Genomic DNA, 286,278 nt, shown 5'->3' on the forward strand with positions numbered 1-286,278 from the left:
GAAAATGCAACAGAAAAACAAAACAAAACAAAAAAAACCCATAACTTTCAAATTGCACACCTGTACAATACCGAAGGCCTTCTTTTTTCATGACTAAAGGTAACGAGTACCAGATTGATTTGGATCATTACTAGTAACACCTCCACCCAAATACCCAGATTTTACCCAAATGAGCAAACTTTTTGACTGGTGCTTAGGTCTGCAGCAGTTCAAGAGATGACGTAGGCACCAGCCAGCTGAGACGACTTCTGTTATATGAACAGGTACCTGCTTTTTAATTCTCTGGTAAACATATGGTGTCTACACTTTTAACAGGTAAAAGTTACATAAACTAATTAAGAATAAATTATGTGCAAAATGGACAAATAAAAATAGTTTCCAAATCAGTGGCAAACCAGAGAAGCCATCTAATAGAGAAAACTGTGCATCCCCCTTTGCTCCAAAGCACAACTTCTTTGTAAGGCTGGAGACTGGTCAAACTCCAAAGCACTGCAGGCACACGCAGCAGCTGCAAGGTCTGGTTTAAGCAGCGGGAAGGCTCTGCTCCTCCCTGCAGCTATCCTGTGCTCAAGGGTATCGATCATACCTTGCTTGCTGGGGGTGGGTGCCATTTTAGGCACGGTGTATTTGAGGCAGGCTGAATCCTTTTGGAATGTGTGGTAGGTGTTTATGTACAGCAGAGCTGAATGCGATTTCTGAGAGCTGTTTCAAACTTCATTTTGATGCCTAACTTCTTCCTGGGACAGCTTTAAATTGACATTGTGATGGATCAGCAGAATGCTCAGCACCTAGTACGACGCCAGACAATGTCACCAAGTTTTTTACCATTACTGACTTGTCACCATAAAACTCCACAACTTCAATCACTGACAGCATTGCCTGCTGCCACCAGGCACGTAGCAAGAGAAGGGGTGAAGCAGACAAAATGCTTCCCAGAGCACTGTGTCAGCAGGGAGGGTCCTCTGCCTGCAGCCGAGGAATGCAGTCCTGTCTGTTAGACCTGCTGCAGTTACCACAGGTAAAGCAGCACACAAAAGGCTTGTGCAAAAGTAATGCAGTGAATATGTCCCTTGCCTTCATCTCTTCTGGAGCACCTTGCCTAGATGTGGAGCCCTGTGAGGTGCTCCTGTGTAATTGCTTTACATGTCCATGGTCAGATGCAAGACAGAGCTCAGCCAAGTGCTATGTGCTTAAAATTTTAGGCAGGTGACCTGCAGAGTGGAAAGCAAAATGCATACATGCCATAGCCCACATCACTTCAACAGCCAGCCATGAGTCTGCACTGAGTACAGAGGTAAAAAAAAAAAAAGGAAAAGCAGGGATTGCTTTAGGCAGGTGACGTGTTTGAACCATCCTGGAGGTTCAAACCTGCATTCTGGAGGTTGAAGCCATTCTCCAAGGCCTTGGGGGACTCGCCTGCATCTACGTCTCCTTCTCTCTGTCTGACTGGAGAGGGCCTGAGCACTGACTGGGGCTGCTCCCCACTGGGTGACTTTGTCCTGCTGCCTCTTCCCGAGAGGTGTCAGGGCACAGCTGCTGAGGGGGCAAGAAATCCCCCCAAACCTGTTGGCTTCCTGCTGTTGACACACATGGCCTCCTCACACATGAGTGTGTCTAGGAACCACTGCTGATGATACTTCTTTGGAGTAGTTCTTTCATCCAATTGCCGTTCTACCCAACTAGCTTACATTTGGGAAACCTGGCAAAGAACACCTTATCTTCCTATTTCCTCTACCCCAGCTGTGCACAGACAAGACCTGGGCAAGACAAGGCAGGCTAGACATGCCAGTTCACGTACATGACCTGTGAGTGTGAGCACACATGTCCCCACACACAGCTAGGTGCACCAGCTCACAGGCAACTATTGCGTTTTGAACCCCCGCTCGCTGGAGGTTGACTTTATGTTATTATTTACGCCATTCTTGCCATAATAATTGAAGAATATTTACTGCATTGCTTTAATTCGTTTCTTCACCAAGGGGGCGGCGAACTGCTTTCTGTCAGCAGCCAGTTTCTCGTTTCAGCCACACATCCACGGGAGCAGATTTGACTCAAGTCTTTTTCCTCCAGGCACAGGATTACACCGTTCCTTATCACTTTTTATCAGTGCCACTTGGTCACGATCAACCTTCCAGCAGCTTTGCATGACCATTAGCAATCCCTGACGGACTCGGAAGGGCTCTCACTACGATTTGGGCACCGTATTTCTGTGAAGTCTGAGCTTATTTCTGTGACGACCGGGGCGCTGAGGATCGGGGGGCGTCCGAGCCTCGAGTGACGGCGAAACAAGGCCCCGGGGCGGGCGTTAACGGCGCCCAGCCGTGCGCAGCGGGCGCGACCTCCCCGAGCTCCGCTCACACCCCGGGGCCCCGCCAGGGGGCTGAGGGGAGAGCGAGCAAGCCCACCCACAACCATAAAAATCTTCCAGCGATCCCTCCCAAAAGCCAGTCCCAGAGGCTGTCCAGACCGCCCGGTCCCGCCCCCGGGCGGCCGGAGCCCCCCGCCACCGCCCGCCGGGGCAGGAAGAGGCGGGACGGGCTTCGCTGGGCGCCGGTGGGGCCGCGCCGACATGTCGCAGCCGGGCCCGGGCGGGCCGACCTCGGGCGCCGCGGCGGTAAGTGGGGAGGGGGTGGCGGGGGGGGAGCAGCCGCGGGGCCGGACCCCGACCCGTCCGGTGTCCCCCGGCCCTCCCCGGGTGCCCCCGGCCGCTCCCCAGCCCCACGGGCACCGCCCTGCCCCGGGGCCCGGCGGCAGGCGGGGCGCGGCCGGGGCGGCCCCAGGCTCGGGGCGGCGGGCGGGGCGCGGCCGGTGCGGAGCCGAGGCGAGGCGAGCCGGGCGGCGGGGAGCAGCGGCAGCGCCATGGCTTTTGCTCGGTGGTGGTACGCCATGGTAAATACGGGGCAGGGGGCTCGGGGCCGCCGGGGACCCCCGGTGCGCCCCGGTTTGGGAGGAGCAGGGGGCGGCGAGTGGAGGCTGGTGGGCGCCCGTGCTGCGCCTGGCGACACCCGTTGAGAAACGGGCGTTGTACGGGCGTAGCTCCCCAAATCCTCCCTGCCCTGTGCGTAAGCGGCGCTGGAAAAGGGGCTTTTCATGCTGCTGGCTGTTTTCGTAATCCTATGAATAATGATCACGGTGTGCCACCCGATCAAATCTCGGCGATTAGTGCTTGGCAGCGTAAGGCAGAGCGTACGTCGGACTGTTTCTGCTTGCGGAAGGAACTGTGGTGCGTGTCTTTTTTCAGAAACATGCTCTTAACTGCAGGTACGTCATGGAGGTGCCAGGAATAGTTTTCGCTTGTCAGATACTCCTGAGTAAACCACAGCACTCTGATGGCTCTCTGTGGTTTAGTTCAGCTTGGGTCACTGCTCATTAGTGTGATGGATCCTGTAATTGCTTTAAAAAGTCTTTTAACTTATTTATTAATTATTACTCATATTTATTATTATTACTCATATGAGGAAACAGTTGGTCTTTCAATGGAGTGGCGAACAAAAAAACAACACTCTGTTAAAGTTTTAAAGAAAGTATGTGTCATGTAAGGTAACTTCCAGACAAAACCTCAGTTTATTTCCTGAACATTTAAAGAGGTAAAAGGAATCCATTTGATTTCTGATTGCAGTTTCAAACTGATCAAAGTAGATTGATTATGTGATTAGTAATGTTTTCAAGTGTCATCCATTGCTTTAAGTCAAATCGGTTCAGTGTGGTGAAGCTAAGGCAGGGTCAGAAGTAGGGAAGTTTGGGAATAGCTGCATTAAGTGATGGCAGGAACATTGAAGGCCTCTGTAGTCATGGGCTCCTGAATCCAGGGTACAAAAAGATACCAGGACAACCTTGCTACCTTTGCTCAGATAAGGAAGCCACTCCTCCACATGCTGTGTGGGAAGTCAGCGCTCATAGCTACTAGCACCAGAATGTCACTGGCTGCCCTCTGCATGAGACTGGTGTTCTCCTGTGTTCTCTATACATCTGTCACACAGGGCAGTTTCTGCCTGCAAGGCTAACGATTGAAAGATGGTCGAAAAGATGAGGAAATGCAAGAGAAGAACGGACACAAAAGAGATTCAATGCTTGTTTTACCTTTTTTTTTTTTTTTTTTTTTTCCTGGATGGTGTGTGTAAAGCAGAATGTAATGACTGTAAGGAGAATATATCTTTCACCTGTCCGTTCCATTCATTTCTCAATTCTTGAGTGTAGCTCCCTGATGCATCTTTCCAACTGGCAGTTTTCTTAACAGCATCAAAGATATGTCTGTTTCCCAATTATAATTGGAACAGATGGTCAGATTCCTATCAGCATTAGGTGATTGTCTTCTCTAATACCCATAAGGCAAAATTAGTTGATTTCAGCTGAGAGTGTTGCAAATAGACTTCCCTTCTTACCCAGTTACTACATGTGTCATCACTACAGTCCTCTGAGATGCTGTGCAACATCTTTGAACCGAAGGGACTCCTGGGGTTTAGAAGGAATGTCTTGAAGCAAGACCTTTAGCTGAGTTCTGATTTTTGCAAGTGCAGGCTGAGAATGCAGTTATGCCTTCAGTTATTATTATTTCGCTTGGTGCTTTTTGCTTAGGTCAGTTACTTTATGGTTTATGAATGCCCTTTGAGTTGGAAGATAAAGGTGTGTCTATGAAACAATAGTGTTATGATGCTTTTGTGCACCGCAGAGCGTGATGAAGATCTCAGGGTAAACTTTGTTGCTCATGTTACTTCTTCATTTATTTTGACATAGATTTTTTTTTTAAAGATGTTGTGATTATGAATGTTGTCCTCAGGCAGTAAAGTTGTAAAATATTTTGGACCAATTTATTTTTCCAACAACTATAAGGAAGTGTTATTAAGTTATCTGGTTAAATTTAAAATCTAACTTAGGTTGTATCTTAGCTATTTTCTTACTGTGGAGCAGGAGCTGCTGCTGCCTACTAGCTTGGTTACGGATATGTTTCTACTGTGTACATACACTTCTTTGGCATTGTAAGAAAAGATGAGCAGGGAAAAAGGACAAAAAGCTCAAAGAAAAAGCAATCTCCCTCACCTATAAGGGGATGTAAAGGAGCAAGTCACGCATACCTTCCCAGAACAACTTAGCTTGCTAAGCAAATTGATTTATTTATTAATTTATTTATTTAGGCTAGAAGATTGGAAGCTTGGAAATATGGACAGACAGGAGCTGTTGAAGGGAATTTTTAAAATAGGGTCCCTTCTCCTATCTTAAGAATGAGCTCTTTAAGGAACCAGTGTGATCTTCCTAGAAAGTATATTAGAAAGTTGTACATAACTAGGCTACCTCCTCAGGATGGCAGGTGAGTGAGGTAATACTTCCATACACTGTTTGATTATTGGAGACCATCAGCACTTCATCTGTACACAGTGCATGACTCCAAGTGACTGGATAAAAATTACTTTGGTTGGCTTACATCCATATGTGCTTTGTTCCAAGTGTTAAACTAAACAGTATTTGGATTTTAAGTCAAAGCCTCAGTATTGTAGATGTTGTTAGACATAGTCTTCTGGTGGGAAGACTGCAAGCACCTTGCCTCTGTCTGACTTGAGCTGAGGGGTGCCAGAGTTGTGGTCCTTGTCCTCTCTGGCCAGTGAAGCTGCACTGGTGTCCCTCAGGGATGTGGAACTGATCTGCTTGAGGGGTGGCTGAGGGAATCCTGCTGGCCCTCTTGTCCTGTCCTTTACCTCCCCTCAGGTGGTCTATGGGGACCACAGACCGCTGTACATGACAGCCTGGTCAGGCGTTGGGAAAACAGCTCTGACAGCTGAGAGGGGATGCTCTGAGCTCCAGCCAGCTGCTGGGACACACTGTAGCAGTGCAGGGACTGGTGCCGTATTGATGCTATGGTCCCATCTGGCACAGGTTTCCTCGGTGTGAAGATGAGGAAATGGCGTTAGGGAGGAAGGGTAGGACCTAATTTGTCACTGGGCAAAGTCTGCTGTACTCGGTAGGAATTAGGTAAGGTTCCTGCTTTCTGTGACTTGAAAAGTTTAAAATAGATTAAAAAAAAAAATGAATAGTCCAGACTTGAGTTGGTGTTACTGTTTTTAAAGCTGTGTCCAAACCAGAGGAAACAAACCAACAAAATATGTGCAATGTACAGGAAGGCGTGCTTGCTTTCTTGGCCAACCTCCATGACAATAATTAGGATCCCACTGGGATGCCAGCGAAGCCTAGCATTCCATGAAGTATGCTTTCACAATTGTACGCAAGTTAGATGTTGTCTGTGTTAGTAACAGTAAGGGCTGCAGGGGGACTCAGCTTCTAACGTGCTGTGGTGAAGGGTCTGGAGGGGAAGATGAGGAGCAGCTGAGGTCCCTTGATTTGTTCAACCCAGAGGAGAGCAGGCTGAGGGGAGGCCTCATGGCGGCCTGCAGCTCCCTCATGAGGGGAGCAGAGGGGCAGGCACTGAGCTCTGCTCCCTGAGGACAGCGACAGGACCCGAGGGAACGGCATGGAGCTGGGACAGGGGAGGGTCAGGCTGCGTGTTAGGGAAAGGTTCTGCATCCGGTTGGCACTGGGACGGGCACCATCCTCAGGGATGTGGTCACGGCACCGAGCTCAATAAGCATTTTGGGCAACGCTCTCAGATACATGGTTTGGTTTTGGGTGGTCCTGTGTGCAGTCTTGAGTTGGACTCAATGACCCTTGTGGGTCCCTTCCAACCTGGGATATTCTGTGATCTTATAATGATATGCTGAGCGTATCCATTTAGGAACAGAACCTAGTCTACCCTAAGAAGCTTTGCTGGGCAACAGAACTAGGTCCCAAGCCTTACAGCCGTGTTGCCTCTGGAGTCACCATTTTGTCAGTGAAAGCATGCTTACTGACACTGCTTTTATGGGTGTGCACGTTGCCTGTGTGTCGCATGCTTTTGCTGTAGCAATAAAAAGCGCAGATAACTAGGTTAATTGTGCCTGTACTGAAAGCACTATTATGGGGCTGTGAATCAATTCACCTGTAACCTGAAAAGACAGCCTAAGTGGTTTGTTTTTCCACTGACGAGGCAAATTTGGAGTATGAGAGTAGTACTTCCATTTTAAAAACTTGTCAAGTGAAGCCCAAACTCATTTTAAAGTCTTTAATTATTGGGGGTTGTTTAAAACAATTCATGAAATTTTTGTTTTGTGCTACCAAAATAGAAACAGTTAAGAGACATGATGCTTTTTTTTTCTAGTTGTATTTGTTCATTCAGCTCTAGTGTTTCCCAAACCTTTTTGCTGATGTGCTTGAATACATTCCAGTTGAAGATAGTGTAGTGATACATGGATCATTACTTTCTCCCTGTAGCCATGTAAAGAAAAAGCTGTAGGAACTCATTACTTCAGTGGTTTAGAAAACTTCACCCTCCTGCTGCTCAGTCTTAGAACCAGGAGTAATAAATGTTTCTGAACTCATCTCCTCTCTTTACATAACAAAACCAAACAGATGTGAATCTTCATTCTCAGATGTCTGAGTTGTTGCAGGAAGCTATACTAACAGAGATATTAGATAATAGCTTTATTATCTTGCTTTTTACATTCATGGGAAAAGATCTTGCTTTTTACATTAATTTTATTCTGAGATTAAGCAAAGAATTTTTTTGAGGGGCCATACTCGTCATTTTCAGAGATGCACACAGTAAAGGTTGTTCTGAATAGAATGTGCTTGCTGAGTAAACTGTCATTTTGTCTATTGCCACATGTGGGGAACAAATGGGATCACATGTCAAGTTAGATGAAAACAAGAAGTTTAATGTCTTGGATGGAATGAAAGATACAGTAGGATTGAGAAGGAACTGATGTGCACCTGTGGCTGAAACGTAACAGAGATTTTATGTACCAACATATGAATCTTAGAAGTTGTAGTAACAGATTTCTCCCGTGTTAGGAGGTCTTGGCATCGTGAGCATTTGAGTGGTTCTGAGGAAAGTTCAGGTGTTGGAGTAGATGGTGATGATGGGACATGCAGTGTTGGTCTATCAGAGAGAGCTGTTCTATTTCTACTGAAGCCAGTGGGACTCGACAGCATTACTGAAGAAAGCACTGAAGAAATTACTGAGAGCACTGTGCTAATCAAGAATGAGTGATTGTATGAATGATGGTATCTTCCAGAACTTCTCACAGGAACAGTCATGTTTAAATGTTCTGCCATGACGGTCATTTCTTTTCAACAGATTTTACTTGAAGTTATCCAGCAAGTCATTTAGAAATCCTGTCCATTAGCAAGAAGGGAAAGGGAAACTCAGTGTTCCATTCTGTCATATTGTGGTGGATGAAAGCAATCATATGTGCACTAAGATATTTCGGACTTTCTCTGCATAGAAAATATAATTTAAGATCTTAATATTTACACATCTGTTTTCTACTTACAGCAAGGTGACAAGAAGGCAAGTGAAGCTTCTTCCAAATCAGGACGGAAAAAGGCAGAAACGACAGAGGTAAAATCAACTGTTCAAATATATTGACAAGAAAAGTTTGGTCATGCATTTCCTCTGGTACAAATTTTTAGCAAAGTGGTAGTTTTCAGATAAATAACTGGTGACTGTAGTCACACATAATTAACTCCATGAATGCATAGTTTTTTCTTGCACTGATGAGCAGCCTAATGGAAATATTTCTTTGCTGTCTTCTCCTTTCATAAATACTTCATGCTATTTTCAGTGGAAATTATCTCAGTGGATTTGTCTATTTTGCAGTGTAGGTACACTTTGGTATGCATCTGATGGCTTTGGCTTTTTGATTGTCCAGAAGCAGGGATGAAGCAGAGTGCACTGTGGCTCTTCCAGCCTTGTCTGTATCCTGGATTATCTTTCAAAGGGAAGATTCATACACAAATTTTGCACATCTGGACCATATCCTGACGTTGTTACAAATATGTGCTCAGTGCTGTATTTTCCAGAAATACTTGTTTTTGGAGATGATGCTTCTTCAGGAATGGATATTTAGTGGTCAAAAGTCCATGACAGGCTGTAAGGTTGAGTTTACAGCAGGCAATTTATAGTCTGATCAGCCAGTGTTAAAAAGCAGAACCCATGTGCGTTGTGGACAGTGTTAGGAACAAGGTCACCCTTCTTGCAGCCTCCAAAGCTGTGAGCCATGCAGAGAGAGTGTGCTACAGTGAGTCATGCTGGTAATGCAGTTGAAGTAGTAATTCAGGACCTTCGTACTATTTTTCCAAGAGTTTGCAATGCTATGTTTTTGTTTAAAAGATGGAGAATATTCCTGTAGTCTTCAGTTTTTGAAGCAGAGACTTGTAATGTGTCTGTAGATAGCTGTGGATGTCCATAAATAGAATAATGAGTTTGTTCATCTTCTTCCTAGAAGAGCTTATATAAATGATACACAGGATAAAAATGGTAAGGAAATGTTATGATATTTGAAAAGCTCATATTCATATTGAAGGGCAATTTTTAAAAGCCCATCTACTCATTGCTTGGCTAAAATTAATAAAAAATGACCTTGTCTTTCACATTTTTAAGGTATGCAGTTCTCAAGAAGTAAGAGATAATGAGTAAGGCTTTGAAAAATAAAGTAATAAAAGGTCTGACATTGGTTTGAATAGGAGATGGTAGGTAGCCATAACATCAAGGAGAATTCAAAATGGGTAGGTAGCCATAACGTCAAGGAGAATTCAAAATGAGTACCATCAAGGTGTAGAATAGCCTTTCTTCTGAAGCCCTTCATTCTTGGTGGCTTAAAAGTAGACTGAGAAAAGCTCAGCAGGTTTACTGTACATAGAAACCTACTTTGGTAAGACGTTCTTGCACAGAGGGGTGGTGTTGAGACACAGGGCTAGAATTGCCTTAAGGCTATCCTACTGCTCAGTAGGAGAGAAGAGAAACCAGATCAGCGTGTACTAGGCTGGCGCAAGCAGCTGTATGATAAACAGCTTCCTCAAAGCCCAAAGGGAAAGCCATGAACATAAACACAGCGAAATATGGAGCCTGCTTTTCTTCCTGCATGGTATCAGTAGCCTAGCTGGTGGCAGTAGGCTACGTCTACTCCTCCCCTACAAATTAATCTTTTACAGTCCATTTTCTACTGCACTGAAGAGGCTGATGCTGGATTCACACAGCTAATGTATGCCAATGGACTGACAGGAAGAAACAGCAAGGAAGTGAATCAAGTGTTTGTTTCCAGCAATCTCCATTCTGCTTGATGGCTGTCTTGCCTGGGAAGTAGCTAAGCATGGTCCTTCCCAAGGGTCCATGCTAAATGTAGTCTGTTTAGTTTCTGAAAATAAAAACTAAGATGTGGCCTTAGGCAACATGCCTATTTTACTTGAACCCTGGTCCTTCATGGCAGCCAATGATAGTTACTTGGAAGTACATTGTTTGCACTAATATTCGGTGCTATTTTGACTAGCAGGCAGAGAAATATGATGAAACTATTTGGTAAGGATAAGACTGATATCCTGCTCTATAGGGCCATGTTCCACTTGGAAGGATTGATCTTGTCTGTTTCTTTATTCTGTGTACGTTATCAAAGGAAAGACACCTTCATACTGACATCCAGTTGCCTCATTTCGGTGGTGCTACTTAAGCTTCAGGTCAGGATGGAGGGAATCTGCTTACCATGGAAGTGGTCAACTCTAGGTTGAAATACGTATCATTTGTTGGTCTAACAATGAACTACAGAATGTGTAGTTGTATACAGTGTCTTGTACAGATACACAAAAGACTTGCTGGAGGGACAGAGCTGGAAAGTTCAGGTGTGTTAGAATATGTAAGTGAAAGGAGATATAGGTAGCTCTTTATCAACATGGTCCAAAGTCAATGTGTTCATGTGTAGTGGTTGTATTGGGCACTGTTCATGGACAAAGATTTAAGTCACAGGGCATATTCCTGAACTCTTTATGTCTTGTTTTTCAGAACCTTTAATTTGTTAAATTCTTATTCTAAGAGAATCAGACACTTGAGAGTCTAAATCAGCTTTAATGAAATGTTTTCATTGCTTGCAGTGGGTAGAAATTGGCATAAAAGAAATGCTCATTGTTGGAAGTGGTGGTTGCTCATGCATGTGATGCTGTTTCACGTGCTTGCAGCTGGGGTGTATCTGTCATGCACCAGAAATGAATGATGCGCTCCCATGTTCCCATATCCATCCCTCTGTTTTCTCACTGTGTGAAAACTTAGGACATTACAATTTGCATTATGCCATTGCAAAGTGTATAGCAAATTTCCTTTCTTCTCCTTTCCTCCTGATGTTTCAAGCCTTTTGCAGTTTTGGATGTGAAGTTTTAGCATGTGAGAGGCAACTGATGTAGTTTTCCTCTACCTCTTGATATCATCTTCGCTTTGCATGTGCTTTTCCATCAGTTTCACATCCCTGACTGCATACAAAATCCAAAGTGTATTAGTGTTATAGCTGTTCTTGGATGCTAGAAGATAAATGGGTCAAGGGAAGATAGGACATTCACTGCAGAGAAGCCCAGGAAAGTTTATAAAATACACTGCAATTAAAATCACTGGGACATACATTGAGTCTGTTGTTCTCTGAGAGTATATTTAGAAGGTCTATCAGCATATGTCTGACCTATTTTATGTCACTGTTTTTGTTTTCTTTTGTACCCACTGTTGGCTACTGCGAAAGAGAGGGAAATGGGTTTTGTGAAGCTTTGGCCAAACTCAGCAAGGCAGGTCTTGTGACCATGCAACTCCCTGTAAGACGCTGTCATGTTCCTGAACACTATGTTCAGTATTGCCCTTTCAAAGGGCTGCTAGTGGGGGTGAAGGGTTAGCAGAAGAGGGAAACTCTCTTTATGGGAATCTGGGCTAATCTGATTCCAGCACAAGTCCTAATCCTGTCCTAAACTGCTGTGAAGCATTCCAAAGTGATAGGCAATCCGGTTACATTTGTGAGGCTCATGGTGAGGCTATTTGTGTTAGATACTGTATGGAGCTTTTCTTTTAATTATACTTAGACATGAGACATGGTAGATAACTTTGAAGTGTGGGCATTAAATACAGCAGTACTTGTAGACAGAACAAAGGCAGTAAGTTTAAATTCATCTGGTCGTGATTCAGATTAGCTAACTTTGGAAAAATTAAGTTATGTTATATTTAATAATACATAAGTATGACATGGTCCTTTGCAGGTTGAAGTGTACTTTACTACATAATCATGTGTGTAATTCACAACTTTGCAGGCCAAACGCTCCCATTGTGTGCGACTGTGGTTTGAAATATACTTACTCTGTTTTGAATAGGCTCGTTCTTGTGCTATTAACTGCACAAAATCTGGAAAGAGCTGTTGTCTTCCTATTGTAGAGTGAAATACCACAGAGAGCTTCTCTATCAGTCTAAATATCTAGTCTGTGCAGCACTGCTGTCTGAATGTAAAAATGAAGTATTAAAACATATGACCCTTTTTTTCCTTTTAGGAATTTGAGGCCCCAGATGAGTGTGGGCATATTTTAACAGAGATGGTGTGAAACGATCCTTCCTAACACATCCTGCCATTTCAAGCCATGCTTTCAAGCAGTGTAGACAAAGCATATGCCGCTTGTTTAAGTTCATCTTTCTTCACTCAGCAGGAAATACATTCTTTATTTAGAGAGAATGATAATGATAACTGGGTTTGAAACATTACTGTTCTTATAGAATTGATTCTTTACTCAACAGCAGGATTTCTGTGATGGTTTTTAATCCTGTTGCTTGTGACACAGATTCCTTATCCAAGACAAGCATTAGAGTTAGCTGGAATCCAGGAGGGCAATTCAGATAAATGCACTACGACTGGTAAAGTTTGTTAGGGTGCCCACTGTTGATTAAAATTATGAGGGTTCGTAGGTGACTTTATTTAGAACATTTGTAAGATTTCTTTCAACTTCGGTAACAAATTATTTAAACTGCATTGTTTCATTTTTTTTTTTTCCCCAGAGTTTAAATGCTTCTTAGAACACCAAATACAGTGCTTTCAAGACTTCAGAATGCAGCTTAGCTTTAGCAGTATGCTAGTTTTCTGATAATAGTCCTGATAGTCTGTGTAATGGAAGAAACACAGGCAATCAATACAGTGATGCAGTATCTTTGGCATCATTCAAGGAGTTCAGGGTGAAAACTCAACCATCTTTAAAAACGAAAACAATCATTAAACGAAATGATCAGTGTTGTTTTTTTTAAAGTTACGTTTATGTACTGTTATAGATGTGTTCAAATTTTAGAAGCCACTGTAGATGAGATCTCTCTGTTCCTTGAGTAATGGTTAATGGGAGAAGGTGATCTCTCCATGGGGAGGTGTGGCTCTCCAGTGGATCCCAGAAGGAAGCTACATGCCACCACCTCCTTTTGGTGAGGGGAGTGCCTGCCTTTAAGTGCCCTCGGAAGGCTGGCACTCTGCCCAGCGCTGAACCTCAGGGCCGTCTGGTGGCCTGAGGGGAATAAGGTATTTCTGATTAATCCTATGTAGAGAAGTGGAGTGGTTTGGGAGAATAAAGTACTACTTTGTTTGCCTGTTTTTCTTTTCTGTTTTTTTTTTTTTTTCCTGTGCTTAATATGCAAAAAGTGGTTAAAAATCAAATCATTCTAGTTAAGTTTTGGTATTACTTTGGAGCTGTTATGAATCGAGACTCCTCCCATCTTAGGAAGAAATAGTGATTTTTGCTCATGTAAGTCGTGAATCAAAGATTGAAAATTGTAGGCTGAATTACTGCTCAGGGTTGTTAAAAGCATTTCCTGAAAAGAGATTGCATATTCTTTCCTCCTGTGATGATTTTTTCATAAAAGAAAACTACACTTGTATGGGAAAACTTGCATATCAAAGGGATATGTATTTCATCTCTGCTTTATTAAACATGGGGCAATTAAGATTGTTTCAGAACAAAATCAGTGTTATGTCTTTTTTTGAATCTGCTGCAAATAATGAAGAGTAGACTGTAAGTATGTGTATGCCACATATGTATGGCTTTCATTCTTTCATACGCAGCTCTGTATAGGCTGCTGATTCTTCTAGTTTGTTTTGGAAAGAAGGTGTGCTTTGATAATTTGCTAGGTCTGTTGTTGGCAGGTTGGAAAATGAGGTCTGAGTACAGCTGCAAGGTGATTCTGTAGCTGACCGGGTCTGAGACTGCCACAGGAAAAAAATACTCTCCTGCCTCAAGGAGGGGGAGAAGATGGGAACAGCATTGACGGATTTGGCAATAAAGGGCGTCGGAGCTGGTGTGCCTGGAGGGAGCGTTGTCTTTCCCAGTATCTTTCCCATGCACAGTCGTTATTTTAATAAGCCTAAGAGGATAAACCTACTAGCTTGATGTTGCCATTTTTGTCCCCTTTTAGAAATGTCTTAAGGGGTAGATAGCAAAGAGGTTGGTTTTGAAAGATGGCCCTAGGAACTAAAAAGTATTACTCAGCCTTTCATGTTCTGTATTCAGCAGAGGATAGAAATCTGGTGGTGTGTAAACTTTCATGTAGCTTATCTCCAGCTTTCTTATTCAACAGCAGAAAATGTATCTTCTTCTTTTCCTCTCTCTCCCACCGTTATTACTGTTCCACTTGCCATGAAACAGAGAAATGTTAGCATTAGCCATTCTACCTTTTTTTTTTTTACACTGTTTAATTGATTAATATAAGTTGATCATTGGAACAAGGGTTTATTTCAGTCTAAATATAGACTTCTCACTATTTCTAGTTTGGACTTGATGGGGGGAAAAAAGAAAGGGCAAGGCTTGTGCCTGACATTTTTAAATTTTTTGGCGATGGTGGTAGGTGTTATAAAAGGTTCTTCACACACCTGTACTTGTGGGTTTTCAGTTATGCTAGGTACATACTAACCAAATTAAGTTCTGAACACCACGAACCATGAAGTCCTGAAGCAAGGACTGCAATTTCAGCTGAGCTTGAGGGGCGAGTAGAGAACTGTGATTCTGAGGACATAAGCAGAATCCTGATTGCTCTTTAGATGTCTGTTCTTCTTGAGAAGATGTTTTTGAGAGTATCTGTAGGCACCCCTGGTCTGTGGAGTCATCTACGCGATTGGTGTGTGTGGGGGGACCACCCACCGGTCTGTACTGGGCGCTAGCAGCTGGGCAGGCGAGGTCCTGGCCAGAGCTGTTGGATGAGGCAGCCACGTCCTTGCACTCTTTTAAGGGGGGAAGTCACCATTGCTCTTGTTTTTTGTGACACACTGTGAAGTCTTACTTGAGTGTTGTTGTTTTCAGCATGACCAGTACTAAGTATGGAATCTTTAAGGTAAATATCCTCCTGTATGTCAGGGTCTGTACTGTTGGGCCAGATTTTTGTGATGTTAGTCTATGTAAATGGCCACAAAATACCACGGTCTGACTGGAGGTTGACAGAGGAATGTGCAGCTTTATTTATGTGAGATGCTTTCCTGTTTTTTTGGAGCTAAATTACAAGGAGAACGCGATGTGGAAATGACCTTAGTACAAAAGACTCTGAGACTACAATCTGTTGCAGTAGCTATTGTAGGATCATTTGGAAAGTGTGTTTCTGAATTTGAATGCAAGTTTGCCAGTAGGGTCTCTGAGCCATTGTTCTGCAGACTTCTCTCCTGTAGAGAATAATCAGTGTGATCTTGAGCTTCTGCTTGTCAGAGAAAATGGTGAGGTCTTACCCATCTGTTGCCTCCAAAGACCTTATGCTTTTTGCTGTGTTTATTACTAATGATCGATTCTTCTAGTCTTTACTATGTATGACGTTAGGCAGTTGCCGAGTTGTTCCAACAGTACTTAGGGGTCCTTGCTAAATAACAGTCCTGCATTAATGGAAAAATGGAGGTTCAAAGGGGATGTCCTATTTTGTTTCTGTTGCAAGTTTATTAATTACCTAGGAAAGCCATTGTTTTGCTCTCACTTAACGTATCTCTACTTCCCTGCGTGAGGTATAATATTAACCTTCAGTGTCACTATTCAAGTTATTTCTGTACAGTGGTAGCATACCCATCTTATTTTAATTGATACTTGTCATTAAAGTCTTACTCATAAATTGTCCCTGCTTGTATGTATGGCTACTGTTGGTTTAACTCTTAGTTAAAATGAGTTGCTCTGCCACAGGAAATAGCATAGACTTACGTTTATTCCATGAAATAGTACTAGAGTACTCAGCCTATTCTGTGCTGGGCAAAGCCATCTGAAATAAGTCCACATGAATTAAAGTTACATAGGATAACTTACTTTTTGGATGACTTACCTTTTTAAAATGTTGTGATGGACATTTTTTTAGTATATAACTTTTAATACTATTTTTGAGTATACGGTTTTACTTGGCTTTTCTTTTTCTTCATCAATGTTTCTGTTGTTTATTATGTTTCTTTCATTTATTTTGCAGAAGAGTTCAACAAGTGCTAATGTCACTCAGCCCCCCAAAGGACAGACAAGTGGAGCACCTTCTACTGTCAAGGTAATGCATAGTGACTAAATGGTCTCTTTGAAAAGTGAAGCGAGTGTGATGTTAGTTCATCCCCTGCACTGGGATGGAAAACGGTTTGTGTTCGCCAGCATTTAGCATCACTAAGAGATGTTCTTTGTGTTTTGCTAGAAATTGTAGTGAATGAAAATAAGAGGAATGCAAGTCAGCAAAAGGCAGGCGTTGGATGTTTGAGGAAATAGACTTGGAAAGTGCCTTCCCTTTTAAGTGTGCTTAGCTAGTCTCGTAGTTACTTTAAAAAAAGAAATCCAGTCCTGTTGATAGCAGTGGCAAACTTAATTTTACCATGGAGCTAGGATTCTTTTTTTTTTCCACTCTTAAGTACTGTTTATGTGTTTGGATTTCATTTATTCAGCAGGAACAGAAAAAATCAAAACACTGATAACTTTCTTTGTTTTTGTAGCCCTTGGAGCAGTTCAGTTGTTCAGGAATTTAGCGTAAGGGACATTATAAAGACAAATGACATATTGGAGTGCAGTTGGTACTCCGTGAAGAGAAGCAGGCTTTCTTAAACACGCTGAGGTCTTGCAAAATGTTCAAACAGGGAGTTGAGAATGCATTTTTTGATAGTGGTCACACGTGAACTGATGGCTGTAGTTGGTGTTGTCACAGTTAGGTGTATATTCCATACCTGCAGCTGTCCTATCTTTTGGCTTATATTATCAGCAGCAAGTATTTCTGCAGCAACTATTTGAACAGCATTTTCCATTTTCTTAATCAATGCTTTTTTAAAATAATACTCACCAAAGACAGTGCTATGCTACCTAAATAATTATTTTCCTCTATTCAATAAACAGCAACATAAGAAAGGGACAACAGCATTTATATCCTTTCAGTGCTTTTGTCCGTCACTAAAAGTATCCAGACATTTTTGCTGATTTTCTTTCTGTTCATCTTAGTTTGCCAGTGCCTTCTTCAATGTAGCAGTTCATGTGATAGCCCTACAGAGAGGGACTGTTTCTGGGTTGTTTAGCCTGGAGAAGAGGAATCTCTGAGGAGACCGTATACCAGCCTGCCAGCACCCAAAGGGGGTACAGCAAAGCTGGGGAGGGACTCTTTGTCAGGGAGTGTGGGGATAGGACAAGGAGTAATGGCTTTAAACTAAAAGAGGATGGGTTTAAATTAGATATAAGGAGGAAATTCTTCCCTCTGAGGGTGGTGAGGCACCGCCACAGGCTGCCCAGAGGAGCTGTGCGTGCCCCATCCCTGGAAGTGCTCAAGAGCAGGCTGGATGGGGCTTTGAGCAACCTGATCTAGTGGGAGGTGTCCCTGCCCATGGTAGCGGGGTGGGACTTGAGGGTTGATCTTGTAAGGTCCCTTCCAACCCAAACCATTCCGGGATTCTGTAAAACGTAATCTTTCTGAATAACCGTTGCTGCTGCATAATTACATAAATGCTAGTTAGCAAATTAGATGTGAGCTTTCATGGATTTGTTTCTCTTTGTTTTATTTCTGTTGTAAGCATATCTTCTACAGCAAATGTGTACAGTACGATTCCTGTGATCCTATTGAGAGAAAGAACTGGAAAATAGTATACTGAAAAAAAAGTGACTAAAAGCAATTGCCAGATATTGCTTTATGTTATTAGCTTATGACAACTTAGGCTATGTATTTTCTTCAGTACTGTATGCTCCTCTGGTTTCTGAGATGTTCCAAAATATTCATTTGTGAGGATTATGTACTGTGAAAATATTTACCTCATGCTATCATGATTGACTCTTAATCAATGGCTATTTTACATTTAATCTTTTTCCTTCACAGTGGGCCATGACTACCTTTCTTCAGTTAGACTACGCTTTATTTTAACGGTATCTTTTATTTTTTCCAGCTTCCTGACATCCTACAGTATTATTTAATATAGTGCAAGACCAGTTTATTGTTCTGTTCTTGTAGTTTGTGTGACCTGTACTTTTTCTTTGTTAAATATCATTTGGCTAGCTGTATTCTTTTCCACACTTTTTTTTGTCTTTAAAAATACCTATTCAAAAGAAACATTATGTAGGGATTTTTTTACATGGATTTTACAGAAAAGGAAATACTCCTTTCAAAGGCAAGGCAGCCTTTTCTATTTCGCTACAAAACTAGATCAACTCCTTTAACGAAATCAAGAGCATTCCAGCATATTTTTTGACAACTTTGTGATAGCTACTTCTTCCTGTCTTTTGTCCCCCCCTGCTGTAGCTTAAATGTGTTCCAAGTGTGAAATCTCTTGGGATTCCTTAGTTGTCCTAATTGTTTTGTTGGTCAGTAATACTTTTCATTAATGTACATTGTCCAAGATGAATTTGGGGGGGAGGGGGGGTGGGTGTGAGGGAGATGGGAAGAGTGAGTGAGAGCTGCTGCAGCTGTTCAGTCTTTTAATCAACTCTTACCCTATGGTCGAATTACTTACTGTAAACAGAACAGATTGTGTTTTTTTGTTTGTTTTTTGTCTCTATATTATGGCCTGATTCCTTGCCTGTTAGTAAGTAGTAATAACTGCTGGCTTTTGTTTTGCTTGGGTTTTCTGTTTCCAAGTTTAAAGACACAGGAGCTTGCACTTGTCATTGTTTAATGCCTGGCTAATATGTGGGTAGTTTAATTTTCCTGTGTCTGCACCTTGTAATGCAAACCACTACTAAGAGTAAGTGTTTTATCTGTCTGGATTCATTTTCTGTGTATCTGAACTGCCATTCTTAGTGCTATGAGTTTCTCCCTGCGTTCTTTATTGTTCTGCTCTTAAGCTGCTGTCATTGCAGCCAGTATTTACTCAGCGGCATATGCTCAGTGTCTTCTTATTCAGGTTTTAGTTGGTTGCCTGTGCCTTCGTGTGGTGGAAGGAAGAAGTGCTGCCTCTCTACTCCTTTCTTTTATATCTGTGTGGATTTGCTGTTCTCTATGTCATTTTGAAGCTCTTCACTCTTTGCTCTGGAACAAACTATAGCAAGCCTTTCTTCTGGTTTTGATGTAAAGTTCTGTTTGGCTGCTGTATTGTACCAAGGTGTCTTCAGTAAGCATATGCTTTCTACAGAACCCTGTCAGATAATTTGAGGGGAAAAATAAAGACTCAGATAAGGTTGTTAATACTTGCTGGTTGCTGGTGAGCAGCCTCTTCCATGTATTCCTTAGCTACAAAGGTGTACAAACCAGGAGGTCACTGCCAAAATTATTAACAGGCAGTAGTGAAGAGGGAAAACTGAACTAACATCCTTCCAGTTCCAAAGGTGCCTTACCAGCACTGGTGTATTTTCTTTTATGGTCTCTTACATTTGCTTTTACAAATTCCATAACCAGCAGGAATGCCAAGTTCTAGCTTAGTATTCAGTCATAGCCAGAAGACCCTAATATTTGAGTACAGCTGGATCAAGCTATCCTTCTTGGATCTTTGTGTTCTTGTGAGATAACTATACTGATATCAAGTGGGCTTTACGGGTTTTTTTGTGTAAGAAATTTTTGGTTTTGTTCTTAGTGAACTCAATGAATTTTTTTTTCTTTTTGTTGCTGCCATCTGTAGTTTAGTGAAGTGTGCATCACTGCCCATATTAGTTCTGTGGACAGTTTATTAAAGTGATGCTGGCAGAATTCAACAACGTTGGAAATGCATCGTGTATTACTTCTATTTCAGACTTGACTGATCTTGAATATATTCAGAGGAAGTCTCTTGATCTTAAAGTAAGAAATTTAAGAAGACTTACTTCCAGTTCTCATCCAAATTAACACTGTTTTCCAAGGGATTCAATCTTATTTTTTGTGCGACATACAGGAGAGCTGTTGTATTTGCTGAGTGTTTTTTTTTTTGCTATGTACCTTATTTAATTGTCAGTAAATTCCTATTTCTGGGAACTTTGCACAAACACATTGTTGTGAAGGAAGACATTTCTGAGTAGAGGACATTTGAAGTTGCAGTACTGATTTGGCAAGTCCAAAGAAATGTGCAAAGTTATTCCTGACTGTGTTGCCAGTAAAATAGTGAAAAAGGGTCAGATGATCATCTCTACATTTTGGGATTATTCCAAAAAAGATCTACAGTCTTCTGTTTCACATTCTCCTTAGAGCAGCTGATTGCACAGATCCTCAAATTATGAGTGCTTTGTAACACCGGGGTGTTTTCTACAAGTTGCTCTCACAGTTGTTACCAATGGTTACCTTGTATTTGAAAAGCATGAGAACTGTGTCAGTGTGGATGACGGTGCTGATTTTCTCAGTCACAGAGGCATGCTAAAAATGGACCACAACATTAAAAAATGGAAGCTGTATGAATATGGAAACTCTGTGGAAGAGCTGGCTTCATGTAAAGCTGTGGCATGAAGCTTTGGTCAGCAAAGGTAATCTTCACTTTTGAAAAGTAGGACCGTAAAAGAAGTCTCTGATCTAGACAGTTACACCTACAAAAACTACAACTTGTAATGCTCTGCAAGGATTTAAAATTAATAATATGATCAAAAGCAAAAATGTCTATACTTAACTGAGCAAAACTGTATTTTCCTCATCAGCCTGTGTCATATCCTTGGGTGTTCTCCCTCTACTTCCCTTCTTCAGATGGGTTTTGTTTCTTGTTCCCTTGAGGTAAAGGGCATTGAAGCTATTATGAAAAAATGATGTTAGTAGTGTGAAGGCTTTTTATTTAAATACATGCCAGCAAGCAAACAAAAAGACTTCCAGATTATGTGTGTTGAGAATTTGATTCTATACCAAAAAAATAGTTTAAGAGCAGGTCGCTTTTGGTACTTCAAAAAGCTTCAAATACTGCCTTTTAACTTCTGAATTAATGTAAATGATTTGGATTTTTGTGATAAAAATAGTGGTCTTAATCAGTCCAGTTCTGGTGGCTTTAGCTGGTCCAGCCATCTGATTTAATCTGAGTGATACCACTTATTTACTCTGGCTCCCCAGGTAGCCAGTCGCAGTGCAGGGAGGTGCTGGCCCCCAAAACCCACAGTAAGTGTTGGTCTCGTTTAGGAGAGGTGGGTGGGTTTCTTCCCTTAGCACCCGCACCACGTCTCAGCAGGCTCAGGATGAAGGCTTCTCTCTGGGAGCTGATGGTGACCCCACTGAGAGCTGTGCCCTTTGCATAGGCCTTGCACCCCTGGCCTGGCTGTGCCCAGTGGGGAGATGGCTCCTGCTACCTCTGGGGGTACCTCTGCAGCCACAGCGGGGCTGTGGCAGCTCTCCCTGTGCCACGGGCACTGGTCCCGAAGCGGCGTGCCTGCCTTGCCCGCCCCACACGCCAACGGCAGCAGGCACGGCCCTGCCAGCCGGCACACGGCCTCTGCGAGGGCTTGGCTGGCGCTGTGAAAACTGAAACCACAGCCTGCTGGGCACTGGTGAGAGAACAGCCTCACCGGGACGCTCGTGCTGGGAACAGAAGGCCCACCCGTACCAAGTAAGCTAGCTGTTCTTACTGGCTTTTACTTCATGTTACCCCTGCTTTGGGTTAATTCACATTCTCGTTGCACTTCTCCTTTTTTCTGTCTCTCTCTTCCGTGAATTTTGTGGGCTCAAAAAAGACTCGCTGCTGACTTCCAGGGCTTCCGACATGATCCTTTCATCTGCAGGCTTGAAGAGCTGTCTGTCCATAGAGAATAGGCTTGTTAAAATAATTTTACATGTTGCCAACATTCTTTGTAGATGCTAACTCTTTAAGAATGCGTGTTTTGTGAGTGATACAAGAAGTGTTTTACGTGACATAGCAGAATCTGGAACAGGAGCAGGATGAGAAAGAGCTGACTCTTTAAGTATTATTTGAGTTGTTCTGTATTTACTATGTTGGGGCTCCGTTGTTGTTGTTGTTGTTGGTTTTAGTTTTTTTGTTGTTGTTATTTTGCATTGCTTTCAGCCTATGCTGTCCTCAACTCATAACCCCATATAATTTTTTTTGGCACATAAATGTAAAGCTTGCTATACCCACGGCACATACAGAATGTTGCATAGTCAGGGTGTGGTGACCTGTAAGAGCTGTTTCTTGGGTAAAGTATGTTTAGGTGTCAACACCACCTTGACAACAAGTGTTTGTTATACCTAAGTATAACTAAGTATACCTAAGTGTTCGGTATACCTACATCATACTAAAAATTTCAGATACATAAAACCATATGGGAAACAAAAATGCCTTTTACTAAATTGTATTCCGAAACTGTTGTTTCTGTACTAGTAGAAATTAGGTAGGTGTTGCTTCTGTTATGCCTGTGCTTGTTTATAGCTACTGTAAAATGAATCTTCTGATCCATAATCATGAATGTTTTATGTTTGTTCCGAAAACAAATGCAGAAAACAGGATCTAGTTTCTAATGTGAAACATGAGTATCGGTATCATCCCTCCTTCTCATTTTTGCCCTTTTGGAGAAAGTGAAAACAGTGTAATAAGTGACACAAAGTTCTCGAACATTGCAGAGACCCCCCTGTCTTTGAATTATCTTTTTTGATTAGTAGTTTCTTCATTCTTGTATTTTTATTTAATTAAGGTAAAACATACTGGATAGCTTTTTTTATAAGCCATTTTCTTTTCCAGAGTAGTTGTTACTGTCAGCCTGTTAAATAAAATGCTGCTTTTTTTCTGTTTCTGTTTTTAAGGGAGTGGTTAAGTATGACAGACACACAGAACTAGCCAGAAAACCCTTGTCCTGATCTTAGACTTCCAGAAGGGCTTGTCTCACAGATGAGTCGCTCTGCCAGTGTTGTCTTGCAGAGCTATTGCTGTTAACTTTGCTGCTCAGGTGGACACTCCCAGTGTGAAATCTGGGAGCAAAGCTGCGTTGCATGTAGGTGGTGGATCTTGAAGGACTGGAAATGGGTGTGGAGGAGAAACACAGATGGAAACCCCCATCTCCAGAACCACCTTTGTCAGTAAGCTAGTCCTCAGTGTGTCAACTTCATTTTTGCCATTGTTTTCCTGGGAGAGAAGAACCTGGACTCAAAAAGGTTGTGACTTTGTCCATATTCTCTTCTGCAGAAGGAAAAATCTAATAGGAAGGCAGGGAGGTTTGTAGCCTTGTGAGCTAACTCCTCAGGAGCTCTTCAAGGCTCAGAAGCCTTACTGACCCCGGAAGAAATAATCTTTATGCCTTGCTTCATAGAAGTGCTAAAAATTTTAATCCCCAGGAACATAACCTCTGTGACATATGACAGGATGACATGGAGATGGAAATTTTAGATTTTTCAATTGAGCAATAATGTTCTTATTCCTACAGAGCATGCACCGGACCATTCTGAAGCAGTTTTTTTGTGTGCTTGAGTTAAAAGCCCATTCTGAAACAAGAAATGCCTCAATACGGCTATTTTTAAGTAGGAATAGTGAATCAATGTTGAGTTTTTACTTCTTTTGAACAATGCCTACATGAAGGTTAGGCAGTGTTACTTTTATATGATATTTTGAGAGCAAAAATCTTCTAAAATTCCTTGTTCAGGTGATTTTTGTTTGTTCTACTGTCTTATTTTCCAATCATGTGGGCAGCAAACACCCTTGTGGCAATGTATGTATCACTTCATATAGCTTTGTTAGTAATATTTTTGTTCTGAATCCTGAGGGTGGAAAAAAAAAATCTCTGATTCAGTATCTCTCACTAGTTCTTGTGACCACTAGCTGGCCATTATGAGTATTGTCTAGTTTGATTATTGTAATAAAACTAGTCAAGCTCGTAATCTTGAAGATCTGTAGTTGTATGAAGTCCTCTTTTACATAAAAATTTTAACTTTTTAACCCCAACACTTTAAAGACCGCTGTCTCAGTTTGTAATTCAGTTTCTATTTCTGCCCTCCTGAGGCAAGGCTTTGCATACAATCCCTGGGTCATACTGCACACCAAGTGACACAAATCCTAGCTGAACTCAGCAGCTCTGTGTGGCATGTGGCTGGCACCACATAGCTTGTTTTCCTGGTGTTTTCTTATCAGCCTTCAATTTGCTGCTGCAGATAGCTTTGGAACATTCTGTTGTTTAAAACCATTCACAGAAACTGCCACGATGTTTACAGCTAACTATTAACTCTTTGCAGGACGCCGCTGTATATTAAAATGTAGAGCTGAGAAGAGGGATTTTGAGCTACCAATGAAAAAGGAGAGCTCTGCTACTGTGATGAGTACATACTTTACTGTAATGCAGTACTCCTTTGTGCAGAGTGGGAACCTGAGAAGAGCGCTGACAGTATTGACACACTGCTTCTCATACTTATGAATGCAATATACATACAATATGACTGAATGGAAATAAAATTCCTGTATGTGCCAACTTGTAGAAGTTACTGTGTTGGAAACAGGAGTTATCCAAAGGCAGATAACTGAGGAGCACATTTTAAGAAATAGAAATGGGGAGTATAAAAACAAATTTTTGATGTCAAAACTCTTTTCGTAACGTTTCTGTATGTCCAATGGGGAGTTTTACTTGATGTTCAAAAAAGTGGCTTTTTGGTTATTTCTACATGTATAGCCAAAGGAACTTTCATGTCAGGTCACCCATTCTGGGATCGAGTGAAACTACCAAGTTCGCTATCAAAATTACAACAAAATGAACGTCTTCAGCAGTGAACAGCATGAAAGCAGAATGCTTTTTACTTGCCTCATGCTATGACTGGGAGAACCTTTCCCATGAAACAAAGCCTGGTGATGGGGAGGTATGATCTGGATTCAAAAGATGAACTGTGTTGCAGTCTGTGCTTTTAACTCCATTTAAAGCTTTTTAAACGTTAATGTTTAATATCACAGCCTGTGATATTAAAGCTGTATTCATGGAACCTGAAGGCAGCAGGTAAACTCTGCTTTTCTATGCTAGGTACATACTGGCTTTCTTTCCGGATCAGGAATCTTCTGCCCACAGATCAAACTGTGTGTATGTTAAGATTCTTCATTTTTAGGTACCTTGCATGTTCTGTGACTGACTAGCAAACTGTTTTCTTCTACTTCCAAAACAGGTAAACAACAAAAAAATGTGGAAAATATTAGGCATAATAGGAGATACTAACAAATAAATGGTCATTTCCTCTTACCATCACCTGTGGGGTAGTTTTGAATTTTTCTATATATTCTTAACTTCCTGCATATGAGTAAGTATAAAATAAGGCGTAGGAAGCTTAAGAAGAGTCAAATGGCAAAAGAATGTTCTCAGGTTGGTTGGCATTCACTTCTCTGGGTTGTTTTTTGTTGAACTGTAAGCTGTTTTGGAGTCTTAATAGTGACATTAAAATAATAAAAAATCATACCAGTGTGAAGCTTTGGATTTGACATAGGTTGCTGAAATCTTAAAACAGACACCTAACTCAAAGATGGTTTGACTGATCAGTGTCTAGGTGGTACAAAGTCTTGTACTTCACTTTGGTGTAAATATATTTCTGACTTCATTTAGGGATTATCCTTGATAACACTTGATTCTGTGTGACCAAACTCAAATGTGAGTAGATTATCTCAAAACACTGCTTACATGGAATCTGTTACTCTAAGTTAGAGTAGTATGGTTAATCAGCTTTAGCTGATGCATCAAAATATAGTGATTAAGTATCACCAAGTTTCTTTTCTGTGCTCAAATGGCCTAAATATTGTTCCAGTATGCAAAATAAAAGAAAACAAGAGGTGTGAGTCTGTGTTACGAAACTTGGCTGGCTGAATACCCTGTGTTCCTCAATAAATTTAGCACCACTTGAGGCTCTGGGGAAAGAAAAAAAACAAAGTTTCATGAGCTATTCAGTTCTTCCATTTCTTCGTTCAGACAAGTGTCTTTAAACATTTGTTATGTCTTTGTTTCATGAGAAAATGGATTTATTCACTTTCTCTATGCTCTTTTAACATTTCTAAATGATGGTTGCTCTTGCTCTATTAATATTTGCTGCAGATATTTATTCCAAGAATGCAGAATGAATGAAATTTCAGGGTTAGTCTTTTCCACAACAGTAACAAGGATCATCTTTTCAATGTAGTTTTTACAGGGAGACAGTGTTACTGGTGGTCTTTGGTGGGTTTTGTCTCTGATCTTTACAGCTGACTTGGAAAAGAAGCACAGACATAATCCTAGTGCTTGTTATCAGTACTGGTATTGTCTAGGAGGGCAGTATGTGTGGAGTCTGACGGTCATCAAGTAGAAAATCCTCTTCTGGAGTGCTCCTGCCATCATCCAGGGAAGTCCAGATGAGTCTTTGCCGATGGCTTCACCTGTCATCTCCTTGCACACGAGGCCTTCTCCTGGCAGTGTGCTTGTGCTCCCTTCACCTCCAGCAAGCTGTAATGCTGTTTCAGCTCAACCCTTAGCAAGTGTACCTGCTGAGGTTTCTTCATGACTCTGCAGATGAACATATTTTAGCTGTACTTCAGTTTATTCTTCATGTTTGCTCTGAACTGTGAGTGCACATTTGAAAAGAGCAAATCTATTTAAGTGGCCCTTAGCTGTGTGGGATTTTTCTGACTTTTTTTTTAAGGGGGACTTCATCTTTAAAACCATTTACAAAACTTGACAAAGAGAACAAGAAAAATAAAGGTATTTACTGGTAATAGTTTTTACAGACTTTTAGATTGTATTCACACATCCTGACTTTATGAATGTTAAAAGCTCAAGATGCATCCCTAGAAATGGTGGTTATTGTTTTTTAAGATGAATATTTAAAACAATGCATATTGTGGAATTCATGCTTTCCTGTTTGAATTCTTCAAACTGCCTATTCAAATGAATCATAATGCTTGCAAACTTGAATCCTGTTTTGTTTGCTTTGCTTTATGGTATCAAGTGCAAAAGTGGAGGGGCTTTGCTGAGTCAGCACTTTAATGAATTTAGTATTGTCTACCAACATTAATAAATAACTTTACATTACATTAAAATATGGCAACAAAAAAAAACCAAATGTCTTTAAGGACTGTACTTCTTTTTCCCCTCTTGAAATGTCATGAACAGTAGACTTTGTTCACGAAAACTGCATGTTACACATTTTAGCAATGATAATAGGCTTTATAAGTGAAAGAGCCATGCTGTTAGTTAGAATATAAGTCCTTAGAACTTCCAATGCAAATTGTTTAGAAAGGAAATTATGCTGATTACTTCAACGAAGAAACTCATCACAACAGGACAGCATAGTTAGTATATATATCATATACAGTAGGAGTGTTTTGTGTAAACATACTGCAGACTGGGTAATATGCAGGTACTAACTGGAAACCTATATCCTGCTGTTCCATATTATTATTAAGTTTTTAATATTAAACCTCCACAATATTAACTGAGAGCCTGAGACCTGAGAAGGAAATACTGGTCTCAGGTGTGGTTTTTTTTTTCCTTCTATTGAACAGATGTTGTTTTTCATAGCAACTTAATAGTGAAACTATTTCTCTGTTAGAACAGTAGTTACAAAATAATTGGATATTTCCAGAATTATTTGGGATGGGAAATGCCACAGAAGCATTCAAGTTTGTAACTTTTAATTCAGCTAACTGAATTCAGTAACTTTTAAATCAGCTATTGTATCAATTACATTCTTAACAGTATGTATAAAGAGGCAGTTTCAGTGCTACATATTTTCCCAATCTTAAATCATTGCCTATATTAGCTGCAGTGTAGCTTTAATCATGCACACACATATGCGCAGAAATATGCAGATTTTAGCTCAGATCACATCTTACAGCTCCCCTTGGTATATGGAAAATGAATGGAATTGTGTGCATGCCACAGATTGTAATACTGATTCTTTGGCATGAAAGTATGTGGAAGATTGTATGTTGTCTTGCTTGCATTGTAATGAAATGCATTGTTAAATGCACTAATGGCCTATAAATGCCAGTCTACCTTCTGTCTGCTAAAAGGCTTCTGGTACATCTCAGGGTGGTAAGGGTTTCATAGCCATTGCAATATGCCTCTAGAGCAAGTGGGAGAGTTAACCTGTAACTACTCAAATGGCATTTTACGTTTCAGTGAAATAACCCATTACTTTTTTGCAGTTCTCCAAACAGCATTTGTTGCATGTCTTACACATGCTGTTAGTTAGAAACAGAACCATTCACATAAACAAAAAATCTTTAATCAGACCAGATTTTTGCCTGTATTACACAGCTTTAACTAAAGTAACCAAAGCCAGTTTACATTTATACATAAATGTTTCAACTTAACGTGTTACTGTTCTGTTGCGTAAGCTGTTTTTTCCCCCATCATATACCCTGTAAATTAATAATATTGAGATGAAAATTTTGTTACCACTAAGCCCAAGAAGTAGTCACAATTCATATGTATGAAAGGTGTGTAAGCCCAAAAGGGAACTCAGGTAGCTCTTCAGCCTTCTATCCTAGACCGAGCACAGCTGGATGACCAAGCAAGCATGGACATAAGCTGGTCCAAAGGCTTCAGGGCTGGAAGTGCCAGGTTTGTCTTGGTACCCACTTCTGTGCAGTGACTGTTTGCAGAAGAAAAGTCTTTGATCTTTAACTTGAGACATTCTTTGCTCTAACAGTAAGTCAGGTTCTTCCTTTCCCATTCACTTGGCTCTGACCAGAGGACAAAATGGCAGGTGCCATCATCCCCATCATCCTTTTCCTGTGACATGCACAGCCCTCACACTCAGGTTTTCAGTTTTTCCCCAAAACTTGTCCTCAAATCTGTTTGTTTCATTTGTGCTGGAGTGTGTTAGTCAAGCTGATCCTAGGACTTGTCCCAGAGAGGTTTAAGCTGAAAAGATGGAAACTTATTCCTGTATTTTACATTTGTGTTTATAATATAATGGTTACAGTTTTTATCTTGATTCTCCTTTGTTTCTTCAGGCAATAGTATCTCAAATTGTGGCACTGTAAAATTGCAAGTTTTTCTTATTAGTGCTGCCTGCATATCCTTTGTTGTTCAGTTCCTTTTCTTTTTTGTTGTTGCATCTGATCTTCAACCTGAGAGCAGCCTATCAGAGATACGCCAGGAGCTGCGCTGGGGCCTCCTTCCTTCTCCACCCCCTCTCCCCAGCTGAATGCATGTTTGTTAGCTAGCCCTGCACACTTACCTCCCTGTTTCAACCAAGAAAATAACATCCAGCATACTGTGAAAAGTAGTAGTCAGCAGGTCCTATGGAGATTTTCTTATTCTTTAGGCTTTTTTCCATGTTTGAATGTATTTAGTGTTAGGTTTTGCATGTGTTCTTCTTTGATTCTTAATCTCATTTTATCTAGGTGTTTGTGTATTGGTTGTTTGGTAAATACTTTCAGCATCTCTTCTGTTTCTGAATTAGCTGGCTGGTAAGTTGTTACTTGATAGTTCCTTTTAAGGGCTAAGCAACAACTGTTTGCAGTCTGAGGGATCTTCTGTGTGTTTTTCCAAAAGTAATAGCTTAAGCTGACAGTAGCTTTTGCTGTATTGTGTGTGGTGCAGTTTCAATGATTTTTAGCTTGTAGTAACTGAGACCTGTAATGGGGTTTTTCACCTGCTGTTCTGTTTTTCCAAAAGACATCTGCATGCAATTCCCTGAATAGTTAAAGTTATTTTCTTCTGATGTTTGTCACCATTGTTCTCTTCACCTTCACTTGTACTTCCATGTCTCTGGAACATGCACAGTGACATGAGAAGTTTTTGACAGGCTTTTTTCTCTGGATTTACCAACTGCTTTCTCACTTCTGACACTGTTCTCTTTCAACATCAGCATAAAGTCTGTCCTGTTAATTTGACGGATTGGTTTTGGAGCTCCTGTGATGGTGGCTGCTGGGGTCTCTGGTGGCTGGCTGGCTGCTGGGGGGACCATCTCCATCCACTGCCTGCTGGCGACTTCCCTGCGTTTGCTGTGGACTTCATGTCCTCTCCCAGCCCACTCTGGGTGCTTTGGGAGCCATGCAGCAGCTGTCCCCCAAACAGGGAGCTCCTGGCAGCCCCCCTCACCCCAGGGACCTTCTCTGGGCATCCCACGGCACTGCCAACAGCAGTACATTTCTGGGGCAGGACCCACACGGGTGCAGGTGCAGGAAAATCCCTCGTCAGTGCTGATGACTGATGCTCATTTTCCATCTGCTGCAGGCTCTGCGCTCTGTGTCTGTAACAAAGCAAGAAAAAACTGCTTTTTCTGACAGGGCGCGTGCGTGGCTTTCCTGCTGTCGCCTCCAGCCCCGAGGGCAGCTCGAACTCTCCTCGCTCATGCCTTTCTATTGGGCTGTTCAACCTTTCCTGTTTGTTTTGGACCGGGCTCCTCTGGCCCGAGTGGCGGCAGGCGCTCACCATCCTTTCGCATGAGCAGGGCGTGCCGTGCTGAAGTGTCTGGGAGCTGTGCGTCAGGCAGTTTTTGTGCCAGTTGCTAGGCAGCACGTTAATATTTACCTCCGAGCCTGGCCTGCCTTCGTGTGCTGCTTTGGCAGACAGCTTCACCCGCTCCGTGGCCCCACCGTCAGCCCGCAGCTATTGCAGCACTTCCCGGTTGCCTGCTGTGGGCTGAGGCACACAGCGCTCAGAAGAGGAAAACCAGAACATGCCACCGTGAGGAGTCATCGCCCAGAATGGACTTGCAGGAGTCAGGCTGTCTTTTAAAGGCTGCGCAGTAGTTATGAAACAAGCATTTAGGCTGTGGCAGCTCACTCTCGCTGCAAGGCTCAGTGTGCTCACAGTGAAGACTGAAGGGCTTGGAAGGACAAAAGACCCTCTTCTCCTTCTAGTGGCTCTGCAGGCAGAGAGCCCACAGGTGGAGAGGGAAAATTTAAAAGCCCTGAGTATGGAGGAACACAGGTGAAAAGCACTATGTAAATGGAATGAGGCATGCTGTACCCTGGGTGGCCATAGGACCTGGCAGTATGGTGCTCTCCTGCAGGTAGAGGTGGTATGTGGCAGGGAAAACCCTGTGCTCCCCCCAGACTCCCTCTATGGCTCCCCAGGAAGTGATCTTATTTCCCCATGCCAACCCCACGTGTTTACAGGGGAGGACGGCTTGCCCTGCACCGTGATCAGCAGCCTCTTTTCTATCCCCCAGCTATTCTTTTTCCTCCTTGAGCATTTAAACTCCTCATCTCTCCCTAAGTTCCTGCTAATGACGTAACGCAGAAAGTAGGAGCTGTTTTCTTTGGGAGATTTTAACTAACAAACAGAGCTTTAAAGATGCTCTGGGACAGGCCATTCAAATAAGATTGCCTTCCACCTTAACACCTGACAGTAACCAGCACCAAAGACTGTCACTCTCAGCAGTGCAGCAGCACTGGATCTCCGCAGGTTGCAGTGGTGCTGCTGTAGTGCAGCTTGGGGAAGAGTTTTCCAGTGTATTGCAAGAAAAAGGCTCTGTGTGGGAGTTTCTGGAGGGTAGGAAGGGAGAAGTTTCAGATATCTAATAAATAAGTCATATTGTGTGGGAAACAGAAATGTATCTTTACAAAATGAATAGGGACTAGGATGACTAATATGAAGGTATAGAACAGATACATACTTTTTAGTCATGTAGAAGGAATTTGTGTTTCACGAAGAAGGAAAGAAAGAAAAATCTGTTACAGGGCAAAATAAGAAATATGATGTTGCCTACAGATTACCTGATAATAGGTAGTGATAAAGTTGTTTACAAACATTTGTTCTGTCCTGATGTTTACATTCTTACATTTATATATACATTTTTTATACATTCTCATGTATGTCTCCACCCATACAAAAGTTCTTACCTATCATGTGATCAATCTATATGATATACATATATGGAAAAATAAATTATTATTTGCTTATATTTCTGTAGGGTGGCAACTGCAGATTCTCTCTAGTATATATTTAGAGTTGTTAAACCTCTTAGCAAGTTATGCAAGATACCAAATGCCTTGGAAGGGAGAGCACAGTATAATTGTCACACTTTTGGAAATCAGAAAAAATTCTATGTGGAAATATGAGGTCACACCAGGTATGGAATAATTTACAGCATCTAAGTTCTTTCAGACTGTACATGCTTTAATACAGCAAGTGACATGGCAAGCATCTAAAGAAAAAAAGCCTAGAAGAAAATGTAATTTGTGCTGTTCATTTAAATGCAAACTGTGAATGTGTTGCTGCAATTGAGTTTGCAAATACAGCTTTAAGCAGAGAAACAATAAGCAGGATAGGGAGGTAGACATCTGTATAAAGTATTGATGAGAATTAAACTGTTTCTGGGTTGTGAAGTTTGATACAGTCACAGCAGAAGTAAAACATCTGCTGTTCTCAGGTTAACGTTTATGAAACTAGGAAGCTGGACTGTTGGCAGCCCTTCTGTAAGGGTTGCATGACATGCACAAACACTTCTTGGTGTGTGTTACATGGAAAGTAACTACTGCTTCTCATCTCAATGTTTTTCAGCTTCCAATTTAGTATTAAATATTTTTTGTGACAAAGTAACAAATCCAAAAGTATATCTTTATAAAGAAATAGTTTTATAGTTTAACTTATATTGTAGTTTTATACTATAATTTTTATAGTTCTTTATAAAGAAATTTGAAATGTGGAAGAATCCTGCACAGTGGGTATATATAATGCAGTACAAGAACAGGATTTGAGTTTGTTTTGATCCTTGGTATCAAATTTGCTTTTGGTACATGTCAGAGGGGGAAAAAAAGGTTGTGAGAAGATCTATAGTCAAGATCTCACATAATCACAAAGTAGAAATACAAGTAAGACATAAGATACAAAATGTTAACTTCAATATAATTTTATTCTTTATTCTTGGTTGTTTATCTAAAGATTCAAGCTGTTTATGTTTGCTTTATATATGTATGTATAACAAAGTTAAATTAGTTTTTTTTTCTTTTTTCTCAGAAGCAGTCCCCCTCTGCAGATGCATCAAAAACACTCACTATGAAGCCATCTGAAGTAAAGGTATGAATTCCTGGGAAACTCCTGCTTGCAGCTAAGCGCAAATATATAAAAACAATGGAATTTCTTTTTCCATACTTTGATACTGACAAACTTTACTTCGTGTATTTCTCATCTACAGCTTAGTTTCTTCATCAAAAGCTATTTAAAAAAGGCTGTACAAAGTACTCAGGATTTTAGGAAAACAATAGCAGCTTTTAGGTCAGTCATGCGTTGTGACATGTATATCGCTCCCCCTGGTGTTATTACAGGGTTATTCACTTAATGGTAGTTTCACATATCCAAAGAATTGAGGTCTAGTTTCAGCCTTTAGTATTTGCACAGTTGCATTTTCTCCTAAATCACACGTCTGTGGCTGCCTGGCAGCATCCTTGCATTTGTTCTTTACACTTGTTTTCTGTCTTAAATTATGATGACCACTTCTTCAGTGTAGAAGCTATGCTTTGATGGTTAGAAGAGTCATCCTTTACTTTTTAAAAGACAGGATCTTATGCCTCTGTTGCCTAATAAAATTTATGAATATTTAAGCAAACGATTGATTCCCTTCTTCCATTTTCCATAATCATGGTAGTGAAACCAACAAAAATATTGAATACCAACCTCAGCTAGCAACAAACTGTGCAATAGTAAAACTTAGGATTGTCTGCACCTTGTGTAAATACAAATTAAAAAATACTTGGAGTAGTGAGGTTAAAAGAGGCATCTGGATGTCATCTGGTCTAACCCCCCTCTCAAAGCAGGGCCAGCTCTGAAGTTAAGTGAGACTGTTCAAGGCGTTGCCAGTTAAACCCTAAATACCTATAATAGTGCAGATTGCACAGCATCTCCGGGTAGCCAGTATTGATGTTTTGTGACATTTTTATGATAATTCATTTTCCTTTTATCAAATCGGAAGTTCTTTTGCTGTCGTCATAGTGTCCACCTCTTAGGATGGTCTAGCTCCATCTTCTCTGTATTTGAATTTAGTGATTAGATCATCCTCAGCCTTTTAAAACCCTTTTCCTCCACAGACACCTGTAAGACTTAGGCTTTGTAGCAGTGAGCTGCATGACGATCATCATTACTAGTTGTTGTGTTTGCAAGCAAACTCATTTGTATTGTTTGCAACTGATGCTGTTCAATGTTGAACCCAGACAACTCTCTAAATGTAGTTAGTCTTTTACCTACTTAGGATTTCAAATAACTCACAGAAGAATGTAGTAAATCTTTAGTCACTTCTTTAGAACTGTTGTTTGCAAGATGAAACAGAACTACAGTAGCAGGGGTATACATTTCAGTGCTGTGAGACTGGCAAACACAAACCCCTATTTGAAACACTGTCCTGCACTCACATGTGTGAGGCAGCAAATGTTTTCTTTTAATGTCTGTTGTGTTATCGATGTCTTTTGTTCTGCTGGATTACACAAGCCATCTGCATTCTGACAGTAGGCTTTTCTGCAGGGACATCGTGTTGCAAGGTCTTGTAGCGTTCATCTCTTACTGTGAACTTCTGGCAAGCTAACAATTCTTTCCTAATTGCCTGCTGCAATCAGGTCTCACTTCTCTGTCTCAGAGTCTCTCTAGTGTGCCACAATTCTTAAAGATGCTCTGGACCTCTCTCTGACCTCTGAGCTTCCAGTTCTGTATATAAATCTTTTCTCTTGAATTAACTCTCAGTTTTTTGCCATTCCGAGAAAGCTGTGAGTTACTACAGCTAAGCAAGGAATGTGGAATTGTTTTGTAGGCAAAACCCAAGGGGTTAGGTGGAATGGTCTGAAGAACAGGGTGGAGAGAAGGTACCTTGTGGCTTTTGCTGGGGGAGAAGAGGAAGTAAGGTGCTGGTACTGCCACAGAGAAAAAATATTTCCTGTTCAACTTTCTGCCTTTTCCTGGTGCACACACTTGTGCAACTGCAGTGTAAACTAAGTAGCAGAACTGAATTAGCTTAAGAAAATTTTTTGTTGTTGTTGTTTGAGGCTATTTTTCAGTTTCCCAAGCCAGTACGGAATGAGGTCTCTCAGGTACTGAGACAGTGCAGGTGGAAACAGGCAACAGAAGAGGAAGTAAGACATCTTTTCTCTATAGGATTTTTGTGTACACTGTAAACTGATGCTGTGGCTTCAAATTGACTGCTCATGACTGATGGTCTTTAAAGGATGACTGGCAAAGGATGACTAAAGGATTCAGAGTAGCCTCTGAATATGTAGTCTCATACTAAAATAGAACACTGCTTTGACTTGCTGGGTTTTTGTATTACATTTGTATAAATTATTAAATTTTGTATTATTACTGGATTTGAACTTTGTTATTGCTGAAAGTCTATCTAAATGTCTGTGTATGTGTGAGTATGTATATATTCATGATCACATATAATGTGGCCTTAAGCATCTTGAGGTCGGTGTATAAGTCTTGAAGTAAAGCATTGCTCATATAAGCCCATGTAAGCCATGAAAAAGATAAATTTATAGTATGAGCAGTATATTTTAAAAGGTGTACAAGCATAATGAATAATGCATACCCTACAAAATGTTTAGTAAAATACTGTCTAATATATTTTAAAATAACGGCATGTAGTTGCTAATAACTGGGTTGTCAAGCTGGAAATTTGGTTATGTTCTATACAGCTGTTCTCAGGTGTAGACAGAAATGCAAGTAAGCTCTTCTTCATTGTCCTGCAAAGAAAAGGTGTGTTTACTTCTCAACGCATGTAAGGAAAATCTGTACTCTAACAACAGGCTACTTCAAGTCCTGAGCAGCCAGTAGTCCTAGACCAGGAAAAGTCAAATTATGTTTATTGTAGCTCATGCTCTCAGTTCTGTAACATTTCTTACAAAGTGAGAGAACATGCTACCAAAGGACATCTCATGTCTGATTGACTCCTAGCTTTAGATGTTACATAAACGCATCCAACCTTCTTGCGCTAAAAGCTGTGAAAAGTTAGGATTACCTTTTCAGTATAGGATTGTATGCAACTGGATGTCTGTGTCTTTGAGTTAACCATATGGTAGTCGTATAACAAGGACATATGAGTGGGAGCACATAGAGTATGGCCAAACCTGATGAGTACTGTGTTTTAAAAAGGGTAGACATCAAGAAAAAATCCAAGGGGAAAATCAGGGAGGTTAAGTGATTATTATTGTTGGTTTTTTTATTTCTTCTTATTTTTTCCCAACTTTGGAGTCCAAAAAGTTGTCCATCTTCTCTATCAGTATTTTGCTTTTCATGACTTGCCCTTTCTGGTATTGAACATCCTGTGGTGGTGTGTTCTCTTCTGTGGTCTGTAGGCTCCAGACCTCTGCCCGCTTATGCCTGTACGTGTTCAGGATTTTACAACCAAGTGTCTGTGGTTTTGCGTGTGGTGTGAATGCATATGATAAAAAATGATAAACAAGTTACGCAAATTTTCTTTATGTAGTCAGTTAGTATGCTTGAAGCTGGATGTATCTAAATGGCAAGTTGGCAGCTGAAACAGGAAAAAACTACAGAACTATGAACAAATGTAAATTGAAGTCTAATGAAGTGTTATTTGGTTGCTCACTGACTTTCAATAGGCTTCTGGGAAAAGAAAACTCTATTGTTTGTCTCTTAGTAACTTCAAATGTGCTCAGAGTATTAGTCAGATAGAAGGGATAGCGAAGCTTTCCGTCCGTGGCCACGCATTTCCAGAGTTCAAAAGCTTCATGGCTGAATGTGGACACCATGCCATGACCCAGAGTGCAGGTGTCCCTGGTCAGCTGTGGAGCAAGCACAGCCATGCCAGCCCCGAGGGGGAGCTGCTCTGCTTCCACCACCCTGTGGGCTGTGCCCTGCAGCTGCTGCTTCCCTCCCTGGGTGATGGTAGAGGGATTTGTGCTCTGTTGCATGCATGCAGATACGTAATGTTCACTGCGTGCTCCTAGATGTTTTGTACCTGGTTCTGCTCCTAGCCCTGGCAGATGAAATCACGCTTCCCTGAGTGCACGAGTTCCCGTGGAGATTCTGCAGAAATCTTTTCTCAGGTTCACACATATATGTTCACTTCTTTTTGGTGTCTCCAGCTGTCTTTCCAGTAGCCCCATTGGCTCTTTATTTGTTAATTATAGCATGGTTAAGGTAACAACAGCAAAAACAAAGTAGTAAGAAGGATGTGATGAAGGAGCTGGTGCTTAAAATCGTAGAATCACAGAATGGTTTGGGTTTGAAGGAACCTTAAAGATGACCTAATTCCAAGCCCTCCTGCCATGAGCAGAGACACTTTCCCCTAAACCAGGCTGCCCCCAGCCCCATCCAGCCCGGACTAGGGCACTGCCAGGGATGGGACAGCCACAGCTTCTCTGGGCAGCCGATGCTGGTGCCTCACCACTCTCTGAGTAGAGAAGTTGTTCCTAATATTTAATCTAAATCTACACTCTTTCAGTTTAAAACCATTACTCCGTGTCCTGTCCCTACACACCCTGACACAGAGTCCCTCCCCAGCTTTCCTGCAGCCCTCTTTAGTCACTGGAAGGCCTCTATAAGTTCTCCCCAGAGCCTTCTCTTCTCCAGGATGAACACCCCCAGCTCCTTCAGCCTGTCTCCACAGGAGAGATGCTCCAGCCCTCTCCTCTGTTCATCCTCATGGCCTCCTCTGGACTCATGCTAACACTTCTGTGTCCTTGTGGAGGGGCCCCAGAGCTGAGCGCAGGGCTCCACGTGGGGCCTCACGAGAGCAGAGCAGAGGGGAACAATCCCCTCCCTTGCCCTACTGGCCACCATGCTGTTGGTGCAGCCCAGGGTACAAGTGGCTTTCTGAGCTGCAAGCGCACATTGCTGGCTCCTGGTGAGCTTCTCATCAACCAGAACCCCCAGGTCCTTCTCCTCAGGGCTGCTCTCAATCCATTCTCTGCTCAGCCTGTGTTTGTGCTCCTCCCATTTGTGTTCGGGATTGCTCTAATTAGGTTGCAGGACTCTTGCACGTGGTCTTGTTGAACCTCATGAGGTTCACACAGGCTCACCTCTCAGGCCTGTCCAGGTCCCTCTGGATGGAATCCCTTCCCTCCAGCGTGTTGCCAGTGCCACACACCTTGGTGTTGTCTGCAGACTTGCTGAGGGTGCACTCGGTCCCACTGCCCGTGTCACCAACAGGGATGTTACACTTCCTTTTTTCTTATTTTTGTTTCATATATAACTATAATTTAATTTTTCAATGTCTGTTCTTATATGTTTCTATTACTATTAATTTAGTGCTTTCTGTACTTTGACTTGGGGTAAATGGCAAGAAACAATTTTCTGTCATGGCAGTGGAAAGTTTTCAGGTATAAATCAATCTGTTTATTATGTTCATTTAATGGCATCTTTCCGTCATTTTTCAGAACTCCATATAAGAAGTGCTTGTGTGTATCTGTTTGCACTGACTGCTCATAGTTTGCTGGAATGAGGTCTGTGCCAGGTTTTTGTTAAATTGCAACATCAAAGCACTGTGTACTAGTTATATAGCATGTGTGGTAATGAGTGCGAACCTGTCTGGTATTTTTTTTGGTTATTTCTAGTGGGCAGCTTATTAAAGCGTATTAATCTCTGTCTGAATGTATGTTGTTTATATTTCAGTCCACACCAACAACCAAAGCAGAACCTGGAAAAAACGCACAGTCATCCAAGGTACATACTTAACTTACAGCTTTGGTGATCTTTTGCACTTTGTTCTTTGACCAACTTTGAAGTGATAGGTCTTTGCTTCTACTTGGATGCTTACCTTCCTAGAGTTTATTTTTACAGGAAAAAATAAGACTCAAGACACACAACAGCCACAGATAAAGTCTTTGCTTCTACTGTGCTGCAGAAACTGCTGCGTGAGTAGTAACATATCCATGTGCAAAAGAGCTATGAGTTAACAGGTGTGGAAATACAGTCTTTGGGGAAACAGTCAGTATGTATTATTGTTTCAGAAAAACTTAACTTTTGGGGTAACCACCTTTGAATATATATTGTGCTTATTTGGGTGAAGGGTGGCAGGAAGACATGGAGAAGGCTAATGTTTTCATTTTTCCAGATAGCGGTCTTGGGACACGGTGTTGAATTTGCTTAGACATCAGTCCTGAATTCTGGACTTTTTCCATCATTTGCTTTTATTCAACTTTATCTGAAAAGAAATAAGCAGTAGCCTAAATTGACTTGCCCATTGTAAGGAGGCTTTAAGTTCCTTCCTTTTTTTTCCCTGTTCACTCTCTGTATTTACCATTCCCACTTTCCAAAAAGAGGAGGAAAATGTGACTTATAACAAAATAAAAACATCCCAAGTGTAAAAAATAAATAAAAAATAACAAAAAATCCATTACCCCAAAAAAACAAAATCCCAAGCCAAAAGGTCAAAGTTACTGCAGTCTTAATTTGAAAAAAAAGGAGGGAAAGGTAATTGGCCGAGGAGACATAGTTTAGCAAGAATAGGTAAGAAAAGTTAATTCGCTTTTCGGTTTTGACTAGATGAAAACATAATTTGAAATAACGTCTTTTAAAGGATAAATGACTGATAGAGAATGGAGTAAGCATGTTTTTCTCCTCGTACACTACCTAGATATGGCTGTACCTGTGACTTTTTCTCTAGTTAAATGTGAGCTATGCATTCCATGTGAATACAGATTGAAAGATAAATTGTCTGCCTCCTCTAAAGCTGGATGTGCGTGTCAGAAATGTGTCTGTGTGTAGCTGGCTAAAAATAAGAACTTCTTAAAAGACAGTGATTTTCTAAATGTGGCTGTTGTGTGTCTTGAGTCTTATTTTTTCCTGTAAAAATAAACTCTAGGAAGGTAAGCATCCAAAAGATTGTCCACTTCAGAGTGTAAATTCTGGGCAAGAAGTGCATCCTCCTTTATACAGTCCAAATTTCTGAATTCTGGTCAATAAGAGGAATAGTTTTTTTCCTACCTACTGATTCCCAGTCTGTAAAAATGTTTATATGTTGATATATTGATTGAACTAGTGTAGATCATGTTCTCTAGCATTGAATCATGGTAATGATAAATAATCTTAACTTCCTGTTTTATGACAGCCAACAAACTCTCAAAATAATCAGCCGTCTGAAGAGAGACAAAAAGAATCCAGCGGTGTAAGTTGTGCAATTTTTCTCTTTTTTTCTCTTCAGGGCTTCTTGTGATATTTTTCTTCTTTCATTTAAAAAAAAAAAAAAAAAAAGACAATGGCCCCAAATTATTTCCCTATCTAATATTAAGTTCTCTCTCTACAGGCAAAAGGACAAGTCACGCCTTCTGTGATAACAGCTTCTAAACCAACTAATACAGGAAAGGAGGTAGCTACAAGTCAAGCTGAGCAGCCTTCACAAACAACCTCCAGAGAGGCAGCACAGGTATAGTAAAAGTAGCAATCCAATTTTTATTATTTATGTTACTGTAAAGGTTAGAAATGCACATCAAGATGGATTCTTATGCTATGTATTGCCAAGCAAGACTGAGCCCCCAAAAGTCAAAATGTAGAAGAACTCAGAACCTGTCTTGTGTTTAAAAGTGCACATTACAAACCTCTTGTGCTGGTCTAAAATTTGGAATTTCTGAAACTTTAAATTCTACACACAAATTAACACCCTGAATATACTGAATCCAGCTAACACGTGGTAGTGGTAATTGATAAGGATTGGCTGCAAAGCTAGATAGTGTTGGTAGTTTGTGCTAGTTGTTTGGTGATCCTGACATGCATCTGGCATCATACTGCCTAGTACACTGTGGCTTTTATTCAAGCAAGCAATGCGAAGATTATTACAGCTGTGGCCCTGTTTAGGCCTTTTCCTGTATGTTAACGCACTTAAGGCTCCTCTATCATTCATGCAAGCTTTTTGCAGATTCCATGCAGCTACATGGGGGTGATTGGTTCCTCATAATTTTTTTCCCCTGCCCCTTCACTACTGAAGGTGAGCAGAAGGGACTGGTCAGTCACGTGAATGCTTTGTTTATTTTAGCACTGCCAGCATGGAACTGCTTTACCTGTGCGGTTTCAGACATGCTTGTAGTAGTAGCATTTGCTCCAAATGCAGAGGTCAGCAGGTTATCTGTTTACAGTAGGACAGCCCATACCCCATGACTGCAAGGTTGGGAGGAGGGTAGGAAGACAAAGGTTGGGGAAAAAGTTTGGGGGGGATCACTTCAGAGGGGCAAGTGGTGAAAGTGCTGGAGCAAAAATGTATGGTAGAGTCAGGATCTGCATCTTTTGGTCTTCTAGCCTGCATATCACCAGACAGGGTGACAATGCCAGAATACTGTGAAGAACTCCTGCAGCTCTGCTACAACATAGTGTTTTTTCTTTTATTTTTTCTTTTGTAAATGTGAATGTCACTAATGCAGAAGTCTGTATTCTCTATTGATGTTTCTCTGTCACCTAACTCTCTGAAGTAATAGTAGGCAGTTTACACTCTACTTATTTGAGCAGTATTTGCTGCTGGTTTTAATGGTGTATTGAGGACTACCTTCTAGATGTAAATGAAAGTTTTCCTCATGATCATTTTGCACTGCTAATTTCTTTTGCTGGCAAAGTAAAAGAGGTAAAGTTCAATCTTAAAATTGAATGCTTTTTGCATGCAAGGTCGCATTGGAAACAGTGCATCTATGTCGTACTGCAGGTGGACAGTAAGCTCATTCCGCTGAAGCATCTTGACGCTGTGTGGGCGTATTAACTAGTTGCTGAGTCCAAAAAAATAGGTGCAATCTCTGAATTTAACATTTTAGGCTAGGTTCAGTATCATCATGCAGACTGCAGTTACCCAGCTTCCAGACCCCTCCAGACCTACCCAGTATGTAGAACTAGCTTATGTTTTTTATTCAAAGTGTAGATGAAGAGGAACAGTAGATCTACATGACTGAGTAAAACATCTCTGTTTTACTTTGTGTTGTCTCCAGAATTTTTAATGAAAGTTCACATATATTATCACATAAAGTGATCTCTTACATTTTCTCTTATTTCTCCAGCTGAAGTCTGAAAAGACATCCGCAGCAGGTGGTGCAGCTGATGCACGTGCTGTTGGCGCAGGTGCTGTTGCGAGTGCAGTTACTGCAGCTGATAAGCCAAGCACTGAGGTTGGTAAATACAATTCCAGATAAATGCTTCCCCTGTATTGACCTCAGAGAATGTTTCAGAAAAGAAACGTTCATGTTTCAGGAAAAAAAGGTAACTGCTGAAGTATTTATGGTGGTAAAAGGACTACCTGAAAGAATTGGTAACCAGCTAGTGGCATGTTATTTCCTTTTTATCAGATAGGATTTCTTTAGAATCATTTTTAACACATGTAGTATAAAACTAATTCCATCTTGAGTTATATTTCTACATCAGCTGCCACATAAATAGAAATGATCTTGTTACTGACACTGCGAAATGAGTTTAAGAACAGTTCTTGCTGAAAAATTTCGCATGTGCTGGACCTGCTCAAATCTTCTGGTCTAGTTTCCAGGAATTTTTGGTAGATTCACCAGATGATTCAGGTTTTGTTTTTCTTTCCACAGAATGATACCTTTTATAACACTGCTTATTTTTCAGGCTGGTATGGATGAGTCAGCACTAGACAGTCTAATAGATACACTAGGTGGACCTGAAGAAGATGTGCCTACTAGCCCAGTTTACACTGGTCCAGAAGTTACGGTATTTTCCTTTTTTAATTTTATTTTTTAGAAGATTCATCTCTCAGATATGTCTATAGTTGTTCGCTATTACATTGACCCAGTAATTGTCTCTTTGATCTGCTAAGAGGTAAAATAAAGCTTGAACAGTTGCATTTTAGTGGTTTTCAGTAATACAGAAATGGTGTAATTATGCATATATCACAGTAGGAAATGGTTAAGTGTCAGCAAAGTTGCTTTTTTGAATTGACTTGCAAGCATGGTCTGTAGCAGATTTACAGAAGGCAGTAATGGAGGTGTAGGAGTGCGTTAAAGAACCTAGGAGCTGTCATATCTACTTGCAAAAGAGTAAAACATTGAGAATTTGGGGAAGAACGCATACTTTTCTGAGCTGGAATGGAAAAGTAACAAAAGGGGGGTTGAGGTTACGTGCTTAATACAGTACTCAGACATAGCTCTACATTAGAACTTAATTTCTATAAACAGGAGTACAAAAACATTGTGTGCATTCTTTTCAAAGGAAGATATTTCTTCAAGATACTTAGAAGAAATGGGAAAACGAGAAGGTAGTCTCCCTCCAAAGTATGTTGAACTGCTGAAGGTTAGTGAATTAATAAAATAAAACAATTCTTTGTCCTTGCTTTCTTTCTTTTTGTATGTTTTTGTTTCCCATTAATTACAAAAGTAATTATCCTTTTAGAGCAAAGGAGATGGCAAAGATGGAGGCCCACTAAAAGCAGATGAGCAATCTGAAGTAAGACTTTTTATTATTTTGTATTGCAGGGTGAAAATAACCCAATCATCACTGGATTCCTTGGAAAATTAAAGTGTTGCATGTCTTCCAAAAATTCCATGAAGTAGGAGAGGGCTGTGGGCTGCCAGATAACATAGATATTGATAAAACTAATAGAACTGGGCACAAGGTGGTGATGTGTGTTTTTTTGTTTTTCTACATAAAGAGGTAGGAACTCTAATGATACTGACAGAAACAGAATCACGTCAAATAAATAAATGCTTATAGAGGTATTTGGCATAATAATAACAAAGGGAGGAAATAGTGGGCATAATAATAACATAGGTAGGAGATAGTAGCTGTGCATACAAGAATCTCCTAGTAATCTTTTTAGTAAAAAGTACTTCAGTTTCTGCACTTAGCAAGATTATTCTGTTAGCCAGTTTAATTTGACTGTATGTTCAACGTTTAAAAATAAAAGCATGTCTGAAAAATGAATGAACAACTGAGGGAAAGTATTACGTGATTAACCATGGAACATATTCAGATTTTAAACTGAGTTTGACAACTTCAATATTTGAGCTTCAATAATCATAACCTAGTTTGCAATTTCTTCTTCAGAAACCAATGACAGATGATGAGCTTGCAGATGCCCTGTCATCTGACTTTACCTGTAGTACTCCTTCTGCTGAGGAAAAGAAGACAAGTCTAACAGAGGTATTGATTCTTTTTTTTTTGGCCATGAAAGCTTTTATCACAATGAAATATTTCCATTATTATCTTAACATTTTACTTGAATTTAAAAGAATGTTGACAGTTTTCCCCTCCTTTTATTTTTGCAAATATGCCTGTAGTTAAATTTGTTTCATTTTATTCTTATGTAAAAGAAACAGAGTAAGGAAGGAGAAACCATACAAGCGCAAGCAGCAAGCTCAATCAAGACTTCGGTTCCTCCTGAGAAGAAGAAAAAATCAAAAGAGGTATAGAGGTCTATCTTTTGACCAGTTAACTTCTAATTACAATTTCACTTTACAAACATGTCATATGTATGTGTGTCTGATCTTGGAAAGATGCTTGTCATCTTCATTTTCAGTTAAAAATCCCGTTTAGCCCAGAAGGTATGGGAATAATAGGAAATGTGATTGCTCAAACTGTACAGCATTTTGAAGATCAAATCTTGATGGGTCAGATAATTCTCCTTCTCCATTCCTCTGCAGAAGAGGACAAAACTGTTGTTCTTTTGTCTGGAGACAGTAGAGGAGTAAAATGTGTTTTTGTGAGGTTGTTTAAAACCTGAACGTGGTTTCATTTTCTTGTATTTTACAAACCATTCATTTTACCACTCTAGAAAGAGTTATACTGCCCCATCCCCAAGGGAAAATGTTTTGATTTGACTGTGCTGAGCGTATCACAAAATATACCATATGCTGCAATGTGATGTTACAATCAAATGAAGCCAAGTAGAGAAGACTGGTGTTGTGCTTGCTGTTTCTTTCATACACACCATGAAAAATATACGTATATTAAGGTCTGTGTCAATTTAAAGAAATAACAACATGATTCTCATATTTTCTTAATGCAGGAAATGAAAGAGGATGCAATGGAAGCTCTTATGGATACTATTGGTGGACCTGAACCTGAACCTGAACCTGAAGATGTTACCACTATTGTAGAAGTGTCAGAGGTATAATCTTTCTTTTTTCTTTTTTTTTTTTTTTTTTTCCAGCTGTTTCAGAATCTCCCATGGAATCATAGTTCCTTTTTGTTAGGTACTGTACAAGTGTGTAACATAATGACAAAGCAACTTCCATATCAAAAGCCTAAGGAATGTCTGAGTCTAGTATGATTAGGAAAATAAGAAATTACAAAATCCCAAGTGGATACAAGTAGAATAGAATATAGTAAGACAGTCTGGAGTATTAAACTATTTCATTTTTTGTTATATAGACATAAATACATGCACCTTTCACACTGGGTACAATTTATATTAATCTTTTTTTTTCCCTGCACATATTTGATTTTGTGTTTTTTTTTTTTTAATTAACCTTTGTGGTTTTTTTTACAGCAGATGTTCTCCTTTTGCCACTAAATACTATTGCCTTTGTAATTTGGATGTTGCCTTTTGCTGTGTCTTCTCAGTCTTTTGTTTTTCTTCTACAGTAAGATTTCAACAGTAGCGTTATGTTTGCACATTAAACTTTGCCTTTTAATTCAGTTTTTCAGACTCTGCTTGTAACCCTACTAATCTCATTTACATTCTCCTGTCTTCACTTACAACTCAAAGCAGGCAAATGACAAGGAAATAGTAGAAAATCAGTTGCTGCTTTAAAAAAAAAAAAAGATATTGGAGTTCAATTTTGACACAAAAGTTCATGATGTTGTGTTGCAGATTTTGTCAGTTTGGGCCTTCAGATGTCTTAGTGAATGCATTGCTTAATGAAGAAGGTTTAAGAAGCACTGATGGAAAAATACAGAATTACAGCTTGTATAGTCAGAGTGATGTAATCCAGGGAAACCTAAGAACTTTGAACATCCTGAAAAGTCTAAAAGTATGGGCCATGAAGTGACAGTTCTGAGCAGAACTGAAGAAATTAAAAAAAAAAAAAGTTTATTTATGGCATTAATTCTTAAGCCATAATTCTTTTACCACAGAAATTTGATAGGAGTAAATTGAGGAATTTGAATATCTTGATGTATGGAATAATTTTATCTTGCTAATACTTCTTTAAACATTAGGCTGAGCAATCTCGATAGTGATGTTGAGTGAATTGTAATTTTTCATTTCACTAAATATTTTTGTTCTTTCTATTTTTTTAGGCAAAAGCTAGAGAGAAAAAAGAAAAAAAGGCAGGAGAACGTGATGATACAATACCTCCAGAATACAGGCTAACACCGGAGTTGGTATGTTTTTCTAATCTCCATTGCTTTGTAAATAGTGCAGCTACCTCTGACACTTTCCTTGGTCACAGACAGGGAAAAAACATGGGGAAAACAAGCAGTAGTAGTATTCAACCAGTGGCTTTACCCTCTTGGTGATTCTTGTGTGTCTAGTTTCATTCCCTTCCTTTGTGAGGAAGATTTATTCAGGGTTATGCTAACTGACAGTAGAGCTGAGATGTTTTTCTGCGTAGTTCAGTTTCACTTGCAGAATTGGAAGTTTTTGTGATGGTTGTTAGTGTAATTGACATTAACAAGATTGACATATAAACTGTGCCTGGTGGAGCTGTGTGAATGGAGCAGTTTTACCCCTCAGTTAGAGGTTTCACGACTGCCCAACTATAGACATAGTTTTAACCCACTATTAGTACAAGCACGAAAGATTGTCTTTTACATTCAGAGCTTGCTTTTCTACTGGATTAGTTTCTGCTGTTTTACTATAGAGTTTTTCTGCTGCATAGTGATACTGATAGGAATGAACACTTTTTTTTTTGAGTTTCTTGGCCCATTTGTACTGTATTGGCATTAATTTTTTGTTTTGGTTTGTTTTTAAATCTGCTCACCTGATGATGTAACAATTCCATTTGTTTAGGTGAATGCCTGTTACTATGTCACTGATTCCATCTGGTGTCTCTCATTTATATTATTTTGTTACTGATTATGGAGTATGACACCTCTTACTGACATTTTTCCATTGTTATAATACATACTTTCTTCACTTCTAGGATAAAGATGGAAAACCAATATTGCCAAAGCCTGAAGAAAAACCTAAGGTTAGAAAACTGACAATACTGTAGGAGTGTGAATAGATACCCTGTTTTCTCCCCCCTCTGTCATCACTTCTCTCTGTGCCATTATGTAAGTCTCTTAATCTGTTTGTGTGTTTACTTCATTGCATAAAACATGCTAATCTGAAGGGTGAAGTGGAAGCTGTTTTTACTGAAATTCACCGACTGTGAATGAAGAGATCACAGAAAAGGATTTAGAGATTACTAAGACATTACAGAATTATGGAAATGACTGCTAACACAAAGAAAAGCTGTATCAAAGGGTTTGTTTAGGGTATCCTGTAGAAGTACATTGAAGCTGTTGAAGGACAGAGAGAGAGTTGAGGCAGGAAAGTCTGTTTTCTTGACAGTTAATCATCAGATGTAAAGTAATAAAATTGGAAAAAAGGAAAAAAATATTGCAGTCATTTTCCTAATCACAGGGAACAACTTGGATTTCATAAGAATAATCTCCATCGTGGCCTAGAATGTGCAAAATAGATTGAACAGATTAAAAGAAAAGCTTAAAGGTTACTTGAAAATACACAGGAAGAAAGCAAAAAAAATAGGAAAAGAAAAGGAACTGAAAAGAAAAGAAATGAAATACTGTGAATTAAGGAGTGCTGCCAAAATATCTGGGCTAGAATTGGAAAAGTACAGTTAGCTAAAAATGAGTGTGAAGGTCAGGACCAATCTGACTGAGAATGTAACAGTGCATTTGTAACAGAAATGTGTTATTCAAGCTTGAAGTATAGAGGAATGCAAAGGTGGTGACAAAAAGACTTTGTCTCTATTGTGTCTAATGTGTATTGTGTGTATAATTTGTGTCTGTCACATCATAGACATTCAGCAGTCTGATTAGTTGATGTTTGAGAGCTGCTCAGAGGACCACCTGCCAAACATATCGTAAGGGAAAAAAAGAGCAGCTATGCATTGAGGGAACCAGATACTAATGTTAGGAGACAAGTCCTCTTGTTTCACAGGGAGCATAAGACAAAAGATGGCAAGAAAGAAAAGTTACAAAAGAGCATGGTAGGAGTTAAAGGAGGTTGGTTGATAGTTTGACTGAGGTTCAGAGCCAAAGCAAAACAGGAGGTAAGCTCAGAATCATGAGGTCTTATGGCAAAAGAATGAAGGGGTTAGCAGAAGAATAAGTATTCCTTTGCTCTTCTACCCCTATCAGTCTGAGACACAAATATCACTGAGTATTTGATCTGTAAGTGAATGACAGGAGTATCTATCTTGCACTATTTTTTGTGTGCTATCTCACTATTTATAATTTGAAGAAGGCAGTTCTCAGCAAGTTGTTTGCCAGTATTTCTATGGTGTCATCGGTAATGTAGATCTGTGAAACCAAAAGCAGAAAAAATAATAAAAATGTCACTAGCTGACAAATCTTCAATCGCTTACTATCTCTTTCTCAATTCCATAGGAATGCAAAGTTCTTATTCCTTCTTGATTTCAGCTGGAGCTTCTAGTAATTTGGGTCTCTATTTTGCATACCCTTAAGCACATGTAGTGGGATTACTTTTGTAAGAAAAGTTCCCTCTAAGGGAACTGTACTTATGCTGGGGGAAAAAAGGAGAATCAGAACCTGATGCTGCTGCTTTCCTGTACCTATAAAATTTATACTTGAAGTGTTGTAACAACATGATGTTGTTATAGTAAATATTAGCCAGTAAACATTATTATTCTTTTTTTTTCTAATTAGGAGGTTACATTATCATTTTCAGTAGCCCAGTAAACAGTATTGAACATAATATTCTCTAAATTTTGAGTGTAATGTTCTCTACATTATATTGGCTTTTAATAACAAAGCAACTCACTCATTTTGGAAAAAAAAGATACATATATATATATATATATATATATATTTAGTTCTGTGGTCTGTGAAATTCATGTTGTTGGATGTGACTGTGAAAGGTTATTTTAGCGCAGGCTACAAAAGTTCGTTTGCTTTCCTAAAAGTTGAAGTATAATTCTTGGAAAAATACCTTAAAAATAGACAGCGAGTCACCCATAACACATATGTCTTTTTTGCAGCCTTTGAGTGAATCTGACCTTGTTGATGAATTTTCAAAAGACTTTGCCTGCCCTGCACAGCCTGCAGATCAATCCAAACCAATGAAGTCCAGCAGCACATCCAAAGTATGTCTCTCTAGTTCACATAAAATCCTGACTCTGACAACTTTTTTACAGCTGGATAACGCTACTGTTCATTCAAGAAAAAATATTTTGTTTTCTTTCCTGTTGCTTTCAGTGCATTATAACAACTCTGCTTGTAATTTAGTTCTTAATAGAATGATAACTGTCTTTAAATTCAGATTTTTTTTCATTATTTTGTACTGTAATTAAAACAAACCAAAAAAAAACCAAACAGGTATATTTGGGGTTTCTGAGCATATTCAGTAAAATGCAGTGCAACTGTTATGTTTCAGAAATCGTCAGCTCCTGAGTCTGCAAAGACTACAAAGGATGAAGTAGTCCCTCGTGCCACAGCCTGCACTGTGCAGTCTTCAGCTCCAGCATCTGTGTCATCAGTGAGTAGTTAGTCTCAGCGGGAGCTAAAGGAAAACTCAGTGCTTCATTTATGCAACGGTATAGCATATTGTCAAGATGGGTATTTCAGGATTACATACTCTTCCTCAGTAGAGTTGAGTCATGAAGGATGGGTGCTTTCAAAACTACAATAGAATCATAGAATAATAGAATGGTTTGGGTTGGAAGAGAGCTGACAGAGCACCCAGTCCCAACCCCCTGCCATGGGAAGGGAAACCTCCCACCAAACCAGGTTGCCCAAAACCCCATCCAGCCTGGTCTTGGGCACTGCCAGTGATGGGGCATCCACAGCTTCTCTGGGCAGCCTGGGTCAGGGCCTCACCACCCTCAGAGCCAATAATTTCTTCCTTATACCTAATCTAAACCTATCCTCTTTCAGTTTATCACTCCCTGATAAAGAATCCCTCTTTCTTGCCTTTTCTATAGCCACCTTTTAGGTACTAGAAGGCTAACTATAAGGTCTCTCGGGATTCTTTTTTTCTGCAGGCTTACCAACCCCAACTGTCTCAGCCTGTCTTTGTAGGAGAGGTGCTCCAGCCCTTAATCATCCTCATGGCCTCCTCTGGACTCATTATAATACTTCTGTGCCCTTCTTGTGCTGGGGCCCAGAGGTGAATGCAAGGCTCCAGGTGGGGTCTCACGAGAGTAGAGCAAAGGGGGGCAATCCCCACCATCACCCTGCTGGCCATGCTGCTGTTGGTGCAGCCTAGGGTATGGTTGGCTTTCTGAGCTGCAAGCGCACATTGCTGGCTCATGGTGAGCTTCTCATCAACCAACACCCTCAGGTCCTTCTCCTTCTCCTCAGGGCTGCTCTCGATCCATCCTCTGCCCAGCCTGTATTTGTGCTTGGGATTGCCTCAGCCCAGATGCAGGACCTTGCAGTTGGTCTTGTTGAACCCCATGAGTTTCATGCAAGCCCACCTCCCTGGCTTGTCAAGGTTCTCCTGGATGACATCCCTTCCCTCCAGCATGTTGACAGTGCCACACACACACATAAAGTCTGTAAACTTTATGAGGGTCTCCGACAAAGTTGTTAAGTAGTGCTACTCCCAATACTGACCCCTCAGGAACACCACTCATCACTGGTCTCCAGCTGTACATTGAACCATTGACCGCAACTTGAGTGTGTCCATCCAGCCAATTCCTTACCCACTGAGTGGTCCATCCATCAAATCCATGTCTCTCCAATTGAGAGGTGAGGTTATTGTGCAGGACAGTGCCAAATGCTTTGCACAAGTCCAGGTAGATGATGTCACTTGCTTTTCCCCTATCCACCAATTATTTAACCCCATCATAGACGGCCACCAGCTTTGTCAGGCACGATCTGCCTTTAGTGAAGCCACATTGACTATCATCCATCACCTCCTTATTGTCCATGTGCCTTAGCAGAGTTTCCAGGAGGATTTGCTCCATGATCTTGCTTGGCTCAGAGATGAGTCTGACTGCCCTGTAGTTCCACAGGTCTCCTTCTTTCCCATTTTAAAAAGTGGAGGTTATGTTTCTCCTCTTCCATTCAGTGGGAACTTCACCAGACTGCCACGATTTCTCAAATATGATGGACAGCGCCTTAGCAGCTACATCTGCCAGTTCCTCAGGTCCCATTGATTTGTGCACCTTCAGGTTCCTTAGATGGTCTCAAACCTGATCTTTTCCTACAGTGAGCAGTTCTTTGTTCTCTCAATCCCTGCCTTTGCCTTCTGTTACTTGGCTGTGTGACTGGAGCTCTTGCCAGTGAAGACTGAGGGGAAAAAAGTCATTGAGTACCTCAGCTTTCTCCATATCACGGGTAACCAGGCCTCCTGTTCCCTTCAGCAGAGGGCTCACTTTTTCCCCTTGTTTTCCTTTTATCACTGATGCACCTACAGAAGCCTTTCTTGCATTTGATGTCCCTTTCCAGATTTAATTCTGTCAGTGCTTTAGCTTTCCTAACCTGATTCCCAGCTATTTGGACAGTGTGTCTGGATCCCTCCCAGGCTACGTGTCCTTTCGTCCACCCTCTGTAGGTCTCCTTTTTCTGCTTGAGTTTGGCCAGGAGCTCCTTGTTCATCTATGGAGGCATCCTGGCATTGTTGCCTGACTTCTTCTGTGTTGGGATGCATCGCTCCTGAGCTTGGAGTAGGTGAATATCCTTGAATATCAAACAGCTTTCTTGGGCAGGCCCCTCTGTCCTCCAAGACTTGTCCCATGGTACTCTATTGAGCAGATCCCTGACAAGGTGATTAAAAACTGGACAAAAAAATGACCCTTTGGAACATTTTAGCTCTCAGTGTATCTCTGCAAAGGAGAACTCTATTTACAGAGGAGACACTGATCAGTGTTCCTTTACACAGAATCATAGAATCATTAAGGTTGGAAAAGACCTTCAAGATAATCTGGTCCAACCATCCTCCTACCAGCAATATCATCCACTGAACCATGTTCCGAAGCACCAAGTCCAACCTTTCCTTAAACACCCCCCAGGGATGGTGACTCTGCCACTTCCCTGGGCAACCCATCCCGTTCCAATGCCTGACTACTCTTCGTGAGAAGTGATGACTTTACACTGATGCATAGTGTAACTTTTTACATAAGTTTCAAAATTTTTAGTACTTGAATAAATTAAGACACTTAATTGAAATCTGAATCAGGAATGAAAACTAGAATTAGCTGCTACTGAGCAGCTACCAAGCCACACCACAGGAATCTCAAAAGACACTGTAAGTATACAGCACATATGTATTTGAGATATAAAAACAGTAGAAAAAGTGAAAACATTAAACCGAACACAAAAAAAAAAAATAACAGAGGTCATTCCCTGCTTAATGGAGCTTTTTCTAATGTTATTCCTCGGGGAAAAAATGATGTGACATTTATGAATTACAAGACTTCTCAGCCAGACATTTACAGAATACAATTCTAACCTAAAACATGCAATTTTTAATTATTAAAAAGGAATGCCAGAAAAACTGCTTAAAGCATGTTTAAGACAAATGCAGACAAAGCAGATACTGAGAAAGCTGGGCATTAAGCACAATTTAACAAGCCTACCAGCATTCTGTCCTTCAAAGCTTTACATATCAAATCAAAACACTGATAATAATTCTTATTTTTTGTTATCTCAAACTTGCCATTAGAAAACAGAAAACTGACATCAGAATAACTTTCCTAAACTAATTTTTTTTTTGTCTTTCCTCTACCAACGTCTTCAGAATCCGCATCCTTATCTTTTCTAGCTGATTTGGTCACTGATGGTATGGTAGCCAAGTTTTAGCTCTCAGAAGAATATGGGAAAATGTGATGACTTGAATATAGTACAGCATTTCTGAGGGCAGGCAAGTGTGGAAGCTAGCCAGAGGACTTACAGACCAGCGAAGCGGGATGGAAATTAAGAATTTTCTTGCAGTTTCAAAGCCAGGAGACAGAAGAATGTCTTCATAGAGTTGGACTGCAAAGTAGGCATGGGAATCAGAGAAACTCTTAATTCCTTCTCTAATGGTATTAGTATGTTTCAACAACTTGTCCTAGACTCTGAAAACCCTGAAACAAAATAATGACGGTATTAAAAGATCAGGATTTATATTTATCAACAGGGATGTTTGGAGAAGCCGATTAACAAAGTACATCTTAAAACCCAGAACACTGCTATTAGTCTTCATTTTAATAAAGTTAATCATGTGTACAAATAAAATGATCTAATACAATCTCTAATACAATAAATTGAATAGAGGCATAAAAATCCAATAGTTAAAAGACTAAATTCATGCTCTTGTACTAAATCCAGTGATTGAGTTATAAACACCTTGAACTCAGCAGGTCCCATGTATGTGGACACAACTGCGAAGGGAAGCATTATAGATTTTTAGTTTACTTATCAGATTTTATCTCTAGTAATGCGTGGCTGTCAGTTGTAGTGTATAAACAAGTTTCTTCATCTGCAGCTGAATTCCAGGCTAAGAATTATATTTTACTGTATTGATACCCTTGTAGGTTGGTCATGTGACAGATGAAGCACTGGAAGCCTTGTCCAGTAGCCTAGCAAAGAAGAAGCCTGATCCAGAAGAAGGGAAACCTGCTGTGGACAAAGTTAAGGTAGAAAATAATCAGATCTCAAAAGTACCCTGTTGATGTACTTATCTTCAGCATTACTGTATTTCCACAGGCTAAAGAAGTTGGATATAACATTGTCACTTTTTAAAAACAAAATTTACTTGTGAAACCAGTTGTATTCTATTTAGGAAATACTAGTAGGATTTGAATAGTAAGTACGTTTTCTTAATCTTTGTGCCCATAACAGTACTCTACTACATTATCTTCCCTCAGCTTCTGGAAACCAAATTTGCTTAGCATCCTACTGCTGAAACAGTGCAGAATTAACACACACATCAGAGCTAGTGTATAATTTAGTCCATTTTCAACAGGAAACATGTTTATGATAAGTTCTTTAAATTAAGAATAGCATATAAAACCTGTTTTTTGTCACTGGTCTTGTTATTTTAACACGGAGCCTAAAGTACATCACAGGAATATGCATACTCTGTATAAGGGAATGCTGTTTGTAGCCACAATCTAATATTTTAATTTTTTTTATCTTTTACTCAAATTATTGAGTGTAGCCACAAAGAAAGGACTTTATAGTATGCTGGAACTGTGTCAATAAGAAGTTCTCAAAGTTAGCTTCATTACGTTTTTTTTTTTTTTTTAACTGATCATCTTCCAATGTAACTTGTATGGGGAGGAGTCATTTATGGATCTGGCTACTGCATTCTTTGCTTAGGCTTCCTTTGAATGCCAATCCAGGTAGCTGTTGAATGCATTTGAAATAAAATCAAGAATTATGGCTCAGGTACACTGCTATTTTGCCATTGGCCCGTGCTTGTCTTAACTCTGTTGGTCTTCATTGTAATAGGTGGATCTAGTCCCACCAAATGCAGGAAGAAACACAAAGAGAAATGAAGCCTTTTTCAAGAAGGGTCTCTGAATTTCTGTGAATTTTTTTTATTTGGCAGTGGGACTGAATTAGATTAATTGGAATCAGTAGAATGAAGGCACTGAAAGCTTGCTTATGCGTTTCTGTTGTGATGTGGTTATTTGGTTTTTATTCATACTATTTTTATTTTGTCTTAAAAGGAGAAAAACAAGCAGGAAGAACACAAAAAACTGGGGGAAGATGAAGAAACAATTCCTCCAGAGTACAGATTAACAGATGCAAAAGTAATTTATTTACTATGCTATTTTAGTCCTTAAACACCTTTCATTCTTCAGTGTACATGGTTGAAACTGGAACTCTTTCATTTTGAAATGTTTGTTTACTTCAGGCATTTTTATGGTATATAAAAATGGTGTTTTGTAGTTCCTGAATATCTGACATCTGTCATTAGATGCCTACATAGGCACAGAAATGGTTCAAATGCAAGTACCTACGTATGAGTAATTTTGTCTGAGATTAGTTCACTGAGTCTTTCATTATTTTTTGTGCTGTAGAATTTGATAAATAGTGATTAGTTAAAGCTGCTGTTTAGAAAATAAAAAGGCAAACCAACAAGCTTCAAGTTGGAATTTTTACAGACATCACCATATAACTCACTTGACATAAATGGGTTGCTTAGTTATAGCCAGGACTTGCACAACGCCTGCCATAGATGCCAGTGTGAAAAGACATGGCCTTCCTGGACTCTGTGTCCAGCAATATTGCTATAAACTGGGAGGTGGGGTTTTTATTTAATTCCGCTACTTGCATGGCAGTTGAAGCACAAAATAGGGAAGCTCAGAATCCAACACACTGAATCGCTTTTAAGCGGTCATTATGTTTTTAAGTTACAGGAGCTTTTTTTTTTTTTTAAATGACACTTTGGATAACAGTAGAAAATGCTAGAGGTTACTGGTTAGATCATTTCTTATTCCTTGTATATAGTGTTATCTGTCATTAAGTCAGTTCTCTGAGTTCTCATATTGCATGGTCATTTAGGGACTACTTGGATTAATGCAAGAGGATTTTTCTTTTCTAGGATAAAGATGGAAAACCACTGCCACTAAAACCTGAAAAAGAGTTCCAGGTAAAAAAAAAAAAAAAGTGAATATATATGTATTTGGAATGCTTCATTCATTAGTTTTAAAATGGGGATATACTGTTACCTGATGACTTTTTTTTTCTCTTTTCAATGATAGCCAATGAGTGAAAATGATTTGTTAGAGGGTTTGACGAGAGGTTTTTCCTGTTCTCCAGCACAATCTGCACCACTACCTGCACCAAGTGTAAAAAAGGTGAGTATATTTTTTTTCTGAAAATGTTCTGTTTTCATGTAATTTCAGTAACCCTGACGTTTTTGAGTTTCCCTTAAATTTTACATAAACTTTCTTGAATAAATATATTTTTTAATTTTGTTGCAATGAAATAATAGGACAGAGAGCAGAACTGTAATAATAATAGCTTAAAAAAAAAAACAAACCACACCTAGGTAAATAAGGTGTCATATCTTTTTACCAGTTGCTTGCCTATGTAGTGCTTGAACTTTAAAAAATGTTACTTAGAGATGTAGATGGTCTTGGTGAAATCTTAGTTCCTCTGAAGTTCTACAAAACTTGTCTTCGACTTAGCTATGCCAGGGTTTGATTCAGTAGTTGAGATGCAAGACTGAACACGAACAAACTAAGATGCAAAACACCTGCACTGTGCTTCTCAGGAAGGGGTTTCAATCTGAAATAAGTTGAGCTTCAAAGTAAAATAAAGTCCTTGAAATAAACTGTGCAGGCATTGCATTTCAAATGCATGGAATTTGATAAATATTTTTCCTCTTAGTCCTCTCTATTAGTAAAAATGCTGTGTCTTGTTTCAGAAAACCAAGGAGGGTAAAAAGCCTGACGCTTCCTCAGATGTTATCTCTGCTGCTACAGTTTCCTCAGTGCACTCAGCAGCTTCTCTACCTTCCACATCAGTAAGCAGCATTTTCTCTAGATACTTATTTCAAAGAATGATTGAAGAGAGTGTGATTAGGACAGTTGCACAAATATAGGTTAGACACAGACACAGACAGATTTCTAGGTTGGAAGAGACCTCAAGATCATAGAGTCCAACCTCCGACCTAACACTAAGTACTCCACTAAACCATATCGCTAAGCTCTACATCTAAACGTCTTTTAAAGACCTTCAGGGATGGTGACTCCACCACCTCTCTGGGCAGCCCGTTCCAATGCTTAATAACCCTTTCGGTAAAGAAGTACTTCCTAACATCCAGCCTAAAATTCCCCTGTCGCAACTTTCGCCCATTCCCCCTCGTCCTGTCACCAGGCACGTGGGAGAACAGACCAACCCCCACCTCGCTACAGCCTCCTTTAAGGTAACTGTAGAGAGCGATAAGGTCGCCCCTGAGCCTCCTCTTCTCCGGGCTGAACAAGCCCAGCTCCCTCAGCCGCTCCTCGTAAGACTTGTTCTCCAGACCCCTCACCAGCTTGGTCGCCCTTCTCTGGACTCGCTCGAGCACGTCCATGTCCTTCCTGTAGCGAGGGGCCCAAAACTGAACACAGTACTCAAGGTGCGGCCTCACCAGAGCCGAGTACAGGGGCACAATCACTTCCCTCGACCTGCTGGCCACGCTGCTTCTTATACAGGCCAGGATGCTGTTGGCCTTCTTGGCCACCTGAGCACACTGCAGGCTCATATTCAGCTGACTATCAACCAATACTCCCAGGTCCTTCTCGGCCAGGCAGCTTTCCAACCACTCATCTCCCAGCCTGTAGCTCTGCTTGGGGTTGTTGCGCCCCAGATGCAGGACCCGGCACTTGGCCTTGTTGAACTTCATACAGTTGACCTCACCCCATCGCTCCAGCCTATCCAGATCCTCCTGCAGAGCCTTCCTGCCCTCGAGCAGATCGACACATGCACTTAGCTTGGTGTCATCTGCAAACTTACTGAGGGTGCACTGGACGCCCTCATCCAGATCATCGATAAAGATATTAAAGAGGACCGGCCCCAGTACCGAGCCCTGGGGGACACCACTTGTGACCAGCCTCCAACCAGATTTGGCTCCATTCACCACAACTCTCTGGGCCCGGCTATCCAGCCAGTTTCTAACCCAGCGAAGCGTACGCCAGTCCAAGCCCCGAGCAGCCAGTTTCTTGAGGAGAATGTTGTGGGGAACGGTGTCAAAAGCCTTACTGAGGTCAAGGTAAACCACATCCACAGCCCTTCCCTCATCCACCAAACGCGTCACTTTGTCATAGAAGGAGATCAGGTTCGTCAAGCAGGACCTGCCTTTCATAAACCCATGCTGACTGGGCCTGATCGCCTGGTTGCCCTGCAAGTGCCGCGTGATGACCCTCAAGATAATCTGCTCCATGAGCTTTCCTGGCACTGAGGTCAAACTGACAGGCCTATAGTTCCCCGGGTCTACCCTCCGGCCCTTCTTATAGATGGGCGTCACATTGGCTAGCCGCCAGTCAACTGGGACCTCCCCCGATAGCCAGGACTGCCGATAAATGATGGAAAGCGGCTCGGCCAGCTCCTCCGCCAGTTCTTTCAGTACCCTCGGGTGCATCCCATCCGGCCCCATCGACTTGCGCACATCCAAGCTCCTTAGCAGGTCGCCAACCATTTCCTCATGAATAGCGAAGGCCACATCCTGCTCCCCATCCCCTTCCACCAGCTCAGGGCACTGGGTATCCAGAGAACAACCGGTATTGCCGCTAAAGACTGAGGCAAAGGCGGCATTAAGCACCTCAGCCTTTTCCTCATCCTTAGTAACTAGGTTTCCCCTCGCATCCAGTAAAGGATGGAGATTCTCCTTAGTGCTCCGTTTCGCGTTGATATATTTGTAAAAGGATTTTTTGTTGTCTTTAACGGCAGTAGCCAGGTTGAGCTCCAGATGAGCTTTGGCCTTTCTAATTTTCTCCCTGCACAGCCTCGCTACTTCCTTGTAGTCCTCCTCAGTGGCCCGCCCTTTTTTCCAAAGATTATAAACCCTCTTTTTTTCTGCTAAGCACAAGCCGCAACTCTCTGTTGAGCTAGGCCGGTCTTCTTCCACGCCGGCTTGTCTTTGGGCACGTGGGGACGGACCGCTCCTGTGCCGTTAAGATTTCCTTCTTGAGGAGCGCCCAGCCTTCCTGGACTCCTCTGCCCTTCAGAACCGCCTCCCAAGGGACTCGGCCAACCAGCGTCCTGAGCAGCTCAAAGTCAGCCCTCCGAAAGTCCAAGACAGCAGTTTTACTGGTCCCCTTCCTGGCCTCGCCAAGAATAGAGAACTCTACCACTCTGTCCAAGACAGTTTCCGACCACCACATCTCCCACCAGTCCTTCTCTGTTTGTGAAGAGAAGGTCTAGCGGGGCACCACCCCTGGTAGGTTCACTGACCAGCTGCGTCAGGAAGCTATCTCCCACGCTCTCCAGAAACCTCCTAGACTGCTTTCTCTGTGCCGTGTTGTGTTTCCAGGATATATGCGGGAAGTTGAAGTCCCCCACGAGGACAAGCGCCGACGGTTTTGCAACTTCTGTCAGTTGCCTATAAAACTCCTCATCCGTCTCCTCATCCTGGTTCGGCGGTCTATAACAGACCCCGACCAGGACGCTAGCCTTGCCGGCCTTCCCGCGGATCCTAACCCACAGGGATTCAACCTTATCATTCCCAGCCTGGAGTTCCACAACATCAAAAGATTCTCTAATGTAGAGAGCCACGCCACCACCCCCTCTGTGCTGCCTGTCCCTCCTGAAGAGCCGATAGCCAGGCAAAGGGGAAAGAAGATGTTTCCTCTGGAGAAAAAAAGTTTGAGGTTTTACTGATTCTTCATTGACAACAGAATGTTAAGACTGTTCTGTCCATTTCATCTTAATATCGCTTAATATTGTATTTCAGGCTGCTTTTGAAAACTCCTTGCCTGCACTTGGAAAAGGAGGTGCCCAATCCTGTGCTGATTCCTCCAGAATTACAGAGGACATTAGCGGATTTGTGCATTTCATTTCTATGGGTAGATGCAGATAGTTAGCTATGTGCAAGTGGTTTCATTTTTAGGCTTGGGCTTTTAAGTGAGCCACATCGTTCTTTTTTTAGTTAGATAATAACAACATTGCAAATAATAATAGAGTAGTCATCATCATAGTGGTGAAGTCATCTTTTAAGCCTGAAAATAAAGGAATTCAAGGTCAATGAAGGCACAAGCAGTTCTATGGGCTCCTCTTAATACCATTTTTATTTAGTTCCATTGAGCAGTAATGTTGCATGTCTGTACTTTTTTTCCATCTTGATTTGTGCAATGAGAGCTCCCTCTAGTGTTTTGAAAAGGAAATTTAAAGCTCCTCCCACCTGCGACAGTAAAGATTTTTTTTCTCAGCAGTGTTTGAACAAAAGTACTGTGAATTAGCAAAAGACCGTATATATTGTGAAGATAAAATGTTAATAAGTTGTAATTCAGATTTACACGTGCTTAGCAACTAATCTGCAGTGATAATGATGTTTGCAAAATGAATAACAGCTACAAAAAAACCCCACAGTATTTTAACTGTTCTCATTAGTTCCGTTTTGTAACAAAACAAAGCCATTCAAATCAATTCTGTAACCCCTACTTCAAATTATGTTCTAAGTCTAAATATTCAGATATCTTTTGTTATTACTACATTGCAATTAGAAAGGAAGAGCTGACAATTGTTCACTGAAGTTGTTCGTTCATTAGTTAGTATTTATATTAGTTTGAAAAAATATTTTTACAGCAGATTTGCTTTCACAAACGTATTTATACTTTATTAGGGAGGAAAAGAGATGGATGAAGCCTTGGATCTCCTGTCTGATTCCTTGGGACAGAGAGAACCTGACCCTGATGAGAACAAACCAGTTGTGGATAAAGTAAAGGTAACAAAAAACATTCTGAAATTTTGCTGGCTGAAAACAGTTGAGATATTTACCTTATTTCTTAAAGATTTTTTAATAATATAGAATATTGAAATACTTCTTATATACTCGTATGGGTACATGGCTTGTGATTTTCAGATGCAGGAGGGAGGTTACTAGGAAAAAAACACACTGATGTTGCCATGTAGACAAATTAACCATTTTTTGTGTTTTTTTTTGTGATTTGTGTGAAAAATGTTGAATTGTACACTTCAGACATTTGGAGGTAATTGCTGAAATATTACAGGAAATTTGCAGTAATTTGACTTCAGTGCCTTTTATTGTCATTATTTTTCAAGTTTTTTCTCTGACATTTGTTTCTAAAATAATTCTGTGGCTTTCTTTTTGTCAAACTTAATTGACTTTTATAACCCAACATGCATCAAGTTCATCAATAGACATGTTCATTTAATCAGTTTTGTTTTTCTGCTTGCTTGTTTCTGATTGATTTGACTTCATTTGGTCTCCATTCCGTCTTTTTTCATATAATTGTGTAAAAGCCTTTCTGCTAATAAGGAAATCACATGCATCTCTGCGTAATAATGACAGTTACAGTAAACCGTAAACTGAAATACTTAAAGGATTGTTAGTGGGGTAAAATCACCATATGCTGTCCATGAATAAATTTAGGATGGAAATTAGGAGGTTTGTAATCTAAGATGAGGCCCCAGCGTGGTGATGATTGGCTGCCTAATGAAGGTTACAGTCTGGTTAGTGTTGTCCCTTGTCATAGGAAGGTGGTGAGCGCTTGATATTTGAGACTTCTGCGACTCCTGTGCTTCAGTGGTAACGGAGATGTAAAAGCTCAGCTTTCATGTGTTTTTTTTTTTTAAGGCATAGAAAATGTTCATACCAGATTGCATTTTTTCAGAAAGAAAGAAGAGTTCCTTAATATGTCTGCATTTACAAATACAAAAAATATTCTTCAACCCTATGCTTAAAAACCTATTTGCATCTAAACCAGCTGTTGTATTCGGGATGGTATACTTGACAGAGCTCGAAGAATTATAGATGGAAAAATAAGCTTAGTGGAACCGCTTCCAACCTTGATGTATTTTTTTGGAGCTTGTGGTGTCGTGTCTTGTAGTTATGTTGTATTTGAAAATGACTCTGGCTCCTAAGCCTCATAAGAAGCATAGGCCAGATGTTGTGTGGGTAAGTGCTCTGGGTTATGCTATAAAGGTACACAGATGCATGGCTCAGGTATTACAAGAACATAAGCTTTGTTTTAAAACCTCGGTGCATGGCTGAGATTCTGTGTGATAGTACAGATTGACTCCTTTTAGTCACATTCTTGAAGAGCAGAACCTGAAATGGAGGTGCACTATGCACAGTGTATCCATCCAGTCAGAAGAGGTTATTGTCCCACTATGTTTAGTGTTGGTGTTGCCTTACCTTGAGTATTGTGTGCAGCTCTGGGCTCCACAGTATGAAAAGGATGTTAAGGAAAACATCCTGTGGAGGGCAGCAAAGCTGGTAAAAACGTATGGAAAACATGTGCTGTTAAGAAAGGCCAAAGACACTTGGTTTGTCTGGAGCAAGGAAGGCCAAGAGGCAATCTTGTTGCACTCTGCAAGGTCTTGAGCAGGGGAAGCACAGAGGGAGGTGCCCATCTCTGCTCCCTGATGGGAGGATGCCTGGGAATGGCAAAGAGCTGCGCCAGCAGGGGGTTCAGACCAGACATCAGGAAAAATTTATTTACTGTTGTCAGACACTGGAACAGGCTTCCTAGAGAGGTCATTGCTGCCCCATGCCTGTCAGTGTTCAAGAGGTGTTTAGGCAATTACCTCATTAATATGCTTTAACTTTTGGACAGCCCTGAAGTGGTCAGGCAGTTGGACTTGATCTTTGAAGGTCCCTTCCAACTGAACTATTATGTTCTATTCTGAAATTTGACATAACTCTTTTCGTTATGTTGGGATGCTGCTGCATATATACATGTTTAACTTGCTAAATGTCTGCACCTGTTGAGAGCTAGTAATCTTAAAACTTTCAGGCATGAAACACACTTCATGGTGAAATGAACATATGGGTCTTTTTTCCAGTAGTTTTGAAATTTTAAATTCAAAAAAGGCAGCTGTCCTCATAAATTTTTATAATGAACGCTCCAACTTACTGTTTTCTAATGTTTCTAACATTTGTCAAACTAATTGGGCAAAAACCATATTTGTCAAACTGTTAAATGATGCACAATATAGAACTACCTATGCGTTAAGTATACAGTTTCATATTAAAACCTCAAAATAGCAACGAAAGAGCTAAGTATTAAAGTTGTTTAAAATTAAATGCTTTCAGGAAAAGTCTAAATCTGAACACAGAGACAAACTTGGAGAAAGAGATGATACTATCCCACCTGACTACCGAGAACTTCTGGAGTCAGGTGACCAGGTAAGGAAAAACTCTATTAATTTTTAATTACCTCACTGCAACACTAGAAATTTGTGCATATGTGCCAGTCTTTCTGTGGAATTACAGGGAGAACAGTGAAACTGGGTAAGGGAGTAAGTGTGTGTGCTATATTTATTAAGGTTCAACACACAAATATTCTGTTCTTAGAGAAGCTGTATATATCCGTGCATGCATTTGATTAAAAAAAAAAAAAGGGCAAACAAAAACAACCTAAGGTGTGTATGTGTTGTTTTTTTTTAACTTTTTACAATTGGACGCTGAACAGATCATTTTAACCACCTAATAGCAGTCAACATGATGGAGATATGGCAGTACAGGTTTCAGTTATACTGTCTCATTTTCTTAGGTGTTCCAGAAAACTAGGTAAACAAAAAAAAGGGTGTCACCCTTTAAGAAGCTTGGTTTATATTCTCCCACAAACAGGAGCTACTTGCAAACTATAGTTAAAAATGCCTATTCCTTCCAAGCAGCTTCATGTTTAAGGACAAAGAATATATACAAGTATAACCTTCATGGTATACACCTGAAGCCCTGTGGAACTGACATTCACTGTAATGAGTGACCACTCTGACAGTGATTCGATCATTTCTAGATCAAGAAACTATTTTTCCAGTAGACTACAAAGACAGACAAAATTACACGCATAGTCAAGTAACAGAACATGAAAATATGTTGTGAACTGGCTTGAACACACAGCTTAAGTAATAAAGAAATGAGTACGGAAGGGTTCAACTTTCATGGTGATCTGAAAACTCCCTATTTAATATGTGTAAAAGCACATGATATATCATAAAACTAATCTGACCAGATCAAAATGAGAATACAATCTTTATTATTTCCAAGGGTAAACCTGTAAAGCCAACTCCAAAGGATGCTTTGAAACACAAAGAACAAAAGGTAAAATTTCTTCTCTTTGTTTTGTGCTCTGATCTTTTTTTTTGGAAGCAGTGTCAATTGGAGGCTTTAAGTTTGCATTATTGCAAACTCGCATAAATGCTATTGAATGCAGTAGGTAATAGTAAAACTTTTTTACCTACTCAAATAGGTAATAGTAATTTTTTTTTACCTACTAAAAATAGGTGTACACAGTAAAACTTTTCTTAAAAGTAACTATCCGTAATAAATGGGCAACTATGCTATCAATGCAAATGTCCAATATTCAAAGAAATTGTGTAGTTTGGAAACCTCAAATATAGATGTCTCTGTTCTGACATATGTTTACAGCTAAGATATCTATATATTTAAATAAAAGGATAATTAAGCCAGTCTTAAATGCCTGAAACATTAATTCAGCTGTCAGAAAGTGCATATTGTATGACTTCAGAATTAACATTATTGCAGAAGCCTACAGATGAGTCTGCGGCTATCGATGCTCTATCAGGTGACTTTGATACTTGTGCAAATGCTCCTGCCACACCACAGCACTCAAAGGTAGGACATTTTCTGCTAATAACTTGCAAAATAAATAGTTTTCCACTACTTAGTAAAAGTTTTATTTGCTGTAGCTCAGTTTAGGTTTAGAGGTATACTCTTTGGAAGGTGCTGTCAAAATTTAATGATTGTCTTACTATTATAAAGGAAGTTTGTGTCTTCCTGAGTACTAAAGGAAGAAGGCAGGCTTGTGGTATTTGGTGTCCTTTAGAGAAGTAAGACGAGCTTGGAGAAGTGATTTAAGCAGAGAATTCTGATTAACATGTTTTGTATAGATTCAAGTGTCAGAAAAAAGATGTAGAGAAATCTGTGTTTAATAAGGCATGCACTATCTAGCAATGGTTGTAGGCTGGAAATGAGAAACAGTTCAAGACGGTTTTCAGAGAAATGCTAGGATTAGAAAAGAGTTTTAGGTATGTTAGGGAAAATTGTAGCACCAACAAGAAAGATGAAGGAATGGACTGAAGAGGTTTTGTAATGAGAAATGTAGTATTTGTCATAGAATCATCTTAAATACCTGTCAGACTTTTCCCAGAGAAGTGCTGTAAATGTGAGCCTATATGAAGTGAGGTAGCAGTGGTAGCTGCATGAATTTGGAGGTCCGCCAACATAAGGATGGTACTATAGTTGATAGAGATGTGAGAAAGGATGGTTGTGCTGGAAAAGAGTATGAAGGAGACTGAGATTTGTTTGATAAGATGCAAGACTGTGAGGCTTATTTTCTGCTTGCTCTCCATCATCCTTAACCTGGTATTTGCTACTTTTGCTACTTTTTTTTTTTGCTACTTTTGCTACTTGCTGGTATTTGCTATTTGCATTTGGAGATGACTTGAATGGCTGTGAGACATCCACTGTGCCTGTTGTCACAGGGGAGGAATCTACAGTTATCTTACAAGACTCCTTGGTAGGGGTGTCTTCTGGGGCAGTTGGTGGGATGTTGGAGCTAAAGTCCTGGACTCCTTGTTTTCCACAAGTGCTCAAATTGTAGTTAAGAACCAGTAACCACCTCTTTTTAGCCATTTGTTCTCTTACATTGTATGTGACATGTTCTATCCTAGGCACTGGTCCCTCACCTCCCGGCAGAGGGAATGGTGAACAATTTTTTGAATGGTGAAATTTTGTACCCAGATGGTTAAACCAGCTGCAGTTGTCTCTAATCTGCTACTAACCTCTTCCTGTCCATCCCTGCCTTTTTCCTGCGGTAGTGACTTGCCTGCTTCCTGCAAGCAAAAATAAAAAATAAAATAAAAAATAAAATAAAATCACAAGACAAATAAAGCTTGAATTTAATATAACTTTGAGCAAGCCAGTCTATTAGTAGTGAAAAACTAAATCTCTTGGACAGACAGAGCCGTGGAAACATAACCAGTTCCCAAGTGAAATTCTGCATTAGCATCCTAAGCTTACACTAGTTACTAGTGTACCTACTTACTAAGAGTGTATTATAAGTTTGTTCGTACTTAAAATGTTGCTTATAATCATCTGTGCCTCTGTGCTTGAGTTTGTTTCCTCAGGGTGGGATTAAGGGGAGGAAGAAGCCTTGAAATGAAAAGTTCAAATCAGATTTAACTCCTGGGAGAAAGTAGCTGTTTCTAAATATCTCTCCTGATCACTGCAGAGTGACAAAAGTTTGCATAGTCATCCAGTCCCCATAGAAGAATGTACGTTTTTTATCTTATGGTTGGCGGGGATTCCAGCCTTCCCCAGGGTGCCCACGTATTACAAAAAATGTAACTAAAGGGCTTACTACAAGTGTTGAAGTGTTGCTGCCTAGGAGTATTTGAGGACTGGAAGAAATTGGTTTGTTCGTATCAACTCTCCCGCAATGTGTTCTGTTAACCTTCTCCTCGAGAGGGGGAGGAATTCCCAAGAGTTTACCTTGACACTGAATCCTGAGACAGCTTATTGAGGACTAACTAATCCCCCATGGGAAGGTGGTTCTGAAAGGCAATGGAGTCCAGGAAGGATGGACCTTTTTCAAGAACAAAGTAAAATACACAGGAACTGGCCGTCCCAGTGTGCCAATAGTTGAGCCAGCAGGGGAGGAGACCAGCCTGGCTGAACAGAGCTTCTTAACGAGCTCAGGAAGAAAAAAGAGTTTGTGGACCCTGAAAGAAGGCAGGCAAGTTAGGAGAGTTGCAGAGCTGTTGCTAAGTTGTGCAGAGAGACAAACAGAAGAAGTAAAGCTCACCTAGAATTCAGGTTGGCTACTGCAGTAAAAGACAGCCAAAATGCTTTTATAAATACATTACCAGCAAAAGGAACACTGAGTAGAATCTCCATCCTTTGTTGGATGTGAGGGGAAACATAGTGATGAAAGATGAGGAAAAGGATAAGGTAATTGATGCCTTTTTTGCCTCAGTCTTTATTAGTAAGGCCAGTGATTCTCAGGGTACCAACCCTGGGAGTTGGAAGGTTGTGATGGGGAGTGAGATGGAGCCCCTGTAATCCCATGGGAAACTGCAAGGTACCTCCTACACGTTCTGAACAATCCAAAGTACATGGGGCTGAATGGGATTCACCCAAGGGTACTGAAGGAGATGGTTGAAGTACGCACCAAGTCACTTTCAATAATTTACCAGCAGCTCTGGCTAGCGAGGGAGGCCCTAGTTGACTGGAGGCTGACAGATGTGCCTGGGGCTGGAAGGACTTTCCAGGGAATTACAGGCCTGTCAGTCTGCCGTCGGTATCAGGGCAGGTTACGGAGCAGGTGATCCTGAGTGCTGTCACACGGCACCTGTGGGACAGTATTCAACAAGGATCCAAATTCCAGTTTCATGTGGATTAAGACAGTAATTGTATGTACGCATCTTGTATCCATACGTTAAAAATAATGTGTTATGACAAATGTCCGAGTAGGAGTCATCAATTATCCGATCTGTTTGTAACTGTAATTATTTTTTTCTTTGGAGTGTAGGACAAAAGTGGAAAAGAGACCATCACCACTAAACCAGCACCTAAGGATGAAAGAAAACCCAAGGATCCTAAAACGGTAGAAATATATTAAAATATGAACAGTCAGTGTTAACATACACTATAATTGTGAAAGACAAACGTGAAATTTAGATTTATATGACATAATAGCACTCTGGGGAGAATTATGAGCACTATGTCCCATTTGAGACATTTATGTAAGCGTGCACATAAGAGAGAAGCACCTGTCCATTTCAAGGGAGATTTTGGATAAATCGGGACTAAAACCATCATTATTTTGAACTGAATACGTTCTTGTACAGTGGGATCAGTGTATGTTCCACAGAATGCTTATTCCCGTATTTGCTATCTAAAACTCGGACTTCACTATAACTGCCTCTGGATCCCTATCACTTCTCTCATTTATCTATTCTACAGTGGTTTCTCACCTCTTTCCATTTCTTCATCTTTTTGATTTCTAAAACCCAATGTTCTGCACTCAGCACAAGAGGTGCTCTCTGTGTATATAATAAGCATAAACATAAAATGCTAATACTGGAGTATCTTGTCAATTTCAAATAACAGAATTCTGAAAGTTATTAGAATGTATTCTTTCAACTACATGTCCTTTTCTCAAGTTCTTATAATTTATTTAAAAAAATGAATGAAATTAAAGCTTACATATATTTGTAATTACACAGAATGAATCTATGGGAAAAGGAAAGCAGTTGTTTCTATACTAAAAAAAAAAAAGGGGGTTGGATTTAGGTAGGGATGAAACTTTTTACATCAAGTTGTTCTTTCATAGAATATGTGCACATACGTGTCTGAATCAGATGGTAACATCTATCCTGGAAATTTTGTTTTATAAACTTTAAGTGATGGGATTTTTGTTTACTGTGGACTGGCCATTACTTACTTTTGTGTAGTAACTGAAGTGTCGTAGAGTTTTCAGTTTAAAATTGGAAGGTCTTTAACTCCTCTTCAGAAGGATGTATTGTTTTTTTTTAAGGTTCTTCATAGTGACTGGATTACTTAAATGCATAAAAAGAAGTTGAGAGATAGGGAATGAAGAGGTCAGCCATGGATCTTGTTATTTGAAATAAAGTGACAGAGGAAAAACGAATATATACCATAGAAGTTACAAATACTCTTTTTGAACCATCTGTATTTCAAATGCAGATTGTATTTACATCTGAACTATAATTTCTGATGTTATCTGTCACTGTTTTATTTCAGATTTAAGCTTAGTTTAGTTTCTTACTATCTCTTACTTCTCTCGCTCTTCTGTAGGCAAAGGGACGGTCCTCCAGCAGCAAATCTGAGAAGCAGAAAACAAGCTAAACGTTAACGTTACTGGGTGAGATTTCTTCTTATCTGTTCTCTGAGCTACCATAAAGATAACTCTCGCTAGTGTTACTAAAGTTAAATTTTATAACAGCCTTAACTGAAAACAAGATGTGTGTAGAGAAACTCTTACAGAAAACACTTGGAATGACTTCGAACTTCAATACATAATCCTATGCAGAAAAGGCCTTACTATTTTTTTCATCCTTTGTCCCTACAGTTTGTACAAAATTACCTTCTGTAGCTAAATTTATTTAAATAGATGTAATTTTAAGAATTACAAACCATTGCATACTGCTTCCCTAGTAAGACCTTTTACATAGAATTTATATAGACCAAGCTCATTTCAACTGGTTGTTTTTGTCATTAGGACAGTGAGATTATGTCTCCACCAGACTAATTTTGGAACAGCATCCAGAACACATTTAAAAAAAAAAAAAAAAAGCTCACAGCTATGCTGACAGGTATAGCAGGTTTCAGTGTTCTTTCCTGGCACAAATACAGCCTTGTTCAGTGTACATGTTCCACTGCCACCGTGTACTTCTTTCTGTTCAGCTTGATCACACCTGTAATGCAAGTAATTAGTCTTTCCTCATCATCTTTAGTTCATGAAAGTATCGTCGTAACCACACTGTGATGCCTGATACAAGTCCTTTAGGCAAGCGAGTTTAATGGGGTGTGCAGGAGAAAGCTAAAGGCACACCCAGAGTATGTCTCCATTCATCTGAGTACTAGTCAGGAGGGTTCTAATTCCAGCCTTCTGAGTCACATGCAGAGGAGCTGCTGCCCTCTGACTTGAGAGGCAGATTTAATTCGTAAGAGAGCATCGGTAATTAGATGGAGCTAAATCCTGTGGGAGGATTTAGGGAAGACCAAGATGCATCATTGCTCCGTTTCAGCAGTGAACTGTTAATCTTACTGCACTTACTGCAGTATCACTTTTGAAAAAATACCTCCTCTCTTTTGATATTTCTTCTTTCTGGATTTCTTTCTGTCACTAGGTATTTGTTTCTCATTATCCTTCACAGATTTATTTTGCATTTTTTTCCCAAGTTAATGTTCTTAACTCTTTCATTTCTTTTTTTCCTCCCCCTCAGGATCTTGGCACTTGATGTGAAAAGACTTCTTTTTATTGGGGATAATTACTGCTGAAGAACAAAAGCTGATGCAAAAAGCATGTAGCTATTCTAGATGTTTTTTGTACAGTGGTATTTTCTGGACTTTTTTCATGTTTTCTTTTTTTCCAGTAGTAGATTAAGATTTTTTTTTCCTAGCCTTTCACTTTACTGTACTGTTATACTTTTTTTTGTAATTTTCTTCAGATCTCAGAGGGAAAGGATGCTTTATATTTGTAAGAAATATATTTCAGAAACTAATAGCAAAGCCAAAAAAAAAAAATGCAGACTTTTGCACATAATCTCCGCATAGTGCCTCTAAATCTCCCAAGAAGTCATATGTGCTAGCATTTTTAGCATTGCAGTGAATATATTAAGCATTCTGGAATATAATGAGCTTTAGTTATCATCAGCCCACCTCAGCATGGCTGTATACAGTCTTTCCTAAATTCTTGGTAAGAAACCAGAGGTGAACTGTGGTTATCTAAAGAGCAAAAAACTGGGGATTAACTGCTTCATCAAGCACATTCTAATAATAAAGCAGGTATTTCTGATGATGCCTTAGCTGCTGTTAAAACAACTGCAAAACGACACCGATAAGGATTTTTTTTTTTTTGATTTCCAGCTGCATCTATACTGCTCTTGTATAATTTCAGGCGTCTCCTGGACTGAAAAGATAAAAATTTGCTGTGTACCACTGATACCATTATCATCACAGAACAGAAAAATAAAGTACATAAGCCTTAGCAGATATTAAGAGAAATTCAGGTTGAAAGAGGGACGTTTTTGTGTTTGCTTTTTTTCACTGTTTCTAGTCCTTACTTCTGTTCCTCATACTCCAGAAGGGAATGCAGAAATAGAACAAATTAATGCAGCAAGGAACGTTGTATTCACCTGGTCTTCAGGATAACAGGCAAGAGCGGGCCTCTAGTATGTCTGTTACAGGTAGAGCTTTTGGGACGTAGGTGTGCCAAGTTCTTCCATTTGTTTTCCTCTGTCTTCATAATTCTTAAAACATCTTATTGCACATCTTACACACATACTGCTTCACCATTAGTTTACAGAGGAAGATCATACTAGGGCCAATATTTGTAATGATTCCAATAGCTGATTCTAGAATGTAATGTGGCAGACAGGTGGCCTTGAGATTTATGTTGGAGGATAAACAGAATTTTGACTGTCCTTAACAATCTGTACTGAGAACCTGTGTCACACTAATAAAGTTTTTAAGAATGCACTGTGATGTTTGTAACTTTTTTTATTTACTACAGCTGTTAATGTGAACAGATACAGGAAGGCAAAAAAAAGCTCAGAAATTAGTTAAAAATATATATATAGGCCTGTTAAAACTGAATCTAATGTGTTTAAAAAGCATCTAAAAAATACTTGTCAGAGGTGCTTTATGCAGCCCCCACCAATCTGATCAGGATCCAGCTGCAGTTTTTTTCTCCCCTTCCCTTTGATTTCTAATGCTATTTAGAAGCTAAATAGGGCCAAATGGGGCTTCAGGCCTGAAAGAGCTAAATGAGTATGCACAAGTATTTTAAGAAACAAGATGAAGTGACTATTTTGCTGAAAAAAATCCAGTTAAAATTTGAGACATAATACATACTAGTGATAAACAGTCATTCTTAAGCGACAGAAGAAATATTTTGTTTTAATGAAGTTTTTGAACTCTGCAGGCATCCCTGTAAGTGTTAAGATTCTCATGTCTATGTACATAATAATTTCAGTATTATGTGATTCTAGCTTTGTTTGCAAGCTTTCTTCTTGATGCAAACATCTACACGTCTAAAATCTTGGTTAATGATTGATCTGTATGAAGTGACACTATGAAATCTACTGTGGGATAAATACCCTATCAACATACCTGTCTGTAAATAACTGTCTTTGTACCATAGAGAGGGGTGCAGTGTATCTGGATCTATGCTTGAATTGATTCAAAAAAAAAAAAAAAAGGGGGGGCTGTGTTATGGGGACGTCTTGGAAATCTATTTTTTCTCCCACAGCTGAAAAACAAAAAGAAATCCCTGCAGCTCAAGATGAGGCAGTTAAAGCAGAAACCAGCAATGTTAGTTACTGCTTACAATAGCAAAAGAAAAGAACATACACACAGAAATGAAGTACTCTATGTAGAAACATATAAATATTGCTTTTTATTAATTTGCTTTCTCAGTTTGCTCTGAAACGTTTTTAAAGCAAGCAGCAGTCATCAATATCTGAAATAGTCGGTCTCAACACCTCCTACTTGTTTTCAATTACTGCAAGACTAGATAGTCATCCAGACATCCCACCACAAAAGAAATTACGTTTTAGTCAAGCTGTGTACCTGTCTACTACATCATACAACAGTACAGTACAGTAGTAGCTTTGCAAAGTTCCACTGGCATTGTAAGACAAGAACTAAACATCAGCTATTCATTAGAATGCAAAACTTGAAAGTCAATCTGAATTACAGATCTAATTCCTAAATTTTGGTGAACAGGGTACACAGCCTTTTCAGAATGCATTTCCTTAATGTGCTATGAGGTACAAGATTCCTTATATGTAAATGGATAGAGAAAGCAGAGGGAAACTGTTTTTTGTACAGTGCTGTGACAGAACTTTTGTCCTTCAGTAGTAGAATTCAAAAGCCCTTCTGAGCTCTCAGAAAGTAGGTTCCTACTTCTTGGGCAGGTATTATTTCTAGCAGAGAGAAAAGGGAACAAGGCACAATTGAAAGGTTATGATTATTCCACCTCATGCATTTTTTTTCTTCTTAAGTCTTAGTCTTTGTTACAGTTACTGGCTGCTTCAGCCAGTAAGGAAACACCAGAGAAAATAAAAACTAATGAATCACATCAAGGATATGTTTGTCAAGGCAAAGAAATCAAGTGTTAGAAATCAAGCACTTAGGGTAACAGGTGGATTTTTTTTTTTTTTAATACTAGTACTGGAATTGAGGAATTTTCATAGGTGAAAAGAGAAGAAATTCATTCACTACTGGGTCTTTAAAAAAAAAAAAAAAAAACCCTCCAAAACTTCAGCTCATTTCTTAAGTAACATAAGCACATAATAACACCTTCTTAGCACATAATATTCATCTGTTCTCGCAGTAATTAGCTTACAATCCTTAGAGATAAGAAATAAAGCCTATTACAAATGACTATCTGTCCTCTTAAACATCAGTGAGTAATTATGGTAGCAGTTGCACTTCAATCAGGTGTAAAAGGAATAATTAAAAGCAAAATTTCCAGCTAAAACCAACTGATTAATCATCTACAATAAGATTCAGACGTTCTGCACACAAAATGCATGCTCATTTCCTTAACATTACCTAAAAATACAAGAATATTTTCAGTCAGCAGCAAGAGGAATAGTGCAGACTTAGTGTGCCCTCTAGAGAAACTAACTTTTAAAATTGCTCTGCTGCTCCTCCTATGAATTTTCAGTGCCTTACAATTGTTTTTGACAAAAATAAGTTATCCTAATTTATAGGTGATTCTTTTGCAGCCATGTTTTGATATCCTCAAAATTTCTATCCATCCATTGTATATTGTCCTCAATGGTTTCAATAGCTTGTTGGATGCAACGAAGCTGTGCACTTTTTTCCTCCAGAGAACCGAAGAATTCTTTAACCTGTTGAATAAAAAAATGTGGAAGGACAGCTGATGAAGAGGCAGCAGTGTCTCTTATTTTCACAGGAACAGTAGCAGGATAGTTGTGATATTTGACCTGACATGAGAAATTATCTTAAAAATTTCAAAACCTTCAAAAAGATACTGACTCAATCTCACAAATTGATGAAGATTACATTTAACATTAGATTATAAAAAAGCAGTTGCAGGAAGTGACAAACTGTTGTGCAAGGGAATCTGTCTGGTTCTTGCTCATTCAACAAACCTTTAGACAGCAGTGTCTGTCTTTGTATAGACTCCCCCAGAGAAGGAAATGCATCCCCTACTCTGCCTCTTGGCTGCTTGGTTGGTAACACACCTTCACTTGGCAGTTCAAGTAACGTCTCAGGCTGTGAACTGAAACGGTCCCTGCTAATATACACAGGATGCAAGATGCAAATAGTTGTACAAACTACACAAAAGGTACAAGTAGAATACATGGAAAAGAATTGCTGGATTTTCTCTCTCCTTATACTTCCTGTCTGTCTGCCAGTGTGTTCACAGTGACTCTCATGTCATAAATCCTGCAGATCCCCCAGGGAGATGCACAGATACATTTCTAGGTAGGGCACAGAAACGTCCTTGCAGCCTATGGCACTGCTATAGCATTCTATTGACACACTGTCAGAGTCCATTTGGATTTAAAACGAGTGGTGAGAATGAAGTACAAAAGAATGCACTGCTCCCTATATTCTTTCATTTTGTACTTAATATGGTCATATTATTTCTGCCTGTGTTTTGACCCAAACCAGGGAATCTGGATTTCAGCTTCCAAAAAATGGTCAGGGATCCCATTTTAGGACTTTGAATCTGCACACTGACCAGTCTTGGTTTTGTTTGTTTGTTTTTTTGACACTGACAGAAGTGGAATAGGTGGACAAAATGATTATCATATGTGACATCCAGAAGCATGGATAATTCTCCCTGGAGTAGCAGACATAGAGCACACTATACTTATCACTGCCCTTCAGCATTTGCCCTTCGGTCTGCTCAGTGAGAAGACCTACTTTTGTTCTTATTTTTCCTCAGTACTCTCCAGAAGAGAGCCATGAACATTACATACACATACATACATGAATACTCTGCATCCAAGTCCACTGCTTAAACAAATTCCATCTTTCTCCTTGCCACTGTCTTAATGCTCTGCCTCAAGGAATTAAGCTCAAGGAAAACACAGGATATTATTCTAATACTTCATAACTAGTCATGCTTTTAATATGTTAAAATTTAAACCAGAGTTTTGTTTCAGTTAAACTACAACTACTTTTTAAAACCAGAACAGCTAATCTGAATGGCTTACCTGTGCAAGCTGTGGCCTAGTCGAGTACTGATTTGTCACTCCAGTGACAATGGTTGCTATGGAATTCGAACCAAGTTCAAATCTGTCAAAAAGAATAACCTACACTCAGAAAACCTACAGTTTGGTAGAAAATAGTGTTTTAAAGTACAATTGGGTACAGGCAGCAGTGAAACAACACGTGTTCCTTACTTTTCTACGACTTTCTCCCAATTTTCCTTTAAAAACGTCCAAGCAAGATGATAGCCAGATGGGTTTCTGGCAACATACACAATAATGTGTGGAAGATCCTGAGTTTTTATGATGTCACCACGGAGACCTTGATCCAGTAACCTAAGAATTAATAATAGATATGGAAATTGTTTAGACCAGTAAAGATAAAAATGACAAAATGATTACTTGCTTAGTATTTTCTACTGTTTATAAGGTTCACATTTCTAAAGGTCCCAACACTGTTGGGTTACTTCCAAATTTTTACAATGTATATCCATCCTTCCCATTACTATTACCTTCATAATTACAACTATTTAATAGATCTGCATGCTGAATATAAATTATAAGAATAGTCTACATTTTGGTTCTATTCAAAAGTTTCCAACTTTTTTTCCAACTTTTTTTCCAACTCCCTAATCCCTTGTAGGAAATAAATTTGTTCTACACTGTCAGTGGAATATTCAGGCCTTGCAAACTCGTGACTAACATGTCCAAAGAACAGCAAATACAAAAAATAACATTATGAAACAGCTATATAGCTACATGCTAAATGAGCGTGACATTCCATAACTCCCACCAGAAGGCAGAAAGCAGGTTTACAGAATGCAAGCTTTGAAGGTTTGAATATCTGAAAACTTCAGTAACACTCAGTTTTCTCAAAAGTGGGAAAACACACAATTTTTGTAAGAAACAAGAGTATATACACCTATAACCAAAATAACTAAAAAGGTAAACAATGAAGTGTCTGTCAAGCAAAGACAAGGTATTTGAATAGGTTTATATTTCATCCCAATTTGCTGCTGCAATGCTGAGCACATTGACTCCTGGCACTAAAACCCTTAAATGAAATGCTGCAGCCACTTGCTCTTAGTGTATAAAATCTGTAAAGCATTTTATAAATCCTGAAATTCAACAGCTATGTAACAAGACTGAGCGATACTAGTTCCTGTGTCAGTATTTGGTTATTCACCCCAAAACACACTTCTGTTCTTGTGTAACACACTACTCACCACTGAAGTTTGTCCTTATTTCTGGTGAGGCTGAGAGCTAATTCAATTTTACTTTTATCTATGCTGAATGAGTGCTGTCTGTATTTACTAAGGAGGAAATCCCAACCTTCAGATGTTTGTGCTCCAACAGCATACACTGCTGTCTTCACATCAGCTGGCAAACTACAACAAATTGAACACCAAGTTACTCTCCATGTCGTATTTAGGCATGTTTGCAGAAATATAACCTTGACATCATCATACATCAACTGCCATAACAGTTTCTTAAAAATACTGGTCCTTCATGGGTATTAGTGATCCTTATTGCTGGGAAACAGTTAAATATATCAGGTTGTATCACAGTAGCGTTCCTGCCCTGGAAACGATTTCCAGAAATTGACTCATTCCTTTATTTTTTTTTCTTACTTATTTTGTATATTCCTTTCCTGTCTATCTTGTATTTAAGCCCAGTTGGATACCAACACAGTCTTCTATGGCCTTCCCAGAACAGTCTCTCAGAGATGTTTTGGAGGGTGTTTTAGAGAGTTCTTATGTCATGGTGAGAAGCACAAATTACACAAATGTCATGAACAGTAGCTACCTATTTTTATAGAGCAGTCTCCAGACAGATACAGGACGGAATATATTTACATGTAATTTTCACTTTTCTAAGAAGAATTTTTTCACCTATCTAAGAAGACAAGCTGGGGAGTACCACGTGACATGTGCTAGTTTGGGTATATAATATTCACCAATACGTGAAGGAAGTGAAAAGTTAAAGTATGAGATACAGAATTAAAAAGACTCAACTTCAGACTGCTTAGAGAACTGCATTTCAGCTCTTTCTTAATTACCTTTACTATAATTAGAGTATCAGAAAAGACAGTATAAGAAAAAACAGTTATTTGCAAAACGGACCTCAAGGTTCCATTGGATTTCTGCCATTTCAGGAAATACTCTTCTGCTTTGTCCACGCATGGCTGGTATCTGCGCATACATGCGAAGAGCAGCAGGGACTGCCGAAGCATTCTCTCAGACACTGAGCCGTCATCACTCCAAAGCTGTTTGTCAATTAGGTCTTTAAATAAATTGACTATATACTCCTAAAATAAGACAATAAAAATGATATATAAAGCACTTTTTACAAGGTACAGGCACAGTTATGAAACTCTAGATACTTAAAATGTTACCTTTAACTGTTTTTCTGTATCATCCATATCCCGCTTCTCCATCAGCTTGTATATAGGAACCAGCTCATTCATACCTTGGAGTACAGGCATGATTTGTGTTTCCCGTTTCAGGTATAAAGTTAAATCAAAAGCTTTAGAAATTGGCATTTTTTTTATTCTAAAGAGAAGAAGAGAGGGGATAAAAGAAGTTGCAATTAAGCTTACAAAACAAACGTAAAAACAAAATCCAAGACACAGTTTTTTAGGTTTGTTTTTAGAAGTCAAATGTGGCTGAGCAAGTAACATAAGCTATGAAACCTAATATCTAGTCTTTGAACTAAGAAATGGACTGTAAGGGAATGTTATTAGTAAGACCCACTTTTTCCCCTGTCCCTTGGTCATCAAAGCACTGTCTCTCTCTTGCTGTCTCCTCACTTTGCTCTATATAGCACATACAGAAGAAAATCCAATCACTGAACTTACTTCTTCTGTAACACCTTTCTAGCTTGACACGCAGGTACTTAATCTCTTGTAGTAAAACCTCACAGCTATAATCCCAGCTGGTTCTTCACTTTAACTAACAGCTCAACCCTTCTATGTCTGCCAGGATATATCTCAATTACTTATTACAAGAGAAAATAGAGAAAATGGAAGAGGACTTATTTCACTTCATCCTGGTAATTTTTTTATCCTTCTGTGAAACCTTTTTTCTGCTTCTTTCTGCCCATGCTATCTCCCCATATACGTTCTCATTTTGTCCTTATTCACCTTTCTCTTCTTCAAAATACAAGTCACCCATCTTAAAAGGAACCAAGTTTAACCCAATTTGCATCTCTAATTGTCCCTTCTTCCTTTCTTCTCTAAGCTTCTTGAACACAATAAGCAATCTTTCTTCAGGCTCCCCTTTTCTCTTCAAACTTTGAACTATAAAAGCCTTTCTTCCGCTGTCCGGATGAAAAAGTTGACTAGCCCCGCTGGCATCTCTTTATGAGCTGCCACCTCAGATTCATGTGATTGTCTTCCAGCTCTCCTTACCGCCTTTTTTCTTGAATGCTGTAAGATCAGCAATTAATGCATTCGGTTCTTTGGTTCTCTTTGCCCCTCTGAGTATACACACCTGTTGCAGATTTTGTTTGCAAAACACCTCTAAGACACACTTTTTTGTAATAACATCCACAGAACTAAGACTAACTGTGGCTATAATCGTATCACATTTTTATTACTGTAAGAGCCTTGTTTCTAATTGACAAATGGAAACAGTGTCTTTCCAGGAGCAAAAACACTACCCTACTCCATCACTTTACACTGGCATCTTTCCACTAGTGTGTCTGTATTGAGGACGACCTGTTTTTACCCCCCTTTCAAATCTGTTCTGTTTTTCATCTGTGAAATGTCGTGCTGAGAATTTAACTTCTGACTGTCTTCTAGTGTTTTCTGCCATCTTCCATCTCTGACTTTCAGGTTTCTAAGTGAGTATGTTTCTCCCTGCTCCTCACATTAAAAGCTCTTCAGTCAGAGCTACTAGTCAAAGCTTCACTGGTCTTCTTCCTCAGGTCCCTGCTTAAAGGTTGGCTTTGCTGTATTGTCCACATCAGAAATTAGGCATGTATTGAATGCCACAGCTCCCTGTTGTACGCTGAACTGAGCTCACTGAGCAACCCTACCTGGCTGTAATTCTGCCACCTTTGACTGTAAGCTTTTTCTGAGGCAAGTGCAAGGGACATCTCGTTTTTTTTTTTTTTCAGTTCAACAAGATACAGTTCAACTGAGATATATGTCATATATATATTCAACACTGAATATAGCAGGTCTTTCCCCAACATCTCATCCTGGAATGCCTACTGAAAAACAGTCTAAAAAACTCCGCTGAATTACAGAGTAAGAGATTGTATGCCCTACCACCTACTCAATTGCGTTTTTGCTCACCAGCTGGACCAGGGAAGTTATAATATTACTTCCATGCTCCCCTTTCTTGAACTTGAGAGAGAAAGCACAGCTACCTGTGATGCAGGACAGGACAAAGATTTGACAGTCCTAGAGAACATCAGTATTTCCACATAAACACTCTCCTAGCATTAGCTCACTTGCAAAATCTTGACTGAGAGATTTAATAGGTTGCATGAAGATGTACTGGTGAGCATTTTGGGTACTCAGAAGAACACTTGTAATCAAGACACCAAGTGTCCACATCTACTGAGCTTCCTCAGAAGCTAAAATTTTAGCAGAAAATTATATGAAGAAAATATTCAAAGAAAAACAAAGTTTTATCAAAAACAGATACATGCTCCATTTTGTATGCAATCATTAGCCCAATGTTAGCAGCAGAAAAAATACCTTTTACTGCTATGACCTCTGACAGCTCCATGTCTTAACCCATATTTTTCACTTAACCAAATGTGTGCCACATTTACACTCTCAATGTCTTCATGGTGTAAAAGCGTTACTAGTTAAATCCAAGCTGAGGAGAATTAGTGTGACAATACATTAAGAAGAATTACCTTATCTTAAAGAAAGCCTTAACTTGCAAATAGGATGTGGACTCAGTTTCTTAGTATTTCTTGTAATCTTGCGTGAAAGACCGTATTACCACAATAAACAGGTCATTATTATCAATAGTACACATGTATTTACCACTTCCCTGTGAAAGCTGAACTCCAAAATTACAATTAAAGACCACGTGACACTGAGTTAACATAGCAAATGCAGAATTTCACTGAGAACTTCACTCCCAATCTCCCTTTTCAAAAAAAGACTCAAACAGTGAGTTACATCCTGTTTCAAACACTTCACAGACCATGAGGATTATGTCTTCTTGTCTGTTTCATTAAATACACTTGGATAAGGCCACTGCAAATGAGAAATCCTGGGTTTACATTGCTGTAAGCAAGAGAAGAACATGCTCCTGTTTGAATGATTTAATGAAAAATGTATATGTAATCAACACTCCTTTAGTGATATATACTCATGAATGCAGTTTGTATTGTTTTTGACTAGCACAGCATGCCTTACCTTACAAGCTGGAATATGTTGTTAATGAGACTTGTTCTGTCATTGTTGCTAATTGCTGTATGATTCTCTTTCAAAAGGTTGATCAGATGATCCCATCCATCATCTTCATAGTGCACAATGTAATAACCATTCATGTACACATTGAATTTGATCCACTCAGCCTCTTCCGGAAGGATAATGACATCTACAAACAAAAATATAACTCCTTTTTATTAGTGATTCAAAATCACTCTAATATTATACCCAATAATAGTCTCACTTCAGAGATTTAAATAAAACTATAACATGAATCCTGAATATACTAAGAGATTATTATAGCGATGCAGTTGAGATGACAAAAAATCATTTGTCTTGTACTAGTAGCTGCAGTTGTCAATTCTGCAAAAAAACACCTGCAAAGCTAAAAAGCTTACAGAAAAACTTCGAATAAATTAATCACTTATAATTAATCAAATAAATTACCTGTTTTAGTTGTCATCAAAAATCTTTGCACAGTGTCAGATTTGCTCGTAATGTAGGTTAGTGGAATGTGCCACAAGTACCTAATGCAAAACAGAAATTTAATGAAAGAACTCTGCAAAAGCTTCTCCAGCCTGGCCCAGTCTAACAGCTGATGAGTGTCTTTTACCTGCAGGATGACAGCAATGACCTGCACTCACATCTCTTTATTTTGGTGCAGAACCACATGCACCTAACTAGCCCTAATTTAATTTGCTTGGGAGATCATTAACAGTGAAGCTGCAACAATATGGAGTTTCAAGCCTAGTTCCACTGGCGTGTCCCAGTATGAGTTCACACAGCTCACCTAGGTGCCCGGCCACTGTAGCTGTGCAGCTACCGGTAACTCGGCCAGGCATGCCAGGTGTGGCCACCTGTACCTACTGCAGTAGTAGTACTGTCTTGAGCTGCAGAGGGAAAGACTCACATCCAATCAGTTCAAGGAGCATTCCTTAAGAAACAACAGTGAAAGCTATTATTGTATATCTATGTTTGCCATAGGTGAGTATTACGGTTTGTGTGCTGGGATTTTCCCATTTTCTTTACCCTGTGGATGAATGGGAATCTGCTCCCTTCATGTAGTGCTCCTGCTGCAGGTGGACGTTCTTTCCTCTCACTGTGACAGTTACCAGGGGAAAACCTTTTTGCAGTGTCCAAGTGTTCATCATTGCCCTCACATCAAGAGTCTCTCCTTTAGTCCAGTGCTATTGGTTGGTGAGGGAAAAAGAAGATACATAAGAAGAGGAGGAAGATGGAGTGCATGGACAATGAAATGAGTAGCTAAGAACTTCATAAAAGCTGCTGCAAATTTGTAAGCTCAGCATAGTTAAGTTTAGACTGGAACATGGGATATCAATGACAACTCCAGCTGTTCTTTTTCTGGACACTTTTACGTAGTTAATGACATCTCTTTAAATAGTGCTGTTTTCCGGTCAGCCCTAGGCACAGAGGTAGGATTTCTTACTGTACACATACCGATGCGGCAGCACAGAATAGTAACATGAGAGGACTCAGATAAATATCAAACTCCCAAATACTGATGAGTAAAAAAAATAGATGCTTACTGCATTTGAAGATGACTGTTGGTTCCTTCTGCAAAAGCCATCACCTTGTTGTTCACTTTTATCGCTACCTGCTGTGGGACAAATCTGTAGAAGAAAGTTTTGGTCATCTGTTTTTGATATCATTACCATAAGTATTGGTCACAGTCCTCAGTAATATACTACAAAAACACACTATTCACAAAAAACTATGAAATTTGGAAAAAAAAGTAAAAAAAAGAGAGTAAGAAATACTTGCATTTGTCATACTGTCCCACAAATCTTCATTTTTTGTATTCTGATAGCTGTACTTCTGCAGGTACTGCACAAGCCCAGCTTTAAAAACATTGTCAGTCAGGTAGTCCCTCAACATATTTAATATACAGGATCCCTGAAAAAAAGTGTGACAAAATGTTTACAAAACCACTCCCTAGATAGCAAGATGCTTCTTTCAGAAAATTTTCAGAGTAACCTAAAGAGCAGTTCAATTTTGTATGTCTGTCTGATAAGAAATAAGAAATAATTGAGTTTTATGTATATTTAAACAGTAATTTGGCTTTCATAAATATATTTTCTTAACTATATTTTGGATTGAGTAAACTATGCTATTATTTTTTGAATTACTACATAGAGCAGCACCATATAATGCTCCAGTGAAAAACGCCGGTTGGTTTAAGCACCTAAAATAATGTTTTAATGTTTAAATTGATACACAATAGATAAAAAGGGGTTAAAACCTCCTCTTTTTATAGATGGAACAGGAAACCACCATTTGAACTACATTCAGGAGTTTTGGACTAGGAATTAGTTAGAATATAAAAATAAAAATAATATAAAAAAGTATATTAACACCATGGTTCAGGGATGTCTTGTATAAAAGACTGACTGAAATCAGTACAATGCAGATGTATAGTACAATCAGTACAACTGAGAACAAAATCAGTTACAAATTTTACCTTATCATAAGAAACATCATCAAACATTTCTAAAATTTGAGCTGGATCTTCCACAGGAGTAGACACAGGATGCGATGAATTTAATGCATCCACTTCCATGGCATCAAAGCATCTTGTTAAGAAATAATCTTCCTAATAGGAGGCAAAAATGATTATTACTACCAACTTTTGCACAATGACTACTGAATTCCTGTTAGTTCACATTGTGGTCCATTGTACATGATGTTCAAATCCCATATGGAAAACCAAACATATCTTTGTTTTCATTACTGAGCTTTATAAAAAAAAAAAAAAGAAAAAAAAAAAGAAAACAAAAACGGTAATATAGAGAGACAAACTGCCTCTACCCTTCTAAACTAACTTTAATACTCCAGCTAGTGAGACTTAAAAGTAATTCCAAGAAGACATGCACACGTTCCAACAGTGTGATGACAAAATGAATGGTCAGTAACCACAAAACAAACCAAAGGGAAAAAAAAAAAAGCAAATGATGAATTTCTTCATCATCATTCCACTGCAGTTTTATGGCAAGTTTCTGCATAGATCTTCCCAGTTACCGTTCATTTCACATTGGTTGAACTAGGCATACTTGCAAAGTTTCATAGATTGAACCTGTGCAAAAGCTAGTGGAAGGATTTGAGGGTCTTCATTAGGATTTAAGTCTGACTATACATGATGAAAAAAAATAAAAATTTCATAGAATCATAGAATATCCTGAGTTGGAAGGGACCCATAAGGATCATCGAGTCCAACTCCTGGCACCACACAGGTCTACCCAAAAAGTCCGACCATGTGACTAAGCGCACAGTCCAAACGCTTCTTAAACTCCCGACAGGCTTGGTGCAGTGACTACTTCCCTGGGGAGCCTGTTCCAGTGTGCGACAACCCTCTCAGTGAAGAACCTCTTCCTGATGTCCAGCCTAAACCTCCCCTGCCTCAGCTTGACACCATTCCCGCAGGTCCTATCACTGGTGACTAAGGAGAATAGGTCGGTGCCTGCCCCTCCATTCTCCCTCATGAGGAAGCTGTAGACCATGATGAGGTCTCCCCTCAGCCTCCTCTTTTCCAGGCTGAACAGGCTAAGTGACCTCAGCCGCTCCTCATACGTCTTCCCCTCTAGGCCCTTCACCATCTTCGTCGCCCTCCTCTGGACACTCTCCAACAGGTTAACGTCCTTTTTGTACTGTGGTGCCCAGAACTGCACACAGTACTCGAGGTGAGGCCGCACCAGCGCAGAGTAGAGTCACTTCCCAATCACTTCCCTCGACCAACTAGCAATGCCTTTATACTTTTGGAAGTCTAAAAAGCTTTTGAAAAGAGAATATACTTTGATTGCAATCATTAACTTCCATCACCAGTTTCTGAAATTATTAGATACAATTAAATCAATATTCTTACCCTTCAAGTTAAGATCAGACAATTCTTTCAAAGAGAAATCGAAAACTATTTCACAGCATAAACATGCTTGGTCTTCACCCTTACAAATTAGTGGACTTAGAATGCAAATATAAAATAAAAATACAGTAAATGCTGCTTACAACTTTCAGTTCTGGATGGGTAACGTTGACCGACACAAACTCCATGAATTTTGCAAACCCTTCATTTAACCACAGGTCATTCCACCACTCCATGGTAACTAGGTTGCCAAACCACTGAAACAATAACAACAAAAATTTTAATTTAAATACACAGTTTTTCACAAAAGCTGCTACTGACTGATATGAAATTGAATTTATAGCATGTCACTGACATTTAAGGCACATTTTTTAGTAATACAGCTTACTCTGGCCTCTTTCCATTTAATTTCTTATTTTAATGGTAATACTCTACAGCACTGGTTTCCACTACCATTCCATGAAACGTTATAAATAAACCAGGTTTGATAGGAGAGCCACGTATAAAACTGTAACATTTCTGAACTTTTTTACCTATATTCATGCCTTGCAATTAATTTCAAGGGTTAACAATGGTGCAAAGGCCCCAGAGCACTACAGCTACTGAACTAAACAGATTTTGGTTACAGCCCTTCATGTCTATGAAGCCCAACTAGACTTTACTGGGAACAGTCTCATGATTCACATATGAACACCCTCAAACTGAAACAGCTATTTTCAGTCTATATGTCAAATATCTCCCCATCCACACAGCTGTGACCACTCTGTTGTCCCTTCTGATCCTTTATTGTTGCTCCTAAATCTCACCTGATGAGCCAGTTCATGGGCTATTATCATAGTAATCCAAAGTCTAGAAGATGCTGAGGACTTCTCAGGGTCATACAACAACGCAGATTCCCGATATGTGGTCAATCCCCAGTTTTCCATAGCACCAGACTGGAAATCCGGAATAGCTGCTAAATCTGGGGAGGGCGGTGGGGAAGCATTAATAAACTGCTAGGATTATTTTACCCAGTAAAGTACCCAGTCACCTGCTCATCCCACTTCACAACAGCTCCCACATCACACATTCTTTAAGGGCTCTCCTAAATGTAACAGCAAAAACATACCTTTTTAAGAGTTCTATATAGAAGGATTTTCAGTTCTCAGTGAAGCTTTTAAATATACTCTTAAGTTATGCGAAGCAGGCAGTTTAAAAGTCTGTGAGCCAAAATTGTCCCAGTCTTACCTAATTTATTGATTTTGTGCTATTTTACTCTCTATTCTTAATGCTATTCTTGAATACATTAAATTATTTAACACTTACCTTGTTTAGGTAAGGGATATGAAATGCTGAAGTAATCCTCATAAAAGTCTAAAAGTTTTACTGCCGCATCCAGTGCATAATCAGCTTGGTGGATCTTCTCTGGTACCGTGTATACAGAAATCTACAGTAAACAAGCAGGCAGTATTTAAATGCCAGCATCAAAAGCTTACAGAATTTGTTCCTTAACACAGGTAAGTGAGTGGTCATGAAAAGTGACAGTAGAGCACATACCTAACAGCTCTCATACAAAAGTTATTTTTAAAAAATCCAGATACAAATATGATCAAAATTAGAAATAAGAATTGTACTTTATCCTCCAGAACCACTATGCCCGTAAAAGGACATCCATAGCTTCCATCCCCTACCATGCCAGGGTTGTTTAACTAACACTGTTTTATTTTATTCCTGATTCTCCAAGAAAACGATATTTAATTTCCCTTTAATCAAACAATCTTACATGAAACAACATTACCAATGCATGTAAGTATATAAAAAGCAAGCATATTACCAAAACCTTTTGAAATTAGTAAAAGTCTTAATGCAAACTAATCATCCAATTACAAAGCCAACTTTTTTCTGTCCTCTTGTTCATGTAAAACTTCACGATGTATAAATGCAACGATTTAGCTTGAAAGTACAGTATATGTTTCCATATAGATTTTGTTATAAAAAAAGCTCTTAGAAAATCAGAACAGTTACCTTAACTCCATGACTGGATATTTTGCTGATGGACTTGAAATCTGAAACAATAAAGGCCACGAGGTAGGTACTCATCTTGACACTGGTATCAAAATGGTCTTCAACAAGCCATGAATTTATATTCACAGTCTTCATCTAAAAAAGACAAGCACAGCTCATCATCCCATAGTACCTACAAGGACTTTAGCACCAAAAATCGACGTGTTTCTTTTCAGTTTCACTAAGACAATTTTAAAGACGTTGGAAAGAAGTCAACCCCATGCCAGCCCGTTCCCACACAAAGAAAGAAAACAGAAACATATAGGTAGTTTCACTCATAAGTGTTACTTCAACATTGCTAAAACTAGATAAATAAAAGTACTGGTTCAAAAGCTTTAATTTTCCTCAGTGTCTGCCAGCACATCAATCTAATTAAGATCACACTTGAGTTGATCAGAAATTGTCTAAATCTAAACATCACTTGTTACACACGAGAGAAATAAACTACTCCAAATAATGACTCATCTCTGTCAGATATCTATTTCACGACAAAATGAGTCACCTGTTTGAGGTATCCAGTTTTCCCTTTTGATTCGCCTTAGGTAACTAATTTAGACTTGGAGTATATTTAGCCACGTTGAAATACTAATACTGGCACCCTCCCTTCATTCATTATTTTATCTACTTTTCAGTGCAAGAACTGTTTTTTTTTTTTTTTTTTAAACCAACTTTCAAAAGACTTCGTTTTTTTGAAATGTACTTGGTCTATGGGGAGGTGTTGTTCCATCACTTATAAGTGTTAGTTTCCTGGCAAATCAGGAATCAATAATGCAGAAGGATTTATGAAGAATCTCTTATGCACAAAGTAAGATCAAATGTATGACATGTGACCCACCCTATATATGCCTACATATTTGTAATTGCAAACAATATTTGTAGGTATTACACATACTCCCCTTTCACAGATATTTTCTGAAGGCCAAACTAACCTTTTTTAAAATATATATATATAAAAGGTCCTGATTAATAGGATAATTAAGTTAATACACATGAATTATATTATGTCTGTATTCAGATACATTTTAATATTAATTCTTAAAATCTAAGACAAAGACTGAAAGCATTTTATGAGTAAAATAAAGGTTAGGGAGATTACATTGTTCTCAAACCACTGCTGAGAACAGAAACCCATTGGATCCAACATCTGTTGCATTCCTTTATAACTGTGTATCAACACTACCAGCAATCCTTTACTCTCAGAAAAGAACTGCCAGAATCTTTAGGTCAATATTACCATGAACAGCAACTTCCTAGATATTCTGTTCTCCTTTTACTTTCTATTTTAAAGGTCATCAAGCAACAGCACAACATTAAATGTATCCACCTACAAGTGGCATGTTGGACAGCGCAAGGTGCTTTGGTTCCCTCCTAATCTTAACTGAAAATCTGGCTTTGAAGGCTGGTTCATCAAAACATGGAAAGGCCATTCTTGCAAATGTTGGCTCAAACTGCGTTGCTGCAAGCACTCTAAGGAAAAAAGAGAAAAGCTTTAGTCCACATACCTTCACATGCACAGTGTTCACTGCCTTGTGTGAAAATCAAGTAATTTCACACTTATCAAATAACTTGAGTACTTTCAAAATCTTTTGCATGCTAAGAATTACCATTTCTCAGTCTGTTGTGGGGAACAGAAGTGGATATATAAAGTTTCTCGACCAATACCCCCGATAAGGGGTTCTGGAATAAGAGACAACTTGTCATGAGCCCAGCAAGTCCGCGGACTCTTCCTCTCACATCACTGAAGGATGGACGGATGTGTTGGTGGATTAAGGCCTGCTAAGGCTACAGCCAAGAACCCCATAGCTACCTGAAAGAACGGCAGTCTCTGCAATATCCCATTATATATACAATCTGGTGCGGTTTTTTGTCTGACAGGAACCTCAGCAATGGATAATTTCAAAGAAAACTTACAAAGCAGCTGACAACAAATTCTAAAACCAGTTACATGTAATATCTAAGATGATGTATCTATTACTTAAAAAGAAGAAGATTACCTGAGTTCTCCTTCCTGGGTCCTGTAGGTGCTTTTGTAAAAGCCATGGAAGGAGTCAGAGAGGTTGGCAGCGTACTGGATGGTGACGGTGTAGTTGTGGCCAGCCCGCAGCGGCTCGGTGGCGAGCAGTGCCACCTGCTCCAGCGCCCGGTGCTCCAGCACCCTCGCCTCCTGTGCCCCGATGGCCGCCCAGGCCACATGCAAACGCTTGCTGTGCAGGATGACGGTGCTGGTTTGACGGGTGATGGTCAGGTCTATGGCAGCTGTCCCCGAGAAGGTCTGCGTGGTGAGGTTAGGGTGGATGAGGAGGTGGTAGTGCAGCGGGACAATGTGCTCAGGGAGCCTCACCCTGTTCCAGGGAAACGGCATGCTGCTGTCAACGCCGAGGCCACCGCCGACAGAAGAAGCCACCATGGCCAGGCCCAGCACCACGGACACCACTGGGGCACACGGACCCCGGAACGAGGCGGCTAGGTGCGGCGCTGCCATTTTGGACCTAGTGAAGGGAGGAGGCAACGAGGCCGCCCTGCACCCGCCGCCTCATGCTGCGGCGGGGAGCAGCCCCGGGACCGCAGCCCCCGCTCCGCGCTGCGGGACCCGCCTCTGGGCCCGAGGGAGGAGGCCGGCACCGAGAGGGCCCGAGGGAGGAAGGCGACACCGAGAGGGACCAGGGCCGAGACGAAAGCGAAAGTGAAGCCAGCCGGCCGGCCCGCGCCCGCCGAGCCCCGCCGCGGGGCGGAGCGCGCCGCCGCCACCGCCCATGGAGGCCGCGAGGGGCCGCGAGTGGCGGCGGGCCCTGCGCGGCCCGGCCCCCAAAGCAGGGGCTTGGTGGTGTGGGCCCTCCCCTAAAAAAGGCATTGGCCACCAAAGCAGCTGCTCGTTGAGCACGTGTTTTCGAGTACTGAATCCGTTTCTCATCAGAATTTCCCAAAGGAAGCCCAGCGGACGTTACAGCCGTGTATCTCGCAGAGCCCCTGCCAGGCTGAGGCTGGAAGCGCCTCAGGAGGCCACCTGCTTCAGCCACCCCAGCACGGCCACACAGAGCAGGGTGTCTGGCACCATGTTCAGGAGACTTTTGGAGATCTCCAAAGAGGAGACTCCGCCGCCTCTCTGGACAACCTGTGCCTGGACACCACTGAGAAGAGCCTGGCTCTTGTCTTCTCTTCACCCTCCATTCAGGTATTTATAGACATTGATGAGATAGATCTCCCTGATCTTTCTCTTCTCCAGGCTGAACAGTCTGGGCACCCCCAGCCTTTCCTCAGGTAAGCAGCAGAGATCATCTTGGTTGGACTCTCTCCACTACACTCACGTCTGTCTTGTACATGGAAGCCCAGAACAGGACCCAGCTCTCCAGCTTCACCAGTGCTAAGTAGTGAGGAAGGATCATCTTCTTCAGCCCGCTGGCAACACTCATCATACTGCAGCCCAGCACACCATCAGCCTTCCTTGCTGCATGGGCACATTGCTGGCTTATGTTCAGCGTGGTGTCCACCAGGAACCCCAGATCATTTTCTGCCAGGCTGCTCTCCAGCAGGGTGCCCATAGCATGTCCTGGTGCCTGGGGTTGTTATTCCCCAGGTACAGGACTTTCCACAACTCCATGAGATTCCTGCCAGCCCATTCCTCCAGCCCTAAAAGATTCCTTGCAAAGGAGTTCAAATGAAAATATGCTCTGTCATCACGGTGGTCTGGTCCGTTCCAAGTGTTTCTAACCAGTCCTGTGGCTACAGAAAAGAGTTCCTGGGTCCATGTGTACCACTGCTGAAGGACAAAGCCACCAAGGAATGCTGGGAAACTCTAGGATGACCAAGTCAGGTGAGGTCAGAGCAGAACAACTACCAAAAGAGGTTCTCACCCTGCAAAAAGAGCAGATTTCCGCTAAAGGACAACAGGGTCAGATATCTCTGCAATAAGAACTGAAAGTGGTAAAAAAGGTCCTGGGTGTTGGTGCTGGTAACCTCTCCCCAGGAGCATCACCAACATCAGGATGAAGGTACACTTTGAGACCTCAGATACAGACTTGCTAGCCTGGTAGCCTGATCTTATTCTTCTCACAGAGTCACAGAATTGTAGGGGTTGGAAGGAACCTCAAGAGATCATTGGGTCCAATCCCCCCTGCCAAAGCAGGTTCCCTAGAGCAGGCTGCCCAGGTAGGCATTCAGACGGGCCTTGAATATCTCCAGAGAAGGAGACTCAACAACCTCCCTGGGCAGCCTGTTCCAGTGCTCCGTCACCCTCACCGTGAAGAAGTTCTTTCCCATGTTGGTGCGGAACTTCCTGTGATCCGTTTTGTGGCCATTGCCCCTTGTCCTATCCCCACAAACCACTGAAAAGAGGTTGGCCAAATCCCACTGTTTCCCACACTTAAGATATTTGTAAACATTGGTAAGATCCCCTCTCAGTCTTCCCAACGCTGAACAGACCCAGGTCCCTCAGCCTTTCCTCATAGAGAAGATGCTCCAGGCCCTGTATCATCTGTTACCCTCCGTTGGACTCTTTCCAGAAGATCCCCATCTTTCTTGTACCAGGGAGCCCAGAACTGGACACAGTACTCCAGGTGAGGCCTGACCAGGGCAGAGTAGAGGGGGAGGATCACCTCCCCTTACCTGCTGGCCATGCTCCTTTTTATGCACGCCAGGATCCCATTGGCCTTCTTGGCCACCAGGGCACACTGCTGGCTCATGGTCAACCTGTCTTCCACCAGGACCCCCAGGTCCTTCTCCTCAGAGCTCCCCTCCAGCAGGTCATCCCCCAGCCTGTACTGATACATGCGGTTGTTCCTTCCCAGGAGCAGGACTCTACACTTGCTCTTGTTAAACCTCATTTGGTTACTTCCTGCCCAGCTCTCCAGCCTGTACAGGTCTCATTGTACTCAAAATTCTCATTTGTACTTTATGTAGTACTAGTGTTATGCTTGTGTCATTTGGTTGGAAAGGTGAATTTGAGAATTTTTTTGATATTAGTAGGGACTCTATTTTTGGAATATACCCCTGGCCATTCATGTGTAGCTTCTTAGCACAACAATCAGTACAACTGCCTGCAATTGCAAACAGTTGTGAGAGTGGGTAACAGATACGAGTACTGCGGGCACATGCCTGTCTATGAGGAAGCCCATTCCTTCTTGTGTTTGCTGCTCATCACTGCCCCCACTCAATATCTACATATTGAATTAACGTGATTCCAGCAGGTAACCTTACTTCTTCTAATGCCTTAGCCAATGGGGTATGTGCTGGTGTGGGTCTGTGCTTAAATCTCTGGGGTAATTGAGCAAAAATATGCTGTATTACTTCCAAAGTAAAAGCAAATTTGTCTTGTTCCTGCCGTGGTAATGTGACCAAAAGATATCTCTAACACCAACGACAACCATCATTTAAATCCTGCTGTATTAAGCAGATTTGGTTTGTCAGACAGACTGGATACTGTGGCAGTCAATGGTTTAGTAGCTGCATTCAACTTTCTGTAGTTTACTGTAAGCCACCATGTCCTTATTACTTGTAACAGGCCATACTGGAGAATTAAAAGGGGAATGGATTTTTTTAACAGTTCCCCTCTCCGCCAAATATTTTGTTAATTCATTGCCTTCATGCCTCTAGTGGAATCCTTTACTGTGGGGTATTTGTTTCTTTGCTGCTGGGCAGCAGTTCAATCATTTGTAACAAATTCAGTTGTAATGGGGAATGACCCATGAGGTCAAATCCCTGCAGGACAGCAATTTTCCATTCCCAAACAAAACTATCCATCACTGTCCTTGGAAAACATCCATCCTAAGGATATTCATTTTTTCCCCAAATAACAAGAGGGATTGTGTCTCATGACCATCAACTAATTCCAATTCAGCCTTGTCTTGAGGATGCATTGTTACCTTTCCATTAATTCCCACAATGGATAATGGTTGTCTTTTTAATGGAGCAGTTCCACTATACTGTTCTTCATTAGCCATGTACATTTATGCTTCTGTATCAATTAGAAAAGTTAATTGGAGCCTATCTTTCACTGTCATGACTAATTCTGGGGACAATCCCTTATTATACCCATACCAGAGGCTCAAACAGGTGCAGGAATCACCTCATCACCTAGTTTTTTAAATCATTTCCCTCATGGTCACCTCAGGGGCAGGAAGGTTTGACAGACCACCATTGTTCCTGGATGTGTTGGATTGGTTGTGATAGATTTAATTTTGTCCATAGTAGCTCATGTGGTACTACGTTTGGATTTGTAATGGAAATAGTGCTGATAACACACCAATGTTTTAGTTGTTTCTGAGTAGTGCTTACACAGAGTCAAGTTCTTTCCTCTTTCCAGGCTGCCTGCCAGCAAGTTGATTGGGAGTGCAACAAGAAGCAGGGAGGGGACACAGCCAGGACAGAAGACACAAACGAACCAAAAAGATAGTTCATATCATATAACATCATGCTCAACAATATAACCAGAGGAAGTAGGGTGGGAGGAGGCAGATGTGCACTGGGGACTGGCTGGGCATCAGTCGGCTGGTGGTAAGCAACTGCTCTGATTAATTCAGAGTGTCCAGTATTTCAACAAAACTCACTTTTTTTTTTAATCAACTTTTGGTGTGATTTTCAGCAACACAACTGCTATGAGGACTGCAAGTAAAACGCTTGCGAGGTTTGCAGCATAATACCATTAGCTTGTATAAGTTATAAGGCATTAGAAGTCCTCCAGTAAAGGACTTTGTAAATGCCACAAACTTAATTGGACAGACTGTTTCCTCCTGTAGGTAGATTATTCAGATTATTTCCTGTAACTGAAAAAAAGCAGTGTTTAATCCGAAATTTATCCATTTTAAGTAGAACACATATTTTAAAAGTCTGTTTCTGCTACAGTTATGTGGAAAGATTTTACCCCAAATCTTCATTCTACACAGTAGAATAAAAAAATACATTTCAAAGGACAATTTTCAGATTCACATTAAGGCTGGAGTCAACCTCATTTTGTAAGACCCTTCTACCAGCTTAGAATATCACCACTAACACATTGTTACAATTCCTCTACAGGTAGTCAGCTCAGCTTTTGTCATTTATATTCCAATGGGACAGGAACAGATTCACTTCTATAAAAGTTTGTGAAAAGTAATTCCCCCACACTTATTTTATAGCCTGGTGGAGTGATGCACTGATAATTTTCTCTTCCCTATCGGAACATTTCAAAGCAAGGAGTTAAGCCAGTGCATGACATCCGTTGTTCACCCAGACATTTTTAGGTTGAGTCTATTTTGCCTTTCAGCAATTCATAAGGATATTAGCACGGTAGAAAATAACAATAAGGCTTAGGAAACACAATGAAAGGAGGAATAAGAAAAGGCAAATTTGAGCTTCAGAGCTGTAGTGATAAATCCTGAAGGTCTGTGGGGATTCCGTAAGTTGGAAAAGCACAGCAAGACTCATGCCTGAGAATAAGGGACCATGAGGCTGTTAACACGCTAAGGTTACTTACTGTATTAGTGTGCTTAATTACAACAAATTAACAACATGTATTTCTTACCTCTGATATTAATTCTGATATACTCTCCCTGCTCTGGTTGTGAAACACGGAAAGCTCTGTCACACAGTCTTCGTCAAGGTGTCCCTGCTGCAAGAACATGGACTACATTAAAGCATGAAGCTTTCAGGTTATCTCACTGAGTCACATCTGACCATGACACTGTTGTGATATGCAGCAGGCTGAGTCCATAATTATCCATGATTTCAAATTTTGTATTTTAGCTAGCATCACAGCTAAATACTGCCGTGAGTAAACAGAGTCACACAACTTCAGCAACTTCAGCGTCTCGGCCCTCCTTGGTGAGAGTTTCTGAACTCACATACGAAAGCCTGTCTGCAGATGAGATTTTTCACTTGAGTGGAAGCTACACTTTTATCTCTTCTTAAATACGCAAAGCTATATCAGGCATGCACGTCTTTGCCAGAGCCACTTAAAACTGACAGCGCACGTGCAGCGAGCTGTTCTTTACCTAGAGAAACAGTGGCACCCAGTGGCCACCAGGAGGCATTGGCAAACAATTGGGAGACAGGACAAACGCTTTCAAGGAGGTCAAATTGTTAGCCGAACGAGCAATTCTCTGAGACATAGAAATAAGATAAACCATAAGCACGTCCAACATGCTCGCAAGAAAACTTGTGTTTTGCTCCATCATGGGTTCCTCTCCACGGAGGAAGAATTCCAATCATGTCTTCATGGACATGTTAGTGAGATCCTTAGAAATGGATTGTTGGCAATTTCACAATGCAGCTTTACTGGGAAAGTAAGGCAAGTTGAGCAACACACATGATCTGCACGTGGATCCAAGAAGCCCCATTATCCACTTTGCTTTTAATATATTACTACAGATCAGGAGAGAAGGTGAAACAGAAGTAGCATCTTCTTGACTGAGGACAGGGCTGGAAGGCAAATACCTCGCAGGAGCTACCAGAGGCATAAGATCACTCCAGAAATATTTTCTTCTTACAGGAGTTATAGCAGATACTTGGTTGACTTACGTATTCCCAAACGAAGAGATGTGGAGCATTCCAGGGAAAGAAACACTGTGTGCAAGCACTGTGATCCTGCTTCCAGTCATAGGACCATAGAATCATTTGGGTTGGGAAAGACCTCTAAGATCATCTGGTCCATCCTTTAACCTCGCACTGCCAAGCCCACCATTAAACCCTGTCACCAAGCACCTCATCTACACGGTTTTTGAATGCCTCCGGGATGGTGACTCAACCACTTCCCTGGGCTGCCTGTTCCAATACCTCTCAAGTCTTTCAGTGAGGAAACTTTTCCTAATAGCCAACCCAAACCTCCCCCAGCACAACTTGAGGCCATTTCCTCTTGTCTTACCACTTGGTGCTTGGGGACACCAATCCCCACCTCGCTAGAGCCTCCTTTAAGGTAACTGTAGAGCTTAGATTCAAGCAGCAGCCTTCCAGCAGCTTTGAGCTGAGATTACAGTACATTTCAGCATCTGTAACGCTTGAAATTCAATTCCACAAGCATGCCTAAGTGTCTCCATTTCAAGCAATTTTCAGCTCGCAGCCACACAGAATTAAAACAAATTCTGAGCAGAAATAGCAAGCCTGCATCTTAACACCTGTGAGATTTCCCTCTTCCACTGCACTCAGACTGAGTTTTAAAACTTGCTCGTCTCTGTTCACCTCAACAAGTTCCACTGGCCAATGTTCCACCACTCCAAAGAATGCAGCTCCTGGCTCCTGCGCGTGTTAGGCAGTGAGGCCTCAACTCTGCAGAAATCATCCTTGTAGGCTCCAAAATCTCCTGTCCCTCCTACCAGGACAGTCCTTGAATCCTCTTCAGGATGCTCCTCTACTTTTCAGACATACCAAGCTCTTGGTCAGGGAAGGAGAAGCAGGTAGAGGAAGCCAAAGACCTCAGCCAACACAGCTGTTCCGCACTCCGCTGGCTTACTGGAGGCTTTGTGCACGGAAATTTGCTGGCAGCCTGCAAGTGGATGGTGGAGTTGTCTACAGGATGCCAAACAGCAGCTGTTTAGCTGCACTGGGAGGAATTTACGGGGAAACAGAACCAACGACTCAATGCTGTTACTTACTACCTATTCAGCCTTTTCTGTTGGAGGCAATTTATGGGGTCTTGCATTTCCTCCTCATTCTGGACAGAGAGGTGCTGACAGACAGCACACTGAATGTAACCCAGAGGTGTCTTCTGGCACAAAAGATGCCCAACACTACCACGGGCTGAATTAGGAAGCAGCACCACCAGACCAGGGGGCTGAGCCCTCTGTTCAGCTCTCGTTGGACAACATCTACAACACTGCGTCTAGGTTTTGGCCCCCTGCAGGAAAGACATCAAATGGAAGAAAGCTCTTTGCATGCTCATTCTGGACGAGGAAATCGCAATAGTGGAGGCAGAATCCTGCCTTTCCTAGAGAGGAGAATAGCTGGCATTCAAGAACACTCAATGTTGGAAAATCCAATGGCAGATTTACAGTTCTGTCACAGCATACGGAGAAGCCAGATGAAATCCCACCCAAAAATCCAGCACATTGGCAAGAAAATTCTTCTCCTGAAACTCCACTTGCTATCATGAACCAGTTGCACCAGGCTAGAGTACCCTGAAGGCCAATGGAACAAATCCACAAAATACTGCTAGGAAGAGCAGCAAAAATGGACAAAATGCAGCACAAAGGCCTTTTCGCCTTAGGCAAAGCTCAGCAGGTTCTGTCACCAGAAAAGCAAACCTCTTGTAACACTCAGCCATGGCCCTCCTAGCACAATCAATACCTACCATTATCCTCCTGTAGACTGCCATGACGTTGTCATCATCAAAAGGGAGAAAGCCACACAGCAGAGCATACAGCAGTACACCCATGCTCCAAATATCTGCCTAAAAAATAAAAGTGAGTAGATGTTCACAAAGCAGATGTATCTAAAAGGGCTTCATGACAGACCATGTTGTCCGCCCTTGGCAAAGTCCACATACACTTCATGAAAAGTAGGCTCGTCTTGTTGAAAAACAAACAAACAAAAAAGCAAGAATCAGAGGCCAACAACAGCGGTGAAAAGCTATGAGAACAAACAAAAGACTGACTCCATCCTAATAGCAAAGCAATTCAAGCAGCATGAAGGGATTCCCATTAGAACATTTTGGACAGATTAAATGCAAATGCAAATTGCAAGTAGTCCCAGAGTTCCAGGTATGAAATCAAAGCTGAGAAACCTCTTCACATTTTCTGCTCTCAATTTTTACAACATTGTGCAACAAAAAGGGACCGAGTCTTCACGCACAACTTGCAAGCTAAAGAAGAGCCTGACAAATCATTTAAGACTCCGAGACTGCACAAAAGTTTGTGACAAGCGAGGAGTAATTGACAGAGTACATTGCTCCTTCAAAGAGTTTGTAGTAGAAGAACATTACTGTTTTGTAGGGCACTAAAAGATGGAGCAACTGGTGTAGGTAGGTAAGAATTAGCCAGATACAAACTAGCCAGCTACCTGACCCGTGGCCAATGGCACTGTTTGAGTCTGCGACTGCTAAGGCTAGTTGAGGCAGCTGTGGGAAGTACCAAAGTAATGCCGTCCAGGGGCATTCAGGAGGGAAACCAAGCGAGCGTACCCCAACTTCACTGCCTTTCCAGACAGGGCACCAGAGGGAAAAAAACTCCACTAAAACTCTGCTACATACCTCTGATCCAATATATGCTTTGCCCTGAATTAGCTCTGGTGCTGCATAAGCTGGGCTTCCACAGCAGGTGTTCAGATGGTAATCAAGACCTCCCTAGAATAACACAGAAATCAGAATAATCACACTGAAGCCTTGGCTTTAACACTGTTTATGTCATCTAGTAATGACACAGTAGAAGCCTCAGAGGCTCCCTCTTCATCTGCTATGCATCTATGTTCACCTTTTATTTTGCTTTGTTGTAATATATGGATACACTAAGCAAACAGTCTAAGACCACAAACATCCTATACACATTCTGATCCCAAACTGCTCCTTTATCTATGTTCCTTGGCAAGATGCATTCTTTTCCTTAGCTCCTCATCTATTAATGTGAATTCCCTGTGCAAATGTGCAGATAAAAGATACAAACTGTGAAGAAGTGATCTAAGAGCTACTGGGCATGAGGCTAGCTGGTTATTTATGACAATACTTAATGCAATAACTTTTCAAAGAACCACTGATAAAATACGTCCTTATCAAAACCATGTTATTATTTCACACGCACTGTCTTCTACACAGATCACAATAAGATGACGTTATTCCACTGAGTTGATGCCCTGTTGGGTCTCGATTACCAGCATGATGCTCTAACTTGCTCTACTGAGTCAAGTAAAACAATCTGAGGGTGAATAACTCTCTTGGAACCCCTAAAACTGTCTTCCCATTACATTGATCTTCACCAGCACCTGCCTTGCATGTTAAAATAGCAAACAGAAAAGGCTCCTAAAAACGTTTTTTAGGATCAAGAAACAATTCAGTACAAACACATAAAACCAGAGGATCTGCATGTGTCACCTGTATAAACTAGTTGGTTCTGTCCACAACCTCCATCTCCACAAAAATCTTTTGAAGAAAGACATACACAGTTGAAAAATGCATGAGGGAAAAGTGCATGCCAACCTAGTATTACGGGCCCTTGTATGAGACAGAAGGTGCCGTACGTGCCAGATGATCTCTGCCTTAGGTTACAAAAATACCAAGTCTACATGGAGAAAACTATTTAACAGGCTGCTCAGAACCACAGCTGTTAACTGTTCTCTTGCGCAGTTCAGTCCCTTCCACGGAAGCAGTAATTGTATACCAACCACATCAATGGCTTTACTTTAGGGTGTTTGGGCAAGTCACTGCATTGCATTCTGTGGTCAAACATGCATTTCTTGGGTGCACATCGTATTGGATCGAGCAGATGCTCTTACCTTTGGCTTTGCACAGAGTCCAAAGTCTATCAGCTTCAAATTATGTTCCTCATCAATCAGCAGGTTTTCCTGGTGAAAGAGAAGGCAGCAAATAATGCTTTTCAGCTGAGCATCCGAGGAACCACCTTTTCTTTCATTAGTTCTTGCTGCTGTCAGCAGTTAGAGGCTGCAAAAAGCTCTCCTCTACAGACCAGCATTGGCTGTCAGCAAGCTCACCCCATAGTCCGGTACCGCAGGTGGCAAAGACTAGTTTGTATCTGCTGAACAGGGCACAAAAAAGGCACAAAAGATGCCCAACACTACCGTGGGCTGAATTAGGAAGCAGCACCACCAGACCAGGGGGCTGAGCCCTCTGTTCAGCTCTTGTTGGACATCTGCAACGCTGCATCTAGGTTTTGGCCCCCTGCAGGAAAGACATCAAATGGAAGAAAGCTCCGTGCATGGCCTCCAGTCTGCTCAGGGGCTGGGGCCCTTGCTCAGTGAGGAGGGGCTGAGGGAAAGATGTTTGGTCAGTCTGCAGAGGAACCTCACGGCAGCCTTTTCACACCTACAAGGAGGGCAGCAAGACAGAGCCAAGCTCTTCTCAGCAGGGCACGGTGGGATGATGACAGACAGCAGGCATGCATTCACTCAGGGGATGGTCAGGGACTCAACAGACTGCCCAGAAAAAGCGTGCAGCCTCGTCCATGGCAGGGCTTGAAGATGGCACTGGATAAAGCCATCAGACACTGGGTCCTGCTTTGAGCAGGAGGTTCAAGCAGAAATCTCTGCAGTCGCTTCCAACCCAAGTTATCATATCCTCCTCTGGATTCACCAGCTCATCAGCTAGAAGCCAATTCCTTGCAAAAGGCACAAACAACGCTTTCTGGTTTTGGGGAAAAGGCTCTTTGGAGACAAAGATCTCATCAGCTGTCTGGGAAATTGCTTGAGCTCCAAGGGTTTGCTTTTCTTGGAGATATCAGCATCTCTAAAAATACGAAGTTCTAACACATTCGGGAAAAACACGTAAGTCCGACCACTTAACCTAAACCTTTCCTCAAATTTTATATCCAATACATCTCATCTCATGTCGTGGGTGGTACAAATCGCCCAGGGGAGATGGCAATTATTTGGGAGTTCTGGTGTCCCACAGACCTTGCTGATGCTATTTTAAAATAATTTAAAAAGCAAGGCAGGAATTAAAATTATTTCAGTTATTGTGAACACAGAAGAGTGGCTTTTATGAGAAGGCAGAAAATGTAAAGTATATTCAATTTAACGTTTAAACTATTGGATCTTGATCACACTTACCAATGAGATGACATGTCATAGAATCACAAAATGGCTTGGGTTGGAAGGGACCTTAAATCCTATCTAATTCCACCCCCTGCCCCACCATGGGCAGAAACACTTCCCACTAGACTTCTTCCTAGACTATAAGGTCTGCCCAGAGGCTTCTCTTCTCCAGGCTGAACAACCCCAACTCCCTCAGCCTGTCTTAATAGGAGAGATGGTCCAGCCATCTCGTTATCCCTGTGGCCTCCTCTGGACTCGCTCCAAAAGGTCCACGCTGTCTTATACTGGGGGCGCCAGAGCTGAACACAGGGCTCCACATGGGGCCTCGGGAGAGCAGAGCAGAGGGGAAAAATGGCCCTCGCCTGCCCTTCCCCTGCTGGCCATGCTGCTGTTAGTGCAGCCCAGGGCATCCCTTCCCTCCAGCCTGTTGATAGCACTACACAGCCTGGAGTCTGCAAGCTTGCTGAGGGTTCATTCAATCAGGAGGCGTTCACGAGGGGAAAGTGCTGCTTAACGCACTTGATTTCCTTTAATGAAGTGGTCAACCGTCTAGTTGGCCAAGGGAAGCCAGCTGATGGCACCTGTTTGGATTTCAGCATCCAGGAGGATCTGTTCCATGATCTGACTGGGCACAGAGCTGAGGCCTGCAGTTCCCTGGCTCTTCCTTTTTCCCTTTTTAAAAATGGGGGTTATGCTTCCCCTCTTGCAGCTGGCTTTAGATATGGCAGAATGGGAAAAATGCTCGCTCTTTCTCCTGACCCGTGGATGGTGGCAAATGCCCTGTGCAGGAGGTTCAAGCAACGGAAGCAGAGCTGCTGGCAGCACAGGGGCCAACCCATCTGGGCTGCTGCACTGGGCCAAGATCTTGCTGCCCAGGTAGACAACCTGGTTGTAAAGTGCACCACGTGGATGCTCACGTACCTGAGCAGGGCCGCAGAAAAACAGCAAAACAACCAGTCCAGGCTGCTCAGATTGAAGTGTTCCCGTTTACACTTCACCCACAAGACCCCCCCTCTTTACAAGCAGCAGGTCTAGCAGGGCACCTTTCCTAGTCAGCTCTCCTAGTACCTGTACCAAGAAGATAGCGTCAACGTGCTTCGGAAATCTCCTGCACCTCTTTGTCTCAGTGATGTGATACTCCCGGTTGATGTCTGGCAGGCTGAAGTCCCCCATAAGGACAAGGGCAGACGATCTAGAAGTTTTCTCAGTCCCTTAAAGCATAATTCATCAGTGTCGGCATCCTGGCCGACTCATCTACAGCGGACTCCCACAATGACATCCCTTTCAGCTGCCTGTCCCTTAGTCCTTACCCAGCGCCTCTAAACCCCATTGTCACCGACTGTGAGCTCCGTGCAGCCCAGTGCCTCCGTTACATAGCGCGTTCCCCCCCCCCCGCCTCACCTGCCTTGCCCGTCCCTTCTGAAGAGCCTGGAACCATCCATCACAACGCACCAGTCACAGGCCTCTTCCCACCAGGTTTCACTCATGCCAACAGTGTCGTAGCTCTGGGATGGGGCCAAGGCTTCCAGCTCCTCTTGCTTGTTTCTCATGCTGCATGCGCTTGTGGAGAAATGTTTCAGACGTGCTTCATTGAACCCAGCCCCTCGCTGGGCAGACTGAAGGGTCTTGCTAGCACATAGTCCCTCCGTTTTTGGTGTGCAGTCCATAGCTTATCGCTGGCAGGCCTGGCTTTGTCCCTTTCCGCCTTTGAATCTAACTTTAAAGCCCTGCCAATCAGCCTTGCTTACTCCAGGGCAAAAATCCTTTTCCTCCTCTGAGAAAGGTGCTTCCCACCAGGAGCCAGGTGGCTTGGTGTCATGTAGACCTTCCCGTCAGCAAGGAACCCAAAACCGTGTTGGTGGCACCAGCCTCGGAGCCACTTGTTCATCTGCTGGGTCTGCCTGTCCCTTTCAGTATTGATACCTGCTGCTGGAAAGATGGAGGAAAACACTGCTCGTGCACCTAATCCTTCAACCAATTGCCGCAAAGCCGTAAAGTCCCTTTTGATCACTCTTGGATTTCTCTTTGCTACCTCATTACTGTCAACGTGAAAAAACAATGCAATGTTTGAGGGGCTTGCCATGGAGAGCTGGACCTCACCAGGGACACTATTGCACGGGTTATGCCAGCACTTGTCTGCCAGCAAAGAGGCTTGCGGTGCACAAGGAGCTGGGAGGGGACAGAAGCAAGACAGCTGAGCTGAAGTAGCCAAAAGGATATTCCATAACACAGGCCATCGTGCTGAACAATTACTATGAAGTGCTTGGCCAGGGTGGAATGAGGGCTGCTCCTTGGGGATGGGATAGGCATCAGGAAGAGGTTCTTCACTGAGAGGGTTGTCGCACACTGGAACAGGCTCCCCAGGGAAGTAGTCACTGCACCAAGCCTCTTGGAGTTGGAGAAGCATTTGGACTGTGCACTTAGTCACATGGTCTGAATTTTTGGGTAGACCTGTGTGGTGCCAGGAGTTGGACTCGATGATCCTTATGGGTCCCTTCCAACTCAGGATATTCTATGATTCGGTGATTCTGTGATTCTATGCCCCCAGAACTGGGCAGCGTCCAGGCACCGACTGCCAAGTGTAATTGTGGAGGACGCTGGCTTCCTTAAGCATGAGGCTTATTATTTGAGTCCATGCAGCCCAGTTTCCCTCCATTAGGACTCTCCTTTGTGAAAACTCACGCGGTGACAGGGAGCGACCTGGAAGCTTCGCAGCATCTGTATGCAGATGCCGTATGCAAGGAAAGCATAACCCTAACAAGCAATGGAAACAGCAAACGCTGCGCGCAAAACCACTCTTCCGCTCTCTTCATGACTTTGAGAGCTAGCGTGTTAGGGATGTCTCCCATGTTTTAGGAATGTGTTCTCTTTTTAAAGTCTGTTTTGCGGAGAGACTGCTGCTGTACTTGCCATCCTGTGTGTAAGCAGAGGCTGCAACTTGCAACCCTACTCCAGCCAGGGATGGGTTTGCCACTTCACTCTGTGGGTATTTCTTCTTCCTCTGGACAGCCCTAATCTTCCCCCGATGTTGTGCTTAGGTTTTGGGATTTCTGTCCTCAAGAAGAGCTTTCTATTTCTTGCCTTGGCCTAGTGTTCAGTGCATTTTTCCTTTGGCCTAGAGAAATAACATTTTTAAATTAACCTCCATTTCTTCTGTTTCAGGCACAAAGGTTCCTTTTCTTCGGTCTTGTTCCCCATACACAACGTGGAGGAGAGACGCTTCTCCTTCCGTATAGCCAACATTACGACCATACTCATTATTCTACACAAGATGAGTCATCCTCTCCTCAATACCATACAGAAAAAACATTCCTAAATTTTTCTTTCTCCTTTCCTTTGTCCTTTCCTTTGCTTTCTCCTTTCCGTTTCCATTTCTGTTTCCCTCTCCCTCTCCCTCTCCCTCTCCCTCGCCCTCGCCCTCGCCCTCGCCCTCGCCCTCGCCCTCGCCCTCGCCCTCGCCCTTGCCCTTGCCCTTGCCATTGCCCCTTGCCCCTTGCCCCTCTCCCCTTTTGTTTTTAAATGTAGCATGCTTAAGGATCGAGATATAAGGCTGGGGGCTGTAAGAGAGCAGTCGTCAGCAATGTTGCCCTTCTACATTCAACAGAGAAAGCAGTGGATGGGAGCAGATTTGCATCTGTTGTGTACAAAGCTCTTCACACAGGGACATTGCAAAAGGCCAAAGGGATATTCCACAACGCAGGGCATCGTGCTGAATTATTACTATGAACTGCTAGGCCAGGGTGGTATGAGGGCTGCTACTTGGGGATGGCATGGGCATCTGTCAGCAGCTGGGCAGCGGTTGCACTTTGCCTCGCTTACCTTCCATATTCTTTTATTCTTGTTCTTCTTATGAACATGAGTATGATTTTCTCTTTATTGCTATTATTATTATGTTATGATTATTTAACTCCCCCCAATCAATTGGGAAGGAAAAATGGTAAAAATACGGTGAAAATATTCTGGGAGTTCTTAACATCACCTGAGGGACAACGCAGTCATTGATCACAGCCAACGCAGGTTCACGAGGGGAAAGTGCTGCTTAACGCACTTGATTTCCTTTAATGAAGTGGTCAACCGTCTAGTTGGCCAAGGGAAGCCAGCTGATGGCACCTGTTTGGATTTCAGCACAGCTTCGATACTGTTTCTCACTGTCTCCTTCTGGACAAATTGAGCAGCACACAGCTAGAGCAATGCATAATGCGATGGGTGAACAAGTGGCTGACGGGTCGGGCTCCAAGGGTTATCGTAAATGGGGTTGCATCAGGCTGGCGGCCGGTCGCTAGGGGGCTTCCGCAGGCCTCCATTTTAGGGCCAGTTCTCTTCAAGGTTGTCCTAACTGACTTGCATGTAGGACTTGAGGGCATATCGAGTCCATTTACGCGCGATGCTAAATTGGGAGGAGCGTCTGACTCCATCGAGGGGAGGAAGGCCTTGCGGAGAGATCTGGACAAATCAGAGAGCTGGGCAATCGCCAACAATATGAGGTTTAGCGAGAGCGAGTGAGGGATTCCACACCTGGCAACGGGCAACCCTGGCTGTACGGACAGTGTGGGGGGATGAGAGGCTGGAGCGCAGCCCTGCGGAGAGGGCTCTGGGGGTTTTGGTCGATGGCAAGTTGAACGTGAGTCGGCCGTGGGCCCTGGCAGCCAGGAGGGGCAACCGCATCCTGGGGTGCCTCCAGCACAGCATCGCTAGCCGGTCGGGGGCAGGGATTGCTGCGCTCTGCTCTGCGCCCTTTCAGCATCACCTCGAGTCCTGTGTGCACTTTTGGGCACCGCACTATCAGAAGGACATAAAACTCTTAGAGAGAGAGCATGCAAAGGAGGGCTTCAAAGTGGCGAAGGGTCTGGAGGGCAGGACAGATGAGGAGCGGCTGAGGTCCCTGCGTTTGTTCAGCCTGCACGAGACTGAGGAGAGGCCCCATGGCGGCCTGCAGCTTCCTCACGAGGGGAGCGGAGGGCCCGGCGCTAAGCTCTGCTCTCTGGGGACGGTGACAAAACTCGAGGGAATGGCATGGAGCTGTGACAGGGGAGGGTCTGGCTGGAGGTGAGGAAAAGATTTTTCACTGACACGGGGCTTGGCCACTGAAACAGGCCTCCCAGTGAAGTGGTGAGGGCAGCAAGCCTGCTGGAGTTCACAAAACGTCTGGGCACTGCTCTCAGACACGTGCTTTGGTTTTTGGGGGTCACCCACAGCGATGGGCTCTGAGGTCACCCAGCGATGGGCTCTGAGGTCACCCAGCAACGGACTGTGACCTCACGGCCCTCGCTGCTCATATTGGGGCGCCGGCAGAGCCTGCCCCAGCCTGGCTCGTGCCTGGATTCCTGCTGAGCGTTTGTGCGAGGCTTGGAGCGCCGAGCAAGGATTTGTTGGAGCTGTGCTGTGGGGCCGTCGGCAGCTGTTCTCAGTGCCCGTCCCCGCAGCCAGTGCCTGTGTTTCCCCGGCCCTGCCTGGCTCAGGCAGCCGGGGCCCTGTGAGGAGCACTTGCAGCAGCGCAGGTGAGCTGTGTGGGGACACGTGCCCCGGGGCGGCCCGCGGGGGGCATGGGACGACCCAGCCGTGGGGCTGGGGCTGGGGGCTTTCCTGCTGAGGGGCCGGGGCACAGCCAGTGACCTTCTCTCTTCCTCGCAGGGTGCGCGATACCTGCTTCTGCAGTGCCGGTGCAGGGGAGCAGCTCATCACCATCAGCTCTCCCCAGCGCACCTTAGCGTGAAGATCATGGCCACAGAGGAGGCGTGGACGTGTCCCGTCTGCCGGGAGGGGCGAAAGGACGTGGCGTACGCGACACCATGTAACCACCAGTTCTGCCTGGGCTGCATCCAGCGCTGGGCAAAACTGAAGGCGAGCTGCCCACTCTGCAGGACGGGCATGAGGACCATCAAGGTTTCCGTGCGGGGAGAGGAAGACTACCTAGAATGCATCGTCTCCCCTCCCGCAGTGCCCGTACCTATTGGCTTCCAGGCAGGCAGCGCCACCGCCCCCCACAGCCCTGCAGCGCTGGCTCCGTCCTCTGTGCCAGCCGAGGAGAGGGTTGCGGAGCCCGATAGCCGGGCTGCTGTGGGCGGCCTCCTGCCCGAGGACTGGGCCATGCTGTTCAGGGAGCGCAGGGACATCCTCAACCCTGTGCTGCCCTGGCTTCGCCGGGAGCTCTCAGCCATCTATGGGACACGCTGGTGGCAGGCGAGAGCTGCAGAGAGCTTCCTCCTGCACTCCCTGTGTGTGATGGGGCTGGACAGGGACGCCATGATTCATCACACACAGCCCGGCTTGGGGCCCCTCACCGTGCCGCTCATCGACGGGCTCGTCGGCACCATCGTGGGTCTCTGCGGCCAGGAGGCACGGAGGCTGCTGGGCCTCGAGAGCAGCCGCGCTGCCAGGGCGCAGGAGGCCAGACCTGCAGCTGCTTCTGGGCACGCTGCTCCAGCGCAGGGAGCCTTCAGTACCAGCCCCGCGCCCTCCAGCAGCTCTGCAGACCCTGACACGGAGGAGATCCCCGGCACATCCAGCATGCTCCAGCCTGGGGGTCCTGGCGAAGTCCCAGCTGCAGACAGCCCCAGGGAGCAGGAAGAGCCCCGTGAAGAGCTGGGGCAGGAGGCAGCAGCAGGTCCCTCTGCCCGGGCCTGCAGGCGCAGCCCCTCCACTCCTCACCGCTCGACTCGGGGGTCCCGGCGCCCCAGGAAGCGCACCCGCGCGGGCAGTGCCCAAGACTCTCCCCAGCCCTGCAAGAGGCCGCCCCCCCGGCACCTCTAGCAGGGCTCCTGCGGGTGGTGTAATAAAGAACAATAAAATAGATTGAATATACAGCAGAAAAAGTCTCGGTGTGATTCAAACCAGAGCTGGCACAGCCCCGTGCATGCTGCTGCCTTCCCTCCCTTTTCCTGGTGCCGTCCCCGTGCCCTGCTGGCCCCCACTGTCCCTTTGGTCACGGGTGATTAATGTGCTTTGAAATGCCATTGCTTTATCATAGCAGAACCTCAGCTCAAAGAATGTTCTAAAACTCTTTTCCAGCTGCGAGTGCTGTTCTAGTAACTCACACTGCAGTACCTTTCCAGCTATTCATTTGATATAAATCAGCATTTGACCTATTAGACAGGTAGCCTTTGAAAGCATCCAGAAGCAGTCTGTGTGGCTTAATGTCGCTCGGCAATACGGTTAGATAGCACAGGCATCTGAAGGCTGCCCTGAGGAGGAGCAGAGGGCAGGCACAAGCCTCGCCTATCCGCAGCCTGGTGCTGCTTTGGCTAAGTTGGTCAAAGCAACACGTGGGCATTTTGATTTCACTCCAAGAATGGTTAGATTTACATTTATTCTTCATTGACCTAATCCAAGCCCGAGTTAAGTGTTTTAGTCAGAAACAAGAAAGGCCAGAGAGGAATTTGCCCTGTTTGAACAAACCAGCCTGCTTCCTCACAAGTTTTCTGGAGAGCCAAGTGCCTCTCCTGTTGAGGTGACCTGCGATCTAGAAATATGTTGAAATACAAAAGACTAGTCACAAGGTCATATCAGAAATTAACTGAAGAAAACTGTTAAATGAAAAGAGAAAAGTGAAAAGTGTACAGCAATTCAAAGGTGAGCTGGTATGGCTTGCCTTCTCTATTGATTTTGTTTCCTGCTTCGCAACAGGACTTCATGGCAGTTATATAAAAAAAATACAGAGAAACCTCTTGCTGTTGTAGAAAACAAAACAAAACAAAACCTAAAGAGGTGAAAAAAAATGCAAAATTCTTTGGGATAACTTCATCTAGAAAGAACACTAATATCAGTCTTAGGTGGACGTGTTACTAAATAGAAAGATTCAAGTGGCAAAATACAAAACCAAAGCAACTGGATCAGTAGGAATCTAAGTGGAAACACATTGTTGTGGTTGAAATGTCTTTGTCTATAGTTTGTTTAAATAAACCTTCATACAGAGTCCAGTTCAAATACATCACAGACAACAAAAGACAGAAGAAAAAGAAGATGGGGAGATGGGAAACAGCTTAGAAAAATGGGCAATCCATAATGGTCTCTTTCAGAGAAGAGGGTTTAGTAAACATTATCTACATTTTCAGGATGAAACAAGTGTTTATTTTATTTTGGTAACCTTTTTTATCTCCCTTTCTAATGATACTCTCTGGAGTGTGCTCCCCAGAAAGCATGATTTTACCTGTGGATAGACACCATCATCCTGGAAGATGCTTAATGTTTTCAGCTGTCACTGGAGTTAACTTTAGCTTGTTGGGAGTTAAATACCCTTTGCAAATATGATCAGCCTCTTTTGCTCTGCATGGCTCTCTCTCCTGTCTCGACAAAACCATCCCATCACGTTCTGCTCTGCTTGTTTTGTTTTTTGTTGTGTTTTCTTGGGGAACAGTCTCAAAGATTGCTCTTCTCTGGACTCATCAGTGGCAGCTAAGGAAATCACATGTCTTTTGTCCAAAGGAGAAATAAATATCTAAGATTATTTGGCATGAGAAAGATCGTACAGGGAAGATTGTTCTTAAGAAATCATAGAATGGTTTGGGTTGGAAGAGACCTTATAGACCACCCACTTCCAACCCCCCTTCCATGGGCAGGGACACCTCCCAGCAGCCCAGGCTGCCCCCAGCCACATCCAGCCTGGCCTTGGGCACTGCCAGGGATGGGGCAGCCCCAGCTCCTCGGGGCAGCCTGTGCTGGTGCCTCGGAGTAGAGAAGTTCTTCTTTCTAGATCACCTAATCTACCCACTTTTAGTTTCAAGCCCTTAACCATTGGCCTATCCCTACTCCCCCCGACGTAGAGTCCCTCCCCAGCCTTCCTGTAGCCCCCTTGAGGCACTGGAAGTCCACTCTAAGGTCTCCCCAGAGCCTTCTCTTCTCCAGGCTGAACAACCCCAACTCCTTCAGCCATAGGAGAGGTTCTCCAGTTCTTTGATCATCCCCACAGTCTCCTCGGGACTCATTCTGATACTTCTGTGTCCTTCATGTGTTGGAGGCCCCAGAGCTGAACACAGGGCTCCAGGTGGGGGTCTCACGAGAGCGGAGCAGAGGGGAACAATCCCCTCCCTCTCCCTGCTGGCCACCATGCTGTCGGTGCAGCCCAGGGTACGAGTGGCTTTCTGAGCTGCAAGCACACATTGCCAGCTCATGTCGAGCTTCTCATCAACCACCACCCCCAGAACCCTCTGCTCAGGGCTGCTCTCAATCCATTCTCTGCCCAGCCTGTTTTTGTGCTTGGGATTGCTCTCATTCAGATGCAGGGCCTTACATTTGGCCTTGTTGAACCTCATGAGACTCACACAAGCCCACCTCCCCGGCTTTTCAACGTTCTCCTGGATGGCATCCCTTCCCTTCAGCATGTTGACAGCACCACACAGCTTGGTGTCTGCAAGCTTGCTGAGGGTGCACTCAATCCCACTGTTCATGTCAGCGACAAAGATGTTAAACAGCACCGGTCCCTACAGTGACCCCTCAGGAACACCACTCCTCACTGGCCTCCCCCTAGACATTGAGCCATTGACCACAACTCCGTGAGTGTGGACATCCAGCCAATTCCTTACCCACCGAGTGGTCCATCCATCAAATCCGTGTCTCTCGAACTTAGAGACAAGGATATTGTGCAGGACAGTGCCAAATGCTTTGCACAAGTCCAGGTAGATGGTGTCAGTTGCTCTTCCCCTACGCACCAATGCTGTAACCCCACTGTCGAAGGCCACCAGGTTTGTCAGTCAAGGCAAACCTTTAGTGAAGCCATGCTGGCTGTTCACCACTCACTCCAGGAGGATCCTGTCACCATGATCTGACTGGGCACAGAGCTGAGGCCTGCAGTTCCCTGGCTCTTCCTTTTTCCCTTTTTAAAAATGGGGGTTATGCTTCCCCTCTTGCAGCTGGCTTTAGATATGGCAGAATGGGAAAAATGCTCGCTCTTTCTCCTGACCCGTGGATGGTGGCAAATGCCCTGTGCAGGAGGTTCAAGCAACGGAAGCAGAGCTGCTGGCAGCACAGGGGCCAACCCATCTGGGCTGCTGCACTGGGCCAAGATCTTGCTGCCCAGGTAGACAACCTGGTTGTAAAGTGCACCACGTGGATGCTCACGTACCTGAGCAGGGCCGCAGAAAAACAGCAAAACAACCAGTCCAGGCTGCTCAGATTGAAGTGTTCCCGTTTACACTTCACCCACAAGACCCCCCCTCTTTACAAGCAGCAGGTCTAGCAGGGCACCTTTCCTAGTCAGCTCTCCTAGTACCTGTACCAAGAAGATAGCGTCAACGTGCTTCGGAAATCTCCTGCACCTCTTTGTCTCAGCGATGTGATACTCCCGGTTGATGTCTGGCAGGCTGAAGTCCCCCATAAGGACAAGGGCAGACGATCTAGAAGTTTTCTCAGTCCCTTAAAGCATAATTCATCAGTGTCGGCATCCTGGCCGACTCATCTACAGCGGACTCCCACAATGACATCCCTTTCAGCTGCCTGTCCCTTAGTCCTTACCCAGCGCTCTAAACCCCATTGTCACCGACTGTGAGCTCCGTGCAGCCCAGTGCCTCCGTTACATAGCGCGTTCCCCCCCCCCCGCCTCACCTGCCCTGCCCGTCCCTTCTGAAGAGCCTGGAACCATCCATCACAACGCACCAGTCACAGGCCTCTTCCCACCAGGTTTCACTCATGCCAACAGTGTCGTAGCTCTGGGATGGGGCCAAGGCTTCCAGCTCCTCTTGCTTGTTTCTCATGCTGCATGCGCTTGTGGAGAAATGTTTCAGACGTGCTTCATTGAACCCAGCCCCTCGCTGGGCAGACTGAAGGGTCTTGCTAGCACATAGTCCCTCCGTTTTTGGTGTGCAGTCCATAGCTTATCGCTGGCAGGCCTGGCTTTGTCCCTTTCCGCCTTTGAATCTAACTTTAAAGCCCTGCCAATCAGCCTTGCTTACTCCAGGGCAAAAATCCTTTTCCTCCTCTGAGAAAGGTGCTTCCCACCAGGACCCAGGTGGCTTGGTGTCATGTAGACCTTCCCGTCAGCAAGGAACCCAAAACCGTGTTGGTGGCACCAGCCTCGGAGCCACTTGTTCATCTGCTGGGTCTGCCTGTCCCTTTCAGTATTGATACCTGCTGCTGGAAAGATGGAGGAAAACACTGCTCGTGCACCTAATCCTTCAACCAATTGCCGCAAAGCCGTAAAGTCCCTTTTGATCACTCTTGGATTTCTCTTTGCTACCTCATTACTGTCAACGTGAAAAAACAATGCAATGTTTGAGGGGCTTGCCATGGAGAGCTGGACCTCACCAGGGACACTATTGCACGGGTTATGCCAGCACTTGTCTGCCAGCAAAGAGGCTTGCGGTGCACAAGGAGCTGGGAGGGGACAGAAGCAAGACAGCTGAGCTGAAGTAGCCAAAAGGATATTCCATAACACAGGCCATCGTGCTGAACAATTACTATGAAGTGCTTGGCCAGGGTGGAATGAGGGCTGCTCCTTGGGGATGGGATAGGCATCAGGAAGAGGTTCTTCACTGAGAGGGTTGTCGCACACTGGAACAGGCTCCCCAGGGAAGTAGTCACTGCACCAAGCCTCTTGGAGTTGGAGAAGCATTTGGACTGTGCACTTAGTCACATGGTCTGAATTTTTGGGTAGACCTGTGTGGTGCCAGGAGTTGGACTCGATGATCCTTATGGGTCCCTTCCAACTCAGGATATTCTATGATTCGGTGATTCTGTGATTCTATGCCCCCAGAACTGGGCAGCGTCCAGGCACCGACTGCCAAGTGTAATTGTGGAGGACGCTGGCTTCCTTAAGCATGAGGCTTATTATTTGAGTCCATGCAGCCCAGTTTCCCTCCATTAGGACTCTCCTTTGTGAAAACTCACGCGGTGACAGGGAGCGACCTGGAAGCTTCGCAGCATCTGTATGCAGATGCCGTATGCAAGGAAAGCATAACCCTAACAAGCAATGGAAACAGCAAACGCTGCGCGCAAAACCACTCTTCCGCTCTCTTCATGACTTTGAGAGCTAGCGTGTTAGGGATCTCTCCCATGTTTTAGGAATGTGTTCTCTTTTTAAAGTCTGTTTTGCGGAGAGACTGCTGCTGTACTTGCCATCCTGTGTGTAAGCAGAGGCTGCAACTTGCAACCCTACTCCAGCCAGGGATGGGTTTGCCACTTCACTCTGTGGGTATTTCTTCTTCCTCTGGACAGCCCTAATCTTCCCCCGATGTTGTGCTTACGTTTTGGGATTTCTGTCCTCAAGAAGAGCTTTCTATTTCTTGCCTTGGCCTAGTGTTCAGTGCATTTTTCCTTTGGCCTAGAGAAATAACATTTTTAAATTAACCTCCATTTCTTCTGTTTCAGGCACAAAGGTTCCTTTTCTTCGGTCTTGTTCCCCATACACAACGTGGAGGAGAGACGCTTCTCCTTCCGTATAGCCAACATTAGGACCATACTCATTATTCTACACAAGATGAGTCATCCTCTCCTCAATACCATACAGAAAAAACATTCCTAAATTTTTCTTTCTCCTTTCCTTTGTCCTTTCCTTTGCTTTCTCCTTTCCGTTTCCATTTCTGTTTCCCTCTCCCTCTCCCTCTCCCTCTCCCTCTCCCTCTCCCTCTCCCTCGCCCTCGCCCTCGCCCTCGCCCTCGCCCTTGCCCTTGCCATTGCCCCTTGCCCCTTGCCCCTCTCCCCTTTTGTTTTTAAATGTAGCATGCTTAAGGATCGAGATATAAGGCTGGGGGCTGTAAGAGAGCAGTCGTCAGCAATGTTGCCCTTCTACATTCAACAGAGAAAGCAGTGGATGGGAGCAGATTTGCATCTGTTGTGTACAAAGCTCTTCACACAGGGACATTGCAAAAGGCCAAAGGGATATTCCACAACGCAGGGCATCGTGCTGAATTATTACTATGAACTGCTAGGCCAGGGTGGTATGAGGGCTGCTACTTGGGGATGGCATGGGCATCTGTCAGCAGCTGGGCAGCGGTTGCACTTTGCCTCGCTTACCTTCCATATTCTTTTATTCTTGTTCTTCTTATGAACATGAGTATGATTTTCTCTTTATTGCTATTATTATTATGTTATGATTAGTTAACTCCCCCCAATCAATTGGGAAGGAAAAATGGTAAAAATACGGTGAAAATATTCTGGGAGTTCTTAATATCACCTGAGGGACAACGCAGTCATTGATCACAGCCAACGCAGGTTCACGAGGGGAAAGTGCTGCTTAACGCACTTGATTTCCTTTAATGAAGTGGTCAACCGGTCTAGTTGGCCAAGGGAAGCCAGCTGATGGCACCTGTTTGGATTTCAGCACAGCTTCGATACTGTTTCTCACTGTCTCCTTCTGGACAAATTGAGCAGCACACAGCTAGAGCAATGCATAATGCGATGGGTGAACAAGTGGCTGACGGGTCGGGCTCCAAGGGTTATCGTAAATGGGGTTGCATCAGGCTGGCGGCCGGTCGCTAGGGGGCTTCCGCAGGCCTCCATTTTAGGGCCAGTTCTCTTCAAGGTTGTCCTAACTGACTTGCATGTAGGACTTGAGGGCATATCGAGTCCATTTACGCGCGATGCTAAATTGGGAGGAGCGTCTGACTCCATCGAGGGGAGGAAGGCCTTGCGGAGAGATCTGGACAAATCAGAGAGCTGGGCAATCGCCAACAATATGAGGTTTAGCGAGAGCGAGTGAGGGATTCCACACCTGGCAACGGGCAACCCTGGCTGTACGGACAGTGTGGGGGGATGAGAGGCTGGAGCGCAGCCCTGCGGAGAGGGCTCTGGGGGTTTTGGTCGATGGCAAGTTGAACGTGAGTCGGCCGTGGGCCCTGGCAGCCAGGAGGGGCAACCGCATCCTGGGGTGCCTCCAGCACAGCATCGCTAGCCGCTCGGGGGCAGGGATTGCTGCGCTCTGCTCTGCGCCCTTTCAGCATCACCTCGAGTCCTGTGTGCACTTTTGGGCACCGCACTATCAGAAGGACATAAAACTCTTAGAGAGAGAGCATCCAAAGGAGGGCTTCAAAGTGGCGAAGGGTCTGGAGGGCAGGACAGATGAGGAGCGGCTGAGGTCCCTGCGTTTGTTCAGCCTGCACGAGACTGAGGAGAGGCCTCATGGCGGCCTGCAGCTTCCTCACGAGGGGAGCGGAGGGCCCGGCGCTAAGCTCTGCTCTCTGGGGACGGTGACAAAACTCGAGGGAATGGCATGGAGCTGTGACAGGGGAGGGTCTGGCTGGAGGTGAGGAAAAGATTTTTCACTGACACGGGGCTTGGCCACTGAAACAGGCCTCCCAGTGAAGTGGTGAGGGCAGCAAGCCTGCTGGAGTTCACAAAACGTCTGGGCACTGCTCTCAGACACGTGCTTTGGTTTTTGGGGGTCACCCACAGCGATGGGCTCTGAGGTCACCCAGCGATGGGCTCTGAGGTCACCCAGCAACGGACTGTGACCTCACGGCCCTCGCTGCTCATATTGGGGCGCCGGCAGAGCCTGCCCCAGCCTGGCTCGTGCCTGGATTCCTGCTGAGCGTTTGTGCGAGGCTTGGAGCGCCGAGCAAGGATTTGTTGGAGCTGTGCTGTGGGGCCGTCGGCAGCTGTTCTCAGTGCCCGTCCCCGCAGCCAGTGCCTGTGTTTCCCCGGCCCTGCCTGGCTCAGGCAGCCGGGGCCCTGTGAGGAGCACTTGCAGCAGCGCAGGTGAGCTGTGTGGGGACACGTGCCCCGGGGTTCAGGCCGGGGGCTTTCCTGCTGAGGGGCCGGGGCACTGCCACTGCCCGCCCCAGCACAGCCACTGACCCTGGCCTCTCTCCTTGCAGCGTGCAGCACCTGTCGCTGCGGCGCCAGCGAGGGGAAGCAGCTCCCCATCTGCAGCTCTCCCCAGCCCGCTGCAGCGAGCCAACACCATGGCCAGTGAGGCTGAGGATGTCACCTGCCCTGTGTGCCAGGGGACCCCAAAGGAGCCCAGCTACGTCAACCCCTGTCAGCACCACTTCTGCTTCGGCTGCATCATGCGCTGGGCCAAGAGAAGCACCACCTGCCCCCTCTGCAGGCAGGACATCACCTCCATCCGATACTCCATCTGGTCGGAAGATGACTTTCTGGAGGTCCAGCTTGCCCGCCGCGCAGAGGCCCAAGATGACAGCCCCCAGGACGAGCAGGGGGCTGCAGAGCCGGTGCCCCAGACTGCCGTGAGCGGCCTCCTGCCTGAGGAATGGGCATCCCTCTTCAGGGAACACCTGGAAATCCTCGGTCCGCTGCGGCCCTGGGTGCGCCAGCAAGCCAGGGAGTTGTTCGGGGCTGCCTGGTGGGATCAGGACGTGCTGGAGGCCAGCATCATCGCTTGGCTGTGCCGCTGCGGGCTAGATGAGCAGGCCTTGGTCCGGGAGCTGCAGCCGTTGCTGCAGGGCCACACGGTGAGCTTTGTGCAGCAGCTCATTGACACCATGGTGGAGACGTGCAGCGACGAGTTCCTCGAGGAACTGGGGCTCCTGGAACCCCCTCCTGCCAGCCAGCAGCAGAATGGCCCTGAGGTGGACCTCGAGGGCTCCCAAGACACCTGGCAGCCAGAAGACAGTCCTCCAGCCACCCCCAGCCCTGCTGCCTTCCCCTGGGATGCTCCTGTCACCATCCTGCTCTCCTCCAGCAGCCCAGAGGGTTCTGACATCGACGAGCTCCCCAGCACCTCCAGTGCCGCCCTGCGTGGGGGTCCTGGCCACCTGCCCACTGCACCTATCCCCGGGGAGCAGGAGGAGCCTTTCACAGAGCCAGGACAGGTGGCAGCAGAAGATGCCGTGGTGCAGGGCTGCAGCCACGGGCCCTCTCCTCCTGGCCGGGGCAGGGACAGCTCACCTGGGGGGCCCCGGCGCCCCCCAAAGAGGAGGGCCGACAGCAACCCGGACTCTCCCCAGCCCTGCAAGAGGCCCCGGCGCCTTTAGCAGGGCACATGTGGTTGTTGTAAAAATAAAAAGTTGTGACTCTGCCACAGACAGTGTCTTGGTCTTCTTCACAGGATCACAGAATCATACCACCATGGAAATGTAGAGTGGCTCAGGTGGGAAGGGACCATAAAGATCATCTAGTTCCATTCCCCCTGCCATGGCCAGGGATGCCACCCACTAGATCTGGTTGCCCAGGGCCTCACCCAACCTGGCCTTGAGCACCTGCAGGTTGGGGCATCCACAACCTCTCTGGGCAACCTGGTCCAGTGCCTCACCACCCTCTGAGGGAAGAATTTCCTCCTAACCTCTACTCTAAATCTCCCCTCTCTTAGTTTAAAACCATCCCCTCTTTTCCTGTCATTAACAACATTGTAGCCCTCCTCTGGACCCGTTCTTACAGACCCCTATCCTTGGGTCCCATATGGGATTTACTGCTGGGAGCACCAGGCCTGGATGCAGCACTCCAAAGGAGGCCTCCAAGAGCAGAGTAGAGGGGTGCAATCCCTTCCCTTGCCCTGCTGCCCACGCTTCTGGTGATGCAGCCCAGGAGGCAGTTGGCCTTCTGGGCTGCAAGCGCGCACTGCTGGGTAGGGAGCAGCTCTTTATTTTCCACGTGCCTTAGAATAGTTTCCAGGAGGATCCGCACCATGATCTGACTGGGCACAGAGCTGAGGCCTGCAGTTCCCTGGCTCTTCCTTTTTCCCTTTTTAAAAATGGGGGTTATGCTTCCCCTCTTGCAGCTGCCTTTAGATATGGCAGAATGGGAAAAATGCTCGCTCTTTCTCCTGACCCGTGGATGGTGGCAAATGCCCTGTGCAGGAGGTTCAAGCAACGGAAGCAGAGCTGCTGGCAGCACAGGGGCCAACCCATCTGGGCTGCTGCACTGGGCCAAGATCTTGCTGCCCAGGTAGACAACCTGGTTGTAAAGTGCACCACGTGGATGCTCACGTACCTGAGCAGGGCCGCAGAAAAACAGCAAAACAACCAGTCCAGGCCTGCTCAGATTGAAGTGTTCCCGTTTACACTTCACCCACAAGACCCCCCCTCTTTACAAGCAGCAGGTCTAGCAGGGCACCTTTCCTAGTCAGCTCTCCTAGTACCTGTACCAAGAAGATAGCGTCAACGTGCTTCGGAAATCTCCTGCACCTCTTTGTCTCAGCGATGTGATACTCCCGGTTGATGTCTGGCAGGCTGAAGTCCCCCATAAGGACAAGGGCAGACGATCTAGAAGTTTTCTCAGTCCCTTAAAGCATAATTCATCAGTGTCGGCATCCTGGCCGACTCATCTACAGCGGACTCCCACAATGACATCCCTTTCAGCTGCCTGTCCCTTAGTCCTTACCCAGCGCCTCTAAACCCCATTGTCACCGACTGTGAGCTCCGTGCAGCCCAGTGCCTCCGTTACATAGCGCGTTCCCCCCGCCCCGCCTCACCTGCCCTGCCCGTCCCTTCTGAAGAGCCTGGAACCATCCATCACAACGCACCAGTCACAGGCCTCTTCCCACCAGGTTTCACTCATGCCAACAGTGTCGTAGCTCTGGGATGGGGCCAAGGCTTCCAGCTCCTCTTGCTTGTTTCTCATGCTGCATGCGCTTGTGGAGAAATGTTTCAGACGTGCTTCATTGAACCCAGCCCCTCGCTGGGCAGACTGAAGGGTCTTGCTAGCACATAGTCCCTCCGTTTTTGGTGTGCAGTCCATAGCTTATCGCTGGCAGGCCTGGCTTTGTCCCTTTCCGCCTTTGAATCTAACTTTAAAGCCCTGCCAATCAGCCTTGCTTACTCCAGGGCAGAAATCCTTTTCCTCCTCTGAGAAAGGTGCTTCCCACCAGGACCCAGGTGGCTTGGTGTCATGTAGACCTTCCCATCAGCAAGGAACCCAAAACCGTGTTGGTGGCACCAGCCTCGGAGCCACTTGTTCATCTGCTGGGTCTGCCTGTCCCTTTCAGTATTGATACCTGCTGCTGGAAAGATGGAGGAAAACACTGCTCGTGCACCTAATCCTTCAACCAATTGCCGCAAAGCCGTAAAGTCCCTTTTGATCACTCTTGGATTTCTCTTTGCTACCTCATTACTGTCAACGTGAAAAAACAATGCAATGTTTGAGGGGCTTGCCATGGAGAGCTGGACCTCACCAGGGACACTATTGCACGGGTTATGCCAGCACTTGTCTGCCAGCAAAGAGGCTTGCGGTGCACAAGGAGCTGGGAGGGGACAGAAGCAAGACAGCTGAGCTGAAGTAGCCAAAAGGATATTCCATAACACAGGCCATCGTGCTGAACAATTACTATGAAGTGCTTGGCCAGGGTGGAATGAGGGCTGCTCCTTGGGGATGGGATAGGCATCAGGAAGAGGTTCTTCACTGAGAGGGTTGTCGCACACTGGAACAGGCTCCCCAGGGAAGTAGTCACTGCACCAAGCCTCTTGGAGTTGGAGAAGCATTTGGACTGTGCACTTAGTCACATGGTCTGAATTTTTGGGTAGACCTGTGTGGTGCCAGGAGTTGGACTCGATGATCCTTATGGGTCCCTTCCAACTCAGGATATTCTATGATTCGGTGATTCTGTGATTCTATGCCCCCAGAACTGGGCAGCGTCCAGGCACCGACTGCCAAGTGTAATTGTGGAGGACGCTGGCTTCCTTAAGCATGAGGCTTATTATTTGAGTCCATGCAGCCCAGTTTCCCTCCATTAGGACTCTCCTTTGTGAAAACTCACGCGGTGACAGGGAGCGACCTGGAAGCTTCGCAGCATCTGTATGCAGATGCCGTATGCAAGGAAAGCATAACCCTAACAAGCAATGGAAACAGCAAACGCTGCGCGCAAAACCACTCTTCCGCTCTCTTCATGACTTTGAGAGCTAGCGTGTTAGGGATCTCTCCCATGTTTTAGGAATGTGTTCTCTTTTTAAAGTCTGTTTTGCGGAGAGACTGCTGCTGTACTTGCCATCCTGTGTGTAAGCAGAGGCTGCAACTTGCAACCCTACTCCAGCCAGGGATGGGTTTGCCACTTCACTCTGTGGGTATTTCTTCTTCCTCTGGACAGCCCTAATCTTCCCCCGATGTTGTGCTTACGTTTTGGGATTTCTGTCCTCAAGAAGAGCTTTCTATTTCTTGCCTTGGCCTAGTGTTCAGTGCATTTTTCCTTTGGCCTAGAGAAATAACATTTTTAAATTAACCTCCATTTCTTCTGTTTCAGGCACAAAGGTTCCTTTTCTTCGGTCTTGTTCCCCATACATAACGTGGAGGAGAGACGCTTCTCCTTCCCTATAGCCAACATTATGGCCATACTCATTATTCTACACAAGATGAGTCATCCTCTCCTCAATACCATACAGAAAAAACATTCCTAAATTTTTCTTTCTCCTTTCCTTTGTCCTTTCCTTTGCTTTCTCCTTTCCGTTTCCATTTCTGTTTCCCTCTCCCTCTCCCTCTCCCTCTCCCTCGCCCTCGCCCTCGCCCTCGCCCTCGCCCTCGCCCTTGCCCTTGCCATTGCCCCTTGCCCCTTGCCCCTCTCCCCTTTTGTTTTTAAATGTAGCATGCTTAAGGATCGAGATATAAGGCTGGGGGCTGTAAGAGAGCAGTCGTCAGCAATGTTGCCCTTCTACATTCAACAGAGAAAGCAGTGGATGGGAGCAGATTTGCATCTGTTGTGTACAAAGCTCTTCACACAGGGACATTGCAAAAGGCCAAAGGGATATTCCACAACGCAGGGCATCGTGCTGAATTATTACTATGAACTGCTAGGCCAGGGTGGTATGAGGGCTGCTACTTGGGGATGGCATGGGCATCTGTCAGCAGCTGGGCAGCGGTTGCACTTTGCCTCGCTTACCTTCCATATTCTTTTATTCTTGTTCTTCTTATGAACATGAGTATGATTTTCTCTTTATTGCTATTATTATTATGTTATGATTAGTTAACTCCCCCCAATCAATTGGGAAGGAAAAATGGTAAAAATACGGTGAAAATATTCTGGGAGTTCTTAATATCACCTGAGGGACAACGCAGTCATTGATCACAGCCAACGCAGGTTCACGAGGGGAAAGTGCTGCTTAACGCACTTGATTTCCTTTAATGAAGTGGTCAACGGTCTAGTTGGCCAAGGGAAGCCAGCTGATGGCACCTGTTTGGATTTCAGCACAGCTTCGATACTGTTTCTCACTGTGTCCTTCTGGACAAATTGAGCAGCACACAGCTAGAGCAATGCATAATGCGATGGGTGAACAAGTGGCTGACGGGTCGGGCTCCAAGGGTTATCGTAAATGGGGTTGCATCAGGCTGGCGGCCGGTCGCTAGGGGGCTTCCGCAGGCCTCCATTTTAGGGCCAGTTCTCTTCAAGGTTGTCCTAACTGACTTGCATGTAGGACTTGAGGGCATATCGAGTCCATTTACGCGCGATGCTAAATTGGGAGGAGCGTCTGACTCCATCGAGGGGAGGAAGGCCTTGCGGAGAGATCTGGACAAATCAGAGAGCTGGGCAATCGCCAACAATATGAGGTTTAGCGAGAGCGAGTGAGGGATTCCACACCTGGCAACGGGCAACCCTGGCTGTACGGACAGTGTGGGGGGATGAGAGGCTGGAGCGCAGCCCTGCGGAGAGGGCTCTGGGGGTTTTGGTCGATGGCAAGTTGAACGTGAGTCGGCCGTGGGCCCTGGCAGCCAGGAGGGGCAACCGCATCCTGGGGTGCCTCCAGCACAGCATCGCTAGCCGCTCGGGGGCAGGGATTGCTGCGCTCTGCTCTGCGCCCTTTCAGCATCACCTCGAGTCCTGTGTGCACTTTTGGGCACCGCACTATCAGAAGGACATAAAACTCTTAGAGAGAGAGCATCCAAAGGATGGGCTTCAAAGTGGCGAAGGGTCTGGAGGGCAGGACAGATGAGGAGCGGCTGAGGTCCCTGCGTTTGTTCAGCCTGCACGAGACTGAGGAGAGGCCTCATGGCGGCCTGCAGCTTCCTCACGAGGGGAGCGGAGGGCCCGGCGCTAAGCTCTGCTCTCTGGGGACGGTGACAAAACTCGAGGGAATGGCATGGAGCTGTGACAGGGGAGGGTCTGGCTGGAGGTGAGGAAAAGATTTTTCACTGACACGGGGCTTGGCCACTGAAACAGGCCTCCCAGTGAAGTGGTGAGGGCAGCAAGCCTGCTGGAGTTCACAAAACGTCTGGGCACTGCTCTCAGACACGTGCTTTGGTTTTTGGGGGTCACCCACAGCGATGGGCTCTGAGGTCACCCAGCGATGGGCTCTGAGGTCACCCAGCAACGGACTGTGACCTCACGGCCCTCGCTGCTCATATTGGGGCGCCGGCAGAGCCTGCCCCAGCCTGGCTCGTGCCTGGATTCCTGCTGAGCGTTTGTGCGAGGCTTGGAGCGCCGAGCAAGGATTTGTTGGAGCTGTGCTGTGGGGCCGTCGGCAGCTGTTCTCAGTGCCCGTCCCCGCAGCCAGTGCCTGTGTTTCCCCGGCCCTGCCTGGCTCAGGCAGCCGGGGCCCTGTGAGGAGCACTTGCAGCAGCGCAGGTGAGCTGTGTGGGGACACGTGCCCCGGGGTTCAGGCCGGGGGCTTTCCTGCTGAGGGGCCGGGGCACTGCCACTGCCCGCCCCAGCACAGCCACTGACCCTGGCCTCTCTCCTTGCAGCGTGCAGCACCTGTCGCTGCGGCGCCAGCGAGGGGAAGCAGCTCCCCATCTGCAGCTCTCCCCAGCCCGCTGCAGCGAGCCAACACCATGGCCAGTGAGGCTGAGGATGTCACCTGCCCTGTGTGCCAGGGGACCCCAAAGGAGCCCAGCTACGTCAACCCCTGTCAGCACCACTTCTGCTTCGGCTGCATCATGCGCTGGGCCAAGAGAAGCACCACCTGCCCCCTCTGCAGGCAGGACATCACCTCCATCCGATACTCCATCTGGTCGGAAGATGACTTTCTGGAGGTCCAGCTTGCCCGCCGCGCAGAGGCCCAAGATGACAGCCCCCAGGACGAGCAGGGGGCTGCAGAGCCGGTGCCCCAGACTGCCGTGAGCGGCCTCCTGCCTGAGGAATGGGCATCCCTCTTCAGGGAACACCTGGAAATCCTCGGTCCGCTGCGGCCCTGGGTGCGCCAGCAAGCCAGGGAGTTGTTCGGGGCTGCCTGGTGGGATCAGGACGTGCTGGAGGCCAGCATCATCGCTTGGCTGTGCCGCTGCGGGCTAGATGAGCAGGCCTTGGTCCGGGAGCTGCAGCCGTTGCTGCAGGGCCACACGGTGAGCTTTGTGCAGCAGCTCATTGACACCATGGTGGAGACGTGCAGCGACGAGTTCCTCGAGGAACTGGGGCTCCTGGAACCCCCTCCTGCCAGCCAGCAGCAGAATGGCCCTGAGGTGGACCTCGAGGGCTCCCAAGACACCTGGCAGCCAGAAGACAGTCCTCCAGCCACCCCCAGCCCTGCTGCCTTCCCCTGGGATGCTCCTGTCACCATCCTGCTCTCCTCCAGCAGCCCAGAGGGTTCTGACATCGACGAGCTCCCCAGCACCTCCAGTGCCGCCCTGCGTGGGGGTCCTGGCCACCTGCCCACTGCACCTATCCCCGGGGAGCAGGAGGAGCCTTTCACAGAGCCAGGACAGGTGGCAGCAGAAGATGCCGTGGTGCAGGGCTGCAGCCACGGGCCCTCTCCTCCTGGCCGGGGCAGGGACAGCTCACCTGGGGGGCCCCGGCGCCCCCCAAAGAGGAGGGCCGACAGCAACCCGGACTCTCCCCAGCCCTGCAAGAGGCCCCGGCGCCTTTAGCAGGGCACATGTGGTTGTTGTAAAAATAAAAAGTTGTGACTCTGCCACAGACAGTGTCTTGGTCTTCTTCACAGGATCACAGAATCATACCACCATGGAAATGTAGAGTGGCTCAGGTGGGAAGGGACCATAAAGATCATCTAGTTCCATTCCCCCTGCCATGGCCAGGGATGCCACCCACTAGATCTGGTTGCCCAGGGCCTCACCCAACCTGGCCTTGAGCACCTGCAGGTTGGGGCATCCACAACCTCTCTGGGCAACCTGGTCCAGTGCCTCACCACCCTCTGAGGGAAGAATTTCCTCCTAACCTCTACTCTAAATCTCCCCTCTCTTAGTTTAAAACCATCCCCTCTTTTCCTGTCATTAACAACATTGTAGCCCTCCTCTGGACCCGTTCTTACAGACCCCTATCCTTGGGTCCCATATGGGATTTACTGCTGGGAGCACCAGGCCTGGATGCAGCACTCCAAAGGAGGCCTCCAAGAGCAGAGTAGAGGGGTGCAATCCCTTCCCTTGCCCTGCTGCCCACGCTTCTGGTGATGCAGCCCAGGAGGCAGTTGGCCTTCTGGGCTGCAAGCGCGCACTGCTGGGTAGGGAGCAGCTCTTTATTTTCCACGTGCCTTAGAATAGTTTCCAGGAGGATCCGCACCATGATCTGACTGGGCACAGAGCTGAGGCCTGCAGTTCCCTGGCTCTTCCTTTTTCCCTTTTTAAAAATGGGGGTTATGCTTCCCCTCTTGCAGCTGCCTTTAGATATGGCAGAATGGGAAAAATGCTCGCTCTTTCTCCTGACCCGTGGATGGTGGCAAATGCCCTGTGCAGGAGGTTCAAGCAACGGAAGCAGAGCTGCTGGCAGCACAGGGGCCAACCCATCTGGGCTGCTGCACTGGGCCAAGATCTTGCTGCCCAGGTAGACAACCTGGTTGTAAAGTGCACCACGTGGATGCTCACGTACCTGAGCAGGGCCGCAGAAAAACAGCAAAACAACCAGTCCAGCCTGCTCAGATTGAAGTGTTCCCGTTTACACTTCACCCACAAGACCCCCCCTCTTTACAAGCAGCAGGTCTAGCAGGGCACCTTTCCTAGTCAGCTCTCCTAGTACCTGTACCAAGAAGATAGCGTCAACGTGCTTCGGAAATCTCCTGCACCTCTTTGTCTCAGCGATGTGATACTCCCGGTTGATGTCTGGCAGGCTGAAGTCCCCCATAAGGACAAGGGCAGACGATCTAGAAGTTTTCTCAGTCCCTTAAAGCATAATTCATCAGTGTCGTCATCCTGGCCGACTCATCTACAGCGGACTCCCACAATGACATCCCTTTCAGCTGCCTGTCCCTTAGTCCTTACCCAGCGCCTCTAAACCCCATTGTCACCGACTGTGAGCTCCGTGCAGCCCAGTGCCTCCGTTACATAGCGCGTTCCCCCCGCCCCGCCTCACCTGCCCTGCCCGTCCCTTCTGAAGAGCCTGGAACCATCCATCACAACGCACCAGTCACAGGCCTCTTCCCACCAGGTTTCACTCATGCCAACAGTGTCGTAGCTCTGGGATGGGGCCAAGGCTTCCAGCTCCTCTTGCTTGTTTCTCATGCTGCATGCGCTTGTGGAGAAATGTTTCAGACGTGCTTCATTGAACCCAGCCCCTCGCTGGGCAGACTGAAGGGTCTTGCTAGCACATAGTCCCTCCGTTTTTGGTGTGCAGTCCATAGCTTATCGCTGGCAGGCCTGGCTTTGTCCCTTTCCGCCTTTGAATCTAACTTTAAAGCCCTGCCAATCAGCCTTGCTTACTCCAGGGCAAAAATCCTTTTCCTCCTCTGAGAAAGGTGCTTCCCACCAGGACCCAGGTGGCTTGGTGTCATGTAGACCTTCCCGTCAGCAAGGAACCCAAAACCGTGTTGGTGGCACCAGCCTCGGAGCCACTTGTTCATCTGCTGGGTCTGCCTGTCCCTTTCAGTATTGATACCTGCTGCTGGAAAGATGGAGGAAAACACTGCTCGTGCACCTAATCCTTCAACCAATTGCCGCAAAGCCGTAAAGTCCCTTTTGATCACTCTTGGATTTCTCTTTGCTACCTCATTACTGTCAACGTGAAAAAACAATGCAATGTTTGAGGGGCTTGCCATGGAGAGCTGGACCTCACCAGGGACACTATTGCACGGGTTATGCCAGCACTTGTCTGCCAGCAAAGAGGCTTGCGGTGCACAAGGAGCTGGGAGGGGACAGAAGCAAGACAGCTGAGCTGAAGTAGCCAAAAGGATATTCCATAACACAGGCCATCGTGCTGAACAATTACTATGAAGTGCTTGGCCAGGGTGGAATGAGGGCTGCTCCTTGGGGATGGGATAGGCATCAGGAAGAGGTTCTTCACTGAGAGGGTTGTCGCACACTGGAACAGGCTCCCCAGGGAAGTAGTCACTGCACCAAGCCTCTTGGAGTTGGAGAAGCATTTGGACTGTGCACTTAGTCACATGGTCTGAATTTTTGGGTAGACCTGTGTGGTGCCAGGAGTTGGACTCGATGATCCTTATGGGTCCCTTCCAACTCAGGATATTCTATGATTCGGTGATTCTGTGATTCTATGCCCCCAGAACTGGGCAGCGTCCAGGCACCGACTGCCAAGTGTAATTGTGGAGGACGCTGGCTTCCTTAAGCATGAGGCTTATTATTTGAGTCCATGCAGCCCAGTTTCCCTCCATTAGGACTCTCCTTTGTGAAAACTCACGCGGTGACAGGGAGCGACCTGGAAGCTTCGCAGCATCTGTATGCAGATGCCGTATGCAAGGAAAGCATAACCCTAACAAGCAATGGAAACAGCAAACGCTGCGCGCAAAACCACTCTTCCGCTCTCTTCATGACTTTGAGAGCTAGCGTGTTAGGGATCTCTCCCATGTTTTAGGAATGTGTTCTCTTTTTAAAGTCTGTTTTGCGGAGAGACTGCTGCTGTACTTGCCATCCTGTGTGTAAGCAGAGGCTGCAACTTGCAACCCTACTCCAGCCAGGGATGGGTTTGCCACTTCACTCTGTGGGTATTTCTTCTTCCTCTGGACAGCCCTAATCTTCCCCCGATGTTGTGCTTACGTTTTGGGATTTCTGTCCTCAAGAAGAGCTTTCTATTTCTTGCCTTGGCCTAGTGTTCAGTGCATTTTTCCTTTGGCCTAGAGAAATAACATTTTTAAATTAACCTCCATTTCTTCTGTTTCAGGCACAAAGGTTCCTTTTCTTCGGTCTTGTTCCCCATACACAACGTGGAGGAAAGACGCTTCTCCTTCCCTATAGCCAACATTAGGACCATACTCATTATTCTACACAAGATGAGTCATCCTCTCCTCAATACCATACAGAAAAAACATTCCTAAATTTTTCTTTCTCCTTTCCTTTGTCCTTTCCTTTGCTTTCTCCTTTCCCTTTCCATTTCTGTTTCCCTCTCCCTCTCCCTCTCCCTCTCCCTCTCCCTCTGCCCTCGCCCTCGCCCTCGCCCTTGCCCTTGCCATTGCCCCTTGCCCCTTGCCCCTCTCCCCTTTTGTTTTTAAATGTAGCATGCTTAAGGATCGAGATATAAGGCTGGGGGCTGTAAGAGAGCAGTCGTCAGCAATGTTGCCCTTCTACATTCAACAGAGAAAGCAGTGGATGGGAGCAGATTTGCATCTGTTGTGTACAAAGCTCTTCACACAGGGACATTGCAAAAGGCCAAAGGGATATTCCACAACGCAGGGCATCGTGCTGAATTATTACTATGAACTGCTAGGCCAGGGTGGTATGAGGGCTGCTACTTGGGGATGGCATGGGCATCTGTCAGCAGCTGGGCAGCGGTTGCACTTTGCCTCGCTTACCTTCCATATTCTTTTATTCCTCTTCTTCTTATGAACATGAGTATGATTTTCTCTTTATTGCTATTATTATTATGTTATGATTAGTTAACTCCCCCCAATCAGTTGGGAAGGAAAAATGGTAAAAATACGGTGAAAATATTCTGGGAGTTCTTAATATCACCTGAGGGACAATGCAGTCATTGATCACAGCCAACGCAGGTTCACGAGGGGAAAGTGCTGCTTAACGCACTTGATTTCCTTCAATGAAGTGGTCAACGGTCTAGTTGGCCAAGGGAAGCCAGCTGATGGCACCTGTTTGGATTTCAGCACAGCTTCGATACTGTTTCTCACTGTGTCCTTCTGGACAAATTGAGCAGCACACAGCTAGAGCAATGCATAATGCGATGGGTGAACAAGTGGCTGACGGGTCGGGCTCCAAGGGTTATCGTAAATGGGGTTGCATCAGGCTGGCGGCCGGTCGCTAGGGGGCTTCCGCAGGCCTCCATTTTAGGGCCAGTTCTCTTCAAGGTTGTCCTAACTGACTTGCATGTAGGACTTGAGGGCATATCGAGTCCATTTACGCGCGATGCTAAATTGGGAGGAGCGTCTGACTCCATCGAGGGGAGGAAGGCCTTGCGGAGAGATCTGGACAAATCAGAGAGCTGGGCAATCGCCAACAATATGAGGTTTAGCGAGAGCGAGTGAGGGATTCCACACCTGGCAACGGGCAACCCTGGCTGTACGGACAGTGTGGGGGGATGAGAGGCTGGAGCGCAGCCCTGCGGAGAGGGCTCTGGGGGTTTTGGTCGATGGCAAGTTGAACGTGAGTCGGCCGTGGGCCCTGGCAGCCAGGAGGGGCAACCGCATCCTGGGGTGCCTCCAGCACAGCATCGCTAGCCGCTCGGGGGCAGGGATTGCTGCGCTCTGCTCTGCGCCCTTTCAGCATCACCTCGAGTCCTGTGTGCACTTTTGGGCACCGCACTATCAGAAGGACATAAAACTCTTAGAGAGAGAGCATCCAAAGGAGGGCTTCAAAGTGGCGAAGGGTCTGGAGGGCAGGACAGATGAGGAGCGGCTGAGGTCCCTGCGTTTGTTCAGCCTGCACGAGACTGAGGAGAGGCCTCATGGCGGCCTGCAGCTTCCTCACGAGGGGAGCGGAGGGCCCGGCGCTAAGCTCTGCTCTCTGGGGACGGTGACAAAACTCGAGGGAATGGCATGGAGCTGTGACAGGGGAGGGTCTGGCTGGAGGTGAGGAAAAGATTTTTCACTGACACGGGGCTTGGCCACTGAAACAGGCCTCCCAGTGAAGTGGTGAGGGCAGCAAGCCTGCTGGAGTTCACAAAACGTCTGGGCACTGCTCTCAGACACGTGCTTTGGTTTTTGGGGGTCACCCACAGCGATGGGCTCTGAGGTCACCCAGCGATGGGCTCTGAGGTCACCCAGCAACGGACTGTGACCTCACGGCCCTCGCTGCTCATATTGGGGCGCCGGCAGAGCCTGCCCCAGCCTGGCTCGTGCCTGGATTCCTGCTGAGCGTTTGTGCGAGGCTTGGAGCGCCGAGCAAGGATTTGTTGGAGCTGTGCTGTGGGGCCGTCGGCAGCTGTTCTCAGTGCCCGTCCCCGCAGCCAGTGCCTGTGTTTCCCCGGCCCTGCCTGGCTCAGGCAGCCGGGGCCCTGTGAGGAGCACTTGCAGCAGCGCAGGTGAGCTGTGTGGGGACACGTGCCCCGGGGCGGCCCGCGGGGGGCATGGGACGACCCAGCCGTGGGGCTGGGGCTGGGGGCTTTCCTGCTGAGGGGCCGGGGCACAGCCAGTGACCTTCTCTCTTCCTCGCAGGGTGCGCGATACCTGCTTCTGCAGTGCCGGTGCAGGGGAGCAGCTCATCACCATCAGCTCTCCCCAGCGCACCTTAGCGTGAAGATCATGGCCACAGAGGAGGCGTGGACGTGTCCCGTCTGCCGCGAGGGGCGAAAGGACGTGGCGTACGCGACACCATGTAACCACCAGTTCTGCCTGGGCTGCATCCAGCGCTGGGCAAAACTGAAGGCGAGCTGCCCACTCTGCAGGACGGGCATGAGGACCATCAAGGTTTCCGTGCGCGGAGAGGAAGACTACCTAGAATGCATCGTCTCCCCTCCCGCAGTGCCCGTACCTATTGGCTTCCAGGCAGGCAGCGCCACCGCCCCCCACAGCCCTGCAGCGCTGGCTCCGTCCTCTGTGCCAGCCGAGGAGAGGGTTGCGGAGCCCGATAGCCGGGCTGCTGTGGGCGGCCTCCTGCCCGAGGACTGGGCCATGCTGTTCAGGGAGCGCAGGGACATCCTCAACCCTGTGCTGCCCTGGCTTCGCCGGGAGCTCTCAGCCATCTATGGGACACGCTGGTGGCAGGCGAGAGCTGCAGAGAGCTTCCTCCTGCACTCCCTGTGTGTGATGGGGCTGGACAGGGACGCCATGATTCATCACACACAGCCCGGCTTGGGGCCCCTCACCGTGCCGCTCATCGACGGGCTCGTCGGCACCATCGTGGGTCTCTGCGGCCAGGAGGCACGGAGGCTGCTGGGCCTCGAGAGCAGCCGCGCTGCCAGGGCGCAGGAGGCCAGACCTGCAGCTGCTTCTGGGCACGCTGCTCCAGCGCAGGGAGCCTTCAGTACCAGCCCCGCGCCCTCCAGCAGCTCTGCAGACCCTGACACGGAGGAGATCCCCGGCACATCCAGCATGCTCCAGCCTGGGGGTCCTGGCGAAGTCCCAGCTTGCAGACAGCCCCAGGGAGCAGGAAGAGCCCCGTGAAGAGCTGGGGCAGGAGGCAGCAGCAGGTCCCTCTGCCCGGGCCTGCAGGCGCAGCCCCTCCACTCCTCACCGCTCGACTCGGGGGTCCCGGCGCCCCAGGAAGCGCACCCGCGCGGGCAGTGCCCAAGACTCTCCCCAGCCCTGCAAGAGGCCGCCCCCCCGGCACCTCTAGCAGGGCTCCTGCGGGTGGTGTAATAAAGAACAATAAAATAGATTGAATATACAGCAGAAAAAGTCTCGGTGTGATTCAAACCAGAGCTGGCACAGCCCCGTGCGTGCTGCTGCCTTCCCTCCCTTTTCCTGGTGCCGTCCCCGTGCCCTGCTGGCCCCCACTGTCCCTTTGGTCACGGGTGATTAATGTGCTTTGAAATGCCATTGCTTTATCATAGCAGAACCTCAGCTCAAAGAATGTTCTAAAACTCTTTTCCAGCTGCGAGTGCTGTTCTAGTAACTCACACTGCAGTACCTTTCCAGCTATTCATCTGACTATAAATCAGCATTTGACCTATTAGACAGGTAGCCTTTGAAAGCATCCAGAAGCAGTCTGTGTGGCTTAATGTCGCTCGGCAATACGGTTAGATAGCACAGGCATCTGAAGGCTGCCCTGAGGAGGAGCAGAGGGCAGGCACAAGCCTCGCCTATCCGCAGCCTGGTGCTGCTTTGGCTAAGTTGGTCAAAGCAACACGTGGGCATTTTGATTTCACTCCAAGAATGGTTAGATTTACATTTATTCTTCATTGACCTAATCCAAGCCCAAGTTAAGTGTTTTAGTCAGAAACAAGAAAGGCCAGAGAGGAATTTGCCCTGTTTGAACAAACCAGCCTGCTTCCTCACAAGTTTTCTGGAGAGCCAAGTGCCTCTCCTGTTGAGGTGACCTGCGATCTAGAAGTATGTTGAAATACAAAAGACTAGTCACAAGGTCATATCAGAAATTAACTGAAGAAAACTGTTAAATGAAAAGAGAAAAGTGAAAAGTGTACAGCAATTCAAAGGTGAGCTGGTATGGCTTGCCTTCTATATTGATTTTGTTTCCTGCTTCGCAACAGGACTTCATGGCAGTTATATAAAAAAAATACAGAGAAACCTCTTGCTGTTGTAGAAAACAAAACAAAACAAAACCTAAAGAGGTGAAAAAAATGCAAAATTCTTTGGGATATCTTCATCTAGAAAGAACACTAATATCAGTCTTAGGTGGACGTGTTACTAAATAGAAAGATTCAAGGGGCAAAATACAAAACCAAAGCAACTGGATCAGGTAGGAATCTAAGTGGAAACACATTCTTGTGGTTGAAATGTCTTTGTCTATAGTTTGTTTAAGTAAACCTTCATACAGAGTCCAGTTCAAATACATCACAGACAACAAAAGACAGAAGAAAAAGAAGATGGGGAGATGGGAAACAGCTTAGAAAAATGGGCAATCCATAATGGTCTCTTTCAGAGAAGAGGGTTTAGTAAACATTATCTAAATAGTTTAATAGTTTAATAGTTTAATCTAATAGTGTTTAGTAAACATTTTCAGGATGAAACAAGTGTTTATTTTATTTTGGTAACCTTTTTTATCTCCCTTTCTAATGATACTCTCTGGAGTGTGCTCCCCAGAAAGCATGATTTTACCTGTGGATAGACACCATCATCCTGGAAGATGCTTAATGTTTTCAGCTGTCACTGGAGTTAACTTTAGCTTGTTGGGAGTTAAATACCCTTTGCAAATATGATCAGCCTCTTTTGCTCTGCATGGCTCTCTCTCCTGTCTCGACAAAACCATCCCATCATGTTCTGCTCTGCTTGTTTTGTTTTTTGTTGTGTTTTCTTGGGGAACAGTCTCAAAGATTGCTCTTCTCTGGACTCATCAGTGGCAGCTAAGGAAATCACATGTCTTTTGTCCAAAGGAGAAATAAATGTCTAAGATTATTTGGCATGAGAAAGATCGTACAGGGAAGATTGTTCTTAAGAAATCATAGAACGGTTTGGGTTGGAAGAGACCTTATAGATCACCCACTTCCAACCCCCCTTCCATGGGCAGGGACACCTCCCAGCAGCCCAGGCTGCCCCCAGCCCCATCCAGCCTGGCCTTGGGCACTGCCAGGGATGGGGCAGCCCCAGCTCCTCGGGGCAGCCTGTGCTGGTGCCTCAGAGTAGAGAAGTTCTTCTTTCTAGATCACCTAATCTACCCACTTTTAGTTTCAAGCCCTTAACCATTGGCCTATCCCTACTCCCCCCGACGTAGAGTCCCTCCCCAGCCTTCCTGTAGCCCCCTTGAGGCACTGGAAGTCCACTCTAAGGTCTCCCCAGAGCCTTCTCTTCTCCAGGCTGAACAACCCCAACTCCTTCAGCCATAGGAGAGGTTCTCCAGTTCTTTGATCATCCCCACAGTCTCCTCGGGACTCATTCTGATACTTCTGTGTCCTTCATGTGTTGGAGGCCCCAGAGCTGAACACAGGGCTCCAGGTGGGGGTCTCACGAGAGCGGAGCAGAGGGGAACAATCCCCTCCCTCTCCCTGCTGGCCACCATGCTGTCGGTGCAGCCCAGGGTACGAGTGGCTTTCTGAGCTGCAAGCACACATTGCCAGCTCATGTCGAGCTTCTCATCAACCACCACCCCCAGAACCCTCTGCTCAGGGCTGCTCTCAATCCATTCTCTGCCCAGCCTGTTTTTGTGCTTGGGATTGCTCTCATTCAGATGCAGGGCCTTACATTTGGCCTTGTTGAACCTCATGAGACTCACACAAGCCCACCTCCCCGGCTTTTCAACGTTCTCCTGGATGGCATCCCTTCCCTTCAGCATGTTGACAGCACCACACAGCTTGGTGTCTGCAAGCTTGCTGAGGGTGCACTCAATCCCACTGTTCATGTCAGCGACAAAGATGTTAAACAGCACCGGTCCCTACAGTGACCCCTCAGGAACACCACTCCTCACTGGCCTCCCCCTAGACATTGAGCCATTGACCACAACTCCGTGAGTGTGGACATCCAGCCAATTCCTTACCCACCGAGTGGTCCATCCATCAAATCCGTGTCTCTCGAACTTAGAGACAAGGATATTGTGCAGGACAGTGCCAAATGCTTTGCACAAGTCCAGGTAGATGGTGTCAGTTGCTCTTCCCCTACGCACCAATGCTGTAACCCCACTGTCGAAGGCCACCAGGTTTGTCAGTCAAGGCAAACCTTTAGTGAAGCCATGCTGGCTGTTCACCACTCACCTCTTTATTTTCCATGTGCCTTAGAATAGTTTCCAGGAGGATCCGCACCATGATCTGTACTGGGCACAGAGCTGAGGCCTGCAGTTCCCTGGGTCTTCCTTTTTCCCTTTTTAAAAATGGGGGTTATGTTTCCCCTCTTCCAGTCAGTGGGAACTTCACTGGACTGCCATGATTTCTCAAATATGACGGACAGTGCCTTGGCAAGTATGTCTGCCCATTCCCTCAGGACCCGCAGATGCATCTCCTCAGGTCCCCTGGACTCATGCACGTTCGTGTTCCTTAGCTGGTCTCGAACCTGATCTTCTCCTACAGGGGGTGGTTTTTCATTCTCCCACTCCCTGCCTTTGCCTTCTGCGACTCGGGCTGTGGGGCTGGAGCTCTTGCCAGTGAAGACTGAGGTAAAAATAGTCTGTAAGTACCTCAACTTTCTCCACATCATGGGTAACCAGGTCTCCTCTTTCCTTCAGCAGAGGCACCACTTTTCCCTTGTCTTCCTTTTGCCACTGATGTACTAGAGGAGCCTTTCTTGCCCTTGATGTCCCTTTCCAGATTTAATTTTGTGAGTGCTTTGGCTTTCCCCACCTTATCCCTGGCTGCTCGCACAGTGTGTCTGTATCCCTCCCAGGCTACCTGTCCTTGCTTCCACCTTCTGTAGGCCTCCTTTTTCTGCTTGAGTTTGGCCAGGAGCTCCTCGTTCCTCCATGGAGGCCTCCTGGCGTTTTTTTGCCTGACTTCCTCTGTGCTGGGACGCATCGCTCCTGAGCGTGGAGGAGGTGATCCCTGCGTATCAGAGCTTTGTCCGTCCTGCAGGGCCTGTCCCAGGGCACTCTACTGAGCACGTCCCAGAGGAGGACACAGTCCCCCACAAACACCCCACAAAGAGCCCACAAACACCCCCCCCCCCCCGGCGCAGAGCGCCGACCCTTCCAACATGGCCACCCCGCGGCCGCAACCTCCCTCCCGTCGGGCACCGCGCGGCGGCAGCGATTGGCCCCGGGTTGGCGGCGGCCGGATGCGGGCGGGCGGTGCGGGAGGTTCGAACGGCAACGGCCGCGCCGGGAGCCGCGGCGGAGCGGTGAGGGCGGGCGGCGCTGGTGCCCTGCGGGGGGGCTGGCGGCGGGCGCCGGTCTCTCTCCAGTTGTGCCCGGCGGCGGGACGGGAGGCTGCGTCTCAGTGCGAGGGGGCACTTCTGTGCTGTGAGGTGGCAGCGCTGGGGACGGGCTGGCCAGCGGGAGGTGCTGCCTGCTTCTCTGGGGATGCTCAGAGCCCGCTAGGGCGCCGTCCTGCGCGAGGTGCTCTGCGTGGCCCTGCTCCGCGGAGGGTCGGAGTGGGAGATCTGCGGAGGGCCCCCCCCCCCTCCAGCCCCAGCCGCCCAGTGATGCCGTCGGTGTTACTGCTGGGCAGCTGCGGGTGGACACATGCAAGACGCCACGCTGGTGCTGCTGCAAGTGCCCCCTTCGCCTCTCGGAACGTGCTTAGAGTAGGACAGTACAAACGCAGGTTACGCTTTCTCATTGCAGGTGCTTGGAAGAAGTGCACAAGGAGTGCACCTCCCTTGCTGGTCTCACCATGTCTGTCAGCACCTATGAGGAAATTCTCAAGTACTACGAGTTACACGAAACAATTGGAACGGGTAGGAATAATCTCTGAACAAAAACACGTGCCTGTTTTCTGTCTGACCACTCTAGTATTTATCTGAGTATAGATTAACTGTTATTACAAAGTATGTCAGCTTTCAAGCTCGTGTTTTTTTGGAACAGAATTCTGAAGCTAGTTGGCAGCCAATAACTTTAATCACCTCTTCCTCTAATGAAGACGTTGTACACAATTATGCTACGTACTCTGCTGTACAACTGAGACTAAAAGGATGATAGCACATCATCACACTGAGCTTTAAATGTCTGTATTTTCAATTTTAGGTGGGTTTGCAAAGGTAAAACTTGGACAACATCTTCTTACTGGTGAAAAAGTTGCAATAAAAATCATGGACAAACTTGCTCTAGGGGTAAGTCAAAAACATTTTACATTTGATAGCATCATCTGATTCTTGTACAGTTCTCAAGAGCAAAGGGGTGTGGTATATAAAAATGCTACCTACTAGTCCTGCTGCCTTTTAAAGGATGCTGTAGAGTTGAAGGAATTTTAACAGTGACAGAAACCTTGTGCCTTCTTGTGAAGTGGGCAATATTCACTCACTGTAAAATGGAAGAAGTTGAAAATTATTACAATAATTCAAACAAAATGCTGGTGAAAATACTAGATATTTTACATTTTCGGGTTTTGCTGATCAGAATTATATGGGGGGAATGGAAGAGCTGTAGATGAGTTGATGTTGAATCGTATACTGTCATAAACATGCTGTGAAATTTTGACTTCCACAATAGTCTGCTGCTTACTGTTGTGTCAAAGTAATGTCAAAGTAGTCACCAATTTCATACCTTACTTTCATGGTCTCTTAGGATGACTTGCCTCGTGTTAAAACAGAAATTGATGCCATGAAGAATTTGAGTCACCAACATATTTGCCGGTTGTATCACGTTATAGAGACATCCAAGAAAATATTCATGGTCTTAGAGGTAAGAAACAGTATTTCTGCCATGCTTGAGGTTACAGTACATGATCTGTCTGCTTTAGCAATATACAGTAATATAACAGAAAAGCTGAAATGAAGCATTTCTTAAGAGGTTATCTAATTGATGAGTTTGTTCAAGATTCATTACTTTAAACATTAAGCTGAAAAGACATATTCTGTCTTCTCGTAAAAGCCACTCTTTGGTGTTCCCAATCAGTGAAATAAGTTTAATTCCTACCTTGCATTTCAATTATTTTAAAATAGCACCAGCAAGGTCTGTGAGACACCAGAACTCGTAAGTGATTGTCATCTACTGGGTGGTTTGCACCACTCATGACAGGAGTGTAATGTGTTGGATACAAAATTTGAGGCAAGAATCAGACTTCTTGGCTTGTGTGGTTTGCTGCAGTGGTGACCCATGCCAAACTTTTGGGTACTGATAAAACAAAGGGAATGGTAGAGCATCCTATAGCTGCTGTCCGGTGCTTTTTGTGCTCTCGTTGCTACTTAGATTTCCTGGATATGTTCTAAACATAGTCTCATTTGAGCTTTACCTTTCTTATTGCAGTATTGTCCTGGAGGAGAGCTGTTTGATTACATTATTTCTAAGGACCGTCTTTCAGAAGAGGAAGCTCGTGTATTTTTTCGGCAGATTGTTTCAGCAATTGCTTATGTTCACAGTCAGGGATATGCCCACAGGGACCTCAAACCAGTAAGCCTGAATAGTAGTCACATTTTTGTAAATAATAACAAATGATCTGACATCTTCTGGAAATGTATTGTTTCTGCTTGAAACTATGTGCCTCAGCTGAAATGGATGTGGCTGACCCTGAAGAAGGATTTTCCTCTGAAATAGAAGTAGAACATCAGTACCGAGAGTACTGCGTTCAGCTCTGAGGCCTCCAGCACAAGAAGGACACGGAAGTATTAGAACAAGTCCAGAGGAGGCCACAGATATGATGAAGGGCTGGAGCACCTCTCCTACGAAGTCAGGCTGAGGGAGTTGGGGTTGTTCAGCCTGGAGAAGAGAAGGCTCCGGGGAGACCTTATAACAACTTCCCAATACCTAAAGGGGGCCTACAAGAAGGTTGGGGATGTAGGAATAGGACAAGGAGTAGTGGTTTTAAACTAAGAGTGTAGATTTAGATTAGATATAAGGAAGAAATTCTTTATTCTGAGGAGTGTGACGCATTCAAGAGGTTGCCCAGAGAAGCTGTGGATTAAGGCTAGGCTGGATGGGGCTTTGAGCAGCCACGTCTAGGGGGAGGTGTCCCTGCCTGTGGCAGGGAGTGGAATGAGAGGATCTTTAAGGTCTCTTCCAACCCAAACCATTCTGTGATCATGCTCTGAATGGGAGTGGAGCAGAGACATGGAACTAATTTGGATGTTGGTTAGGCATTTCTATTATGCTCTTTGTTCCAGTAGGCACCTGGAGAGAGCCTTGATGGTGTCAATATGTTGTGCAAACTGTTGCGGTTTTGTACCTCAAAGAACAGAGTCTGATAGCTTAAATGGAGGATACATATAGAGAGGGTGCAGAATAAGATGCATGCTATTGGCCCCATCCTATGGCTTTTCTGTCATTGCAGATCAAGCATTGGTTGGAAGATTTGAGTGTTTCTCCACAAATGGGTTAGAACTTTGCATTGTTAGAGATGCTGATATCTCCAAGAAAAGCAAACCCTTGGAGCTCAAGCAATTTCCCAGACAGCTGATGAGATCTTTGTCTCCAAAGAGCCTTTTCCCCAAAACCAGAAAGCGTTGTTTGTGCCTTTTGCAAGGAATTGGCTTCTAGCTGATGAGCTGGTGAATCCAGAGGAGGATATGATAACTTGGGTTGGAAGCGACTGCAGAGATTTCTGCTTGAACCTCCTGCTCAAAGCAGGACTCAGTGTCTGATGGCTTTATCCAGTGCCATCTTCAAGCCCTGCCATGGACGAGGCTGCACGCTTTTTCTGGGCAGTCTGTTGAGTCCCTGACCAACCCCTGAGTGAATGCATGCCTGCTGTCTGTCATCATCCCACCGTGCCCTGCTGAGAAGAGCTTGGCTCTGTCTTGCTGCCCTCCTTGTAGGTGTGAAAAGGCTGCCGTGAGGTTCCTCTGCAGACTGACCAAACATCTTTCCCTCAGCCCCTCCTCACTGAGCAAGGGCCCCAGCCCCTGAGCAGACTGGAGGCCATGCACGGAGCTTTCTTCCATTTGATGTCTTTCCTGCAGGGGGCCAAAACCTAGATGCAGCGTTGCAGATGTCCAACAAGAGCTGAACAGAGGGCTCAGCCCCCTGGTCTGGTGGTGCTGCTTCCTAATTCAGCCCGTGGTAGTGTTGGGCATCTTTTGTGCCTTTTTTGTGCCCTGTTCAGCAGATACAAACTAGTCTTTGCCACCTGCGGTACCGGACTATGGGGTGAGCTTGCTGACAGCCAGTGCTGGTCTGTAGAGGAGAGCTTTTTGCAGCCTCTAACTGCTGACAGCAGCAAGAACTAATGAAAGAAAAGGTGGTTCCTCGGATGCTCAGCTGAAAAGCATTATTTGCTGCCTTCTCTTTCACCAGGAAAACCTGCTGATTGATGAGGAACATAATTTGAAGCTGATAGACTTTGGACTCTGTGCAAAGCCAAAGGTAAGAGCATCTGCTCGATCCAATACGATGTGCACCCAAGAAATGCATGTTTGACCACAGAATGCAATGCAGTGACTTGCCCAAACACCCTAAAGTAAAGCCATTGATGTGGTTGGTATACAATTACTGCTTCCGTGGAAGGGACTGAACTGCGCAAGAGAACAATTAACAGCTGTGGTTCTGAGCAGCCTGTTAAATAGTTTTCTCCATGTAGACTTGGTATTTTTGTAACCTAAGGCAGAGATCATCTGGCACGTACGGCACCTTCTGTCTCATACAAGGGCCCGTAATACTAGGTTGGCATGCACTTTTCCCTCATGCATTTTTCAACTGTGTATGTCTTTCTTCAAAAGATTTTTGTGGAGATGGAGGTTGTGGACAGAACCAACTAGTTTATACAGGTGACACATGCAGATCCTCTGGTTTTATGTGTTTGTACTGAATTGTTTCTTGATCCTAAAAAACGTTTTTAGGAGCCTTTTCTGTTTGCTATTTTAACATGCAAGGCAGGTGCTGGTGAAGATCAATGTAATGGGAAGACAGTTTTAGGGATTCCAAGAGAGTTATTCACCCTCAGATTGTTTTACTTGACTCAGTAGAGCAAGTTAGAGCATCATGCTGGTAATCGAGACCCAACAGGGCATCAACTCAGTGGAATAACGTCATCTTATTGTGATCTGTGTAGAAGACAGTGCGTGTGAAATAATAACATGGTTTTGATAAGGAAGTATTTTATCAGTGGTTCTTTGAAAAGTTATTGCATTAAGTATTGTCATAAATAACCAGCTAGCCTCATGCCCAGTAGCTCTTAGATCACTTCTTCACAGTTTGTATCTTTTATCTGCACATTTGCACAGGGAATTCACATTAATAGATGAGGAGCTAAGGAAAAGAATGCATCTTGCCAAGGAACATAGATAAAGGAGCAGTTTGGGATCAGAATGTGTATAGGATGTTTGTGGTCTTAGACTGTTTGCTTAGTGTATCCATATATTACAACAAAGCAAAATAAAAGGTGAACATAGATGCATAGCAGATGAAGAGGGAGCCTCTGAGGCTTCTACTGTGTCATTACTAGATGACATAAACAGTGTTAAAGCCAAGGCTTCAGTGTGATTATTCTGATTTCTGTGTTATTCTAGGGAGGTCTTGATTACCATCTGAACACCTGCTGTGGAAGCCCAGCTTATGCAGCACCAGAGCTAATTCAGGGCAAAGCATATATTGGATCAGAGGTATGTAGCAGAGTTTTAGTGGAGTTTTTTTCCCTCTGGTGCCCTGTCTGGAAAGGCAGTGAAGTTGGGGTACGCTCGCTTGGTTTCCCTCCTGAATGCCCCTGGACGGCATTACTTTGGTACTTCCCACAGCTGCCTCAACTAGCCTTAGCAGTCGCAGACTCAAACAGTGCCATTGGCCACGGGTCAGGTAGCTGGCTAGTTTGTATCTGGCTAATTCTTACCTACCTACACCAGTTGCTCCATCTTTTAGTGCCCTACAAAACAGTAATGTTCTTCTACTACAAACTCTTTGAAGGAGCAATGTACTCTGTCAATTACTCCTCGCTTGTCACAAACTTTTGTGCAGTCTCGGAGTCTTAAATGATTTGTCAGGCTCTTCTTTAGCTTGCAAGTTGTGCGTGAAGACTCGGTCCCTTTTTGTTGCACAATGTTGTAAAAATTGAGAGCAGAAAATGTGAAGAGGTTTCTCAGCTTTGATTTCATACCTGGAACTCTGGGACTACTTGCAATTTGCATTTGCATTTAATCTGTCCAAAATGTTCTAATGGGAATCCCTTCATGCTGCTTGAATTGCTTTGCTATTAGGATGGAGTCAGTCTTTTGTTTGTTCTCATAGCTTTTCACCGCTGTTGTTGGCCTCTGATTCTTGCTTTTTTGTTTGTTTGTTTTTCAACAAGACGAGCCTACTTTTCATGAAGTGTATGTGGACTTTGCCAAGGGCGGACAACATGGTCTGTCATGAAGCCCTTTTAGATACATCTGCTTTGTGAACATCTACTCACTTTTATTTTTTAGGCAGATATTTGGAGCATGGGTGTACTGCTGTATGCTCTGCTGTGTGGCTTTCTCCCTTTTGATGATGACAACGTCATGGCAGTCTACAGGAGGATAATGGTAGGTATTGATTGTGCTAGGAGGGCCATGGCTGAGTGTTACAAGAGGTTTGCTTTTCTGGTGACAGAACCTGCTGAGCTTTGCCTAAGGCGAAAAGGCCTTTGTGCTGCATTTTGTCCATTTTTGCTGCTCTTCCTAGCAGTATTTTGTGGATTTGTTCCATTGGCCTTCAGGGTACTCTAGCCTGGTGCAACTGGTTCATGATAGCAAGTGGAGTTTCAGGAGAAGAATTTTCTTGCCAATGGGCTGGATTTTTGGGTGGGATTTCATCTGGCTTCTCCGTATGCTGTGACAGAACTGTAAATCTGCCATTGGATTTTCCAACATTGAGTGTTCTTGAATGCCAGCTATTCTCCTCTCTAGGAAAGGCAGGATTCTGCCTCCACTATTGCGATTTCCTCGTCCAGAATGAGCATGCAAAGAGCTTTCTTCCATTTGATGTCTTTCCTGCAGGGGGCCAAAACCTAGACGCAGTGTTGTAGATGTTGTCCAGCGAGAGCTGAACAGAGGGCTCAGCCCCCTGGTCTGGTGGTGCTGCTTCCTAATTCAGCCCGTGGTAGTGTTGGGCATCTTTTGTGCCAGAAGACACCTCTGGGTTACATTCAGTGTGCTGTCTGTCAGCACCTCTCTGTCCAGAATGAGGAGGAAATGCAAGACCCCATAAATTGCCTCCAACAGAAAAGGCTGAATAGGTAGTAAGTAACAGCATGGAGTCGTTGGTTCTGTTTCCCTGTAAATTCCTCCCAGTGCAGCTAAACAGCTGCTGTTTGGCATCCTGTAGACAACTCCACCATCCACTTGCAGGCTGCCAGCAAATTTCCGTGCACAAAGCCTCCAGTAAGCCAGCGGAGTGCGGAACAGCTGTGTTGGCTGAGGTCTTTGGCTTCCTCTACCTGCTTCTCCTTCCCTGACCAAGAGCTTGGTATGTCTGAAAAGTAGAGGAGCGTCCTGAAGAGGATTCAAGGACTGTCCTGGTAGGAGGGACAGGAGATTTTGGAGCCTACAAGGATGATTTCTGCAGAGTTGAGGCCTCACTGCCTAACACGCGCAGGAGCCAGGAGCTGCATTCTTTGGAGTGGTGGAACATTGGCCAGTGGGACTTGTTGAGGTGAACAGAGACGAGCAAGTTTTAAAACTCAGTCTGAGTGCAGTGGAAGAGGGAAATCTCACAGGTGTTAAGATGCAGGCTTGCTATTTCTGCTCAGAATTTGTTTTAATTCTGTGTGGCTGCGAGCTGAAAATTGCTTGAAATGGAGACACTTAGGCATGCTTGTGGAATTGAATTTCAAGCGTTACAGATGCTGAAATGTACTGTAATCTCAGCTCAAAGCTGTTGGAAGGCTGCTGCTTGAATCTAAGCTCTACAGTTACCTTAAAGGAGGCTCTAGCGAGGTGGGGATTGGTGTCCCCAAGCACCAAGTGGTAAGACGAGGAAATGGCCTCAAGTTGTGCTGGGGGAGGTTTGGGTTGGCTATTAGGAAAAGTTTCCTCACTGAAAGACTTGAGAGGTATTGGAACAGGCAGCCCAGGGAAGTGGTTGAGTCACCATCCCGGAGGCATTCAAAAACCGTGTAGATGAGGTGCTTGGTGACAGGGTTTAATGGTGGGCTTGGCAGTGCGAGGTTAAAGGATGGACCAGATGATCTTAGAGGTCTTTCCCAACCCAAATGATTCTATGGTCCTATGACTGGAAGCAGGATCACAGTGCTTGCACACAGTGTTTCTTTCCCTGGAATGCTCCACATCTCTTCGTTTGGGAATACGTTAAGTCAACCAAGTATCTGCTATAACTCCTGTAAGAAGAAAATATTTCTGGAGTGATCTTATGCCTCTGGTAGCTCCTGCGAGGTATTTGCCTTCCAGCCCTGTCCTCAGTCAAGGAGATGCTACTTCTGTTTTACCTTCTCTCCTGATCTGTAGTAATATATTAAAAGCAAAGTGGATAATGAGGCTTCTTGTGTGTTGCTCAACTTGCCTTACTTTCCCAGTAAAGCTGCATTGTGAAATTGCCCACCGTCTGTTTCTAATGATATCACTAACCATGTTTGTGAAGATGGAACAGGAGGTCTGGTGGAAGTATCTGCTGCAGTAGTGTGGTCCTGACGGATGGACCCCGTGGTACAGGCCTATATTGGAGCAGTTGCTGAAGAGCTGCTGCCTGTGGGCAGCCCCCGTATGATGCATTCAGGAAGGACGGCATCCCGTGGGAGGGACCCCACGTGGAGCAGGGGCAGAGAGGGAGGTGTAGGGAGCAGCAGAGACAAAGCATTATGGACTGACAACAACCCCATTCCCTGTTCCCTTGCATTGCTCAGAGGGAGGACGCTTTTAGTTCTCACTGCTCTAGTTTGTTACCAATTGTCAATACATTACATTGATCTTCATTACACCGTGTCTGTTTTACTTATAACGGTATCTGGTGAGCCATCTTCATGTCCTTATCTCAACTCACAAACGTTTTTTTGCATGTGACTGTTCTTCCTTTTTGGCTGAAAAGAGATGTCACTATCACCTAAGTAATTTAATAATTCCATTTGACCTAACTATTCAAGGTTCATTCTACACCCTCTTTATTTTTTTTTCTGCAGAGAGGAAAATATACTATTCCCAAGTGGCTCTCTCCTAGCAGTACGCTGCTGCTTAACCAAATGCTACAGGTAAAGGTGCTGCTTCTATTCTGATAGGTCTATAAAATGCTATTTCATTAGGTCGGAATACTACATCAACGAAGTACTTAGAAAATATTTGGTGTTTGAAGATTAACTCTTACATGTCTGAATCCTTGAAGGAAAGGTTATCCTTGTCTTCTTCAGAAAATTCTCACATAAGACTGTAATAATACTTCTTGGATATAGAAATAATTAAAACGTAAATAATTAAATTAAGTCTTGAGGCACCTTGTATTTGGGAGTTCTATTGATACAGCACAATTAAGAAGTGTTTATAAATGAGATGTATTATAAATGAAGCTGAACATATTAAATATGCCCTCAGGCCACATCTAGGCAGTCTAGTCAATGCAGAATGTTCCTGGAACGTGTACTGTAACCACAGGTTCCATAACTGCTCTTCACAGCTCAGACATTTAACCTTCCTTTTGATGGGGTTCTGAAACACTGTTGGTTTCTATTCTATCGGTTCTAACAACCAGAAGGTCTGAATAAAAGATAAGTTGTTTCTTCTTTTCTCAAAGATTTCCGTAACAACTTGATTCTTCCTGCCCACTAGGTGGACCCAAAGAAGCGGATCACAGTTAAGCATCTGTTAAGTCACCCGTGGCTCATGCAAGGTTATTCAGATGCTGTCCAGTGGCAAAGTAAATACCCAGTAAGTACACTTGCCAGGAGGTTCCTCGGCATTTCATGTAATCTTATTTGCTGTCACAATGGTACTGATTGTTTGCAATTTCTTTTGAGGAGGCATTTCAAGATGCGTTGTCTTTGTATTCTGTAGCTGATGCTTAATTAGCAAAACAGCTAGCTCCTCATCAAAATGTGCAGAATTTCTGTATATGAGCAACCAGTTGATTCTCCAGGCTGCTTGGTCAGTACTTTGTTTAGGGGGTAAAAAGCAAGTATTCTTGTTTTTCTTGGACATGCTTATCTTAATTCTAGTTCTCACTGAGAATTGCTCATTTGGCCAACAAGCTAACCTCTTCAAAAGCGTGTTTCTCCTCTCTGTCCCTCCTCAACTCTTTGTGTGTGAGTTGAGGGAAGCGTGGGCGCTTGGGGGAAATTCCAGCTGTCATTAAGTGCTGAGGAGCAGCTGATGCTCATTTGCAGCCAATGCCTCCTGCTGGCCACTGGGTGCCACTGTTTCTCTAGGTAAAGAACAGCTTGCTGCACATGCACTGTCAGTTTTAAGTGGCTCTGGCAAAGACGTGCATGCCTGATATAGCTTTGCGTATTTAAAAAGAGATAAAAGTGTAGCTTCCACTCAAGTGAAAAATCTCATCTGCAGACAGGCTTTCGTATGTGAGTTCAGAAACTCTCACCAAGGAGGGCCGAGACGCTGAAGTTGTGTGACTTTGTTTACTCACGGCAGTATTTAGCTGTGATGCTAAATAAAGTACAAAATTTGAAATCATGGATAATTATGGACTCAGCCTGCTGCATATCACAACAGTGTCATGGTCAGATGTGACTCAGTGAGATAACCTGAAAGCTTCATGCTTTAATGTAGTCCATGTTCTTGCAGCAGGGACACCTTGATGAAGACTGTGTGACAGAGCTTTCCGTGTTTCACAACCAGAGCAGGGAGAGTATATCGGAATTAATATCAGAGGTAAGAAATACATGTTGTTAATTTGTTGTAATTAAGCACACTAATACAGTGAGTAACTTTAGCGTGTTAACAGCCTCATGGTCCCTTATTCTCAGGCATGAGTTTTGCTGTGCTTTTCCGACCTATGGAATCCCCACAGACCTTCAGGATTTATCACTACAGTTCTGAAGCTCAAATTTGCCTTTTCTTATTCCTCCTTTCATTGTGTTTCCTAAGCCTTATTGTTATTTTCTACCGTGCTAATATCCTTATGAATTGCTGAAAGGCAAAATAGACTCAACCTAAAAATGTCTGGGTGAACAACGGATGTCATGCACTGGCTTAACTCCTTGCTTTGAAATGTTCCAATAGGGAAGAGAAAATTATCAGTGCATCACTCCACCAGGCTATAAAATAAGTGTGGGGGAATTGCTTTTCACAAACTTTTATAGAAGTGAATCTGTTCCTGTCCCATTGGAATATAAATGACAAAAGCTGAGCTGACTACCTGTAGAGGAATTGTACCAATATGTTAGGAGTGACATTCTAAGCTGGTAGTAGAGACTTACAACGTGAGGTGGACTCTGGCTTTAACCTGATTCTAAAAATTGTCCCTTGAATTTGAATATTTTGAATAAGGGAAAACAGTTCTCACAATTAAGTTTGTGGCATTTACACAGTCCTTTACTGGAGGACTTCTAATGCATTATAACTAATTCAAACTAGTAATACTATGCTGCGAGCCTGTCAAGAATTATACCTGTGGTACTTATTGTAGTCAAGTTGCTGAAAATCACACCAAAAATTGATGTTGCTTGGGGTTAGGCTGGAACATGACGCAAAAAAATGGGAGTCTGGTTGAAATACTAACCAAACAGGGGCTTTGCCATTCACTTCTGTAGAAAGATTCTTGTCTTAGCCTTAGTTTTCATTCTTGATATTTGTACTATACAGTAAGTTTCAAGCATGAAGAAGCATCGTCTTTATTTCAAACATATTGTGTGAATCAGCTCAAGTCTGAAACTTTCTGAACATGATCAAACTTAAGGGGTTGCACGTCAGGTGGAAAAAAAAATCAGAAATGCAGAAATTGTCAGAAGGCTGAGCTTACTTCCTACTTACAACTTTTCCAAAGACATCCAAATACCTTTGTTTTCTAGTGGAATTACGACCAATTGTCAGCAACATATCTCTTGCTTCAATCCAAGAAGGCTCGTGGCAAGCGCGTTCGCTTACGGGTTCCGTTGCTACCACAGCATGCCAGCACAGCTCAATCAGCAGGCCCAGAGGTAAGTTTCAGAGTTCAACAGGACAACATACTGATTAAAAATGTTTCCGTGTTACCAAAGTTCTGCCTGGGAAAACAGATTGATGCCCTAATCATCAGTAAGAGAGCATGTATGCAGCCAGCTCACCTGCATGGTGGATGAAGGGAAGGTGGCAGATGTTGTTGTCTTTCAGGATTTTAGCAAGGACTTTGATTCTGTCCTTATGGCATCCTTCTGGACAAATTGTCCAACTATGCGATGAACAGGTGCACACTACTCTGGGTGATGAACAGGCTCAATGGCAGAGCCCAGAGTGTTGTAGTGAACTGGGCCTACATCTGGCTGGTAGACAGTCAATGGTGTTCCCCAGTGCTCCATTCTAGGGCCAATCCTGCTCAACATTTCTATCCATGACCTGGATGCAGGCATGGACTGCATTCTCGGGGAGTTTGCTGATGATACTCAGCTGGGAGGTGCTTCTGACTCCCTGGAGGGAGAAGAGGTCTTGCAGAGGGATCAGGATGGACAGGAGCACTGGGCAATCAGCACTGGCATCAAGTTCAGCAAAGGGAAATGCTGGGTGCTGCGCTGGGATGGAGCAGTGCCGAGGTCGGGCACAGACAGGGGGACGAGTGGCTGGGGAGCAGTCCAGCAGGAAGGGACCTGGGGATGCTGGTGGCAGCAGGCTCAACGTGAGCCAGTGGCGAGCCCTGGCAGCCAAGGGGGCAAACCTGTGTTGGGGTACATGAGACACAGCACAGCCAGCCCGCCCAAAGGGGTGAGTGTCCCGCTGTACTGAGCTGGTGCGGCCTCACCGGGAATAGTGCGTGCAGTTCTGGGCTGCACAGCATAAAAAGGATGTTGAGGCACTGGAGAGCATCCAGAAGAGGGCAACAAAGCTGGTGAAAGGGCTGAAAGGCATGTGCAGTGAGGAGAGGCTGAGGATACTTGGGCTGTGTAGTTTGTAGAAAAGTAGACTGAGGGGTGACCGCATTGCTCTCTGCAGTTTCCCGAGAAGGGGAAGCACACAGGGAGGTGTTCACCTCTGACCACTGGGAACTAATGGAAGGATGTGTGGGAGCAGTACCATGGAAGGTTCAGACTAGATGCCAGGAAAAGTTTCTTTGCCAAGAGGGTGGTCAAAGACTGGAACAGGCTTCATAAAGAGGTGGTCGATGCTCTGTGCCTGTCAGTATTCACGAGGCATTTGAAGAATGACCTTGTTAATATGCTTTAACTTTTGCTTAGCCCTGAAGTGGTCAGGCAGTTGGAACTGATGATCTTTGAAGCTCCCTTCTGACTGAACTGTTCTGTTCTAAACAGTTCAGTCTCCTCATTGTTTGTTTTAGCCAGCTGGGCTGCTACTACAAAGTAGCGGTACTGGAACAATCAGTGGGGAGTACATGGTGTGTTGGGAGTACCGCAGAGAATCTCCCTTTGGCAGCTCCTGGAACCAAAATAGCCCATTGTTTGGCCTGTGTGAGTGTTCCAGATTGTCTTTTGTGATGCCTACCTTTTTACTTTTCCATGTTTGTCTCTAAATATTGTTGTACCTTGTCAGTTGTGTTTGGCTTAGTAAGGAAGGTCTTCTGAAACATCCTGGCATATCATCTGGGCAGCCTACTTTTGAAATGACATGGATACTACATGAGTGGATGGTTAAAGGGCAGAGACCTGCTCTTCCTCATCTGCTTCCTTTTTGAACAGAATCTCTGAGAGGAGTCAGGTTATTTTGAGTAAAGGAAACGTTGTTGTTGTTGTTGTTTTTCTGAAGAATTGGATTCTGAAGTGCTTTTTTTGTGTAGCTAGTTCTTAATTTTTGTTCCTGTGCTTTGGCAGAAAAGTGCACATAAGGTGTTTCAGAATTTGTCTGAAGTTGCTAAATTGCTTGCAATATCATATGTAGTATGCAGCTATCTGTGATGTCAGCGATAATTATGCTTTACAAACTCAAAAGCATTCAGTAAAATTTCAGACTTTGTGTAAGCCGTTCCTTCCTTGACCTCTGAACTTCTGTGTAAAATTGTTAGCTACCTAACCAAACATGCTATTCCCTGTAAAGACAAGCTCTCTCAGTAAATACATTATTATGCATCTAATTCGCTTGCATGTAAATTATTTCAGTTCATTCATCCAGCTGCTCTGTAATACAGATGAGAATTCTAAGATTAGTAGTGCTGCATAACAGACTATGTATCATAGGTGTTGCTGACTATGTATGATGTGATTTCTGTGATCAAAGTGGGTTATTTTTGGCACTCAGACCATTATAAGGTTGAGCTTCTTGGTTCAGCAACCAAGTTGATGAAGTTACTTCATCTATATTTGTGGAATGGTATCTCAGGCTACTTTGATCTGGCTATTTAGCATATGTATTATGTCTTAAGTGATTGTGAAAATCATGTCCACGTAATACTAACAACCCAGTAGCCCTACAGTGCTCAGGACAAACTTTACTTGCCCGCATGTAGATAATGCAAGTGAGTGTCAACTGCATCTGCTGAAATACCCAACCAGCAAATACGTCTATTTAGATCTGGTCTCATGTAAACAACCAAGCAAACAGAACCTTTCACATAACCAATTACCTGGGGGGGCTGTTCAGCCTGGAGCAGAGGAGGCTCAGGGGTGTGTGGGAGGGAGGTTGTCTTATCAATGTGTGTAAGTACCTGAGGGGAGGAAGCAGTGAAGGGAGACCCAGGCTCTTTTCAGTGGTGCCCAGCGTCAGGACAAAGAAGAGGCAATGGGCACAAACTGGAACACAAGAGATTCTGTCTAAAGATAGGAAACACTTCTTTACTATGTAGATGACGGAGCACTGGCACAGGCTGTCCAGAGATCTTATGGAACCTCCCCTTCTGGAGATATTCAAAAGCTGCCTGGACGTGGACCCAAGCACCCTGCTCTGGGTGTTCCTTCTTAAGCAGGGGTATGGGACCATAAGATTTCCAGAGGTCCCTGCCAACCCTATCCATTCTGTGATGACACAAGTCTATGCATAATACTGCCTTATTTCAAACTGTTAGATGTAGAAAGATATTCCAAAAAAATCACCATGCAATATATTTCTTCTAGAACACAGTAGTCAAGATATCCTCTTCAGGCTTTCATATTGTAATGGAACATGATGTCAGCTATAATACAGGGTTGTTGGATTCTTGGCTGTAGCTAGCAGCCCTCTGGTAAGGGCCTTTTAGTAAGTTATAACAGCAGATCTAGTACCACTAGTACTACTACTTTCAGTAGTAATGAGACGTCTGATCATTGCAATATCTGTGAACATAGGCTGAGAGATGTTTTTCTGCCAGCAGAACATAGTTTTGCTAAAAATACATCCATTCTAGCTCAGGATTGATAATTTAAACTAGCCGCATGTGATTTCAGCAAAGTGGTATGAAACAAGTCCTTGGGAAAGCGGTTCCCGAAATCAAAAACTAGAAACTAAGGATACTGTGATATCGTTATTGAATGTGGCGTGGGGCATGAAGGTGAGAAATCTTGACTGAAGTTGTGAATTGTATGATTTAGTAAATCATACTTTGTCTAGGCTTGCACATAAGTGAAGTCTTCTGAATGCTGGTTCAAGTGGTACTGTGGATTCTGCAATCACATGTTTTGGATGTGATGTGTTTACTGTTATCTGGCCCCCTTTCAACCTTCGCTGCCTTCTTCTCTGGGGTTCTTTCCAGATTATTATTTGGCTTTTGATGAAAAGAGCTCATGATCCAAGTCTTGAAATCAAAGGCAGGTATTTCTGTGAGTTGCTACTCTTCTTGACACAGGTTGTGAAAGATGACGTGCTTTGAGGATAATTTCCTATCTGCTCTTGATATAATTGACAAATCATTTGACAAATCCACAATGGCAATATTAAGATCATATCATAAAATGTAGGCTGCTGGCATGGGAATTTCCATTAGCTGTTAGGAACTTTAAAAAAAAAAAAAAGGCAGTTTTAGATGTTACTGATTTTTCTTCTGATGAAATCTCGCTTTTAATACTGCAATGAAATCTCAACTTTCTTTTGTCTCAATCTTTCTTTTCAGTCTGAAAAAACTACGACATGTGAAGATACACCAGACTCCAGTGAAATGCCGTATGCATTCGGATCCATGGAATTTTCTGATGCAGCTTCACTGTTTGAAGAGTCTCCACTGGAAGGGTTTATTCTAAATAGTCACAGAACAAACCAGGTGTTTGAAGAACTAGTGTTAGTTCCTTAAAAAAAAAAATACAATTCTTAATGCAGAAATCTTTTTCTCATTGTACATAATACTTATTAAATATTTCAACATTTAGTGTTCCATGGCCAAAAAAAGTTACAGACTGAGTAAAGAAGTACGTTCAGCTAAATATTTTAAATGATTAATATTTAACATGATTAATTTGATGAGAACCTTAACTTTGACCTTTAGTTTGCTTAAAAACAACCTGTAAAGGAATAAGCAAATGAGTCAAACAGAATTTTAAAACACATTGGAAAATAAGGCACAGCTAATGAGATTTTGGATCTAGGCTAGAGCTGGACAGGTCTTTGAAGGTACAGGAAGAAGTTCAGTATTGGCAAGAAAATCCATGGTGAAGCAATGCAAATTATACACTTAAACCAAATGCAAATTCATAGCTGTTTTTAGATTAGCTGGTGAGGAATAATCTTAAATGTGGAAGCTGGAGAATTTAGATGAGCAGATAAAAGTCAAATGACTCAATCTGTAAGAAATCAAGTCATTGTAGGAGGGAATCAGAGGTACTGAAGAGTTTTTAACTATTTTGCTCAATAGACGAGTAGTGTATGATACTTCTGTAACCATTGTCTGACCTGCTTAGATTTTAGAATTTCCTTGTCAGTAACTTTCCTGAATGTGATCAGAATACAGTCAAGGATGCTTTTTTTTGTTACATCTCTAGCAGCATTCAAGTCGTGATGCTCAACTGGATAATACAGAATTCACACTGTCAACTCCAGTGACAAGAAAAGTGGCATCAAAGAATCATGCAAGCAAAGAGAATGTTGATACAGAGTCAGCGTTAAAAAATGAGATACCCTTTGTGCTTCCTGCTCCAAAGACTCCCTTCGGAAAGAGTCAGATTGAGAAGCAAGTACAAGGCATATCCATTCAAGGACCTGCCTTCAAAGGTATGTTGTGTGTAACAAATGAAAACCAAGAACACGTGTTGCTTAGGAATATTGTAAATTAAAATATGAACACAATATTTTTGTATCCAAAACATCTGTTTCTGGAAGACTTTTTGTTTTGTCACCGTATACATTCACCAGCGTGTACATCAGAAAAGGTGCTGCAAGAGGTTTAACCATATGTCAGGGTGTGGTACTCCTATGTTAATTACAGAAGTCATTACTTCTTACAGTTTCATATGAATGTGCCTTTAAATGCACTTTGACTGGGAATCAAGTGTTGTATTCCTAAAACTAGCATGTGTTTCCGCTTTCCCATGAAGGTTTAGAAGATTTCTTCATTCTTTGTTTTTTGTTTGCTATTACCTTGAGTGAAAACAAAGTTATGCTTTTAGTCATCTGGTTTTATTGCTTTTAGCTTTTAAAAGAAATCTAACTACTGGATTTCTCGTGGTAGCTTATCATTATTTTCACGGTACCTGTCCAGAGTGGCAGTGAAAGTACTTATGTTAACAATGTGTAAGTCTTACAATTATGTGGTGGACCACAGAAACCTGCATACATTATGTCAGCTCATCTGAGTTCCAAAAATGTCTGTCCTCAGCTTGTCTAGTTCGTTCTTATAAAAACTGGCGGGTCCTGTATACCTGTTACTGTTTCCTTCAGCCATTAAAACTAAAGTTTTGGTGTTGATATTGTAAGTGTTAACTCTGTCATTCAATACTAACGACTCCTTACAACAGGAGACTTTTCTGTTCTAGATAATAGGGGATATTGTTCAGAAACACTAGGTTGTTGCAGGATGACTTACGTTATAAAGGATATTGAACATACCACTGTCCTTCCTTAAGTATTTAAGGAAGTATTTACTGGCTAGTTGTTTGTACAACTTTGATTTTTGTCGTAAGATTATATGTGGTAACTTGTGATGCTTCTCTTAATGATAAGTTTAAAAGGCTAAAGTAGGTACTTCTGGATTGAGAAATGCAGAAATATGGTTCTAGCTCATTTTAGTTAGACGTTTCTGAGAGTTAAACAAATTTTTTTTTTGTTTCACTGAACATTCATACATTCAGGATAGGTAGTAGTAATTCTTAGAGATAGCAAATGGTGGAAGTAGCAGTTGGTAATTTTGAGATCATCATTGTCTGGGGCCAAATGCAGTTCTGTAATGCTGAAACTTTGAGCATTTAGATAGGGTTTAATTGTAACAACTGTTATATGGACAGTTTCACTTATGGTTTATTTCTGCACATTTGAAACTGTGTTCCACAGAACTCTGCCAGTGTCGATAGTAGAACTTTTTAGACTATTATTTAGTGTGTATTATTAAACATGGCTATATAATTCACACCTTTTCATGTAAAGGAAATGACGTGGTTTGGAATGCAACTGTTTGACATAGCAAATTCCTCAGTATTTATCATAGGACCAGTGGCAGAGCAAGAAAGCAGTTCTAATCCTCTTTCCTTCCAAACTCATAATACTGAACTGCACAGTCACTCAAAGACTTGACTTGTAGAGATCTGGGGAATTCAGCCTCAGTTTTTCTTTGTGTAGCAGGGATAGTCTTGTTATATTAAAAATATGTTTTATTACTCTGAAGATGCAGACCAGAGATAGATAGGGGGCTGGTTTTAAAAAATAAATCACTAATTATGAGAAATCCTGAATTAAGAAAAAATCCTCTGTTTCAAAAACGTACCTGTTTGGCTTGGATGTTTTCTTTCAGAGAGACAGTTCACAACAGTCACTCCAATTAAGAAACCCAAAAACCCAGCAAATACAAATGAACTGACAGCAGCTGAGGTTCTTCCTGAAAGAAGGTAAATGTCCAGTTATTTGTATACATTTCTGATTTAGAGCAGTGCTACCTTAATCCATGAACAGCTTAGGAAGCCTTGTTTACAACAGCAAGCTGTATTCCCACTATCTGGTTTAAAACCTTCCTAAAACCTTGTTCTATATTCACTAGAAAATACTGAAGGCAGAAAAAAGTTTTAAAACTAGAAGTCAATTACCTTCAGAATGCATTCCTGTTTTCTGTAATGTAAATTCTTTCTTGTTCCAGTTCCCTAGAGTGTGGTTTTTGTATACCTCTCTGAGTTTAAAGCTCAAGTGACTTTTAAATAGAAACTCTCTTAATACACTACACTTCGTTTGATTTTTTTTTTTTTTTTTCATTCTGTCAGCTCTGGTAATATTGTAATGATGTATCTGATATAGCTAGTTTGTGAATACTGACATAAAACAACTAATTAAATTTTTTTCTTTAACAGGTGTCACTCGGTGGAACTAGATCTCAACCTAGCCCATGTGGATAGCAACCAAAAGAAGAGAAAGGCCAAGATATTTGGAAGTCTTGAAAGAGGCCTAGATAAAGTGATCACAATGCTTACACCAAGCAAAAAGAAACGATCCACTAGAGATGGGCCAAGGAAACTTAAGGTATGGCTGCTGGGGAAATCTGATATGGAAATAGAGGATAGTTATTGAAAACATCCAATACCTTTAGGACTGGCCTTGTGAAAACTTCTGTGGTCTGACTTGCCTGCACTCTACAGAAAATCGCAGTTGCTCTTACTGCGTTTCTGTTAATGTGATAATGCCCCAGTTATTAACAGGGGAGTTAGTGCTAGTCTGGGCTCAGGCAAGTCGCCAGCACATCAAGGAAGGGATTTGACCATTGCTTTTTGTGTGCCATATAATCAAATAGGAGGGAAACAGGATGGGTTTAAAGGGGAGCCCCAGCTGAAAATGTTTAATCATATTTTTGTATAAAGCTATTGCTAGCTTTCCCATTGGTGCAGTAAAGTGAGTTTTGATGATATCCCTTGCTCATTTTTTGTAGTCCAGGAGTGATATACATGGGAAGGTATTCCAGGATAGTTTTTAGAATTCAGGAGAATCTGAGATTAAGCTTAAAACCTAAAGTACTGCAGCCCGTAAAAGAATTTCTGACACTGTCAGCATAATTTTTAACTTTTAAAGTTTTGATGTCTCTTCATCCAAGACAGTTTATTACTACTAGTTCTTTAAACAGCCTTAGAATAAGCAGCTCCTTTGCACAGAACACTTTGACGTTAAATTAATAACTTGTGCCTACCGCAGTTGATTCATAGGTTTGGTATTAGTTTTCTAGAATATACATGCGTTGGCATAACACTAGACCTTTCCATGCAGTGAACAGTGCCATATAAATCACTTAAAGGGATTTTATATTTGAAGAGAAGAAGTCTCTTCAAAAGAGAAGTTCAAGAAGTCACTTAGTGGACAAGTCTGTTATATGCAGCATTAAACCTTGATATAAACAAAACTATAATCATAAACTTATGGGTAGTAAATAACCTTGTTTCTTTGAATGCTGTGATGCCTTAAGGCTAGAAAAGCCTCATGGAACTGTGTGTGTTCCTTCATACCAGAAGCACTGTCTTGGCTAAGCAATAAAGGATAGACAATCTCCCAGCTAAAGGGTGCTTTAAGCACAGTCTTGTGTCTATCTTTCGTAATCCTGTCAAGCAATCAATTCTGGTTATATACAAGACTTTTAACAGTCTCTTTGCTGCCCTGGCCCATCACTGCTACTTCGAATTTTATGCTGGATTAGAGTTTGTGCATGCTTTGATATTAATTGTCCGGAAGTTCACCTTTAGTGTTTCTGCTGTTAACTACAGTGTCTTAATGATCATAATATTAGGGATTTGAAGCATTTTTGTCAATATGGTTAGATGTTCTGAAGCTTTTTGTATGAAAAGTTTCCATAATATCTTCAGTTTGGGGAGAAAGATGACTTTTCTTGACTCTTTTTAATGGGCTGACTACTTTTAGGCACACTATAATGTTACCACTACTCAGCTGATGAATCCAGACCAACTGTTGAATGAAATAATCTCTGTCCTTTCAAAGAAGCAAGTGGAGTATGTTAAAAAGGGGTAAGTGGAAACAAGGATTACTTCCGCATATACACGTCTAAATAGCCAGTACCCTAGTCCTTGATAAAGCAAAGTATTTAAATTTTCTTTCTCGGCCCCACTCTGTAAAATATGATACTTTTGCAGAAAGCATAGAGGACATTAAATGTTTGTGTGTGATGAAAATTGCCCACACAACGCAAAGCAATGTTACATGAGGTCTCATAGAGCTCTTTGACAAATATTAAACAGTAATGGTGAGGTGACACTTAGAGGCTGATGAGAGTTTTTTCTATTCTTTGTGAAATTTTAAATATAAAAGATTGGTTATGACACAAATTAGACAATTTGGGAGGGTAATGTGGATACTTGCAACACTTATTATTGGCAGTAAAAACATAAATATTTGGCCAAGAGATCAGTGTATTTTTTTAAAGCTGCAGAGAATTCACACTTTGTGCAAGTTTATTTTAAATTTTAGGATTTGCTAATGAGACTAAAGTACTAAGACTAGTATCAGTTCCTATTTTTGATCCAAAATTGTCTGTTTGCTAGTTTTCCAAAGCATGAAATAAATGTCTTGCATTGCTCATTAATATGTATCTTCTGAAGTGCTTGAATATTTAATTGTCCAGTATGTCAGAATATGCCTGAACCTCTGATGCTCAATCTCAAAATGTGGACAGGTACATAACTGCAGAGAAGAGCCCCTCTCTATTGTGGTGATTTAAACTTCAGAATCAGTTTTTCCATTTCTCATACTAGCAACAGTTGAGCTGTAGCCAGCCTCTCAGCAGTGGTCTCTGCAGAGAGGAGAGGTGTCTCCAGGTAAAATGCAGGAGCACCCCAGTGCCTTCCAGCTCTGTACTCCATGAATCAGGGTCTGTGGCAGCAGTTCCCATAGCTGGGGTAGGCCTTTACTGTCATATATTTGTACTTGGGTGAAACGATAACATTGTAGGACTAATGTAATCAAAACTCTCAGTTGACTTCATTATGGGTTGTTTTCTCAGTAACGTGAATACCAGTGGGGTAATTTCTGTAAAGTGCTGTTATTCATTCAAAATTGTATTTCGAAACAAACATTAAACAATTAAATGATTTTAATTTTCCTTTGTTTTGTACAGTTATACCCTGAAATGCCAAACACAGTCAGATTTTGGCAAAGTAACTATGAAGTTTGAGTTAGAAGTATGTCAACTCAGTAAACCTGAAGTAGTTGGTATCAGGAGACAACGGCTTAAAGGTGATGCTTGGGTCTACAAGAGACTGATGGATGACATTTTATCTAGCTGCCAAGTGTGACTGGTTGATGCATGTGCTGAGAAAGAAGCAGTTTTGTACTGAGGCTTTAATCATCATTCCAAAAGGATCTGTTTTGAAAAGTAATTATTGATCGCATTCACAGTTGTATTTGAGAATGTCATCCCTTGTGTTTTTAACCATCCCTCTTCGTATATATACTTCCTTCATGTTTCCCCTTTATAAGAAATTTGTCAACTTTTGCTAAATGTTCTGCAATTGTAACTCTTCTGAAATAAAAGTTTAAACTGTCTCCCCCCAACCCTGCTTCCCTATTTTTCACATATGCAATTAAAAAAGGTATTGGTGTTCATATACTGAAGCTTATTTTGGTATGATTTCAGTTATCACGTACATGTGGTACAGAAATTCATTTGCATAATTCTTTTCTCGTCTCTGTTTAAGTAGGATTTATTGAGATCATTAACTAAGTCACAGCTGTGGTTCCCAGAGTTAAAGTATATGCTCAGTGTCATACCAAATAGAACTGTCTTCAATAAATGTGAAGTCAAGAGGGCTAGGATTTAGAGTGTGATCCCATATAAAATATTACTCTAGCTCATTACTAAGCCTCAGTGATACTTAAAAAGTGTATGTACTTTCTGATGCTCTTGTGTTAAGTGGTCGTTGTGTTAAGGGCAACGTAACACTTTTGAATTGTGTGAATGGAGTCATTTGTAACTTACTGCTTAAAGGCAGCTGGGAATGATGTTAAGGGAGGTGAAGGAGTGGTGGGAGTCCTCCAGCCCCTCCTGCCGAGTACTGTTCCTGTCCCTCTTAGAAAATGTATGTTTTACAAGCACTTGGTATGTCACATAGCAGTATTTATCCTTTAGCCTGCATCAACAATGTGTCAGAGCATGAGCAGCAACCACACCAGTGTAAATCCAAGTACTAGCAGTGAGAGGGCAGTTTTTCTGAAGCCCTTCTATAAACGGCAACGTTGCAGATTTTTCCTGAAGTACATAAGAGCAACTGGTGTGCACTGTATGTAAGCCACACGTTATTGCCTCTACTAATGCTTGAGGCTCACTTATGTAAGAACTGGATGGGGGGATAGTTGAGTGTTCTTGGAAACTTCCAGCTAGAGATGGGATATAGCTGCCAAATAAAATAGTTTACTTGCTGTCTGCAGCCCTGAATGTGGTGAGTGAAAGGATTTGTTTGTCACAGCAGTTATTGACAGAGGTGGAAATCTCCATCTTTTTTTTTTTTTTTTTTTTCCAGAGCTGAGTTATCACTTGCCTGCTTTTTAGGTAGGTAAAGGATTTGGGAAGTGTTTACTGAATATCAAGAAAAGGTAGAAATGTATCCGAGGGTATGTGGGAGGAGAGAGCTTCTGTTCCTCTAAGTGTTTTTGATCAAGAACCTTTTACATGCAAAAGGATATAAGAAAAGAGGAACACCCTGAATAAGGAAAATACAATGACACAAACTTGACCAACAAACGCTAGGAAAGGCAGCACTGTGAGCCAAACCTCGTCAGTCATGGATTGATGTACGTGTAGAATGTGGAAATGTTTATCTCAGTAAGATTATCTGACTGAGGGCCTCGGCACAAGGGAAACTAAGGAAAAGGGGGAGTCAGAAACAAGAAATAGAGGGACGTAAATAATGAATGTCAGCAGCCAGGCTGTGCATGTGTGTCTCAGGTACATGCTTGCCTCCACTGCTGCCTGAACCTGCAGCTGTGTCCCTTGGCCCAGGCAGAGACACTGGGCTGGGCTCCAGCAGCCAGCCAAGATCATACTGGGTGGCACTGGTCTGTACTGGGCCAGAGCTGTTGGAGGAGGCAGCTACACGCTTAACATCCCTCACCAGTGCTAATATACAAATGTAGGTGGTGAAGCCCAGCCAGTGAAGGAGATCTTGTCAGGGGTGTGTGACCAGCACATGAATTGTGTTTGTGTTGATAAAAGCATACCTAACCTATTGTTCCAACAAATTAGTGTTTAAGGTTTCATATCAGCACTTAAATAATTTCTGTACCTGACTCCTCCAGCTGGAATATTGATTTTCTATTTGATTTTTGGATGTTGAAATTTAAGCCTGCTAAATATCAGTTGGAAATCGGTCAAAAATGCCAGCAGTGCATCCAAGGGCAGTAATTGGTCCATATCTGGAGTACTGTAGTACTGAGCAAGCTCTGTTTTTTGCTTGTTTTCTTGCTTTTTTGTTTGAATACAAACTTTTCCCCAAGAATTTGGCTTCTGCATGGAACTTGATCTGCATTGCAATAAGGATAGGAAATAGAAGGGTTGATTGAATGATGCAGATTGATAAAAGTCTAGTTAATGAATAGTGTAATATGTTTTAGATCGCTAACCCCAACTGCAAAGCAAATTGGATGAAGAATTGAAATATTGGCTTGCTTTTACCTTCCTTGAGTTTATATTCAGAAATTAATACAGAATTATCCTGTTATCCTTAAATACCTATACTGCCAGTAGTTAGGAGAAAGTTCTGCCTGAAAATTGTGTGGTCCCTAAGAATGACAAGACTGATGTGACTGATGTTATGAAAGGACAAACAGTAATTAAGATGTCTTGTTCCTTCCTCCTTTTTAAGCTAAAAACAACTGGGAGATAATTGATTCAAGTTGTCTTACAAGCTCTGGTGTGTGAAATAAGGTTCCTCTTCATAGGCTACAGACTTTTTTTTTTTCTTCTTAATATTCCTCGCTATGAATGAATGACATCTGGTGATAAGAATCAGCAGAATGGACAAGAAGCAAGATTCATTTTTTTGTTTATTTTATTTTGTTTTGAAATTAAACTAATACTTTGCTATTGGTATTTTTTAATCTTCATTTTTTACTGAGAATGATGGAATTGTATTTCAGCTGATCCTCGGTGGGATTCAGAAGGAGACAAAAACAAGGGTTAACCAATAAATGAGCTGTGTGGGTAAAGAGGAGCATGGATTGCACGTCAGGCTTACGGAAGCCCCCACAGGCAGGCACGCGGGGCCAGGATGCATGTTTTGCTTCCCTGAGTTCTGACCGCTTGTCTTGCAGCCTGCCAGGCTGTATATCGTCATACGTATAAGTCAGTCTTGGAATCAATTGGTATGCTGTGCCTAGGAAGCTATCCTTATTTCAGTCTCTTGGCTAGGAACCTCTTTTAGAGGTCAAACTTAATTTATGTTCATTGTACACGAATGTGTTCTTAGTGTTACCACTGAGCATGTCTTATCTCTCCATGATGCTACAATTTTTCCAAGTATATAACTAACCTTGACTCATATTTGTTTACCACTCAAAGATGTAAATGTAAAGATATTAAGCCCCTTTCTTAAAAATTCTAACACACACACACATATATATATTTCATAGAAAATACCATTCTCATATTGCCTGCCTCTTTTCTTCAGAACTTGTCTCATTGGGTGCTTTAACAGAGGAGCAGGCAGGCAAACAGTCAGGGTGTGAGTGTAAAAGGAAGCTGACAAAGAGAAATTGTAACTAGTCTCTGTTAAGGTTGTGACAGAGTTGTGTGATTTGATCAGAGAAAAATAAAATAAAATTTGGAGGAGAATGGAAAAACAAAAGATGTTAACATACAGAAGCTAAGCTAGTGACTGAGTCCACAGAGTCAGAGTTAGTATAAACACAACACAAAGAAAAACAGCATAGACTTGTTTTCCAGACTTGGTCGGGGTTGAGGCTATTAGTCTAATTGCTTACATGTTGTTTAACTTAATTATTGTATTAACTAAGGGAATTACTATTCTGACATCTGTAATATATGAAAATAGCAAAGAGGTGGAAATACAAGTAGGAATGCTGTATGGAATGCTTATCAAGTATCAAAATGCGACCAAGCTTTGTTGGGAGAGACTGATAAAATGTTAGTTGCATCGTTAGAACTTATCGGTAACCACCAATCCCTAAAGATTTAGGGTCTGGGTGCTTGAGAGCTATAATAGTAATGTGGCTTCAAAAAAGCTGTGCATTGCCTGTCCCCAGAGCCTGTTAAAGACCCAGGAGGTGTTTTCTGTGACCTCAGAATACTTGCAGACATTCACAGATCCATTTTCTCACAAGTCCCACATGGAGTATTTCACCTTCATCCACGTTCAGTCATTATTTGGGACTGCACATTGTTCATTTACAATCTACATCAAGCTGTTAAAACTTACAATAGTACAAGAAAAGATATCTCACTAACCAGTCTCTAATTTAGTCCGATAGGCACCACTTACAGGTTTGGTGCGTGTGTGTAAATACCTGAAGGGAGGCTGCAAAGAGGACAAAGTCAGGGTCTCCCTGTGACAGGACAAGAGGCAATGGGCACACACTGAAAGACAAGAAATTCTATACACACTTAAAAACAAGCTTTTCATGGTGAGGATTGTCAAACACTGGCACAGGTTTCCCAGAGAGGTTGTGGAGTCTCCATCTTCAGACATATCCAAAATCCAGCTGGACGTGGCCTCGAGCAACATGCCCAAGGTGACCCTGCTTGAGCAGGGGAGTGGACTGAGTGGTCTCCAGATTCTTTGTGTGTCTATGAAATCCAGAGCACAGTGGCAGCGAGTGAGGCAGGCATAACTTGTTATCTTGCTCTTTATTAAATCTGACTTCGAGAATAGCAGCACTTCATTCCAAGAACTTAAGATCTTTTTCAATCCCAAAAGCCATACAGGCCCACATTAAGCCTATTGCATGAGAAACAGTGCATGAGCATGTTTTTTTTTTTGGTTGGATATGTGTGTTTAAGTAGATTTGAATTACCTGACTCACTAAAAACACTGTCTATTTCTGAAAGCATGTTCTCCTACACTTAAAACTTCGACTAGTCCCATCTTCTGTAAGTAGGGCTATTGCAAAGAACATATCAACTTATTCTGTATTTTCTTGGAGAAGATGAAGATTGTAGTGTTAGATAACACTATCATAGCCTTTGAACAACATGCAGCATAATTAATATAGTTCATCAAGTTAAAAAATATATCAGGCAGATGTATTTATTTTTGTCAGTCATCTCTAACAAAATCATGTAGACTCTGACACCCTATGAACTGTTTCCTTGGCTTAGAATGAGGGCTGTGCTTCATTAGAGAAAATATAATAATCCACTGTCATTTCTGTTTTCATCGTGTTAGGTTTTTGGCAGAGAATTTATTCAGTTTCCAATATATAGTTATTTATGTGCTACTAACTAGCTTTTCTGCATTCCCCAGAGAAAGCTACATTAAAAGTCCTAATGTGACACCATATATTTTTACTAGACTAGAAAATAGTTACAATTTTAATTTAAATTGAAATGACTGTGTAATGGCTGGACAAATCATTCTCATATCCCTAGAGCTCTTAATTGCAATTCTCCATTGTATGTGTGCATAAATTTTCTTTTCAAGTGCTCATTCTGAAATACTTACTAATTTTTTGTGTGTGTTCTGTACTCATTTAATATTTTTTTATGGCTAACAACTTCATGATTAAACTTTAATGTTGAATATAAATGGTGGAAGCAATAAGCCTATTCAAGTGTTGGGAAAATACAGTCTGTTTATATTTTCAGATAACTTTAATTCAATGAACTTCTTTTTGTGGAAGGAGAGCAAAGAAAAACAGTATTGCTTAGAAATGTTTTACCCAACAACCCCCCAAAGATCAATCCTGTAATTTTTCTCTTGCATCATACGTGTTCTGATTCAATTTGCAATATTGCTGGAGACCTGTCAGCAATTTTTTGCTGTTTTTTTTTTCTGTTTTTTTTTTTTTTTTGGTTTGCTGTTTATTGCTGCCCCTCTGCCAGAGGTTGCAGCCCCTGCTTGCTCTGACGGTGCTCTGCTTTTGGGAGTGCCCCCCAGTGTCCCTCAGGCAACGTTAAATGGATTCCTACACCCACAGCTCGTTCAGTTCGCAGGGCTGATTGTGCTGGCGGCAGGTTAGCAAGGTCCATGTTAGCTGCCCTGTAGGAAGAGATGGGACTGTGCTAGCCCCAGCAGGGTCAGGGGAGAGCAGCCAAGGGGCAACCTCGTGCCTCATGCCAGCTGGGAGTTGACACCCATCACAGCCTAGGATCTCAAAAGGAAGCTGTCTGCCCATTTTCTGTAGGGATACCTCAATGTTCAAAGTTCACCTGAGACACCTGTGAGAGCCTGTCCACCATGATAGCTCTTGGGGTTTGAGGTTTTGTTGTTGATCACAGCCATGGTGATACTACACTCTGCCTTTCGTAACATTTAACAATAGTTTTTTTCACCCATAACAAGTTTTCCTTCCAAGTGCACCCTGACCCACATCCTTGTGTCCTTTCTCATCTATATGACCTTCTTCCTCATGTTCCCTTTCTGCTCTACCAGTTTCCCCTTCCCAAAGCCTTTGAACTTTCTGGTTGGTGACAGCTCTGACCTCCTTCATCTCACACCCATAACCTCCTTTCCCTGTATTCTCTTTTTCCTTTGGTAATTCCAGTGGAATCAGTAAGTTGAGGTATAGTAGCAGGTTTCTAGGATTTGGACCTCTCTTGACATACATCAGGCCTTTTCCTGGAGTGAGGGAGCTGGGTCTTCCTGCAAAGGTCTGGCCAGAGGCAGGGTGCTCTGCATTTGGACTCACAGAAGGCCCCTCCCCAGGGGCAGGGAGACTCGCACAGCATGGGAAATGCTAGCAAAGTTCTGCAGAATTTCACAAGCTTGAGAAGGATTATAGCAGCAAGCACAAAACAGGCAGCATTATGTAGAGGTGCTTTTGCAGGAGAAGGAAAAGCAGTGTGCGTTTTTTCACGGTGAGAGATGCTCAGGATTTGCCTTGAAAAATGTTGCTGGCAAATGTTAATATTAAATTTGTATTTGCAATTTGAAATTTCCCATTAAAACTATTTTTCTTGAACACTGTTAGCTATCTGGGAAAGGAGGAGGTCGTACAAGACATCCAGCCATGCTCCAACAGTCATTTTCTAGGTTTGGGTTTCACAGGCAAACAGAAAATGTAACTGAGTTGCTGGATGTATCAGCCTTGAGTGCTAGCAGGGGGGAAAAAGGTAAGACAAAGTAGTGAAGTGGCTTCCTGACATTGGTAGTAGCATCTTCATTTTGAAATGTGGAGATCTGCAACCAAATCCTCCAAACGCTTTCAGTAGCCTCATCACCATATTTTATAACACCTTACTGCAAATATTCAGAATAATATAGATTCTCTTTTAATTGAAAGTTCTGCAGTTAGAAACTCATCTATTTTGTGTAGTAATAAGTTTTCAGTTCTGTTGAACTTGTGGAGTAAAAAGGGATCTTAACATTAAGGCTGCTTAGAACAAGAACCCTCTTTCATATGCACCTCTGTAATAAAAAAACTAAACCAAAAGATAACAGACTGCAACAAGCCCATGAAAGGTGATTTCCCGTGCATCTAAAAAAGAAAGGGAAGCTGCACTGAGCCTGGAAGGGGTCAGGACCCGCAGCTGTGCAGGCGTCAGGTGAGATCCAATTCTCAGAGGTGGAAGAGCTAGGGCTCAAGGTCTGGTGTGGGAGAAGCTGTTGTGGTGGACAGGCCTCCGCGGGTGTATCTTGGGTGAACATGCCTTTAGTGCCCCAGACCCTGAATTCTTGGCCGCTGTTGTACGCTGATGGCCAGTCATGCAGACCAGTGGTGACACCCTGAGCTCTGCAGCCATCAGGGCTGCTGAGTGCTGGCGTGGGAACGTGGCTCGTGCACGTTGCTGTCAATCCTGGGCTCGCCACCATCCTTGCTGAGCTTGAGGATGGTGACAGTGGCAGGGGGTACCACCTGCACACCAGGTTCTTGAGCCCCAGTGGGCTGGAGGGGCAGTAATCCCCATGGTAAGTGGGTTTGCAGACCTCTTGGCCCCTCTGCCATGCTGCCTGCATGTTCATTGGCAGGGGTTTTCCCCGCACCCTTGTGCTGACCAACCTTGTCTTCCCATGGCTCAGAGTAGACCTGTGTAACTCATCTGAGTGATGGGCCTACCAGTCTCCCTTTCTTTTGAAAAGCTAACCGGGAGCCACTGCACGTCATTCTGGGTTGAAGCAAAACATGATTCTTTGTTTTCAGGGTCAGGGGAGATGTTTTGTTCAACCTGAAGTGAAATGCATATCTTGACTTTCAGACAGATCTCTCTCGGAAAGGAGCTGGCTCCACAGCAGGAGGAGAGAATCATTTCAACATATCCACAGCAGATGATTTTGAAAAAAACAACAACAACAAAACCATCATGATGCTCAAAGACATTCCGTTCCCCCCTAAAAACAAACAAACAAACAAACAAAAAAACAAAAAACAACAACCAAAAAAAAACACTTTCTGGACCTTTGTCTTGCTCACATTGGCTCCAGAGACTTCTGTGGACCACAGAGGCAAAGCATGAGTCACCCACTTGGCTGTGCTGCTCTGAGACATTGTGAGATAATGTGTGATGGGCAGCATGAAATAATGCATTGGTTTTCTGTGTTCGGTGGTGCTTTCAAGTCCTGTGGTCCTGTGTGCATGTGTGGGTTTTTTTGTTTGTTTGTTTGTTTGTTTTCTGTTTGTTTGTTTTTGTTTGTTTTTGTTGTTTTGTGTTGGTTTGGTTTGGTTTCCTAACACACTGTGATTTTGTAATTTGGACAAGATTTTAAGCTGCATAATCAACTTGTTTTTCATTTTATTTTCTCTCTCTGATTTTCTGCAACCAGTTTATAAACTTGAGGGTTGATGGGGCATCCCTGTCCCCTTTTTGCTTTCCTTAGTTTATACATCTCTCTAAAAATGTGGTGTCTGAAGCTTGTGAGCTGTAAATCGTTGCTTAGATGGGGAATATTCAGATAAAATCTCAATAAGGTGATTGCCATCATCTTATACTCTTCCTTTGACATCCCATACTGCTCATGTTCATATGGTTTGAATGGATTTATATAGCTTAATTTAATTCAATTTTATTTTATTTTATCTTGTTAGGGGACGTCATTCTAACTGCTTTTCATGTATATGGTTTCACTTAGCAGTGGTCTTAGAGAAAAAGCTAATTTCTTCTCAAAAAGGAAAACTCAGGAGCTTTTACAACCCCCACACAAAGTATAACAAGAGCGGCCAGTGAGTTTTTGGTGTATCAAAGAGAATTGATTAAATTTGATATCAGGGACTGTGCAAGGTAAATTAATTAAATTGACTAAGTAGGGCTCAGGTGGTCACAGCCAGGTCATGATGATCTCTGGGTTGCTGCTGGCATGCCAAGTTTTATTAAAATGATAGTTACAAAAGAAGAAGATCCTGCTTACTATGCACAGAACAGAAAGAAAGAAAAAAAGGTTAATCAACAAATCATAATCATATAAATGAGCACAAGCTCATCTTGAAAAGCAATTACTTTTCTGGGCAATTTCATTCAACAATGGTGGGCTGTGCTCTTGTATCATGTCTGTGGCAGAGATACAATTAGCACCAAGATGGCCTCATTATGTCCTATCAAATATAAACAAAATAATAAAAAAAAAATCCCTTGCAAGTACATCCTGTTTGGTGATTTTTGAGTATTAATACATTTTATGTTAATTTAATCCTAGAATGGATCTTTAAGGATATGCCATGTAAATAATTAGTAGAACTCCATTTAGCAGCAGCACGTCAAACCTTTCCCCTGAAGGATGCTGAGCAATATGTTGTATTTTCTGCAGTAAGTTATCTGAATATTACTTCAGATGCAGCTTCTCTTACCTCAGCATCAATTCCTCTGCTGAAAGGAAAATACCAGAATTTCGTCACATTTGAAGTTCCAATGGCTTTATATTTTTTCATGAGGTTTTGCATTTTCAGCAACATGAAGTTAGTATCTCTGTTCTTTCCCGGCTGGAGACACCATGCTGACCTGATGGCACCTAGAAGCACTCCTGTGCAGAGACTTTCTGCAGCTCGGCCACAGGGGTTAGTGGTGCCCAGTGCTTGTGCGGCACAGCGCTGGTTTGTTGCTGTGGCTCTGACGGTGGCTTTTCTCCACAAGCCCTTTTTTTTATTATTAGTATTTAACTACAGTAATTGAGTGAGCAGAACAGCTGTGTACTCTTGTGCCAAGCACCTCACCTCACACTGACCCTCAAAACCTCAGCAGTCACTTGCAGAGCAGGAGACGCCTCACGGCATCCTCCTCGTAGCCCATCCCTACCACTTCTGCACCTCCCTCAGTGTTTGGGACTCTTCCTGTCTTGCCCCACCCACAGTAACCCCATCTCCCCTTGTAGAACACAGCCAGAGAAATTTCTGTGCAAAACATCCCTGGAAACACTTCTTTAATTTCCCCTAGCGAAGAGCTGGGCCCAGCCTGCACTTGTGGAGCACCATCTGCAGATCTCCACAGGTTCACACTCCAGTCACAGCCTGGTGTTGTGGCCTGCTGCCTCCTGAGCACAGCCTGGGGAAGTTCAAGCCTAGAGCTGTTCCTGGTTTTCTGGGGACCACTACCACGTGCAGGTGAACGAGGGCCAACCACACACATCTCCTGTGTTTCTGGGAGGTCCTGCCTTCCCACCTCCTGGCTGGCTGTGCTTCATGGATGGCAGCCTGTCCTGGAAGCACGTCTGTCCATACAGACTTTATTTTAATGTCTCCCAGCAGTCCGTGGCTTTTGATTTTCCTTGAGACTGAGGGCACATAGACAGCACTGCATTGCTGAGCAAGGGCCCAACAGCCCCAGGGGGCTGAAATCAGATCCCAGGCCATGGACAGGGCAGAAAGGCTCCTGGGGTGCTGCTCAGACCATCAGGGCATGGACACAGCTGGTTTGTCACCAAGATCACATGTGCCTGAGATTCCTTCTCACTGCTTTCCTTCTCTATGTATTATATCTTGCATTTTCCCCTCCTTTTGCCTCTTCTTTCAGCATTCATCCTCAGAGGCTTCTCTTTCCTGGCGCTGTGGGAACCCCTCTGCATAAACCAACCACTTGTGCAGCCCTCTTCACCCTCACCATTCCTCTCATCCTTTTCATGAAGCTTCTCTGGCTTCATTTCCTTGTCAGGTGTTGGCTGGAGATTACTGGGGCATGACTGTAAAAGCCCACAATGCCAGAAAGGCAGAAGACTTTCTTTACAAATGATTTTCAATGATCTCTTGCTTCTAGGAGCTGTATCTGTGCCAGAATCCAAAAAATAGTACAATGTTTACATCCTTCACAAAATCTTCCTCTCTCCTGAGCTCCAACCCCCCCATTTTTTTCTCCTTTTTTTGGGTGCTTCTTTGGTTTTCAGTAGGTCTTCTCCTGGCCTACTCTTGAAGCTAAGCATCAGCTGAAAAGACCAGCTTTCTTTACATTTCCTGACACCAGGAAATGGCTCAAATTTTAGCTCTCAAACATGTAAACAGAGAGGATTTGAGCACAGGTCCCTGAATAAATCACCCAGCCTAGGCCCATTTGGGAAAGGGCACCTCTCTACACATGGCTGTTCTTGGAAACAAAAAGATCTAGGGCTTGGTGTAAAAGACTGAAAAATATTGAAGCTGTCTTTTCCCTCCCCACTCTTAGTGCAGAAATGCACAAAGAGGGGGTTTGATTTCTGGTCTTCTTCCTGGGTGATCAGAGATGTGCTTCTTACCCCTCCCAGCCTTGGTCTCCTACATATCAGATAGCACCTGCACTACTCTTCCCCTTTCTGACTCCCTTCATGTGTAACTGAAGAGACTTTGGCTGTAGTAAAGTAATCATTACCTGGTAGAGGAGAGAGGACACATGCACAGAGCATATATCACAGTGGGTCCTCTTAGAGACCAGGATGAGGTGTTGACAATGTCCTCTCCATAAAGTATGAGTACATGTACTCAGTGCATGTATCTCTGAGTGTGGACTTTCATACTTCTTGCCCAAGCATTCAAGTATTACATCTTGGGAAAGACTGTCTCTGTGAGGCCAACTGTTACAAGTAACAGACACAGTTTTTAAATGCATACCTAGAGATTTTTTTTTTTATTATTCTGTCTATATATCAGCAGGCAGTAGAAATGGCCTGACCTCATGAAGTTCAGCGAAGGCAAGTGCCCCTTGACCTGCTCCTGGGGAGGAACAATCCCATGCATGTATAACTGTTGAGGCCGCCCAGCTCAAAAGCAGCCTTGCAGAGTGGGACCCAGAGACCCTGGTGGACACCAAGTAGAACATGGGTCAGCTGTGAATGACAAGACCATTCCGGTGAGACTGCCTCCAGCAGGTCCAGGGAGACCTGCTGCTCCAGGTCTCAGCAGCAGGGTGACCCTGCTGCTCTGCTCGGCACTGGTGGCACACCTCTGAAGTGCAGCATCCAGGTCTGGGCCTCCCAAAACTGCAAAGGTGATGGAGGAACTGGAGCGTCTCTCCTATGAGGAAAGGCTGGGAGAGCTGGATACTGTTCAGCACAGAGCAGAGAAAGCTCAGGGGGAATCTCATCAGTGTATTTAAATACCTGAAGGGAGGTACAAAGAGGATGGAGCCCAGCCATTCCTGATGGTGCTCAGTGCCAGGACAAGAGGCAATGGGCACAAACTGAAACACAGGAGGTTCCCTCTGACCATGAGGAAACGTTTCTGTGCTAGGAGGGTGACTGAGCACTGGAACATGCCGCCCAGAGAGGTTGTGGCGTCTCCATCCTTGGAGATATTCAAAACCCAACTGGCAATGGTCCTGGGCTACTTACACTAGGTCGACCTGGTTAAGCAGGGAGTTTGGGCCAGGTGATCTCCAGGGGTTCCCTTCAGTGTCCAACGTTATGAGATTCAGCCCTGGAGTTTTCAAGGAAACAGTGATTAGTGTAAACTTTTACCTTTCTCTTTTTTCTGTAAGAGAGACCGCACTGAGTCTGGGATTTCTAAGGCAGTGGAAAAACCTTGATTCAGACAGGAACAGGAACCAGGACAACTCAATGGTAACTTAGACTATTGAGTAGAAAGCATGTATGTAATACTTGGTAGCTCAGTTTATTATTTATTTATGTCCTAACACAAATTATGAACAAACACCATGAAACAGATAAAAGTCTTGGTCAGGAAACAGGAATCATTCCACGTCTTGTGTTTCCTGACATGCAAACATTTCTACTGGAAAAAACAGGAATGTTATTGTGTGTTACGATTTTGTTATTCTGGTCCTTATCTGAAAGCTGTTTATTTATTTATTTATTTGTTTGTTTGTTTATTCAGTGAGGTGTGGATATTTCTGTAACTGTGGATGGGAACACGTTTCTATTCCTTTCTTAAGCTTATCAAAGCAAGAGTGTCCATTTCTAATATGAGGCTGTTGGCGCATTTGTTTGTCTGTCTTACTTTTGTTGCCACAAGAGGGCATGTTTACTATTTCAGTAAGATACAGTGGGAACGAAAAGTGGAGGTCTTTGTGTATTGAGGATTTTTTTTTCTCTTCCCCCCCTAAAGTGTTTGGTATATTACCGGTGAATAAACTATTAGTCTATTTTGACATGGATAATCATGCACCAGGAGGAGCACTTTTCAATCTGTATCATAGCCACATAAAGCTGATAAAATCTTTTACAGTAAGACCAAAAAAGACCTCTCAAAACAGTTCTCTGTTCAGGATGGCACCCCGTAGTTACAGATGAGATATAAATTCTGCATTTGCTTGTGGCTATAGCCATATATAAAGAAGTCCATAATTGTTGCCTGGTCAGCAATTTCCACAAAAATAAAACATAATAGATTTAAGATCACTTAAGCTAGATTTGGAAGACTGTGTAGATCTTGTAAGCTTGTGGCAAGTCACTGTGCCTGCAGAAAGGATGTATTGGTCAGTTGGAGTCAAAAGGTTAAGCCTTGTGTCTGAAATCCTTGAAAACACATATGGTAAATTTTCTTAGAAATGGATAGAGATTAAGCAAATTTGGTTATAAATGAATTGAGAGTGAAACCTCACACCACACCAAAGAAGCCATAACTGTACAACATTATAGAGAGAGATGTCCTTGCCTTTTTTAAACTGTTCTAGAAGAGGGATATAATTATCTGGTAAAACCTATTGGTTATCATTTTCTATTAGTTCTATAGGACACTTCCATTATGGAAGGTCACTTTTCTCCAGATATTAAATTGTATTTTGTACAACAAAGTACTCATAGGATGTGACATTTGGTGTTCTGCAAAATAAATTATGATTCTTGTCCTGTGAGAGAAGCTAAAAATAGGCAGGAGAGAGCAGACAGGTACTTTACAGCATATGCCATCTTCAAATGCACAGCAAAAACTCCTATCTCATGGGGGTGGGAATCTTAACACAAATGTGTACTGCTTTTTGACTTGCTAATGGATGTTTTGGAGGGGGTTTTTTATCTTGTGACATTTTCATTGCTCCGTGGTTAATAAATATCAGCTCCACACATTGTAACAGTTTTGTCTGCCTGCCTCTTGCACACAAGTGAAAGATGGTGGAAATGCACTTGTTTTATACCAGTGATAACAGAAGACATTTTTTTGTTTGTTTGTTTTATTTTCATGAAATGTAGTATTTGATTGGCCAATCCCCTGCACAGAACGTTTTGCTACATTATGAAGTTGCATCCTTAAACTCGTGTGATTACCACATTCTGCTCTGCATCAATACCTTGAAGGCAGGATGTTGTGGAATGAACTGTTTGCCATAGTACTCAATTCCATGTTCAAAATCCATGTTGCTTTGCACAAGTCCAGTGCTAAACTCTGTTGTAAAATCTAGCTCTGTAGAATTGAGTGCATGCTAGAAGTTTCTGACTTTCTTCCAGGAGAAGCACTTCAAGATTTTTTCCTTAGTAGGTTGATATTTGAGCCAATTTCCCTAACACCTACTCCAATTTCCTTGCTAAGAAAGAGCTTGATAAGTAAAAAGAAGAAACTTTATCTTATTTGCAAGACTTACATGGAATATTTTCTAGGCAGGGCTAGCAGATCTCTCGTTACCTTTGATCAGGCTGTTGCTCCTGCTTATGGTCCTCTTTGTTCATTTTCTCTCTCACAGTTTTTAGGTCTGGATATGTTTTATGATGGTGCTGCTGGGCCCATGCCATTTGTTAGCAGTTACACAATATCTTGTGCACACAGGAGATACTCATTTCTGACTTACCACAGGTGAATAAAAACTTGCATTAATAGTTAAAAGTAAAATATTAAATCTGTGCCTTATGCAGTGGTGATTGATAGCTTCCATTACAATCCATTAGATATTTTATTCTTGTTAAATGAAGAGCAGACAACTTTGTCAAGTATTTTTAGTTCCCCCTGGTCGTAGCGGCTCAATCTATTCTCAGGGATGTCCTGTAAATGGCCACATATGGCTTTGTGTCTGTAGGAGTGATGACCGTACAGCTGGGTTTCATTGCCCACCAATTTACCAGAGCCCCCTTTATTGTGAGTCTGACAGCACCAGGGAGCTTTGTAGAACTAACAAAATATATCTATTGTCTAATTGTCTATTTATCACCTTCCAGGGATTTGTGGGCCTCTCATCTGAAAGCAAAGGGGGGACAGACTTGAACAATGATCCTTGTCAGGGCAGTTGCTCACTTTAAATTAGGGTCTCATTGCTAAATAACTAATTTAGTCCTGCTATCAGACAGAAAAAGTGGGTATTCAGTGCAAAGTGCCAGCTGGGGAATTGATTATGTCTCCTCTTAGTGTGCATGATAAAAGTGCTAGACCTGACCACTCCTGAAGGTGGAGGTAGCTCCTTGGAGGCAGGCAGCTTTTCGTCACAGAGGATTAGCAAAGGATCCACCAAGTAGGAACCCCCGAGCAACATAGGTGAGGAAACAAAAGTGGTTTAGGACAAAGTGAATTTTTTTTCCTGTTCCTGATCAATGTTATAGCAAGGGAATAAACATATGTGCTTATTCCTTTTCATAAATAAATCTTGGAAACTATTTATTTAGCTCTCTGAGATGAGTGCTGACCTGCCCAAGTAACCTCAGTACTATAAACTGGAAGCTGCAATCTTACATTAAGTTCCTTAAGCTGTTTCCAGTGCACAACAGAGGGTCTGACAACATCCAGAAGACACCCCCCCCTTTGAGCCTTTCCTTCGCCTCTTCTGTGCCCCAGCCCAGGCATACCTACTGCAGACAGAAGTTTTCAGAAACAGAGAACAGAATTTTTTCACTCTGTTCTGTCTCTGCAACAGATGGAAATGCCTATTTCCCCAAGAGAATGATACTTGGGTAAAAGCAGGCCAGCGTAAGCATGCACATGTTTCCTTTGGGACATTTGTCTCCCTCCTTGAGTCTCAGGCTGGCATTGGCTCTCCTCTGTCTCTAATCCAAAGCTCAGTGAAGGAATGGGCAGAGGCAGGATCTTTCTTGATTCAGGTCTCAGATCCAGCTAGTACTACTTAGGTTTCCATTTAATGCTGATATTCATTACTCCAGGGAAGGAAAATATATGAAGTTGAAACACCTTTTCCTTCTGCTCCTGTGGGCTGGGAGAACTGGACCATGCCATCCATGGCTTATGAGGTCTTTCTGTGCACCCTCTGCTTGCTTACCTCTTCGTGCTTGACACACTTCACATCCTCTGGCTCCTTGGCAGCAGCTACAGCAAATGAGCACAGTTATCAGCAGCAAATGCCAGTCTTCTCCTCAGCTGGTTTGGACAAGCCAAGCTTGAAAGAGTACTTCTCTAACCCTCTGAAGCTTCAGTTTAGCAGGGCAACCTGCTCTCATCCATGGTATCTACCCTTAGTGTCCTGACTTCAGTTGCTGCATGCTCTTCTATTCAAAAGCCACAGATGCTAGGGGGGGTTGAAGGAAAATTATTATTTTATTGTATTTTTTTCAAAAATCCACATTCATTTTCAGCAAAACCAGCAACTCTGACACAATGACAGGATTTTCCCCTGTGGCCTTTTTACAGCAGCACCAAAAGATAAAAAATCCCTCTTCCCCTCAAAATACTGCCTTTGGAAATAAATTTTGCAAACCTGACTGTGTCTCTTGCAGGGAAAGGCTCTGTTCCTTTCAGGAGTCAGGCTACTTGGCATAAGATTAGCAGAATACAGACTGCAATATTCCTGTTTAAAATAGTTCCTCATTCCAGCCCAGTGGAGTCCTGATGCTATGGCGAGACAGCAAAACACAAAATCTCCAGCATGGCTGGCAGGCACATGGACACTATGTGCAGAGCCAGCCACTGTGCTTTTAGCAGCTGCCTAGCCCTGCACTGGGCCTGTAGCTCAAGAAAGCCAGAAAACAGAAGGAAAAAAAAAAAAAAAAAAAAAAAAGCACACAAAGCCTACGCACAGTGTTGCTGTCAAAGATATATGCTGTCATCACTCACCAGGACACGCCACGTGACACGTGGTTTGGGCAGTCTACTGTGACAGCACATGACAAGCACACTGGTTCCCAATCAGACACCCACTGCTTGCTGTGCTCAGCCCACAGCAGCACAGCGGTGCCTGAGACATCTGCACTTCCTAACAAGAGGGGAGCTGGTTACAGACATTACTGTGCAAATCCTGCCTGGTATTTCAGAAAGTGTTCCCATAATAATAAGCTACCACATACTACTGTGGAGGTCTTCGTACAGACAAAAAATGCAGAAGTTTTTACCTGCCTCTGATCTGGTTATTTTCAAGAAGCTGGTGTACACCCAGCTGTAAAACATTTCATTTTCCATCTTTCAAGAATGTCTATTTCATTCTGAAGCCTTTATGTATTTAGTAATTAAAACCAATAACTAGACTTACACCTGATAGCCATTAGAAACTAGCTAAGTGACTTGTGCTGATAACACAGAATGTGTTAGAGGGCCCGTCTTCACGTGCTCAGATCAGATTGCATTGGACAGGCTGGCAAAACTGTCTTTGTTGAGTGAGGATGACTCAGATACACCCACAAACAGAACAGCCAGGTGGATGTTCATGGGGGTAATGGCTCTGTACTGTATTCCCATCGCATTCTGTCCACAAGCAGATGGTTTGTTTCTTCTGTGGCACACCCAAAATGGTTTGTTTAACTTACAGTCTTTCTACACTCTCTCCCCTCCCACTGAAATATTATGAAATTTATTCTCCTTATAGTAGGGCTTTTGAAATGTACCCTGGGGACAGCCCCTTTCCCTTCAGCATCTGCCTCTCCTGGCCCCGTGCAGGTACTAGCTCTCAGGGGTGGAGCTGAAAAACTGCTGGTCAAAATGTCCTGTTCCAGCCTTCCTTATCCCCAGCCAGGCTTGGTTACCCAATAATCTGATCTGACATTGGATTTCCAGTTGAAACTTCTTTAGTCAGGACCACAGGGTAGGTAGGAAAAGGAGCAGCATATGTGTGGGACACCAAACAGCACTCTGGGGTGCAGCTCTCCATCTGCCTGGGTGCAGTGTCCCAGCTCTGCTTGCCACAGTGAGCAGTTCAGACAATCTCTATAACAGCATCAGGCTTTTTCCTATGGGTTACCATTCCTTACCATGCACTTTTAATAGTTTGAGCACTGTATCCACATGCACCAACAGCCTTGTGCGCACTTCGCATGCTGTTTTGGGGAATTTCCTCCTCTTACATGCCCTGCCCTGGAGGCACGACGAATGTCTTGTGTACCCTGACTTTTCTGCTTGTTAGCTGCTGCCTGGCTGTTTATCAGTGAGTCCCTCAGGCTTCCAGCTGCTTCAGCTGCACTGGTGATTTCCATGGGACATGTGCTGCTGGCTTCACCAGCCCTCATGGCATTAAGCCTTCCTCTGCGGGACAGATCCTTTGATTTCCTGCATACAGTGTGGGGTTGTGTCCCACAAGGCACTGGCTAACAATGGAAATGGGGAATGTGTGTGTGTCTGCCGTGACCCAGCCTTTTGCAAAGCACAGGGTGATGCCTGGCTGGCACCTCAGGATGCCCTGGCACCACTTCCAACCCCTTAGGTAAGCCATGCGGGGCTGAGCAGGGCTGCCCAGCTTGGGCTGCCCAGCCTTGCCTGACAGAAGCACTGAGCAGTGAAGGCAGGAGCCTGCCTTTGACCTGCAGCCAGCATCCTACAGGTGTGCGGGGTGCTGCAAGGAAGGAGGACCTCCAGCTATTCCACTGCTGGGCAGGCAGGGGTGGGCTGTCAGGGCATGGGTCTGGAGACTGAGACATGGGGAAGGCAGGATCAGCCCCGATCGCCCTGCACCCAGGCTTGAGCCAGCAGCATACTGAGGAACGAGCAGGTCTGGGGGGACTCAGCAGCCTGCTGGTGTGGTTGCTCTGCTTCTGCACCCTGCACCTGGGCTCTTCTCGCCTCCCTGCGAGCTGAAGGATGAGGAGGACTCTGGCTCTGGCTGGGATAGGACCCCAACGTGTCCTATTCCTGTTGTCCCCAGCTTTATTTCTCTGTCCCAAAATTTCCTTTCAAACCTCATAAAATGTTTCTCCTCTTACAACTGCTTGATTCTTCCTGCCTAACCCAAGCTTCACTTTAGTCTGTAGGTCCTTAAAGCTGACGTGGCTGTATACACAGTGGATCATCTGTCTCCCTGCTGGATCGTTACCTAGGGTGGTGCCCACCATTAATCAACAAGTGCAGCAAGAAGGCATTGTCCATCTAAAACTGGACACAGAAGGACCAGATGGACTTCTGCATTACGTGATTCTTCCCAGACTGAGAGGTGACTGTGCAGGCCCCAATTCACTTATGGTAGAGACCTTCAAACTTTTCTCCAAAGAGGAAAAGTGATAACTGTGTAGCTCCATTTCTCTTGTTATTTTGGCATCTGACTGAATGAATCCCCCTTCCTGATGAAGGGCCTGGCTTACAAAAGGTGAAGGGTGACATGCATGGATTTTGAGGTCCCTGTCTGACCAAAGGATCATCACAGAGGGAGCCTGGAGAGGAAAGATAAAAATCAACACTGACATATTTGCAGTGCTGCATCCCTCTTTGTTGTGGGAGAGATTTACAGCTGCCCTATGCACCTTGATGTGCTGTCAAACTGCCAGGAGGGAGAATGCACTTAAAGGATGACATCAAAATGTCAATGATGATACTTTATATCATTTGCATTAATATTAATTAATAAACAGGGCATACATATTTATAAAAATCGGTATGAGGGATAAATGTTAGTGTGTTAATAGAGACATAAACTGTAAAATTGATATGACAGTAGAGAGAAATAAAGTTTTTGACATGAAACAAAAAGCCATAAATCCATGGCATGGTCAGACTTGGAGCTCAGCATGGGACCTGGAGGCCACTGGAGCCACCTGCTATGTGCATGGCTTGCCACAGTCATCAAAGGGATCAGGTCCCCTGTGGACTGGTGGATCATGCAGGACATGCTGTCACCCGGTGTTCCCAGGGCTGACTGTGTGTGATCTATGCCTTTCTGAAAGGTTTTCATGGAGACGATGATAACTGTTTGAAAGCTGAAGGCAGGTCACATACTGTCCACAGGCATTTCCTGAATGGAGTCTACCTCTGGATGATATAAATGTTGTTCTGACACCAAGAAGTAAGGAAGGATAGTTCCAAGCTTCAGCATCTGTGTGGTTTCTCCTGATTGAGACAAGATAATGATGCAGTTTAATTCTTTTCCTCCGTCTTCTGTGGCTGGAAACATGCTGACTTCCAGGTTTGCATTATTCACACCTAGTTTGAGGCAGTGTGGTCTATTTCTGCAGGACAGCAGTTGACCCCAGGGGGGTAACATGAGCAGTGGAAAGGACAATACCTTAGCCTGCTGCAGGGTTCTTACCTCAACAAGGAACAGAAGTTCTTGCATGCGCTCAGGTTAATGCTTCTGTGTCTCCACTGCTTTGGCTTCTCACAGCTTTGACTACTGAATCTCATCCTAGTCTGGGTGATTCGATTGTACTTCGTAGAATCACAGAACCAGAGAATGGTTTGGGTTGGAAGGGACCTAAAAGCCCACGCAGTTCCAGCCTCCTGCCATGGGCAGGGACACCTCCCAGCAGCCCAGGCTGCCCCCAGCCCCATCCAGCCTGGCCTTGGGCACTGCCAGGGATGGGGCAGCCACAACTTTTGTCACCTCTCCAGGACTACAAGCAGTCAGTGCCATATGGACATTTATTATGGATTTTACTTTGTTACTTTGATACGAACTCCCCCATCATAGCCTACTCCTGATCTGCCAGCTCAATGGCACAGTGTACACCCTTCCCTATTGTCATGCCCTGCATACATGTGTTAGGGGTGACTGTGAAGGGGCTGGATCTGTGTGAGCAGGACAGAGAGCATGGCACCCTCACTGTGCTCTCAGGCAGCTGTGAAGCACCTAGCTGTGACTGGCTCTCTCCTCACCATGGCAGCTAACAGGCTGCAGTTAAGCTGTCAAGGCCTCTCCATTAAGCACATGATCTAATTAAGCAACAAGACCATGATGGACAGGGGATTACTGGATGTTTGCGATAGGCGGCAAGGCACTGGGCCAAAAAACTGTCATTCTACTCACTGTGAAAGAGAAACTGGATAAGAAAAAAATAGCAACTGCATTTGTCGCAGCAGCCAGCTGCGTAACCCACTGGAAAGCTGAGTTTGTTCTGGTGGTGGCATGGCTAGGAGAGCTGCTGAAGTCTGAGGCAGAACATTTCAGAGAGAAATGAGCTAATCTGAATCAGGAAACTGGTTGTATGAGGTGCCAGGCCTGGAAAACAGTCTGTTTGTTATGATCTTTCTGGCAGGAATTTCTTCATTCCATTGTGAATGCTTTCCAGCCAGACAACACAGTATGTCTGGTGACTGGTCCTGATGCTCTTTCCACTCCACCGCGTAATGAGAGCCCATGGACCGCATGTCCTACAGAGGCAGTGAGCATAGCAGCCATCTTGCGGTCTTGCTAACTAGCCTTTCTAAATTCCCTTCAGTCAGAACAGGACAACCTGATTTGCAATAGTGGTTCCTTTTCTGGGGAAAGGAAAAGAAGGCCTTGGGATGTGCTACACAATGCAGATGGAATGAAAAATCCATGGCTGGTTCTCCTGGCTCAATAGTGTCTCTCTAGCAGGTGGCTATGAGAAATGGGAGGTGCTCAGATACAGCCTCTTGCAAATACTGTCAACAGCTGTTCAGACAGGAGTGTGTGGGGGTGTACAAGCACAATCAGCAGAGGATATGCAGCAGGTATAGCAGATCTTCACAGTGACGCAGAGCCGCTAAGAAGAACAAAGTCTATTACCTTTGAGTCTGGAAGAGCATGGTGCTGTTTTTAATGAAGGTATGATATCCCTACCTATGATGGTAGGAAAGAATTGAGCACTTATGAGAAAGTAGCCCCAGTATATGCGGTTCCTGGGGGCAAATAGTCCTTTAACTCAGCAAACCGTAATCTGGCAAGAAGCATCACTGAGCAGTGGTCAGCATTAGTCCTCTCTATGGGTTCAGCCAAGTAGCATGATGGCTGTCAATATACACATGCTCCTGCAGAAGGTTCTTCACGGTTGATCTGTTTCACAGGATCATAGCATTGTTCAGGTCAGAAGGGACCTCTGAAGGTTTGTAGACCAACCTCCTGGTCAAAGCAGGGTCAGTGTGAGGTCAGACAAGGTTACACAGGATCCATGGTGGTCTTGAAAACATCCAACAATAGAAACCACACTACCTCTCTGGGCAAGCTGTTACTATACTGTTCTTAGGGAGCAAAATCTTCTTAAATCATAATTTCAACCTCTCCATTAAAACGTGTTCCTGTTGTCTCTTGCCCTGCCACCATGCACAACTGTGAAGAGCCTGGCTCTTGCCTATTTATGGTCTCCTTGTAGATGTTGAAAGAATGCTATTAAATCCTGCCAAGACCGACTCATCGAGACAGTTCCCTCATCCTACCATCCTTGGCAGAACCTCTCCTGATTTCTGTAAAATATGTGGCTTTCAACACTTAGGTGACTTACCACAGAAAAATAGATAATACCCACAGAAACAGATGCCTTTGTCACACAACAAAGTGGAAGACTGTGACTAGCCTATAAATGACAAGGGTCTGTTTGTGTGAGACGCTACTCCTTGTCAGTTAAAGCTAAAGCCATTAGAGTTACCTGCATTCAATCCTTCTCTTCAGCAAAGGAAAACTGCAGACGAGCATTGTCTCTAAGTACCTCCCCATGTGCTCTCCAGTCTTCTGTGTATAATCACAGAATGTCTAAGGCTGTCAGGGACCTCGGGAGATCACCTGGCCCAAACTCCCTGCTCAGCTGGGGCCACCCAGGACCATTGCCAGTTGGGTTTTGAATATCTCCAAGGATGGAGACGCCACAACCTCTCTGGGCGGCATGTTCCAGTGCTCAGTCACCCTCCTAGCACAGAAACATTTCCTCATGGTCAGAGGGAACCTCCTGTGTTTCAGTTTGTGCCCATTGCCTCTTGTCCTGGCACTGAGCACCATCAGGAATGGCTGGGCTCCATCCTCTTTGTACCTCCCTTCAGGTATTTAAATACACTGATGAGATTCCCCCTGAGCTTTCTGTGCTCTGTGCTGAACAGTATCCAGCTCTCCCAGCCTTTCCTCATAGGAGAGACGCTCCAGTTCCTCCATCACCTTTGCAGTTGTGGGAGGCCCAGACCTGGATGCCGCACTTCAGAGGTGTGCCACCAGTGCCGAGCAGAGCAGCAGGGTCACCTCCCTGGACCTGCTGGAGGCAGTCTCACCGGGATGGTCTTGTCATTCACAGCTGACCCATGTTCTACTTGGTGTCCACCAGGGTCCCCGGGTCCCACTCTGCAAGCCTACTTTCCATCTGGGCATCCCCAGCAGTTATGCACGTGTGGGGTTGTTCCTCCGCAGGGGCAGGTCAAGGAGCACTTGCCTTTGCTGAACTCCACGAAGCTCCTGTCAGCCCATCTCTCCAGCCTCTTTGGGGCCCTCTGGATGGCTGCATGACCCTCTGACATATCAGCCTCTCCACCCAGTCTGTGTTATCCGCAAACTTGAGAGAGGATATGCTCTGCCCCAACATCCAGATCATTAATGAAGACATTAAACAGTAAATTAGATGTTAAACTGGACCCAGCATTGACTCCTGGGGCACACCACTAAACTTTGTGCCACTGGTCACCACCCTCTGTGTCCAACCGATAAGCCAGGTTTCAGTCTACCTCGTGTCTGGCTGTCCGGCTCAACAACTTCTCTATGAGGATCTTACGGGAGGATGTCTCAAAAGCCTTACTGAAGTCCTGGTAGACAATATCCATTGTTCTCCCTTCCTCTACAGATTCAGTCATTTCATCATAGAAGGTTACCAGTTTGATCAACCATTACCCCTTTGGTGAATCCATGCTGACTAGTCCTGGTAATTTTCTTTCCATTTCTGTGCCTGGGAATGGTTTCAAGGATTATCCTCTCCACCACCTTCTCAGGGACTGAGGTGAGGCTGACCAACTTTTTTTTTTTTTTTTTTGCTTGGTCCTTCTTTGGCCCTTCTTCGAGATAGGAGTGACATTTACTTTCCTCCAGTCTTCACAAACTTCTCACAGTCTCCAGGACTGGTCAAAGATTTTTGAGTGGCCACTTAATGACAACTGCCAGCTGCCTCAGCACACAGGGGGGCATCCCTTCAGGTCCCATTGACTTCTGTATACCCAAGTTGTTTAAATATTCCCTGACCTGATCCTCTTCCACCAAGGCAACATCTTCCTCGTTCCAGCTATTCACCTCGGTCTCTGGGACATGGACTTCCCAAAGGCTGGTCTTGCTGGTAGAGGCTGAGTCAAAGAAAACACTCAGTACCTTAGCCTTTTGTAAATCCAGCATCACCAGGGCCTCCATCACATTCACCTATGTGTCCACAGTTTCCCTAGCCTTCTATCTGTCACCTGTGTAATTCTGCATGCACTTCTTTTCTTTGACTACCCTGGCCAGATTCAATTCCACTTGAGCTTTAGCTTTCCTGACTTAATCACTGGATGCTTGAACAACATCTCTGTGTTCCTCCCAGATTACACATTCTTGCTTCCACCCTCCTTTTTTGTTAGAGTTTGACCAGGACCTCTTTGTTCATCTACACAGACATTCTGTAAAGGGCCTAATCAGCTTGTTCTATCTGGACTGCTAGGTGGCCTTCACAATATTTTCCTCCCTTTAATCCTAACACATAAACTCTCATTGCACTTCTCATCCATTCCCAGGCAGAGCTCAATGCACTCCAGCATCGAGCCCAACTCTCATAAAGGGCAGCACACACTCTTTATCTCTCCAGCCTGTCCTTCCTGAAGAGTCTGTATCCCTTCCTTGCAACCCTCCAGTCATAGGAGCCATCCCACTATGTCCCCGTGACCTAAAAATGGTTGCCCTTTTGCACCCACCCCTAACTCAGCATGTTTACTTCCAATTCTGCAGGCATTAGTATACATTAGTATACAGGCACTTTAGAGAGGTATCCCAGTATATTGAGTTGGTAGAAAGCATTTGGGGGATTTCTCCAAAATGGTGCCTTGTAGGAACTTCTTAGCTTATACGTAAATGTTGGAGGTGACAGGGCTGCTGGTTATTACCTCATTTCCCCATCATTCCCAGTTCGAAACTCTTCTTACCAGGTTAGACATCTTATTGGCTAAAATAGCTTTGCCCTGTGTTGTGATGTGGATCCCATCTCTGTTAAGCACATGGTGATCTTCAAACAGGGTCCCATTGTCATAGAACCCCAAACCTTGTCACCAACACAAGTTCTGCAGCCCATTATTGACCTGCCCTATAGGTGCCCTTCTCCTAACATTCTTTTCCCATACCAGCATTGAGAGGAACACCACCTGGGCCCACGTGCCCTTGACCTCCCCCAGCACACCACAGTCACTTTTGATACTGCCTAGGTTTCTCCTGGCATTGTCATTCCAATGTGTGCTGGAGAAACCACCCTGTGGTGGTGTGTCACCACCATGTCTGAGACTGCTTAAGGTGGTATGAATTCAGCTGAAGACCTTTTCTTTTTGCTGTTCTGCACAAACCTTTACATCCAGGAGCTGTGTGCTAGGCGTCTCCTGAACAGTGGCTAAAAGGGTTCAGCCCTCATTAATGAGGTAGCTGCAACAAAGACTCCAGGCACCCTGGGTCAAGGGCAGTGCATCACATTCATCAGAGGTTGTTAGAGCTTTCTTGGACCCACACCCTTTGGCTCCCGTTATCTCCTTCATATCAGCAAGTACCCTTAAGTTTCTCAGAGGGTTCCCAGGCATCCCCCAGTGATCTTGGACCTTGTCCCTAGAAGGTCCAGAAGCTGTGAAAGCAGAACCCAGAGACTGCTGCACAAACTGCTGCATCTGCTGGCTGCATTTGTTGGCTGCTAGAATAAAGAAAGCTTTGGAAAGTTTGAAGCATGTACATTTCATCATTTATGAAACCAATGCAAAGGGAACAAGTTTTTATGGAACTAATAGGTTGAGATTTGCCTTAACTTTATAATGAATCATACTGGCTAACTCACAGGCTCGTGTAATTAGAGATGAGACTTGACAATTCTTAAAACTTACTTTAACCAGAGCTTAGCACATGATTTTCACAGATGCACGGATCTGGCAGTACTAAATGGCTTCATGAAAAAGAATGACTGCAGTTAGTCAAATTATCCTTCCTCCTCTCAACATAATATGCTGGGTCTATGCTATGACATACATGTAAGAAACATCCTCTCATGTGTGAAGCCATATAATAGAAAAGCACAGTAGTCTGAAGGCAGCAGAATATCCTTGAAATCACTTTGTGAAGCTTTCATGCCCTTTGTGCACTCTTGAGTGTTTCATAGACTGCCACTGGTTGCCACACCAAGTTGCCTTTTGCTGTAATGGAAGGAGAGGAAGAAAAACATTTTAAATCTGTGAAGGCCTCACTCCTTGGTGGTAGGGGTTAACACATGTCATAAGGTGGAAGAAGTGTACCTGGAGTTTGCTCGCAGAACATGCTTGATGTTGACTCTATATTTAATCATTCCCAAGATCTGCTAATGTGGGACTGAATGGCTCCAGGGAGCAGTAATAGAAAAAAAAAAAAAAACAAAAACAAAAACAAAAAAAAAAAAACACAAAACAAAAAATACCTTCAACCCCTGGGTCACTTGCTTAAATTCAGCCTAGAGCACTAGTCCTTTAACATTATTATGGTTTCCATGCTAATTTGTGAGAGGAATTAGTGTCCTTAAAAGTGGTTGCTAGCAGACAGCTATCTATGTAATGATCTTCTAGACATTATATGAGTTTGCACTGTGAATGTCAAGACAGCGGTACAAAGACATAGGGATAGCATCCAGGCAAAGAAGGAAATATCCACACAGCATCTTGCATTTGGAGCAAATTCTATTAGGTTGCCCTGGGAGAGGTAAGGAACAGAGAGATCTTTGCTCAGGGAAGGAGATCTCCCTAGCCTTTAAGATGGCTTGTCCATCATTTTGAATTATTTAGTAATTATACAATCTCCTATGGTTAATCAGACACACATTTCATTCCTTCTTAGTCCTTTACAATACATTATGAATGTGCCAGACATTTGAACAACTTGAATGTTTCTAGTGTATTGTCAATAATGGTGTGCTGGAAGTTTCTTCCATGCCTGATATGGATTCAGAATTTGCCTCTGCAGACCTCTCATTGAAAACAAAAGCTAAAATCTCACAGCAATATTTTGCAGCAACTCGGCCCATGATTCTGAATTCATTAACTTTTTATCTTAAACAAAAAAGGATATTGGTTTTTATGTTCCTTTCATGTGGTGGTCGAGTCAAAAGCCACAGAAGCTTAACAACCTGGAAGATTTTTCATTGTCTTGCTGCATTCAGCCTTTCTCAGGCTGCTTCCCATTGGTTCTCCAAACACAAATCCAAGAAAATAATTAAAACTGTAATTTACTTACACATCTTATGTATATATATTAAAAATCCTACAATTGCTGTTTTGTAATTTATGCAGGCAGTGTCCTTTAGGAGCAGATTGCAAGTAGACAAGCTAGAGTAGAAGCCTGTCCCCCAAGCACAGCAAAGCAGACGCTCGTATCATTGAATTACTAAGCCATAGTTGAGACACTAAATCTAGTAGGCTACGAGAGCCTGCTGCTTCATTCCTGGAGTCCTGAAAAACTGGCTGGGAGCACGCATATCTGAAGAGTAGAAGCAGCAGAGCTGGCTGATGAATTAGAGCCAAGGAAGAATTAGCCTTTTCCTTAATCCTTTCAGCAAATGTGTTGTGTGTTTTCAGCACCACCGCAGTCACTGTACAGTGAGTGTGGTATTGAATCATGTTTCTTTTCCTAAGTCTCATCCTTTAGCACGACAGCCTGAGAGATGAACAAAGGTCCTTTATTCCCTTTGCTGGTGGGAATGTCTGTCTTCTCAAAGAAGAGGCTATTTTTTCACTTGAATATGTAATAGCTACCTCCACCTGCGTGACAGGCACCTCCCATGACTCTCTGGGACTACATGACAACAGCAGAGCTGCAATTTTAATAGACTCCAAGTAGTTTTCACAGAGAGGAGCCTTAAAAGCTCCCCAAGGAGAGATCATCAAGCGGAATGGTCCCCGGTGCTGGATTTATTAGCAGGCAGGACGGGAAGGTTGATTAGCCTGCGTGGCTGAACAGACATGCTGTCAGACAGGCCTCTTAATCCAATCAGTTACCTGTCGGAGGGGGAACTGTCTTGAGTTTCCGAACACAGAACATCCAGGGAGTGATATGCCACTGCTCCTGCAAGTCTGCCACCACCCGGAATGCTTCCCCAGCCAGGAAAGTGCATTTGTTGTAGCCAGGGGGGCCTGGGAGTGACTTTCCTTTAGAGAAAGGGGGAAGGCTAAAAGCCACCACGAGCATCTTCTTCCCCTAAAAAGCACTACTTGCAGGATACGGATCACAGCCTGCTCAGGCTTCCCAGGAAGACCTTGTATAGACACAATTAAACATCTCAGGCATTTTGGTAATATTTCTTCTAGGCAGTGGCCTAACGATGCTCTTGAATAGGTCCAAATTAACATTATTATATTCAAAGCTGCTAAGCTAGCTGATGGGCTAGATAGGCTCACTTGAGGTCTGTGGAAGCCTTTTGCAAATAAATTAATCCTACAAACACCTTTTGTTTTGCTGACAGTATTTACACAACACTGTGAAATAGAGCTGCCAAAACCAGACTCCCTTAAACTTAGTAGAAAATTATTTTGATTTCAGAGACAACTACATCAGGCTTTTACTGCGATGACCAGAAAGTGACAGTTCTGCTTTGGTGGAGGTTTTAAGACTTGTTTGAAGTCACAAAACCAAAGTCTGGAAAATGTGAGATATTCAAGATTCTTCTGTCCCCAAACTAGAAGAAAGCATTTTATTCCACAGTGCTGTAAAATGATGCAGCAGTGGCTGGAAATCCAGATCAGCACTCAGTTTCCCCTTACAACTGCAGAACTTCTGAGGAGAGTCTTGGGGTGAAAAGTAAAATGAGATGGAAATGGCTGAGTAGCCAAGTCCTAAGCCCACTGTTTCTTCTTTGAGGGAACAGAGAACCCTCAGTTTTAGCAGAGGCTCTGCTTAGTTCAGACTTCCTGGAACAGAAGTAATCGGTCTGCGAAGCTGAAATGTTGAATTACTGAAATACCACAATGGTTTCCTAAGGAAACCTAGGAAATGGTGAACAAGTTTGATTTTAAATAAGAAACCCTATGAATAATCTTCATTAAAGTTATTAGAAGGTAAAAAAAAAAAAAAAAAAGTGTGTGTATGTGTGTATAATCTATAATCCCAGACCTTTATTACTTTGAGACCATATTAAAAGTATGCTGAAAAATTAAAATATTTGTACAGGCTGCTACCTCAGATGCTTTCTTCCCTGGTCTCCATGTTATCTTCTATTTCCTCTGTGGCCATAGCAGAAAGACAGAGAGAGAGAGAGAGAGAGAAAGAAGAAGTTTAATATTTAGTTTGCAGATTAAAACACTGAAAAGTCGAAAGGTGCAAGATACAGAGCTGTTTCATTGAATCAATCAATCAACCAACCAACAACAAAAATCAACCCCAAAACCACAGCAAAATCAAAACACTACAGCAGCCACAGTAACAGGGCAGGGAGGTCTGGATTCTCAAAGTGGTGAATCACAGAATCACGGAATCATTAAGGCTGGAAAAGACCTCCAAGCTCATCTGCTCCAGTCATCCCCCTACCACCACTATCACCCACTGAAGCACTTTGGCAGAGCAATCAGGAGCTCGGTGGTATTTTCAGAAATGCAGATCTCCTGCAGACAAGTGGTTTGTCCCAGGGCAGGCAGAACTTCTGTGTGCCTGTACTGCTGGCTTAACACAGCCAGCGTGCAGCTCGGATGTTCTCAAGAGCAGGGGCAGAGCATCCTGTGAGTAGTTACTGGTGCCAGGCACACAGCAACAGGGAAAAGCCTCCTCAGAGGCAGAAACCTGTGGCAGTGGGCTGCCCTGTGGGTGCAGCAGCTGCTCTGCAGGGCGTGCTGCTCAGGGTGCAGCAGCTCGCTGCAGTCCCCGCCACAGAAAGGCCCCAGGGCTGCTCCCAGCAGGTGGCTGCGGCAGGCAGGAGCACTGCGGCTCTCTGCCCAGCCCCGCCGAGCCTTGCTGTGGCTGCAAGCACAGCGCTGGGCACACGAAACACCCACTCGAAGGAGCAAACCATCCAGCAAGGAGAGGGCAACATTGTCCGCCAAGAGAAAGATGCTAGCTCGGACAAACTTCTGAAGGCAGAGCTAAAATGGGATAGTTAAAACACGTTAAAAATAGGATTTCTTCTTCTCCACTTGTTCGCTGAGCGTGCAAGCTACTTTTACCCTTTTATGTTTTAGTGGTGTTCTTCTGTCACCCAGCATCAATAGCTGCAAGAACCTGTGCAAAAGGATCAGGCTGGACACAGAAACTGTTATGTGGGATTGAAGAAATCACAGGTTCTAGCCCTGCCAAAAGTTTGGGTGACCCTGAACCCGTCTGTTCTGAAAACTTGGAACTGGCTTGCTCCCTCACCCTTTGTATCTTTTGAGTATTTAAACAGGGACTGACTCTTACTAGATATGACTGGGGAGATGGAACATCAATAGTGTTGACTGGGTCCAATAGATAATATGGGATTACAAATTATGTCAAATATAAACCTCTGCCTTGAAAGAAATCTCATGGTCAGAAGAAAAAATAAAAGATTTCTTTAAAATAAATCCGAATATATCCCACAATTTTACACAATTCCTGATCAATAATCACAACTTCAGTGTGTGAATTTGTTATTTTCTGAAAGATCTGAATTCAGGAACAGACTGAATTTTTGCTTTCTGGTCTTTGAAAGTAAATGCAAGTGGTTTATATTTTAACTGTGTATATGACTCCTGCAAATCTAAACAAGATTAATGACTCTCTTTTCTCCATCTGCCGGAGGACCTGCTAAAAACATGCAGTGGAATTGTTCTTTCTATGTGCCAGTGCCATCTTTTGATCAAGGAGATGATTTTTAACATGACTGGACTAATAGTTCTACTTACACCAAAAAGATTTTTCTGCTTGAACTGTTCTTGAAAGCAACACCACCATGCTTTTTCAAGGGCTCATGGAGCTATGCAGGATGCTAACTACAACAACACGGTTTGCTTCTGATGGTTATAAAGAATCTTGTCATGGCCCCTGCAAGAACAGAAAGCACAGGGATGTACCCCAAGAAAGATATCTGGATCCACTGTACTCACATACAAGGACAAGCCTCATGCTGGCACCAGGTGGTTGTTCAAGTACATGGTCAGGTCTTATGTTTGACCAATTTAGCAAAATATATCTGGGAAAACAATAATACACATCAGATAACAAGTATTTTCAACTAAACAAAGTGACAAAAACAAACTTTCTAGCACTAAAAGCTGAAAAAGCCAATGTACACACTTTTATTTGGACTTTATTGGAAGTTAACTGAAATGAAGTGAAGACTTAATGCAAGAATGCAAGAGATGTCCAGAAACCCTTTAATTTAGAAGCAGAAGCTCAGGGTAACTCTTTCCATAATTTCAAGCTTTAGGGAACACAGACCTGTAAAGTATGTCAGTCAGTACTGCTTCTGCCTTCGTCCCGGCAGATGTCCCCTGTTTTCTCTTTGCACCTTCACCTTGGTAAGCAAGCTTTCCCTGTCTGACAGAGTTGGAAAAGGTCTCTCATGCCATATTTGTGTAAACTGCAGTTAATATTTTAGAAGCACGCAGGTGATGTTTGTGGGGCTGTGTAGGAGGTGCAACTTGTGTGGGCCTTGTTTCCTGAGACGGACAGTGCTGTACCCAGCGTGGTGGTGGTGTCCTCTCCAGGCTGTCCGGGTGCTGGGAGCAGGCAGGACTCACAGACACTGCGTGCTGCTGGGACAGGTGGATGCTGAACTGTGTGAAGCAGAGTGGCTGTGTCGTGGCTGAAGTACAATCACTTTGCACTGGAGTAGCTACATGCGGAAACTTGCTGCATCTATTTCTAACCTCTAGCAGAGCTCATATACACAACAGCCTGTCTTCATTTCTCTAGCTATCCTCATAGCCTGATGCCACTCTGTCTGCAGTGCATGCCATCAGCAAGCCGCAGTACCTTCCTGGAAGATGCTGTGCTGCCATGAACTAACCGGACTGGAAACCAACCAGATTAAGGCTGGGCATGTATTTAAAGCGCAGGTGCAGTTTATGAGTAATTGTGTTGAATGCTCTCACTGCAGAACAAGAAGCAATGTTTCTGGTGAACTCTGAGGGAAGAACTACCTAAGTCACAGCCACCTTAAGGACAGGAGAGGCAGATGTAGGACTGGCTGGCTGGCCTTTTGAAACTGTAGATGATTACTTAGCCAAACTTCATTTAAAAACAAAACAAAACAAACAAGCAAAGGAACAAAATGTCCAGTAGCTCGTGTAATGCAATTGGTTGGTTGCCACTTCCTTTTTTTTAGTAAGCGCCTTTACCTCCCAGCACAGTATTTTTCAGCAGTTCTCTTTCTGCTGAAAAAGAGATTTCTCTGTTAGCATTTTTATTTCAACATTGAACATCACAAGCTTAAAAATGTTACATTGCATCCATGAATGCTTCAGTGTTAGCAAGAAGTGTGTAAATTCTTGTTTCCAAATTTCTTCTATACAGTTGGTAAAATTCACCATTACCACAAGCTTCCCTATGCTAAGCTTAATACAGGCAAAGGTAAATCTAAGAAGTTGCTAAAGCACTGAAGTTTGAAGTGTTACAGTATTTACAGACTGTAAGTAAATCCCCTCCCCCAAAATGCAAAAGAGTGGCAACGTGATGCTTCCAGATGGATACAGTCAACCCCACTCTTGACCATGGCAGGGTTGCTCACAGGAGTTGAAAAGAAATCAAATCCTTCCCTGTCCACAAAGGCAGGAAAATAAGCTAAACCAATAGTACGAAGGAAGCTTGTTGCAGTTAACATATTATAAACTGCAACGGCATAGGGCTGCTGCTCAGAGTCAGCACAGCCTGATGTAAAACTCAGAAAAAAATACTTTTTTAGTGTAATTTATTTAATACACATCTACCTTCAGGCATAGATAAAGATGGTAGGCTTTTAAGTCATAAAAAGCCTCCACAGGGTAAAATGGAGCTCTCAAAATTCTGATCTGTGCAGCAAAACATTCACAAAACACAAAACTTAACAGGACATAAGACCCACTTTATTTGTGTGCCTGTTCAGTTCCTTTGTTCTTGATAATTAATTTTGGACCAAATTCTGCTACATTTGATGTCAGCTTTGACACATCATAAATTTATTATGGCTGCAGGCAGCCTCACCGCATGCCGTGGGTGCGAGCCCTTCGGGCGCTGCCGGGGCCTGTTACACCTTCCATAGGGGCAGGAAGGGAGGAACCCACCCCACCAGGCACACGGCAGGATCGGTAAATGAACACCTAGTGCTGCCTCAGGGGACCTGTGAGGACAGACAACTCTAATTAGCAGTGCATACCTGTGGACACCCTTAGACTTGCATTTTTACAGAAGAACTCTCTTTGGGTTTATTCCACTAATCATTGTTTTAATTAGTTGTACTGTGCAATAACTACCAAGTAGAAATTATTTCTTACAGTCCACCTGGATTTGAGGTGTGTATTAAAGAACTTGAGTTTCACTGTATTCAAGGGAAAAAAAGGAAAAATGGAAATACCATGTATTTACCATTGATTGTGAAAAATTACAAAAGTAAGAGGTATGTTTAAAATTATGATGTCCTGAAGAGCTTCAGGACCTCTCAGAAAAAAAAAAAAAAAGCCTGGGAATAAAAGAAGGTGATGCAAAAAGTGTAACTTTATCACAGTGTGTTGCTGCTGCACAGCAGCATTTCATCACTTTTCTGGTTTTACATGATGTTAGTTGCATAATTTTTTACATAACTTATAGGTGTTTTTTTGTTGTTGTTGTTGTTTGTTTTTATACATCATTCACAAGATATAAGCTAGGCATAGGAAGAATAGAGAAATAAAAAGAAATATCTAAGTTTTCCCTTTTTTTTATAGAGCAGCTCAAGTATCCAGGCCTGGGGGCTTCAGGAACCTTGAGCTGTATTTTCAAAGCTGCAAAGGGTAAGAAATATAAGTATATTCAGAAGTGATATGATTTAGGGCTCTAAATAGGACTGAAGATCAATGCAGAATTTTCCCAAAGTATGTAATTCAATGAAGAAAGTCTTAAAATGAGTGATGTGAGTCTGCATATTGCTGTCTGCTGCCAGTATTGCATTCCAGTGGAAAATGGTGTCTAAGAGTAATAGGGTCTACTGTGCTTGCTGCATTATGTGTGTACCCCAGACATTTTCAAGACCACTCAGATTCAACTTTGAAAGTTACCCACTCTCTTCTTAGAGGTTTGTGCCGGTCAGGAGTGTGATGGAGTCTGACACATGAGCAAAGCAGTTGCATGGGCAGGATCTCCTCAGACAGACCCAATTTCAGTGTCAAAAGAAGACAGTTTATTTTCATTAGACTAAGCATCAGGAGAACCAGGTCTAATGTAATTTCCATTTCTACCAGAATGTGATGTGCACACCACAAATGTTGACACAGACTACACTGGTGTTGGTTTCAATATAGCACTGAGCCTTTGGCGCCCACCGCAATATTTTAGAAGAAAGATGAACACCGTCACACCTCCCAGCAGTGTGGGAGACAGCATGGATCTGAGACAGCTCCTTAAGGCACTTCATTTCTCTTGGGCGATGGTCTGCCTCTCCATTGACTGAAAGGCGTCCAGGCCACTGGCTCAGACTAAACACTGACATTTAGAACAGCTCTTGTGGGACAGAAATCCTGCAATGAAAATGCGCTCTAGAAGGGCTTTAACAGCACTGCTTACCCATATTGGCATTTACAAATCTAATCCAAACTTTTTAATTGCTGAAAACACATCTTGAGATGTTTTAAATCTTCACCCTTATACTTTTCTGGAAAAGTGGAATGGGAATCTTCTAGGCATGTGGCTTCAGTACTATATAAACAGACAAATTTAAAAGTAAAGGTTGGTGAAAGCCCAGGAAGAGATAGGGCAGCAAGATCCAATTACAAATCCACTTTGTGTAAATTTGGTTTTCCAAGAACTTATTCCTTAACAAGAGGTAGAACAAAGTGATTCTGGCATGCCAAAACAAGACAGAACCCTACAGTCCAGAGACTAGCTTAAAAACATGAAATTTTATGGGAAGAAATATACTTTCTGGGCTTACGAAGTCAGTGATAAATTGAATTGCAAACTCAATTGTCTGAAATATAGGCTTCAGTGCTAACCTAGAGCACTAACTATTGAGAAAAATTTCACCTTATATGTCCAAATATACAGTGAAAGTTCTGTCATTTCCATTGGGGATTTTGCAGGCATTCATCCAGATTGCATTTCTCCCCTGCCCAGCAGAGAAAGCTCTAAGAGCAAGACCAAGAAAGAAAGACAAAGCAAACAGGTGACACAGCGGCCAATAACCTTCTCTGCAATACGTGCAGACACCCAAGGGCAGGCATGGGTGCACAAGATCTTCAGGAATAAATAACATCCATTTCAACCCTTACAGCATCCAAAAATAAAAGCAATCAAGGTGGTGACAAGATGTATCTATTGCACCTCAGCCATCAGTACATTTGAGAGATAAACCCTGAAGCAGGTGGACCTCTTCAATTATGACAGATGAGAACGGTGACAGCTCTCAGGAGATTCACAGGGAGCTGTCAGTTGTTCGACAAATGATGACTTTCCTGGAAGAGATTTGACAAGATCAGAGCATTCAGTATATCCACAAAGTTTAGGTTTCTCTGGGCTTTTATTTGCTTACAGCTGTCTCAGCAAGTGGCATGGTGGGGAACAGGCAGTAGTAAGGAACAACAAAAATAGGCTTTAAAATGTAATTTTTTTGTTCCTGATTGACTTGCCACGGTAAGAAAGGAAAAGCATGAGTTGATTCAAATTGCTCAGCAGCTGGCAAGTGTTATTTTTTCTCCTTGTCTTAACAAATGACTTCATGAGGACTAACTCCAAGTCTGTCCTGGACAAGGCCTTTTGTTTGCAAGTCAGCAAAAGTCTGAGACTGCAATAGCTGCTGTAGCCTGATGCAGACTTAGAAAACACAGGTGGTTCAGCTGTTCATCTTCATCTCAAAGCTCTTCAGGAGACCTCACAAAGGGAATCTGGAGGCTGAGTTTACCCTACCCTGAGACATGGGAGAGCATATGCAAATTAAGAATGACAGTAACAGCATTTTTCAGCTTTAACTTGCAGGTGAACTATCAAAATAATTTCTTTTAGAAAGGAAAAGGGGGCATATCTCACTGGGCTCTGTCACAAAACTAACATCCTTCAAGGTTTTCCTCACTCACCTACAGGCAATTCCATTCACCTATCTGAGTTTCGGTGTGGTTTTGTAGCAAGTGAACAAACATATTTCTTGTGATAACCTGTACTTCCCTTTGCAACTTCTTTGTGTTTGGATCTGCTTTTGACATTGATACATGAAAACTAAGCAACAAATGTATAATAATGAAAAAACAAACTTCCAGAAAGTGGATTTGTAATTGGTATAGCTTATGACTCCCTGTCTACTCCAGGTATTGCATGGACCCCTGCAATGAACTCCCTGAGACAGATCCCTTGCATGGACCTCTGCAATGAAGCCAGTGATGGTTTGACTGCTCTAAGAAAATTCCTAAGAAAATGCCTCTCGTAAGACAGCAGACTTGCAACATTATGCAACCCTTTCCTTGTGTTTACTTCAATAATAGGCAGGTGGTCTTGGGTCCCAAGCCGCATAGCTTGGGCATTACACTGAGAAGCATGTAGCCCTAAGTCAGGGCGTAGCAGAGGGATTTAAAGAACCATACAGCAGTTCTCTTATGTAAGTCTGGAAAACCATTAGCAACCTGAATCCAATTGTACTTTGCTGTACTTTGTTAAAGTAAATTACATGGAAAGACAAACCCAATTTTCTATTAATTATGTACAAAAAGTCATTAACCAAGGAAAAACTGAGGATGGTATAAATTCTTTGATTTTTTGAATCATAGAATCATAGAATGGTCTGGGTTAGAAGAGACCTTAAAACCCATCCAATTCCACCCCCTACCATGGGCAGGGAGACCTCCCACCAGCCCAGGCTGACCCCATCCCCATCCAGCCTGGCCTTGGGCACTGCCAGGGATGGGGCAGCCACAGCTTCTCTGGGCAACCTGTACTGGTGCCTCACTGCCCTCAGAGTAATGAATTTCTTCTGAATATCTAACCTTATTAGTTTAAATACATTCCTTCTTGTCCCATCACTACACCCCCTGACAGAGTCTCTCCCCAGCTTTCCTGTATTGTACTGGAAGGCTGGAAGGCCACTACATCATCTCCCTGGAACCTTCTCTTCTCCAAGCTGAACAACCCCAACTCCCTCGGTCTGTCTTCATAAGGGTCCAGCCCTTGATCATCTCTGTGGCCCTCCTCTGGACTCTCTCCAACAGATCCGTGTCATTCTTGGGGCCCCAGAGCTGAATGCAGGGCTCCAGGTGTGGTCTCATGAGAGCAGAGCAGAGGGGGACAATCCCTTCCCTAACCCTGCTGGCCATGCTGCTGTTGGTGCAGCCCAGGTTACAGGTGGCTTTCTGAGCTGCAAGCGCACATTGCTGGCTCATGGTGATGCTCTTGTCCACCAACACCCCCAGGTCCTTCTCCTCAGGTCTGCTCTCAATCCATTCTCTGCCGAGCCTGTATTTGTGCTTGGGATTGCCGCAGCCCAGATGCAGGGCCTTACATTTGGCCTTGTTGAACCTCATGAGGTTCACACAGGCCCACCTCTCAGGCCTGCCCAGGTCCCTCTGGATGGCATCCCTTCCCTCCAGCGTGTCAACTGCACCTCACAGCTTGGTGTCATCAGCAAACTTGGTGAGAGTGCATTCAATCTCACTGTCCATGTCACTGACAAAGATGTTAAATAGTTCTGGTCCCAATACTGACCCCTGAGGAACACCACTCATCACTGATTTCCACCTGGACATTGCACTGTTGACTACAACTCTTTGAGTGTGACCATCCAGCCAATTCCTTACCTGCTGAGTAGTTCATCCATCAAAAGCCATGTCTCTACAATATTGAGACAGGGATGTCATGCCAGAATATATCCATCTCCTTCTTTGGTGGTTTGCCTCAAATACAGGATGAGAATAAATTTTCCAGCGAGATTTAAGGTATTATTCTCATAAATTGTAAAAGAAATATTTCTTCAGATAACTTGTACTCACCCTCTGGCATTTAATATTAAAAAGTCATATAACTGGGCTTAGGTTACGTGCTCAGTTAGTAATCCTGACGCATGTGACATGGGAGTAGTTTTCCTGTCCGTTTAAAGAATGCACTCTCCCCACATGCCCCAACAGCACAGCCCATTCCTCTTTGGATGTCTGCTGGTCCTAGAGTGCCTGCAGGGATCAGTTTTTGATCCCTGCATGCAATGCTGAGGCAGTAAAGCAATCATTGGGTGTGTGGTGGACCAAAAGGGTTTGAAGGATGGCCCCGGACCACTAAACCTGTCCAGCCCTAGTGGTGAATTAGTAACAAAAGTGCGGTACAGAATGGGATGGAGTTCTGGAAGTCCAATGCTCAGTCCTTGGCTGAATTCATTTCCCAGAGAAAGGGGATTACTAAAATCTAAATTGAACTAGCAAGGACGGACTGTTTGTAGGAAAAGTGTTTGTAATTAGATGCTGTTCCCCGGAAGAGACTGTTTCCTCAGAGATTGTAGTCTGAAAAGTGATTCCAATAAGTGGAACGCCACCCATGTCCATCACACAAACGGCACTTGGATTAAGTGTAACGACTCGAATGAGAGAGGTTGCCTCCCTGTACGGGTTAGTACAAGTTGTAGGTGCCGTGAAGATAATACCACTGATGGGAGACGTGTGATGAGAAATTTCCAATGGGCACGGCAACATCAGAATGGTACCGGTACCTTTTTCAAGGAATTTTGGTCAAAGACCGAAGAGTCTGTCAGCAGGTGAATGTGATCTGGATGCAGCTGTACTTGGAAGAGAGCACTGGAGCTTGGAAACGTGCCTACTGTTATGATGGTATGAACATGGAGGTCCATATCCTAGGAGGGCCTGGAGGTATAGGGAAAACTCTGCATTATGATCTGCCAAGAGACTAATGAGATCTGGCCCAGCCCCTTTCCGAATGGCACTTGGGACTTCAAAGGACATTACTGGCTCTGGGGACAGCAAGCAAACCAACAGCTGTCACCAAATTGCTCAGGGGGTTCATAGGGTGTAGCAGGCCACTATTTTTTCTGCTGTCCCAACCCCAAGACAAGACCCTGGGAATCAGAGTATATGGTGATTTAATTAGGGGAAAACCATCAATTGGTACCTCCATCATCAGAGGCAGCTCCCAGAAATGGAGAAAAGACAAATGGCTTCCGGAAAGAATTATACAGCATTATGGCCCGACAACATGAAACCCCACTGAATGGGTTTACAGGGCAAGAGAACCAACTTAGAATGTAAATCCTGTAATTATACTGCAGGCTGTTTTCGAAATAATTACTAATCAGATCACTGCAACTCTTGATCTCTTGGCTGATCGATCCAACCGAACGAGGAATGCAATTTTCCAACATCCCATGGTCCTAGATTATTTGTTGGCTGAATAAGGAGGGGTATATGGAAAATTAAACGAGTCCAACTGTTGTTTGCAAATTGATGACAATGGAAAAGTAGTGAAACAAATAAAAAAAATGCAAAAATGGGCCCACATACCTACACAAATGTGGAAAGGCTGGGAATTCAACGGGTTTTCTCAGCTCTCATTGTGGCCCTGGATCAAACGTGTTTTATCTTTTCTGTGTAATCATTGCATTAATGTTTATTCCATGTTTAATCCCTTGTTTTATTCGCTTAGTCAGGTGAGTTGTTTCTGGCATGCAATTTATACCACTGGCCATGGAGGACAATGTAACTCATATGCAAGCAGTGTATAAGCCAAAAACCTCAGCTGTGTTAATTGCAGGATAAGTACAGAGGATCTCAGAGAAGAAGCATTTTTACTTGTGATTACAATGGTGGGTGTCCCTACTCGACGCTTGTTAATATGCCCTGTATGTACAGTTTTCTTTTATTTGACCAACATAGTTTGTTTTTTTTTTTTTTTAGCCAGAAGGGCTCGTGATTTCGTAGCATCCTCTTCTTGACTATTCTGCAACTGCTTGTTTTTCATGGCCACCCTCCTTATTTTGGGACTTTGGGACCTTCCCCTGTGCCCTTATCTGTGTAACGTACCCCCCACAGTTATGACTGTGCAATCATTCCTGAATATGCAAGGTTAGAAGAATTTTCCATTGCAAAAACACAACACTAATTCCTACAATTCCCCCCTCTTCTTTTCTTACTCCTATGGCTGTTTTTGCATCTCTTCACATCCCCCGCACTCGAGGTTTTCCAACATTATGGCACAATATTTTTCTTCTGATGTCAAGGGGGATGACAGATACGCAATGCTGATATTACTACAATACTAACAAATCATTGCTTGAGCCAGTCCCACCCTGGCAACCACGAGGTAAAGGTACGAGGTCACCTGCTGGAGTGCTGTCCGACAATATACAAAAAATATATATGTGGGGAAGAAATTGTTTGTTGTGTCTTGAAACTTTGGAAACTCTTTTTGGAAGTTCAGATGGTGTTTTGGACTGGACAGTAGGAGGTATAAGGGCACCTGCCAGAGCTCTGGTAAGACAGAGCCCAGGCCTGGGTGGCTCCTGGGAAGCATCAACACAGAGCAGAAGACAAAAGGTGAGGGGAGGGAGTAGGCAGCAGCTTCGTGGCAGAGCCAGTGGGCATGCAGAGGCACGGTGCTGGCTGCTGGCCATGGCCCTGCTGGGCTGAGCGCTGCGGGCCTGGACAACGCAGCAGGTTGTGACTTCACCCAGCGATGGGCTCTGAGGTCACCCAGCAACGGACTGTGACCTCACGGCCCTCGCTGCTCATATTGGGGCGCCGGCAGAGCCTGCCCCAGCCTGGCTCGTGCCTGGATTCCTGCTGAGCGTTTGTGCGAGGCTTGGAGCGCCGAGCAAGGATTTGTTGGAGCTGTGCTGTGGGGCCGTCGGCAGCTGTTCTCAGTGCCCGTCCCCGCAGCCAGTGCCTGTGTTTCCCCGGCCCTGCCTGGCTCAGGCAGCCGGGGCCCTGTGAGGAGCACTTGCAGCAGCGCAGGTGAGCTGTGTGGGGACACGTGCCCCGGGGTTCAGGCCGGGGGCTTTCCTGCTGAGGGGCCGGGGCACTGCCACTGCCCGCCCCAGCACAGCCACTGACCCTGGCCTCTCTCCTTGCAGCGTGCAGCACCTGTCGCTGCGGCGCCAGCGAGGGGAAGCAGCTCCCCATCTGCAGCTCTCCCCAGCCCGCTGCAGCGAGCCAACACCATGGCCAGTGAGGCTGAGGATGTCACCTGCCCTGTGTGCCAGGGGACCCCAAAGGAGCCCAGCTACGTCAACCCCTGTCAGCACCACTTCTGCTTCGGCTGCATCATGCGCTGGGCCAAGAGAAGCACCACCTGCCCCCTCTGCAGGCAGGACATCACCTCCATCCGATACTCCATCTGGTCGGAAGATGACTTTCTGGAGGTCCAGCTTGCCCGCCGCGCAGAGGCCCAAGATGACAGCCCCCAGGACGAGCAGGGGGCTGCAGAGCCGGTGCCCCAGACTGCCGTGAGCGGCCTCCTGCCTGAGGAATGGGCATCCCTCTTCAGGGAACACCTGGAAATCCTCGGTCCGCTGCGGCCCTGGGTGCGCCAGCAAGCCAGGGAGTTGTTCGGGGCTGCCTGGTGGGATCAGGACGTGCTGGAGGCCAGCATCATCGCTTGGCTGTGCCGCTGCGGGCTAGATGAGCAGGCCTTGGTCCGGGAGCTGCAGCCGTTGCTGCAGGGCCACACGGTGAGCTTTGTGCAGCAGCTCATTGACACCATGGTGGAGACGTGCAGCGACGAGTTCCTCGAGGAACTGGGGCTCCTGGAACCCCCTCCTGCCAGCCAGCAGCAGAATGGCCCTGAGGTGGACCTCGAGGGCTCCCAAGACACCTGGCAGCCAGAAGACAGTCCTCCAGCCACCCCCAGCCCTGCTGCCTTCCCCTGGGATGCTCCTGTCACCATCCTGCTCTCCTCCAGCAGCCCAGAGGGTTCTGACATCGACGAGCTCCCCAGCACCTCCAGTGCCGCCCTGCGTGGGGGTCCTGGCCACCTGCCCACTGCACCTATCCCCGGGGAGCAGGAGGAGCCTTTCACAGAGCCAGGACAGGTGGCAGCAGAAGATGCCGTGGTGCAGGGCTGCAGCCACGGGCCCTCTCCTCCTGGCCGGGGCAGGGACAGCTCACCTGGGGGGCCCCGGCGCCCCCCAAAGAGGAGGGCCGACAGCAACCCGGACTCTCCCCAGCCCTGCAAGAGGCCCCGGCGCCTTTAGCAGGGCACATGTGGTTGTTGTAAAAAATAAAAAGTTGTGACTCTGCCACAGACAGTGTCTTGGTCTTCTTCACAGGATCACAGAATCATACCACCATGGAAATGTAGAGTGGCTCAGGTGGGAAGGGACCATAAAGATCATCTAGTTCCATTCCCCCTGCCATGGCCAGGGATGCCACCCACTAGATCTGGTTGCCCAGGGCCTCACCCAACCTGGCCTTGAGCACCTGCAGGTTGGGGCATCCACAACCTCTCTGGGCAACCTGGTCCAGTGCCTCACCACCCTCTGAGGGAAGAATTTCCTCCTAACCTCTACTCTAAATCTCCCCTCTCTTAGTTTAAAACCATCCCCTCTTTTCCTGTCATTAACAACATTGTAGCCCTCCTCTGGAACCCGTTCTTACAGACCCCTATCCTTGGGTCCCATATGGGATTTACTGCTGGGAGCACCAGGCCTGGATGCAGCACTCCAAAGGAGGCCTCCAAGAGCAGAGTAGAGGGGTGCAATCCCTTCCCTTGCCCTGCTGCCCACGCTTCTGGTGATGCAGCCCAGGAGGCAGTTGGCCTTCTGGGCTGCAAGCGCGCACTGCTGGGTAGGGAGCAGCTCTTTATTTTCCACGTGCCTTAGAATAGTTTCCAGGAGGATCCTGCACCATGATCTGACTGGGCACAGAGCTGAGGCCTGCAGTTCCCTGGCTCTTCCTTTTTCCCTTTTTAAAAATGGGGGTTATGCTTCCCCTCTTGCAGCTGCCTTTAGATATGGCAGAATGGGAAAAATGCTCGCTCTTTCTCCTGACCCGTGGATGGTGGCAAATGCCCTGTGCAGGAGGTTCAAGCAACGGAAGCAGAGCTGCTGGCAGCACAGGGGCCAACCCATCTGGGCTGCTGCACTGGGCCAAGATCTTGCTGCCCAGGTAGACAACCTGGTTGTAAAGTGCACCACGTGGATGCTCACGTACCTGAGCAGGGCCGCAGAAAAACAGCAAAACAACCAGTCCAGCCTGCTCAGATTGAAGTGTTCCCGTTTACACTTCACCCACAAGACCTCCCCATCTTTACAAGCAGCAGGTCTAGCAGGGCACCTTTCCTAGTCAGCTCTCCTAGTACCTGTACCAAGAAGATAGCGTCAACGTGCTTCGGAAATCTCCTGCACCTCTTTGTCTCAGCGATGTGATACTCCCGGTTGATGTCTGGCAGGCTGAAGTCCCCCATAAGGACAAGGGCAGACGATCTAGAAGTTTTCTCAGTCCCTTAAAGCATAATTCATCAGTGTCGGCATCCTGGCCGACTCATCTACAGCGGACTCCCACAATGACATCCCTTTCAGCTGCCTGTCCCTTAGTCCTTACCCAGCGCCTCTAAACCCCATTGTCACCGACTGTGAGCTCCGTGCAGCCCAGTGCCTCCGTTACATAGCGCGTTCCCCCCCCCCCCGCCTCACCTGCCCTGCCCGTCCCTTCTGAAGAGCCTGGAACCATCCATCACAACGCACCAGTCACAGGCCTCTTCCCACCAGGTTTCACTCATGCCAACAGTGTCGTAGCTCTGGGATGGGGCCAAGGCTTCCAGCTCCTCTTGCTTGTTTCTCATGCTGCATGTGCTTGTGGAGAAATGTTTCAGACGTGCTTCATTGAACCCAGCCCCTCGCTGGGCAGACTGAAGGGTCTTGCTAGCACATAGTCCCTCCGTTTTTGGTGTGCAGTCCATAGCTTATCGCTGGCAGGCCTGGCTTTGTCCCTTTCCGCCTTTGAATCTAACTTTAAAGCCCTGCCAATCAGCCTTGCTTACTCCAGGGCAGAAATCCTTTTCCTCCTCTGAGAAAGGTGCTTCCCACCAGGACCCAGGTGGCTTGGTGTCATGTAGACCTTCCCGTCAGCAAGGAACCCAAAACCGTGTTGGTGGCACCAGCCTCGGAGCCACTTGTTCATCTGCTGGGTCTGCCTGTCCCTTTCAGTATTGATACCTGCTGCTGGAAAGATGGAGGAAAACACTGCTCGTGCACCTAATCCTTCAACCAATTGCCGCAAAGCCGTAAAGTCCCTTTTGATCACTCTTGGATTTCTCTTTGCTACCTCATTACTGTCAACGTGAAAAAACAATGCAATGTTTGAGGGGCTTGCCATGGAGAGCTGGACCTCACCAGGGACACTATTGCACGGGTTATGCCAGCACTTGTCTGCCAGCAAAGAGGCTTGCGGTGCACAAGGAGCTGGGAGGGGACAGAAGCAAGACAGCTGAGCTGAAGTAGCCAAAAGGATATTCCATAACACAGGCCATCGTGCTGAACAATTACTGTGAAGTGCTTGGCCAGGGTGGAATGAGGGCTGCTCCTTGGGGATGGGATAGGCATCAGGAAGAGGTTCTTCACTGAGAGGGTTGTCGCACACTGGAACAGGCTCCCCAGGGAAGCAGTCACTGCACCAAGCCTCTTGGAGTTGGAGAAGCATTTGGACTGTGCACTTAGTCACATGGTCTGAATTTTTGGGTAGACCTGTGTGGTGCCAGGAGTTGGACTCGATGATCCTTATGGGTCCCTTCCAACTCAGGATATTCTATGATTCGGTGATTCTGTGATTCTATGCCCCCAGAACTGGGCAGCGTCCAGGCACCGACTGCCAAGTGTAATTGTGGAGGACGCTGGCTTCCTTAAGCATGAGGCTTATTATTTGAGTCCATGCAGCCCAGTTTCCCTCCATTAGGACTCTCCTTTGTGAAAACTCACGCGGTGACAGGGAGCGACCTGGAAGCTTCGCAGCATCTGTATGCAGATGCCGTATGCAAGGAAAGCATAACCCTAACAAGCAATGGAAACAGCAAACGCTGCGCGCAAAACCACTCTTCTGCTCTCTTCATGACTTTGAGAGCTAGCGTGTTAGGGATCTCTCCCATGTTTTAGGAATGTGTTCTCTTTTTAAAGTCTGTTTTGCGGAGAGACTGCTGCTGTACTTGCCATCCTGTGTGTAAGCAGAGGCTGCAACTTGCAACCCTACTCCAGCCAGGGATGGGTTTGCCACTTCACTCTGTGGGTATTTCTTCTTCCTCTGGACAGCCCTAATCTTCCCCCGATGTTGTGCTTAGGTTTTGGGATTTCTGTCCTCAAGAAGAGCTTTCTATTTCTTGCCTTGGCCTAGTGTTCAGTGCATTTTTCCTTTGGCCTAGAGAAATAACATTTTTAAATTAACCTCCATTTCTTCTGTTTCAGGCACAAAGGTTCCTTTTCTTCGGTCTTGTTCCCCATACATAACGTGGAGGAGAGACGCTTCTCCTTCCCTATAGCCAACATTATGGCCATACTCATTATTCTACACAAGATGAGTCATCCTCTCCTCAATACCATACAGAAAAATCATTCCTAAATTTTTCTTTCTCCTTTCCTTTGTCCTTTCCTTTGCTTTCTCCTTTCCGTTTCCATTTCTGTTTCCCTCTCCCTCTCCCTCTCCCTCTCCCTCTCCCTCTCCCTCTCCCTCTCCCTCTCCCTCTCCCTCTCCCTCTCCCTCTCCCTCTCCCTCTCCCTCTCCCTCTCCCTTGCCCTTGCCCTTGCCATTGCCCCTTGCCCCTTGCCCCTCTCCCCTTTTGTTTTTAAATGTAGCATGCTTAAGGATCGAGATATAAGGCTGGGGGCTGCAAGAGAGCAGTCGTCAGCAATGTTGCCCTTCTACATTCAACAGAGAAAGCAGTGGATGGGAGCAGATTTGCATCTGTTGTGTACAAAGCTCTTCACACAGGGACATTGCAAAAGGCCAAAGGGATATTCCACAACGCAGGGCATCGTGCTGAATTATTACTATGAACTGCTAGGCCAGGGTGGTATGAGGGCTGCTACTTGGGGATGGCATGGGCATCTGTCAGCAGCTGGGCAGCGGTTGCACTTTGCCTCGCTTACCTTCCATATTCTTTTATTCTTGTTCTTCTTATGAACATGAGTATGATTTTCTCTTTATTGCTATTATTATTATGTTATGATTAGTTAACTCCCCCCAATCAATTGGGAAGGAAAAATGGTAAAAATACGGTGAAAATATTCTGGGAGTTCTTAATATCACCTGAGGGACAATGCAGTCATTGATCACGGCCAACGCAGGTTCACGAGGGGAAAGTGCTGCTTAACGCACTTGATTTCCTTTAATGAAGTGGTCAACCGTCTAGTTGGCCAAGGGAAGCCAGCTGATGGCACCTGTTTGGATTTCAGCACAGCTTCGATACTGTTTCTCACTGTCTCCTTCTGGACAAATTGAGCAGCACACAGCTAGAGCAATGCATAATGCGATGGGTGAGCAAGTGGCTGACGGGTCGGGCTCCAAGGGTTATCGTAAATGGGGTTGCATCAGGCTGGCGGCCGGTCGCTAGGGGGCTTCCGCAGGCCTCCATTTTAGGGCCAGTTCTCTTCAAGGTTGTCCTAACTGACTTGCATGTAGGACTTGAGGGCATATCGAGTCCATTTACGCGCGATGCTAAATTGGGAGGAGCGTCTGACTCCATCGAGGGGAGGAAGGCCTTGCGGAGAGATCTGGACAAATCAGAGAGCTGGGCAATCGCCAACAATATGAGGTTTAGCGAGAGCGAGTGAGGGATTCCACACCTGGCAACGGGCAACCCTGGCTGTACGGACAGTGTGGGGGGATGAGAGGCTGGAGCGCAGCCCTGCGGAGAGGGCTCTGGGGGTTTTGGTCGATGGCAAGTTGAACGTGAGTCGGCCGTGGGCCCTGGCAGCCAGGAGGGGCAACCGCATCCTGGGGTGCCTCCAGCACAGCATCGCTAGCCGCTCGGGGGCAGGGATTGCTGCGCTCTGCTCTGCGCCCTTTCAGCATCACCTCGAGTCCTGTGTGCACTTTTGGGCACCGCACTATCAGAAGGACATAAAACTCTTAGAGAGAGAGCATCCAAAGGAGGGCTTCAAAGTGGCGAAGGGTCTGGAGGGCAGGACAGATGAGGAGCGGCTGAGGTCCCTGCGTTTGTTCAGCCTGCACGAGACTGAGGAGAGGCCTCATGGCGGCCTGCAGCTTCCTCACAAGGGGAGCGGAGGGCCCGGCGCTAAGCTCTGCTCTCTGGGGACGGTGACAAAACTCGAGGGAATGGCATGGAGCTGTGACAGGGGAGGGTCTGGCTGGAGGTGAGGAAAAGATTTTTCACTGACACAGGGCTTGGCCACTGAAACAGGCCTCCCAGTGAAGTGGTGAGGGCAGCAAGCCTGCTGGAGTTCACAAAACGTCTGGGCACTGCTCTCAGACACGTGCTTTGGTTTTTGGGGGTCACCCACAGCGATGGGCTCTGAGGTCACCCAGCGATGGGCTCTGAGGTCACCCAGCAACGGACTGTGACCTCACGGCCCTCGCTGCTCATATTGGGGCGCCGGCAGAGCCTGCCCCAGCCTGGCTCGTGCCTGGATTCCTGCTGAGCGTTTGTGCGAGGCTTGGAGCGCCGAGCAAGGATTTGGTGGAGCTGTGCTGTGGGGCCGTCGGCAGCTGTTCTCAGTGCCCGTCCCCGCAGCCAGTGCCTGTGTTTCCCCGGCCCTGCCTGGCTCAGGCAGCCGGGGCCCTGTGAGGAGCACTTGCAGCAGCGCAGGTGAGCTGTGTGGGGACACGTGCCCCGGGGCGGCCCGCGGGGGGCATGGGACGACCCAGCCGTGGGGCTGGGGCTGGGGGCTTTCCTGCTGAGGGGCCGGGGCACAGCCAGTGACCTTCTCTCTTCCTCGCAGGGTGCGCGATACCTGCTTCTGCAGTGCCGGTGCAGAGGAGCAGCTCATCACCATCAGCTCTCCCCAGCGCACCTTAGCGTGAAGATCATGGCCACAGAGGAGGCGTGGACGTGTCCCGTCTGCCGCGAGGGGCGAAAGGACGTGGCGTACGCGACACCATGTAACCACCAGTTCTGCCTGGGCTGCATCCAGCGCTGGGCAAAACTGAAGGCGAGCTGCCCACTCTGCAGGACGGGCATGAGGACCATCAAGGTTTCCGTGCGGGGAGAGGAAGACTACCTAGAATGCATCGTCTCCCCTCCCGCAGTGCCCGTACCTATTGGCTTCCAGGCAGGCAGCGCCACCGCCCCCCACAGCCCTGCAGCGCTGGCTCCGTCCTCTGTGCCAGCCGAGGAGAGGGTTGCGGAGCCCGATAGCCGGGCTGCTGTGGGCGGCCTCCTGCCCGAGGACTGGGCCATGCTGTTCAGGGAGCGCAGGGACATCCTCAACCCTGTGCTGCCCTGGCTTCGCCGGGAGCTCTCAGCCATCTATGGGACACGCTGGTGGCAGGCGAGAGCTGCAGAGAGCTTCCTCCTGCACTCCCTGTGTGTGATGGGGCTGGACAGGGACGCCATGATTCATCACACACAGCCCGGCTTGGGGCCCCTCACCGTGCCGCTCATCGACGGGCTCGTCGGCACCATCGTGGGTCTCTGTGGCCAGGAGGCACGGAGGCTGCTGGGCCTCGAGAGCAGCCGCGCTGCCAGGGCGCAGGAGGCCAGACCTGCAGCTGCTTCTGGGCATGCTGCTCCAGCGCAGGGAGCCTTCAGTACCAGCCCCGCGCCCTCCAGCAGCTCTGCAGACCCTGACACGGAGGAGATCCCCGGCACATCCAGCATGCTCCAGCCTGGGGGTCCTGGCGAAGTCCCAGCTGCAGACAGCCCCAGGGAGCAGGAAGAGCCCCGTGAAGAGCTGGGGCAGGAGGCAGCAGCAGGTCCCTCTGCCCGGGCCTGCAGGCGCAGCCCCTCCACTCCTCACCGCTCGACTCGGGGGTCCCGGCGCCCCAGGAAGCGCACCCGCGCGGGCAGTGCCCAAGACTCTCCCCAGCCCTGCAAGAGGCCGCCCCCCCGGCACCTCTAGCAGGGCTCCTGCGGGTGGTGTAATAAAGAACAATAAAATAGATTGAATATACAGCAGAAAAAGTCTCGGTGTGATTCAAACCAGAGCTGGCACAGCCCCGTGCGTGCTGCTGCCTTCCCTCCCTTTTCCTGGTGCCGTCCCCGTGCCCTGCTGGCCCCCACTGTCCCTTTGGTCACGGGTGATTAATGTGCTTTGAAATGCCATTGCTTTATCATAGCAGACCCTCAGCTCAAAGAATGTTCTAAAACTCTTTTCCAGCTGCGAGTGCTGTTCTAGTAACTCACACTGCAGTACCTTTCCAGCTATTCATTTGATATAAATCAGCATTTGACCTATTAGACAGGTAGCCTTTGAAAGCATCCAGAAGCAGTCTGTGTGGCTTAATGTCGCTCGGCAATACGGTTAGATAGCACAGGCATCTGAAGGCTGCCCTGAGGAGGAGCAGAGGGCAGGCACAAGCCTCGCCTATCCGCAGCCTGGTGCTGCTTTGGCTAAGTTGGTCAAAGCAACACGTGGGCATTTTGATTTCACTCCAAGAATGGTTAGATTTACATTTATTCTTCATTGACCTAATCCAAGCCCGAGTTAAGTGTTTTAGTCAGAAACAAGAAAGGCCAGAGAGGAATTTGCCCTGTTTGAACAAACCAGCCTGCTTCCTCACAAGTTTTCTGGAGAGCCAAGTGCCTCTCCTGTTGAGGTGACCTGCGATCTAGAAATATGTTGAAATACAAAAGACTAGTCACAAGATCATATCAGAAATTAACTGAAGAAAACTGTTAAATGAAAAGAGAAAAGTGAAAAGTGTACAGCAATTCAAAGGTGAGCTGGTATGGCTTGCCTTCTATATTGATTTTGTTTCCTGCTTCGCAACAGGACTTCATGGCAGTTATATAAAAAAAATACAGAGAAACCTCTTGCTGTTGTAGAAAAAAAAAAAAAAAACCTAAAGAGGTAAAAAAAATGCAAAATTCTTTGGGATAACTTCATCTAGAAAGAACACTAATATCAGTCTTAGGTGGACGTGTTACTAAATAGAAAGATTCAAGTGGCAAAATACAAAACCAAAGCAACTGGATCAGTAGGAATCTAAGTGGAAACACATTCTTGTGGTTGAAATGTCTTTGTCTAGTTTGTTTAAATAAACCTTCATACAGAGTCCAGTTCAAATACATCACAGACAACAAAAGACAGAAGGAAAAGAAGATGGTGAAATGGGAAACAGCTTAGAAAAACAGGCAATCCATAATGGTCTGTTTCAGAGAAGAGGGTTTAGTAAACACTATCTACATTTTCAGGATGAAACAAGTGTTTATTTTATTTTGGTAACCTTTTTTATCTCCCTTTCTAATGATACTCTCTGGAGTGTGCTCCCCAGAAAGCATGATTTTACCTGTGGATAGACACCATCATCCTGGAAGATGCTTAATGAGCCATGCTCTGCATGGCTCTCTCTCCTGTCTCGACAAAACCATCCCATCACGTTCTGCTCTGCTTGTTTTGTTTTTTATTGTGTTTTCTTGGGGAACAGTCTCAAAGATTGCTCTTCTCTGGACTCATCAGTGGCAGCTAAGGAAATCACATGTCTTTTGTCCAAAGGAGAAATAAATATCTAAGATTATTTGGCATGAGAAAGATCGTACAGGGAAGATTGTTCTTAAGAAATCATAGAATGGTTTGGGTTGGAAGAGACCTTATAGAGCACCCACTTCCAACCCCCCTTCCATGGGCAGGGACACCTCCCAGCAGCCCAGGCTGCCCCCAGCCCCATCCAGCCTGGCCTTGGGCACTGCCAGGGATGGGGCAGCCCCAGCTCCTCGGGGCAGCCTGTGCTGGTGCCTCGGAGTAGAGAAGTTCTTCTTTCTAGATCACCTAATCTACCCACTTTTAGTTTCAAGCCCTTAACCATTGGCCTATCCCTACTCCCCCCGACGTAGAGTCCCTCCCCAGCCTTCCTGTAGCCCCCTTGAGGCACTGGAAGTCCACTCTAAGGTCTCCCCAGAGCCTTCTCTTCTCCAGGCTGAACAACCCCAACTCCTTCAGCCTGTCTCCATAGGAGAAGTTCTCCAGGTCTTTGATCATCCCCACAGTCTCCTCGGGACTCATTCTGATACTTCTGTGTCCTTCATGTGTTGGAGGCCCCAGAGCTGAACACAGGGCTCCAGGTGGGGGTCTCACGAGAGCGGAGCAGAGGGGAACAATCCCCTCCCTCTCCCTGCTGGCCACCATGCTGTCGGTGCAGCCCAGGGTACGAGTGGCTTTCTGAGCTGCAAGCACACATTGCCAGCTCATGTCGAGCTTCTCATCAACCACCACCCCCAGAACCCTCTGCTCAGGGCTGCTCTCAATCCATTCTCTGCCCGGCCTGTTTTTGTGCTTGGGATTGCTCTCATTCAGATGCAGGGCCTTACATTTGGCCTTGTTGAACCTCATGAGACTCACACAAGCCCACCTCCCCGGCTTTTCAAAGTTCTCCTGGATGGCATCCCTTCCCTTCAGCATGTTGACAGCACCACACAGCTTGGTGTCTGCAAGCTTGCTGAGGGTGCACTCAATCCCACTGTTCATGTCAGCGACAAAGATGTTAAACAGCACCGGTCCCTACAGTGACCCCTCAGGAACACCACTCCTCACTGGCCTCCCCCTAGACATTGAGCCATTGACCACAACTCTGTGAGTGTGGACATCCAGCCAATTCCTTACCCACCGAGTGGTCCATCCATCAAATCCGTGTCTCTCTAACTTAGAGACAAGGATATTGTGCAGGACAGTGCCAAATGCTTTGCACAAGTCCAGGTAGATGGTGTCAGTTGCTCTTCCCCTACGCACCAATGCTGTAACCCCACTGTCGAAGGCCACCAGGTTTGTCAGTCAAGGCAAACCTTTAGTGAAGCCATGCTGGCTGTTCACCACTCACCTCTTTATTTTCCATGTGCCTTAGAATAGTTTCCAGGAGGATCTGCACCATGATCTGTCTGGGCACAGAGCTGAGGCCTGCAGTTCCCTGGCTCTTCCTTTTTCCCTTTTTAAAAATGGGGGTTATGCTTCCCCTCTTGCAGCTGGCTTTAGATATGGCAGAATGGGAAAAATGCTCGCTCTTTCTCCTGACCCGTGGATGGTGGCAAATGCCCTGTGCAGGAGGTTCAAGCAACGGAAGCAGAGCTGCTGGCAGCACAGGGGCCAACCCATCTGGGCTGCTGCACTGGGCCAAGATCTTGCTGCCCAGGTAGACAACCTGGTTGTAAAGTGCACCACGTGGATGCTCACGTACCTGAGCAGGGCCGCAGAAAAACAGCAAAACAACCAGTCCAGCCTGCTCAGATTGAAGTGTTCCCGTTTACACTTCACCCACAAGACCCCCCCTCTTTACAAGCAGCAGGTCTAGCAGGGCACCTTTCCTAGTCAGCTCTCCTAGTACCTGTACCAAGAAGATAGCGTCAACGTGCTTCGGAAATCTCCTGGACCTCTTTGTCTCAGCGATGTGATACTCCCGGTTGATGTCTGGCAGGCTGAAGTCCCCCATAAGGACAAGGGCAGACGATCTAGAAGTTTTCTCAGTCCCTTAAAGCATAATTCATCAGTGTCGTCATCCTGGCCGACTCATCTACAGCGGACTCCCACAATGACATCCCTTTCAGCTGCCTGTCCCTTAGTCCTTACCCAGCGCCTCTAAACCCCATTGTCACCGACTGTGAGCTCCGTGCAGCCCAGTGCCTCCGTTACATAGCGCGTTCCCCCCCCCCGCCTCACCTGCCCTGCCCGTCCCTTCTGAAGAGCCTGGAACCATCCATCACAACGCACCAGTCACAGGCCTCTTCCCACCAGGTTTCACTCATGCCAACAGTGTCGTAGCTCTGGGATGGGGCCAAGGCTTCCAGCTCCTCTTGCTTGTTTCTCATGCTGCATGCGCTTGTGGAGAAATGTTTCAGACGTGCTTCATTGAACCCAGCCCCTCGCTGGGCAGACTGAAGGGTCTTGCTAGCACATAGTCCCTCCGTTTTTGGTGTGCAGTCCATAGCTTATCGCTGGCAGGCCTGGCTTTGTCCCTTTCCGCCTCTGAATCTAACTTTAAAGCCCTGCCAATCAGCCTTGCTTACTCCAGGGCAAAAATCCTTTTCCCTGAACAAAACTTTAGCTAGAATATTATGTGCTTAAACATCCCAAGGTTAGTGGCTTTCCTGGTTTTCTTTTACTGTGCAGAGTGCTTGCAGATATCCCTCAGGTAGCGATCTCTTCTGTCTTTAGCATGGATAAAGCATTCACAGATTGAAAGCGCTGAGATACTGGAATTTCAAAAATGATAGGGTTTCTTTATTTATAGCCTTCTTCAAGTCATACTGTGGACAATGTAATTCATACCTAAACAAATATTAAAACCTGCAGTGCAAAGTGATCATTTTTACGGGACACCTGACGACTGAAATCTAAGCATCACCAAATGCAAATGCTTTCTAAACAACAAAAAGATGACATTGCACTAAAATGCACTGCACTGAAATACACTTTACAAATGCATTTAATCAAAGTATTTTAGGGGAAAAAAAAGAAAAGGCTTTATGAATAGTGTAATATAACATCTTTTTTTTTTTTTTTTCACACCTCCAGTTCCTTCTTTCATATTTCTCACACATCCAGTCTTACCAGAAGTAAAATACTATTCTTGCCCAGGTAATGTTATTTAATGTTTGTTGGAAAGGTCCAATACCTCTGATCATTCAGGAGTTTCTAATGACTTTCCTAAGAGACTGATGATAATTCTTACTCTCACTGTAAGAGTCAAATCCTGCATGAATTTTAATGGCATTGTATCAGTCCTTATATGCAGACAAGATAAAGTTTGAACAGTAACTCCAAGATCAGAGATTATGCTGCCGATTGCATTGTGTGGTTCTTTGCACCACCAATTCCATATTCTTAGCACCTGGGGCCAGGATCTTGAAGCTTCCTTAAACAGCACATCTGTGAGTCTTGTGGTATTGCTTCAGAACAAATTTAATAAATAAGAAGAAAAGGAAAATTCTCAGTTTTTTATGTCTGCTTTTCATCATGAAAGTCCCAGGGAAAAATAAATAAATAAATAAATAGGAAAGGAAAGTATCTTGGGTTTGGATGAAACACAAACTATCATTTCAGATATTAGTATTTCCTAGACTTTCCTCTAAGTAAAAAGGCAATTTCAAAACAAAACAAATTTCAAACAAAAATTCAAATTTTATTAAAAAAACGTGTTGTACTACCCCTATATTTTCCGTGGTGAAAAACTTTTGATGCCTCCTGTAATTGGGCAGCACACAGAGGATCTTTTATGAAAAAGATATAGGACTTCTGGCATTCCCAGTATTGTGCAGTAGAAGTCACCTTTTTATCAATAATTTGCTAATACGAAATATTAAGCAGCAGCTCTCGTTATCGTTGGTGGTCATGAGCTGTGGTAATGCTTGAGAAACCATGAAACGAACAAAATCTCCTACACCGAGGTGCTACACAAACCTGTAACACAGGGGGGCCAGGACCATATGGCTGCATAGCCTAAGAAACCTCCCATTGCAGACCTGCTAAAGTGCCCACCGTGCTGGAAGAAAAACTACTTAGGGGTTATCAAACCCCATGCCCCCAGAACTGGGCAGCGTCCAGGCACCGACTGCCAAGTGTAATTGTGGAGGACATTGACTTCCTTAAGCATGGGGCTTATTTGAGCCCATGCAGCCCAGTTTCCCTCCATTAGGACTCTCCTTCGTGAAAATTCACCCGGTGACAGGGAGCGACCTGGAAGCTTCGCAGCATCTGTATGCAGATGCCGTATGCAAGGAAAGCATAACCCTAACAAGCAATGGAAACAGCAAAAGCTGCGTGCAAAACCACTCTTCTGCTCTCTTCATGACTTTGAGAGCTATCGTGTTAGGGATCTCTCCCATGTTTTAGGAATATGTTCTCTTTTTACAGTCTGTTTTGCGGAGAGACTGCTGCTGTACTTGCCATCCTGTGTGTAAGCAGAGGCTGCAACTTTCAGACCTACTCCAGCCAGGGGTAGGTTTGCCACTTCACTCTGTGGGTATTCTTCCTCTGGACAGCCCTAATCTTCCCCCGATGTTGTGCTTAGGTTTTGGGATTTCTGTCCTCAAGAAGAGCTTTCTATTTCTTGCCTTGGCCTAGTGTTCAGTGCATTTTTCCTTTGGCCTAGAGAAATAACAATTTTGAAAAAACCTCCATTTCTTCTGTTTCAGGCACAAAGTTTCTTTTTCTTCAGTCTTGTTCCCCATACACAAGGTAGGGAAAAGATTCTTCTCCTTCCATATAGCCATTGTTTTGACCATACTCATTATTCTACACAAGATGAGTCGTCCTCTCCTCAATACCATACAGAAAAATCATTCCCAAATTATTCTTGCTCCTTCCCTTCACCCTTCCCTTCCCTTCCCTTCCCTTCCCTTCCCAACTGCTAGGCCAGGGTGGTATGAGGGCTGCTACTTGGGGAAGGCATGGGCATCTGTCAGCAGCTGGGCAGTGGTGGCACTTTGCCTCGCTTACCTTCCATATTCTTTTATTCCTCTTCTTCTTATGAACATGAATAAGATTTTTCCCTTTATTGCTATTATTATTATGTTATGATTATTTAACTCCCCCCAATCAATTGGAAAGGAAAAATGGTAAAAATACGGTGAAAATATTCTGGGAGTTCTTAATATCACCTGAGGGACAATGCAGTCATTGATCACGGCCAACGCAGGTTCACGAGGGGAAAGTGCTGCTTAACGCACTTGATTTCCTTTAATGAAGTGGTCAACGGTCTAGTTGGCCAAGGGAAGCCAGCTGATGGCACCTGTTTGGATTTCAGCACAGCTTCAATACTGTTTCTCACTGTCTCCTTCTGGACAAATTGAGCAGCACACAGCTAGAGCAATGCATAATGCGATGGGTGAACAAGTGGCTGACGGGTCGGGCTCCAAGGGTTATCGTAAATGGGGTTGCATCAGGCTGGCGGCCGGTCGCTAGGGGGCTTCCGCAGGCCTCCATTTTAGGGCCAGTTCTCTTCAAGGTTGTCCTAACTGACTTGCATGTAGGACTTGAGGGCATATCGAGTCCATTTACGCGCGATGCTAAATTGGGAGGAGCGTCTGACTCCATCGAGGGGAGGAAGGCCTTGCGGAGAGATCTGGACAAATCAGAGAGCTGGGCAATCGCCAACAATATGAGGTTTAGCGAGAGCGAGTGAGGGATTCCACACCTGGCAACGGGCAACCCTGGCTGTACGGACAGTGTGGGGGGATGAGAGGCTGGAGCGCAGCCCTGCGGAGAGGGCTCTGGGGGTTTTGGTCGATGGCAAGTTGAACGTGAGTCGGCCGTGGGCCCTGGCAGCCAGGAGGGGCAACCGCATCCTGGGGTGCCTCCAGCACAGCATCGCTAGCCGCTCGGGGGCAGGGATTGCTGTGCTCTGCTCTGCGCCCTTTCAGCATCACCTCGAGTCCTGTGTGCACTTTTGGGCACCGCACTATCAGAAGGACATAAAACTCTTAGAGAGAGAGTATCCAAAGGAGGGCTTCAAAGTGGCGAAGGGTCTGGAGGGCAGGACAGATGAGGAGCGGCTGAGGTCCCTGCGTTTGTTCAGCCTGCACGAGACTGAGGAGAGGCCTCATGGCGGCCTGCAGCTTCCTCACGAGGGGAGCGGAGGGCCCGGCGCTAAGCTCTGCTCTCTGGGGACGGTGACAAAACTCGAGGGAATGGCATGGAGCTGTGACAGGGGAGGGTCTGGCTGGAGGTGAGGAAAAGATTTTTCACTGACACGGGGCTTGGCCACTGAAACAGGCCTCCCAGTGAAGTGGTGAGGGCAGCAAGCCTGCTGGAGTTCACAAAACGTCTGGGCACTGCTCTCAGACACGTGCTTTGGTTTTTGGGGGTCACCCACAGCGATGGGCTCTGAGGTCACCCAGCGATGGGCTCTGAGGTCACCCAGCAACGGACTGTGACCTCACGGCCCTCGCTGCTCATATTGGGGCGCCGGCAGAGCCTGCCCCAGCCTGGCTCGTGCCTGGATTCCTGCTGAGCGTTTGTGCGAGGCTTGGAGCGCCGAGCAAGGATTTGGTGGAGCTGTGCTGTGGGGCCGTCGGCAGCTGTTCTCAGTGCCCGTCCCCGCAGCCAGTGCCTGTGTTTCCCCGGCCCTGCCTGGCTCAGGCAGCCGGGGCCCTGTGAGGAGCACTTGCAGCAGCGCAGGTGAGCTGTGTGGGGACACGTGCCCCGGGGTTCAGGCCGGGGGCTTTCCTGCTGAGGGGCCGGGGCACTGCCACTGCCCGCCCCAGCACAGCCACTGACCCTGGCCTCTCTCCTTGCAGCGTGCAGCACCTGTCGCTGCGGCGCCAGCGAGGGGAAGCAGCTCCCCATCTGCAGCTCTCCCCAGCCCGCTGCAGCGAGCCAACACCATGGCCAGTGAGGCTGAGGATGTCACCTGCCCTGTGTGCCAGGGGACCCCAAAGGAGCCCAGCTACGTCAACCCCTGTCAGCACCACTTCTGCTTCGGCTGCATCATGCGCTGGGCCAAGAGAAGCACCACCTGCCCCCTCTGCAGGCAGGACATCACCTCCATCCGATACTCCATCTGGTCGGAAGATGACTTTCTGGAGGTCCAGCTTGCCCGCCGCGCAGAGGCCCAAGATGACAGCCCCCAGGACGAGCAGGGGGCTGCAGAGCCGGTGCCCCAGACTGCCGTGAGCGGCCTCCTGCCTGAGGAATGGGCATCCCTCTTCAGGGAACACCTGGAAATCCTCGGTCCGCTGCGGCCCTGGGTGCGCCAGCAAGCCAGGGAGTTGTTCGGGGCTGCCTGGTGGGATCAGGACGTGCTGGAGGCCAGCATCATCGCTTGGCTGTGCCGCTGCGGGCTAGATGAGCAGGCCTTGGTCCGGGAGCTGCAGCCGTTGCTGCAGGGCCACACGGTGAGCTTTGTGCAGCAGCTCATTGACACCATGGTGGAGACGTGCAGCGACGAGTTCCTCGAGGAACTGGGGCTCCTGGAACCCCCTCCTGCCAGCCAGCAGCAGAATGGCCCTGAGGTGGACCTCGAGGGCTCCCAAGACACCTGGCAGCCAGAAGACAGTCCTCCAGCCACCCCCAGCCCTGCTGCCTTCCCCTGGGATGCTCCTGTCACCATCCTGCTCTCCTCCAGCAGCCCAGAGGGTTCTGACATCGACGAGCTCCCCAGCACCTCCAGTGCCGCCCTGCGTGGGGGTCCTGGCCACCTGCCCACTGCACCTATCCCCGGGGAGCAGGAGGAGCCTTTCACAGAGCCAGGACAGGTGGCAGCAGAAGATGCCATGGTGCAGGGCTGCAGCCACGGGCCCTCTCCTCCTGGCCGGGGCAGGGACAGCTCACCTGGGGGGCCCCGGCGCCCCCCAAAGAGGAGGGCCGACAGCAACCCGGACTCTCCCCAGCCCTGCAAGAGGCCCCGGCGCCTTTAGCAGGGCACATTTGGTTGTTGTAAAAATAAAAAGTTGTGACTCTGCCACAGACAGTGTCTTGGTCTTCTTCACAGGATCACAGAATCATACCACCATGGAAATGTAGAGTGGCTCAGGTGGGAAGGGACCATAAAGATCATCTAGTTCCATTCCCCCTGCCATGGCCAGGGATGCCACCCACTAGATCTGGTTGCCCAGGGCCTCACCCAACCCGGCCTTGAGCACCTGCAGGTTGGGGCATCCACAACCTCTCTGGGCAACCTGGTCCAGTGCCTCACCACCCTCTGAGGGAAGAATTTCCTCCTAACCTCTACTCTAAATCTCCCCTCTCTTAGTTTAAAACCATCCCCTCTTCTCCTGTCATTAACAACATTGTAGCCCTCCTCTGGACCCGTTCTTACAGACCCCTATCCTTGGGTCCCATATGGGATTTACTGCTGGGAGCACCAGGCCTGGATGCAGCACTCCAAAGGAGGCCTCCAAGAGCAGAGTAGAGGGGTGCAATCCCTTCCCTTGCCCTGCTGCCCACGCTTCTGGTGATGCAGCCCAGGAGGCAGTTGGCCTTCTGGGCTGCAAGCGCGCACTGCTGGGTAGGGAGCAGCTCTTTATTTTCCACGTGCCTTAGAATAGTTTCCAGGAGGATCCGCACCATGATCTGACTGGGCACAGAGCTGAGGCCTGCAGTTCCCTGGGTCTTCCTTTTTCCCTTTTTAAAAACGGGGGTTATGTTTCCCCTCTTCCAGTCAGTGGGAACTTCACTGGACTGCCATGATTTCTCAAATATGACGGGCAGTGCCTTGGCAAGTATGTCTGCCCATTCCCTCAGGACCCGCAGATGCATCTCCTCAGGTCCCCTGGACTCATGCACGTTCGTGTTCCTTAGCTGGTCTCGAACCTGATCTTCTCCTACAGGGGGTGGTTTTTCATTCTCCCACTCCCTGCCTTTGCCTTCTGCGACTCGGGCTGTGGGGCTGGAGCTCTTGCCAGTGAAGACTGAGGTAAAAATAGTCTGTAAGTACCTCAACTTTCTCCACATCATGGGTAACCAGGTCTCCTCTTTCCTTCAGCAGAGGCACCACTTTTCCCTTGTCTTCCTTTTGCCACTGATGTACTAGAGGAGCCTTTCTTGCCCTTGATGTCCCTTTCCAGATTTAATTTTGTGAGTGCTTTGGCTTTCCCCACCTTATCCCTGGCTGCTCGCACAGTGTGTCTGTATCCCTCCCAGGCTACCTGTCCTTGCTTCCACCTTCTGTAGGCCTCCTTTTTCTGCTTGAGTTTGGCCAGGAGCTCCTCGTTCCTCCATGGAGGCCTCCTGGCGTTTTTTTGCCTGACTTCCTCTGTGCTGGGATGCATCGCTCCTGAGCGTGGAGGAGGTGATCCCTGCGTATCAGAGCTTTGTCCGTCCTGCAGGGCCTGTCCCAGGGCACTCTACTGAGCACGTCCCAGAGGAGGACACAGTTGTCTTTGTGATGGGGCCCCAGAGCTGAGCGCAGGGCTCCAGATGGGGTCTCACAAGAGCAGAGCAGAGGGGAACGATCCCCTCCCTCACCCTGCTGGCCACACTGCTGTTGGTGCAGCCCAGGGTACGGGTGGCTTTCTGGGCTGCAAGCACACCTTGCTGGCTCCTGGTGATGTTCTTGTCCACAAACACCACCAAGCCCTTCTCAGTGCTGCTATTTACTCATCGCCCAGCCTGTATTTGTGCTTTTCCCTTCCCTTTCCCTTTCCCTTTCCCTTTCCCTTTCCCTTTCCCTTTCCCTTTCCCTTTCCCTTTCCCTTTCCTTTTCCACTTTCTCTTTCCCTTTCCACTTTCCCCTTTCATTTTTAAATGCAGCGTGCTTAAGGATCGAGATATAAGGCTGGGGGCTGCAAGAGAGCATTCGTCAGCAATGTTGCCCTTCTACATTCAACAGAGAAAGCAGTGGATGGGAGCAGATTTGCATCTGTCGTGTACAAAATGCTTCACATTGATGGTGGCATTGCCCCCCTCCTCCTTCAAGCACAGTTGGTCTGTAGCTGTTTGCAGACCAGTTTCCGAGACACGACCCCATCTTCTTAGCCGCTACCTGACTCAGTATGCATCAACAAACAGTTATACACACAGTTCACAAAATCAATTGTGGTGTAACTGTTGCACAGTAAGACTCCCAAACACTTGCAGTGTTGTCATGCAAAAGAGCTTAGAGGCTACAGCACCGAGCACATGTGAATTTTCTATATAATTAATATAAATATAAAATTACTACACTAAGGTACACTCATTTTAAGAAAGGTGGTCACTCTTATGCACTAAACCTCAGACTTGCACAGGTAATCTTAGGCAAACTCCTCCCCAACTAGATTTGTTCAACAGCACCTGCCCTCCTTCCCGGTTTACCCCAACATCACTGTCACTGCTTCCAAAGGGAATGGAAAACGGAACCAAGCATCAGAACCAACTAGTGCTTTCCATTTAACAGATATACGTGCAAGTTTACTTCATTAGGAAATTTCACACCAGATTTTTGTTTCTGCAAGCAAATAATGGAGAGCGAAAAAAAAAAAACACGGGGTAGGAAGAAGCCTGTGACTTTATTTTAGTGGAATTAACACTTTTAATCCCATTATTAATTTATCACAGAAAAACAAAGAAACAAACAAACAAAAAAAAGATATTTTGTGCTAAGTGTAACCATTGAAGCTGCTCCTAAACCAATTTTTTCTGCACTCACATTTTCCACTCATTTATAAAGGGAAGTGACCTGCATAAGACTGAATGAAACATAGAGTAAAAATGTGCAGTACCATCTAGTCTAGCTTTACTCAACATGCCCAAGGTTGCTTTACTTTTGTATTTTGCCACTGTGGGCCCCCTGGCTGTAGCCAGCACAAAGCTTGCTGTCCACCAGCCTGGCTGAGGGGTTATGAATAGATGAGCACCCAAACAGTGTCTTGCATAGAGATGACTCCCATATTCACACTGAGGGGTGGGAATGGGGCGGTGGTTGCAGGGAATAATGCCAATTACCACCTCAGGCCTTGGCACGCCCATGCAGAAAGACCCCATGATGCCAGTCTGATAGTGGAAATGCCCATGGCTTCTGGCCTGGCTGACTTCTGGGGAGCTGTAGGCATAGTTCTGGGAAAGGAGCCAACACACCTCTGGGCAACCTCTGGGATCCAACTCACCATCCTTGTCTATAGTACGAGTGTTTAACAACAGGTAAGTCAATAGAAATGTGCTTAGATGATACCTTGTTTACATGTAAAACATTAATTGCCATCAAGATTGGTAGTTCAATGTAGACATATATAATGCAGGGAATAAAATAACAGCAACAAAAATAAACAAACACAGACACACAAAAACAACCCCCCAAAACCAAAATGGTCTATTTTGACCACCTGCAGGGCCAGGAGAAAGTCCCTAGCAAGCTGGAGGCCCCCAGGTGCTCCCCCAGAGGTGTTGTACCCCCAGCTCCATGGCTGGCAAACGAGGAACCCTGTTCAGATTTTCTGCTTCTTGCCTGGGTGGTGTTTTGCATTTTTCAGTCTCAGCTACTGCCTGGTTCCCTGTCACCACTGCTGCATGGGAAAAGGACCAGTGCCACTGTGTTGCCACTCTCCCATCCACAGCCACTGCAGCCCCACCTCTGCAAAGGGCCTAGCAAGCACTGGCTTTTTTCCTCACAGTAACATAAGGTTACTGTGAGGAAAAACATAAGGTTACTGTGAGGAAAAAAGCCCTGGACATTGTGACTCTCCCACATTTTCATGGTGTATTTTAGCTGTGGCCCTGCTCACTCTGTGACATTGCTAATTTTACGTCAGTTGAAGGTATGTCCTGAGGTTCTCATCTTTTTGTTTCTTCTGTGCCCTTTTGGCTTCTAATTTCTTGGATTTGTCACACACCTTGTAGATTAAAATGTAGTATTTTATCTTTGAATCATTAACTTTTGTTGCTTTTTTATGCCCATTTGGGTCTTTTTTTCTGCTCCAGACAGCTCTGATTATAAATAGTTCAATAATACATGTCCTCCGTATTTTAAGACTATCATTCATTTGCTTGGAAATATAAACGTGCAGTAAGTTAACAGTGATGCCATAAAGAGGCTAAAATAATTAATCATTTTGCTGCGGTTAATGGATTCAAGGGCACAGGAACATGTACATGAACTCCTACATCAGGTTTCAAGAACATTCCCAGGAGCCAGAAAAAAAAAAAAAAAGAAAGAAAAAGAAAAAAAAAAGAAAAAAAAAAGAAAAAAAAAAAAAGAAATGTTTTAACCTCTGGGCTGAAAACTTTGAGGAGAGGGTATGCAACAGATGTGCCTTTTGAACAACAAGGTTTAAAGATACTGTTCTGGGAGTATCTCCTACCACTGCATGGACTGGCAGATGGAAGTCAATGTGGCCAGGCATCCATAGGAGCCTAGCCCTGGGTGGACAGGAAGGGACAGGATGACCCTCAGCCACTCTAGCGGCATTGATTTGGAGATAATTAGCCTTTGCTGAGGATCTCATCACCCCTCCTGCATGCACTCCCTTTGCCAGCTGTGATCATCTTTGCTACGCTCTGACCATGCACACCAGATGGCTAGCTCGGCTGGCATTTCTTGCCAGAGTTTACAGGTTGCAAGCCAAGTTACCTGGATCCCTGCAGAAAGGAGCCTGACAGCAGTAACTGCCAGTATGCAAACGGGATGATTCAGGGCATCTGCTGGGAGAGGGGTCTTCCTGGGGTCTTTCCCTCCTGCATGAATGAGAGGTCACAGCCTCTCCTGTATGTCTGTCCAGGGACTGTTCAGAGCAGCATTTTAATGTACAAGCCAGTTTGGAGAGCCTCCAAAGCAGGATAGATTTATGAATGGGAATGCCAAACCTAAAAATACACTGCCTTGCTAGCCTCTCTCAACTAGGAATGGATGAGACTGGGACTCTCCAAAAGCAGTGTTGCCTGACTTTAATGGTTTATTACTGCAGTTTTAGCATTCCCAAGGTTGTCCTCTATCACCTTCATTCTCCTCTTCCTCCTCCTCATCCTCCTTCTCTCTCCTCTCTTTTCCTCATTTCCTCATTTCAAACCCTTGCCCCATTGGTGAAAATCAGATGGCTGCAGTATTTCTCTCTGCAGCTCATGTAGTTATTTTAGAAATAAAAGTCAGTCAGAAATTTGGTCACCCAAATTTCCACAATTTTGTAGCTTGCAGGTCACAACAATCAAACCCTCTTGACACTGATGGAACAGAATGACTTTGCTAGAGGCAATAAAGGAACCAAGGGAAGTCCTCCAGAGTGAGAGCATGCAGTGTACTTATTGTGCTACTGCTTTGTAGAAGCAGAGCTAAACTACAGGCAAACAAACTCATACAGTATTAGAAATCTTGCCTTTCTTTCTGATGTAATGTTGTATGCGGAATGAAACCTGCCTAACCAACCAAGTAGACAAGCTGCAAGTCAGAGCTGCTTGCCTTGCAGTTAGATGGGGCAGTTGGTCAGGTGGTATATAAGGTGCACGGGGAAAGTCTTCCCCAATTCCTCTCAGGTAGTGTTTCATGTCATTGATCAAAGTCTTCAGTTTACAGTTCTGGGCCTCAACAAAATATTTCTCCCACTGAAACCTGATTGAAATACCTTGACTGGCACAGAGATCAGATGGTCAAACAGTTTGATAGTACTGGGAAGTGCAACCAGCAACAGCTCACCATACATGGATACAGAAGCAGGTATTGAAATGAGCTGTAAAATGAAAGTTATACATCATGAGAATTACAACAACTGGTGTGGTGCATGCCTTCCATGTCCTTTCCTAGCCACTATCTGGGACAGCTGTTGGTGGCATTAATACTGTGCCTGTCTCTGCTGTTCAGTTTCTGCAGGGACAGTTCATGAGGTTTCTGTAATAAAGGCTTAACAGGAAAGATACTGCCAGTCCAAGCAATGTTGCTCAGTAAGTCCAAAAGCTCAAACTCCCTGTGCAGACATGTTATCCAGGCTTAGAGGAATAAGTTGTGCTGATTTGAAGCAAGATCTGTAACAAGAACTGAGCTGAGCCTTTGTATCAAAATCAACAAGAACACACACTTTCCCAAGAGATGTTTGCTTTCCTAAAATTTTTATTTGGGAGTGGAAGGGAATACACCCAAGGACTAAAATTACATTCTTGGTACATTGCGACTGAAGTGTACAGATTTTAAGGGTTATTTTGGTGTGGAAAGCTGGGGCTTCTCGGGTTTCCCCCCTCCTGCTTCTTCCAAGCCAGCCCCCAGGTACAGAAAAAAGCAGACATGGTCAGACCTGTCATTGGCATGGGAGTTGATGTCCATGATAATTAATAACTAGTTCTCCAGATTTAAATGTCTCTCATGGAAGACAATACTGCTGATGCCAGGTAGCTCACTTTCTCTATCATCAGCCTGGGGCTGAACCAGTTTATGGCATGATGAAGCCCATTTAAAACTAGGCTCCCAGGTGCCACCTCCACCCTTAATTATTGGACTTTGTATGGCTAGTGCAACACACTGCACACATACTTTCTGCACTTCATTCAAACAGTTGTAGAGCCCCTAGGACAATGATACAACCAAAATAAAGTTCTTCTGAAACATAGCTCTACACAGCTGAATGAAATTTTATTCTGAAGCAAAATAATTGATGTAGGGATTGGGAAATGCCATACCCAAAGATAAGAAATGAGCAGGTAGACATAAACATTTCCACTTACTCATTATGTAGTTTTTCAGTGTTTGATTTTCCTTTGTAGGAGCAACTTTTCACTTTTTCTCTCATCTTTTTTTTTTTTTTTTCCCAGAGACATTTTTTTCTGTCTCTTTTCTAGTCCACTCAGTGTTGAAGCAATGAGAATCCTATCAAGTATTACAGGCAGGTCAGAGAGGGCAAATTACTTGCCAAAATAGTCTCTCTGCAAGTTTTTATTGGTGTTATGTGCTAAGTTATATGATAAGTCAAAGTTAGTGTTGCATAACATTCTCACAGTACTTCTTGTAACCTTTTTTTCAGTATAGAGAGTGATTCACTTTCTGAAATGCTGCAGTTGCTTTATTCCTGATGAAACTTATCAGATACGTTACCTTATTGCTCTCTGATACCTGCTTCTTGTTCCTGCCCTTGTACCATACACATATCTGCTTTTCATTAGATTACATCCCTCTGAGTTATTAATAAATGCAGGTTGAAGAGAAGTGGGCATCTTGCTTACATCTTGCTGAATTTATGACTCATTAGGTCTTTGAATCACTAAAAAGTCACATCTGAAAACCCTTAAGTGGGTGATATATCTTGACTAATACTTACTAAGCCAACAGACCCCTAGAGCCTTCAGGACCATTCTCTGGAGGTCTTGATGGAGTAGACTGGGCAATGTGAGGTTTGGTTTCCATGCTCCTCAGCAACCCAGAACAACCCTGACTCCTCGGTATGTCACTCCACATCCCTGGGGATCCCTGCTTACACAGGTGTCATGCATCAGGACCAGGGCACTGGGCATTTATTTCAGACTCATGGACTAAACAAGCAATCAGCCATAGGAAATGCAGATCAAGTAAAAGCGGGGATGAAGGAGGGGGAGAGGAAGGGAAGGGAAGGGAAGGGAAGGGAAGGGAAGGGAAGGGAAGGGAAGGGAAGGGAAGGGAAGGGAAGGGAAGGGAAGGGAAGGGAAGGGAAGGGAAGGGAAGGGAAGGGAAGGGAAGGGAAGGGAAGGGAAGGGAAGGGAAGGGAAGGGAAGGGAAGGGAAGGGAAGGGAAGGGAAGGGAAGGGAAGGGAAGGGAAGGGAAGGGAAGGGAAGGGAAGGGAAGGGAAGGGAAGGGAAGGGAAGGGAAGGGAAGGGAAATAAGTTTATTTAGTTCTTCTCTACCGCACCTAGACAGGTATATACATTTGGCTGATTCTTCAATGTCTTTCTGCAAGCAACACAGATGCATGAATTATCACTCTCACCCATGTCCCCTGACCTTCCTCTTCTGTCCAGGTTTCCCTGGAATATGCTCACAATGCTCAAGATTTGCTGGGTTAAATCTTGCCTTCACATTGGTCACCCGGGGCATCCCCAGTGATGGGGTCGGCTGTGGGTCCACAGGCAACTGATGGTGAGCCCAAGCCCACACAACTAGTAGGGGGTTCCTTCCTTTAGACCTTCACTTAGCCCCATGCTCAGTCCTCTCAAACCAACTAAATACCAGTCTGGTACTGGTCATGAGCTCTGCCCAGCTCACGCTCCAGGTGGTGTCTTGCACATCCTTGTGTTTATTCAACACTTACATTCCTTCGTTCCCTTTATCTCTGTTTGTGTGAGTGTATGGTGTCACCAGAGATTCACAGGGTGGAGGAGAGCACAGGGCTGCAGTCTGTCATGGTAGGTCTTTGGTCAGCCTACTCCACGCTGCAAACCAAGCCATGCCATACCCAGGAATTCTTCCCCTTGAGGGCACCCCAAAGGTGACCTCTTCTTGGTGGTCTTTGACATCCAGCCCCTGCATGTGCAGCGCCTGTCAATAAGGGAGTGTGGCAGGAGAACCAGGCCCCCTGTCCAGAAAGGGTGAGGAATTCCACAGGTGCAGCTGCCATATACCAAAAAGCCAGGACTAAATTCTGTGATGTTGGAGAACACTGCTTCACACTTTGGAGTACCTTGCTCTGTGTAAGCCTATTTGTCCTGGATGAAGGTTGACTTGGTGTGTGGTGACAGCCCGCATTGTCCAGTTGTGTAGGTTAAGGACAGGCTTGCAAGTTTTCTGCTGGTTGCATTAGGTGTGGTGGTTACTCATTACTCAGTGGTGTAACTAATAGATTACTCAGTGGTGTAACCAGTGAGTTGGAAGAGTCCTCAAAGTATCTTCATTATCCAGTCATAAAAAACAGTTTTTTGACATTCCCATATTCTTCCTTCTAATGCAGATACTCTTAGGAAGGCTTTTTGCACCTGTGGCTTCTTTGCAATGAAACACAGCCTTGTAATAGCACCATCATTGGTAAGATTGCTCTGTTCACCCCACCCAGTATGGTGGCTAAGCCACGGACAGGTTATGGCATGCAAAAAAAACCATAAAAACAGTTAGCAGACCAATCAGACAGTTACCATTCATTTTTTAAAGGAAAAAAAAAAAAAAAAAAAAAGATAATTGAGGAAGTATTTCCGATACGTTGTGATAACTATTTCTCTCTGAGTATCAGCTGCATCTGAGGACTGCATGCTAGGCATATGTAGATCCACAATGCTAAAAGCAACGTCTGCCTGTTGTATTTTAGATGCAATGATACTGAGAGCCTACCCATCTTCCTTTTTACATGTTTCTCCATCCACTTGTTTCTCATGTTCTCAAGCAATGCAGCTGCTTTCCTCTGGCAGTACTCCCCTCCTCTTAACATGCTCAAGAGGCACACAGCAGCGGTGTGTGACCAGGGACAGTGCCTGGTGTGCACATTCACCATTTGTATGTTACTGCACTACTAATACATTTCCTGCAGTTCAAGGGAAGCAATGGAAGGACAGAGCATCACTGAGCAAGGATTCTGATTAAAGGACAAATGTAGCTGGCCAAAGTGAACAATTACATGAAAGAAAGGGAAAATAACAACTAAAGATCTTTCATTGCAGCCAGCTAATTATCATGAGTTCTGGATTTAACTGTTCAGGCATAGAATTAAAAACCTTAATTATATTGTCACCTTTGTCTCTCAGCTCCCATTGCCCACAAATGAATCCATTTACTCTAACTGCTGATGATGAGAAGAAATTGATGGCAGTCCCAGTGAGGTGGGAGAGAGGAGCTTTTTTTAAGAGAGAGAGAGAGAGAGAGGCAGCATGCTGATGGCTGCACAGCTGGGTGACAACTACATTCCAGGACATTATAAATTAAAAATACTTTTAATGAGACAAATATGGGTTTGATGGATTTCATGCTTTCCTTCTACTCTCCCCTCCCGCCCTCCCCTTCTATGCTCTTACTGCCACCACCGTTGCCTTTTTAATTTTAAGTCATGCCTCTTGTCAAATAATTCTCCCGTCTTTGCTGCTGGCTCCCCAGAGAGCCTCATTTGTAGTTCCATGAAAGCTTTGGCGTGCTCAGGCTCGAGCGTTGCTGCAGAGTGGTGACCATGGGTGACACATCAAAGCGGGCACTCCGCTCTGCGAGCCAGAGATCCCGCTGGGTGCTGCCCCACGGTAGCTGCTCGCTGGTGGGTGACGAGCAGCACTGCCTGCCCCATGGAGCCGCGGAACGGTAAGATTTTGCTGGTCAGACAAGCAGGTGTTGGGACCTGGCTGTGAGATGCAAACCTGACAGCCGTACACAGTCAGTGCTCCCTCCTTGTGGCTCTAATGAAGCAGTTTGATGCTCAACTGGAGCCTACCTACTCAGCTAAAGATGCTATCTTAATTTTCCTTTTTTCCCCCCTGTAATTCCAAGGATTTTTTTCAAGACCTCTCCCGCGGATGTTCTGTGAGCAAAACGCTGGAGGCTGCCAAGCTGGAGGTCTCCCTGCTCTGCCCCATCTCATTATGAACAAAATTAAGGGGCCCCGTTACCCGCTTACGGCCTAGGCTGGGCTGGCGCCGGCGCAGAGCTGGCGGCTCTGGGCACACCTGAGCGGGGCCTCCTTGGGCCTGACAGCCGCTGTGAACGTGTTGCCGTGGTTACGCGGGTGAGTTAATGTGACGGAACTCCGCAGCGAAGCAGAGGGGCTTGTTTCAGACATAGCCGGTGCACATGGCTGTGTCAGCGGCGGTGCATGTTCGCTCCCATTTATTACCCTCATGTAGCGGCAAGGCTTCCAGCTGTGGCTTTGAAAGCTTTGGCTTCCATCTCTATTTGAGTTCTGCCTCTGTTGGGCTGTTGGGCTTCTTCTGCCTTGGTTTTGTTCCTTCACCGCCTGCGCAGCCACCCGCCAATGTCAGGCATTTGCAGGGGCTGCTGCGCGTGCAATGCTCAGTCTTCAGTGATGGAGACAGGATTTAAGGTTTTTGAGGAGGAGGAGAAAGGAGATTCCCTGGCTTGGGCTGCCTAAGTCTCATAGGCAGTAGCAGTTGCTTCACCTAAAATTAAAACTGATTGATGAGTCTGCAAGGTTTCTTTCTGTCAGTTTTGCTAGCATGTTAATAAGAAATCCCATATTTTGCAGCACAACCTGCTTTCTCTGGTTATTTGTGGGTTGTTTTGTTTTGTCTTTGAAGTCTTAATGCGGAAACCTCTCTTTAAATATATATGGTACCACCCTATCATTTCTTCCAGTTGTGATACACTGCAGTCGTGACTTTACAGGTGGGCAGGTCTATACTGATTTAAACTGTAAACACCCTCCATGCCACAAAAAATTAAGTAATCTATCCTGCTCTCCTTGTGTAGGTGCTGACAGCTGAGCCCAGTGAAATCTAGTCACATATTTACTGTTCAACGTTTGTTACCAGAAGGCCAAAAGACCACTTCTGGTCTGGAAGTATAAATGAGGTTTACCATTATTTCTGCTAGCTTGGGATAGATCCATGGACTCATGCTTACATGTGCATCTGAATTCCGGTGCCAGTGGAATTTCTGCGAGCTTTGAGAAACACATGGAAGAGCAAGCTGCAGATAAGGATTTCTGTTTTGCTGCATGTCAGTTTCTGTGTGTGTGTGTGTGTGTTTGTGCTCTTCATTTCTAAGAGTGAAATATAAGCTACAAATGTGATAGCAAAAAGTGTCTATTTTGAATATTGGTAAAGTTCGACAGCATCAGAAAGTTGCAAAGCAGTATTACAGGTGGCATAACCTAACAAAAAAAATGTGAACAAAGTGAATGAAACAGAGAAAATAAAAAGAAATCATTTTTCACTCACCTGAAATATATTAATTCAATTGATTCAGTCCTCTCTCACTGAAAGGTTTTTGTTTGTTTGCTTAGATTTGTTTTGTTTTGCTTTGTTTTTATATATAATGGACTATCACTGTAATCTATGGCAGTATTGGAACTACTGCTTGTTCAAAGCTTCTTTCCAGACTCCTGAAACTTTCAGAAAGTTCCCTTTAGAATCACAGACTGGTTGAGCTTTGCAGGGACCCCTGGGTCCATCTAGCCCAACCCCTGATTGAGCAGGGCCACACAGAGCAGGGTGCCCAGCACCTTGTCCGGGTAGCTTTTGATGATGTCCAAGGAGGAGACTCCACCACCTCCCTGGGCAGCCTGTGCCACTGTTCCATCACCTGCACATCACAGAAGTGCTTCCTGGTGTTCAAGGGGAAACTTCTGTGTTCCAGTTTGTGACAATTGCCTCTTGTCCTGGCACTGAGCACCACTGAGAAGGGCCTGGCTCCATCTTATCTGCACCTCCCTTCAGGTATTTAGAGACATTGATGAGATCCCCCTTAAGCCTTCTATTCTTCAGACTGAACAGTCTCAGCTATCTCATCCTTTCCTCATAGGAGAGATGCTCTGATCCCTTTTGCATCTTTATGGCCCTTTGTTGAACTCTCTCCAGTAGCTCCATCTCTCTCCTCTAATGGGGAACCCAGAACTGAACACTGTACTCCAGGTAAGACCTCATCAGTGCTGAACAGAGGGGAAGGATCACTTCCCTTGACCTGCTGGCAACACTTTGCCTAATGTAGTTCAGCATGCTGTTAGCCTTCTTTAACTCTAGAGCTCATGTTCGACTTGGTGTCCACCAGGATCCCCGGGTCCACTCTGCAAGCCTACTTTCCATCTGGGCATCCCCAGCAGTTATGCACGTGTGGGGTTGTTCCTCCCCAGGGGCAGGTCAAGGAGCACTTGCACTGACTAATGCAGATGAATAGAGAGATGCCAGAAAAGAGGGATTGGAAGGGAAGAGAAAGGGCAAGTGGATGGAGATAAGGGTAACTCAAAGGAGAAGTGAGCAGACAAAGTTTAGAGGTAATGAGGGAAGGAACTGAATAGATTTGGAAACAGCTGGGGACAAGATTTACTGAAGGCTAGAGCAAGCTGTTTGATTGGTGGTGTAACCAAGGTCTGAGCTCACAGCATGATCCTGCATTCCTCTTCTTCCTCCCCCTACCTGGCCTGTAAGAGAGCAGGTTGTTGTGAATCCCAGCACTCCCCCTGTTGAGTCAGGAATTGCAGCAGCTTCTCAGGGCTTCTGTGTCCCTCTAATGCTTTAAATTAGAATTTGAGGATGAGCAAAACGAAGTAAGGAAGTGGTAGATCAGGATGGCAAATGAATGTTACAGGGTAAAGTGAACAGAAAGGACTTTGTAGTGAATACAACAGGGCTGAAGTGGGTCCCTCCCATGGGTATCACATAAACAAGGAAGGCTCTACCAAACGGACTTCTGGGGAAAGTTCTCATACCTCTTCTGGGAAATCAGCACGCCAGGTGCCTCTCTGTACATAAAAGCACACAAGACGGGCCCATACAGGGGGAACTTAAGGTCTGTGTGCAGCTGCAGAGTTGTGATATCATTGGGATCGCAGGGATGTGGTAGGATAGGTCACGCAACTGGCATATGCATTGGGTGGATACAGGCTCTTTAGGGAGGACAAGCTGGGAAGGGGGTTGCACTTAATGTGAGAAAGCAGCTGGTGTCTCTCCTGAGATGGATGATGAACTACTTCAGAGCTTATGGATTAGGAGGAGACAGCAGGCCAGCTTGGGCAACATGGTGTCTGCTACAGGCTGCCTGACCAGAAAGAAGCGCTTGCTGAGGTCTTCTTCAGACAACTGAATAAACCCCACATTCACAGGCTGTGGTCTTCATGGGAGACTTCTACCACCCCACTACCTGCTGATGCAGGTTGAACACAGCAGGAGGTGATGCAGGAGGTTTCTGGAGGCACTGACAATAACTTTCTGAGAGAGATGACCAAGGAACCAACAAGGAAAGGTGGTTCTGCTGGACCTCACAATTAGAAACAGAGAAGAATTGATAATGTGAAGCTTGGGGATGGCTTTGGCTGAAGTGACCGTAAAATGGTGGAATCCAAGATCCATAAATTCAGGTTAAAATGGTGGGAGGGAAATAAATTAAAAAGCAAGATCACAGACCTGGACTTTTGCCTATTCAGGAATCTGCTTGGAATTGTCCCATGGGAGACCATCTGAGACAGAAGATGCATCCAGGAGAGCTGACGGATTTTTCAAGGATCACCTTACCCAAACGCATGAACTGTCAATCCCAGCAAGAAGAAAAATGAGCAAAGGTGGCAGGAGGTCTGTATGTATGAACAAACAGCTCCTGATAAAACTTAAACTTAAAAAGGAATCAATAGGAGGTATAATCACAGATGAGTGGCCTGAGAGAAATACAGAAGCACTGTGAGCATGCAGAGAGATAGTCGGGAAAGCCACAATCCACACTCCAGAGTCCATTCTCAGGTCACAGATTACATCAAAACTGGGAGGACTGGGTGTTGTAGATTTAGGGGGACATGAATGGGCTGGAGAATTGGACAGAAAGGAATCTCATAAAATTCAACAAAAGGACATACAAAGTCTCAGGGTAAGGAATAACCCCAGCCACCAGGACAGGCTGATGTCCAGTGGGATGGGAGGCAGCTTTGCAGACTATGAGCTGTAGGCATAGTAGACAGAAGTTGAACATGAGCCAGCAGTGTGTCCTCATGGCAAAGAAGGCTGATGATATCCTGTGTTGCATAAGGAGGAGTATCAACAGCAGGTTGGGGTATGTGATCCTTCCCCTCTGCTCAGCACTGGTGAGAAATACCTGGAGTGTGTGCCCAGCTCTGGGCTCCTCAGTGCAACAGACATGCGCTTCCTGAAGGAAGTTTGGTGCAGTACCAGGAAGATGATTATATGATAATATATATTAGGATCATATGTCCTACAAGGAGAGGCTGAGAGAGCTGGTACAGACTGGGAGAAGAACTCACTGAGAGCAGCCCTGCAGAGATGGATTTGGGGTTCTGGTGGATTGTGTCGAGCTTCTGCTCGACATGAGCCAGCAGTGTGCACTTGCAACCCAGAAGGCCAGCTGCATCCTGGGCTGCATCAAAAGAAATGTGACCAGCAGGTCAAGGGAGGTGAATGTCCACCTCTACTCAGCCCTTGTGAGGCTCCACCTGGAGTATTGTGTCTGGAGCCCCCAGCACAAGGAGGATGTGGAACTGTTCGAGTGGGTCCAGAGGAGGGCCACAAAGATGAGCAGCGGGCTGGAGCATCTCTCCTATGAAGAAAGGCTGAGAGAGCTGGGGCTGTTCAGCCTAGAGAAGAGAAGTCTCCGGGGTGACCTCACTGTGGTTTTTCAGTACTTAAAGGGGACTTAAAAAAAGATGGAGAGCGATTCTTGGCTCAATCAGATAATGACAGGATGAGGGGGAATGGTTTTAAACTAAGAGAGGGGAGATTTAGAGTAGAGGTTAGGAGGAAATTCTTCCCTCAGAGGGTGGTGAGGCACTGGACCAGGTTGTCCAGAGAGGTTGTGGATGCCCCATCCCTCAAGGTGCTCAAGTCCAGGTTAGATGAGCCCCTGATCTAGTGGGTGGTGTCCCTGCCTGCGGCAGGAGGGTTGGAAATAGGTGATCTTTAAGGTCCCTTCCAGCCCTTCTATGATTTTATGATCCTATGGTACTGTTCAATCTGGGGAAAGGGAAGGTCAGAAGGAATCTTATCAAAGTAAAGAAGATGGAGACGGGTTCCTCTCAGTGGTGTCCAGTGAACAGATAAGAAGCAATGGGCAGAAGTTGAAATAAAAGAAACTTCATTTGAACACAAGAAAAAAAAATTACTGTGAGGGTGGTCAAAGTAGAATATTGCTCAGAGAGGCTGTGGAGCCTCCATCCTTGGAGGTATTCAAAACTCGAGTGGGAATGGCCCTGAGCAACCTGGTCTAGCTGAGTCTGCTTTGAGCCAAGGGGCTGGGAACGAGGACCTTCAGAAATCCCTGCAAACCTCAACCACTCTGCAGTTCAGCGATCTTCCTGAGAAACAGCTGACAGAAGACTTAATCTCTGAAGCTTATGTCCAGCTGACAACAGTACCATAGGATGGGAACTTCAGAAAAAGTCCTCGTGGGCACAATCCTGCACCAGAAATGGCCATCACTGACAGGTGAAAGACTTTCTCATCTAGTGGAAGTCTTCTTTCCTCTACAGCTGGAATAATGGCAGTGACCATTCCCTTATAAAAACACCCAGAGCTACCATGAAAGGGTCAATATTGATCAACCATAGACCTTGGCTTAAAATTGCAGAGTCCTGCTGTACACGCGAATGTGCAGCAGATTCTCTTTCTTTTTTATTATCTCTGTGTTGATAGCTGAAGATCAGATGTGGACCAGTGCACATTATTATTGCCAATATGAGTTTAAATTGCTCTCCTTGAATTATTTGACTTATCTTCCTCATCCTTGCTTTAATTTTTTGCTGTTTTAGGGTCAGATGCTGCCACATGTGATGAGTGGGTCACTTTTATGACAGTAGGCCCACTCCCATCTGTGGAGTTCATTTAGCTTAAATGTTACAACAATTAGGCTGAAATGACAAACTTAAAGAAAATTCATCTTTGCTTCTCAGTGAAGATCCTTTGCAAGCACATGATGGCCTTTACTGCAGGCATGTTTTCATGACTGCTAAGGAGAAGAACTGATATGTAAATGAAAAGCTGGATGCAATGCATGCTTAGAAGGGGTTTCACCTTACCAGTCCTTGGCTGTGTAGAAACATGGTACCCAGGCAAAGCCAATTGTTCCTAAACTGGACATCTACTCTGGTCTTTTGCAGGAGGCTGGTAGCCTCAGAGATATTGCCTCCCATCAAGAAACAGATAATTGCAAAGGGAACTGGCCTTCTATTCAGTCCTCTGGCAGACACAGCCTGAAGCAGCTAATGAGCTTTCTGTGCTCAGAGAAGTTGGTAATGCAGTTAACTGAAATGCAGTTTTTTGTCATGCCATCTACTGGATGATAATACCCTGTGAGAAAGAGCAGGTTACATTTGATGTATGCATGATAAATCAAGGCAGAGTAGTTAACAGCACTCACGTCAGAGCTCGTTGTACACAAGGGGAGTCCTTGCTCGACCATGTCTTCTGACCGATGCCCATGTCCTGTCAATGCCAAAGGATGAGGTCTTTATAGTGAGGGGTGTAGGACCAAATGTCTAAGTTATTAGAAAATGTGAAGCTCTGATTATGACTCCCTAGGCCCTGATACTGAAAGTACTTACCTCTTTTTTTTTTTTCTTGCAAAGTCTGAATTTGGACAGTGTTTCAACAGGTAAGTGACTACTTTTCTCCTTTCTGAGAGGCTCTACAATAATTATATACCAACTTTACAGCAGCAGCTGCCTGGGCCAATTTCTAATCTCCACTCCAACTGTGGGACATTGCACCCTGTACACACAACTTTTTCAAAGCACACAATTTCACTGGGTTGTCTCAGTTTACATTGTAGTTCTTGAAATATTGTTTACTGCTGAGAAGGAATTATTTCTCCCTTCACCTTTAAGTGAAAACTGATGTTTCATTTTTTATTGTTATTCTAGGACATAGACTTTAAGCAAAACACTAAAAGAAATACCTACCTTCCTGTTGATTTTAAGGAATTCATTTTCTCATCCTTTTATTGCAAAAGCAAGCCAGTGCTCTGTAGGAAGCAGTGTCCTGTAGTGCCTCTAAAACTGCTGCCTGAGTGCCCTTCTCAGAGCCATCAATTCGTTTTTTTGACTTTTATGGATATCCTAGGTTCACACTCAGCAGTGATGGCTGGAGCACAACTCAGAAGAAGCATCCTCTATTTTGTGCTGTTAAAAGTGATGGCTGAGCTGGAAACATGGCACTGTTAGCAGACTTCAGGCTTACAGTAAGGCTGTAATTGCTGCCCACTGCCTCTGCTGAGCTGCCATTGGTGACAAAACTGGATGATGTTTGTCACCTCAGAAAACAGGAGATTGTGAAAATTACCAGAGTGAGCATGTAGCCATGTCTTGTTCATGACAAGAAGAGTATGTCTGGTTATTACCCAACATTTGCTAAGCGTACCAACTAATGGAGCGAGAGGCATGAAAGATTTTCATAGGCCATCTGGAATGTAATTCAAATCTAGCCTGACGGAGGTCATGCTAAGTAAGATGAATTTTCATCTCTCCTTTCCTTTAAAATATCAACCTTTGTCTTCTAAAAAGTTACTTAAAAAGTGATAGTTAGGTGGTACCTGTATGTCTTACTAACTGGATGAATTTACTGACTCCTTGAGGGCCAAAGATGTGTCAGGTCTTCCAGGAACCAGTTGGGACAAATACATATTTCTTGGTCCTTCTTTTTGAATAAAGCTCTGGGTTTAGACACTGTGGACACGTGAAAGCATTTTGTGATGGAAACTTAAATCACAGAATCACAGAATCATCTAGGTTGGAAGAGGCCTCCAAGATCACCTAGTCCAACCTCTGACCTAACACTAACAAGTCCTCCACTAGCCACATCACTAAGTGCTACATCTAAACATCTTTTAAAGACCTCCAAGGATGGTGACTCAACCAATTCCCTGGACAGCCCATTCCAATGCCTAACAACCTTTTTGGTAAAGAAGTTCTTCCTAATATCCAACCTAAACCTCCCCTGGTGCAACTTTAGCTTATTCCCCCTTGTCCTATCACCAGGCACGTGGGAGAATAGACCAATCTCCACCTCGCTACAGCCTCCTTTAGGGCCCCTATAGAGACTGATAAAGTCGCCCCTGAGCCTCCTCTTCTCCAGGCTGAACAACCCCAGCTCCCTCAGCTGCTCCTCATAAGACTTGTTCTCCAGACCCCTCACCAGCTTTGTTGCCCTTCTCTGGACTCGCTCAAGCACCTTGATGTCCTTCTTGTAGCGAGGGGCCCAAAACTGAACACAGTACTCGAGGTGCGGCCTCACCAGAGACGAGTACAGGGGGACAATCACTTCCCTAGTCCTGCTGGCCACAGTGTTTCTTATGCAAGCCAGGATGCTGTTGGCCTTCTTGGCCACCTGAGCACACTGCAGGCTCATATTCAGCTGACTATCAACCAGTACTCCCAGGTCCTTCTCGGCCAGGCAGCTTTCTAACCACTCATCTCCCAGCCTGTAGCGCTGCTTGGGGTTGTTGTGTCCCAAGTGCAGGACCCGGCACTTGGCCTTGTTGAACTTCATACAGTTGGCCTCAGCCCATCGGTCCAGCCTATCGAGATCCTCCTGCAGAGCCTTTCTACCCTCGAGCAGATTGACACACGCACCTAACTTGGTGTTGTCTGCAAACTTACAGAGGATGCACTCGATCCCCTCATCCAGACCATCGATAAAGATGTTAAAGAGAACTGGCCCTAGGACTGAGCCCTGGGGGACTCCACCACTGACTGGCCTCCAACTGGATTTAACTCCATTCACCACAACTCTTTGGGCCTGGCTATCCAGGCCCAAATGAACCCAACGAAGCGTACACCCAGTCCAAGCCATGAGCAGCCAGTTTCTTGAGGAGAATGCTGTGGGAAACGGTGTCAAAAGCCTTACTGAAATCAAGGTAGACCACATCCACAGCCCTTCCCTCATCCACTAAGCGCTTCACGTTGTAATAGAAGGAGATCAGGTTCGTCAAGCAGGACCTGCCTTTCATAAACCCATGCTGACTGGGCCCGATCGCCTGGTTGCCCTGAAAGTGCCACATGATGACACTCCAGATAATCTGCTCCATGAGCTTCCCTGGCACTGAGGTCAAACTAACAGACCTATAGTTTCCCGGGTCTACCCTCTGGCCCTTTCTGTAGATGGGCGTCACATTTGCTAGCTGCCAGTTGACTGGGACCTCCCCTGATGGTCAGGACTGCTGATAAATGATAGAAAGCAGCTTGGTCAGCTCTTCCACCAGTTCTCTCAGTACCATTGGCTGGATCCCATCCAGCCCCATCGACATATACATCTAAGTGCTGTAGCAGGTCGCTAACCATTTCCTCGTGGATTATAAGGGCCACATTCTGCTCCCCATTCCCTTCCACCAGCTCAGGGTACTGGGTATCCCGAGAACAACTGGTCTTGCTGCTAAAGACTGAGGCAAAGAAGGCATTAAGCACCTCAGCCTTTTCCTCATCTCTTGTCACTAAGCTTCCCCCTGCATCCAGTAAAGCATGGAGATTCTCCTTAGTCCTCCTCTTTGTGTTTATGTATTTATAAAAACATTTTCTGTTATCTTTAACAGGAGTAGCCAGATTGAGCTCCAGATGAGCTTTGGCCTTTCTAATTTAGTCTCTGCACAGCCTTACAATATTCTTATAGACCTCCTGAGTGGCCTGCTCTCTTTTCCAAAGGTCATAAACCTTTTTTTTTTTCCTAAGCTCTAGCCACAACTTTCTGTTCAGCCAGGCCAGTCTTCTTCTGCACCAGCTTGTCTTTGGGCACGTGGGGACAGACTGCTCCTGAGCCTTTAAGATTTCCTTCAAGAATGCCCAGTCTTTCTGGACTCTTCTGCCCTTCAGAACTGCCTCCCAGGGGACTCTGCCAACCAATGTCCTGAACAGCTCAAAGTCTGCCCTCTGGAAGTCCAAGACAGCGGTTTTACTGATCCCCCTCCTGACTTCACCAAGAATAGAGAACTGAACCATTTCATGGTCACTCTGCCCAAGACAGCTCCCAGCCTCCACATCTCCCACCAGTCCTTCTCTGTTTGTGAACAGCGGGTCTAGTGGGGCACCACCCCTGGTAGGCCCACTAACCAGCTGCGTCAGGAAACTATCTTCCACACTCTCCAGAAACCTCCTAGACTGCTTCCTCTGAGCTGTATTGTATTTCCAGGATATGATATGTCTGGGAAGTTGAAGTCCCCCATGAGCACAAGTGTTGTCGATTTCGCAGCTTCTGCCAGCTGCCTGCAGAACTCCTCATCTGTCTCCTCAGCCCGGTTTGGCGGTCTATAACAGACCCCCACTGGGGGGGAGGGGGAGGGGGGGAAGGGGGCTTGCCTTGTTGGCCTTCCCTGACCCATGGCTGATCCTAACCCATAGGGACTCAACCTTATCATTCCCAGCCTCAAGTTCCACAACATCAAAACACTCTCTAATATAGAGAGCCACACCACCACCCCTTCTGTGCTGCCTGTCCCTTCTGAAGAGCCTATAGCCAGTCATTGCAGCACTCCAGTCATGGAATTGGTCCCACCACATTTCAGTGATGGCAACCAAGTCATAGCTTGCCAGCTGCACGATGGCTTCCAGCTCCTCTTCTTTGTTGCCCATGCTGCCTGCATTAGCGTAGATGCATTTCAGTTGGACCATTGCCTTCTCCCCCAGCCCTGACATTGCTCCCCCTGGCACACCTCTAATGAGCCCTACTTCATCCCCGTCCCCCTTCTTACCTAGTCTAAAGCCTTCTCAATGAGCCCTGTCAGCTCCTGGGCTAGTATCTGTTTTCCCCTTAGAGACAGGTGGGACCCATCTGCAGTTATCAGGCCAGGTGCCGAGTAAAGCGCCCTGTGGTCAAATACTCGGTTCTAATTACAATAAGGCTATATTATTGCTTCCTTTTTTTCCTTTTTTTTTTTTTTTTTTCAGTCTCCATTTTCAGGTGAGCATTTTCCTAGCTTTCTACATTGCAGTCTTCACTAACATGCAGACAAAATGATAGAATAGTATATATAATCTTTTTTTTTTTTTAAGAAATTCCCTGAAAAAGCAGCCAAATCAAACAATTCTTTTTTATTTCTTTTTTCCTAATTATTTTTTCCAGCTCAGAGAATTGGTTCTGTGGCTGAGTCTATTAAGTCAAAGAGGATATTACTTGAGGAAGGCCTGTGAGATCAAATTTCTAAAGGCCCTAGGATTATGTTTCTGTTTTCATTTGTTCTGTTTATTTTTGTTGGTTTCTGTTTCTCTTTTTTGATCTCTTACTTTTCCTTTTGGGGTCTGATGTATCACTTTGTGAAATCTTAAGTAATTGCTGGTATTGCAGCTCCTACCCGAATGGGTCATCTCTCTCTTCATGCCAGCAAATGCTGTGGTCAACATGAATCCCAGACCACAGCAGGTTCCTGTGTGCCTAAATTACTGCATTCAAGGGTAAAGAATCTGTTGCTTAATTCCTAGGTAGCACTTGGGACTGGGGTGTGCTGCCTGAACATTTCAGCCATGTGAAGGTATTTGTTCTGCCCAGAAATTGGGGCTAATGGGAATGTTTTAGCCTACAACTTTCCTAGAGATAACTCTCAGAATACTTTAGGGAGATTGATTTTGGCAATGTCCATGAGGGAGGGGAGGAGCACCCACTCCAAGGCCTGCTGAGGCATTCTCATCAGTCTTGGAGACTTGGGATGAGACTCTGAGCTCACAGAAGCTCAAAGCAAACAGCCTGAAGGATGCCATGATTTTTTTCTACGACTGCTCTGATAATCAAAGGACAGATGTTGGCTTTCCACCATGTCTCTTCCTCACAAACCAGTTTATCTCCCTGATGTTCAAATATCCCACTTTGGCCAGTGGGTTTCTCACTTAAAAGGACTGGAAAAACAACATTTCCAGGAAAGCACCAAAATGAGGCAGTCTTGGAGCTGCTTCTCAGCCTGGCACTTCACTTCAGTTTCTCTGCTTCTGAATGAAACTGAATTATGGGATATTTTATAGGTCTTGGTTTTGGAAACTGCCTCTGCCTTTAAGGGAGGTAGATTTGAATGTTTTCTTCCACCACAGACTTTGGGATTGTCAGAGGATTGGGAGAGTCAACAAAATCTCCAATTCTGCAAATGTTTGAAACAGAAGGTATTTTGAAGTGTTTTTTAAAGTCTTACACAGTAAGACTTTAATCTAATTGAGCAATTCTGAAATAATTTTTTGCCAGTAAGATGTAACCATAAATATTCACAGGCAAGAGATCTTTCCAAGTTACAAGTAGCTCATTAATGTCCTTTTAATAGGCTTTGTGAGCACAACCTGAGCACCAGAAAGATATGCATGTTCCCTAATAAGGCACTTCCTGATGACAAATAAGAGCTGTGATCTTTTGTGTTTCAATTCCCATGCCTTAGTTGCTTAAGCTAAATGAAGAGCTCTGTTAGCTGGCTGGAAAAATTGTGTGCTCTCTAAACTACAGCCAGTCAACAGATGTCAGTGTGTTCATTCTGACAGAGCTCAATGGTGCTTCCACAAAGGCAATGTCAAAACCCTACTGACTGTGTGGGGGATGAGAGAGAGCACCAAGCTATCCGTGACTACAAAGGTGCTTACTGTTAGCAAGCAAAAATCTCTGTCTTTGCCTTGCATTCCTGAGGAAATGCAATAGCATGGTATATTCAAGAGATAAACGATAAGGGACTATTGTTTTTTCAAAAAGTGAAAAATTTACTGCCAGACTGAAAAATAAGACTATACATTTTTTTTGGTACGATCAGCTAAACAAATCAATATTTTTGGTGATATAATAAGAATTTAACTTTATGCACCCTACTGCAAAATTAACTGAAAACTGCTGAAATAATTTTGAAATATTAAAAGGTGCATGAAAAATGGCATGAATTTATTAAACAACAATGGATAAGAAATATAATTTATTTTTAAAAATATGTCTATTTACAAAAAAAAAAAAACTACATTAAGCAGTTTGTGAAACTTTAATCTCTCAAGTTATTCAGCAGTATTAAGACACAGTGCCGTCCAGAATTAGAGGAGACATCTCTAGTCTCTGAACACCTATGAAAGGTAGTTTATAATGGAATATGCTTATAGCAAGATTTAAACAGATTTTGAGGGAGACTGGCCCTAGATTTGTTCCAGCTGCAACATCCCAGTGAACACCTTGTTGCATGGAACCAGAGAGCACCTCCAAGATGTAGTTAGGAAATAAGTGTTCATACAATTAGCAGAAATGCTCTTTCACTAATTATGACTAGTGATGGTTTCCATCTAGAAAAGTTTCACCCAGTAACCTATCAAGAAAGCTGTAGGTAGCTGATAACTTAATTATTGATCAATGGTGGTAGTATTCACAACCAATAGCTCCAATGGCAAATTTCCCAAGCCTGTACTTGTTCTTGGGAATGCTTATTTCTCTGGCTGTAATTTCTCCTACCCAAAAAATGCTGCTGTGACATCAGACTGCCCTAACTGGCATTTTTTCTCAGTTTTCCATCTTTAGAGTTTCTAAAGATATTAGCACAGGTCTGACAAAATGAATTCCGACAAAAGATAATTGCATGAATCTTTTGTAGCCAAGCACTTAAAACGCCTTGACACTGTCAGTTCCTATTTCACTCAAATGTGTGTCAAAGTTGCAATGCTGCCCTAGCTCAAGTAGGGGTGACAAGAATCACTCAGCCAGAGTGGTTGTGAGGATCTGAGTCCATATGCATTAACGTGCTTTTGTTGTTGTTGTTTTGGTTTGTTTGTTTGTTTTTACAAAACAGAGGTCAGTGTATGGAAATTTGGGAATCAAGTTAACCAAGCTGACATCTCAAACAAGTTAACACTGCACTTGAGGCACTGACATGTTGACACAACATAGTCAGATTGGGAATGGCAGTTACAATGAGGGATGGATCTATTGGTGTGCCAGAAAAAGGAACACTCCTTGTGAAGTAGATACTTTTCCTCCCCAAGGATGGGGAAATAAACTGAGCTGGAGGAACTTGCCTGGACTTAAAGTCAAACCTGGAGGAATTTAAGTTCTAGAGCAGAGTCAGTGGGCCTCCTCAGGCTTCCTGCCTAGGGGTTGAGGCTTACTCACTGGTCCAAATAGAAGAGTCTCATGTCATGTGCAAGTGAAGACCACAATGCTGGGGCAGGAAGAGAGAAGAAGCCATGAGACCCTGGCAGAAGACAAAGTGCTCCCGACAGTCTGAGTTAAGGAGACAGAAGGGACAGGTTTCTGCTATTTCAGGCATTTTATTTAGAAGTGCCGAGCCAGGGTGGCTTATCAGTGTTTGAGTCTTTGTTGTGCTCTTAACACTTCTAATATGTCCCACTGCAGAAGTTTCCCAGTTTTACCCAAGTAAATATTTTTGTGTGACTGGTCATTGCCCTCAGTACTTTAGGGTTATTCCTCAACACAGCTAATTGACTGGTTCTCCATTCAGGAGCACAGACCTTGATTATCTCTTAGATTTAATGAGAACCTGTTATGTCACTGTACCTCGTTTTTATACACTTGCTCTGTTAGCCATTTGAAGTGGGTAATGAATTTCCATTGAAATTGTTTTTTTCTTCCTCTTTCAGTTCTTTCTAATGGGAACCAATCTGAAGGAACTTGATCTGCAAAAAGGGCAGACAACTGCAAAAGATTGCTTCCAGAATCTCTTCTTCCTCACAGTGACTACCTCAGTAATTTTCAATCTGCAGCTAACATAATCAGTTATTTCTTGCACTTCAAAGGAAAATGTCGCTCTAACAATTAAATTTCTGTGTTTTCTTATGTTGTCTCAACATTTTCTCTTTTAAAAAAACAGTGTTCTAGAATCACTTTTTACTGATGTGAGCCCTGTGTCAAAATAGAGGGATGATTCACAAGCTTGACTTGCAGCAGGATGGTTCAGGGTGTTTTAGGGATGTTTGTTTCAAATACCTTTGCGGTCCCCTTCATTGGGCTTTCCACTGTTTCTTTGTTACTGCAACTCCACAGAGAAATCTTTGGCATATGATACTGATCCTGGAGGAAATATTATAACTGTAAATATTGAATTCAGTATTTTATGTAAAGACAGAGCTAAGTATTACCTTTTTCAACATGAAGTTACAATTTATGATGGAAAACCAGGCTGGGAGGAAGGGGGAATCCTTGGACGCCTTGAAAAAGAAAGTAAGTGCGTGAAATCTTGTAACTCTGAGACAGGGATTTTTTAATTTAGCTTGCTAATTGTCAGTTAAGCACTTCTCTCTCGTCGTAACAAGCACTAAAGCACAAGGTGCTGGTAAGTGAAAGAAGTGTAGGTTTGGCTTCTGTCTTGCTTATCTCCAGAAAAGGCCAAATTAATTATGCTCAGTAGGCTCACTGAGCAGACTTTATCTATGCTGAGGAAGGCACACCTGGTCTGTGACATGAGAGTCAGCAGTGCTGTGCAGTGTGCAGGAGCATGAGCTAACTATTGCAGCCCAGTCCCCATAGCAAGAGATGTGTAGTTGAAATGCCCATGTTAAGGACAGCAGGAGAGGAATTTGAGTGGCTCAGAGGTACAAACACAGTAGTCAGTAACTCTGGATGCAGAGTATTTTGTTTTCAACCACACCAGCATCTTTGAGATGCAGCAAGGTGGCGATGCTTGCAGATGAAACCCAGGTCTGATGTCCTGAGCAGGCTGCAGGCAGGGTGTCAGCCTGTCCCCTGACCCATCACTCCTGCAGGCCCTGAAGAAAGCACCCCTTTGCAGCAGGCATTTCACACCCACAGCTGGTGCATGGGTTTCAAGCTGCCTGCCACTCCATGGGCAGGGCTGTTTGTGCAGGGAGAGCTGAGACTTGGCAGGAGGACATGGATCTAATGGCAGTGTGGGGCTGAGTGGGGCAGGAGAATTTCTGAGACCCAGCCAGGAATGCGCTGAAGACCTCAGGTATAGGGCTCCAGCTAAAGCAGTGACTTGTGCAGAAAGGAAATTCAAAAAAAAAAAAAAAAAGAGAGAGACAAAAAATAAATAAATAAAAGAGACAGCTTTCAATCAGCTGAACTAACTACTGTGCAGCCTGCTATGAGGCTGAAACGAAAAATGTCGGTACAATTCTCTTGTGCTTTCCACTTGAAGCCCAAGAGAGCACCTTCAGCTGGTGACTGAGATCTGCTGGACACATGAAGTGGAAGAGCAAAGTAAGGCACCAGCAAGCCCATATTTGATCTGTAGTCTTGTTTTCACACTGCATAAACTTCCTTCTCCCTGAATCAGCAGTGTTATTGTAATCCTGACTGTTGGTGTTAAAGTACAGCAGTGAAAAAAGCTGCCATCAGTCTGGACACCTGCTGCTGTGCTTCCTGTTCCAGACCTGTCCAGGCAGATCAAGTCGTGGCCATTTTGCCCCAGACCACCTTGGGCATTAAGTCAGATGGCGGAAAAGGGCTGCTCCAAAGAGCAGCACAGGTCTGGCTTCCCCAAATAATGCCACCTGTCTTGTGGTGGGGGAGTCAAAACCTCCTCATGTAGCAACGGGTGCTTTGGCCCATTTGATTTGCAGACACCACAGGACTGATGTGTAATTGCTGGCTTCTTCCTTCAGCTAAATTTGGAAAAACAGATAGAAGAAACACAGCTCTTTTCTTTCCTCTGCTATCATATTTAGTCAATTCATTAATTTTACTTGCTGCCAAGCATGCCTCCAGTTAGCCATTAATTTCAGGTGCTAAAATTGTAATTTAGTAACTGCACAGGACCAAAAGGGAGAATATAATTCACTTCTCTGCCTCTTAGGGGACCTGTACATATAGTAAATCAACCCAGAGTTACAGTTATACAAAAGTTGGTTTTAGCTGGAGAAAAAAACAGTATAATAGACAACTGGCAAATTCAACTATCAAAAATTACAAATCCTAATGGAGTCAGTCAAAGATATTATATCTCCATTTGAAAGGACTAGCAATTTGTCAGCCAGACCTATTTAGAACTTGCTGAAGTGCTGCAGCCCTGCAGCATAATGCATACAATGATATGGTCTTGTTATCAAGTCCTTTCCCTATTCCCACTGAATCCCTTCTGCATCCTCAGATTTATACAGCACCTTGGCCACATGCAAGTGAAAAGAACAGTTAAAAGCTGACAGAAACAAACCCAATGATAACTCTTGGTTTAACCCAAAAAGAAGGAAAATCTATGAATGCCCATTCAAGCTGAAATACTAAGAAATCATTAATAAGCCAAGTTCAATGATGATGACAAAAGAAATTTAGGGACGAAATGGAATTATTGGCATTTGCTTAAATTTGCCAGTTTTGACAGGATGGGAAAAAAAAAAATCTGTGCTGGAGAACTCACAAAGCAAAATACAATTTAGGTGGTGCACTCAGTGCAGGCTGACAAGTATTGAAATGCCAGACAAACACAGACCATTCCTCAGCCACTCCCTGCCTGTCTGTGTTTGCTGGGCTGAACTCTCCTGCTCACTGACAGCTCCTGGCCAGGGCTGAGGGCAAAAGAGCTGGAGATCTCTTGTGTGTGTACATGGAAGGGAGTGGCCACCTCCAAAGACATGCTGATACCAGAGCGCCTAGAAGGCTTCCAACGTCCTCTTCTGCAGCAAACCTGAAGTGGGTCCAACTTCAATGCAGCACTGCTGAGGCACATTGCTGATCTCCTATCACGAGATTTCTGTTGTCCCAAATTTTCGTCTTACTGTCCTTGAATAAATAAAGATGTTCTTCACTTGTACTGTGTGAATTCCTTATTGTTGGACTAACTGATCTTTGTTACTGCATTAGCTGAAAATTAAAAGTAGAGTAAGCTAAGTACTATATCCAAATTCAGCCAAGGTAAGTACAGGTGGTTGCTTCCCTGTTTCAACACTTTTCATGGTGCTGTGTAAATCCTGGGTTCCCCAGAAAAGCAGGAAAACTCTGTATTCCAAATCACAAAGAAAATTAGACCATGGAGAGACTAATGGTGGGGGGGGGGGGGGGGAGAGCGTCACTGGGACATCAGACTCGGAGACCCTGTTAGAGTAATCAGGCCGCTGGTTAAAATGTCAGGTGCCCTAATGAAGCATGAACAGTACCTTGTTATTTTTCTGTCAGTGACAAGCCTCAACCAACTCATGTCACTGGGCTCCAGCCTCCACAACCTGCTGATGGGGATTTCTCCTCGGAAAAGCAGGCTACCAGCTCCGTGACAAGGTGCCAGCTTTTCCTCTTGCCTTCTCTGGACTGAGCTGGCAGAACTGAGAGCTCCCAGTCCCTCCCAGCTGCTCTATTACTTCTCCTTCAAGACCAGGAAGCTCTCACCAGCCTGCCCTGTGCCCATGCTGCAATAACCTCCATCAACACACAGAGCATGCAACCCTCCTTCCAAAAACTACTTTATCAGTCCAGTTGGATCTTGGGGCTGCATTTCTCCTCTTTGTCCCAAGCCTCCAACAGGTGCTCCCTTTAGCCCCTAGGTACTTTCCCACTTCTCTTCTTTTCCATGCAGCTGGCACTCCTTATTAATCCTAGACAGCAGGGGAACACAGATCTCTAAGATCAATCCCTCCAATATTTCTGCCTTTTTCCTGCTTTTTTGCCACCTAACCTTATCCATAAAAGTGCCCTAGAAGAAAGCTGGAGAGGGACTCTATCAGGGCGTGTAGCCAGTGGAACCAGGAATAATGGCTCTGAACAAATGGAAGGGAGATTTAAATTAGATGTGACGTGAAGAAGAAATTCTTCACTCAGAGCACAAAGTGCACATGGGAATTAGGGCTGAAGATGCACCTTGCTTCTGTCCTTTTCTGTAAAGAATAGAACGAAATTACCTAAAAACCAGTGTTAAAAATAACCCCAGGGCACGGGATGGGAGGTGCAGGGCAGTCCCTGTGGCCAAGGACCAGCCTTTCTCTCTGGCAAGCCAAATGGCCCGCTGGAGCCAGCCCCAGAAAACGGGCCCTCAGCCCCCCCCAACCCTCCTCCTTGTCCACGTGAGGAGTTTTCCATTAGAGAGAAAGCAAACAAGACTTTTGTCTCATTTCTGCCTGCTTTAGATTAAATTTTAATTTTTGTAGAGTTTTTATTGGCTCAGCGTCAAATAATAATAACAACAACAACTTTGAAATGGCAGATTCTTTTGTTTCTGATCATATATGAAAGCCTTATTGAGAAAGTATTCTCTATTCTTCTTGCAGAAGAATAAATGTTTTCTTTTCATTAAGCATTCTAATATTTAAAAATATGTCTACATGATTGTTAATATTTTTACTTGAATTGCAAATTTGCATCTTTAATTTGACTGAGCTAGATAGTTTTAGAGCTAAGGCTTTTGACTAACCCAGAAAATCTGTTCCAGTGTTCAAAAGCCACTTTGCTTTTGATAAGGTACTGGATCAACAGATCAGTAACTTGAACAAGTCTGGCCCATTCTTCCTCCTTCAATTCTACTTCAGGTTTTGTTATCCTAAGTTTTTCCTCCATTTCTCCAGGAATGATGTGCAGAGACTCCAGTAGCGTTCAGAAAATCAAGCTATTACAAGGCAGCAATGAGCAAGGGCAAATGGTGATTTAGCCAGCCAGCTTTGCAGAGCTGTGGAGGAGATAACAACTCATCTTTGTGGTGTTTGTTGTTAAACAGCACTCCTTCTTCATTATTTCATTCATTTCTTTTTATCTCAGTCTTGATTACAAATTTTAGAGGGCATCTGTATTGGGTTTATGTGGCAAGCCTTTGGTCTTTACCAGGGGGGCTGCAGAGGTGGCCTCTGTGAGCAGAGCCCAGCAGCTGCCTCATGTCACTGAGGAGCCAGCTCCAGCTGCTCCAAAAGGGACCCGCCACTGGCCAAAGCTGGGCCATGAGCAACGCTGGTTGGGCCTCTGGGAGAGCAGACTGAAAAAAGGAGGAGAAAAACAACTGCTGTGCTACAGCAGCTGGGAGGGAGGGGTGAGAACTAAGCAAGAAACAGCCCTGCAGCCCCCGAGGTGAGTGCAGCAGGAGGGCAGGAGGTGCTCCAGGCAGGCAGCAGCAGTTCCCCTGCGGCCCATGGGAGAGGCCCCTGGTGGAGCAGGCTGTCCCCCTGCAGCCCATGGGTCCCACATGGAGCAGATCTCCACTGCTGCAGCCCGTGGAGGTGCCCCCGGTGGAGCAGGTGGACGTGGCCTGGAGGAGGCTGCTGCCCATGGAGAGCCCCCGCAGGAGCAGGCCCCAGGCCAGAGCTGCAGCCCGTGGAGAGGAGCTCACGCAGGAGCAGGGAGTCTGGGGGGAGCTGCCGCCCGTGGGGGACCCGTGCTGGAGCAGTTTGTTCCTGACGGATGGACTCCGTGGTACGGAGCCATGTGGGAGCAGTTCCTGAAGAACTGCTGCCTGTGGGCAGCCCCTGCACGCTCAGTTTGGGAAGGATGGCATCCTGTGGGAGGGAGCAGAGACTGGCATCCACATGGAGCAGGGGCAGAGAGGGACCATGAGGGAGAGGCGGAGACAAAGCATCAGGGACAGACCGCGGCCCCCATTCCCCTGTGCCGCTTGGGAGGAGGAGGTGGAAGAGGGTGGATGAGGGGAAAGTTGGTTTAGTTTGCTTTTAGTTCTCATTGCTCTACTTTTATTAATTTGCAATATATTACATTAACATTCCCAGATAACTATTTTGCTTGTGATGATAGTTGGTGAGCAATCTCCCTGTCCGTATCTCAAACCATGAACTGTTTTATTATATTTTCTCCCACCATCCTGTTGAGGAGGGGGAGTGAGAGAGCAGCATGGTGGCCAACTGGCATCCAGTCAAAGTTAAACCAACAAGAGCATCTTATTTTGTAAGGACACTTGCACAATAAGCATTGCAGAGAAAATTTTTCAGTCTATTTATTTTGCTTTTCTTTAAAGGCCATCAACAATTAGATCTAACAGCTTGCACTGAGATAGTCCTCTGCTCATGTGCCTCCTCTGCCTTTCCATCACACATTCCTCCTCCGTAGGACAAATGAGACACTAAAGATGTTGGATTGTCCTCCAGATATCATGTAAGCAATTTACAGTATGTTTTAAAGCCTCACACCAGGAAAGCAATTATCCAGTTTTGGAAGTAAAGATAGGCTCTGAGTCACAGAGTCATAGAATCATACAATCATAGAATGGTTTGGGTTGGAAGGGACCTCAAAGATCATCTCATTCCAACTGCCCTGCCATGGTGGGGGACTCTAAATCAGGTTGCTCAAAGCAACATCCAACCTGGCCTTGAATACTTCAAGGGGTGGGGCAGCCACAACTTCTCTGGGCTACTTGTACCAGTGCATCACCACCCTCAGAGTGAAGATTTTCTCCGTTATCTAATCTAAATCTGCCTTCTTTTAGTTTAAAGCCATTACTCCTTGTCCTACCCCTACACTCCCTAGCGGAGTCCCTCCCCAGCTTTCCTGTAGCCCCTTTAGGTACTGGAAAGTTGTTATAACATCTCCCTGAAGCCTTCTCTTCTCCAGGCTGAACAACCCCAACTTTCTCAGTCTGTCTTCATAGGAGAGTTGCTCCAGCCTTTCATCATCTCTTTGGCCCTCCTCTGGACTCATTCTAATACTTCCATGTCATTGTTGTGCTAGGGGCCCCAGAGCTGAGCGCAGGGCTCCAGGTGGGGTCTCACGAGAGCAGAGCAGAGGGAGACAATCCCCACCCTTGCCCTGCTGGCCACACTGCTGTTGGTGCAGCCCAGGGTACGGGTGGCTTTCTGGGTAGCAAGCACACATTGCTGGCTCATGGTGAGGTTCTCATCAACCAACACCCTCAGGTCCTTCTCCTCAGGGCTGCTCTCAATCCATTCTCTGCCCAGCCTATATTCATGTTTGGGATTGCCCTGACCCAGGTGGTGGACCTTATATTTGGGCTTGTTGAACTTCATGAGGTTCACACAGGCCCACCTCTCAGGCCTGTCCAGGGCCCTTTGTATGGCATCCCTTCCCTCCAGCATGTTAACAGCACCACACAGCTTGGTGTTGTCTGCAAAGTTGCTGAGGGTGTACTCAATCCCACTGTCCAAGTCATCGACAAAGATATTAAATAGTACCAGTCCCAATACAGCCTCCTGATGAACACCACTACTCACTGTTCTCTACCTGTACCTGTACATCTAGCTGTTTACTGCAACTCTTTGAGTATGACCATCCAGCCAATTCCTTATCCAACAAGTGGTCCATCCATCAGATCCATGTCTCTCCAATTTAGAGACAAGGATATCATAGGGAACAGTGTCAAATGCTTTGCACAAGTCCAGGTAGATGACAGTTGCTCTTCCCTGCTCCACCAATGCTCTAGCCCCATTGTAGAAGGCCAACAGATTTGTCAGGCATGATCTGCCCATACTGAAACCATGTTGGTTGTCACCATACGACTCCTTATCCTTATTTTCTGTGTGCCCTAACAGAGTTTCCAGGAGGATCTGCACCATGATTTTGTTGGGCTAAGATTTGACACTGACTGGCCTGTAGTTCACTGGGTCTTCCTTTTGTCCCTTTTTAAAAATGTGGGTTATGTTTCCCCTCTTCCAGTCAGGGGAAATTCACTGGACTGCCATGATTTTTCAAATATGATGGACAGTGCCTTAGCAACTACATCTGCCAGTTCCCTCAGGACCCGTGGATGTATCTCCTCAGGTCCCATGGACTTGTGCACCTTCAGGTCCCTTAGATGGTCTCAAATCTGATCTTCTACACTGGGCACTTCATCATTCTTCCAGTCTAGGCCTTTGCCCTTTGGGGCCTGGGCCATGTGGCTGGCAGTCTTGTCGGCAAAGACTGAGCCAAAAAAGTTGTTGAGTACCCCAGCTTTCTCCATATCCCAGGTGTCCAGAACTCCCATTTCCTTCCAGAGAGTGCACCTACAATTCCCCCAGTCTTCCTTTTTATCATTGATGTACCTATAGAACCCTTTCTTATTGCCCTTTATGTCCCTGGATAAATTTAATTCTAAAAACACATCTCTATAATGCCAAGTGCCAAAGCCCTGCAGGCGTGCGTACATCTCTAACTCTTGTTTATTCCCCATGCTACGTACGTTAGCATAGAGACATTTGGGTTGGACCCCCAATGAAGCTGACTTACTGGCTGCAGTGGCTGGACTTCCTTTGTGTTGCTCTTCAGGTGCTCTCCTGCTGACCTGTGACCCTTCTCCAGGCTCTGTCACTGACACTGGCATCAAGCTGGGAGGAGCGGGATGGATTGAGGTTCCCCTTCCTCGGCAACTTCCAGTTCAAAGCCCTCTTCACCAGCTTGGCAAGCCTATGACTGAGGTTGCTCTTCCCCTTTTCTGACAGGTGGACCCCCTCAGACCCCAGCAGACCAGGTTTCTCAAAGCAAATCCCATGCTAAGCAGCCGAACCCCTGGCTGTGGCACCAGCCCTGCAACCATGTGTTGATTTGCCAGATTCGACCGGCCCTTTCAATCCCCTTCTCTTTGACTGCTATGGCATGCCTTAGCCCTTGGGACTTGGATAAGATGGCCTTTAAAGGTCCTTTCCAATCCAAACTGTTCTGTGATTCTGATTTTATGCAAGAGGGATGGGAGCCTAGGAAAGGCAGAGTGGTGCTGGTGAGATAAGGAGCTGGACATCCTGGTGGCAAGCAGGAGAGTGTGGAGTTTGGTCAGTGTGAGATTAGGCCTCCAGGGGTGAGGAAATTTCTGGGGCAATCCCAGAGGACATTTGTCCTCAGCAAGTCTGTGGGGTAGGTGTATCTGCATAGGTGCATACATACACATAACTCCAGACACATTACCTAACTTCTGCATTGCTTCTCATCATATTTTTTTCAGTAAACACAGCCTTCTACTCATGCATTTCCACTGATTGTCTTTCTTCTACAATAGTCTGTACTGGAGCAAAATCTGAAACATTTAGTGAGTAATATAATCAATTTCTTACAAAATTTATCCTTTTTTTTTCTCCTTAATCTGTAGAGTGACTGGTTGCCCTATTAGACCCTGTGACTTTAAAATATGCCCTGGTTTAATTCAGCAAAGCAGCTGGAACACAGTTAAGAACTAAAAGGCATCAAAACAGCTCAAGAGCAGTCAGAGCTCAAGAGAGAACCCAAGAGCCCCCTTGCTTGCAAAGACAGTGTCATAAAGCCTCTGTTCTCCCAGGAAGTGGAGCAGCTCTTGTGCTGCCTGCTTCTGAGGAAATAGCGGTCTATAATCAGTTTTCAAGATTTTCAGTCTTGCGAAGCATTTCCTCTTCTGGGGGCAATAGGACACTCTCTGATAGTGTAAGCGCTGTTGTCTGGGATCCCAACCTCGGACTTGAGGAGAGAATGTCATATATTCAACTCTAAACCAGTAGCAGCAGGAATAGACTCTTGGAAATCTCCAAAGCCCACATGCAGACCCAAACACTTCAAACCTGAATGTTTGGTGATGGTATTAATAAGGATTAATATGGTGTTGCTTGTAACCAAATTTGCTTGCTAGACTCCTACTGAAGTTGGGGGAAGCTAAGCCCTGCTTTTCTTGAAGGTCTGCATTTCTTGTTGGAACACCTTCATTTAGTTCAAAGAGAAATTGTTTGTACACTAATAAATAAATATAAGTTCAGAATTCATTTTAATAAATCACCCACTTTTTAAATTAAGATAAGCATTACACAAATTTACTATCAGTTCTTCTATGCCTACCTGAGAACATCTTGCCTTGAAAGACTTCTATCAGAACTGACTTTGCAACTAATAATGTGGTCTTTGTCATTTAACTCAAAGGTCCCTATTGGCTTTAGCACAGTGAAGCATTAAGAAAATGAATTATTTTTTTTAAATGCATACCCTGAAGTTTGATTTGTTGAAAACATTTCTTGAACTGACAAGACACATGCTGTGTCTGTGAAACCCACTGGGAACTTTCAAAACTTGAGCAGCAGTTTCTAATCACTGACTATCATTAGCATTTTAGTGAATAGATTTTTGATAAGAAAAATCTTTGCCCTATGAAAAAGACTTTTTTTTATTATTTTTGTGTGTGTGTGTGCCAACAGATCTTCTCTTTTAATTATTCCTTCAGCTATCCTCTGAGCTACAGAGAGTTCTGAATGATCATGTTTTTCTGTGGCAAGGGAGTACAGTGCTGTGGCAACAAATACTCCCATTATGATGTAACTTTATGCTATCGTCTGTGTATTACTAAACCATGGAATATGCCTTCTGCTATGTGTGGCAGCAGGTCAAAGGGTGGCTTCCCATGATGGAAGGCATGCCTGGATTTCTGATGGACCTCACAATGGAAGTGGCTGAACTGTGCCAGTGCCCCTTCACTGTAGCCTGTTAATGTTAACTTCTGTATGTGTGTAGAGCCAAGCAGAGCAAACAGGGTCTCTGCACAAAAAGCGTCAGCCTTTTCAAGCTGTAGAGCCAACCAAATATGTTACCCATAGGTGAAACAAAGAGGAAATGCAGAGGACATTCAGTGAAAAGTTTCTGAAGGACAGTGAAATCTTGACACAATAGCGGAAAGAATGAAGAGTCGATACTGTTTCTCTATGCTTTCAAGAAGTATTTGACAAGGTCTCTCAAAGAACATTCTGAAAAGTAGGCAGGCAGTAAAATGTGGAACCAAGCATTACTCCAGAAACTCAAATCTGAAAGTCTCTGTGAGGCACTGAGAAAAGCTAGATAAATGAAGACTGTGATAACTGGAGCAACTCGTAATTTACCAGTTTGGCTTTGGAAGCTTACATATTTCTTGGTTTTAACTGGAGCCACTCAGAGGAAAATCCTGAAACAAAATGTGCTACAGCAGTCAAAAGGGCAAGCAAAGCCACATGCTGTCCTAGACATTTCATAGCAGAAGGAAATGATGGAGTCAAGATAAAGCTTTGTCCTTCTTGTCTGATCCTGGAAAGAGCATGGCAAGGAAACACAAAAACGAACTAGGTCCTGTAAAGAAGCAGAATAGTCATCCTTCCACCTAAGAAGCCAAGGACTAGTGAGTGCAGATGGGAGACTAATTAAGCTCCATCCTACAGCTGTCTGATACTCACCTGCTAGTGTTCGCAGGATTAAGGAAACAAGACAAACGAATGAACCCAGCTGTATGGAAGGAGTCCCTGGATGGATGTGCAGAGCCAGCAGAGCCAGTCTGTACTATCAAACAAAGCAGAGCTGGGACTTAGCACAGAGGCAGTGATACCTGAATACCCTGAACTGCAACAAATTTTCTGTTTTCTGCTAGGGTAACATGGCTCTGCTGGGCTGGAGGACATCTGCATTATTTGTGGTGCTTTAGCTGAATGCCATCCCCCACCCCAATCCCCTATCCCCTCCCCGATAATAATCACTCTGTTGTCTTTAAAAATTATCATAAGAATGGGGCCAAAGGAGAGATGAGGCCAAGTGCTGTGTGATGATAATGCAAGCTGGGCTGAATAATAGCCTTTGTTTTTCACCTTTAGTAAGAACTACTACAATAACAGGGACTAGGACTGTGGAAAGGGGCCGTTTCACCACAAGCAATGCCAGGTTGTTCCTCGAGATGCACCCGGTGACATCTCTGCAGAGGACAGGACAAGGGGAGGAATCCTGGCTTTGGAGAGGACACTGGAAGAACATCAGTGATGTCTGTCCCCTTGCAGCATGTGTCTATGCCTGGCGAGGTTGTTACAGCTGTGTCAGCGTTTCTCAGTGAAATTTCCATGTCTTGAGGCCTAAGTTGATAGAAAGAGAGAGGATAAGAGATCTGTCCTGTTTGGTGGTGGTTTATGGGCATACACTACAAAGTTTTTGGTTCTTTTCGTCATCACTGGGGCCATTTGCAGCTTCCTTTTCACTCTGTTGGTCTCCAGCAACGTCTGGGCTCTCCTGCCTTTGGTTCTCTGACTGCTGCTCCTTCTCTTCTTCCTCCATCAGCAAGCATTTGCCTCCTGGTTGCTGGCATTTCAGGACCAGGAAATGCAATCACAGTGCAAACAAGACAAGGAGAGGATCTGTCCTCTCCTCAATAGAGCATCTGTCCTTTCCTCAACAGCAGCTCCCAGTCCAACTACAGGGGATCCTCATGAAGTACAAGACTGTAAACAAGGGCTGCACGCACCACTGGCTGTCAGGAGTCATTCACTGCTCAAAGTCTCATTGCTGGGAGTCAGCCAGAGACAAGCTGCACTTGTCCAGCTCAGCTGCTCTGAATTGCCTGTCTTCCCCAACCTGGAGCCTTTCTGCATATGGGCATGCACAACACAGAAATGCACTTCACTGGGGAGGGACCAGTAAAGAGCTGACAAATGCTAGCGGGAGAAGTGAGAGGGTAGATGTTGTGAGAACTTGGATGACACAAGGTCCTGAATGTAGCAGGAAAAGTATTCATCTAAAGTCATACAAGCAACCTTTGTGCTTCTGTAGAAATAAATAAATAAATAAATAAATATACATACGGCTTTCAAGGACTGTTTTATTTCCTGGAAGCAGAGAAACCTGATGAAGAACACACATGTACCCGTGTGACGTTTTGCCTCCTGATCTGCTGCTGCTGGCCAGGTTAGCCTGGTGGTGTGACCTGCCTAATGGTTTGCCACCCAGAGCTGGCTCCAGGTGGTGGTCAGCCAAGGGGTGAAGCTACACAGAGGTATAGGAGACTGCCCCACACAGCCAAGTAGTGCTGGTGGGAGCCTTGGTCACAGCCAGCGTGGGACCAGGTGACATCGTTCTGGCACAGCCATGGGCACCATCTTCCTGCAGGCCTGCCCCTCTGCACTGCAGAACTCGGTCACTGCCTGTTCGTCCCAGGAGCCAGAAGGGAGGCAGGGCTGGCCGGGACACCTGTCCCTGTCTGCAGCAGTGGGAACCTCCCTCCCAGGGCTTTGCTTGCGGTGTGGGGAAAGCAATGGCTGATCGGGACTGATGGGACATAGGCCCAGCAGGCTGGAGAGAGGTGCCTACAGCTGGACCAGGTCTCTCCCAGCAGAACAAGGAAGGCTTTGGGGAAGCAGCAGGAGTGGGGGGAAAAGAGGATGCCAGGTGCCCAAGGTGAAGAATCACAAATAGGATTTTTTTGAGAAAGATGGAGAAAAGAAGACATAAAAAAACCTTCTGACTTTTTCTCCCCACTGTCTCTCCCATGACGTGCCAAACTTCCCTGCTCATGTGCAGCTGCCCTCTCTGTCTGACAGGGAGGAGGTGAGGAGCTGACAGTGTTCAGGAGAGAAAAAGGGAGAAAAAAGAGTGAGAGCACCAGAGAGAGGCTAGTTGCAATCCCCTGCTTGAAGCTGATAATTAATAAATGAAATGCCCTGGGACTCCACTAAAGCTTCCTCAGATGACTTATCTGTCGTGGGCTCGGTAAAGCATTAAATGGCCATTTTCTGACAGAATGACTTCACTGCGTTGGAGCTTCCTTGACTTTGTGTGGAATATTTCTCCCCTCCTCCCACCCTTTTTTTTCAGTCTTCTCTATTTCTTTCTCTCTCTCTTGCTCTCTCTCCCTCTCTCTCCCCCTGGTTGATGGCTCTAGTTCATTTCTGCCTATTTAATTGGGCCCCGGATGAATTTACTCGACAGGGCCATTCATCATGTGGCAGCGGCTGGCGGACGAGCCCAGGGGGAGCGGGGCTGACAGCTCCAGCAGCCTTGGATGCTGCCTGACTCTGGAAGTTCACATATTTGGGCATTAGTGCAGCTATTAGTTTAACAAGCTTCGTTTATCCCTGTCACTACCACTTCAGCTTCCCATGTAATCATTTGAAATGTAGATTACTGCTAGACAAATGGGACAGAGCAAGAGTACACAGGAGGGAAAAAAGTGACATGGATTGCTTGCTATGAGCTGTTTTTTTGTTGTTGTTGTTGTTGTTTTGTTTTGTTTTGTTTTTCTTTCCCTCTTCTAATACCTTTCTATGTGAGTGTTCTGATTAACTTAATATTCACATTATTCCTATCACAAGAGGTTTGTCACCTGTGTACACCCATTTTTAGAAAATATGTGGTAGCTATTTATTGACCCAAAGTATATGTTTAATGCAATCATACAGCCATCCAGGGGTCCAGAAGTTTGTGCACACCTAGCCCTCTCTCCATATACTTTTTCTGTCTCTGCTTCAAATTCATTGTGGTCTGCCTCTATCATGGGCACAGCATGGACTTTTGAGAAACCATCAGCCATGCCCTCCACTCTACCACAGAAACACTGGTGCATCTGCTTCCACACACATCCCCATGACTCTGCAATGTCAGATCACACATGTACTGCTAGGAGACTAGGCAATGCCAGTTCATGGCAGGCAAACCCTATCTCTCCTGGGCTTTCCCCAGGTCCTCCAGTACTGTGTTAAAAAAAAAGGAAGGAAAGTATGAGGCTGAGAACCTCTTGTGAGCCCTTTCTCTAGGAGCTGGTAGAGGTCATGTTCTTCAAGCCAGAGATGCCACCAGATTCTGAACCTGGACCTTTCCCAACACAGATCCAGTTCCCTTTGCTGGAATCTATGTGAGATATGGCAACAGGATGACATGGCAAATGTAATCACCCCTTCTAGTCTCCTGTTTAATGGGTTATGCCTCACTACATTATTTTTGCACTAGGGTAGAAGTCAAAGCAGAGCAATATCTCCAATGTTCAGAGATGTTTTGTCAGTTATGATCCAGGAGTAAAGGTGAGGCTAGTATGCAAGCTATTCCCGAACTTCTCAAGTCATTATGGTTTTGATGAGGGCTAATGTTCCCAGACTTGGGGAGGATGGACGGGAACAGCAACTAATCTGCTCCGGTAGTCTGTATGTCATAGACTCATAGTATCAGTCATTCCCAGCAAGTCCAGGACCAACACAATTCATCCTTTGAAACCACACTGAAAGGTGTCAGTGATGGACCCGTTTTATTGCAAAGGAACATCATCCAGTGCTCAGCTATCCCTCCGATTTAAATGTGCATGTTATTCTGAATTCATCTGACCCAACTCTTGACTCTTATTTGACTTTCTTTGCTCAGCATAGAAGCTCTCCTCTGTCAGATCACATACTTTTGCTCAAAGTTCCCATTATAGACCACATAGGTCAAGTCAGTCTTTAATAAACCCTTGAATCAACCAAACAGGTTATCCTTTTTCATTCTCTTAATACAAGTCATGTTTCCAAGCCTCAAATGATTCTAGCAGACTTAGCCATCTCCAGTTTGCATGCGTCTTTTCTGAATCAGAGGAGCTTTACTCTGCTAATGGTACCACTAGTGCTTCATTCAGGAATACCATTCCTATCTGTCCTGCCCTCCATACTCCTCGGTCCTCCAAAGTCTGTTTCCTAATCTGTTAGCCACAGGCAGGCTCTAGGAGCACTTTGTCAGTTGGTTTGCACCTTGCTCCTCACCATGTCCTTTTCCCTGTCACCGTTTCTCAGAAATGCATGCCTTCTTCCTACAAATCTAAGATCATTCCATGTTAAAACCTGTGTTGCCTTGCATTTTGTTTTGTGAAAAATGTGTTGTTGAAATAAAAATGTAAAAGCTAACTTTGCAGATCTGAATGTTTTACAATGACACTCCATTAACCTGTGATATCTGCAGGATTTATCAGTATGGGGCTTGGGATTTTCTTCCTGGCCCTGGACAGAGCTGAATGAAATTTAGAAATTCAATTCTTTGGGAAAATCTGGTCATTCAGCACTTCTCTTCATACCAAAGCAGGATGAGGCATTAAAATTCAGAAAATTCTGTGTTTTAATATTTTGACAGATGTTCTGTGTTTTAATATTTTAGGAGACACAGAAATGTGAAGATATTAAAATGAGAAAATACTAAAACCATCCTAAATGGAAGCTCTCTAAATTTCCTGTAGTAAGGCATGGGTGTGCTGTTTGTCTCTGGAAGGAAAGTAGTGGGTTGCAGTTACTGTGGTGTCCCTTTTGAAAAAAAAAAAAAAAAAAAAAATCATGGCAGTTCTGTTTTTGCATGTGATCACTGGCATTGTCATGGTTCATTCTGCTCATCTCCTGTCTCTCCCCCTATTTGAACAGTAAGATCTCCAAGGTGCAGCTTGTGATATGTTGTTATCCCTTTCCAAGCCACTGCAAAGTGACACAATTCATTTATCCCTCCCTCCTCTGCAGCTCTGGGACTCCCCTGAGGGCCTCAGCAGCTGGTGTCTTCCCCTAATGAAAACAGCTCACAGGTCTGTGTCAAGCCTAGTGGCAGATCAGATCAAAGGCACCTGATTTTCTTTAGTCAGCAACAAGCCTGGGAGTTGTGCAGCGGGTGTAACACCCAGCCACCTTTCCATTCCCCTGCCAACACAGATAGGACAAATAGAAAAATCCTGGGCTCAACTCTGGTGCAAATCCCAGGCTTGCTCCTCTGGATTCACTCTGTAAAATATCTTAAGGATTACTTTGTCCTAATTCCACCACAACAGAGCTAGGTGGATACATTAGAAGACCAGATTTTCCTGTAGCTTAGTATTCTTCAGGAGATCCAGGGTCAAGGGAATGGGGAATTATTTCGTGAAATAAAAGCCAGAAGAGGAGAAATGTGGGAGAAGAGGGCAACGGGAGTGATTAATGGGTGCTACTTTCCCTTTCTGAACTTGGAAAATCACAGCTCTGCAATAGCAGGGACATCCCTGAACATCCTTAGCTGAGCTGGAGCTCAGAGAGTGTCCCTGGCCTTGGTCTTCATTACTAAACACATGCAATAGTATAACTGATCTGAAACAGTATTGCCCTGGACAAGGATGCTGTAGCCAACCATGTATGAACAACAGCTGAGCTCCTACATTTTTTTACACATGGCACCACAAGAAAACCATCCTACCAACCTGTTCCCCTGAAAAAAAAAAATAATAATAAAAAATCTGTCGGGGCTGAAAGGGAGGGTTGAGAGGAATAGAGGAACCATAGCCCCTCTCCTACTTTCTGCTAGTCCAGTTTGGCAACATGACAGGTAGTCTCCCTCTTCTGGACCCCATCTTCAAAGGAATGCCTGTGACTTTCCAGTAGGGTGAAACAGACCCTCCAAGGTGCTGTCATTGTTGTCTACATGTTGGTTTCTTCTTTTCTGGCGTGCTTTGCAGACAATGGCTCTCCTCTCTTGACTACCAAGTTCCTTGGCACTGATGAATTTCAGACATGACTGGGGAAACTTGGTTACAGTGACTACACTCTTGAAAAATAAGTCAGGTTTGCTGAAGTATATCCAGCCAAAACCTCAGGCTAGCAATTATTTTTCTGGCAGTCATCTTCCTCCCCAACACCTACACAGACAAGTCTGAAACAATTGGAGCTCCCATCCCCAGTAATTTGCCTGCTGCATTTCCAGGACATGCTTGCAGTTCAGGAGAGGGGTATTTGCAGATCAAGTAGAGAACTGGTGAGTTTGATGAATCTGAGCATCGCAATTTGGTGTTGTTTTCGTAGTCACTTTCCTGGTCCAGTCTAGCCCTTCTACATCACAGGAGAACTAGGAATTGTTGTTCTTATTGTAATTAATTATAAGCTATTAGTTAATTATTAATTAGCTAGTAAGTAACCATGAGTAGTATTAGAAGGTCTTACATGCTCACTAATTTTCAAGGCAGCTCTTTTAAATGAAAGCATTTTCTACTTTAATGAAATGTCTCTCTGAATAAAAGCAGCAATGTGACATATGGCTTGCAAGGCCAGGGAAATAAACCCCAAGATAACATGCTGACTGCCTTCAGTGACTTTTTTCTTTTAATAAAGGTCTACTGAATGTATAATGTATCAATTCTGTATGATCTGCCAACAATTTCAGGGAACTTTGTTAGTCTGTCAAATGAGAATGATTCCTCAAGCTTACATCCCCCCAGTTCCTAAGCAGCTTCTTCACTTCTCTCAAAGCTAGCAGGTAACTGGCTGGCAGGGAGTGAGCTCAGCACTGTTCTCAGGCATTTCTTGTGAAAAAATGGTTTTGCTTGATCTGTTAATGGTATTGGCAGGCTGATGACCCTGGAGATATGGCACTTCCCCATCTCATTTGAAAGATGGTATTTGGCCTGGGGTTTGCCTCTGCTCGCCCTTCAGGAAACAAACTCTATGGCACCATGCACTGTCATGTATGTCACGTGCTTCAGGCGTATGTGGGGATCTCATTGGAAGGGTGTCTGAGGCTAGGAGCTAGCATGTGGCTGCTGTCAAATCCAGTCCAAAAAGCCATGATCACCTGGGAAGGTGTCCAGCAAGAGTGGTTCATTTACCAGTTGTTAAGCAATTGCTAATAATTCTGAATAAATAGAAAACATTAGGAAAAATAAATGCAAATGGAAAGGAGCCTTTTCCTTGCCAAAAAGCAGTTCTTCAAGCATAGTGCTTCCTGAAGTATTTTAGATAGAGAAAAATGAATATTAATCTTCCCTCCTTGGGAAACATTTTCTTGCAAATAATAATCCTGATTCCAATAAGCAAGACTTGTATAGTACAAATAAAAGCTTGTGTCTGTTGTCTTCCATATCCCTGAGATGAAATATGAAGAGATCCCACCAGAACTGATGAAATATGAATAAACTCCATCAGAAGAGAATGGCTGTTCATACTAGTAGTGATTTTAAACTTGGTTAACTTTTGAATCTGAGACCTGAAAGCCAACATGCAATTCACACCACTTGGGAAGTGGAGGAGAGTGTATTTGTTGAAACCTCATTTAAATCAGGCAACCTACCTTTCCATTTGCCAAACACTTCTCTTTCCTTTTTGCTTCAAGCATTAAACAAACAAACAAACAAACAAACAAAAACAACCTTTCACTCAACATTCAAACAGTAATTACAAGACTGGACTTTACAAATGGAACATAAATAAAATTACATAGCTAATTAAGACGTATCATGAACTGAAGATCATTTCTGTGATACTAATTGCATATTTCACCTCCCTGTTAAATAGATTTGATGGTCTGAAAATAAGCCATTCATGTTATGCAGTCGCTAAGGTTTTAGTGAGCAGGTACTGACCTCTGTTCAGTGAGATGTCAGAGCTGTCTGGTGAGACCTGAGATTAATAGCATAAACTGATGATCCTTTTTCTTAGCCCTACAAGAAATTTGATTTTGAATGTGCCAGATGTTTTCTCTGCCCAAGTCCCCTTTTTCCTCAAAGACATGAATGTACAGGACAGTAAAGTTCTTCAAAACAGTGAAAGTGTTCAAATTCAAATAGTGATATATTGCAACCTTTCTCCATAGCTAGTCATGCTAGAAAACAAACTAGGTAACCAATACCTCTGTCTAGCTACAGAGTCACCCAAGATCTTTGCTCTTTTAACTCTGTAAGTAATTCAACCTACTTAAATAAACTAATAGAATTAGCTAATAAGATTAAATTAAAATGAGACAACAGATATAACTTTGTAATCATTTTTAGGAGCCTGACCAACTTACATGGATTGTGTCTTATCATCTGCTAATGTAATAGTCCAACTGCCAGTCATTTGTGGATATTTTTCCAGGCTGCCCGCTTTTGTTACCAGTCCTTTCTTGCCTGCTCTCCTTTACTTGAACAACATTCTGGGCTTCGCAAATGGACCTGCCTGTGGGAGCTCACTGTGCCTGACTGCTGATTGGGCTCAAGCCCAGAGTTTTCCAACAACTGATGCTTGTCTGGTGGCTAGAGATGGCTTTTCCACCTTCCAGCGACAGAAGAGACCTTAGCAATCTTATCTGCTGCTTTTCAGCAGGATACAACCCCTTTGATGTTGAACCCAACCCAGTGCAATGGGATCCCAATGCTGTGGGGCACACTTAGTGGTGGGCTGAACACAGGGTGAATTTGCTGCTCTGAACAGCAGGAAGAAAGAGCTGCCAGCACTGCATGGCACATGGGACTGTGGTAATCACAGCCTTACTATAGGACCTGGATGCATGATCTGAATTCTTCATTCTGCTATCAATTTTCCTTGTGGATTTAGGCAATTCCTGGATTTTTTTTCCTCTTTGGGAAGTAAGGCTAATGACTTCCTGGCATCTCAACAAGAGTGTGAGCATAATGTAGTAAATGTTCTGAATTGTTCAACTAGTATGAAGATATACAGGGAGAAGGGAAAGGAAATAGAATCTATGTGTTGGGTTTTATGCTGTTGTTGCTGAATAGGTCAAGTACTTCTGAGGAGCACCACTTTTCAAACATAGCTTTGAAAAATCACTGTGTGAGGACAAAAACCCTGAGTCTGCCTAATGGAGAAAGACAATTATTTTTAGATGGAATGCTTTAAATGCTGCAGTAAGAGAGAATGCCGGTGTTGAAGCACTTGACACTGCAGCAGGAGAATGCTCCCCAACCTTGCAGCTTGCTCCATCAGAGGTGTGACAGGAGAAAAGCCCAGCAAGTATGTTTGAAGTAAAGAGAGCAACCATTGTTTCTCCACTTTTTTCTTTATTTTATTCTATTTTTTTTTTAAGTTTTGCTTTGCTCTTAACAGCTCTGGAAAAAGGGCACAGCAGCTTCATGGGCTGATGTGCACCCTCAGCAAAAGCTGATGTCCTGAGTGGGCTTGATCTCCCCTGCATAAAGTTGTCGCAGGAAGGGCTGTCCAGCAGGCTCCACAGATGACTTTCTTGCACTAGGAACTCTTTCAAGCATGCAGCACGCCTTTAATGTGTTGATATACATGGCAGGTAAACATATATCCTCAAAACTGAGGGCTTGAAGTGGGAATAAAGGTTGTTGGAGTATTTTTTTCTCAAAGAGCTGCCTGTGTTTAAGCTAGTCAAACTTGCTGCCAGGTGTAGAAAATTTCTCTGTGATGTGGTTTTAACATCAGGCAAGCAAAATAATGCAGAAGCAAATTTTGCACTCTTCTGTATTCAAGGCAAGTGTTTTTGTGGAAGGCGCTGAACACCCTTGATATGAAGATATTTAAGTGAAATACAAGATATGGCTCACACGTTGCCAGGAAGTGAAGGAGGGTTGTGTTAGGGGAAATAGGGCTGGATATAGCTGCCCGTGCAAGGCCAGGCTGCAGCAGGTCCATGCCCCAGAGGCAGCCAGCAGCTTGGCTGAGTGTGTGCTACCAGCAGTCAAAGGCACATTTGCACACATGTATACACCACGTACATGTGTGTGCCCAGCCATCCACATATATTGACAAAGGTGCACAGAGCACCGACTTGAAAACAGAGAGCACCATTGAGTGGAATAGAGGCCCTCCTCTAGTGGGAATATGCCATGGAATGGAATGGAATGGAATGGAATGGAATGGAATGGAATGGAATAGTGGGTTATTGTGTGATAGCCAGTCTGTGAACTGAGTAAAACCTGTCTCCCAGCCTGAAGCTGGATTTTTCCACCTCCGTCATTTAGACTAGACTAGACTAGACTAGAATAGAATAGAATAGTTCCAATTGGAAGGAACGTACAAAGACCATCAAGGCCAACTGTAAAACTGCCTTGGGGCTGACCGAAGTTAAAACATATCGTTCAGAGCATTATCCAAATGTCTCTTGGAAACTGACAGGCACAGGGCATCAATCACCTCGTTAGGAAGCCTGTCAGACTACCCTCTTGGTAAAGATACCTATTCTGAGCCTCCCCCAATGCACCTTTGTGCCATTCACATGGGTCCCATCACTGGATACCAGTGGTCAGAGGTGAACACCTCCCTGTGTGCTTCCCCTTCTCGGGAAGCTGCAGAGGTCACCCCTCAGTCTCCTTTTCTACGAACTACACAGCCCAAGTATCCTCAGCCTCTCCTCACTGCACATGCCTTTCAGCCCTTTCACCAGCTTTGTTGCCCTCCTCTGAATGCTCTCCAGTGCCTCAACATCCTTTTTATGCTGTGCAGCCCAGAACTGCACACACTATTCCCGGTGAGGCCGCACCAGCTCACTTCAGCAGGACACTCACCCCTTTGGGCGGGCTGGCTGTGCTGTGTCTCATGCACCCCAACACAGGTTTGCCCCCTTGGCTGCCAGGGCTCGCCACTGGCTCATGCTGGGCCTGTGCCACCAGCATCTGCAGGTCCCCTCCTGCTGAACTGCTCCCCAGCCACTCGTCCCCCCGTCTGTGCCCGTGCCCGGCACTGCTCCATCCCAGCGCAGCACCCAGCATTTCCCTTTGCTGAACTTGATGCCAGTGCTGATCGCCCAGTGCTCCTGTCCATCCTGATCCCTCTGCAAGACCTCTCCTCCCTCCAGGGAGTCAGAGGCACCTCCCGGTTGAGTATCATCAGCAAACTTGTGGAGGATTAATTCCACACCTGCATGCGGATCATGGACAAGACCTTGACAGATTTAGGCCTTTCAAGCACATTGTTGCGGTAGTATCTCCAGGTAATTAAGCATGAAGGGTCTAGAAAGCATTTTGGAGTTCCTGCCACCTGGTTGTTCCTTCAGTTTTTAGGAAGGAGCTTTAAAAAGCTGTTTCATACCTGCTAACAGTTACAGACTGTTTGTTCAGGTTTATTTAAGCAGGGTGTTACAGGTGTAAAAGCACAGAAGCAGAGTGCTGCTTACACCGCTGGTTGTGGTAATTAACAGTGTAGCATTTCCGAGCTGCTCCTTCAAAGTGAGGTACAGACACTGTCTAATTAATTGTGTGGCATTAATAGCACTACCTGGGATTCTATGAGTGACTCTGCACTCATTGTCAACCAGACCATTTCGATATGTAGTGCTCCAGGGGCTCTGTCACGGCTAGTGCTGGCCGTAATTTTTAACATACTTTTATCATATTTTTTTAAAAAACAAAATGGGGGCAGAGAGGTTAGTACATTGAGACCTTTTTTTTATTATTATTTTTTAATTGAAAATCAAAAAGTGAAGATTTTCTTTAGTGCAAAGAACGTTTTACTTGAAAATCATTTGTGAATGTTGTTCTTTTTCTGAAATCTATGACTTTCTTTTCCATCCTCAAAATAAAATTTAAAAAAAAAAAAAGTGCAGAAACCATTTTCCCTTTTCCATTTATTGATGTTTTATTTACTTTTTTCCCATATGTGAGGATAAATTGCTTGACACAATGCCAGGTAACTGAGGGTCCAGAGACTGCCAGCAGCTTCTTATTTTGACATAGAGGATCTCAGGCATTTTGAAAAATAGCTTCACTGAAAATGTTTTCCAAACTGGAATTTTTCAGTCCCCTTTGGAAACACTTCTTCTTCATTAAAACTTCTGCCTCTGACAAACTGTCCCAGCCCTGTTTTTGTATTGTGTACCTGTTCCTCTCACAATCGGACAGTTTGTCGAGAAATGTACTGTGAGGGACAGTACCAAAAGCCTTGCTAAAATCCAGAAAAACTACATTCACCGTATTCCCTTCATCCACTAAATGGGTGATCGTATCATAGAAGGATACCAAATTAGTGACACTGGACTTCCCAATCATGAACCTATGCTGGCTGGGCCTGATGGACTGCATTATCCTTTGAGTGCCTTTCAGTGGTGCCCAAAATAATCTTCATATTTTTTCTAGGCACTGAAGTTAAATTAACAGGTTTGCATTATCCAGGGTCTTCTCTCACGCCCTTCTTATAAATCGGGATAAAGTAGTCTGGTTTCCAGTCATGCACAGACCTTCCCATGACAGACAGGCAGACACACCCCCTGCCCCACAGCTGCCCCTGGTTCCTGCTTGCCTGGTTGCTGGCACCAGCAGGTGGGAGCCCCTTGCAGCAGCAGCACTACTCCAGCTGCTGGTACAGCCCCCCTTGCACGCACCAACCTACACGCAGGCACCGGCACACAGCTGCCCAAGGCTGCCCTGGTCCCCCCTCAACAACCAGTCCCTCCGGTGGTATCACCCCTTGAGACCCGCACCCCCTGGCTCCCCAGCCACATCCCCTCCTTGCCCACTTGACTGGCTGGATCTCCACTTGTGCTTGCACACTCACATGCACACCCGCACTGCTCCAGGTGCTGCACCACTGACACGTGGGCCCTGTGACTCCGCGCACACATACACTCCAAATGACCTTTGGAAGAAGAGGCAGGCAACCTGGGAGAACTACAAATATGTGAGGTTATGCAGGGAAGAAATTAGAAGGGCCAAAACCCAGCTAGAACTGAGCTTGACTGCTACAGTAAAAGACAATTAAAAATGTTTTTGTAAGTACATAAACAAGAAAAGGAGGACTAAGGAGAGTCTCCAACTTTTATTGGATGCAGAGGGAGACAAAGTGACAGTTTGTCTTGTTGGCAGGGCAAAAGATTCATTGCGAATGGAGTTCAGTACAGCTGGTGGCCAGACACCAGTGGCCTTCCTCAGGGCTCAGAATTGGTATCTTTATAGATATTAAAGACATTAATATCTTTATCAGTGATATTGATGGGGGGATCGAATGCACCCTCAGTAAGTTTGCAGACCACACCAAGATAGGTGGGACAGTTGATTTGCTTGATGGTAGGACCAGATCTCTCTGTAGAGAGATCTGGACAGACTACATCAATGGGCCACGTCCAGTTATATGGCATTCAACAAGGCTAAATGCCGGGTGCTACACGTTGGTCACAACAACCCCAAGGAGTGGTATAGTCCTGGGGAAGGGTGGCTGGAAATGTGCCCAGCAGAAAAGGACTTGGTGATGCTGGTTGGTGGCCAGCTGAACAAGTGCCAGCAGCGTGCCCAGGTGTCTAGAAAGGCCGATGGCATCCCGGCCTGCATGAGAACTAGTGTGGCCAGTAGGGCTAGGGAAGTGATAGCTCTTGGACACGGCAGTGGTGAGCCCGCACCTCGAATATTGCGTTCAGTTTGGGGCCCCTGACTGCAAGAAGGATGTTTGAGTTGCTTGTGTGTGTACAGAGCAGAGCATCAAAGCTGGTGAAGGGACTAGAAAACAAGAGCTATGAGGAGCGGCTGAGGGCATTATGGTTGTTTAGTCAGGAGAAGAGGAGGCTGAGGGGAGATCTCATTGGGCTTTCCACCTCCCTGCAAGGAGGCTGCAGCGCGGAGGCAGTCGGTCTCTTTTCTCGGGTGACAAGAGAGAGGCCGTGAGGAAAGGGTCTCAATTTGGGGCAGGTTGTGCTTGGGTCGGGTATTAGGAAGAATTTCTTCATGGAGGGTGTGGTCAAGCATTGGAACAGCCTGCCCAGTTAAGTGATGGAGTCCCAGTCCCTGCAGCTATTTAAGAGATGTGTGGACATGGCACTAAGGGACATGGTTTGGTGGTGGGACTCAGTAGGCCAGGTGGATGGTTGGACTGGATGATCTCGAAGTCCTTTTCCAACCTATATCATTCTATGATTCTATGCACCCTACAGAATGTCTCATGTCCCTGGCAAGTACTTCCGAAAGTCCCAAGGGTGCTTTAGCTTTGGTACTTCTTGATGGGTTTTATGCCTGGATGCTGGGGCTGAGGCTCTTCTGGGACAGCTCTGGGAGTGTCCTGGACAAGATGCCCCTTCTGCTGAATCCCTAATTTGAGTTCCCACCTGCTCCTCTGCCCCTCTGATTTTGTGGAGATGGACCTCTGATGGACACCATGGTTCAACTCACAGTCCTTACTGTCCCCCTGTTCTTGCAACTGCATCAAGTGTGAAGCCAGGTTAGGGAATTTGTAAGCTTTCTTTAAGGATGAGTTAGTTGTTTGTGCCTTGAATTCTGGACTGCATCTTCAGAGTTTTCCAAATTCAGGCTTTTACTTTGGATTCAGAGAGCACATTGGATCTGTGCTTGATGTTTTTGTTTGCCTTTATGAAATTTTACTCTATGATTTCTTCCAAGGACTCAGAATTGTGTATGGTATGGGCCCTAGGGTACAAAGTTTTGATATGCTGGTTCACATTCATATGTCACATCAGGATAGTTTCACAAATTACAAGCTAAAAATGGTTACAAAGAAACTTTGTAATAATCTCTTCCATGTTTAATGAACTTGTTAAATACTGTTTTCAAAATGTGCAAGTGCTATCTGGGCCAAAATGCAACCCAGCCATGGAAGCATCATGAACTTCTGCAGCTGCCTCTGAATTTCCATCAAGTGTTCTTTCCCTCTCCTCACCCTGTTCCCCTTGTCCTGTGCTTTGAGTTTCCCACAGAGCAGAAAGGAGACTAGTACAGAAGCCACTCTTGCTTCAAAAAGCAGAATCTCTTCTCTTCCGTTTGCAACTTTTTCCCCTCAACTTAGTATGTTCTCTGGGCGCAATTCTTGACATGTTCCTATGAAGATACAAAGTGGTGAAACCAGTGAATTGTGAATCAAAGCTGCTTCTTACTTTCATAAAAGAGACATTATAAACTGAACACATAAAGATCATTTTAGCTTTATTAATAGTTTAATGCATATGAGAAAGCTATTTGACATTTTTTACACCTCCAACTCTTTTCTTCATGCATTGCTGAGCAGGCTGAACCAGAACTCAGCTATTTAAATCCATTTCATAACTCAGTAGATACACAACAAAAGGATTTCAGGATATAGTGGTACTTAACTAGTTATATTAAAAAGTCCAGCTGTCTATTCCCTTAAAGTTATCTGGTTATAGTTAAAAAACACTGCTAATAATGAAATTAAAATCAGACACGATATTTAGATTGAGGTAAACTATCCCATTCTGCTTCCTTCAACAAATTGTAGTCTTTTTTTGTTGAATATTTCTGCTTCTTATTAGAAAGGATTTCATTTTGTTGTCTAGCAGTACACATCCAAAGTGCCTCAAGAATTTTCTCTTAGCAGCTCTTTGTCAAATGCAGATTGCCTCGTGATCAGCCACTAATTTTTTTATTTCACTACCTTCACAAAGCAGATTGTAAAAGTGTGGTGTGATTAATTTTGCAGGTTGAACTCACAATAGGAAGGCTTTAAGAACAAAACAGCACAATAACCCGTCATTGTAGCAGCCAGACTTTGCTGTTGATCCACCTTTGTCTTGTCTCCACTGCAGTCCAGCTTCTGGCTTCATGGCAATGTATTCCCCTCCTCTTGCTGCTCCCCTTCTTCTCAACTTTGAACACCTTTCTGCCCCATCTGGACAAGAAAAACCTGAAACATACAATTTTTACCATGCAGAAACAGCACGGGGAGGTGCAGCTGGAGTGCTTCACAAGAATTAATCCATGAAGAGAGTGGTACTGTTGAGCAAAATACACGCTGTCAGTGATGTCAGGGTTTGTTCATCCTCATGCTTATCTTATTCTGCTGAGAAACTAAATGGTGAGGTTCTTGTCCCGCCGTCTCCTGAACAATGCACAGCCCACATGACTTTCAAGTGAGGGCTGCCATGAATCTCTGTAAGGCAGCAGAAAGCAGCCGGTGCCTGCAGCTGGTTGCAGGAAGGCTCCTCGTCCATCTCAATGAAATGTCAAATGCCAAGGTATAAACCTCCTTGGAAGGATGTTCCCTTCGTGTTGCTCAGCAGTGGATCTACAGTTTTGTGGCATGGTCTGCCACGCGAACTCCATTTTTTAGGGAGGGGCAAATGCACCTGTGTGAGTTGGCTCACCCAGGTTTGGTGCTGGAATTTTGCCCAAAGACGGATATCTACTTAGGTTGTGGGCTGCACACTGACTGCAGAAAGATCAAGAAATTAGTATTTCAGAGGTACCCTCACCTGTACTTATGATGTGTCCCCCTTTCTTCCCCAGCTTCCAAAGACTAATGGTTCCTTCTAAATGGTGTCTATACTACTGTCAAAGGTCTTGTCTTGATACTTGATACTCTTGATCAAGAATAGGAAAGATATTTTTCACCATTTTCCTAGGCTGAATAGCACTTGCTGATCTTCAAGACAGGCAGACCCAAGACTAGCAGTAGTGTGCAATAAGCCCACCAGTGACCCTGTGAGAGCCCTCCTTCTGAAAGAATACCTGTCACACTAAGAAGATGTGAGAAAATCCTTGCTCACATCTGGATTCCTAGAGACTCTTGGGGACCTTGTTTACTCACATATCAGTCTTACAAAGTACTAATCAAAAACACATAAAAAACCTACTTTGCATTTCCTTGAAATTGTTATCCTATTCAGCAAAGAATCATCTTGTGTCTTATAACTTATACAATTACTGTTCTTGATTAACAAGAAAAAGTGATGAGTTGGCCTTTCCAGGAGCCATAAGCAGAGTCAGCGATGCAGAGAATATAAGTGAAAGGAAAACAATTAAAAGTTGTTTTAGTTGTTACATTGGAGTAGATTGTTATATTTACATATTTTTTCTATGCTGTATGAACATCTCCTTGACATGCCCAGTGATACTTTTCCAATGACATTAGATGGATATAAAAAGTCAGATTTTTATATTAGTCACATTAGTTTGGGATTAGTAAGCAACATGCAGGTGGCGGTTTTGAGATTTCCTTTAATAATTGTGAAATAGACAAATAAGGTACATAATGATTTCAACAGCTACAGTTATAATGCTTACAATCCAAAAGCAGCGATATGAACCAGGTAGGACTAGCCGTAATACTGGAGGGGAGGAGGATGTACAACTGGCACAGTATGCATGATACTTATAAAGTGCATGGCATGTAACAGAAACCTGCAAGTATTTAAAAATACACAAAACAGATGTACAAAAAATAGAAGGCATTCTGCAAGTGCTATTATGCTGTGGTCGTGTCTTAAAATGCTTAATGTTGTAGAGGGTTGCAAATACTGATGCCTGGGTATAATAGAATTTAAAGAATCAGCCAAGATCTTTCTATTTAAATTTTTATTAATCTTGAGGAGGTGGTAATGTGTTGAAAAATCATCTACACATCAGCACCTGCTCACATAATTATGGGCACCTGCTCATAATGAAAACTAGCTAATTACTGGGGGAGAAATCCAGCAAAACCATTCAGCAGAATTTTCACCTGAAGGAGTGACAGTTTTCAAGTTAGGTCTGAAGATCTGAATTCTGAAGTGATTTATTCTGTGTCCAGCTCTGGGCTCCCCAGCACCAGAAAGAAATGGACATACTACAGATTCCAGTGAAGAACCACGAAAAGATGAAGAAACTGGAGCATCTCCCTTACAAGGACAGGTGTCCTACAAGGACAGGCTGAGAAAGCTGGGACTCTTCAGCCTCAGAAAAAGAAGGCTTCTGAGGGTGTCACCAGTGTGCACAAATGTCTGAAGGGTGGTGGTGAAGAAGATGAAGACAGGCTCTTCAGTAGCGCCTGGTGAATGGACAAGAGGCAACAGGCACAAACTGAAACACACAGGAGGCTCCATCGAGGTGGAAGGAAAGGCATTACTGTGAGGGTGACTGTGCAGCAGCACAGGATGCCCAAAAATGCTCTAGATTATCCATTCTTGAAGATATTCACAAGCTGTCTGGAGGTGGTCCTGGGCAACTTGCTGTAGGTGGCCCTGCTTGAGGACTGGACAAGATGACCTCCAGACTCTTTCAGCCACCACCATGCTGTTCTTCTGTGATTCTCATGACAATTTTTCAGACTTTCTCCTGTGTCACCTAGTCTGGTTCTGATGTTCAAGAGAGTTACTTCGATACCTGGCTGCCAGGTGCCACTGCTCAGAGCAGCCACAGGACAGAAGTAAGAGCCATTGTTCAGCCCATCTATGAGACATGCTGATCTTCTCTTGTTCTTCCCACTTGCAAAACCTTTAGGCAAGAAACCTCGGTTTGCCAGTGCCTAAGGGCTGATGTCCATGCCCAACAGTCACTGTCCTGGTCTATGCTACAGCTGCAATAATGGCCCTTATGACTCCCTTCTTGGAAACGACGAGGGCAGGAATGACCAGAACCAAATATCTGCTTTTATATGAAATAGCTGCTGTGGCCTGGATGACTGCTGAGAAGGTATTTCCCCATCCCTGCTGTGCTTAATCTAATTTTGCTCAGAACAGAGAGATTAACCTCCACTAAGCTTTTAGCATTTTTAGGACTGTGGGTCAATGCTACTCCTATCCATCACAGATACTTCAGTTTCAGACTAAATTTTACAACAAGGTTACCCATGCCACTTAACTGACTAAGGGAAGACAGAAGATGCATTTTATTATTATTTTTTATTATTTTAGCAAAGCTTTCAATACTGTTTCTCACACTACTCTTCCAGACAAAATGCCCAGCACACAGCTAGACAAGTACATGATGCAGTGGGTGAACAATTGGCTGACAGGTCAGGCTCATGAGGTTACAACAGGCTGGCAGCCAGTCACTAGTGAGGTTCCCCAGGGCTCAGTTTTAGGGACAGTTCTCCTTAGTATGTGGATACAAAAGGAAAGACAAAAAGAGCTGAGAGTAATCTTTCAGCCATGAGTCTTCCCAGTATCTAGGAGCTGGTGGTTTATGTATTCTTTCCTATAATGTTTACAAAAGCTTTACATGGGTGTGTTTAACACAAGTAATAAGATACACCACCTTACTTCTCTAACTATATTCAGCAGTGAGAACAAACGTATTGCAAAAAATATCAACAAATTAACTGTACAAGCAAACACTATTTTTTCAAAAAATACTGAGGGACTAAATTATGAACTTTTTCCAAGAGAAGAACCTCTTGTTGTAGTCAGAGATCAGTGCAGAGAACTGAAAGGCAAGGCTTTGCACCTAGGCTAAAAAGTCTTTGTGGCAAGAAACTCTTCCTCCGCCGCCTCCTCCTCTTCATCTTCCTCCTCCTCCTCCTCCATTTGCTATTGGGTGGCGAAACTGAGGGACAGAGGGGTAATCTGCCTTGAGAATTAGTGAAGCTGCTGTGGGTGTGAGCACAATTTCCATTGGTGCCTGTAGAAGACACAGCAGCATACGGCTAGCAGAGATTTCCCCTATAAAAGTGAAAGGAGAAGAAGGTAAGTATGCATTTCACACAGGCATTTCAGTTTGGCTTTCTCAAAGAGCAACTCCCATCACTGTCTCAGTGCACTCCTCATGTTCTGGCTGGAGAGAAACTCAGGTATAAACATTTTATTCCTTTGTTGTTGTTGTTCTCTGAATACTCTATTTTCCAGATTTTTTTTCTTCCCCTCATTTTCTTTGTTGGCTTCTCTGGTTTGTATTCAAGAGCTTTTGCACTTCTACTCTTCCCAAGCAAGTACACTAAATAAAATTCACCTAGTACCTTTTAGAGACTGGCAATCAGAGTGCTTTTTTTAGTTAGTGAATTTAGAAGTAAGTTATTGAGCTAAACAATCCCATGCCATCTGATTTATTTAACAGTTTCTCAAACCTTAGCACACGCAGAGCATGTGGAGACTAGCAAGACAAAAGGTTTTTAGGAGAATTATGCATACAGAGAAAAAGTATTTATTTATAGAAATATTTGCTTATATAAGGCAAATGAGGATATCCTTGCAATGTGACTTTCAAAAGGGCCAATTAAACATGCACAGAGTTCTTCTTTTACTGTCAGACTTGTCCTTGGGAACACAAAACAGGCTTTTGTGCTCCTTGTATATCAGATATGTTTTCCAACCTAACATGTAGCAGCCATATTAAGTGTTGGGATATATTCTTTTTTTTTTTTTTTTTTTTTTTTTTTCCCCTAGGTATGCTTGTATATTGTTCATATGCTAGTCAGCAAGTCGTCCAGTCGGTTCTACCAGAAGACTGTATTCTTCCTCCAGTCAAAAGCAGCCACCACTTCTCTTTCTCTTGATTGCACGCAGAGGAATGGAAATCAGACAGCAGTGACAAAGGCAAATTATACCCCTACTTCTATGAGAAGTTTTTTTTTTTTTTTTTTTTTTTTGCTTAAAAATACCAAGTAATGAGGATTGCAAAGTCATATTAGAAAATTTATAAACAGACTCTTATATAAAGATAAAGACCAACATAGAAATTTTAGTTCAGTCTACCTCAAGAACACGTTGCCAGCCACATCTCACAGCTTTGCTAGGACTACTAGGGCTACTCTGGGGACTCATTACAGTGATGGATGGAACTCCCTCCCCCTTTAGCTCTCACCCACAGGGCTCTGCTTTCAGGGTTCCCAGAGCAGTCCTTTGCAAGGAACTGGGGGCTGGTGCACAGGCAAGAGCCCCTGTACTAATATAAATGCTTTTCACTAGAAAAATGCTTTTCACTAGTCTGGCTGTGGGACTGTCTCACACTCAACTGCCATCCCTCTCGACTGTGTTGCTTAAATCCCCATTGGCACTGGAGTACAGTTGGTGTGGCTTGGGAATTCAGCTATTTGTTCATCTCTCCAAGAAACAAATGGAACCTCTGCATGTTAAAACCAGTCTGCAGACTGACCCAGAGCCCTAATGTGGGTGCAGACTTCCCTGGACAGCAAGCAGCCACAGGGGTACAGCTGAGCTGCAGATAACGTCAGACCTGGGGTCCCGCAGTGTGGATGGAGGCACAAGTGACTTGGACATGTTTTGTCCATGTTAAAAATGGCATGCTCCTCAGAACAGTCCGCAAATTCTTCTCCAGGAAGAATTTCCTTTCTAACTCTTCCTTTCAGATACTGCCCTTCTGCAAAGAATAACCTTTGCATCAAACCGTGGAACCAGACTATACAAATGAAGCTATCACATTTGACTCTTTTTCTTCCTCAGCATGTTAATGCAGGACCAGCATTTAGTTATCTAAAGACATTGGGTTAGTGTGCCATACCCCTGTGTTCTTCTGCCTTTTTTTACCATATAGACACTCTGAATTACGTTTTGCTCTGCTAATTGAACATTTTAGTATCACATGCTTACATCAGCTTTATGTAAATGAAAAAGGCCTTAATGTCTTTGTTAATGAAAGAAGTTATACTGCTATATTAAAGAAGAGTTTATTTAACTTAGTTTAATTTAAAGGCCACTTAGCACACTGAGCATTAATGATCTACAGTAAATGTATTCCTTCAAAGGATTTCTCCATTATTGTGTGTTCTTAGACAAGAGTCTACATTGTATATATAGGATTTAGATAAATTGCTACACTGGGTAACACAGTGTGATAAATGGACATTAATTCATGCTAAATTATGATGAGATTCCTTCGGAGGAATTATTATATCCCTATGAATACAAAAGACACCTTCTGTATCTGAGGGTTTCCTGGGAAGCCAGACATTTCTGTGTGTTAAAGCAAATTGCAGATGTACTCATTATAATAACATTAATCATGATGACTCCATTTGTCAGTTCCACTCTAATTAAGCATTGCTGCAGTAATGGACCATTATTTTAAAGTGTTATCAGGGACTGTTTACAATGAGTTTAACAGAGTTAGGAGTCAGAATTTAGCAGTCTTATATCAGGTGTGACTTCCCCAGCGCTGTGAAGTGACAGAGATTTGATAGGGATATCACCCAACGGGTGTGGCTGGGGTCATCCCTCTTAGACTGTTCCAGGCGTGTTACTAGTTGGGATGGAGTTAATTTTCTTCAGAGCAGCCTACATGGAGATACGTTTTAATTCGCTGACCCAAACAATGTTGATTATACACCAATGTTCAGCTGACAAAAGCTTACGTTGCAGGGAGGGTTTCTTTGTTTCCCACTCTGACCTCCAGCCAAGAGGCCAGGGGTCGGCGAGAGAGTGGGAGAAGACACAGCCAGGACAGCTGACGCCAGCTGACCAAAGGCATACCCCTTACCACCTGACATCATGCTCAGCAGAAAAGTTCAGGGAAAGAAAGGGGCAGGGGAGGACATTCACTCTGATGGCACTGCTTTTCCCAAACAATGGTTAAGTCTCCTGAAGCCCTCCTTTCCAGGAAATGGCTGGACATCTGCCTGCTAATGGGAAGGAGTGATTTAATTCATTGTGTTGCTTTGCTTGTGCATGCAGCTTTGATTCTTTTATTAAACTGTCGTTATCCTCAATCTCTAAGTTTTTCTCACTTTCCTACTGTTGTGGTTTAACCCAGCAGGCAGCTAAGCACCATGCAGCCATTCGCTCCCTCCCCTGCAGTGGGATGAAGGAAAGAACCAGAAAAAAAAAGGTAAAAATCATGGGAAGAGATAAAGGCAGTGTAATAGGACAGAAAAGGAAGGGGAAACAAATGATAAAATAATGTAAAAAAAAACAAATTATGCACAATGCAATTGCTCACCACCCGCTGAACAATGCCCAACCAGTCCCTGAGCAGCAGCAGCCCCCCCAGCCAACCCTACCCTGACATTAATTCTCCTGCATGATGCCCCCATGGTATGGAATACCCCTTTGGCCAGTTTGGGTCAGCTGTCTTGGGTCTGTCCCATCCCAGCTCCTGCTGCACCCCCAGCCTGCCTGCTGGCAAGGTGGTGTGAGAAGCTGAAAAGACCTTGGCTTAGTGTAAGCACTGCTTTGCAACAATTAAAACATCAGTGTGATGTGCAACATTATTCTCGTCCTAAATCCAAAACACTGCACTATAACAGCTACCGGGAAGAAAATTAACTCTATCCCAGATGAAACTGCACACTGAATCTTCCCCCATACTGCTGCAGGAAGAGTGAATGAGTGGCTGGGCAGGGGCCTAAATGGTGGCCAGGGTCAATCCACGACAGGCACAGAATTTGGGGCTGTGGTCAGAGAGGAGGTTTACGCATGTAAAATCCAGTAGTGGTACCAGAATCCAACTGATCTGTACCAAAATACTGGTTCCCCTTCTTCCACCTGCTCTCAGCCCTGCTCTGTGGTGATTCTCAGAGCAGCTGCTTTCCTGCTTCTCTGTGTTGGCAAAACATTCTTTTGGCCACTCTCAGCTTTCTCGTGTCTTCCTCATACTAAGGTCCTGTTGACTCATGCAGGGCTATTTCCTGCTGCTTCACTTTCCAGGGCCTTTTACCCTTACTATGCTCTGACCCTGTGGACCCTCTGCAAATGTCAGAGGAGAAACAGTCCTTGTCTTCTCTCAGTCCAATTTAATGCAAGGGAGGGACTTGACCTTTGTCTTTGGGCTTCAAAACCACATGGTAGAGGGAAGGAATCTGGTGAGCTCTCAGTCTATGCATCAACATTGTCCCACAGTGCATGACGGTGAGGTGATGCTGCAGAAAGAGGGCAGGGTCCAGGGTCCAGTCTAAAAATCCTGTGTGGCCCTCCGCACACTATGCGTCTACTTCTGTGGTTAAAAGTATTCTGTAAACAGCCCAGATTTGAAGTTATTTTGATCTAAGAAAATAATCCTGAAAGGAAGCTTTCCTCTAAGTCCTTTTGCTAGGATCTTGCCCTTTCAGAGCTGCTCTGGCAGTTTGATTGCACCCGCAGGTGAGTTTATGCAGCGTGATGCATAAATGTGTACATTTTGGAAGAAGATCTCTGATGAAACTAATTCTTCATATTTGTTCAATGCTTCTCCAAAGTAACTTCTATTACTAGTTCGTGCTTCCAGCTCTTATTTGAGTTTGACATCAATGCAGCCGGCTGAATTTTACCTGTTTTGCTGCAGCTAAGCCAGTTTCTCTCATGTATGCTGACGAGTACACACAAGCCTCTGCAGTGCCGGCCACACTTTCAATGCCTTGCACTCAGTCTGAAAAGAGGGCATGGGATCCCATTTCCGGTGTGCTCACAGTCCAGCACAACCTTTGGAGGGGTGAATGAGTGGGAATTATCACATATCAGGAGGCAGAGAGAGGTCAGTCTAACTGGATGGTGGCCAAAGCATTCTTTTCAATCCACCGTGCAGGTATGGTTGGTAACCTTACCTCTTTGGTAGGGAAACACTGCCCAGAAGGAAACTTCCTAACGGCTCAAAGATAGTGCATATACAGATAAAGAATTTACTTTTCTCCATAGGCCATTTCAAGTCCTTGTCTTTTTGCTGAGTGACTGAGAATGAAAATAGGTCATGACACCCTGAGACAGAACCTACAAGTTCTCACCAGCTATACCTGACATTATTTCCAGATGTTCCAGCTCATAACCATCATGGCCCACTGCAGGGGTCCTGGCAAAGGTCTGTCACTTTGATCTCTTTGGACCAGCCCTTGTGTACCCGCCAACTCTGCTCTGATTTGCCGGCTGGACTGCATATTGCCCTTGTCTGCAAAATCTGTTACAATACAGAGACGTTCCATTGCTTAAACAAGGGTCTTCATTTCCTATTCATGAAAAGTTTAGGTGACAATTCCAGGGCATCTTAAACAATAGCCATTTGTACAGAGGTTTGAGCTAAAACTGCATTTGCATCCTTGAAGGGCATTCTCATTGAACAAAGCGGTATGGGGCCTCACACCTGGAGAGACAGGATGATCCTGTGCCTCTCGCTGTAATTTTGTCAAGTCTAATCCCACTGTTCTCCTGCCAGCAGGCTGAAGTGGTATTTCACATCCAAATGTGGGAGGGCTTCATGAGGAATGGGCACCGCATGTGTACTAAAGGACAGTTTGCTCCTCTTTTAACCTAGCAAGACTGAAAGAGAGCAAAAATATAAAAATCCTAAAAAACAAAGTGAGTAACAGCAATCCCTGCAACCAGTATCTCTCTGTAGGGAATGGACAATCACAAGACACATCTTGCTGTCACTGTCTGACTGTTCTGCAAACTCCCTTTGCTGCTGCACTGTGACCCTCTCCTGAAGGCTGCCTGGGCATCAGCTCTCACCTCTCTCGGAGGGGAAGGTGGTTGCGTTCATCCACCTCTCTGCTCTCTTTCTGTAATGCTGGTAGCGGCACTACCAGTCTTAAACATACCCTGCTGCAGGGCATCCATTGAGGGTGATCTCTCAGCACAAGATCAATCGTGGGGTCTGGAAGGGGTCTGATGTCTGGAAGGAAAGTGGTGAGATTTGATGCAGCAGGTGGTTTTCTTCCTGGGAGGTCCCCAGCAGCAGATGTTGCTCATAAGCAGAGTATCCCAGGTCTCAGAGGGGAAAAAAGGAGTTCTCTGCCTCCTTTTGAAACTCTGGGTCACCTTTGCTGGGGGCACCTGTGTCTTGATGGGGGATGGGGGATGGTAAATGCCATCCTGTAGCAGTGATGCAGGCCTTGACACTGGGAGGTGAGACAATTGCTTGCACAGGACTCTTGCTGTAAAGGGTTGTTCCCAAATGCCATGCTCTCCACAGAGCTACAAGGTAAGCCATGCGTGTAGAACAGCTGGTGACTGACAGGAAGAGAGGGTCATGAGGTGTGAAGGTGGACTCACAGAGTCAAACAGGATGTGTGATATGGCTGAATAAGCAATGCTGCATGAACTTGAAAATTCCAGAAAACAGATTTTTGAGCACTTCTTAAGTCAGATGCATGACACTGTATTCTCACGTGCAAGAAAACCAGCTCCACTTTGAAATGCTAGTGTGTGAAAGCAGTCCTTTGCCCTCAGGTGAATTGCTAATCACCATTGGAAAGGGCCCTGAGGGCAGACAAGGCAGCCACAGTCCTTCTGCGCTGTGAAAATCATGGCGTGAGCAGGCAGACATGACTTGCTCTGGAACTGAAGACCAGTTTGGACTGTTTCTGGATGGACTTGCTGCTCTAGGCTGCTGGAGCAAAGAATTCAGTTGCCTCCCAAAAGCAGAGGCTGCTGAGGGCTGAGTAAATACTGGTTCCAAGCTATGGGTTGATTAAATTCTGCCCCTCTCTTATGTCTGCAATTAGACTGTCAATTTCTTTTATTTATTTACAGTTATTTGCTGAATTGTGGAAAGTTCTGTGTTTTGTTTCTCAAATACGACTATTTAATACTGAAATGTATGCTACTGTGACAGAGATACAGAATGGCATTGCATCCATTCTCATATTGTTGTGATGAGTTGACCCTGGAGAGCAGCTAGATACAACTGAACATGGCCAGGGACAAAAAGAGCAAAAAGAAGGGCTTCTATAAGTACATCAATAATAAAAGGAAGATGAGAGAAAATGCAGGCGTTCTCTGGAAAGAAATGGGAGACCTGATTACCCAGGATATGAAAACAGCTGGGGTACTCAATGACTTTTTTGGCTCGGTCTTCACCAACAAGAGCTCCAGCCACAGAGCCCAAGTCGTAGAAGGCAAAAGCAGGGACTGGGAGACTGAAGAACCACCCACTGTAGGAGAAGATCAGGTTGAAGGCCATCTAAGGAACCTGGAGGTACACAATTCCATGGAACTTTATGATATGTATCTGCAGTTCCTGTACTGGCCAATGAAGTTGCTAAGCCATGTCCTTCATGGTTGAGAAGCTGTGGCAGTCTGGTGAGGATCCGCTGACTGGAAGAGGGGAAAATAACCCCCATTTTTTTAAAGGGATTTTTTTTTTTAATTTTTAATTTTCCCTTTTTAAAAAGGGGAAAAAAAGAACCTGGAACCTACAGGCCAGTCAGTGTCAAATCTGTGCCCAGCAAGATCATGGTGCAGATCCTCCTGGAACTGTGCTAGGGTACATGGAGAATAAGGAGGTGATTGGTGACAGCCAACATGGCTTCAGTAAGGGTAAACCATGCCTGCCAAATTTGATGGCCTACTACAACGGGGTTAGGGCATTGGTGGAGAGGGGAAGAGCAAAGCAACTGACATCAACTAACTGGACTTGTGCAAAGCATTTGAGACTGCCTGCATGATAACTTTGTCTCTAAATTGGAGAGACATGAATTTGACAGGTGCACCACTTGTTGGGTAAGGAATTGGCTGGATGGTCATACTCAAAGAGTTGTGGTCAACAGCTAGATGTACAGGTAGAGAACAGTGAGTAGTGGTGTTCATCAGGAGGCTGTATTGGGACTGGTACTATTTAACATCTTTGTCAATGACTTGGGCAGTGGGATTGAGTACACCCTCATCAACTTTGCAGACAACACCAAGCTGTGTGGTGCTGTTAACATGCTGGAGGGAAGGGATGTCATCCAGAGGAACCTGGACGGGCTTGAGAAATGGGCCCGTGTGAACCTCATGAAGTTCAACAAGGCCAAATGTTAGGTCCACCACCTGGGTCAGGACAATCCCAAACATGAATACAGGCTGGGCAGAGAATGGATTGAGAGGAGCTCTGGGGAAAAGGACTTGGGAGTGTTGATGGATTTAACACTGAACATGAACTTGCAGCCCAGAAAGCTGACGATATCCAAGGGCGCATCAAAAGCAGTGCGGCCAGCTGGTTAAGGAAGGTGAATCTCCCTCTCTACTCTGCTCTCGTGAGACCCAACTTGGAGCCCTGCATTCAGCTCTTATGGTGGGATCCCCAGCATAAGAAAGACAAGGACCTGTTAGGGTGGGTCTAGAGGAGGCCACAAGGATGATCAGACAGCTGGCGCACCTCTCCTATGAAAAAAGTCAGAGAGTGCTGCCATTGTTCAGCCTGGAGAGAAGGGTCTGGGGAGACTTTATAGCAGTCTTCCAGTGCCTAATGGGGGCCTACAGGGAACATGGGGTAAGACAATTTCTCAGGGAGTGTAGTGATAGGACAAGAGGTAACAGCTCTAATATGGTCAGCCTGAAAAAATTGCAGTTAATGGGGTTACAACAGGCTGGCAGCCAGTCACTAGTTGGATTTCCCAAGACTCAGTTTTGGGGCCAGTTCTCCTTAATAACACCAACATAAAAGAATCACATCAAATAACAGAAGTGCCAAGATACACAGATGACAACAGGCCCGTACTGTATCATTTCTGGAGAGTAATCTATGCAAAACCACCATAGTTATAAATACAGGTGTTGAAAAACGTACTAAGAGGGCGTTTTTTTTCTGCTTGAAATATGGGAGTACTTAACAATAGAATCCAAAATTTAGTCTCGTGAATTTACAGCTCAAATATAACTGGATTTCAAAACGTTTACCGTGCATCTCTGTGTATTAACTTATGCTATTAACTGCATTCATAGGGTAAAAAAAATTCAGTCTGACTTACTAAAAAAAAAATTGTCACTGTCCTTTAAATTTTAAATCACTCTTAGAAAAACAGGGAAATCTATTAAACCTTTCAGCTTAAGAACATAGATAGCAGGAATTTTTTTTCTCTCCAAGTGTGGTCAGGCACTGGAATGGCCTGCCCAGGGAGGTGGTGGAGTCACCACCGTCCCTGGCGGTGTTCAAGAAATGCCTGGACAAGGTCCTACAAGTTATGATTTAATAGCTTAGTGGGTAGTATTGGTGACAGGAGGACGGTTGGACTAGATGATCTTGTAGGTCGTTTCCAACATTGTGTTTCTAAGATTCTAAGATTTTAATATATTTATAAATGATCTGGACATAGGTGTCAAATGCATACTAAGTACGTTTGCTAAAGATTCTAAATTAGGAGGAGCTGTTGACTCCCTTGAATGTGGAGAGGCCTTGCACAGAGATCTGGACACATTAGAGGGCTGGGCAATCACCAACCGCATGAAGTTGAACAAGAGCAAGTGCCAGATTCTGCACTTAGGATGGAGCAAGCTTGGATATAGGTACTGGTTGGGGGACGAGAGGCTGGAGAGTAGTCCCATGGAAAGGGATCTGGGGGTTCTGGTTGATGGGAATTTGAACACGAGTCAACAGCGTGCCTTTGGCAGCCAAAGGGACTGTCTGTATCCTCAAGTGCCTCAGGCACAGCACTGCTAGCTGGCCAAGGGAAGGGATTGTCCCATTCTGCTCTGCGTTAGTGTGGTCTCACCGAAGTACTGTGTGCAGTTTTGGGTGCTACAATACAAGAAAGACATAAAACTATTGCAGAGTGCTCAAACAAGGGCTACAAAGGTGGTGAGGGGTCTGGAGGGCAAGACATATGATGAGGGGCTGAGGTCCCTTGGTTCGTTCAGGCCAGAGCAGAGCAGGCTGAGGGGAGGCCTCATGGCGGCCTGCAGCTTCCTCATGAGGGAAGTGGAGGGACAGGCACTGAGCTCTGCTCTCTGGGGACAGCAACAGGACCCGAGGGAACAGCACAGAGCTGGTACAGGGGAGGGTCAGGCTAGGTGTTAGGAAAGGGTAGTCAGGCACTGGAACAGGCTCTCCCAGGGAAGTGGTCACGGCACCAAGTTTGCCAGACTTTAAGAAGTATTTGGACAATGCTCTCAGATGAATGTTTTGAGTTTTGGGTGATCCTGTGTGGAGCTGGGATTTGGACTCGAGGATCATTGTGGGTCCTTTCCAATGCAAGATATTCTATGATTCTATGATTCTTAAAGAGTGTAGATTTAGATTAGCCATTAGAGAGAAATTATTTACTCAGAGGGCAGTGAGGCACCAGCACAGGCTACCCAGAGGAGCTGTGGATGCCCCATCCCTGGAAGTGCACAAGGCCAGGCTGGATGGGGCATCGAGAAACCTGATTTAGTGGGAGGTGTCCCTGCCCATGGTGCGGGGGGACATGGAATTAAATGGGCTTTAAGGTTGCTTCTAACTCAAACCATTCTCTGATTCTATGTTATCCAGTCACACATTGAGCAAGAAATATTTTGGAAAACCTCCTTCCCCAACATTTTAATGAAGACCACAATGTCATACAGCATGTGGTATTCCTTTATTCACTTGGCATCAGCAGTCCTGGCTGGTCCCCTGACAGCGACTTGGCCCTGCATGATGGGTATCTTTTCAACAAAGACACAAAAAAAAAACACATTTCAAATGTAACAACCTTGTATTATTTGCAAGAGATCCAGAATGCAAGATGAAAACAAGAGTAAAAGTAGACTTCTGGAACTTAAAAAAATTACTTTTATTTTAGGAACCAATAAAATTATGGTAGATATTTACAAATAATTATCTCACATAAAGGTTACATAAAATCAAATGTCCACAAGTAACAGTCACTCTCATGAAAAGACACACAGATATTGAACTACGCCAATCTTATTGCATGTTTCTTCAACTAATCTAAAAATAAAAAGTGTTGCAGTCAACCATTTAACTTAGAATAAAATCACAAATTTCAGTTTTGACAAGAAAAAGAATTGGAAAAAAAAAAAAAGATCAAAAAAACTTCAAAAGGCCCATCCCTTATGAACCACACCTTAGCACCCCCACTCCCCAACCCACCCCCCATTTTGCTCCCCAAAATAAAATGCAAAACAAAATCCCCAAAATAATGTTCAACATCTTTGGCAAATTGGCACTGCTGTAATTACATTCAAATATTATAACACACAAAAGCAACACACAGCACTAAGGAAAAAACACCAAAATTTCAAGTCTGTTCTTTTCCTACTAGAAAAAAAGAATACAAAACATACACATTTTAAGAAGCAATTTTTCATCTGTTTTGCAACAGATGTTATCCCCTACTTTCAAAGGCAATTCAACAGTTATTTTTATGAGTTTTCTTGTAAGTTTTTTTTTCTGCTTGTATGTATTTTTCAAGGAAAGGAGACTGTTTTTCTCTCCCTCTCTTTTTTTCTCCTCTCTTATAAGAAGTAAGCTTCAATGCAGGCATTGCAGACTTTGGTGGATACAATAGATATGTATTTCTTTGTTGCTAGAAGTTCCTAATAGAAAGTAGTTTGTCTCCAAGAAGCAAAAAGAAGAAAAAGAAAGAAAGGAAAAAAAAAAAAAAGCATGTTCTTTTTTTTTTTTTTTTTTTTTTGGAAATAAATCCCATTTGCAATGAAATGAGTTTCTGTAATTTCAGAATGTACAAAGGCCACTAGAAAGTGAAAAACCAGGACAGTTTTTTTGCAATACAAGGCTGAATGAAGCAAAAGAAAGATCTAAATGCCCACGAGTCATTTTCTGTCTCACTTTACAAGGCAGAGTAGAAAACTCCAGACACACAAGTTTAATAGCGTGGTCACAAGTTGAGTGGAAAGGCTATCAGCAGGCTTCAGGTCTGTCCTATCACAATTCCCCACAGACTGGGAGATTCAAGCATGCCTACAAATGCACACAGGTGTGCACATAAATATTTACACACAGGCACGCACATTCACTACAGTGCTGAGATTGCATCCTGCAAAGCATCTTCAGTCTGGCTCTTACTCTGAAGCTTTTTAATTAAGTTTGTCCTCTCTCAGGACTAGTAAGCAGAGATCACAGCTACAGCTAAAAACTAAGCCACCTGCAATGCTGAAATGAGCAATTCTGGCACCAAGCACCTGTATACAGTGCTTTTCACTCAGTATTTGCTCACCAAGTCTTATTAGCTCCACCAGAAAAGCAATACTAACCAGGTTCCAATCCTTTTGAATGTTTCCAATTTCTCATGCTGCTGTAACGTCTGAAATAAGAGTGGGTTTCTGTCTGAGGGGCACAGCAGTGCAGAGCAGATCCCTGGCTTGAGCCTTTTGCTGCCACTTCGCTCTCTGCCTTCAGTGCAGAGTGATCGTAGGCTGCAGCTTGGGATGTGCGCTCCAGGCCTATGTCGGTGCATGCAGCCCAGCCTGGCACTGTCTGCCTGTGGGCAGCCCTACACAGGGCTGTCGCTTTGCACAAGACTGCAGGGTACAGTACCCAGGGGCTGTTGGCCCCCTAGAGCTCTCAGTGAATCCAAAAGGAAAAGCAGGTTTTCCCAGCATTTGATGGGACAGAGTCACAGGGGGAGCTGGCTTAATGCTGTGCTCCTGCCATGGACCATGGCCTCAGGTGTCCTAGTGACACACACAGGCACACACATGCAAGAAAGAATACAATACCAGGGAGGACACTTTACTGAAGCCTTGTAGCTGCTCCAGCTGCCAGCCACACATGTTAACTGGTCTATGTGCCATAATGCTTTGGAGCTATTGGTATTTGTGCTTGGCAATAAACAACATTATAACATGGCTTCCATTCTTCTTCATGCTAAAGGACTTGTAGAAGAGATAAATTACAGAAAATGAAAAAAAGGAATGTAATCCCATCAGTCAAGAAGGGGTATGGCAGAACACTTGTGCACAGCAAGTGGTTGCCAGTACCCCGTGCAGTGAGTGACCTCATCGTCTCTCTGCTCTCCACAGTGCACAGCCATTGTACCTTGCATCAGTGAGAGAACTCAGCTACAGAAGGACAGTGGAAGGATCACAAATGCCCCATCAGTTTTCTGTTCAACTTTACTTTTCTTCCAAAAACCGCTTTTCAGTTAGTCTCTTTCCTCTCTTTCTTTTTTCTTTTTCTTCTCCTGGTGCTGCTTCTTCCTTTGCTATCTCCTTCACAAAGGCCTACAACACCTAGGCTCTGCTTCTGGAGCCTGCAGTCCCAGCGCAAATCAAAGCTTTACTTTGACATCTCTGCATCTCTGAATAAAACACTTACTCTCTGGCCTCCTGATTTAATAGCTATCAAAGCCTTCAGTCTAAGCATCTGGTCCTGAGACATGCTTAGCTCTGCAGTTGGTGGGAGCCATCTTATGATAATTCCTCTCTAGTTGAAACTTCGCACGTAGATGCTAAGCTAATTCAATGCCCACAACTTTTTGTGTCTTCCTTATGGTCACACTCTTATAGCATTTGATTAAGGGTTTCCTTAACAAGTCAGTTCATGTAACATTAGCTCACGGACTTTGTTGATTTAGTTTTACGTCAGCATTTTCTCTCTCTCCATCTCTCAGACTTTATTTCTATGCCTGTCTGTATTGGAAATGTACTTGATAAATTTATTGCTCGAGCGCACACTACGGAAAAAAAAACAAACAAACAAAAAAAAAAACCTCCGTCTAGCTGCATTAAACAACTCAGTGATGAAACTGCCTAAAGACACTTTATGGGGCTGATCTCTGCAAGAGGCTGGTAATGATACACGGTGCTACAGGGCATTCTGCCTGAGTGAAACATAAACAGGGCCTACCATGCCCCTAGCCCCAGTGCTTTTGGCTGGGTGTCAATGACCCTCAAAACTGTTCTGGAAAACCTGAAACAGACTCAGCAGATTAATACCAGCGTTCACTATGTTTTCTTCCCTTTTTGCAACACCAAATGATGACTTGCTTACAGTTTCCACTTCACTCAACAGCCTCCACTGCAGCTAGCACATTTGAAAAAAGAGCCTAAGCACTGAGAGTTTTGTAAAAGTCTCTTCAGCCAGTCTTCTTACAGAGCATACATCTGCTAGAGATTGCATACATCCCCAGCAGTGCTTGGGTCATTTGTACTGCATACAGCACAGGTGCACACACCTCTGCCTTGGGTTTGTGTGTTGTTGATCTGCTCCCTATTGACCCAAGCTGAGCCCTGTGAAGCAGTGCTACATCACAGGAAGGTCCAGTAGTCTGTGGCGCTGAATGAAACCCAAACATCCCTGGGGGATTGGTAGGGTGAGTGAGGGGAGGCAGTGCACCAGTGAGACAGGCAGCATTCCTCCAGTCCTCCAGGGTCACAAAGGAAAAGAGCTGCAGAAGGCAACTTTCTGTCATCCTTGGAAGACAATTTTCTGCTAGTGATGAGTTTCAAAGACATTCCCCAAGGAGTAAGGTTTCCCATGATGAAGACTACGACAGAAAGTCAAGACTTCCTGAAGAAAGGAGTAAATACCAGGCATAATATTCCCAGAAACAGAAAATACTGACAAGAAGTGCCTTTTCTAGAAGTACAGTGTGCATACTTATTGGGCTAAATCCTACTTGTGTTTCTTGCAGAGAAACAATCGTAGCAGACAGAGGCAGGCCACATCTGCCAGGGATCCTCAGCAATGTGTTGGGAAGGTGGGCCAGACACAGATCTCGCCATGTGTGTGCAAGGATGGGTGTTTGTAGTTTCACCTCTGCAGCTGCGACCAGGGTCACACAGGCAGGGAGGGGACGTGTACATGGCCTGTGAACCTGCACCGTGTGTGCCCTTCACCCCCACTCTGGCTCACTGGATAGAGCCCACCAGCATGCACTGCAAGATGACTCTGGACAAGGGCCAACCCTTAGGGGATCTTGATGAAAGCATTAAGGCAAATCAGGTCTAAGCCTAAGCATCTAGGTCATTTCATCCACGGGCATGCATAGACCCTTAGGATGAAATATACCTGTTGTGCCTCTTGTAAGTCCCTACCCTAACTAAAAGTCTCGTTCCTGAGCATAGTAACAACTGCTGAAGTCTCATGTTTAGTCTTCTGAATGTTACCCAAATGAGTTTAAGTCATACAAGCCATGCCACTAGTGAAATAACAAAACAAAACCAAAACAAAACCAAACCAAACCAAAACCAAACCAAACCAAACCAAAAAAAAACCCAAACAAACAAACAAAAAAAACGTTTCCCAGGTAGTATTCAGAGCTGGTGAAACCACCCACATGTAATCAACAAGAGCTGCTCTTCCCTCACGTGAAAGACACAAACAGTAGCTTTAAGACCAGCCTAATCACTGACCAGGTGGTGTCTGTAGCTCTTATAGCTCATCCCCACCTCTGCTCTGGAGCCATAACCCGCACCTTCATGTCATGCTGTCAAATGTTCATTTCTTTTCTCTTCAGCTATTGTCAGATAGCCTTTTCACTTCCCAAGATTACAGAAAAGGCAGGTGCGTTTAGTATGTGCCCCTGCACACAATGTGCATGCCTCAGTCAAGAGCAAGTGTGAAGACTCCCACACAAACACTAACCAGGAACAGAAACTCCCTTTGCAGCTTTACCACCAGGGTGCAAAACGACACAGCATGTCGTGATGGCTTAGAAAGGGTGACACAAAGCTAATCTTCAGAAGGTTTCTATATAGATGATTTGCCTGTGCTGTTATTTTTCTTGAAGATGTGTGTGTGTGTGTGTGTTTGTGTATCAGCTATTAATGGCTGAAAAATAAAAAGGAGGTCCTTTCGTATGGGTAAGTTTTTCACATACTCACAGAACTTAATTCTGGATTAGATGGAAACATTTAAGCCAATGGGACCAATGGGACCATTCATGGCTTTTGAGGATCTGAACACATCTCACCTGGAAACTTGAAAGTGGTGGCTGCATTTTTGTAGCATGAGAACACATAAAGCATGCCACCAAAACTGGGAGAGCACACAGAGACTCTTTCTGAATGGATCAGTGGCTATTAAGGTCAAGATACCAGACATGCAGCACAAGAGATGAGGTGCAGGGTAGGGGGGAGGGAGTAAGG

General features: G+C 44.6%; 4 protein-coding genes across 20 annotated transcripts; 2 read left to right on the forward strand and 2 right to left on the reverse strand.

Annotated features, from left to right (window-relative positions):
- The first annotated feature begins 2,463 nt into the window (after positions 1-2,463).
- CAST (calpastatin) lies at positions 2,464-70,930 on the forward strand. Of its 13 annotated transcripts, none has more exons than XM_050716558.1 (31): positions 2,464-2,614; positions 8,360-8,425; positions 16,274-16,345; positions 33,025-33,084; positions 35,037-35,123; positions 38,626-38,676; positions 40,064-40,120; positions 40,259-40,378; positions 41,988-42,095; positions 42,553-42,654; positions 43,153-43,233; positions 43,333-43,386; positions 43,987-44,082; positions 44,253-44,345; positions 44,948-45,049; positions 46,183-46,266; positions 47,028-47,075; positions 49,113-49,217; positions 49,508-49,609; positions 53,595-53,696; positions 54,735-54,818; positions 55,613-55,660; positions 55,773-55,868; positions 56,441-56,539; positions 60,338-60,439; positions 62,774-62,866; positions 63,731-63,784; positions 64,229-64,318; positions 67,236-67,310; positions 68,525-68,591; positions 69,676-70,930. In XM_050716558.1, the coding sequence occupies exons 1-30, from the start codon at positions 2,570-2,572 to the stop codon at positions 68,573-68,575; spliced, it is 2,427 nt and encodes an 808-aa protein (XP_050572515.1). In that variant the 5' UTR covers positions 2,464-2,569; the 3' UTR covers positions 68,576-68,591; positions 69,676-70,930. The 13 variants fall into 13 exon arrangements, with proteins under 13 accessions (XP_050572515.1, XP_050572519.1, XP_050572517.1 ...); XM_050716559.1 differs by lacking the exon at positions 2,464-2,614 and adding an exon at positions 2,773-2,889; XM_050716562.1 differs by lacking the exon at positions 56,441-56,539.
- A 1,643-nt stretch (positions 70,931-72,573) lies between these two features.
- Positions 72,574-88,736, reverse strand: ERAP1 (endoplasmic reticulum aminopeptidase 1). Its single transcript, XM_035567595.2, has 18 exons — positions 87,953-88,736; positions 87,287-87,425; positions 85,920-86,054; positions 85,221-85,341; positions 84,722-84,876; positions 84,059-84,172; positions 82,521-82,652; positions 81,824-81,955; positions 81,589-81,672; positions 81,071-81,228; positions 80,489-80,568; positions 80,027-80,210; positions 77,039-77,195; positions 76,767-76,951; positions 75,870-76,031; positions 74,839-74,979; positions 74,650-74,731; positions 72,574-73,311 (listed from the first exon to the last, which is right to left on the reverse strand). The coding sequence occupies exons 1-18, from the start codon at positions 88,438-88,440 to the stop codon at positions 73,165-73,167; spliced, it is 2,796 nt and encodes a 931-aa protein (XP_035423488.1). The 5' UTR covers positions 88,441-88,736; the 3' UTR covers positions 72,574-73,164.
- A 4,616-nt stretch (positions 88,737-93,352) lies between these two features.
- LOC126913659 (maternal embryonic leucine zipper kinase-like) lies at positions 93,353-132,063 on the reverse strand. Its single transcript, XM_050716552.1, has 6 exons — positions 132,013-132,063; positions 98,346-98,414; positions 97,111-97,203; positions 96,214-96,312; positions 93,454-93,540; positions 93,353-93,358 (listed from the first exon to the last, which is right to left on the reverse strand). The coding sequence occupies exons 1-6, from the start codon at positions 132,061-132,063 to the stop codon at positions 93,353-93,355; spliced, it is 405 nt and encodes a 134-aa protein (XP_050572509.1).
- Positions 132,064-133,024: 961 nt separating this feature from the next.
- MELK (maternal embryonic leucine zipper kinase) lies at positions 133,025-155,535 on the forward strand. 5 transcript variants are annotated; one of them, XM_035567611.2, is made up of 18 exons: positions 133,025-133,087; positions 133,533-133,645; positions 133,932-134,017; positions 134,472-134,588; positions 135,153-135,296; positions 137,136-137,204; positions 138,347-138,439; positions 139,238-139,336; positions 141,925-141,993; positions 142,565-142,663; positions 143,534-143,620; positions 144,760-144,888; positions 148,914-149,060; positions 149,779-150,004; positions 151,737-151,830; positions 152,284-152,452; positions 153,833-153,936; positions 155,043-155,535. In XM_035567611.2, the coding sequence occupies exons 2-18, from the start codon at positions 133,582-133,584 to the stop codon at positions 155,218-155,220; spliced, it is 1,974 nt and encodes a 657-aa protein (XP_035423504.1). In that variant the 5' UTR covers positions 133,025-133,087; positions 133,533-133,581; the 3' UTR covers positions 155,221-155,535. The 5 variants fall into 5 exon arrangements, with proteins under 5 accessions (XP_035423504.1, XP_035423502.1, XP_035423507.1 ...); XM_035567609.2 differs by having other exon boundaries at positions 149,776-150,004; positions 155,043-155,533; XM_035567610.2 differs by having other exon boundaries at positions 133,066-133,213; positions 149,776-150,004; positions 155,043-155,483.
- The last annotated feature ends 130,743 nt before the right edge of the window (positions 155,536-286,278 follow it).

Source organism: Cygnus atratus, chromosome Z, assembly GCF_013377495.2.
Source record: "Cygnus atratus isolate AKBS03 ecotype Queensland, Australia chromosome Z, CAtr_DNAZoo_HiC_assembly, whole genome shotgun sequence".
NCBI classification, from domain to species: Eukaryota; Metazoa; Chordata; class Aves; order Anseriformes; family Anatidae; genus Cygnus; species Cygnus atratus.

What these genes read in the sequence shown, in the direction of transcription:
- CAST (XM_050716558.1), top strand. Translation starts at nt 2,570, where the DNA reads ATGTCGCAGCCGGGCCCGGGCGGGCCGACCTCGGGCGCCGCGGCG. An exon ending in CTCCAGCATCTGTGTCATCA is followed by an intron (nt 49,610 to 53,594) that starts GTGAGTAGTTAG and finishes ATACCCTTGTAG; the next exon opens with GTTGGTCATGTGACAGATGA. An exon ending in CTGCTGTGGACAAAGTTAAG is followed by an intron (nt 53,697 to 54,734) that starts GTAGAAAATAAT and finishes TTGTCTTAAAAG; the next exon opens with GAGAAAAACAAGCAGGAAGA.
- ERAP1 (XM_035567595.2), bottom strand. Translation starts at nt 88,440, where the DNA reads ATGGCAGCGCCGCACCTAGCCGCCTCGTTCCGGGGTCCGTGTGCCCCA. An exon ending in AACAGTCATCTTCAAATGCA is followed by an intron (nt 81,229 to 81,588) that starts GTAAGCATCTAT and finishes ACCAACCAATAG; the next exon opens with CACTGGACTAAAGGAGAGAC. An exon ending in CTAGGCCACAGCTTGCACAG is followed by an intron (nt 73,312 to 74,649) that starts GTAAGCCATTCA and finishes TTTATTCAACAG; the next exon opens with GTTAAAGAATTCTTCGGTTC.
- LOC126913659 (XM_050716552.1), bottom strand. Translation starts at nt 132,063, where the DNA reads ATGGTGCGGATCCTCCTGGAAACTATTCTAAGGCACATGGAAAATAAA. An exon ending in AAGCATATATTGGATCAGAG is followed by an intron (nt 96,313 to 97,110) that starts GTATGTAGCAGA and finishes TTTATTTTTTAG; the next exon opens with GCAGATATTTGGAGCATGGG. An exon ending in CAGTCTACAGGAGGATAATG is followed by an intron (nt 93,541 to 96,213) that starts GTAGGTATTGAT and finishes ATGTTCTTGCAG; the next exon opens with CAGGGACACCTTGACGAAGA.
- MELK (XM_035567609.2), top strand. Translation starts at nt 133,582, where the DNA reads ATGTCTGTCAGCACCTATGAGGAAATTCTCAAGTACTACGAGTTACAC. An exon ending in AAATATTCATGGTCTTAGAG is followed by an intron (nt 134,589 to 135,152) that starts GTAAGAAACAGT and finishes TTCTTATTGCAG; the next exon opens with TATTGTCCTGGAGGAGAGCT. An exon ending in AGTGGCAAAGTAAATACCCA is followed by an intron (nt 142,664 to 143,533) that starts GTAAGTACACTT and finishes ATGTTCTTGCAG; the next exon opens with CAGGGACACCTTGATGAAGA.